This window comes from Ochotona curzoniae, unplaced genomic scaffold (assembly GCF_017591425.1).
Source record: "Ochotona curzoniae isolate NIBS_2020 unplaced genomic scaffold, NIBS_Ocur_1.0 contig_908, whole genome shotgun sequence".
NCBI classification, from domain to species: domain Eukaryota; kingdom Metazoa; phylum Chordata; class Mammalia; order Lagomorpha; family Ochotonidae; genus Ochotona; species Ochotona curzoniae.
The window spans coordinates 4481994-4717512 of NW_024466607.1; the positions used below are offsets into that span (position 1 = coordinate 4481994).

At 53.2% G+C, this 235519-nt stretch overlaps 13 protein-coding genes across 26 annotated transcripts; 9 read left to right on the top strand and 4 right to left on the bottom strand.

The window, feature by feature from the left end:
* The first annotated feature begins 4026 nt into the window (after positions 1-4026).
* JAGN1 (jagunal homolog 1) lies at positions 4027-7561 on the top strand. Of its 3 annotated transcripts, XM_040995165.1 has the most exons (3): positions 4027-4214; positions 5421-5914; positions 7215-7561. In XM_040995165.1, the coding sequence occupies exons 1-2, from the start codon at positions 4126-4128 to the stop codon at positions 5881-5883; spliced, it is 552 nt and encodes a 183-aa protein (XP_040851099.1). In that variant the 5' UTR covers positions 4027-4125; the 3' UTR covers positions 5884-5914; positions 7215-7561. The 3 variants fall into 3 exon arrangements, with proteins under 3 accessions (XP_040851099.1, XP_040851098.1, XP_040851100.1); XM_040995164.1 differs by lacking the exon at positions 7215-7561 and having other exon boundaries at positions 5421-6285; XM_040995166.1 differs by lacking the exon at positions 7215-7561 and having other exon boundaries at positions 4027-4221; positions 5421-5890.
* A 3536-nt stretch (positions 7562-11097) lies between these two features.
* On the top strand, positions 11098-22062 carry IL17RE (interleukin 17 receptor E). Its single transcript, XM_040995167.1, has 15 exons — positions 11098-11199; positions 12746-12853; positions 14647-14744; positions 14960-15125; positions 15217-15356; positions 16108-16176; positions 16948-17014; positions 17687-17862; positions 17962-18009; positions 18088-18133; positions 18244-18398; positions 20172-20240; positions 20526-20577; positions 20672-20770; positions 21097-22062. The coding sequence occupies exons 2-15, from the start codon at positions 12823-12825 to the stop codon at positions 21630-21632; spliced, it is 1752 nt and encodes a 583-aa protein (XP_040851101.1). The 5' UTR covers positions 11098-11199; positions 12746-12822; the 3' UTR covers positions 21633-22062.
* Positions 22063-22815: 753 nt separating this feature from the next.
* Positions 22816-33274, top strand: IL17RC (interleukin 17 receptor C). Of its 9 annotated transcripts, XM_040995168.1 has the most exons (19): positions 22816-23137; positions 23413-23434; positions 23624-23776; positions 23975-24049; positions 24129-24238; positions 25398-25509; positions 25749-25793; positions 27496-27635; positions 27752-27811; positions 29523-29577; positions 29666-29847; positions 29934-29984; positions 30243-30288; positions 30377-30495; positions 30741-30800; positions 31140-31188; positions 32312-32410; positions 32492-32530; positions 32625-33274. In XM_040995168.1, the coding sequence occupies exons 1-19, from the start codon at positions 23033-23035 to the stop codon at positions 33239-33241; spliced, it is 2139 nt and encodes a 712-aa protein (XP_040851102.1). In that variant the 5' UTR covers positions 22816-23032; the 3' UTR covers positions 33242-33274. The 9 variants fall into 9 exon arrangements, with proteins under 9 accessions (XP_040851102.1, XP_040851104.1, XP_040851107.1 ...); XM_040995170.1 differs by lacking the exon at positions 32492-32530; XM_040995173.1 differs by lacking the exon at positions 32492-32530 and having other exon boundaries at positions 27496-27596.
* A 544-nt stretch (positions 33275-33818) lies between these two features.
* On the top strand, positions 33819-41175 carry CRELD1 (cysteine rich with EGF like domains 1). Of its 3 annotated transcripts, XM_040995177.1 has the most exons (11): positions 33819-33878; positions 34251-34442; positions 34595-34677; positions 37533-37643; positions 37950-38041; positions 38423-38599; positions 38678-38773; positions 39353-39436; positions 39541-39636; positions 40000-40134; positions 40574-41175. In XM_040995177.1, the coding sequence occupies exons 2-11, from the start codon at positions 34272-34274 to the stop codon at positions 40786-40788; spliced, it is 1260 nt and encodes a 419-aa protein (XP_040851111.1). In that variant the 5' UTR covers positions 33819-33878; positions 34251-34271; the 3' UTR covers positions 40789-41175. The 3 variants fall into 3 exon arrangements, with proteins under 3 accessions (XP_040851111.1, XP_040851113.1, XP_040851112.1); XM_040995179.1 differs by lacking the exon at positions 33819-33878 and having other exon boundaries at positions 33893-34442; positions 39541-39617; positions 40574-40660; XM_040995178.1 differs by lacking the exons at positions 33819-33878; positions 39353-39436 and having other exon boundaries at positions 33893-34442.
* A 478-nt stretch (positions 41176-41653) lies between these two features.
* On the bottom strand, positions 41654-45205 carry PRRT3 (proline rich transmembrane protein 3). The gene is made up of 3 exons (XM_040994886.1): positions 44317-45205; positions 43984-44139; positions 41654-43540 (listed from the first exon to the last, which is right to left on the bottom strand). Exons 1-3 carry the CDS (start codon positions 45203-45205, stop codon positions 41778-41780), a joined length of 2808 nt encoding a protein of 935 aa, XP_040850820.1. The 3' UTR covers positions 41654-41777.
* An 11465-nt stretch (positions 45206-56670) lies between these two features.
* On the bottom strand, positions 56671-70366 carry EMC3 (ER membrane protein complex subunit 3). The gene is made up of 8 exons (XM_040995180.1): positions 70088-70366; positions 66864-66921; positions 66484-66577; positions 64489-64593; positions 63731-63812; positions 61823-61902; positions 61117-61199; positions 56671-57743 (listed from the first exon to the last, which is right to left on the bottom strand). Exons 1-8 carry the CDS (start codon positions 70240-70242, stop codon positions 57615-57617), a joined length of 786 nt encoding a protein of 261 aa, XP_040851114.1. The 5' UTR covers positions 70243-70366; the 3' UTR covers positions 56671-57614.
* A 90-nt stretch (positions 70367-70456) lies between these two features.
* Positions 70457-130743, top strand: FANCD2 (FA complementation group D2). Its single transcript, XM_040995181.1, has 44 exons — positions 70457-70494; positions 73618-73714; positions 77099-77236; positions 79388-79455; positions 79617-79720; positions 80949-81009; positions 84152-84204; positions 85308-85386; positions 86398-86522; positions 88911-88998; positions 89425-89529; positions 89887-89987; positions 91857-91965; positions 92175-92210; positions 93417-93560; positions 94575-94709; positions 96117-96248; positions 98798-98908; positions 103454-103563; positions 106671-106731; positions 107391-107510; positions 107930-108003; positions 108255-108401; positions 108554-108654; positions 109003-109118; positions 110668-110776; positions 112903-113010; positions 113235-113347; positions 114269-114412; positions 115834-115947; positions 116599-116727; positions 116846-116964; positions 117794-117904; positions 118961-119091; positions 119950-120043; positions 120454-120576; positions 121292-121385; positions 122386-122457; positions 123027-123065; positions 124756-124830; positions 125720-125794; positions 126478-126624; positions 129098-129193; positions 130156-130743. The coding sequence occupies exons 2-44, from the start codon at positions 73651-73653 to the stop codon at positions 130237-130239; spliced, it is 4359 nt and encodes a 1452-aa protein (XP_040851115.1). The 5' UTR covers positions 70457-70494; positions 73618-73650; the 3' UTR covers positions 130240-130743.
* Positions 130744-132044: 1301 nt separating this feature from the next.
* On the bottom strand, positions 132045-134872 carry FANCD2OS (FANCD2 opposite strand). The gene is made up of 2 exons (XM_040994888.1): positions 134823-134872; positions 132045-132831 (listed from the first exon to the last, which is right to left on the bottom strand). Exon 2 carries the CDS (start codon positions 132821-132823, stop codon positions 132287-132289), a length of 537 nt encoding a protein of 178 aa, XP_040850822.1. The 5' UTR covers positions 132824-132831; positions 134823-134872; the 3' UTR covers positions 132045-132286.
* Positions 134873-136796: 1924 nt separating this feature from the next.
* On the top strand, positions 136797-144461 carry BRK1 (BRICK1 subunit of SCAR/WAVE actin nucleating complex). The gene is made up of 3 exons (XM_040995182.1): positions 136797-136955; positions 143637-143719; positions 143848-144461. The coding sequence occupies exons 1-3, from the start codon at positions 136838-136840 to the stop codon at positions 143872-143874; spliced, it is 228 nt and encodes a 75-aa protein (XP_040851116.1). The 5' UTR covers positions 136797-136837; the 3' UTR covers positions 143875-144461.
* A 3759-nt stretch (positions 144462-148220) lies between these two features.
* On the top strand, positions 148221-152140 carry VHL (von Hippel-Lindau tumor suppressor). The gene is made up of 3 exons (XM_040995183.1): positions 148221-148436; positions 149612-149734; positions 150597-152140. The coding sequence occupies exons 1-3, from the start codon at positions 148256-148258 to the stop codon at positions 150779-150781; spliced, it is 489 nt and encodes a 162-aa protein (XP_040851117.1). The 5' UTR covers positions 148221-148255; the 3' UTR covers positions 150782-152140.
* Positions 152141-155853: 3713 nt separating this feature from the next.
* IRAK2 (interleukin 1 receptor associated kinase 2) lies at positions 155854-200217 on the top strand. Its single transcript, XM_040995184.1, has 13 exons — positions 155854-156012; positions 162786-162968; positions 176639-176773; positions 181884-181954; positions 183709-183900; positions 183986-184050; positions 184694-184808; positions 186040-186149; positions 187463-187658; positions 190975-191037; positions 196050-196256; positions 198428-198653; positions 199362-200217. The coding sequence occupies exons 1-13, from the start codon at positions 155895-155897 to the stop codon at positions 199472-199474; spliced, it is 1794 nt and encodes a 597-aa protein (XP_040851118.1). The 5' UTR covers positions 155854-155894; the 3' UTR covers positions 199475-200217.
* A 2163-nt stretch (positions 200218-202380) lies between these two features.
* Positions 202381-223210, top strand: TATDN2 (TatD DNase domain containing 2). Of its 2 annotated transcripts, none has more exons than XR_005885341.1 (8): positions 202381-202485; positions 202594-202953; positions 207010-207501; positions 213684-214565; positions 217995-218122; positions 220837-221020; positions 221219-221311; positions 221434-221525. XR_005885341.1 is itself a non-coding variant. In XM_040995185.1 (8 exons), exons 2-7 carry the CDS (start codon positions 202600-202602, stop codon positions 221572-221574), a joined length of 2181 nt encoding a protein of 726 aa, XP_040851119.1. In that variant the 5' UTR covers positions 202381-202485; positions 202594-202599; the 3' UTR covers positions 221575-221608; positions 221775-223210. The 2 variants fall into 2 exon arrangements, 1 of the variants encoding a protein (XP_040851119.1); XM_040995185.1 differs by lacking the exon at positions 221219-221311 and adding an exon at positions 221775-223210 and having other exon boundaries at positions 221434-221608.
* On the bottom strand, positions 222530-229080 carry GHRL (ghrelin and obestatin prepropeptide). Its single transcript, XM_040994951.1, has 4 exons — positions 228945-229080; positions 228757-228846; positions 227277-227405; positions 222530-222646 (listed from the first exon to the last, which is right to left on the bottom strand). Exons 1-4 carry the CDS (start codon positions 229050-229052, stop codon positions 222530-222532), a joined length of 444 nt encoding a protein of 147 aa, XP_040850885.1. The 5' UTR covers positions 229053-229080.
* Positions 229081-235519: the final 6439 nt, after the last annotated feature.

Here is a 235519-nt window from a genome sequence, read left to right on the forward strand (position 1 = left end):
TGGTGTTAGAACCGGTGCCCATATGGGATCCTGGCACATGCAGGGTGAGGACTTCAGCCACTAGGCTACTGCACTGGGCCCTCTCTCTTTTTCTGTGTGTAATTCTGGTTCTCAAGTACACATATTTTTAAAGACTCAGACTGAGTGGGGACTCCTGGGTCCCATCCTGGAGTGCTTGGCTTAAAGCCCTGGGCTCCTACCCACCAATCCAGCTGCCCGCTGATGGACAGCCCATCCTGGGGGCAGCAGGGGGCGGGGCTCCAGCTTGCATCCCTGACATCGACCTGGAGATCCACAGAGCGCTCCTCGTGTCTGACTACAGTCTAGTCCAGCCCTAAGGAAGGAACCAATGGGTGAACAATTATCTCTCTTTCAATACAAATCAGTGTAACCTAATTGATTTTGGAAATTCAGATTGCTGACCCACACCCCAGAATTGTTAACTCCAAATGTTTGCGTTGGGGCCTAGGAATCTATGTTTCTGCCAGTTTTTCTGTGATGTGGAAGCCATGTCTGCTAGGCGTCCTGGCTCCAGGCTGTATCACCCAACATCTTGAAGCTGCATTTTGAACTGACATGGAGGCCTGCAGAGAACTCACAGGAGACTGTCATGGAATGTCCTTGCGACAGAGCCTAGCACATCCTAGGGCTGGCAGCAGTCACGATTAGTAGGGTTTTCAGATCTAAATCACTCCCTCAGGCAGCCCAGCATTCATTCAGGGGGGACCCGCATGGCCCATCCATGTGCTGACTCACTTCCCCAAAGGCCACAGTAACCAGGGCTGGACAAGGCTGAAGTCAGGAGCCCAGGACTCTGTTCTGGTCTCATTTAGGGGTGCAGAAGCCCAAGCACTTGGACCATCTTCTGCCGTGTTAGCAAGAAGCTGTATTGGAAGCAGAGCAGCTGGAAGTTGAACTAACACAAATGTGTTAAGTTGCTGGTGTCACAAACAGCAGTTTAGCATGCTGTGTCACAGCCTGAGCTCCTAGGAAACTTCATTAAGTGTTCACTATATGCCAGCGCTGCTAGGGGCCGAGATGTCGGCAGGAAACAGGACCACTCCTTCCCACACCCGCAGGCAACCACAGGCTGTGGGACAGGAGCTCAGACAGCTTACACTTCAAGGCTGGCTCAGAGCCAGGGGAGAGTGCAAGCCCAGAGGCTGAAGAAAGTTCTGGAGAAAGGGTCGGGCCCCTCCCTTGGGTCCCATCAGACCCGCCTGCTTATCCAGCCAATGCTTGGTATCTCCTGATTGGCGGGTGGAGACTCAGCCGCAGCCCAGCTCTTAGGAAATCCCAGGGCAGACTCTGTGAGGACAAGGGTAACTGAGCCTAAGCCAGGAGCACCTGCCTGGGGGTTGCGAATGGGACCCAGGGTGCAAGTAGACCTGCCTGGAGGTGACAGGTGGGACTCGGGGTCCAGGGAGCACCTGCCTGGGGATTGGGGCTGGGCCCAGGGCTCTTCCCCATGGCTCCAGACAGAAGGCTGCCTTGGCCCAGATGGAGTTGAGTCACCCAGCCTCTCCTCAGTGTTGAGCAGGTGCCAGGCCCCTGGGCAGTGCTGGGAGCAGATGGAGATCCTGTCCCTGCCCAGGGGGGAATTCACCTTCTAGGAAGGAAAGGTGACAGTGAGCTGGAGGCTCAGAACCCAGGAGTGCAGAAGGGAGTCCAGAAAGAACAATGCATGCAATTGCCTTAAGAGATACCCTGCTGGGCCCAGTAAATAAATCACTAAATAGAGAGAGAGAGAGAGAGATACCCAGTAGGATAAATTGTAACACCAGGACCAAAGTCAGATGTCATGCAATAACTAGGAAAATACATCACAACTCATATCCCACACAAGACATTAATTCTTTTTATATATTTATTTTTACTGAAAAGTCAGATATATAGAGAGAAGAAGAGATAGAGAGGAAGATCTTCCGTCCGATAATTCACTTCCCCAAATGAATGCAATAGTCCAAGCAGAGACAATCTGAAGCCAGGATCCAGAAGCCTTTTCCGGGTCTCCCACATGCAGGTGCAAGATCCCAAGGCTTTGGGCCGTCCTCAACTGCCTTCCCAGGCCACAAGCAGGGAGCTGGATGGGAAGCAGATCTCCCAGGATTAGAGCCAGCACCCATATGGAATCCCAGCACGTGCAAGGCAAGGACTTTAGCTGCTAGGCTACCACACCAGGCCCAAAGTTAATTCTTTTTTTTTTTTTTTGCTCTCATTTTCCCCTCTCTCCCCATCTATGTGAGGGTACTTCAAAAGCTTTATGGAAGAAATCCATGTCTAGGAAGGACACCAGAAAGTTCCAGTGGGATTGGCACGCACAGCATCAGCCAGCATCCTGTAACAGTGCTTACAAGTCCCCGCTGCTCAGCTTCCCATCCAGCTTCATGCTGACGCATCTAGGAAAGCAACAGAGAATAGCCAAGAGGTGGGACCACTGGACCCAGGTGGGAGGCCTGAAGGAGGCTTCTGGCTTCAGCCTGGCCCAGGCCTGGCTCAGAAGCAGCTGTTTAGACCATCTGGGGAGTGAACCAGCTCTCTCTGTGTCTCAATTTCTGTCATTCGGCCTTTGAATTGAATAGAACATAACAAACAGTTCAGGGAAATACATACTATAAAAAACTATGTACGAATCAAAAAATTATTTTGTGTTGTGCCCTGCACCATGACTAGTGGCTAAATCCTTGCCTTGTACACACCAGGATCTCATATTCGTAGCCAATTCACATCCCAGCTGCTCCACTTCCTGTCCAGCTCCCTGCCTGTGGCCTGGGAAAGTGAAAGAGGACGGTCCAAAGCCTTGGGACCCAGCACCCGTGTAGGAGATCTGGAAGAAGTTCCTGGCTCCCGGGTTCGGATCGGCTCAGCTCCAGCCACTGCGGCTACTTGAGGAGTGAGTCAGCAGAGAAAAGATCTTTCTATCATCTTCTCTACATATCGCCTCTCCAAATAAAAAAAAAGTCTTTAAAAATTATTTTGCATCAAAACAACTCAATTTCACATTTCCTTGAACTTTTTGCAGTGCTCTCATAAATAGTTAAGAAACAACACAATAGAAAAAACAGGCAAGGAATATGAACAGAATTCACGAAAGTGAAATGCAAATGACCCTGAAGCATGAACAATGCTCGATATACAGAAACCACAGTGTGGCTGAGACCCACCCCTGGATGCCATCCTTAACCCTTCAGACTACGTCGTGGGCAGCCAAGGAATCAGACGCAGACGTTACTGGTTTGATTATAATTGATTCCACAGCAGTGACCCTAGTCTGTGGGAACTACCCTACAAAATGACCGGCGTTGTGGCTAGCAGATCCAGCTCTTGCAACACTGGCAGCCCAAACGGGCCCTGGCTTTTGTCCCCACTGCTCCACTTCTGACCCTTTCCCTGCTAGCCTTGGAATAGCAGCGGAAGACGGTCCCAGCGCAGCCACAGGTAAGACTTCAAATTTGGTAAAGCCACAGCACGCTAAGGGAGACAGACAGAGAGGGGTCTTCCACCTGCTGGTTCACTCCACAACTAACTGGCTGACAGGTACGTGGTGACATCTTAAAGGGATTTTGATTTGCACTTCCTTAATAACATAGGACGGCGCATCTCTTCACATGGCTAGTGTACACAACTTTTCAACGTATTCGATTAAGAAAACATCTTATTTACTTGAAGGGCAGAGAGAGAAATATGCCATATACTGGTGCACTCCCCAAGTGTTTGCACCAGCTGGGCTTGGGCTAGTCTGGAGCCAGGAGCCGGAACTCCTGGGAGTGGCAGGAGCCCCAGCACCCGAAGCATCCACCTGCCGCCCTGCCAGGGTGCGGACCGGCTTGAATTGGAAGCGAAGGAGCGGGGACTAGCACCCAGAGGGGCGGTATACACACGCAGCAGCGGGCCCCTGTCCGGCTAACGCTGGCCGAGTCCATTTCCGGCGCGCCTCACTCGTGGGGGCGGGGCGGGGCGGAATCATAGAGTCGGTCCTCCCTGCGGAGACAGAGAGGCCGGAAGTTTCTCGGGCCCATCCGCTTGGCCGCAGGGCCGCTGAGTCGCCGCGGCGCGGAGAAAGCGGGTTCCCCTAGGGCTCGGCGAGGGTCGTGCCGGGGGTACCGGGGCGCCGGGCGGGGCGGCATGGCGTCTCGGGCGGGCCCGCGAGCGGCCGGCACGGACGGCAGCGACTTCCAGCACCGGGAGCGTGTCGCCACACACTACCAGATGAGGTACGGCGTGAGGCGAGGGGCGCCGGCGGGCCTCGGGGGTGTGAGACCCCCAAGGCCGCCGCCGTCCACCCGCGAGTGCCGCGCGGACGCCGACCGGGGATGCGTGACCTTGAGGAAATGGTCAGCCCTCGTGGAATTATCGAGTCCCTCGGGGCAGTGGCAGCCAGGGACAGCCCCGTAGCCGGCAGATGGGGGTCGGGGGAGACGTGGGCGCAACAAACACGCCCGCGGGAGAGACGTTTGTACCTTCTTGCACGCACTCGGTCCTGCACCTGCCCAGCGCTGGGTGACGGGAGGAGCCCTGGTGCTTGCATGCAGGCTGCATCTTAAAGAATATTAAGAAACAAACAAACAATAAACCCACTCGTGGTTCTTGTAGCCTACAAATGACTATCCCCCTCCATGCTTTGCTATATTTTAAAATAAAATTTAAAAATAATTAAGAATTTAAAAAGGATCTTCCTTAAATCCACAGAACTTTCCAGAATGTTCCTTGCACATTTCTTTTTAAAAAGATTTTTAAAAATTTTTTCATTGGAAAGGCAGATTTACAAAGAGAAGGAGAGACAGAGAAAAAGATCTTCCATCTGCTGGTTCACTCCCCAAGTGGCCACAAAGGCCAGAGCTGAGTTCATCTGGAGCCAAGAGCTTCTTCCGGGTCTCCCACGTGGGTGCAGGGTCCCAAGGCTTTGGACCATCCTCGACTGCTTTCCCAGGCCACAAGCAGGGAGCTGGATGGGAAGCATGGCCGCTGCATCACAAACTGGTGCTCATATGTCATCCCAGCAGTTGCTAGACAAGAATTTAGCAACTAGGGTATTGCACCGAGCCCCCCCATCTGCTTTTAAACCTGCGCTTGCGCAGTCTGCTGGTTGGCAGGACTCGCCTGCCCACAGTTGGTTCTTGCTGCACTCTGTTGCTTGGTTTTCTGGAAGACAAATGCTTAGGGCCTTTCTGCATGCTGCTGTTGGCTGAGTGTGGCCTGTGCGACTCCAGCCTTCCCGGAGCTGCCTCTCTGGCCTTTGCTGCCATCCCATCCCCACACAGAAGGGAGTGGTGGTATCCTCAGGTCCCAGGAGAACTTTGTTGCCTCATTTTTGAACAGCCCCACCTCTGGGCAGGGCCCCTGTCTGGTACACCTGCCTTGCCTGTGGCTGGTGATCAGAAACCTGCAAGTGAAAGGCCCTCCCTCTCTCTGCCCCACAGCGTGACCCTCAAGTACGAGATCAAGAAGCTTATCTATGTGCACCTGGTCCTGTGGCTGCTGCTGGTCGCCAAGATGAGCGTGGGACACCTGAGGCTCCTGCCGCATGACCAGGTCGCCATGCCCTACCAGTGGGAGTATCCGTACCTGCTGAGCGTGGCGCCCTCGCTCCTGGGGCTGCTGTCCTTCCCGCGCAACAACATCAGCTACCTGGTGCTCTCCATGGTCAGTACGGGGCTTTTCTCCATCGCCCCGCTCATCTACGGCAGCATGGAGATGCTCCCTGCCGCCCAGCAGCTCTACCGCCACGGCAAGGCTTACCGCTTCCTCTTCGGCTTCTCCGCCGTGTCCGTCATGTACCTGGTGCTGGTGCTGGCAGTCCAGGTGCACGCCTGGCAGCTGTACTACAGCAAGAAGCTCCTGGATTCCTGGTTCACCAGCACACAGGAGAAGAAGCGCAAGTGAGGCCTCCCCATGGCCAACCCCAATGAGGAGGGTGAGCGAGGACGAGGAGCTGGGCTGCAGTCTCCTCTAGGGGTTTGGCACCTCGTGCCAACCAGGCCCAGGTTCTGGGCAGCTGCTTCTGTGCCAGCCACTGCGGGGGCCACAGTGACTGGTCCCCCATGGCCAGCCTGGAGCAGCCAGCTGCTATGAAGCCAGTGGCAACGTGAGGGTCCTGTCAGACAGCTGGCCCTTGTCCCACCTCCGCCCATCTCCCCTTCACCATCGTGACCGCAGGGGACTAAGAATAAAGTCAGTGCTACTTCGGATTATAGTTCATGGGGCAGCAGATTCAGACAGCTTTTGCCCCTGCAGGCTGTGGTCTGTACTACAAAGCGTTTTTTTAATAAAAAGAACCTCAGTAAAGACTGCCCTGCCCTCTCCCACTGTGTCTGTGTGTGAGGTCTGATGGTGTGAAAGGTGTGGCTGAGTGGCCCTAGGCCCCAGGAGAGCCGAGAGGCCTGGCAGTGGCCTTGAGAAGTGGATGGGGAGCCCAAGTTATAACTGCAACCTGCTGCTGATTGCCAAGACCCACCGAGGGCCTGCCCACAGCCTTCCTCTGCAATGCCTGGTTGGCACATGCCTCGCGTGGGTCAGCAGCTCCTCTTCCCGCCGTGTATTCATGTTTGTCAGTGGTAACTGTCAGTTATGTGTCTCAACTGAATAGCATCAAAAAGATAATTTATGAAACTAATGAAGCTGAAAGCTGCTGTACACACCCCGCTGTCGGTGGCCGTGGTATCTCATGGTGTGCTGGAAGTTGAAACGTGCTGTTTGATTGACCTGCAGCCCCACACGTGGAAACCAGGCCCCGGGGAGAATGTGTGGCATGAAAGGGGTGTGTGTTCAGGGCTGACACTGGGCGGCTCTGCGAGAGGCCGAGTCATGGCACTGACTGCTCTAACGGCCACCTCAGACTCCGTGTGTTCCAGTCCTCATGGTGCCTTGTGCCTTGCGCTGGTCCTCTTGTGACTTGCCCCTGGAGCACCAGGAACAGAGTCCTAGATCAGCATACTTCCTGTGATGGCTGAGTCGGCCCGGGGCCACTGTTGTTAGAACCTGAATTCTGAGGTCTCCATACTGGTTCCGGCCCACACTCACACCTAGCCGACTGAGCGTCGGGGTATTTAGGTTTCAGGGGCTCATTTGCCTCTTCTGTTCCGACATGCGTTTACATTCCAGTTCATACAGTAGTTTGAAAACCTTTGATTTCAGAGAGGGACAGTTATTCCTATAAATTCTACTTTACTGCTGTCATTGGCTGAATTAATAGTTTGCCTTTTTCCTGCCTGTAGCACTGTGAGCGAGGAAGCCTGCTCTACATGCTGGTAGAAGTCCAACAGTCGGAGTGGATTAGGAGGGCACACAAGTAGATACATGGGAACTGAGTTAACATGTGTACTGTTGCTAATTTTTGAAGAATCAGTATGTAAATAATCAGGGAAAGAAGTCCATTTTTTTAGCTGTTGGAATGATGCCTTATAGTGTTGGGGTAACTGTGCAGGATGAAATTAGTTAAAAATTCTAAAAAGCTTCTTGGTCTGTGCCGTCTCGAGGGGGTTTGGTGGCTTTCCCCCTTTTGCCGTGGTGGTGGTGGTGTTCCCTGAGGCATACAGCATCCCTTCCTGGGATCTGGACTAAGTGGGAGGAGCAGCATTTGGTCCAGAACCCCAGCATTTGAGTCTACATGCACCGAGTCACTCTGAGTCACTCCTGCATGTTTCACGGGGGTTGAAAATGAGAGACGAAGTGTTGTGGAAGTGCTTTGGGAACTCTGACACACTGTATTCCTGCACAGTGCTGGAGTCGGAGACTCCCCAGCCTTCTGGGTCTGGAGAAAGGCAGTGTGGGGCAGCCTGTGAGCTGGTGTTGGACTCCCCTGCGTTGGGATCTGCCACATTATGCCTTGAGCAGAGCATTGGCTGGTGTTTGGTCTGACGTGGGAGCAGCGCAGCCCTCCCAGCATCGTGGGAGGCTCCATGGACAACGTTGTCTTCCTCAGCGAGCGGGCTGCCCTCTCAGGCTAGGTCTTCCTGGAACCTAGGAGTGATTTCAGACCTAGAATTCCTGGCAAGCTGGGGCAGGGGATGCCAGCCACTCCTGTTAACATGTGATGAGATGGTGGGTTGGCCTGTGCAGGTTTCCTGTGTGCTGGGTGGTCAGAGAGCTGGCTGCTACACAGCATCGGGGTCATGAGTGTGGACTGGACTATTGGTCAGTTCAGAGACAGGTGCCCGCCCCCGCCCCAGGCAGGCCTGGCCCCTTCTCCAGGGCAGGGCCACTGTGAACACCCTGCAGCCACTCCTCCCATTAACTGGCCTATCTCATTTGAGCACTGGCAGATCCATCACCACTCGGGACAGCCTGCCGTGTCTGCTCCGAGCCCAGTTCCTTGTAGGCTCAGCAGGGTTGCTGTGGATCTCCAGGCGATGGGAGGCTCAGCTCTCCCTGTCTCAGCTTCCTGTTTTCTCGTCTGTGACATGGGGCAGGGAGACTGACCTCAGCATTGTGCCAGTGACATGAGACCCAGAAGGCAATGTATGTGGCCCAGAGCCCGCAGGAGTTTAGGAAGTGCCCATCTTGCCCCTCACCTTCCCCAGGCCTGTGCCTTTCCCTAAGGCCCGCCTGGAGCAAGCTCCAGGAGCTGTGAGCAGGCCAGTGAATGTGGCTCTCCCTCTGCCCCTCACCTGCTCTGTGCTTTCCTCTGCAGCCTCCCCCCTCCTCCCTCGCTCCCTTTTTCTCATCTCCACTTCCTTTTCTGCTTCTACTGCACCTTCACAGGGTGGGGAGCAGTTACTCCCACTGTGTGAGGTCAGGAGGATGGAGGAGTCAGGGAGGTGTGCTCTAGAAGAGAAGTCGGTTTCCATGCATTTCCTGAAGTTCTGTGAGTTAGGGAAAGGTGGAGGGGAGTGTCCCTAGCTTGCTTCTGCTATGGCCGGATTACCTTTGCTCCCTTCGGGTCCTGTGTGTTTATTCTGTTGGCGGGCCTGAGCTCCAAGGGCAAGCTGAGAGCCATGCCAGGCAGCGAGGAGGAGGCTGGGGGAGGCTAGGCTGAGAAGTAGCTTTCCCTGACCTAGACTTTGACGTTGAGCACACGTCCCGTCTGCCTTTATGAAGTGAAAGCAGTTCTCACCTGTCACACTGGTGGTTGGGTGAGTCATGTAGAAGAGTGCTTCTTGGGCCTGGCGAGATGGCGTAGTGGCTGAAGTCCTCGCCTTGAATGCCCTGGGATCCCAGATGGGCGCCGGTTCTAATCCCAGCAGCTCCACTTCCCATCCAGCTCCCTGCTTGTGGCCTGGGAAAGCAGTTGAGGATGGCCCAAAGCCTCGGGACCCTGCACCAGTGTGGGAGACCTGAAGGAAGTTCCTGGCTCCTGGCTTCGGATTGGCACAGCTCTGGCAGTTGTGGCCTCTTGGGGAGTGACTCATTGGACGGAAGATCTTCTTTCTGTCCCTCCTCCTCTCTGTATATCTAACTTTGCAATAAAAATAAATCTTTAAAAAAAAAAAAAAGAAAGTAAAGTGCTTCTTGATCTGTGAAACAGACAAATCATCTGGATGAAATAGGCCAAAATTAAATTTGTATTCCACCCAAGGATGCCTGTTTCCTGACTGCCTGTCAAGCCCAGAAAAAGCAGAATTAACAAAGTCTTTGTGTGTGAATGACATCAAAAGCTGCAGGGTATTTTTAGGGTAAACTGTAACATTTGGCTTTTGGACAGGGGACCCTCAACACCTCAGACTGGAATCTGCTGAGGGGAGGCTGGGAAAGGGCTGCTGGGTGTCTCTGAGTCATAGAGGCACACAGCAGTCTCAAGACACCTGAGCTGGTAGGAGTGCCCCAAATTTTCTTTCCTCTGTGGGTGTCACCAGGGGTGTGGGCAGGACTGAAGCAGTTGAGCTGCTCCATGAAGGAAAGGAAATTGGGGCCGTGGGGAGGAGCTGCCTCAGCTTGGCTGCAGCCACAGAAACCACAGGAGACCAGGTCAGCGTGGGGCGGGTCCTCTCCCTCGGCTCCCAGCTCGGTCCTGAAGCTGGGCCTGTGAGCAGCTCCTTGAAGCCGGAGGCACTTTGGGCACAGAGTCCTCTCCCCAGCAGAGCTGTGACTGGATCATGGGCGGATGGAGAAAGTCGGTGCAGCTAGTGGGGAGCCAGGGTTCTGGATCCCCATTGTGCTGTTTTTGCCCCATGCTAAATGGTGCAGGGATTCCCAAACCTGACCTGTGTCTCTGGCACCCAGTGCAGGGTGGTGCTTAACAGCCCTGTTAATAGTCCAAGTGAGGACAAAAGTGCATTGTCTGTGGGAGGCCCAAGTTTAAGAGTGCATTCATGGTCAAATCTGCGAGGTGTTTTAGAGGTGGGAAGGCTGAAGAAATAGGCGTCCCCTTACCCCAGCCTGATGCTGGCTCTTTCCTGCTGTTTCCTCCCATGGCTGGACCTCCGTTGTCTTTCAGACAGGGAGCTATAGCATTTTTGGTTGGCCCAGGGTCCTTCCGCTTGCAAGAAGGAATGTGACCCGGCCGGCCGGTTAGGGTGGGAGGCGGGGCTTTGCGGCAGGGCGGGGTCAGGGCAGGCTAAGGCAAGGCTCGCACTGGTGCTGTGCTCCAGGCTGCCTGGCCAGCTGCTGCACAGCGCAGTGCTGCTGCCCACTGCCAGCTGTGAGCCATGTTCTGTGTGCTGTGACCCCACCGTAGCCTATGGAGAGCCTCGGCTGGGCAGCCCTGCACCTGCCCCAACTCCTGCTAACCATGGGCCTCTATACTTCTGCTGGGATTGTCTATCCTCGCTCATCTTGCTGCAGTACCTGCTGTCTCCTGGCCCTTCACACAGTCAGGTGCCCCTGCCAGGTAAGGTCACCTGCCTGGCCTAGGCAGGAAGCACCCCACTCAGTTTCTGCCCTTTCCTAGTCCCACTGTCCCTGCCTCTTGTCACGTCCTGGTTCCTGCAGGCTGGGAGGGGAAGCAGGGGTGAGAATGTGGGTATTCACTGTGGACATCAGATCATTTGAGACAGGGAGTGTCCCTGTGCGAGGCCCTTCTACTAACCCATCTCTCCTTTTTCCCCCTTGGGGCCCTTTGCCTTCAGGATAACAGTTTGGCTGGTGAGTCTCATTTGCTGATCCCCTTTTTCCCTACACCCCCTTTTATCCAGATCCCTTGTGGGCCCTCTATTCTGGTTTTTCATTCCCAACCCAAGAAGGCAGAAGCAGGGGAAAGGGGCAGGACCAGCTTTGCTTGGCACTGAGTGCTGCCTAAGGCCCTTGGTGACCTCCATCAAGCAGGTACCTACTCCAGGGCATCCACAACCTGGGAGGAGCAGCAAGGAGGAACAGAGAGGGATGTACAGGGAACACAACATTACCCCTGAGCCCAGGGCTGCGTGGAGGTGACTGCAGTATAGACGGTGTTGTCTGTGGGCTGTGTGGAGGTGACTGTACAGTATAGACGGTGTTGTCTGTGGGCTGTGTGGAGGTGACTGTACAGTATAGACGGTGTTGTCTGTGGGCTGTGTGGAGGTGACTGTACAGTATAGACAGTGTTGTCTGTGGGCTGTGTGGAGGTGACTGTACAGTATAGACGGTGTTGTCTGTGGGCTGTGTGGAGGTGACTGTACAGACTGTACAGTATAGACAGTGTTGTCTGTGGGCTGTGTGGAGGTGACTGTACAGTATAGACGGTGTTGTCTGTGGGCTGTGTGGAGGTGACTGCAGTATAGACGGTGTTGTCTGTGGGCTGTGTGGAGGTGACTGCAGTATAGACAGTGTTGTCTGTGGGCTGTGTGGAGGTGACTGTACAGTATAGACGGTGTTGTCTGTGGGCTGTGTGGAGGTGACTGCAGTATAGACGGTGTTGTCTGTGGGCTGTGTGGAGGTGACTGCAGTATAGACGGTGTTGTCTGTGGGCTGTGTGGAGGTGACTGTACAGTATAGACAGTGTTGTCTGTGGGCTGTGTGGAGGTGACTGCAGTATAGACGGTGTTGTCTGTGGGCTGTGTGGAGGTGACTGTACAGTATAGACGGTGTTGTCTGTGGGCTGTGTGGAGGTGACTGCAGTATAGACGGTGTTGTCTGTGGGCTGTGTGGAGGTGACTGCAGTATAGACGGTGTTGTCTGTGGGCTGTGTGGAGGTGACTGCAGTATAGACGGTGTTGTCTGTGGGCTGTGTGGAGGTGACTGCAGTATAGACAGTGTTGTCTGTGGGCTGTGTGGAGGTGACTGCAGTATAGACGGTGTTGTCTGTGGGCTGTGTGGAGGTGACTGTACAGTATAGACAGTGTTGTCTGTGGGCTGTGTGGAGGTGACTGTACAGTATAGACAGTGTTGTCTGTGGGCTGTGTGGAGGTGACTGTACAGTATAGACGGTGTTGTCTGTGGGCTGTGTGGAGGTGACTGCAGTATAGACGGTGTTGTCTGTGGGCTGTGTGGAGGTGACTGTACAGTATAGACGGTGTTGTCTGTGGGCTGTGTGGAGGTGACTGCAGTATAGACAGTGTTGTCTGTGGGCTGTGTGGAGGTGACTGCAGTATAGACGGTGTTGTCTGTGGGCTGTGTGGAGGTGACTGCAGCATAGACGGTGTTGTCTGTGCAGAGGAGTTGGTGGGAAGCAGATGCAGCCGCCGGCATCTCACTGCTGACAGTACACAGCAGCAGGACCACACATGTCCCGGGGTCTTGACAGCAGCCCCAGCTGATGACTCAGCAGTCTGACACTTGGACAAGTTCTTAATTTGCCCATGTCACAGTTGCAGAATGTAGGCGGTGTAACCGTTCTCCAACCCAGGAGGGATTCTACAGCCCCAGCCATTTGATCTCTCCCCTTCTTTCCTAGGAAGTGCTTGCAGTTCCCAGTCGACCCTGCTCCCCAAGAAGCCTTGGCGTTCTGGGACCTGGCTCTGTCCCTGCTGTATGGGCCTGCATGAGACATCAGATTCCTCAGGTGTGAGGCACGGCCCTTTGGGCTGTTGTAGGAGGAGGTGTGATTCAGGAACAGTTGAGGGGGTTCCGAGGCTCCAATAAGCGGGACTTGCAGTGGAACAGTTACTTGTCCTGTTGTCCGCCGCCTCAGGGACTCAGAGCACCATTCATCCCATAGCATGGCCGGTATTCATGACTGCAGTTTGTGTGTTTTTAAGAAGTATTCATTCTTTGGGAATGGAGAAAGAGGAAGGAAGGGAAGGACAGAGAGAGGAGAAAGAGAGAGCTCTAATTCGCTCTTCACTCCCCAGATGCCCACAGTAGCTTTGGACTCAACCAAGGCCAGAGCCAGGAGCTGGGAAGCCTGTGTCCCTTGTGTGTAGGTGGCAGGGAACTGGCTACCTGAGCCATTAGCTGCTGCTTTCTGGTGTGCATGCTGCAGAAAGCCAGGAGCCAGGGCCCCAACAGATATTTGCATCAGTAGCATAGGGTCTTTTCAGAATACATATTTATTGGGACCAGCATTGTAAAGCCACTACCTGCCGTGTCAGCATGCCATATGGGTGTAGTTCATGTCCTGGCTGCTCCACTTTCTATCCAGCTCCCTGCCAGGGTCCTGGAAAAAGCAGCAGAAGAGGATCCAAGGATTTGGGCTCCATGTGGGAGACCCAAATGGAGCTCCTGGCTCCTAGCTTTGGTCTGGCCCAGCTCTGGCCATTGCAGCCATTTGGGAAGTGAACCAGCAGGTAGAAGATCTCTGGATCTTTTTGTAACTTTTCAAATAAAATGAAAAAAATCTTAAAAATTGTTTATTTGAAAGCAAGAGACAGATCTCCCATCCATTAGTTCACTCCCAAATGCCTGTAGCAGCTGGAACTGTAGCTAAAGCCAGGAATCCAGAACTTCATGCCAGTCTCCCACAAGGGAAACAGTTACCCAACTGCTGTGCCACCCTCCCCTCTCCACCCCAAGGAGTGCCCAGCAAGAAGTCAGAATTCAGCTCGCCTACAGGCACTGCTGTCTGCTGAGGTGCCCCAGCAGCATCTTCACTGTGTACCTGATACCCATTCCCAAATCCTTTCTTTGCCCTCTGTATCTGTTGATGGCTTAGCAATCAATACTACGTAGTAAACATCCCTACCCTGCTTGTGAGTTGGCCATTTCTAATTTTCTAGTATTAGAAATAATATTACAATGAATACCTTTGGAATATAGCTTTTTCTCAATTTAAGAATCTTAGAGCCTGACGTTGTAGCACCACAGGTTAAAACACTATCTATGATGCTGGCATCCTGTATGGGAATCCCAGTTCAAGTCCTGGCTGTTCCACTTCCTGTCAGCTACCCTGCTGATATACCTGGGAAACCAGTGGAGGATGATCCCAGTGCTTGGGCTCCTGCCACCCCCAGGGGAACCCTGCATGGAGTTCTGGCCTCAGCCTAGCTCAGCCCTGGCCGTGGCATCCTGGCCTAGCTCAGCCCTGGCCGTGGCATCCTGGCCTAGCTCAGCCCTGGCCGTGGCATCCTGGCCTAGCTCAGCCCTGGCCGTGGCATCCTGGCCTAGCTCAGCCCTGGCTGTGGCATCCTGGCCTAGCTCAGCCCTGGCTGTGGCAGCCATTTGGGGAGTAAACCCATAGATGAAGAGCAATTTGTTTCTCCCTTTCTCTCTTTGTGTCTGTCTCACTCTGCCTTTCGAATAATTAAAAAATTAAAATGTTACAGAAGAGAATGACTTCCTAGCTTGCAGGGGCCACATTTCCAGGTAGGGGAGGGCACACTGTAGGGCTGGGTACTGAATATACCATACCCTGAGCAGGCCCTCAGGGCAGCTGGCTCTACTTCTCAGTGTGCAAATCCAGGACACCTTGCAAGTTCAGGTTGAGTAAGAGACCCCAGCTGCCGGCACCTGCTCAGGTACTCTCCTTGCCACTCCATCCTTGTCCTGGGCCCCACAGCCCCTCACTGTCTCCTCAGCTGGGGTTAGAGGGAAGTGGAAAGTGTGGAGATGAAGCCTGTCCTATCCCTCAGGCAGTGAGGGGAGTGGACCCAGGAGAGGCTGAGCATGTGGCACCTCAGGTACAGGAGCAGGTATCAGGTATCCCGAAACCAACCATGCTCTCTACGTGCAGAGGAAGCTCAAGCTCCTGGGTAGCTGCTGCCTGCCTGGGAAGGGCCGTCCTGTCTCCACACCCTCCCCAGGCCCCTCTCACAAGGGACTGCGTTCCAGGAGGACCAAGCCTTTGGACCCAGATGCAGCAGCCAGCAGGTCCAGCCTGGGCCCATGCAGGCATACAGGTAAGGCCAGGGGCAGGAGTGGGGATGGCTCAGCTGAGCAGTGCTGCCTGTGGTGAGGCCAGGGCAAGACCAGGGGTCCCTGTGTCCCCAGGGCCTACATTCTCCTTTAATTGGCTGCCTGAGGCTCGGGCCATCCAGGTAACCGTTCCTCCAGGCCCTGAAGTGCACGTGCGTCTTTGTCACCAGTGGGTCCTGGAGTGCGAGGAGCTCAACAGCCCCTTCGAGGCTCAGGTAAGAGTGTCATCCCCTGTATAGTGCCACATTGCGCCATGGTGAGCTCATTGTTCAGAGGGGAACTGTATGGGAGACACACGGTCTACTGTGTCTTTACTAGGTAGGAAGCTTGGCATTAGGGCTCTCTGGATGAGACAGAAATGGGGGGCCTTGTGGTCTGAGGCAGCAGAGCACTGGAGGGGCAGGCATGCCCAACTGCATCTCTCCTCTGCATGGTTCCCACTGTCTTGGTGGTTCTCTCAGTCCCCGGGGGTGGCTTCCCTGAGGAGCCCTGGAATGAGCAGCCAGGTTTGTGCTGGGCACCATCCATCTCCCATGCTTTGTTCCTGCCTCTCACACAGTGTGACTTGCATGCTCCTGTCTCAGGCCCTAACTCCCACCACCGCTGCCAGCTGCCATGATGCCATGTGTACATGTGGCATGGCTACAGGACTGCTGTTGTCCAGCCTCACGCTCTCAGAAGACCCCCTGATGCCACATGCATTAACCTAGCTCATGCTCCTGCAGGCACCTGCCTGGCAGACTGTTGGGGCTTAATTAATGTACCTGTCTCCTGCCCTGGCTCCACTTGCAGCACCTAGAGCAGTGGGTATTTGGAGTCCAGAGCAGAGACCCCATGAGAACATGATGCTCATCTTGTGGAAGGTGCAGGGAGTGTTGGCCAGGGCTCCAGCCCCCTGCCTTTGCCCAGGTACCCACACACTCTCTCAGCCCTTTCTTCTCTCTTCCTTGGCTGCTGCATCAACAGAAAATCGTGTCCGGGGGCCACACTGTTGAGCTGCCTTACGAGTTCCTTCTGCCTTGTCTGTGCATAGAGGTGAGCGAAGGACAGGTATGGGTGCCCACAGGCCTTAGGGGACCCCCCAGCTAGTGCAGCTCTCAAGCACTTCTCTAGTGAATTAAATTTCCATGACACTGGGTGAGATGGACACCAGCTTGGCTGCAGCTGGGCCAGTGGGAAAAGGGGCTGCTGGGCACAGGATCTATGCACTGGAATCCACACCCAAACCTAGCTGCCCGTGCCCGTGCTCCAGACCAGCCCTATGCCTGCAGGGGCAGGATGGCCAGCTTCCCGTGCTGTGTGACAGGTGGTTCCTGCTGGGTTCCCTGTGTTCCCGGAAGCCTCATCCCCTCTGGCCCTGTTTGGTGGCACTCTTCTGAGCCTGTGAGACCAAGGGGACAACATGCAGACTTCTTAGGAGCATGCAGCACAGGCAGGGAGTCCTTCCCTTGGGAGGGTGTGTGCAGACCTGAGGCAGGGTGGATAGCATTCGGTCCGTTCAATAGTGCAGAGGCCCAAGTGCAGTACTCGGGATAGCCAGGAGTCCAGGGAAGGCTCAGGATGGAGGACATGGCCTTCCCTCCTGCTGGGCTGGTGCTGCCCAGGAAACACAGGTGTCTGCTGGCTGCTCTCCTGCACCCTGGAGTTCCTCTCCCTGCTCCAGTCCTGCCTACTCCTTACTCCCCTGCTTCAGGCCCTGGCAGTTCCGGCAGCTTGCCCCACTGGAGTGGCAAGCCAGGGCTGCAGGTGTGAGCAATAAAGGGAAGGCCATTCCTCTGACCCTTGCTCCCCACTGTCTTCTTGCAGGCATCCCACCTGCAAGAGGACTCTGTGAGGCGCAAAAAGTGTCCCTTCCAGAGCTGGCCCGAAGCCTGTGAGTGCTCTTCATGTTGGCCTCGCCCTCTCCCACGAGCGCCGAGGCCTCTGGAGTCAAGCCATCTCTTACCTGCCGTCAGTGCCTGCCATCGAGTTGGGGAGTTCCTATGTCAGTGACAGGGTTAGCACAGGTTAGGCCTGGGGGCCACACAGAGCCTCATCTTGTCAAAAAACATGCCTGCCTTGCCACTCAGTGGTTTGTGAAGCAGAAGCTCTGTTGCAGGTGTGAAGGTAGTGTCATCCAAAGTGCTAGAAGTGCTAGGTGCACTTCGGCATCCCCCGATAGGGTGCACAAAGGCTCGTTGTCATTACAGGTAAGGCCAGGAGGGAGCTCGGATCAGGAGAAGCCTGCGGCAGCCATTGGGAGCCAAGCAAGTCTCAGAGGAGCTGATCTATGAATGAGGCTCAGAAACAGGCAAGGTTTAGAAAGGAGAGAGGAGAGGCGTCCGAGTGGATTGTGATCCGAGGAGCAGCCATGAGCTGGCCAGACGGGCCCAAGGGGGTTAGGGCAGGTAGCAGAAAGGTAGGAGACAGGTCTGGGACGGGGCTTGTTTGTTTAGACCCCTTTGGCACATGTACCCCAGTGTCACTCACCCATCATCTGGAGCCCCATGCCATCCTGGGCATGGCAGGGCTGAGGTCTCCCTCCCACCCCTAACCCCCTGTACAGATGGCTCCGAATTGTGGAAATCTGTGCACTTCACCGATCACAGCCAGCACGATCAGATGGCCATGGCCTTGACCCTCCGCTGTCCACTGAGGCTGGAGGCGTCCTTGTGCCAGAAGCAAGATGGTCAAGGCCTCTGCAAAGACCTCCCCAATGCCACAGCTCGAGAGGCAGATGGGGTGAGGACTGAACCCTTCCCGCTGCCCAGGAAACCATGAGGGGTACGGCTGGGGCACAGAGACCACCTTCCCCACCAGCTGACTCTGCTCTCCCTACAGTGGTATATTTTGGACAAAGTGGACTTACATCCCCAGCTCTGTTTCAAGGTATAACTGTGAGCCAGAGGTGGGGCTCAGGGTGGAGGCAGGTGCCTGGGACCCACTTATGTTTCCTGTGTTCCTTAGTTCTCCGTGGGAAACAGCAGCCACGTTGAATGCCCCCACGGGACTGGTAAGCAGATAAGTGACCTTGATCAGGGCTCCTTCCCTCATTTCACCAAAACCAACCCCAGCCCACCTGTGTCACTCATGACCCAACTCCATGTCCACTCCCACAAGTAGGAGCTCTTGCATCCTGGAACGTGAGCATGGACACCCAGGCCCAGCAGCTACTCCTTCACTTCTCCTCGAGAACACAGGCCACCTTCAGTGCTGCCTGGAGCCACCCAGGCTCAGGGTGGGACACCGAGCCGTCCCCCGTGTACAGTGTCAGCCAGGTATGGGCTCAGAGGGCTGGCCCACTGCTCACAGCACATCCCTGTTTCCTTGTCACACCAGGACACAGAGCCAGGCAAGGCAAGCTAGCAGACCCCTTTAGCTCTTCGTTCGTCTCTCTGTTCTGTTGCCCCTCTTGGGCTGGCTCCAGTCCGTGGGATTGTTGACAGGGCCCTTACAAGGTCAGCGGACACCGAGGACTGGCCCTCGGTGGACTGGCCCAGGCAGCCTTCCCTGACTCCCCCACACTGCTGCCATGTGTCGTGCTGATGCGTTTTCTTTTGTCTTTTTTTTCCTGAGATCATATTTACTTTTTGTATTGGAAAGTCATATTTGCAGAGAGGAGGAAAGACAGGAAGATCTGTCCGATGATTCACTCCCCAAGTGGCCGCGTTGGGTGGAGCTGAGCTGATCTGAAGCCAGAAGCCAGGAGTGTCTTTTGGGTTTCCCATGCAGGTGCAGGGTCCCAAGGCTTTGGGCCATCCTCAACTGCTTTCCCAGGCCACAAGCAGGGAGCTGGATGGGAAGTGGGGCTTCCGGGATTAGAACCAGTGCCCAAATGGGATCCTGGCATGTACAAGGCAAAAACTTTAGCCACTAGGCTACCACACCAGGCTCTGAAGCCTTTCTTGAACCCAGCTGTCTCTGCTGCCCACAATTCTGCCTCCCCAAGGAGTGTGCTGGCTGTCTCAGGAGGAGGTGCCCTGGAAGCTGAAGTGCTTCCTTCCTGCCTGGCACTGTGGACATGTTGAACTCTCACGTGCACTGGCAGGTTCGCTGTGTGCATCCAGTATGAAAACCACAGTCAAGTATGCGTGTAAAATCGCAGCACCAGGCTGACTAAGCAGATCGGCCCCTTCCCTTCCCGTTCCTTCTTGAACACGTGCTTACAGCTGGATTTTTTGCTTTGTGTCTGTGAGGGCTGCAGGGCAGGTGGTAGCAAACATTTAAGACTACACCAAGTTTAAGATGAAGTCACACTGAAGATTGAAGGCAAAGTTATGTAGAAGAGCCTTAAAACTGAGTCAAATCCATGAGTCATTCTGTGCCTCCTAGTGGAGGAGACCATCTGCTTCGAGTGCAGCCAGGAGGGGGGCTGTCAGCTCCCACACGCTGGCTGATGCAGCCTGGCATCTGAGATGGGTCAGGTAGGAGTCAGGGTGTGAATCTGAAAGACAGGAGCTGTGGTCACCTCCATAACCAGGACAGGGTGATAGCCCGCATGAGACAGATGGTAACCCCTTCTGTCTAGTTCAGCATATTTTTACCCAGTGCTGGCTCTGCCCACCCTGGAGATGCAAGAAGAGCCTGCCTGTGGGGCTCCATGTCCAGCTGTAGCCACTGTGACTGCACAAACACTCTGGTTGCATGGAGTAACTCAGGACAGATTCTCATCCTGTTTATATGAAGATACTAGGTGTCAGGGAGGAGAGGTGAAAGCATGTGGTCAGGCGCTTCAGGGCAATAGCCAAACCTGCCCGGGGGCTGCTTTCTGGGGACAAGGCACTTCTTCCTAGTGCTGGGAGCTGCCCTGGCATGCACACCACTGTAGGACTGGGGTAATGTTTGCACCTGCCATCTGTGCCAGGGTGTGGTACCAGACAGGCACGGAGCGTGTTGACAGGTCCTCCAGCCATGGTGGGGAGAGCAGGGGCACTGGGGGGGCTTGGAAGACCCCTCAGAGGTTGGGTGTGGCTGTCAGCCTGGGTAGGACGGGAGGGCAACAGCACAGGCCAAGGTGCAGAGGCCAGCCCTTCCACTCCCTATTCCTGCAGACCCAGGGCTCGGGCCCCGTGACGCTGGAGCTGGTGATCCCCTTCATAAAACCTGAGGACTGTATCCTGGTAAGGAATATCGGCATCCACTCCCCAGGCAATGGAACTGGGTGCTATGTGGCTGCCCTGCCATTGCCGCACATGCGCTCCTGGTCCTCACCGTGGCCATCTTTACGAGTCTGGCCACGTCACACCTGTTCTGTGCTGCGTGGTGAGGTAGACGAGGTGCCCAGCCAGAGCTGCAGGAATTCTTTGGCCCACGGGGACCCCCTTCTCCACACCACATGCCTTGTTGCTCTTCCCTGGAGCAGGGGATGGAGGCCCTGGCTCACAGGGTTGGGGGTTTGCCCTCAGGTGTGGAGGTCAGATGTCCGATTTGCCTGCAAGCGTCGCTTATGTCCAGATGGTGAGTTCTTGGCTGTGGGGAAGGGGGGATGGCAACAGAAGGACCATCCCCACTTCTTGAGGAGCTGGGTGTGGCCTGACCCTGCCTGGCTCAGTCTCTCACAGACACCTAGGGCTGGTGATTGTGGCACTGCTGGTCCTCACTGCCCTGTTGGGAGCTGTCCTGGTCCTTACCCGCTGCCACTCACTCTCAGGTAAACGCATGTGGGGAGAACGGAGGATTTGCACCTGCCTCCCTCCTGTACCTGGCACTGCACCTGTCAGTGCCATCCAAGGGAGCAAGAGGCAGGCCCCCTGGTGGGCAGGGATGGCTAAGGCAGGACTATGGGCCTTTGAGGCAGATTGTACAGTGCCAGGCACTAGGCAGTTGGTGAGGGATGAAAGCCCAGCCTGGGTTGATCTTGCTGAACCTGAGACTCTGGTCCCCTCTGCTTAGGGGCCTGGGCACTCCGCACCCAGTGCAGGGAAAGAAAGGTGGCACTGGGCTGCTCGCCCTTCCAGCTGTTGCTTCTGCCTCCAGGTCCTCGTAGAGGAAGCCCGGTGCTGCTGCTGCACGTGGCCGAATCCGAGGAGCAAAGGCGCCTTGTGGGAGCGCTGGCCGAACTGCTGCGCACGGCGCTGGGCGGCAGACGCGACGTGATCGTGGACTTGTGGGAGGGGACCCGCGTGGCGCACGTGGGCCCCCTGCCGTGGCTGTGGGCTTCGCGGGCACGTGTGGCGCGAGATCGGGGCACGGTGCTGCTGCTGTGGAGCCCAGCCCACGGCTCAGAAGCGGGCGTAGCGCCCCTGCTCACCCTGCTAGGCGCCGCCCCAGGCCCGCTGCTGCTACTGGCACACTTCAGTCGCCTCTGCGCCAAGGGCGACATCCCCCGGCCGCTGCGCGCGCTGCCGCGCTACCGCTTGCTGCGCGACCTGCCGCGCCTACTGCGGGCCCTGGACACGCAGCCTTGGGCATCTGACCCGGGCTGCCTTGCAGCTCGGCAGGGCTGGCGGGGTCGCCTGGAACTGTGCCGAAGGCTGGAACGTGAGGCTGCTGCTGTTGCCGGCCACTCGTGACCGTTTCTCCACAGTCCAGGGTGGCTGCGGCCATGGCGATTCTGGGTCACGGTCTGGAACCCCCTGCACCCTGGAATCCTTGAGGTGTCTTATGCTGGCTTTCAGGTCAGGTGTCCCAACTGGTCCTATCACCCCTTCCCTCCTTCCTTCTCTGTCTGCCAAGGGCAGAGACCGCCCTTTATGGGAGCCCTTCACTCATTTTGGGACAGGGACAGCCCTTGTCCTCACAGCCTCCTGGAAAAGAAGACTGCTCTGGGCCAGGGCGAGAGAGCCAGGGTGACCAGAAAACCTGCCCATCAGCGCAACAGGCTGGTGCTGTGACACAGCCGGTTAAGTCACCTCCTGTCATGCCTGCATTCCAGCTCAGCTCCTGCTAAGGTGCCTGGGAAAGCAGCAGTAAGTGGCTCAAGTGCTTGAGGCCCTTCACTCACATGGGAGACCCACGGGGAACCGCTGGCTCAGGCCTGGCCTTTGTGACTCTTCGAGGAGTAGACTGTCAATTGATGGAAGGTCTCCTCTCTGTCTCTCCCTCTTTTTTCTATAATTCTGTTCAAATAAATATTTTTTGTTTAAAAAAAATAGTAAGTATGACCATGATAAAAATAAAGCTGCCCAGTGTGAGATGCTGCATGAAAAAGGCCAGCGCCACCTGCCTGGGATTGCTCTGCTGTTCCACATGCCTGGCTGCACGCACGCCCCTCGCCCTGTGCAGCAGGGCCCCAGGGGGCAGAGCTGGATCTCCCTGAGCACAGCAAGGCAGTGTCATCTTCCTTCAGGCTCCCCCGACCCACAGCAGCACAAGGGAACCCCGGGCGTTCCTCCCCACACGCCCCAAATCCAATCCCAGGCTGCCTGTGGCCGGCAAAAAGCCGACTTTCTAACATCCTGCAGTCCCGCCTTCACAGCCCCGGATCCCTGGAGAGCCCTGAGACCAGGGGAGGTGGGGTCCCCTGGAAAGTGGGGATGACTGGGACTGCCCAGTCTTCCCTCTTGAGGTCTTCTCCTCAGGGACCCCCAGGTGAGTAAGAGCTGCCCCTCTCTAGGGACTCCCCCCAGACCCCAGCAGTCAGGTGTCAGCAGAGGGAGGGAAGGCCAGGCCGATATCCCAGTCTAGAAGAGCTGGCTCCTAGGCCTGGCCCTGGTGGGAGGGACAGGACAGGGCGGGGCGGGAACAGGCTGCCTGCCGGGAGCCAAAGCGAAAGCAGAAAGCAGGCTGTGCTGGGGTGCCAGGCGCCTGACTCCTAGGACTGTCCCCGGCAGGACTCGAGGCCGGGAATTGTTCCAGCCCCTGCTGGCCGCATAGCAGAGGACTGAGTGGGGGCAGGGGCTGGTGGCAGCCCCCCCTCGGGGGGTCGGGCAGACCAGGGCCTGAGGCCTGAGTGCCACTAGGCACCTGGAAGATGCCCGTGCCCTGGTTCCTGCTGTCCTTGGCTCTGGGCCGAAGCCCTGGGGTCCTGTCTTTGGAGAGACTTGTGGGGCCTCGGGACACCGCCCGCTGCTCCCCGGTGAGTCTGGGGTCCTGAGAGGGTTGATGAGGGCCGGTGGGTTCAGTCCGGGCCCATCTAAGTCCTGGTCTGGCTCCTGTCACTGCTGTCTCCATAACTGCCCCAGCTGGTCTGTCTGGTGCTGATGAGGGGAGAGAAGGCAGAGGGCGAAAGCCCAGCCCTCCCTTCTGGGAGGGGCGTGGCCTGGGGCACCCAGCAGGAGGGCAGGGGGCCTTGGGAGGGCAAAGTGCTCAGACCCCAGCAGAAAGCCTGATTCTCTTTCACCTCCTTCCCAGGGCCTCTCCTGCCACCTCTGGGGTGAGTACCCCCACCTGGAGAAAGGGCTGCTTGGCATGTGGGCGCTGGGACAGGCACTCCAGTGCAGGAACAGCCAGGCCCCTTGCCCTCCAGAGGGTGCAGGGCTGTCCTGCTCTGCTCAGCTCTGCTCGGGGGGGGGGGGGGGGTTGTGGTGTGTGAACGGCTTCTGTCCTCCCACCCCTCACATAGACCGTGACGTGCTGTGCCTGCCTGGGAGTGTGCAGCCCGCCCAGGGCCCTGTGCTGGTGCCCACGCGCCTGCAGACGGAGTTGGTGCTCCGGTGCCGGCGTCGGACTGACTGTGACCTCTGTGTGCGTGTGACCATCCACCTGGCTGTGCACGGTGAGCAAGCTGCCCACGGCCTCGCGAGCACGTGCCTGCTGGGGAAGAGGAGCTAGCAAGGCCCCTGGGCCAGCCTGCTCTGGTTGAGCAGCCAGGCTCTAGCTCCTGTTCCCGACAGCTGGGCTTTCTGGAAGGCAGCCAGGCCTAAAGCCCTCCCAGGGCGGAGGCCTGACCTGTGCTTTGCCTGGATTCTTGCAGGGCATTGGGGAGAGCTGGCAGAGGAGGGACAGGCTGGAGCAACGGCTGGCCCTGGGCTTGAGAAGCCTCAGAACGGTGAGCAGAACCTGACCGGCCCGGCTGCTCACCAGGGCCTGGCAGCTGGGCCTGACTCACCCTGCCTTGTTGCCCACAGCCCCTCTCCAGGCCCACGTCGTGCTGTCCTTCCAGGCCTACCCCACAGCCCGCTGTGTGCTGCTGGAAGTGCAGGTGCCAGCCGCCCTGGCGCAGCCTGGTCCCTCTGTGGTATGTAAAACCACCACAACAGGAATAGTAACAACGGTCACCGCCTAAAGATGAAGGCGGCTGACTGCTTTCTTAGGCATGTTCTCTTTAAGGCCTGATTCTGATGGGAGAGTATGGCCAGTCCTCTCGGACCTTTTAACCTCAGTTTTTCTATCTGTAAAATGGGGGTAGGAACAGCACCACTTCTCACATTTGAGTCGCTGAGACAGCACCAGGGAGCATCCTCGGGTGTTTGTGCTGTTCTCCATGACGTGCCAGGTGCTTCTCACCTTTGTACCTTTGCACTTGGAGTCACCGTTTCACATGTTAGCCCTTCCACTGCAGGTGTGGGGGTGTAGGGAGTGTTGGGGTCTTCCTCAATGCCTGCCTAGTATCTGGGGAAGTCACACCCCTGTCCATGCTCTGATTGGCTTTCTGGGGAGCTTAAACATTTAGCTTTGATGTGAAATAGTTCTTGTGGCTCTTTCAGGGACTCGGCAGCCTGATACAGGTAGAATGTGCCAGGTAATACCTGCAACTGCGGAGTTCTGGAATGGATCACGAGCTTCTCCTTTCTTGTGTGCTCCTCCAAATTACCCGTGAACTGGGCCTTGCTGCTACACCCACTTTCCAAACAGAGAAACGAAGGTGCAGAGGACTGGCCTAAGCGCTGACTCTGGGATACAGGGAACAGCCCTGCCACGCATGCCCTGGGGCTTGCAAGGGCCGTCTCCCCTCCCCAGGAGGCTGTTCACTCCCTGCCAGCCCCCAGCCAACATCCTCTGGTCTAGAAAATTGTAACTTGGACCTGACCAGGTGGGAGTGGGGGCCACTGGGGCAACAGCATAGGAACAGCTTTTGTGGAGAGGGACGTCCGTCCATCTGTCCGTCCGTGTGTGTGTGTGTGTGTGTGTGTGTGTGTGTGTGTTGGGTCACAGGGCCTTAGCTCGGGCCAGGTAACTCATTCAGAGTGGCATTGGAAACAGCAGGGATTTCGGAGGCCAGGGCCTTTCCCTGCCCTGGTGGGCCCCTTTCAGAGTTGGCCACTTTAGAACCGGGGACCCTAGAAGCAACCCTGGTAACTGTGAAGTTGTGCAGTCTCTACGCGGCCCCCAGCTGCACCAGGGGTCCTGACCTCAGAGCCCTGTGCCCCTAGCCTCCTCTGTGCCTCTCTTTACAGGGCTCCCTAGTGTTCGACTGCTTTGAGGCCGCCCTGGGGGCTGAGGTGCGAATCTGGTCCTACACACAGCCCAGATACCAGAAGGAGCTCAACCTCACACAGGTGCTGCCTGGTGAGTGCCCCCAGCCCAAGCCCCTGTCCCCTCTGACCAGATCCTTCCGATTCTCTCCTTCTCCTGGCTGACTTCCTGCCCAGACTCAGCCCCTGGGGGAGGGGGTTACCCCAAAGTGAAGGGGGTGTGGGGCTAGGACTCTGAGAACCCCTGCCATGCCTCCGGGGATTGGGTCGGGCTGCCCCCAGCTCTCCCAGGCCCCCAGCCCCACTGGAAGCATTCCTGTGATCTCTTCCCAGACTGCCAGGGACTCGAACTCCAGGACAGCATCCAGAGCTGCTGGGGTAGGGGCCGGGGCCAGGGCAGGGGGAGGGGCAGGTCTGGAGTGTGGCCAGGACCCCCCGAAGGGCCGCATGCTCAGGGGTGGCCAGTGGTGCATCCTCCTGGCCACTTGTCACCCTGATCTGCACCGGCTGCCACTCCTGTGCCAGCATGGAAAACATCAAGGGGAACCCCTCACTCCTTTGAGTTTTCGAAGATAAGCTAATTTTTAAAAGACATTTAGAAAAAGGAACTTATTTTAATATTATTTGAGAGGCAGAGAGAGCACTTCCATCTGCTGGCTCAATCCCTAAACGCCTGCAACAGCCAAGGCCAGGAGCTGGGATTCCACACTGGTCTCCTGCGTGAGGCAGGGCTCAGGGACTTGGGCTGTCACCAGCTGCTTGCTGGGACGCATGTTGCAAGGGAGCAGGCTTGGAAGCAGAGCAGCTGCTGCCTGGACCAGGCACTCTTACCCGGCATATGAGTGTCCCAGGCAGCGCATGAACCCCGTGCCAAATGCACGGCCCTCTCTGTAGGTGACAGTTACCTACTGGTATTGGGAACAGTTAGAGCCCAAAGCGTTGCGAGAACTATACTGCTTCCTCGATATACCAAAGCAGAATCATGCTAAAACGGAAATAAAGGCTCAGAAGTATACACCTGCATATATTGGGTTCTGTGTTCACTTTTTGTCTTGCGTTTGCTTTCATTGTGTGTAACATACATTCATAAGGACCTGCAGAGTGCCCTGAAATGAATGGCCAGTTCCATTCACTGTCACAGTGCTGCATACTCCAGGCGTTCCCACCATGGGCAGGCGTGGTGGCACAGTGTGTTAGGCTGCTGTCTAGGGCACTGGGACCTTGTAAGAGGGTGCTTAGATCTAGTCACAGCTGCTCTGCTTCTGACCCAGCTGCCTGCAAGGCAGCAGCTGAAGGATGGCTCAGTCCTTGAGTCCTTGCCATCGATGTGGAAGACCTGGATGGAGTTCCAGGCTCCTAGTTTTAGTCTGGCCCAGCCCCCGCTGATGCTGGTGTATCTGGGGAGTGAACCACCAGACATTCTGTCTATTAAATAAAAAAGTTTTTCAAAAAGAGGATATACAGATAAGTATGCTGTGGTGTGTTTTGGACTGTTTAACACACAAACACACAGCAGGCATTTCTTTTCTTAACGCCATAGACGCTGAGACCTTGACTCCACATCAGGCAAAACTCAACAAGCAGAATTCTCTGCCCTTCGGAGTGAGGGGTTGGGGCCAGAGTAGCAGTGAGGGAGATGCAGGGAGTTAGGGGGCATTAGGGCTCTGGAGAGAGTCCTGGGAAGGGGAGGGAGAAGTAGGGGCTGCAGCAGCTAGGGGTCGCCTCCCTGCAGGGAGCAGCTGAGGAGGAGAGGGCTAGGGGTGCATGCAGGGGGCGCAGGGCAGGGGGCAGAAGCCCTGGTGAGGAGGTGGACATTCACAGCAGAGTAAGAAAAGCCACAGGTGCTAGGAGATGAGGCTAGACTGAGTGAGGCCTGGCACGCCCTGGTAGCTTTTCTTGGGACTGTCCCAAGGGTGCCTATGGGCTCCTGAGCCTAGACCAGCTGCTGCAGACCAAGTCTGCTCTGAGGTAGTGTCACAGACTCAGGCCTCCTGGACGACAGGACAGTCCAGAGGGTCATTTGGAGAGTGTGGCCACGTGTGGGCTTGTAGGAGTCTACACTGCCCTCTGCCCCCACCAGCCCTGCCCTGGCTCAATGTGTCCACGGAGAGTGACCACGTGCGCCTGCTGGTGGAGGTCTCTGAGGAGCAACGCTTCGGCCTGTCCCTGTACTGGAGCCAGGTCCACGGTCCCCCTAGGTCCTGGTGGCACAGAAACCTGGTGAGCCCCCCATGTCTGTTCCTATGGGGACCCTTGAGGAGGGAACAATGAGGGGCTACTTTGATCCTTCCTTGCCCTCATTGTTCCCTGACTCCCTCCTTGTGCTTGCTCCCCAGACTGGGCCGCAGACTGTCATCTTGAACCACACAGACTTGCTTCCCTGCCTCTGTGTTCAGGTAGGATGGGGGTCTGGTGGGGCTGCGGCTGGGGCTGCTCAGAAGCCCTCCCCTTCTTTTCTTGCCCCTGGGGGGTTCCCCGAGGATCCTGGCATTTGGGTGTGGCACTGACAGCATCAGCCTCCAAAGGCCCTGAGAGCCGCACCTGGCCCCACAGAGCCCGCTTCTTGTCTCTCCTCTGATGGCACCAGCCTCTGCTGCTAATATCCCTCCCCTGCAACGCTGGGCCCTTGGACCAGACAGGGCTTCCTTGGTCTCTCTAGCCCTACCTCCCTGCCACTCCGGCCTATACCATGCACGCTGAGCTGTTTCCTTCCTGGGAAGTGTGGTCCAGCCAGCTAGGCTGTTCTCCAAAGCCCACCCAGGGTGAGGCCCTCTGCTATGGCTGTCCCTGGTCCCCCAGTGCCTGTGTCACTTCCTGCCTAAAGCCTTTCCTGGGCCCCAGTGCCCCTTCTCTGAATGCCCTGCCCTCCTGTCCTTCCTCGTGTTGGTCATTTCCTCTCCAGCTGAGCATCTGTCTGATTTTCCTTCTTCCATGCAATCAGTCGATGCTCAGTGACTCATACTTGGAGACAGTGACTGATCCACTAAACTAGTTGATTGTGTCATCCTCGTTTCAACCGTGAGGTTTGCGATTTTTCTGGAAGGCGAGTGACTCACACCTAACTCACACAGAATGTTGCCAGCGCCTTGTGCGTTGTCTAGCCTGTGTCAGGGTGGGGGTGTTGCTGACTGGCTGAGCCTCTGCTGCCCAGCTCCGTGTGCAGGACACAGTCCAGTTAAACAGCAGAGGTTCACAAACCACACGCTAGGTCTGAGCTAGCTTCACCGCCAAGCACATGCCTGCTGCCGAGCAGCCACTCTGAAGGAAGAAATGTTCCATCTTACTGATTCACTGTCCAGCTGCCCACAAGAGCTGGGACCAGACCAGGCTGAGGCCAGGCATAGAGAGCAATGCGGGTATTCCTTGTGGGTGGAGGGGCCCAGCTGCCTGAGCAAGGACCTGTCCCCTGCTGGGGCGTAATGTGCACGGGAAGCTTCAGCTGGGGGTGCAGCTGGGACTTGAACCCAGGGGTTTTGTTAAGGGACATGGTGAGTGAACGTCCCAAAGGGTATGTATCTCAGCCGCTGGATTAAATGCCAGCCTCTCAAAAGGTTGACAAAGAGATGAGTACGGGTACACAAGGTGCTTCAGAAAGCTTATGGAAAATGGGATTTTAAAAAGATTTATTTTTATTTGAAAGGCAGATTTACAAAGAGGAGAGAGTGGTCATAACAGCCAGGGCTGAGCCAACCTTAAGCCAGGAACCAGGAGCTTCTTCAGGTCTGCCCTGTGGGTGCAGAGGCTGGAGCACTCGGGCCGTCCACTGCTTTCCCAGGTGTATTAGCGGTGAGTGGAGTAGCCAGGATTCAACGTGGTGTCCACGTGGGATGCCGACGACTACAGCTCTGCATTTTTTCAGCAGTGTGCTGAAGCAGCACGCTCTAGCATCCTGAGTGCTCAGTACAGGTGCAGTTAATACCCGAGTCTGTCTAGCACTGCACACAGCACCTAGACACAGTAGGTGGTCAGCAGGTACCGCCACCTGCTCCCAGCTGCACAGGCACAGCGGGTGATGCTCTTGCAGCACTGTGAGCATCGCTTAGCTGGCTTAGGCCCATGGGGGCTCAGTTGCACTGCACCGCCCCACCGGCACTGTCTCCCCAACAGGTGTGGCCCCTGGAGCCCGACTCGGTCAGGACAAGCACCTGTCCCTTCCGGGAGGGTGAGTGAGCGACCACCCTGGGGGAGCCTGGGGGCAGTGTGGCTGGGAGCACCCTCCTCTCCTTGATCACCACCCTGGATCCCCGCAGACCCTCGAGCCCTCTGGAACCTCTGGCGAGCCGCCCAGCCACGACTGCTGCCCCCAGATGGCTGGCGTCTGGACGCACCCTGCTCGCTGGCTGCCCAGGCCACGCTGTGCTGGCAGGCGCCAGGTGGGGGGCTCTGCCTGCCACTGGTGCCACCGCTGTCCTGGGAGAACATCACTGTGAATGTGAGCAGCTGCCACCCGGGCAGGGTGGGGCAGAGTGGGTGGTTCTGGGGTCCCTTTTTGTGACAGCCCCCTTTACCTTTTCACAGGAGGCCCAGAAGTTCCCATTGCTGAAAGGACACCCCAACCTCTGCGTGCAGGTCAGAAGGAGGTGCCCCAGAGCGGGGTCCCCTGCACCCACCTAAGGAGACCCAGTGACTAGGGCGAGCACAGGTGGCTGGACAAGTCGGGTCACGGGAGCTAGGTCCTTGACCTTATCCAGCAGAGGCCGAGCAGGGCAGTGGCTTGAAGCCCATGGCCTCAGCTGCTCACCCACCACTCACCTGCCCAAGGTCAGGTCCACTGCCAGGCACATTCCGCCTGGATGCTGACCTGCTTTTCTGGCCCTGTCCGAGCAGGTGAGGAGTGGGGAGAAGCTGCAGCTGCAGGAGTGCCTGTGGGCTGGTGAGTGGGGCCTTGGGGAGGGGTGACCCCCTGAGAGATTGGTGTGGGAGGGGGTATTGCTCTCAGTACAGCTCCTCCCCTCTTGCAGACTCCCTGGGGCCCCTCAAGGACGATGTGCTGCTGGTAGAGACCCGAGACCCCCACAACAGGTCGCTGTGTGCCTTGGAGCCTGCAGGCTGTACTCCGCTGCCCAGCAGGGCGGCCACGGTGAGGCTGGTGGCCTTTCTCTACCCAGCTCTCCTGGTCAGACTCGCATCCAGAGCCCTCCAATCTCCAGCTTTACAATGAGTCTCTGGGGAGGGGTGGCCCAGGGTGGGGGTGGAGCTCAGCCCTGCGTCCTGTCCAAGGTGGGTTCTCCAGGCTCTTGGTCTTCCCCACTGCCCCCACCCCAGCCTGTTGGTGTTCCTGGGGTCTGCCCCCAGGTAACAGCTGCCTCCTTTCCTTCTTGACAGAGGGCAGCCCGGGTGGGAGAACACTTGCTTGAAGATGTAGAGTCGGGCCAGTGCCTGCAGGTGAGCACACGGCAGTGGCTGTATGACCAGCATTCACTCACACACTCCCCACCTGGGCTGCTTTTGTGTTCAGGGCTCCGGAAGGTGAGGGCAAAAGCAGCACATCTCCTGGCACTGCTGCCTGAAGACCAGGCAACAGGTGTGCTGCCGCAGATGCTAGGGCTGGGGCCCACTGCAGCAAGCAGCTGCAGTGTAGGGGTCAGCTGGGCTGCGCCAAGGCAGCACGGCCCAGGGGCTCCTCCCAGGTGCAGGACGGGGTGGAGGCTAAGAGGCCACATGTGAGGATGGGTGGGGTCAGGCAGCTGGGGGCTGTGCTTGGGGTCGGTTTGTGTCTTACAGCTGTGGGACGATGACCTTGGAGCACTCTGGGCCTGCCCCATGGACAAATGTGAGTGTCACAGAACTGACCCATCCTCCCTAGACCAGGAGTGGGACTCGTGCACCTCCATGGCCTCGGGTCAAGCAGAGTCCTGTCTTCCGTCACCCCCAGAGCACTCTGGCACTGCTGAGGACCCCTGGCTGGAGTCTCTGCTCCTCTACTTCTGATCTGCTTGCCTGTTAAATGCACCCTGGAAGGCACAGGTGGTGCTCAGGCACTTGCGTGCCCTGACACCGGTGCGGGAGACCCAGGCTGAACTGTGGGCTCTTGGCTTTGCCTAGGCCCAGTGCCGGATGCAGCAGGTGTTTAGAAGGAATTCTGAACACTACCACTGTCTCTCAGCAGGGACCCCAGGACCCCAGAACGACCCAGTTGTGTTTCCCCACCCCATTATGTAAGACACATCCACTAACTAGTCAGTGCAAATGTGTAGGGCTGAGCTGTGACCACACTCCCAGGGGTTGAGGGCTGTCCTGCCACGAACAGGACCTGCCCTTGCGGGGGCCCAGAGGAACTCTGTGGCTGAGCTGGAGGACCATGAAACAAGAAAGGTAGAGTGCACAAAGAAAGGGAGAGACAAAGAGAGGGACTTCCATCTACTGGCTCACTGCCCAAATGGCCTCAACAGCCAGAAGCAGGAGCCACAACATTTTCTCAGTCCCCCTTGTGTGTCAGGGCCCAGGCACTTGGGCCATCTGCTGCTGCTTTTCCCAAGTGCATTAGCAGGGAGTCAGATGGGAAATGGAACAGCTGGGACTTTAACCGATACCCACAAGGGATATGGTGCTGCAAGTGGTGGCTTTACCTGCTGCACCACGGCTTTGATGTTTAAAGCAGCAGAACCTGCCCCAAGCGTCACGGTCAGATAGTATTTGGACAAATCCTCATGAGTCATGGAGGTCCGGGGCAGGCAGCAAAGCCAAGGGCCCAGCTTGGGGGACAAGGTCAGCTGACCAGTGAGCGCCCATGATGTTGGGTGTTGTGCTAAGTTCCGTTCCCAGACACTGGCACAGGTACTGCTGCTGTCCTCATATCAGAGGCCATTGACCTGAGGTCGCCCACCCCTGTGGCCCCCGGCAGCCTGTGTCTCTGGCTCTCCCCTCTAACCACGCTGTCTTGGCTTCTCCCCCAGACATCCACCGGCACTGGGCCCTGGTGTGGCTGGGCTGCCTGCTCCTGGCTGCGGCGCTCTTCCTCCTCCTCCTCCTCCTCCATAAGGACCCAGTGAAAGGTGAGTTTCCCGGACTGCGCTGCTGAGGGCTCCGGGGATCCAGCCACGCTCACCGCGGCCCCTGCCCCTCTCCCCCCACAGGGTGGCTGAGGCTCCTGAAGCTGGACTTCCGCTTCGGGGGTGAGTTGTGAGCCAGCGTGGGGCAGGAGCCGCCCTAGCCGGCGGGGTCAGGGGCGGCTCACCTCTTCCTTCCTCCCCTCTCTTCTCTCGGCAGCCGGGGGCCGCAGGGCCCTGCTCCTGTACTCGCCGGACGACGCGGGCTTCGAGCACCTGGTGGGCGCGCTGGCGTCTGCGCTGTGTCCCCTGCCGCTGCGTGTGGCCGTGGACCTGTGGAGCCGTCGGGAGCTGAGCGCGCAGGGGCCGCTGGCCTGGTTCCACGCGCAGCGGCGCCGGACGCTGCAGGAGGGCGGCGTGGTGGTGCTGCTCTTCTCGCCGGGAGCCGTGGCGCTCTGCCACGAGTGGCTGCAGGACGGGGCCGCGCAGCCAGCCACGCACGGCCCGCAGGACGCCTTCGCCGCCTCGCTCAGCTGCGTGCTGCCTGACTTCCTGCAGGGCCGGGCGCCCGGGCGCTACCTCGGGGCCTGCTTTGAGGGCCTGCTGCAGCCGGACGCCGTGCCCGCCCTCTTTCGCACAGTCCCTGTGTATTCACTGCCCTCGCAGCTGCCAGACTTCTTGGGAGCGCTTCAAGGCCCCCGCGCGCCCCACTCTGGGCGGCTCGCAGACAGGGTGCGACAGGTGACCCAGACCCTTCAGCCCGCCCTGGACAACTGCATCCAGCCCCCTGGCCGGGGCGCGGGTTGGGACCTGGGACCGGGGACAGGATTCGAATAAAGGCAAGAGCTATCTGTTACGTTTTTCTTTTAAGATTTATTTTATTTTTATTGGAAAGTCAGAGAGGAGAGACAGAGTGCAACATCATCTGATAATTCACTCCCAAAGCGGCCGCAAGGGCCAGAGCTATGCCGATCCGGAGCCATGAGCCTCTTCTGGGTCTCCCACATAGGTGCAGGGTCCCAAGGCCTTGGGACATCCTCCACTGCTTTCCCAGGCCACAAGCAGGGAGCTGGATGGGAAGGGGGCTGCTGGGATTAGAACCGGTCCCATATAGGATCCCAGCATGTTCAAGGCGAGGACTTCAGTTGCTAGGCCGCCGCGCTGTTAAGCTTTTCTAGGCACGTCGCCCACACGTGTCGAAGTTCCGGGGCTGCCAACCTGCAGCCCTAACTCCCCGGCCCTTTAAAGCCGGGACAGGTGCAAGCCCGGCGCCGCCTCCGATTGGCCAGCGTGGGGTGACGCAATGGCACATGGCCCCGCGCCATTTGCTGGCTGCAGGTCCCGCCCCCGGGCTGCAGCGCTGGGGTCCGGAGAACGTTCTCCGCAGGCGGCGGCGGAGGCGGCGTTGGGGCGGCGGAGCCGGCGGCGGCCCGGCCCGGGGCGCTCGCTTCCTGCTCCTCGGTGGCCAAGGCGGGTCAGGATCCCCACCCCGACCCCCGGCGGCCTCTGTTGCCTGCGAGGCTCCCAGATTGACCGTCCTTTTCCACAGCCGGATCCGGGCCCCTCCCCTAAGACCGCCCATCCGGTCTCAGGATTTGGAAACTGACCCCTTCTCCCTGTTGCTGTTGACCTGGGCTCTGATTACGCATATTGATACCCTAAGGCAAGGGCCTGACTCCTGCCCGCTGATCCCCCTGGTCCCCGCTGCCCTCCAGGATAGCAGAGCCCCCGCTTGGCCTTGTGGAACCTTGACATTGCAGCCCCTTGGCACCTCAGAGCCGCCCCTCTTCTGTCTTACTTAGGCCGGGCTGCTCCAGTGAGGTCTCCCCATGCCCTCTCTCCGCAGGTACCCCCAGCCTGGGAAAAGATGGTCCCACGGCCTCCGCCCAGGGGGCTGGTCCCAACCCTGCTCTGGGGCCTGAGCCTCAGCCTCCTGGGCCCAGTCCAGCTTCAGCCCTCGCCCCCTGCCCAGGCTTCTCCCCCCACGGAGTCCCATCCGTGCCACACCTGCCGGGGACTAGTGGACAGCTTTAACAAGGTGGGTGCGTGTGCCAACCGCCTCCCTGGGTGGTGGGGTAACAGTAGTCGAGGATGGACGCTCTGGGTTGCGACGCTTTGTGGCATCACGGCCTGGCTTGTGGCCTGTGCCAGTTGCTGTCCTGGCTGGTTACTGATCTTCTCCATTTCCAGGGCCTGGAGAGAACCACGCGGGACAACTTTGGAGGGGGGAACACGGCCTGGGAGGAGGAGAAGTTAGCCAAGTACAGAGACAGGTCAGAGGCCGGGGCTGGGTGGGAGCGAATCCCTTCTCCCAGCCTCTGCTTTATGGGGGGAGGCCCTGGGGAAGCACCCAGCCTGGAGCAGCCGTTGGTGGACATCTGTGGGACAGCAGGTGCTGGGGCAGGTGCGGGCCTGACTTCATGGGCTCTCTGGACTAGAGGAGACAGCGGTGACTGTGGAAGTAAAGAAAACTGGAGGGCAAGGTGGGCTACAGACCCTGGGGAGGTGACAGAGCCAGCTCTGGGAGAGTTGGGGGTGGGGATCTGTGGGGTTGAAGGTGGGGCATTTGAGAATGGTCAGCCATGCAGTAGAGGGTGGCTGAAGGCCACAGAAAGGAGCTGGGGTCTTATTGAGTGCAAGGCTCATCTCCACCCTGACTCGGGGTGCAGAAGGTGCTGGGGAGGTGTGGGGTCTGGGTCAGGATATCCAAGAGGACTAGGCCTGGACTTCAGAACTGGAGACAGGAGTTTCTAGAAAGCCCAGGGAGGCCAGGCCTGTGTGCTCAGCCCCCGGGCCTGACGGTCGGGCAGCAGGGAACGTGTGGACTTTGGTGCACTAAGCAGTCATCTTTACCCTTTGTAGCATCTGCGAAGTTACCTCCTCTCACACAGCCGGGTTTGCTCACCTGTGAAATGGACTGCAAATCCCTGCTTTGCTGTTGCTGAAACTGTGCGACTCTGGCAAGCTGTGGTTCCTGTGCTCCCCTCAGGGCCTCAGCAGGGACTGGCCAGAACTCCTGAGGGCTCTCTCAGCTGGCTCCTGGGTTTTTTTTTTCAATATTTATTTTATTTATTTGAAAGGCAGTGTTAGGGGGAAAGAGAGAGAGAAAGGTCTTCCACCTGCTGCTTTGCTTCCCAAATGGCTGCAGTGGCCAGAGCTGAGCCGCCACGAGTCTAGGAGCCGGGAGCATCCTCCTGGCCTCCCACATGGCTGCCCAAGCATTTGTGACATCTTCCACTGCTTTCCCAAGCCGTTAGCAGGAAGCAGGATTCAAAGCAGAGCAGCTGGGACTAGAAGTGATGTCCATATGAGATGCTGGTACTGCAGGCAAAGGCTTTACTTGCATTGGCACAGCACCTACCCCTGAGTTTTTTTTTTGTGTGTGTGTGTGTTTTTTTTAAGATTTATTTTTATTACAAAGTCAGATATACAGAGAGGAGGAGAGACAGAGAGGAAGATCTTCCATCTCATAATTCACTCCCCAAGTGAGTGCAATGGCTGGTATTGTTCTGATCTGAAGCCAGGAACCAGGAACCTCTTCCAGGTCTCCCACACGGGTGCAGGGTCCCAAAGCTTTGGGCCGTCCTCGACTGCTTTCCCAGGCCACAAGCAGGGAGCTGAATGGGAAGTGGAGCTGCTGGGATTAGAACCGGCACCCATATGGGATCCCAGTGCGTTCAAGGCGAGGACTTCAGCCGCTAGGCCACGCCTCTGGGCCCTGAGTTGTTTTTTTAATTACCTTCCCCTATGTGTAAGTTACACTGCTAAGCTCTCTCTTTTTTTTTTGTAGAGTATGACCAGTATGATTCTTATTGGTTATTTATATATAGGCAATACATTTTGTCTATATTTGCAGGGTTTTTTTTTACATTTTATTATTATTATTATTTTATGATACAGTTCCATATTCCTTTATTCCCTCCCCAATTCCCTCTCTCCCCCCCCACCTAGTTCCTCTATATCATTACTAACATATAGTTCTTGATACTCAGTCATATGTCCATCATTGCAGGCATGGACAATGGCAGAGAGTCCAGAATCCTATTGTCAAGATATAGTAAACAGTTTCATTGTAAGTCCATCTTTGGCTAAGCTCTTTTAAATACATGATATACTACATCATTTGTTCATTGTCCAAATACAGAAAAAAATGTTTAGGGTATAGTGCATCCCTCCTGTTGTATGCAGCCATCAGCCTTTTTTTTTATTCTAGAACGTTCTCAGCACGCCAAGAAGAAATCTCATTTCCTGTAAACACTCACGCCCCAGCCCCACACCACTTGATCTGCTTTACTCAAGCAGATGCCCCTGTAGACTTGCCAGTTCCATCAGTGCGGGCACTAAAGCCACTCAGCATCCTGAATTTAGGGTTCTCTGTGCCGCTGACTGTGCCAGAGCCTCATTCTTGTCTGCAGCCGAGTGCTGCAGTGCCGTGTACATCTTCACTCTGTAGCTGCGGGAGGTGGGTGCCAGGGTTCCCCACAGGGTCTGAAGGCTGCAGTGCTCAGCTCCCACCTGTAGGATGGCATCATATTTGCTTACCATCCAGGCACATCCTCCTGTGTACCTCAGTGTTACAGTGTACGTGTTGTGCATGTTGTAGCACAAGGGAGAATACAAAAAAGAGTAAGTCTGTTTACCTTCAGTACACCTGCTTTTGTAAAAGCACTTAGAGCCCAGGGAGGGTTGAATAGCGCAGGTGCAGAAGCAGAGGGCATGGAGCTGGCTGTGTGCAGCCTCTGTGGGCATGTGACATTGCTGTCTATACCTGTCCTCCTTTTTTGGGGGGAGTGGGGGATTAGACACACAAGTGGGATTGCTGAGTCATGTGACAACTCCACATTTAAGGCCTTCCCCCCCTGCGAGGTCAGAGGCTTCTGGTTCCCTGCTTTGTGCCAGTACTCTGTGCGCGCGATTTCCCATCACAGCAACCCAGCCAGGGTACTGCATTTCCTTCCGTTTAAGAGGTCAAGAGAGAGACAAAGATCTCCTTATCCTCACAAGCTTCAGGGGCTATGTCCACTGGACGGGGTGCTAACAGAGGTCCCAGCTGGGTTTCCACCTGGGTGTGTCTGTGGTGGGTGGCGGGTGGCAGGGAGTGTGTAGCTATCATCCTGGTGCCCGGCAGTGAGACCCGGCTGGTGGAGGTGCTGGAGAGCGTGTGCAGCAAGTCGGACTTCGAGTGCCACCGCCTGCTGGAGCTGAGCGAGGAGCTGGTGGAGAACTGGTGGTTTCACAAGTGAGTGGCCGGGAGCCCTCCCTGGGAACAGAGGGAAGGATTGGGGTGCTTGCCTGAGGGGGTCATGTTCCTGTTCTGCCCCCCTTGAAACTGGGTTTGCTGAGGATGCACTGGCAACCCCAGCTTCTGCCCTGAGCCAGTGGGGAGAGGGCATGGGTTGAGGGGCCTTGTGGGTCACCTGCCTGAGATAGCCTGGGTCATGGATTGGTAGGAGGTGAGCCGGGATCCTGGATTGGCTTGGTGGGAAGTGGTCCGGCTGCCCTAAGGAATTGGCCTAAGAGGCTGCTTGCCCCTGCACCATCCCAGGCAGCAGGAGGCCCCCGACCTCTTCCAGTGGCTCTGTTTGGATTCACTGCGGCTCTGCTGCCCCGTGGGCACCTTCGGGCCCTCCTGCCTCCGTGAGTCCTTCGTGGGCATGGGAGGGACTGCTGAGGGTGGGCATAACTGGCTCTGTGCCCGCCTGGCTGCGGGGCTGGGGAGCTGGACACATTGTCTGCTGAGGCTGTGTCTGTGTGTGTGTGGGACCAAGCACATGGTCTCAGCAGCCCCTTCTGGAACCTTCTCCTAAGTGTAGCTGAGAGCTCAGTGCCAGAATGGCCCGGCACGCGTGAGGAGCCTGGTTGCTGTGCAGAAGAGGAGTTAAGCATACAGCTGCATGGCTCGTCATTATTATTAAAACTTGTTTTCCCTGCCCAAACTGGCTATCGTCATGTGGAAAGAGCTCTCGTGTGCTTAGAGGCTGTGGCCATGGCCTCACCCACTGTGGTGTCTGCCTGCAGCTTGTCCTGGAGGCGCAGAGAAGCCCTGTAGCGGCTATGGGCAGTGCCAAGGGGAAGGGACACGAGGGGGCACTGGAATCTGTGACTGTCAAGCCGGCTACGGCGGTGAAGCCTGCGGCCAATGCAGTCTCGGTTACTTCGAGGCTAAGCGCAATGCCAGCCACCTGGTATGTTCAGGTAGGTAGCCAGAAGGTGTGGCCCCCGGGTGGGGGTACGGGAACACCTGCCCATCCTCACCCCTCTCTTCTATGCCAGCTTGCTTCGGGCCCTGTGCCCGCTGCTCCGGACCAGAGGAGTCCCACTGCCTGCAGTGTAAGAAGGGCTGGGCCTTGCACCACCTCAAGTGTGTTGGTGAGCAGAGCCTGCCTGGTCTGGCTGGGTGGGTAGGGGCCTAGCTCGATTGCTCCTCATTCCCTCGGTGCATGTGCACATGTGTTAGACTGACACAGCTCCCACACTCGGGGTGGTCTCGGCGCACCACAGAGTAAGCAGATACTGGGGACACACTGAGAGAAGTCCCAAAGCCAGCCCAGTGGAGGAGGGGGTGGGCAATCAAGGGAAGCTTCCTGGAAGAGGAATCATTCCTGCTAAGTCTGGAAAATTGAGGAGGGGTTTGCCATGGGAATGGGGAAACTGCAGTTGAGGTCTGGCAACCTGGCTGGCTCCCTCCTTCCAGCCTCCTGAGCAGACATCTGAGCACGGGCAGGGCTGCCATCACACCATGGCTGCCAACAGGCCAGCTTTTCTCCCATCCCAGTCCTGAAGCGAGTGTCAGACTGGGAAGCTGGCTGTCAGTCACTCAGGCACCCAGGTGCCAATCATTCTTCGGGGGTGAGGCTGTTCCACGTCCCAGCACTCGGGAACAGAGCTGACGTGGCTGTACCCGCACTTGGGGCGCTAGCCCCCCACCCATCTCACCCCTCTCCTCAGACATCGACGAGTGTGGCACCGAGCGTGCCAGCTGTGGGGCTGACCAGTTCTGCGTGAACACAGAGGGCTCCTACGAGTGCCGAGGTCAGCATCCTCCCTCCCTGGCCCAAGAGGGGACCCCCCACTCCTGCCCCCGAGAGCCTCTCCCAGCTCCAGCACCCCTCACCTGCTCTCTGCTTCTCTCTCAGACTGTGCCAAGGCCTGTCTGGGCTGCATGGGGGCAGGGCCGGGCCGCTGCAAGAAGTGCAGCCCTGGCTATCAGCAGGTGGGATCCAAGTGTCTAGGTGAGCTACCCGGTGGAAGGGTGGGGGGCAGCACACAGGCAGAGGGGACAGGGAGGCGACCCTGGAGGGAGGGTGGGGGGCGGCACACAGGCAGAGGGGACAGGGAGGCGACCCTGGAGGGAGGGTGGGGGGCAGCACACAGGCAGAGGGGACAGGGAGGCGACCCTGGAGGGAGGGTGGGGGGCGGCACACAGGCAGAGGGGACAGGGAGGTGACCCTGGAGGGAGGGTGGGGGGCAGCACACAGGCAGAGGGGACAGGGAGGCGACCCTGGAGGGAGGGTGGGGGGCAGCACACAGGCAGAAGGGACAGGGAGGAGGGGCAGTCCCTGGCTCATTGCCAGTGCCCCCTGCTGCCCCCACAGATGTGGACGAGTGTGAGACCGTGGTGTGTCCAGGCCAGCACGAGCGCTGTGAGAACACGGAAGGTGGCTACCGCTGCGTCTGTGCCGAGGGCTTTAAGTCCATGGAGGGCATCTGTGTGAAGGAGCAGGTCCCTGGTGAGCCCGCCAGGGGATGGGGTGGGCCCCTGCAGGTTGCCCTGTTGGCCTCCAGGTGATCCTGGGCAAGCCTGATGCCTCCCCTGAGTTCAAGGGGCATCAAGCATGGCAACAGGCCATCCTGCCTCTCCAAGCCCAGGTCCTTGGCACCAGATGCTGCTGCCCACATGTTACATGCACAGCCTACGTACTTTGTCCCTGTGGCCCGTGTGGGTACAGGTGAGGCAGCCTACCCACAGTCTTGTGGCCAGCAGCTGGCCAAGCTGGAGTTTGGGCGCAGGTGGCCTGAACTCTGCCTGTTCCCCGAGTCCTGCTCAGGCTCACATTCCTGGTCATCAGCAGACCCCTCCTCCTCTCCCCTGGCTCAGCTTTCGGTGCCTGGTGGGTTGTGGGCAGAGGTGGCGGCCATGGGTGACGTGAGGCTGCGTGTCCCCCGCAGAGTCGGCCGGCTTCTTCTCGGACATGACGGAGGACGAGCTGGGCGTGCTGCAGCAGATGTTCTTTGGGGTGATCATCTGTGCCCTGGCCACGCTGGCTGCCAAGGGCGACCTGGTGTTCACGGCCATCTTTATTGGGGCCGTGGCAGCCATGACCGGCTACTGGCTGTCTGAGCGCAGTGACCGTGTGCTCGAGGGCTTCATCAAGGGCAGATAAGCCCCCGCCCCACATCGCCCTGCTCCCTGCAGGGTGTCCTGCATCCCAGAGGGTGGGCCTCTGCCATGGGACACTCAGGGCAGCTTGGGGGTTAGGCACCCCCTTCTAGCCCTGCAGAGCAGCGCAAGGTTCCCCGGGGACAGGTGAGGTCCCGGGAAATAGCTCTGATGGTGGGTGCATGCTCTCCCCCCCAGGAGGAGTGGGCAGGCCTCGACATAGGAATGTGGAGAAAGCGACTGCTTAGTCAGCCAGTGGTGAGCTTGGGCCCCGCCCAGAGGGGGGCTCGCCCTGGGGTGGGGCCTTGCGCCCCCATGCCATCTGCCGCCTTCTGTGTTCACTCCCTGCCCCCCCCCCCAGCCATTGGCTTATTTACTTATTTATTCATCTCAGGAAATAAAGACCTTGAAAAATGGTCAAGTTTTGGCCTGGCTCCCTGGGCCCCACGGGGGTGGGGAGGGTTCTCAGATACCCCAGGGGCTGTGGGGGCGGGGAAGAGGAGACGTGGGGATTAGAGGTAGCAGCCGGATGCTGACCCCTTTGCTACTTGGCGAGACTTGAGGGCGGTTCAGCATGGCCATGTGAGCTGGCACCACCAGGTCCAGCAGGCTCCTCTCCAGGCCGCGGCCCTGCCCAGGCACTTGGGGATACTGAAGGCTGTGGGGTGCAGGATCCTGGTGTGGCCAGAGGGAGGCAGAAGCAGAGTCCTAAGGGTTTTATTTCTTTGGCACAAAGAGGACAGGCAGTCTGGGCAAGCCCAAGGCTCGTCTCTCCACGCACCGGGGATTCCGGGTCCCCCATGCCCAAACCCACCCACGTCCACCCTGTGTTCCGCGTGAGTCACGGCCTTTGTGTGCAAAATACCCGCTGAGAAAAATAGATTTAAACGCAAAACGTGTAAGGGGCAAGTTGACGTCCAGGTATCGCAGTCAGTAGGGGGTTGGCCATCAGCTGCGGGCCCCGCACTTCGGCTGGTGGTCAGCGAGGGCCGCTCACAACTCAATGGTGTCGCTGGAGGCGCTGCGAGAGTCTCCAGGCCTGCAACGCGGCGGGGCCTCCCCAGGCCGGGCAGGGGCTGGGGTCGGAGCTGGGGCCGGGGCCGGGGCCGGTGTGGGCGCAGGCAGCAGCTGCACCGTGCTGGGCAACTCGTCCAGGGGCAGACTGTCCACCGACGACAGCCCGTGGCGCCACGGGTTCCAGCTGATCTTGAGCGAGCCCTTGGAGAAGCTGTCCAGGGAGCTGCCCGAGGCCCCCGCGGCCGCCCCGTGGGGCACGTCGGCCACGTGCGGCGGGAGGGGCCCGCGCACGCGCACGTCGCTCAGTGACCGGCAGCGGCCGCGGAGCAGCGAGGCGCCTGCGCCGTCCAGCTCGGCGGCGTCCGGCTGGCTGCCCCGGCGAGGCCGCGGGGACACCAGGCCGCGCAGGCCGCAGTGCCGGAACACGCTGTCTCGCACCAGGTGCTCGCGGAAGAGCGCCGCGTCGATGCTGCGGCTCAGGTTGATGGGCGACGGCGGTCGCAGGTCCAGCTCGCTCAGCGACGGCGCCGGCCCCATGCTGCCGCGGGACAGTCCCGCGTGGGGACCGCGACCCAGCGACGCGGCTGACCCCCAGGCCCCAGAGCTGGGCGTGGCGGACGGGCCGGCCTCGGCCGGGTTGCGAATGAGACTCTTGCTGATGTCCAGGCCGCCTGTGGCACCCACGCCGCTGGGCCCCGCGTAGCAGTTATTGGGTCGCTCTGGCACCTCACTCTTGCCCACCGGCGCGGGGCACGCCAGCCGCAGCAGCTTGGCCCAGCAGGCATGCTCTGTGGGCGGCCGGGGTCGCGCGGCGGCCACTGCAGCTAGTGCCATGGCGAATGCCCATGTTAGCTCCAGCAGGCGCAGCCAGAAGTGGACGCCCCACCAGGCCCACGAGAAACGGCCTACGCGGCCCGGGCCTGGGTACAGCCAGAGTGCGGCTGCCAGCTGCAGGCCGCTGGCCAGCAGCCCCAGCGAACCGGCCACGGCCAACAGCCGTGGGCCCGGGCTGGTATCCCAGACGCGCGGCCCATCCAGCAGGCGACGCCGGCACAGGCAGAGCGTGCCCAGAGCTACCGACGCACCCCAGGCACAGGACAGGCCCTGCACCAGGAGGTTGAGCGCAGGCTGCGAGGACAGCAGGTCCGTGGTCAGCAAGCCCGCACCGTGCACCAGTGCCAAGGCCCCCAGCAGCAGCGGCCTCTGCAGCAGTGGCGGCAGCCCCGCACCCAGGCCAAGCAAGGTGAGGGCCGCTAGCGCTGTGAGCAGCAAAGGGAAGGGCAGGTTGTAGAGTACGAGGCCGGCGCGTGCACCTAGCCGTGCCTGCGAGCCGTAGGGGTCAGTGAGCATGTAAGCTGACCGCAGCCCCGAAGCCACCAGCACCAGCACCGCTGCAGCCAGTGCCAGCCGAGGCCCTGTCGGGGCGGCTGCTAGCGTAGCCAGTGCCAGCAGGGCGGGCAGCAGGAAGAGCACCCCGACCCCATAGACGTGCAGCTCCCAGGAGAAGCTCAGTACGCGCCGCAGGGGCCCCCAGCGCAGGGGTGGCGCGGTGGCATTGGCTGGGGGGCTGGAGGCAGGCACAGAGGCTGTGGAGCTGTCAGAGGGCTCTGGAGGGGGAGGCTGGCCCAGGGCTCGCTGGGTGGTGACTCGGATGAGACCCCGGCGGGACGTTGATGGGGCTTGGACTGGGGGTGCAGGGGGGTGACTTTGGGGGCGCCTCGGCCACTCTTCAGACTCATCTGCAATAGTAATGTGAAAAATGCCCTTTGATGTGAAAATGGCTTTGGTAAAGTGCTTTTTGATTTTTTTGCATTATTCTCTAGCGTGGTCGGTTGTGTAGTTAACTTTCCCAAGCCTGTTTGTAAAACGAAGGCAACAGATTCATGGCCACTGGGCATGTAGAACCTAGCGCTTGACGTCCAGTGCTCAGGGAGTCCTGAATGCAGCTGAGCTGCCCTTTCTTTCTAACGGTTCTCCATACAGGTTGGCATCAGGTGGAGATCCAGACCTCACGGGTGTTGGTTTATCGTCCCTGGCTGTGTTCGGGAGGAGTGGGGGCCGCTTCCCTTGCGCAGCTGTTTGTCCCCTGTCCCCTCTCCGACCTCCCCCCGCCCCGCTGCGTCCCCTCATCTCTCCCCATCCCCGCCTGGGCTTCACACAGGCTTTTTCATTGTGCTCTCACCTGGCTGCAGGGCCGTGGCTGGACTCTCTGTTGCATTTGTGGCTGGGCCAGGGTCCACGAGGCCAGGGATGAGGGACTTGGGGGTGCCTGGAGCTTCTACCGCACCTCTCACCCGCTGCGGGGAAATTGGGTCCGCCCCATTCATCGCTGCTATCGCTGTAATGACAAAATGGTCATCTCCTTGTCTGCCCTTCCACACGTTCCCCCAAACCCAGTTCCTTCCCAGTCACCAGCACGCAGGGCCTGGAGCTCACAGGGAACTGTACACCCCATGAGCCTAGACCATGGCCCACTTCCTGGCCCTGCTCAGCCCTGACTCTCTGTGACACTCACCTGGCTTGGGCTGCCCACTGGGGGCTGCAGAAGCTGCAGGACCTGTGGGCGGGGGTCCCGAGGAAGCCGTGGCATCAGGTGGGGGGCCTGGGGAGCTCACCGGCCTGGTTTCTCCAGCTCCTGCCTCTTTTGGGGTTTCAGCTGGCAGCTGCTCAGCAGGAGGGAGACTTCTGGCCGGTGCCAAGTCCACCTGGATCCCAGGCTCCCGAGGGGGGGATCCTAACTCCACTGTGGATGCTGGACCAGTATCCGGGGCTGCAGGATGCTGCTGGCTGGTGAGGGGGCCTTGAGCAAGTTCCTGCAAGTCCTCCTCTTGCCCACCTTGGTCTCCCAGTACTGGCCCCCTGGCAGTGCCCGAGGGGGCCCCAAGGGTTTGAGCAGGGTCTCTAGCCTCGGCATCCACAGGCGGAGGCCGTGGAGCTTGGCTGCCAGGCTCCCACGGAGAGGGAGGAATCGTGGCTGCCCTGGGGGGAGGCTGGGGTATTGTGGGGGAGAAGGGTGGCGATAGAGCTCCCATTGGGGCCGGGGCCAGCGTTTCTTGCTCCAGAGGCTCCCATGCACTGGGAGGTCCCATCCAGCCCTGGAAACCCGGCCCCCACGCCACCTGTAAGTTGTCAGGTCCCGGAAGTTGTTCTCTTGCAGCTCCAGGGGCTGCTCTGGGCCTGTGCAGGGCTGGCCCAGGGGGAGAGTCTGCAGCAGGAGCCTGGGGGAGTGTGGGACCCCAGGGGCTCCCCCAGAAGACATCAGGGCCCTTGGAGTGGGCTTCTGGAGTCAGGTGGAGTTCTGAGTCTTCCAGTGGCCTAGGAAGGTTGCGGCCCATGGCAGGGCTGGCCCCCAGAGCCAGCAGTAACAGGAGGTCACAGATGCAGCCCCACACACTGGGGACCATGGTTGACCTCACCTCCCGGGCCCACAGCCCTCAGCTTCCAGTCTTTGCTGGATGAACCTGATAGGAAGGAGGGGGGGCGACATGTGAGATTGGTGGTCTCCCAGGAGGAAGACGAACACGAGGTCACAACCTCATTCCTGCTTGGGAAACTGTTCTGGCTTAGCAACTGACCCCATCCCATCCCATAACGTGCTGTGGCTTCCTGTGGGCCCCAGGACTGAACACAAGCTCCCCCTGCTGGACTTCCAAGACTACGGCCTCCTCAGGCTGCTCATCTCCCCCACTGCCTGTTGGACTGCCCTGGTCCTGGTGCCTACAATCCTGGTGTTGCCAAGCACCTTCTGGGCTGCCCTGGTCCCTGTGCCTGCACCCCCAGTGCTCCCTGTTGGGATTGGGATGCCCTCTCCCTCCTCCTCTACTTGCCCAAATCAATTTTTGTTATCTTGTTTCTAAGATTTATTCATTTGAAAGGCAGAGCAGCAGGGAGAGGGAGAGACAGAGATCTTCTATCTGCTGCTTCACTCCCCAAATACCCACAAAAAACGAGGGCTGGGTCGGACTAAAGCTAGGAAATGTGTTCAGGCTGCCCAGGTGGGTGGCAGGTGCCACCAGCACTTGGGCCATCTTCTGCTGCTTTCCCAGGCACAGTAGCAGAGAGCTGGATCAGAGGGGGAACACCAGGACTTGTGGTACTCCAATGTTGGATAAGCCTGCTGGGCCACAATGCCAGCCCCTAAAATCCTGTTTTTAAAGGCCCAGCTCAGATAGGAGAGGTGACAAGAAACATCCACCTGGCTTTGCCATTTCCCCAGTGAATCACATTTGCAATCTGCGTCTCAATGTTTTCATCAGTACAATGGGATAACAGCAAGGGTTCTTAAGGGACGCCAGGAATGCGAAAGTCACAGAACCTCTCAGGCCAGCCCCCTCCCCAGGGATGGCTTACTTTCATCCCCTACCCTTGATCTGTCTCAGCATCACTGGAACAGACTGCATACAGCTGGCCCTGGGCATAAAGCAGCAAATAGGATGGACAGGGCTGCCCTTAATGTACTCAGGCTGTCAGTAAGACAGGTGGTCGATAACAGAACAGAGCTGCAGGGGTGCCAGAAAGCTCCGAGGTAAAAAAACAGCAAGTTCAAAGGGCCTGAGGCAGGCACCAGTCAGACAAGTTTAAGAAATAGCATCAGGGCCGCCCCTCCAACACGAGCATGGCGTGTGAGTCCAGTGAGTCCTGGCTGCTGCACTTCCAATCAATGCGTCTGGGAAAGCGGTGGAGGACGGCCCAACTGCTCGGGCTCCTATCCTCATGTGGGACATGCAGGTGGAGCTTCGGCTCCTGGCTTCACCCTGGCCCAGTCCCAGCCATAGGCCACTCGGAGAATAAACTGAAAGAGGGAAGTACTCTGTCTCTGTGTAATTCTGCTTTTCAAATAAACACATCTTAACAACAACAAAACAAGGACATTACGCTGGCGTGGCCAGGGCAGAGCAGATGAGGGGAGAAAGTAGCAGAAGGAGATGAAATCGAGGGTGGGAGCGGGGTTGTGGGAGGCCCCTGTGATACTCCACCCCACCCCCAGCCTGGATGCCATCGGCTCTGCGAAGCATGGGGCAGCACACTGGGTCGGTGGCAGAGAGGGCAGAGAAGCAGGTGCACAGGCCCCAGTGAGATGCCTGTCACATCCCCTTCCTGAAGCCTTGCGGCGTTGCTGACCCTGGGCACACTGTGTAGTCATCCCTCCCTCCCCCGCTGGCCTGGGGCCTGTCCCCCACCCAGTATGCACCTGGCCCCAGGCAGATGTTCCTGCAATTCCCCGGCTATGACAGGGATAGTGACAGCTGAAATCCGGGGCATCCCCAGGCCCCTCCCCATTTAGCTGCTGACCCTGGAGCTGCCTGGCTTCAGCCCCAGCCCCTGCTAGTACACAGGCACTTCCCCAAGAATGTGCCAGAGTTTCCCAAAGGGAGTGTGCAATTCCCAGGGGGTTAGGACCCCACAGACACCCCCCATCTCTAGTTCAGCCTCTGTTCTTTAAGCCTGTTAGTTCAGTTCTCAGACATTCTCAAAGCTCCAGACTGGGCTTCTGGCCCAGGTTAGGGCTGAACCCCTCAGGAGAGGGTGGACGGTGGGGTGAAAAGGAGCGCCCCTAACCCAGGCACTGGCTAGCCAGAGTGACCTGGTATTGAGCTCCAAGCTGTGCTAAGCTTAGCTGCATGTCACACAACCTTTCCAGGATGAGCAGGTGTGTACACCCATTTCTCAGGTTCAGAGACGCTGAGCACTGGCCAAGGTCACACTGCCGGCTGAGTGGACACTGGAGGGGCTGTGAAGCCCACATTTCACATGAACACTCTGCAGAGGAGGAGCCCGAGACAACCGTGCCATCTGCTTGTCACCCGCCTCCAGGAGACGTGGGCACCCTGCAGCCAGGTGCTTGGGTCCCACTGCAGAAGTCTGGGGGTGGTAGGGGCTCCTTGTGCCCTGTGGGCCCAGGACAGGGAGCGGGCCACCGCGACAGGGCAGGCTCCCGGAGCTGCTCCAGCTCGGGTTACCTCTCCTCTGGCTCTGCGCCTTCCCGCAGTGTCCTGATGGGGGTGGGCGGTGTGAAGGCCCTGCCGCCCGCGCGTGGAGGCTGCGCGGGGCAGGGGAGGCCGCCCGCCGCCCGACCCCCACCATCGCCCCCTCCCCGGGCCAGCTCCTCACCTGGGCACCGCGCCCGCAGCCCCCGCGATCACCTTGCGCTCGTCCCCACAGCCTCCCGCTGCACCGCATCCTCCGAGATGCTCAGACGTGGCTAACAGAGCCCAGCGCTGCCGATCGCGGAGCCCGCCCCCACAGCAGCGCCGCCCTGCTTAACCCTTTCCCCCGTAGGGCTGACACTCAGATCTGCTTAACCCATTCCCCCTTTGGGGCCCTCGGGTCTCTGGGCAAGCGGAACTCAGGTCACCCGTGAGGGTTGTGGAAAGCTGTGCCCCGGACTGTGATGGGGCAGTACCTGCTTGTGTCCCACACGAGAACTCACTGGCCTTCCCTCCAGTTAGACTTGTCTGTGCATGCTCCTGGTAGAGTCACGCGAGAGTATTTCAGAGTGGGAAATGGAAGGGTACTGGTCTTCCACATTTGTGATATCTGTGCAGCCTTTTTTTTTTTCGTGGTACTCATTTTCCACCAACGTCTTTAGACACCCCTAGAAGTGGCATGGGTCTTTGGGGGTTACCCCTGCCTGCAGCCTCCTGGGCAGCCCAGGAAGGGGATCCTGCTGTGCATCTGGGGTCTAACTTGTCCCCTCTCCTCTGCTTCACAGCATTTCCAACCAAATGTGTCCAGATGGACCTCATTTGTTGCATGCCTGGATAGAAGATCTTTCTCTGTGTCTCCTCATCTCTGTATCTCTGAATTTTCAATAAAAATAAAGTAAATCTATAAAAAAAGGGAACAACAGATGTATATAGAGAAGGAGAGAAACAGAAAGATCTTTCATCTGCTGGTTCACTTCCCAGATGTCTGTAATGGCCAGAAGTGAGCTGAACTGAAGCCAGCAGCCAGGAACTTTGCCACGTGGGTGCAGAGTCCCAAGCCTTTAGGCTGTGTTCCCCTGCTTTCCAAGACCACGAGCAGAAAGCTGGGTGGGAAGTGGAGCACGTACAGGGATCATCAATACCTGTGGGCCGAGGGATGGCCAACTGATCAGCCCCAAAGAATGCATGTTACGCCTGTGATGAATTTCATTTTAATCTGCACTGAAATAGGCATATTTAATTTCATCTTAAAAAAAACCCCAATTTCCCTAAACATTTAATTATTGGAAGAATAACACACATACACACACACACACACACACACACACACACACATCTTCCATCTGGGATTCACTCCCAAAAAGGTTGTAATGGCCAGGGCTGGACCAGGTCTAGCTCTCCATCTGCGTCTCCCACAGGCTTGCAAGGACCAGAGCACGTGGCTCATCTGCTGCTCTCCCAGGGGCGTTAGCAGGGAGCTGGATGCGAAGCAGAGCAGCCAGGACTCTGGTGTAGGATGGCAGCATCACAGCTGGCCGTTTAACCCAACGTGTCGCAGCACCTGCCCCAGTTCCGTGTTTTCCTGAATGTTCTGAAGTGGCCGCGAGGCCCGCCCCCTCAGGTTGCTCTCAGCTGTGACTGTGAGCCTGCACGGTTCTCTGTGCGCCCTGGCTGTCTCCATGCAGCATGTGGAAGAGGGTGGCCGATGGCACTTTCTGGATGTTATTTTCATGCTTGTCAGGATTATGTTTAGCACTGCGCCAGATGTTCTCGTCTTTCTGCCGTCTCTCACAGGGCAGGATGCTAGGCTCCTACTGTGTGGTTTCGGGCTTGTGGCTCCGCACACACTCTGGGCCAGACTTGGCATGTGTGCCTGCTTTGTTCTCCAGCCTTGTGAGATGCCACCTGCAGGCTGATTGTACAGAACAGATCTGCCAACTACTTGCCCTACTGGGAGGCCCATGTCTCCACCTCTTTGGGAAAGTGTGGGGAAGGCTGCCCTCGTGCCCGTGGCAGCAGCCCGGAGTCCGGCTGCCTCTTTCCTGGCCCCCTTGAGCTCTACCACGAGCCCTCGAAAGATGTTAAAATGTTCCCAGGCCCAGAACTAGCACCCTTGCTCAGCTTCTACCCCGGCCACCCCAGTCCACAGTTCCTCTGCTTCCTGGCAGCCCTCCCTGGGGCCAGGAGCCCGGATGCCTTGTTGCTTCCATGCCTCTGTCTGGCAGGACTCGGAGACTCCAGACAAAGGCAGGAGATTATGATCCCTCTGGCCGGAGGCCGAGATGAAAGCTGATTCCATCGGCTCTGGACGGGTGACTGGATGTGGGGGCCCTGGAGAGGCTGGGCTGCTGGAGGTGGGTGGGCCGATCCCCAGGAGGGGCCCAGGCAGTGGCTGCTGTGGGCCCGGCACAGGTTCTGCCAGGAGTCACTGCACACCTTACCTGGGTGCTTCTTCCATTCTTTGAAAAGGGGAAATTTGCTTACTTGAAAAGCAGAGTTACAGAGAAAATGAGAGAGAGAGCGTCCATCTGCTGATTCACTCCCCAAATGCTGTAATGGCCAGAGCTGAGCCAATCCAGAGCCAGGCCAACTTACACTGCTTTTCCCAGGCTGTTCAAAAGTGGAGCAGCTGGGACTTGAACTGGTAGCGGTATGGGCTGACAACCCCTATGTGTCATCTATTCTTCATGTCAGACTTGCAACTTGGAGGTGCTACATAGCTTGCTAAAGGTCACACAGCATCCAGAGGCCAAGGCACAGTCTGACTGTGTAGGCAGGGCTGGAGTTGTTTTATTTTGTTTTAAAAATTTATTTATTTTGGACCCAGTATGGTAGGCTAGTGGTTAAATCCTCACTTTGCATTTGCCGAGATCACATATGAGCATTAGTTCTAATCCTGGTGGTCCAACTTTCCATCTAGCTCCCTGCTTGTGTCCTGGGAGCGCAGTCTTAAAAAAAAAAAAAAGAAAGAAAAAAGATTTGTGGGCCTTGTACTGTGGCTTAGCAGCTAAAATCCTCACCTTGAACGCTACCATATGGGCACTGATTCTAATGCCGGCAGCCCCACTTCCCACCCAGCTCCCTGTTCGTATTCTGCCAGCTCACTCCCCAGCTTGCTGCAGTGGTCAGGGCTGAGCCAGGCTGAGGTCAGGAGCTTCATCTGAGCCTCCCATGGGAGTCCAGGTACTTGGGCCATCTTCCATTTTTTCTCAGGCACATTAACAGAGAGCTGGATCAGAAGCTGGGACTCGAAACTAGCATTCAGAAGGGATGCTAGTGTCCCAGCTGGTGGTTTAGTTTGTGTGTCATAATGCTGGCCCTGTCCCCAATGCTAACTTAGAACAAAAAAACAGATATGATTCTTTAAATTACTTATTTTTATTGGAAAGTCAGATTTTCAGAGAGAAGAGACAAAAGTTTTCTATCTGGGCCCGGCGGCATGGCCTAGCGGCTAAAGTCCTTGCCTTGAACCTGCCCGGGATCCCAGATGGGCGCCAGTTCTAATCCCAGCTGCTCCACTTCCCATCCAGCTCCCTGCTTGTGGCCCAGGAAAGCAGTTGAGGACGGCCCAAAGCCTTGGGACCCTGCACCCGTGTGGGATACCTGGAAGAAGTTCCTGGATCCTGACTTCGGATCGGCACAGCACCGACCGTTGCGCTCACTTGAGGAGTGAATCATCGGACGGAAGATCTTCCCCTCTGTCTCTCCTTCTCTCTATATATCTGACTTTCCAATAAATAAATAAATCTTAAAAAAAAAGTTTTCCATCTGTTGAACTGGCTGCAATGGCCAGAGCAGAGCCAATCTGAAACCAGGTGCTAGGGTTTTTTCCCAGGACTCCACGCAGATGCAGGGTCCCAAGGCCTTGGCTGTCCTAGGACAGCTGGAGCCTCTCCAGCGCAGCGAGCAAGCCAAAGGCACACGGGGCAGGAAGTTGTAGGCCTATAGACCCTGCTGGGTGCTCCGTCCCGAGCCTGACACCAGTGGCCAAGGTAAGCCAGTGTCCTGCAGCTGCTCCCAAAACCAAAAGACTCACCAACATTGGTGTGTTTTTTTTTAAGGTTTATTTATTTTTATTACAAGGTCAAATATATAGAGAGGAGGAGCGACAGAGAGGAAGATCTTCCATCTGATGAATCACTCCCCAAGTGATCTCAACGGTGGGTGCTGTGCTGCTCTGAAGCCAGGAGTCAGAAGTTTCTTCCAGGTCTCCCCCAAGGGTGCAGGGTCCCAAGGCTTTGAGCTGTCCTCGACTGCTTTCCCAGGCCACAAGCAGGGTGGCTGGTACCACCTGGAGCTGGCTGTGCCCCCTGGAGCTGATTGGTGCCCCCGGAGCTGGCTGGGGGCCTCACCCAGGAAGCCTGCGGTAGAAGGGCATTATAGGTTGTTGGGGGAGTCAGAGTGTGGATCAAGTCCTGGCATGAATTGAAGAATGTGTGTGGGTGTGTCAGGCGAGACAGTGGCCCTGCGGGCTCTTGATGGACAGAGGTGCCACCGGCAGGTGTGTGCCCATATCAGCGCCTGGTTGCTGGCTCCTGCTGTGTGCACGTCTGGCAAGCCAGTGGTTGATGCCTCGGATGGCTGAGTTTGAGTTTCTGCCAGTAGACAGGAGCTGTGTTGTTTCATTCTGTCTCTGAATTGCAAGTTTATAAAGAAGTAAATTTATAAATCTACAAAGCTGGAGGCAGGGCTGGCAGGAGGGGTGGCAGGCTGGGAGCTGGAGCACGTGGGAGGGCCACGGAGCCCCTTGCATTCTGCAGTGGCTGGGTTAGGATTTGAATAGGATGTGGCTCCCAGCTCTTGGGGTCTTGGGTGGTTGATGCTGCTTGGGAGGGCGGAACCTGGATCTGGTGATGGTCTCCCATAGGAGCAGGCCGGGGGGAGGTCCTTAAGGTAGCTGGAAGGTTGATCGTGGAAGTTGGATGGGCCCAGCCTCCCTCTGTGCCTCCTGGCTTATTACATGAATCCTTCTCTGCACACTGTCCCCCATGACACCCTCTGGCCTCCTCACATGGTCACCATGGCGCTGCCCAAGGGATCATGCGTTATGAGCCTCCAAAACTGGAAAGCTTGTTCCCTTCTACAGAGCTTCTCTGGGAGTGATCACTGTGGCAGCTCATGTCGCTGTCTGTATTCCAGGAAGCCCGCAGGGATGTCTCATGGCCATGACCTGCAGCTCCCTTACTGCAGCTGCACGGGCTTGTGGCCCTCCTGCCACCCCATGACCAAGGAACAGGCCAGCTCTAGGTGGCAGTTGGCTGTCACTGCCCCTCCCCAGGCCCTGGAGACCCATGATGGATAGGCCCTCCAGCTCTGATCTGTCGGTTCTGGAGGACTTTCTGTAAACATGGCTGACACTGGGTGGTCTGGTTTCGGGTCCCTCCATGTTGTAGCATTGGTACTATGTTTTGTTTGCTGGATCACGTTCCATCTGCATTGCATAGGTGAGGCCATATTCTGTTTCTTGCGTGGTAGACAGCAAGTTGCTTCTTGCTCTGTGTTTGCTACAAAACCCTCTGCCGTGGTCGTTAGTGTTTCAGTGTGTGGTTCACCAGTCCTTTGGTGAAGCAGAGCTTCGTTCCTCTCTTGTACAGCGTTTCTGTGATGTTTACAACAGAATGTCCTGCTGGCTGCTCCTCCAGAGTCTGTCGAGATGATGGCATTTCTTGTTCCAGCATGCATTCAAGGTAGCCATCACATGTGCACACACACCCTCACACTGATCTACTCACACACCCTCTCAACACACACACACTCACACTCAGTGTTCAGCAGACCACGCAGAGGTTCCACGGGGGTGCTTTAGTGAGCAGGTGGCTCTGCACCTGGGGCAGCTCAGGCAGGGAGCAGCCAGTCCTCACGCCAGGGCAGCAGTGGCCTCCGGGCAGCACAGTCCAGCAGCGGCGCTTCTTGCGCTGCGGTGGCAACAGCAGCTTCCTGGTGAAACTTCTCGGGAATCCACACACTGTATTTATTGAACATTCACTTTGTACATGAAGCAGAATTGAAAGCTGAATGCAGTCATGGTCCGTCAGCCACTCCTGGTGTGGAGTGACAGCTGGGTGGGGACCTGGGCCTAGACCTGCAGAAAATGGTTTCTTGGGGTCTTGCCACACGGCAAGTTGGGTGTCAGTTCTGAGTAGGGCCACTATGGAAACAGGAGCCTTTTTGCATTTCATTTTCATCCTGAATCCTAGTTCCTGTCCGAAATGTTTTTTAAGGAGCCAGTTGGAATGGGGGCGGGGGGGCTGGAGAACATTGTGCCATTCTGGAAACACCTGAGTAGTCAGCCTAATCTGCCCATTAATGGCAGCCATTCTGGGGTCAGACTTGGGTTCAAGTCCTGGCCCTGCTACTTCCTGGCAAGTTGTTTAAATCTCAAGATGCCTGTTTCCTTCTCAGTGTATCAGGTGGCCCCCGCTGCAGCCAGTGGAAGATTAGAACTGACTGTGGGCACCTGCTGACTCCACTACAAGGCACTGGGGAGCTGCACTGCCAGTCCTGGGAAAGCAGCCTGTGCCCATGATTGCCCCGACACAGCAGTGGAGAGGGCCAGTGAGGGAAGGGTCTTCAAGGAAGCCGCTTAGTGGGTGCCAGAGAGCAGGGCCACCAGCTCCTGGAACACGCCACCCTCTCATTCCAGCAGCCTCCACACCCAGACGGCCCCATCTTCCTGTGCCCCTGCCCGTCAGTCCTGCCCGAGGACACCCCTCTGCCACGATAGCACCCTCGCTTCTGCTTCTGGGTGCTGTACTATTGCCTCTAACAAGTCCTACTTTATTTTTCTGGCAATCTCCTTGGAATCTTTCATACCTTTCCCCCTGAGGCAACACCTCCACCAGGAAGGCTTCCCTGACCACACAGCTTGGTTGGGGGACCTGACACAGCCTTGCTAGTGTGTTCATTGCCCATCAGGGATCACAGCAGTCAGAACTTGCAAGGTCTGTGAGGGAATCCTGCTTGTGGACGGTGCCTGCACCTGCTGTTCATGCCATGCTTGCTGAACAAACATGAACATGGGAAAACAGGGGCCTCGTGGCACAGCAAGGTAAGCTGCCGCTACGGGTGCCAGTCAGGGTGGGGGCGGGGATTGCATCTGAAAGTGCAGTTAGTCTACACTGCTCCATTTCTTTCTTTCTTTTTTTTTTTTTTTAAAAAGATTTATTTATTTTTATTGGAAAGTCAGACTTTACAGAGGAGAGACAGAAAGATCTTCCATCTACTGGTTCACTCCCCAAAGTGGCTGCGACGGCGAGAGCTGGGCTGATCTGCAGCTGGAGCCAAGAGCTTCTTCTGGGTCTCCCACATAGATTCAGACTCCCAAGGCTTTGGACTGTCCTATTCTGCTTTCCCAGGCCACGAGCAGGGAGCTGGATGGGAAGTGGAGCAGCTAGGACACGAACTGGCACCCATATGGGATCCTGACGTGTACAAGGCGAGGATTTAGCCGCCAGTTCTGTTCCATTTCTGATCCAGTTCCTGCCAGTGTGCCCTGGAAAGGCAGTGATCACCCCTGAAGCCTATGGGGGACCCAGATGGCACAGGATGGCGTTTCTGGCTCTGGGCTCCGGCCTGGCCCAGCCCTGTCACTGGCAGTCGGGAAGAGTCAGCACAAGAGCAGGTGAAGATCTCTATCCCTCAGGAGCTTTGGTTTTCAGATAATTTTTCTTAAAGATGTACTTATTTGTTTGAAAATCAGTTATTGGGTCTGCTGACTTTCCCCCAGGTTCCAACCTTCCCCACTGGCAAGGCAGATCAAATTTACACAGAGAAGGAGAAAGATCTTTCATCCACTGATTCACTCCCCAAGTGTTTGCAATGGCCAGAGCTGAGCTGATCTGAAGCTGGAGCCAGGAGCCTCTTCTGGGTCTCCCATGCAGGTGCAGGGTCCCAAGGCTTTGGGCTGTTCTTGACTGCTTTCCAAGGCCACAAGCAGGGAGCTGGATGGGAAGAGGGTCTTCCGGACGCAAGGTGTGCCATATGGGATGCAAATGCTTGCAGGTGGAGGATTAGCCAGTTGAACCAATCAGCTGGCTCCTTATTTATGTATTTAATTTTCCCTGCTCTGAGTCTTGTTGGCATCAGTTGAGGCCCTGGATCCAGTGTGCCTGCAACCACTGACGGCTAAGAAGCAAGTTCCATCCCCGTAATGGCTTGAGTCAGGCTGAATCCAGTTTTGGTCCCCTCCAACTGCAATATTCCTGACTTGGAGAGTAATCACACTCCTTACACACTAAAGGAAGCAGGCTGACCTCTGTCCCTGCCTTCGTCACCTGCTTTCATTTTCCGGCGTTGCGCTGTACAGCTGACTGAGTAAGTGGCCTCCCTCAGGGAGTGGATATGTTTAGCGCTGGCCCACACTGAGCTGTAGGAAATGTGCACAGGCCTTTCCTCCCTGGGCGTGGACATGGCGGCTCTGGGCCCTCAGCCATGACACCCCAGGCTGCTCCACAATACGATGCATCTGAACAGTCACTTCTCTTAGTCCCCCTCCTTCCCTACAAGGGGAGACACTGGAGTCCATGTGGATGTCACCAATGCTCCTGGGCCACTGTGCAGGAGGCGGTCACCTCATCCCTGCTTGCTTACATCTGTGCTGTGTGGGCACACCGGCCTGGGCTGGCCTGCTTCTGCCTTCAGGGGTGCCAGGAACTGTGGACATTTGTGGCTGCAGTGCTGCAGGCTGCATTGTGTGGCTACCCTTTGGGGCCCCGGTCAGAGGTGAATTCCCTTGGAGCCCTGGCTGCTTTAATACCTGTTTTGGGCGTCCACAGGCCCTTGGGAGTACTTGTAGTGTGTCTGTTGCCACATCAGGGTCACCAGCAGGCTCTGTGCCCCCACCAGAAACTTGCAGAGGTTTCTCTGCTCCCACACCGGCTGGCTGTGGCCCTAACTGTTGGCAAAGGCTGTTAGGGACTCACCAGAGGCAACAGCAACACAGGCAGAGAAAGCAGGAAGGTTTAATTGCAGTCATGACGTATTTGTCCCTGATTACAGTGCTCAACATGCAAATTACACCTGTGTCTGGGTGGGGCCGGCACCCGGCCATTTGTCCCGGCTGTTCCCACAGACACAGCTCTCCAGGGCCCCTTCTCTGGGCATCTGCTGGTAACTGCCCTCTCCCCTTTATGACAGGGCAGTGAGCTCTCTCCTGCCCCGGGCTGCTGGGAAATGAGGTCTATCTTTCCAGTGAAACTGCCATTTCTAGCATAGCACATGCAGCCAGTGATGGGTTTCACTGGTTGTGAAGTCAGATTGAGGCCCTGCCTTTTGCGGCCGTCCTGGATGGCCCCAAAGGTGCTTGGAATCCTACTGAGCTGCAGGGGCACCCATCTGCCTGGCCCACACCCAGAGGGCCTAGAGGGGCCGGCTCTGGCCCCTCACTCTCAGGTTGGTTCCAGTACGGTTTTGCCATGTTTCCTTTTTATGCCAGGCTACAGGCTACATAGACAATATAGGGAGATTCATTCTGCTCATCTGTAACTTATAAATATGTGGCAATACATGTATTACTTTATAAAGTTTAAAAATACTACAGAAAAGGAATGCAAGGTGCAGGGATCCCAAGAAAGCGGATGGTTACTGTGGCTAGAAACTGGGCGAGTGAACATGGTGATGAGTCTCCCCCGAGCTGAGTGTGAAGTGTGCACACCTGTGGGGTCTCCTCGCCGACTCCTGTGATGGGAGCCACAGAGGAGCGCTGTGCATGTGCGGAGAGCGGCAGGGCTCCTGGCACTCTGCCCATGCCTCCAGCCCAGACAGAAGGAGCCTGGTTGCACGCCCGCCAGCCCTGGCACCTTCCACTTTATTCTGAGGCTTGCACTCTGATCAGTTACAAGGGTAAGTGCTGTCCCAAGCTCCTGACACAGGAAGTCCCCACTCCGTTTCAAAAGATCGAGGTTTGTAACTCCCTCTTGAACATGCCTTCGAAGTGCAGGTCTCTGGCCATGAGCTCCTCTTCCACGTCATCCAGTGCCCACTGGTGATCGGTCAGCTCCAGGGCTTCCCACTCTGTCTGCAGGGGGAGAGAACAGTGGGACAGGAAGAGAAGGCATCGTTAGTGCCAGCCAGAGCTGGCCACAGCAGCTCACCTCTGAGGGTCAGCCATCCACTGGTTCAACTCAGTGTCCCAGCAGGTGCCTGCTGCTGCCTCCCTCCCTTTCCTTTACTCACAAACAGGGACATGGGGCTAGGGAGGCAGAGCAATTTAAGATCCCCATAGCTCACAATGGACGGAGCTGAGAGTGTGAGCTGTGTGTCAGCCCAGGTCCTCTTGGTACCTGCTCTGTGTTCCACCCCCGCCCTGAGGAACAGGCAGGAGACAAATCAGTGCTCTGTGAGCCCCAGCCCTTTCATCAAGGGGCGTCCATCTGGCCCAACTTGTGCAGGGTCGAAGATGCATGGATGTGAGTGGCTGGGAAAATCTCCAAAGGCCCTGAGGTCATCTGTTCACCCTTTTGTTCAGATACATGATGGCATCTCATTACAGTCCACAGAAGCCCCGATCTCATGCCAGGAGAAAGGCCAAGAGCGTTAACCAGCAAAACTCCTGGGACCCAGCACTTATGTGGGAGACCCGAAAGATGCTCCTGGCTCCTGACTTTGGATTGGCTCAGCTCTAGCCATTGTGGCTACTTTGGGAGTGAACCAGCAGATGGAAGATGTTCCTCTCTGTTTCTTTATATCTCTGTAAATCTGACTTTCCAATAAAAATAAATAAATCCTTTATTAAATAAATAAATAAATAAATAAATAAATAATTTAAATAATAAATAAATAAATAAATTTTTAAATTTTGTTGCTTTGCCTTAGAGAGAGAGAAACGCGCACAGATTTTTCATCCACTGGTATACTCTCCAAATGGGCTCAACAGTCATGGCTGGGCCAGGATGAAGCCAGGAGCCAAAGTCCCACCAGGCCTTTCTCATGAGTGGCAGTCCCAAGTACTTGACTCCTCCTCCTCTCATGCCCAGGGGCACTGGCAGGGAGCTGGATGGGAAGAGGAGTAGCAGGGCCTTGAACTGGCATTCCGTAGGGGACGTTGGGGTCATAAGTCGCAGCTGAGGTTTAATCCACTGTGCCCGAACACTGGCCCTTCATATAATTTTTTTGACGAAAGTTTGTCTTGGCGCTAGCCCTGTGGTACAGTGCAACTATATGCCACATCAAAGCAATGGTTTGAGTCCTGGCTGCTCCACCTTCTGTACAGCTGTCTGCTGATGGGCCTGGGACAGCAGTACAAGACGCACCATGTGCATGAGCTCCTGCCACACCCGTGGGAAGACCTGGATGGAGTATCTGGCTCCTGGCAGATGCCAAGTGAGAGCTTCCATCTGCTGTCACACCCCAGTGGGCATGGCTGAAGCCAGGCGCTATGACTTGCTTTGACTTAATTTTCGTACACGGTGTGAAGTGGGTATCCATTCTTTTCATTTAGGTACGTTTTCCCTAGCACCCTTGAACTGTCCTGGCCCCATATCATAAATGTGTGGGATGGTTTATTTATTTATTTTTTAAGATTTCTTTATTTTTATTAGGCAGATATATAGAGAGGAGGAGAGACAGAGAGGAAGTTCCTCTGTCAGATGGTTCACTCCCCAAGAGACCGCAACGGCTAGAGCTGAGTCAATCTGAAGCCAGGAGCCAGGAGCACTTCCGGGTATCCCACGTGGGTGCAGGGTCCCAAAGCCTTGGGCCATCTTTGACTGCTTTCCAAGCCCACAAGCAGGGAGCTGGATGGGAAGCGGGGCCACTGGGATTAGAACCGGTGACCACATGGGATCCTGGTGTGTGCAAGGCGAGGGCCCTAACTACTATGCTATTGTGCCGGGCCTGGGATTGTTTATTTAAAGATTTATTTGAAGGGCAATTACAGTTTTCCATCTGCTGGTTCACTCCCCAAATGGCTACAATGGCCAGGGCTGACCATGGCAAAGCCAGGAATTTCATCCAGGTCTTCCATGTGGATGCAAAGGTCCAAGCACTGAGGACATCTGTTGCTGCTTTCCCAGTGCACTAGCAGGGAGCTGGATTGGAAGTTAAGCAGTTGGGACTGAATGGGCTCCATATTGGACACTATAGGCAGAGGCCTAATGTGCTGTGCCTCATCCCTGGCCCCTTGGGTTTATGGATTCCTTCTGCCGCTGAAGCCTCTCTGTTGTCAGGCCACCGCCATGCTATTCTGATGACTATAGCTTTCTAGAGTTTTAGCACCAGAAGGTACTAGTTCCCTAGCCTGGATCTTCTCCAGTGTTTCTTGGATATTCTGGGTTCCCTGCATTTTCATATAACCTTTAGGATCATCCTCTCAATTTCCACAGATAAAATTTTCATAAGGACTGTGTTATATCTTCAATTTGAGTATTGCTATCCTAAGATTCCAGTTTATACATAAATATCTTTCTATTTATTTAGGTCTTTAATTTCTTTCTGTCGTGTTTTAAAATCTTTAATATGCCAGGTTGGCATTGCTTTTGTTAATTTATTTCTAAATATTTTATTCTTTCTGATATTGTTATAAATAGAAATTAAAAAAAAATTAAAAATTTTTTATTCACTTCTTTGAGAGGCAGACAGCATTTTCTTCTGCTGGTTATATCCGCAGATGCCCACAGCTGCCAAGCTGGTCTGGGGCCAAAGCTCTGAGCCACAAGCACAGCCCATGCCAGCCTCCAGGAGCAGCCCGGCGGGAAGCACAGGACAGCAGGTGTCCTGCCTACACCTGTTCCTCACAGTTGTTCTTGATTCACTTTAACACTGTTCATCATCACGTGCCCCGGGCCTGCGAGCTTCCTGCGGCCCGGAGGGTGTTCTGCACCTAAGACCACGTGCCTGCAGTCAGTTTCTTTCCCTTCTTGACCTGCATGACCTGAATGTCTTCTTACCTAACTGCCCTGGCTAGACCTTCCGGCACAGTGTCCCACACAGGTGGCAGGAGCGGATCTCTTTGTCTTGTTGCTGGTCGCAGGGGAACGACTTTCAGCTTTCTTGGCTGAGTTGGACTTTAGCTGTGAAGTTTTCAGAGGTGTCCCTGGTCAGAAGGAGGAAGTCCTGTTTCTAATTTTCACTGTGAAAGTCAGAATTTGCATCACAAAACTGATACTGGATATAAAAAAATCCAGAATCCTTCATGAAAAGGTGTTATGTACTGAGTTTTGGGGTACAATCTATTATGATGTTTCTAGACAGGATGAAAACACCCCAAAAGGTTACCTAGTGCCTTGACTATGAGGGTTTGATGTACAGTGTGAAGTACACAGGAATGTGTCAGTGAAAGCAGCAGGACTGTCCAATCGGCTTCCTGGACGCTGTGCTCCAGGAATAAAGTGCATTTGGCCAGATGCAGGTTCACACAGAGGGGCTGGGAGGCTGAGGGCAAGGGGGCGCACCTTAAAAGCTTTGTTGGTATCTGTGGGCATGGCCATGGCTGCTCCGGTCATCTGCTCTTGCATCATCCGTGACTGGTCCGCGGCTGCCGGGGAAGACACACAGACATGAGGGCCAGGGCTTCGTAAGAAGGGGCCTGCTGTGCAACCTGGTGCCCGGAGGTGCGTTGGAGAACTGCACAACAGTTCACGGGCCCTGTCTGCACTGGCTGTGTGACCCTGGCAAAGTCACTTCACCTCTCCTGAAAAATGGGAATGATAACCAAAGGAGAGCTAACTGAAGCATGTACTACACTTAATTTCAGATTTGTGTGTCCCGCCTCACCCTCTCCCATCAACCCTATGGTAAAGGTACGGGGGTCCCTACTGAGGGAAAAGCACACAGAGGCTTAGTGTGCTTAGGATGGCTAAGTCCCAGTCACAACGAGAGCCAGGAGAATCTGGCCAGGAGGTTGGCCATGTGCCGCCAGGCTGACGCTGTGACACTGACCCCTCCCAGGAGGGAGGTCAGGCTCTGTGGAACCAAATACTATGGCCGTGGTTCCAGGGGGAATGCAGACTTGTGGTCTGACACCTGGAATTTTTAACTCTTCCAGAACACCCCAGAGACCTAAGAATAAAGTCTGCATGTGGCCATGTCCTGTTAGTACATGCCATGGCTGGTCCATCCACGGAGGCATTTGCTTACTGACCCCGACTTGCTTCTTACCATTATCCTGGCCCAGAATCAGAGAGTAAATGCTTCGAAGCCCAAACACATTAAGGAAGTACCAGGATGCAGAACTCACCCTGCCAAAGCAAAAGGAACACAACATATACAGTTCTTTTTTTTCCTTTCAAGACTTATTTAGTTTTATTGGTAAGGAAGATTTACAGAGGAAAGATCTTCCATCCACTGGTTCACGCCCCCAATGGCCGTAATGGCCGGAGCTGAGTGATCCTAAGTCGGGAGCCAGGAGCCTCTTTGGCACTCCCCTACGTGTGCAGGGCCCAAGGACTTGATCGTATTCAGCTGCTTCCCCAGGCCACAGCCAGAGGGCTGGATTAAAGTGGAGCAACCAGGACAGGAAATGTCGCTCACATGGGATGCCAGTGTTTACGGTCAGAGGATTAGCCATTCGAACCACTGTGCCAGATCTAGTTATTTCAGAAGTTAATAAAGTCTGCAAGTTTTTACCCTCAAAGTTGTTCAGCATGAACAAAGAAATCTCTGAATTCGGGTGGAGTGAGACAAAGCACGCAGACGGAAATGCAAGTGTGAGGGCAGTCTTGCTCCTATGGGAGCGTGTGGAAGAAAACACGGACTGGGCCTACGTGGCACAGCCTGACAGGGGCATCCCACGGAAAGCCAATCCGAGCCCCTGCTAGTGCACCTGGGAAGGCAGTGGAGGTGGCTGGGGGCTTAGGCCTCTACTAACCATGTGGAAAATACCAGCATGGAGATCCCAGCTGCTGGCTTCAGCCTGGCCCAGCCCTGGCTACTGTAGCCAACTGGGGAGTGAACCAGCAGATGGAAGCTATCTCTGTCTCTCGCTCAGCCCTTCAAATATGTAAGTAAATAAATCTTAAAAAAAAAAAAGGAGCAGCTGTCAGCACTAATGCTGCTGCGTTTGAGGTGCTGCTGAGGATGACAGCTGCGGGGGAAACTTGCACGATTTGGACTTTATCGCCGAGCTTTTCTGCTTGATCTCGCAGAATATGCTTGTGCATAACACAAACTGAGAGGAGTGTGAAAAATGATGGGTAGGTAGGAAGATCCTACACATGATGCAGTATCTGGGTCACACAATAGCCGTGATGCTGCTGATGCACCTGCCACAGTGTCTGTCCTTTGTCTAGGTGAACATGTCTGACACACACCTGTCCAGGTGCTCAGGAACTCATGATGTTTCTGTTGAGCCTGGCAGAGGCTGGGAGTAAACTCCAGGAGAGCAATGCTTGGCAAAGTTGCTCCCAGCACCTGCTCAGCCCGGGCCCCCTGCTCTCACTGTAGTGGCTTAAGGAACCGAGACTGATGCCCACAACCCATATCTATCTTGTCCCATTTGGCTTTTCTATTACACCAGTCATTGGAAGCCACGAGTGAGACAGGGACCCTGGGGAGCTGTACCCAGGGCTCTGCACCTGCAGCTGTGCTCTCCTCGGAGCTTTACAGACCTGGTGTGTTTCTGTTTTTCCAATATACACAAATGGAGGTGACAATAATACATGCCTGCCAGATCTGGGGGGACTCTGTGGTGCAATCCAGCAGATGTCCCAGGATCGTTATGTGGGTAAAACACAAGAGCGCCTGGCACTGACCGGAGCTGAGGGAAGCAATTAGCTTCCTGTTGCCTCAGAAAGCAGCAGATGGCCTAATCGCTTGATCCCCTGTAGCTACACAGGAGATGGGACATGAAGCTCCAAGCCGAGCTGCTGTGGCTGTTTGGGGTAAACCAGTGGACGGAAGATAGCTCTCTCTCTGCTTCTCTGTAACTCTGTCTTCAAAATGCATAAAACAAATACAAATAACAAGTTGCCACAATCCAGCCTTGGCACTTTCAGAGGAGTTTCCTGAGAGGTGGAAACTGTTATTCATGTACTTCTGTTTTGTTTAAATAAAAGCAAAGGTTCTCACCAGGAAGCATCTAAGGTGAGCAGCTCGATTCCTTGCTGCAGCATGGGCTTGAAGCGCAGGGTCAGCGGGAACGGGACCTTAGCTGCGGAGAGGAAGGGCTCAGGTTTAGAGCAGTGGAGTGTGAAGGTCTGCGAGCTCCCAAGGCGGTGGGCATGCTGGGCCAACCACAGCTTCTACAGAATGGCTTCCACAAGGACACCTGTGACGAATTCTGAAGACAAAGTCCTCCATATAGCTCTCTGCTTGGGTTTCCTGTAGTAACATGGGCTTCTGGGCTGTTCCAGAAGCAGAGACTCAAACTGAGCTGTGCCTACAGCGTAGCACCAGCGGTCAGGGAATCTACATGGGACACGCATGGACAGGGCCCAGCTAAGAAGCCCCCCAGTTCTCACGGAAGGAGGCGAGCACGTAAGTCAGTGGCCCCTGAAACATGATGTCACATCCAAGGGAGCCTTGCTCTGCTGCTACTTGGCTGGGACACCAGAGGAGACATGAGCTGCCTCTCCACTCAGCCTGTCTCATGAGTGAGAAGACAAGTATCATATATGATATACTCGGGATTCATTTGCAAGAAGTGCCACAAAATCATAGCCCATTAACATCCCTCCTCCCAAAAGAGTATCTTTAGGAAACTAGAAATGAAAATCCTCAGGCCCAGGGCCACTACTAGCACCTCAGCCTACCTAGATCTCTTCGAGCAGACGCTGGAAGGGAACACACAGGAGGCCAACTGGAGGCTGGCTGGGCTGGCGACTTACTTGTGACAAAGCCTGAAAACGTCATGTTGATCCAGCCGCCGATGAGGATCATGGGGAGCACGTTTGTAATGTTGCCCTTCATCATGTCAGTGAGCATGGTGGGATCTGCAACAAGAGCACAAGTCACTGGCAGCACTCACTTCTGCTGCCAGGCGGCTCTCAAACCAAACCAAACATCTGTAGACAATTCTGCTGAGCCTAGTCTCTTTCCACATTTATGTTACACACCTTTCCATTTTATACACACACACACACACACACACACAAAGGGCAAAGGGATACTGTGTTAATTTTTTAGAAATGATTTATTTATTTGAAAGGCACAGTTATAGCAAGGGAGGGAAAGACAGAGAGATTTTCCACCCAGTGGTTCACTCTACAAATGGCAGCAATGGCCGAGGCTGGGCAAGACTGAAGCCAGGAGTCAGGGACTTAGTCTGGGACTCCCCTGTGGGCAGGGGCCCGAGCATTTTGGCAATGTCCCACTGTTTTCCCAGGCCATTAGCATGGAGCTGGATTGAAAATGGAGCAGTCAGGAACAGAACTACAGCAGATGGTGGCTTAGTGTGCTGCACCATAGCACCAGTGCCTGCCTCTTAGTTATAAACCATTACATAACTTGCAGATGCTTCACCACGCTAGTGCAGTATCTCTCCCTTGATATTTTGAACATCTGATAGGGTTCTAATGTGTGTGCCAGAGAACGGCTGGGTCAAGGTACCCATGCTTTTAAAACCGAGAGCCGGTGCCAGGCTGTCCTTCAGTGAGGCCCTGCCACTGGCACTCATGCCAGTGACAGGGCCTCACTTCCCCTGACCATGACAGTGGTGGCTTTGGCCAGTCTTCTCTCTGACAGTTCAATGGGTTAAAAGGCTATCTTTTTCTGTTAGGTTTCATTCACTGGGGTCGGTGTTGTAGCACCATAGGTAGGGCTGCTGCTTAAGGCATCTATATCCTGTATTGGAGTGCTAGTTTGAGGCCCAGCTGCTGGGCTTATGATCCAGCTCCCTACAGGTGCCCTGGGGCAAGCAGCACAGATGGGCAGCCCCTTGTCAACCACCTAGGGGCCAGATGCAGTTCCTGGCCAACTTGGCCATTTGTGGAGTGAACTGGTAGATGGAGGATCTCTTTCTCCCTGTCTCACACTGCCTTTCATAGAAATACAATAAATCTTTAAAAATATATATATATACATATGTATTATAAAGAATATTTATTTATTTGAAAGGTAGAGAGTGAGAGAAAGATGAATCATCCTGGTTCACTCCCCAAATGGCCACAGCAGCCTCGGCTGGACCTCCCCAGAAGTCAGGAGCCAAGAGCTCCAGCCATCTGCACCTGCAGGTAGCTGGCCTGGGAGTGGAGCTGCTGGATCTCTACCAGGCACTGTCTGCCATGCCCCATGCCAGTCCCAGGTCATCTTGTGTTCACTCCATAGTTCTTAGTGAGGGCGAGTGTTTTCATGCAACTTCTGGCATTTTGTTTCTTACATGTTCTTAAAAGAGTCACTGAAATGAACACTAGGGCCCCTGCATGGGTTTATAATGTCTGGTCACACCATGTGAACACCTGGGCACTACAGAGGAGAGGCCACACAGAACAATGTACCACTTTGTTGCAGTCTTAATGTGTGCCCTCAGCGGGAGTAAAAAAAAAATCTGCAAAAACTGTATGGTAGACTGAGCATCGGGTCCAGCAGGCCCAGCTGCCGCAGACAGCACGGCCACTTCCCCCTCCGGTAGCAGCGGGGCAGCCCTGGGCTCAGCGAGAGGACAGAGCTTGGTGGGAACCAGGGCTGGAAAGCTGTATGCAGTGCAGAGCCCTGGGTCCCAGAGAATTCCAACAGGGACTATGGCTCAGGCCTCCCCACTCCATGAGCTGAACATCTGCTTTTTACCCTAGAGTCATTTTATCCCCACAGTGGAGGGTTTCTCTGGTCCCTTAGCTACCTCCTGACCTGTCTTCCCTGAGGGCCATGGCAGGCAGTGTACGCACCGGTCATCGGAGACGGGGCCACCACCTTCCTCTTGGTTTTCTTGAAAAATCCATCCTCTGGGTTGTTGAAGTAATATTTCCGTGTCAAGAATGACTAGCAGGGAAGAAAAAGCTCTGTAAGGCTGAGAACAGACAGCACCCTGGCCAATGAGTCCCCAGAGGCCTGGGGAGCCCTCGGAAGTCACTGGCACGCCTTGAGCTGACACTGAGTCACATTTAAAAACCACTTTCCCAGCAAGGGGGAGGTTCCGAAGACAGCTGCCAGCACCAGGCCACAGCTTCATTACCAAACTGCCAACCTCCAGCACTCTCCAAAGAGGCCCTTTTAAAACATCCAGCTGTCTCCTGTCCCCAGTGGTGAATCAAAGATCAATGAGTACCTGTTTGGGAATGTATTTTCCATTTTCCCTGAGGACTCGGCTTCGAATGAGGACTTGACTGAAAAACACAACCAAGACAATGGGAGTGTAAGAAGTGGGACACCAGAAGAAAGAGTGAAAGCAAAGCAGCAGACCTGTTTGAGCACGTGGCAGCCTACTTGGCGCTGGTTCAGTGTGGAAACTTTCCAAAGCCGTGTCCTAACACCGCTGTCTTTGGCCTGACACTCAGGTTTTCAGCTAGGCCGGTTTCAGAGGGGATTGAGGTTCTGAAAAAGGCTCCTGATTTAGGACATTATACTCGGGTGCTTCTTCCTTCCTTACGAGCCAAGCAGGAACGTTCTCCCAGCGAGAGGCACAGCAGCTGGACCATGCTCGGAAGCTGGATGCGCGGGAATGAGGTCCTCAGCGCACAGAGCGGTGAATGCACTGACGCAGGCAGCTGGGAGTGCACGGCCAGTGCAGACACGCCAGCCAGATCGTGCTTGGTAGCAGGCACTCGGTAAATGCTGACTAAATTAGTCAACGGAAGTGCCTGGTGGTGAGTGCACACCTGGTCATTAGTGTGGTTAGTGGTTAGTGGCCTGGGAAAGCAATGGAAGATGACCCAGGTACTTGGTCCCCTGTCCCTGCATGGGAGAACTGGATGACGCTCTTGGCTTCAGCCTGACTCAGCCCTGGCCACTGAAACCATTTGGGGAGTGAACTAGTAGATGGCAGATTGCTTTGATTCTGATTAAGCTGTAAAACTAAAGCAAGCAAAACCAATACAACTACTACCCACTGGTCAGAATCTAAGCATCTCATCAAAGTTAAAGGCTACTGTGGGAGAAAGGAGTGAATCACTTGATCCCAGGAACTAACGGGAGCTTCAGGAAGCATGGGCTGGTAGCCCAAGAATGTCCTACAGCAACAGCTGGCTGGCCCAGGCAGGCAGTTGGAGAGAAGCTTCGCTCAGGACACAGGACTGTGTGGGAGCCTTAGGGCTGCGTGGGGATCACTCCAGGGAGTGCTCGAGGCCATCAAGACCCTGCAGCAGGAGGACACCCCATCTCTGAGGTCCAGAGGAGGAGCCACACTAGGGCTGGAAAGAGAGCCGAGGCCAGGGGACACAGCGGGAGGGGAGACAAAGCAAGGGCTGAGGCTCTCGGGATCTGGATAAGAATACAGTCTTTGCAGGGCCCAGCGCTTAGCCTAGTAGCTGAAGTTCTCATCTTGCATGCACTGGGATCCCATATGGGAGCAGGTTCGTATCCTGGCTGCTCCACTTTCTTTCCAGTTCCCTGCTAGTGGCCTGGGAAAGCAATCCAGGATGGCCCAAACCCTTGGGACCCTGCACCCACATGGGAGACCCCAAAAGAGCTTCTGGCTTCAGATCAGCTCAGCTCTGGCCGTTGCAGCTACTTGGGAAGTAAACCAGCACATGGAAGATCTTTCTGTCTCTCCTTCTCTCTGTAAATCTGCCTTTACAATTAAAAAAAAACAATCTTTTAAAAAAGAAAAAAATTCTTAAAAAAAAAAAAAAGAATATAGTCTTTGCAGCAAAGGGGGAATGGTGAGTGGTTTTAAACAGACTTTTTAAAAAAGATTTATTTATTGTTATTGCAAAGTCAGATATGCAGAGAGGAGGAGAGACACAGGGAGATCCGTCTGATGATTCACTGCTCAAGTGACCGCAACTGCTGGATGTGCCAATCTGAAGCCAGGAGCCCAGAGCCTCTTTTGGGTCTTTCATGTGGGTGCAGGGTCCCAAGGCACTGGGCCGTCTTTGACTGCTTTCCTAGGCCACAAGGAGGGAGCTGGATGAAGAAGTGGAGCTGCCAGGATTAGAACCAGTGCCCATATGGGATCCCAGTGCAAGGCGAGGACTCTAGCTGCTAGATTACTGTGCCGGGCCCTAAACAGACTTTAAAAACATATTATCTCATGTAAAATGACCCCTGTGCACCCAGCACATCCCCCTGCTGTTTTCCCTCTGCGTCGCTCACACTGGGACAGAGCTGGGTGGTACCTCCTCTGAGCCCCTCGGCAGGCAGCCGTGTGCGGGCACCTTGCTAGCCAGGCCACCAGTAAAAGGCCCATTCCGGGCACTACGGTGAACAGAGAATTAGCTAGATTTCCTCTCTGCCAACAGTTCTGTGGATCGGGGGTCAGTAATCGAAGTCCTGGGACCCTGACTCAGTGAGCTTAGCCCATACGCGCGAAGCCCCCGTACTTCAGGCCAGGATAAAAGCCACATGTTCTTGGACCTCAGCATATCTTACAGAAACCTTTGATGCGAAAAATGAGTCCTTGGGCTGGTCAGAAAAGGTAAAGGTTTGATAACGTGTAAAGGGAAAAAAAAAGTTTCCTCAGAATAAAGCTTTAGTTTTTAAAGTGCATTTAGGGGGATGGTTTTGGTCAGTTCTAAAACTGTTGCCACAGAAAAATTACCAAGTTGCCACGGTGGTGCACCAAAGGGAGCGCTAACCTTGGGAACTGGAAGACTAGATGCCGACGTGCCCCCAGGGCCACAGACTCCACCAGTTACTGCCCTGCCATTTCAACCTAGCCCGTCACCCAGCTTGGGGAGGGCATCAGGGCAGAACCACCGCACATGGGAATACATGCTGTCAAGTAAATAAACAAATAAAATCCTGAATGTCACTATGTGTGATGATGTAAACTCTCTAAGCCGCAGTTTCTATAAAATGGACCACAGTACTGATCTTACTGTCTCTCTGAATTTTAAACAATTGTAAACACGAATGTACGCTGAATTATTGGCAGCCCATTTCGAAAGAACAATTGGAAATGATAAAGCAGCATTTCATTCCCATTCAGCACTCACACCATTACCGCCTTACCATTTCTTGTCAGTTAGCTTTTTCTACCGACATATGTTGTTAATTCAGAGGAACTTCTGAACTACCAGCAGCCAGAGACCCAAAGATCACTCGGTCTAAAGTGTAACTGTTCCAAATAAATATGTCAACCTGTTCATGGAAAGGCAGGGTCGTGGAGCCTCTGGAGCTACAGGGGCACCGGCCAGGATCCGCACCGGAGCGCTGCCACGCGGCTGGCAGCGGAAGGGAGGGTCCCAGCCCCCGGCCCGGCGACAGCCAGCCTCCAGGCAAGCACCTGCTTACCGCCCGCAACCCGGCCAGAGGGCGGACTCCCACGCCCACCCGGGGCGCAGAGGGGCAGCCCCCAGGGACACGGGGGCCGGGGAGGAGCATGGCGCTGACCTGTCGGACACCTGCTCTTGGGTCAGCTTCTTGTCGCTCTGCAGCAGGATGGACACGTAGTGGCGGATCATGCCCACGAAGAAAGTGATGATAACGATGGGCAGGACCACCCAGAGGCGGATGTTGGAGTCCAGCAGCAGCTCCGGCCCCGCCATCCCACCTGCGGATAGCCCCGTTTCCCGACTCCTAGCGCTCGCTCGGTTTTCTCACGCCCCTCAGCCCGACCGGCGCCGGGTGTGTAGCCCACCCTCCCGAGACTTCGAGAGCGACCTCCCGCAGGCACCCAGCACCGCCCACTTCCGGCGCAGAGCTCTGACGTCACGGGCCGGCGCGCCTGGCAGACGTCAGAGGGACGGCGCGGCTGGCGGGAAAGTCGAAGACGGCGAGCGGCGACGGCTCCTCGGAGGGTGAGTGGGGCGGCGGGGTCGGCGGGGTCGGCGGGGTCGGCGGCGCGCACGCCCCACCTCGGCTCCCTCTGCCCTGGGCTCGGTAAAACGAAGACGGTGACCCGGGCCAGACGGTCGGCGCTGCCCTTCGTGCTCGCAGGCGTGTCGGGGAGTCAGTAGGCGTTCCGCGTCCTCGGGGTGTGACACCCCGTTGGCGTCCCTCCCCAGGGCTGTCCGTGTCCGGCCCAGCTCCCTGCTCCTGCGCCTGGGAAAACCCTGAAGGATGGGCACGGTACGGGGCCGCTGCACCACGGGGACTCACTCCCACCTGGCCTGCGTGGCCATCTGGGGCGTGGGCTAGGGCTTGGAAAAGCTCCCCCTCTGTCAGCAACCTCGCCTTTTAAAGCTCGTCCTAACGTTCCTGAAGATATTCCTAGCCATTTTAAAGAGCTTTCAAAATACATTTGTCACTGCTTTGAAAGGAAGAGGCAGAGGAAGATTGCCCATGCTCCGGTTCACTGCCCAGATGCCCCGAGGCTGCTCCAGAGGCTGACTGGAGCTGGGAGCTCCTTCCGGGTTCCCTTGTCGGGGGCTGGGTGCAGCTGGGGAGCTGGGGAGCCAGCCCCGGGCTGTCCTGGGGAAACCCTGTGTCAGTTCCTTCTCACTGCCCCTCTGCCCACTGCAGTAGAAGCCGGCGCATACATCTGGGATCTTCCAAAAGTTCATGAGAATTCTATGGACTTAAGTATTTTGCACCAAAATAAACTGACCTCTTAATTCCTCCCCCACAAATGTTTCCTGTTCTTTCACGTTGGTAATAAAGAGAGTGGGTTCCAGAACCACTGCCCGAGCCAGCCCATGACTGAGGGTAACAGTGGTCCTTACCTGAAAAGCAAAAGCCCCAAGCTGCCATGGGTCCCGAGTGAGTTCCTGCAGCATAAAGCATAGGAGCAGTGTGTGTTATTAGCAAGCGGTGGTTTTCCTGCCCTGCCACCCAACCTCAGTGATGGTAATTATAACCGCCGGGAAAGAGAGCCCACTGAGCTGAGTGGCAGGGAGCTTCTGTTCCCATGGGGGTCCCCTCCGTGCCCCCTAGTCTGTGTGATGCAATTGGGGCTCTGGGTTGTGTGCTGAGGAACAGGGAAGCTGGGGCGGCGAACTCCCTGAAGGACAGGCCATGTAATCTGGAATGGGAGAGTGTCCAGGCTCACCCTGGCTCCCAGGCCCGCCCTGCCCCTCCGGCTCCTCCATGACCTGCAGACCGCAGTGGGTGCTGCTCTGCCTGGACAAGGTGTGAGATTGCTACCAACCCCAGCCTCTGTGGGTCCACAGGTACCTGCTTACCAATCCTGGTCCCATTTTTTATACACCCCTCCACCCCGGCTGGGCCAGTTTTGTTGGCAAGCCCTCCTAGGGCTGTGTCCTTTCATAGCATTTGCATAACTGTTGAGCTGTAAACTCCCTGAGGTGAGGGTCTTGTCTGTCTCCATCTGGGGAGGGAACAAAGGGAACAAAGGGACGGAATCAACTTACCAACCCCCAGCTCTTAGATCTTTTGTCAAAAGCAAGGCAACTGGCCCACTCTGATCTCACCTCTGGGCATTGTCAAAGGAATGGCACTTTAGTCTTCAGCTCACCTTCACATGAGAAGAGGAAGCCACGAGGTGCACCCTTTCGGTTCTCAGCAAGCTGGTAGACATTAGTCCTTGGGGTGCCTCACGAGACCCCTCCCTGAGATGTTGCATAAAAGACACCATTTCCTCCCTTGGAACCCCCTCTTGTCATTAAGACAGGATTCTTTTTTTCCTAAATAAATCATATTTTGCAAACTAAAGTCTGCATGAAAATTCTTTCCTGTGAGGCAAGAAGTGAAGTTGCTGCCCTGTTTTGCGTTGAATTCCTTGCAAGGCTGGGAAACAGCCAGGAGGCTAAGACAGGTTTAAAAAGAAGGGGCTGGGCCTAGCAGCTAAAATCCTCTCCTTGAGCTCCACGATCCCATATGGGCGCCGGTTCTAATCCCGGCAGCTCCACTTCCCATCCAGTTCCCTGCTTGTGGCCTGGGAAAGCCCAAAGCCTGGGGACCCTGCACCTGTGTGGGATACCCGGAAGAAGTTCCTGCATCCCGGCTTTGGATCGGCATAGCATCAGCTGTTGCACTCACTTGGGGGGTGAATCATTGGATGGAAGATCTTCCTCTCTGTCTCTCTTCCTTTGTATATCTGACTTTCCAATAAAAATTAGACAAACAAACAAAATAAAAAGAAGGAGCCTTTGACCAAGTGGAAAGGTTGAAATTTGTTCAGCACCAGCATATGAATGACATTCCTGTGGAGACGAACAGAAGCCTGGTGGTTTTGGATATAGTTTTGTTGTAGGGTAGGTAGCTAGTTCAGGGTCAAGAGCTTGGAAGGCACTTTCCTACCATCACCTGTGTGCTGCCTCCTGCCCACCTGTGATGCTCACCTATCATCGCCTGGAACCTGAGACGGGGCGGTATTGCTTTGTTGTGCAACCACGCCCCTTGCAAGCCTCCCATGAAGGTCCCTGATAGGAAGTGCTCACTCTTGGTCGCCTGCTTCCTTCCTCTGGCATTCCCACTCTTGTCTTTCTCTGGCTTCCCACAGACTCCCTCCGAGGACAGGTAACCCCTCAGCATGGACCTTGTGTGTCTGTATTCATCACACTCTGTTCGCTACTTGAGCGAGTCAGTGAAGATGTTAATGTTAAGATGCTTTGTATCTCTAATTTGTGTACTATTGGGAGTTCCGGGGGAGGTGAGGCCTGGCAGTAATGGAATGTGGGCAGAGAAGCCAGGGAAAGGTGAATGTCTGCAGCTTTGTAAGTGTGTCCAGGTTGTTTGCTGCATGTCTTTTAGGATGATTTATATTGCTGGAAAAGTTGGGACATAGGTCTTCAGTTTAACGGGTGGACTTCAGGGAAATGACCATTTGTTTCTCTTGCGGTTTCAATTATATGGACTTGTGATTTGCTATTTCTAGTGGGCCCTGTTATCACCAAGCTTGGTTAATAAAGACTCCTAGACTTTTTTTGGCATGATTTTGCTCTAACCCCGCAAAACTTTAGCTATAAAAGTTTTAGATTATACTTCTAGAGGGTAACTTCTGGTCTCTGGTTTTTCTCTAGGATAGACTTTAACTACAGAAGACTTGGGTCAAAATGGTTTCCAGAAGGAAGCTTTCAAAATCAGAGGGCAGAGATAACTTGCCGGAAGATGCCTCTAGTAAGTTTCTAGTCCTTTTCGCCTTGTTTCCTGTAAGCAATGCAAGTCACTAAGGCTTCCTGGGGGAAGGACTTGGGACCAGATCACAGCCTCTGCCCTCAGCCTGCATGTCCTGGGGAAATGAGTGCTTTAAACAGGAGCTCTGTTGTGCATCAGCTGGGTGCTGGGACACAAAGATACAGCATAATTCTCTCCCAAAGGAAGATTCTGTGGTCACCCTTCCTGCCTTGAAAAGTAAAGTTCTGGATAAATGCTCTGACTGTGTTCTACACTGGAAGGAGCCCGTTGCAAGTCACACCGATAGGCCAGGAAACTGCCGCCCTGCCGTGTAAGGAGCGGCAGGACCCCGAGAGGGACCCTAAAAGGTCTTTTCATTTATTGTACTCATCAACTCCACAAAGACAGTACCAACTTGTTGATTGAAGTATTATACTTTAAAAAAAATTTTACTTTTTATTTTACTTGAAAGAGTTTCAGAGGGACAGTGAGGTGTTCTAGCTGCTGAAATCCCTCCCCAAATAGCCACAAGTGCCAGAGTTGGGTTGGTTTGAAGCAAGGAGCCAGGAGCTTATTTCAGGTCTCCTATATGGGTGTAGGGGTACAAAGTACTTGGGCCCTCCGCTGTTGCTCTCCCAGGCCATAAGCTGAGAGCTGGATCAGAAGTGGCTCGCTGCAATAGCCTAGTGGCTAAAACCTTGCCTTGCATCCACCAGGATTCCATCTGGGTACCGTTCATGTCCCGCCTGCCCCATTTCCCTTCTAGCTCCCTACTTTGGGACCCTGCACCCACATGGGAGACCCAGAGGATCCAGAAGAAACTCCTGGCTCCTGGATATGGCAGTCATTTGGGGAGTGAACCAGTAGACAGAAAATCTTTTTCTCTGTTCTTCTCTCTGTAAATCTACCTTCTCCCCCTGCCCCCCCCCAAATATAAATAAATCGTAAAAAAGTAGAGCACCCAGGGCTGCACATGGGACGTTGGCACCGTAGTTGGAGGGTTGGTGTACTCTGTCACTGTGTTGGCTCAAGTATTACGCTTTGTTAAGTCATGGGAATACAGCCCTGCCTCAACCAGTATTGATGAAAATGCTTGAACAGCATTTAGGATGGTTAAAGCTTTATAGTCAAAACCAAGTCGGGAATAGTCTTGATTGATAAAATAAAATTCTGAGGCTCTGGAAAATATGCTAGTAAAGAGTTTATAAAATATAGAGAAATGGTAACAACTTTTAAACTGAGGAGGAATCATTTATGAGTCACCAAAAGTGAGCATCATGTTGGAAATACTGTTTCCTAAAAGAGAGACTTCGGAGTTACATCTGTTGGATGGGCTTGGATTGTTTTGGTCAGTACTGAGAGACCTAAATCCTGTATTTTGCTTCTACCTTAAATTTATGGAAAGCTGTAGTCTTTGATTAAAGGCAGAAGAATTGAAGACAGAAAAAACAGTGAAGTTGTATCATTGAAGGAGAAGGCTGGATTGCATTCCTTTGTTCTTGTCCTGTTGGTGTCTGTCAGGATTGATCCAACAAAGAGAAGACACTTAACAGAGGAGAGGAATGGTTTTAGTAAACTACACTGTGGCCAGGCCATCTTCCAGGCTTTTAGAACATACAGATTATTATATTCCAAAAAGCCTGAGTGACAAAGCTCTGGTTACAAAGGCCTGGATATGCAGTCTCTAGGGTTGGTTTTTCTGTGTTAATTAAACTTAAAGAAAGCCTGAAGGTAAGAGCAGCCCATCAATGGAAAAAGGGAGAGAAGAGGGCTTGGCCTTGGTGTTAAGGGCACCTTCTGCCACAATTTACAAACTGAGGGAGATTTGAAGGAAAGATAACCTGGGGACTTGCTTGCGCCAAGATAAGCCACTCTCAGCTCCTTCAGCTTGCCCTGCCCCCCCTTTTTTAAAAAGTTCACTTACTTATTTGTAAGACAGAGCAGGAGAAAGAGGGAGAAATTGAGATTCTGTCCCATAATACCCTCTGCCCCGACTAGGCAGAGTTGAAGCTGGAGCTCAGGAGCTCGCTGCAGGTTGCACGGTGGTGGCAGGGACCCTGCACTTGAGCCCAGACGTGGTCTCAGGAACTGTCCTGTGGGATGCCAGAGTTCCAGGCCTCCCGTGGCACCAGGGGCTGCCCAGGGGCTCAGTGTCTATTCTTCCAGACTTGTGCCCTTTGTTTTTGTGGGTTGGAAGCTTTGCACTGAAGCCAGTCTGGACTTTTGCCTCAAACGCAGGATGCTGGAGAGCCTGCTGTGTTCTCTGCCTGCGTCCAGGTCTTGCGTGCTCCAGCTTGGTCTGCGTCAGAATGCCCAAAGTTCAGACCTCCAGAACCCGTGCTTAGGATCTGGACTTGGTCATGCTCTACTATGGCTGGGAATAGCGTTTTAATTAGGTTCCTAGTGATTCCAGCACAGTGATGAAAGACAATGCTGCAAAGACACTGGATGCCTTGGGATTTGAGTGGAAAACAGCTCCATGATTGTTGTCAAAAGTGGTTCATTTTAGGGTGCTTGGCTTGCTGCTTGATATCCTGTATCAGTGCTCGGGGTGAGTCCCATCCGCAGGTCTGCTGGAGCTGCCTGCGGGCATGCTCCCCGTGTAACTGCTGATGACTGCTCAGTGTTGGGCCCCTGCCATTCAGAGGACATCTGAGTGGAGCTCCCAACACTGGTCCTCACGCTGACCCTTTCCTGGCTCTTGCTGCCGCTGAGGGAGGGAGCCAGCAGATGGAGCATCTTTCCCTTCCTCCCTCCCTCTTCCCTCTCTGTCTCTACTGCTCTGCTTTTCAAATTAATAAAACTCCATAAATAAATTTCAAGAAGGATGAATGATGGTTGCCCTGGTAACTGGGGGAGGGCAGAGCTTACTTCCGGTCCAACCTCAGGCTGCAACCCAGAAGCTTCAGTAGCAAGAGGGGGTTAAGACCCCCTTGCACCTCTCTTCCTGGCCCTCCTTCCTCTGCAGCCCTCTCCTTCATGTCTGTCTTCCTGCTGTGCGGGGAGGGAAGCCCGTGACCGTGGTTCCCCGGAGTAAAGGCCATCTAAATTCTTTTTATATAATCGGCTGAGTATTGTTTCCCTGGTGGTCAATGAATCTTACATTTGGTTTCCTGGTGACGAATCTTACAGTAAGTATTTTGTTGTTGTTATTTTAAAAGTAACTGTTTTTTTCAATAGAAGATTGTGATTTTTTTCAAGTGCAAACTCCATGGGTGAGAGTAATCCTATTTGGCGATTGATTGGTTGACTGATTTGTTGCCGACAGTTTTTAGAGAGAGCCAATTCCGGTATAATGCTTCAAGAACACATTGATGTCTCGGAGTTATTATTCCTGTTTCCTTTTGAATCTGTGTCTTGCCATTGAAGATATCACCCATTTTTCAGAAGGCATGGAACAACTTTCCAAAAAGACAAAGACATTTCTTGCTACTGAGAAAGCTGACGACAGCGACAGTGTCTTTGTGAGGCTTCTGAAGACAGCAGGCGTTCTTCTGAAACCCGGCCAGCGTCAGCTTCAGCTCGGTAACTACTTCATTCTTGAGCTCTTTTCTGGCTCAGGAGTCACGGGTTTCCTAGGTGGAGAGGTAGTGCAGATTAGAAGCAGGAGGCCCTGTGAGTGAAGCTGCTTTTTAAAGGGTAGCTGTTGGCATGGTTAATGAATGCTGAAGTAGCTGTGCGTTGATGTTTTGTTTTTATTACTTCATTGTTTGCGTATGCTAAACTGTTTCTAATCTTTCATAAGAGAAAATGTATGTTGTACTCCTTTGTATTTTCTTTTGGGGAAATAATGCTTGTTGAACAATTAGATCGAATGATTTCCAAAGAAGACTTAGGAAAGCCCGGTCTGTCCTCTTTGGGGAGGAAGAGGGCAACAGTGATCTTGCCCTGTGGTATCCACATTCAACAGTGCCACTTGCAGCAAAGCTTCATTACAGTGAGAGGATGCTGGGGTCCAACTGATGGATGTGGAAGACAGGAAGGTGTGAAGAGTATCGTTCCTTTGCAGGCAAGGCCGCAAGGAATGTCCCGCTGTGTGGCAAGGCCCGGTGGATGTCTCTACAACACCTGAATGCAGCTTTGCCTCCCTTTGCATGGACACCGGACAACCCCATTGAGATTTCTGTAATCTATTTAAGCATTGTCTGCCTCTGCGGAGTTACTGTTAAATATCAATGGGAGCTTAGAAGCTGATGTTGCTGTTGCCGGTTTTTTAGCCAAAAAGCTGTTATTGTTGTTACAGCTGCATCCTATGGCAATATGCTAATCAAGGGTGCTAACTCCCCTTTTGATCCTATGCTAATCAAGGGTGTTCTGTTTTCAGGTGTAGTGGGAATCTATTCTTTCCCTCTTTCTTTGATCTTTTAGGTCCCTTCCTTCCTTGACTGTCTCAAGACCAAGCTGTAGAGTAATTGTGGTAGGAATGTGTTAGTGATTGATATGCACCATCTATTGAGAACTTTTTCCTAGCCAGGTGCCAGGTGCCAGGCACAAGGTGGTTAACATCCTAGCCTTAGGTGAAAGATATGGCAGAGTTATCTTTAGAAATACCACTTGACCATGACGTAAAAAGTCTGAGCCAGAGTTTGACTGATTTTGTATAAATAAAGCGGACAGCTTTTGTGCGTGGTCCATTATGATGATCAAGAGTTCCTAGTGGTCCATCTCCTTTCTTTGCGCCTCATCCACGCACCCTTCGCGAGTTCCGAACTCAGCTGGAGCTGGACTCCGGCAAGAGGCGAGGCAGCTGACCAGATGGGACCGCCACCCTTACCAGAGTGCGACCACAAACTGCAAATACACAATTTATATGGGGCAGTTTACAGTAGCTTGCAGAGTGAGAGGAAAGACCACACATTCCTTGCTTGTCTCTGCTGGGCAGCCCATGCCTGGCTTTTCTCAGGTCCAGGCTCCAGCCTTGGTGCCATCTGTGACAACCAGACCCCGATCTTGGAGGTTTCTCTGTGTCAGTTAGGCTGGGCCCTTGATTCATGAGAGTTGGGTGCTGTTGACACTAAAGGTCATTGCAGTTCGCAGTGAGCTACGTTGGCTCCATTTTGATTTCATATATGTGCTGCTGAAGCGAGCACTCCATTTTGATTTCAAATACACAGTCCTGAGGTCTTGGCCGGTGGTGTTCATAATGCCCGCTTGGTACTTCTGTTAAATCCAGGTCCCTACCGTGAGCTTAGAACAGTACTATAAACCCTGAAGTTAGGTAGAAAGTATTGTTAATGGTTTTACTAAACAAGATAGCTGGGTGTTTAGAGAAGGAAAATGAGTGGCGGAGATGTTCTTGTGTCTGTTACCGTGACTTGGGGGAGGAGTCTGTGAGCGGAAAGGTTTATTTCAGCTCATAGGAGCTTCACAGGCCGGGATTGGGCAGCCCCCCGAGTGTGAGAATGAAGGAAGGTTGGGGTTTGGGGGTCACATGGTTAGCTGGGGAATAGCAACTAGGGAGCCTGTTCTTGCATGTCCACGTGATCTGTATTTAAAAGTCCCAGACTTCCTGGCTGCCAACTTCATCCAAATTAGTCAGTCTGAAGGTGCTGCCTTCAGCACTGCCGTTAATCCATGAAGGTTAATGTAAGACTTTGGAGACCAAATCCCTTTTCAGAGGACTCCCAAATAAACCAAGTTTGAGCTACTAGGTGACGAGTTCTTATTTCTCCACAGCTGTGGATCAAATAGTTTTCCAGAAGAAGCTCTTTGAGACGCTGAGGAAGCATCCTTCTTATCCCAAAGTATGTATTTTCCCTTGCGGTTGGTTTTTCTCAGCATTCTGGATTTGGGAATGGAAAGACGCTGTGTATCTATACGGAGTTGAGCGGGGCTAAGATGGTGTTAGCTGACAGCGAGTGTGAAGCTGAATTGTCTTACTGTTGTTTTTAATCTTCTCGTTAAGGTTGTGGAAGAGTTTGTGACTGGCCTGGAGTCTTACATTGAGGATCCAGATAATTTCAGGAAGTGCCTTTTGTCTTGTGAGCGGCTGCAGGATGAGGAGAGCAGGTGAGCAGAGGCGTGGACGCTTGCCGGGTTCTCTCTGTCACACTGGCTGAAGGCAGCAGGGAGGTAGAAAAGCACGTGTTATTTGTTTAAGGAGTTTTTCTTGTTGACTTCTGCCTGTTTTCCTCAGAACTCAACCTTAATTTTAAAATTATTGTTGGTCTTTTTTTAAGATTGTTTTATTTGGAAGAATTACAATGAAGTGGATGAGGTAGGGAGGAGAGAGACAGAGAGGTCTTTCCTCTGTGCACTGGTTCATTCGCTGCGTGACCGTGGCACCGGAAGCCTTGGGTTTCCCACAAAGGCATTGGGGCCAAGCACTTGGATGATTCCACTGCCTTCCCAGGTGCATCAGCATGGAGCTGGATGGGAACTGGAGCAGCCGGGACTCCAACCAGCGGTCATGTGGGCCTGCAGCACTGCCGGCGACAGCTCTGCTGGACAGCGACAGCATACGCTCCTGGTGTTGCTCTTTTTTTTTTAAGATTTATTTTTATTGGAGAGGCAGATCAGATTTACAGAAAGAAGAAATAGACAGGAACATCTTACCCTTGTGGTTTACTTCCCAGTTATCACAGCAACAGCTAGAGCTGAGCCAATCCAAAGCCAGGAGCCAGGAGCTTCTTCTGGGCCTCGCACGCAGGTGCAGGGTCCCAAGGCTTTGGAGCATCTTCTGCTTTCCCAGGCCGCAAGCAGGGATCTTGATGGGAAGGAACTAGCACCTATATGGGATCCCTGCACTTGCACAGTGAGGATTTAGTCATTGAGTCATCACACCAGGCCCTATTTTTTTTTTTTAATGATTTTTTAAAATTGTTAATAACATTGTATTATGTGATACAGTTTTATAGGCACTGGGATTCCCCCCACCCCTCCCAGGCCCTATTGTTAGTCTTTATGAGGCTCAAAGTGGAATATTTTCTAGAGCCAGTCTGAAGCCAGGAGCCAGGAACTTCTTTTGGCTCTCCCATGCGGTGCAGGGTCCCACGGCTTTAGGCCATCCTCCACTGCCTTCCTAGGCCACAAGCAGGGAGCTGGATGGGAAGCTAGGCCGCCAGGATTAGAACTGGTTCTCCAGCATGTGCAAGGCGAGGACTTTAGTCACTCTGCAACTGCACTGGACCCACATGTTGTGTATTTCTTAGCTAACAGGATAGACATCTCTTTGATGTATACAGTGGGGAAAATAAAATAAAGCCGTTAACAAAGCAAACAAATCTCGTTTTTGCAGCACAAGCACTTGTTACTCTAAGAGCCTCATCAAGCTGCTGCTGGGCATTGACATACTGCAGGTGAGGCTGCGCGCTCTGTCGGTGGTTGGGTGGGTGTGGCTGGTGGCACTGCTCGGGTGTCAGTGGCTGGGATGAGGTGGAGTGTGACTGGCAGCTGGACCTGTTGTGCTGAGATGACTGATACAGTGACACCTGTATGATTTGTGCTGAACGGCCCAGTACTGTGGCAGCGAGTCCCGTGTGCTTCATCGGCATCTCATCGCTGTTTCTTAAAGCTGTGTCCTACGTGTTCTGAACAGCTTGTGATTTTAGCTGCATTCGCATCTTTATCATTTCCCATTGAGCTTTCTAGTTGCTAAAGGAATTTGATTTTGCTCATTTTCTCCTCTTCTTAAAAAGAAATATTTGTTTAGTTATTTGTTTTGATTTGAAAGATTTACAGGAGAAAGAGGAAAGGGGAAGATGTTGTGTGTTGTTTGCTTCCCAGTGACTGCCAAGGCTGGAGCTTGGCCATCCAGGGCTAGGAGCCAGGACTCCCTCCTAGCTCCCCCGTGGGAGTGCAGGCCCGAGGGCGTGAGCCCTCCTCCATTGTTTTCCCAGGCCATAAGCAGAGAGTTGGATCAGATGGGTAGCAGCCTGGACTAGACCTGAAACCTGTATGGGATGCTGGTGCTTATAGGAGAAGGATTAGCCAAGTGAGCCATCGTGCTGTTCCTGTGACTTTAAGACTTATTATTTTTTTTGTTATTGGAAAGTCAATTTACAGAGAGCAGGAGATACCGACAGATAGGTCTTGGGTCCACTGGTTCGCTCCCCTCCCCAGATGTCTGTAATAGCCAGAGGTAAACTGGTCTGAAGCCAGGAGCCAGGAGCTGCTTCCAGGTCTCCTTTGTGAGTGCAGGGTCCCAAGGCCCTGGACCATTCTCTGTAACTTTCCTTGGCCAGAAGGAGGGGAGACAGAGAGTAATATCTTGCGTTCGATGATTCATTCCTCAAGTGGCCGCAACAGCTAGAGCCGAGCCAATCCAAAGCCAGGAGCCAGGAGCTCTTCTGGGTTTCTGACTTGGGTGCAGGGTCCCATCGCTTTGGGCCGTCTTCGACTGCTTTCCCAGGCCACAAGCAGGAAACTGGATGGGAAGCAGGGCTGCCAGATTAGAAGCAGCGCCCATATGGGATCCTGGCGCGTGCAAGGCGGGCACCTTAACCACTATGCTATTGCGCTGGGCCCCATTGCCCTCCTTTTGATTGTTGTTCATTTCTCCATGCTCATTAACCTTTGTTTTTTATTGGAAATGTTGGGTTTAATTCTGTTAGGTTAATTAAATCGTTACCTATTCCTCTAAAGAAAGCGCTTCTCTTCTTGCAAACTCTTTGGTAATTTTTTTTTATGGGTATTGTATTCTGCTTGGAAGGAGTAGTGACAGACTCAGATACCTTACATCTTGTAGTTGACTCTTCCGATGCCCGCATCAGCCAGGACTGGAGCAGGCCCAAGCCAGCGTCTGTAGTCTCCGTCTGGGTCTCATGCGTGGTACCGACAGAGCAATCCAGTCCCCATGCTCTGCCTGCCAGGATGCATTGAAGAAAGCCCGACTGCTTGTGCAGTAGCCAGAACTCCAGTGTGGACTGGCAGCACACGCAGGGGACTACCCCCTGGACTGCAGTACTCTTGATAATCCTTTCAGCCTTGTGAGTGGTGCTTGCTTCGGCAGCACATATACTGCAGTTGAAGCCATTCAGAGATTAGCGTGGCCCGTGTGCAAGGATGACAAGCAAACTTTGCGTTAGTGAGTTAGTAGTGACCATATTTAATAATATTTCTGATTAGTTTATTATTTGAATTATGCTTTGAAATCATTTTTAGAGGATAAATTACTGATAAGTATGTTCATAATATAGACATTATTCATATTGACATTATTTATTTAAAGATTTATTTATGTTTATTGGAAAATCAGATTTACAGGGAGAAGGAAAGACGGAGAGAAAAGATCTTTCTGTCCACTGGTTCATTCCCCAAGTGACCACAACAGCCGGAGTTTAGCCAGTCTGAAGCCAGGAGCTGCTTCCGTCTCCCACACGGGTGCAGGGTCCCAAGGCTTTGGGCTGTCCTCATTTGTTTTCCCAGGCCACAAGCAGGGAGCGGGATGGGAAGTAGAGCAGCTGGGATACGAACTGATGCTCATAGGCCCCTGGCACGGGTGAGGTGAGGGTTTAGCCACTAGGTTATTTATTTAAGGTTTACTTTACTTGTGAGGAGTTACAGAGAGGCTTCAATTCACTGTCCACCCCCCCGCCCCCAGTAGCTGCAGTGGCCAGATTTGGACTGGGCTGAAACCAGGAGCCAGGTGCTCCTTCAGGGTCTCCACATGGATGGATGTCGGCGCCCAAGGATTCAGACCATTCGCTGTCTTCCCAGTCTTTAAGTCAAGAGCTAGATTGAGTTTGAACCAGTGCCCACATGGGGTGTAGGTGCTGCAGGCAGCGTACCAGCCTCCTATGCCAGCAGGTCAGCACTGTAACATAGCTGGCTAAGCTTCTGTTTTTGGTACTGGTATCCGTATGGGCACCGGTTTGAGTCCTGGCTTCTCTACTTCTGACCTAGCTCCCTGCTTGTGGCCTAGGAAAGCAGTGGAGATTTTCCCCAGTGCTTGAGTCTGTGAACTCGTATGGGAGAAGCTCCCGGTTCCTGGATTCCTATTGGCCCTGCTCTGGCCATGGCAGCCATTTGGGGAGTGAACCAGTGGATGGAACATCTCTTTGTATCTCTCTATAACTTTACCTTTCAAAAAAATTATAGGTTTAACAAAAAAGGTTTATTTATTGCATCTGAAAGACATAGTGACAGAGGGATTGCTCCCATCCACTGTTCTTTCTCTACATCCCTGCAGCAACTGAGGCTGGCTAGACCAGGGTGAGGCTGAAGCAGGACCTTACCTGGGTCTCCCCTGTGGCGGGCAGGATTCAGGGACGTGGGCCATCGTCTGCCAAGCCCTGTGTACGGTTAGCAGGAAGCTTGCTTGGAAGCATCATGTGACAGGGACTTAGACACGGATGTGTTTAGTGGGGCAGTGACTGCTGTGCCGCACACACCTGCCTGGGTGCCCTTCTGGAAAGAGGGTGTCAGACAGCAGGGTCTCTTCGGAAAGAGAATTCTGTGCATTTGAGACTCTTTCCTAATCCTTTTTGTCTTCATTTTTAGCCTGCTGTCATCAAAACCTTGTTTGAAAAGTTGCCGGAGTTTTTTTTTGAGAAGTAAGTAGAACTGCTGTGGGAGAGCCAAGGTACTTTGGTGTGTTTACATTTCTGTCGAGGTTACTGTGAAACATCACGAGTTTCTTTGAAGGGCATACCTACTGTCGTCACAGTTCATTTTTAAGTGACAAAATGTTATTGGGGTGTCTTTCTTTAAAGCAATAAATGCACTTGCCCACTCAGAATGACTCTTGTTTGATTTCCGTGAATAAGGTCAGTCGTGCCTATGAGAGTAGAAAGGAGTCCAGTTTTTGTGAAGAACAGTGGGCTGTATGTGTCCATATTTCAGGCTTTGCGTTCACCTCTGTCCTCCATGTCACGTCTCCTAATTTATGTTAGGTGGTAATGGAGTGGAAACCCAGATATGGGGTCACTGCTTAAAATATCAAAAAGTTGTAAACAGTGAGATGGTAACATTTTAAGCAAAGTGATTTTGTCTCATGTAATTAAAAAGGCAGAGTTACAGAGACATAGTCCACCTGCTGGTTTATTCCTGAGATGGCTGCTAAGGAGTGTTGCATGTGTATGGACCTAGGCTGTCTTCCCTCGCTTTCCCAGGCTCCTTACTAGCTGTATTGAAAATCGAACTCCTGGGACTTGAACTGCTGTCCCTGTGGGATGCTGTATAGCAGGCAGAGACATATCCTGACGTGCTGGCCTCCCATTTTAGTTTTGAAAAATTGGCTTTGATGTCTTCCACAGGTTTCTGTTGTTAGTAAGGGATTCTGGCTAGCCTTGTCCTCCTTTTCCTCTGACCTTGCCACTCTGAACCAATGAATCCTTTCCCAGACTTTTTTTTAGCATGTCACGGGATTTCAGAGTGTTTATGGAAGATGGAATTAAAAGATATGTTCATTTGACACAAAATTTTGTTGAAGTCTATGCTTAGTTTTTTTTTTTTTTCATAATATGTATTCTTACAGACTTTTTAAAAGACCCCTCCACATATGAGCTTATGTGTCCTGCTTTTTTGATACCACCTGTGTGTCCAGCACAGCGTCCTGTGCATTTCAGGTGTTTGGTAAACTTGGAGACTGAACTTGTGTGTGTAGCCTTGCAGCTTGCTGTTGTGTCAGTCCCGTGTCTTCTGCCCCTGCCTGCAGTGTGAAGGGCGACGTGCTCAGCCTGCCTCGGCTCATCCTCAGCCAGCTCAAGTGGCTCGACAGAGTTGTGGACAGCAAGGTAGGCTCCGACTCCACCGACTTAAGGTGCCTGTTCACTCTACTTAACTGAATTTTCGGAATTTGTAAGGTTTTTGCTTCTTACTAAACGAAGCGTTCACATCACTTGTGAGATGTGTGTGATACAGGCTGTATGTAAAACACAAACACCTAAGTTTGTGCCAGGCACCAACATTCATGCTTTTCCATTTGCTTTTTGGCCACTAGCTGTTTTGAACTTTCCTAACTTGAGTGAGAATTAGGAGTGTCACTCTTAATTTCTTGGGGGAAAAAAAAGAGCCTTATGGTATAAAAAAAAAAAAAAAGATGTAATTTTGATAAGTATTTGAAAGAAAATTGCTTTTGCAGAGTTCCGAAATCTGTGCTTATCTCTTAGCAGTGATACCTGCTTGCCCTCTTCCCACAAATGTCCTCAGTAAGTTGCATACTGATGACGATCACAGGAAGTGGTGCGACGTGCTGTTGAGCTCCCCAGTACAGTCGAATCTGCTGTGAGCCCACAGCATACAGCCCATTTCTTTCCAGTTCTTAAGCATTTTCTGCCAATTTTGGTAAGATATTTCAAGCCTAAGTCGTTATTTAACTGATAGAGAATTTTTGAATCTTTTTGGGCTGGGATTTTGTCTCTTCTTTAAGCATGTATTCCTGAACAACTCATGTCCTCATATTTTAAGTCCACAGTTGGAAAGCCCTGGCAGCCCTGAGCCGGGAACTTTTTCAGAGTCTCCCACTTGGGTACAGGGGCCCAAGCGCTTAGACTGTCTCCTGCTGCTTTTCTCTGATACATCAGCAGGGAGCTAGACAGGAAGAGAGTCAAGTTGAACTGCTGTCCATATGGGATGTAGGCACTTTTTGCTGCAGTTTGCTCCACTGTGCCTCGACACTGACCCTGCATTTAGGTTTTGAACTTGGCATGTGTGGTTTTCAAATGCCCGCAAAATATCTCATTCTGTGCGTTTGGGAATAGGTGTCCTCTAACATGGTGTGATTCTAACCGTGTGCTCCGTTGCAGGAGCTCAGCACCAGGCTCATGCAGCTCATCAGCGTTGCCCCAGCAGGCCTGCAGCATGACGTGATCACCAGTCTGCCGGAGATCCTTGGGGACTCCCAGCATGCTCAAGTGGGCAAGGAGCTCAGGTGGCTAAATGCGCTCTCTCCTGGCATGCTCAAGTAGGCGAGGACATAGCTGATAGGCTACTGTGCTGGGCCCAAAAGACAGATTTTATGAAGAGAGGCAGACAGAGACCCTCTGTCAGCTGGTTCACTCCCAAAATTGTCACAGTAGCTGGAGCTGAGCCGTTCAGGAGCCAGGAACTTCCTCCATGACTCCCAAGTGAGTGCAGGGGTGCAAGGGCTTAAACCAGCCTCTTCTGCTTTTTCAGGCCGTGAGTAGGGAGTTGGGTTGGAAGTGAAGCTACTGGGCCCAAATCTGTGTGCGATGTTGGTGTAGCAGTCACAGGGTTGGTCTGATACACTGCCAGGCTGGGACCAGGAAGCTGGTGTTGTGGTTGTTTGGGCAGTAATTAGGACGGAGATGCAGAAAGAGCTCTCCGTGTACTCGTGTAATAGCCAGGGCCGGACAGGAGCTGGGGACTCTACCCGGGTCCCATGTGGGTGCAGCTCTGAAGTACCTGGGCCATCATCCACCAGCTTGCATTGGCGGGAAGCTGCATTGGAAATGGAATAGCTTAGTTTAAAACCATGTAGAATACGAGTTTCCCAAGCTGGGGCTTCATGTGCTGTACAACACCAGACCGAAGTGTTTCTGTAATTTTTTATGAGTTTTTACTTTTATTGGAAATGCAAATTTACAGAGAAAATGGGGGACAGAAAGATCTTTCATGGACTTCCCACAAGCAGGTACCTAGATGGGAAGTGACAGATATGAACTGGTGCCTGTACAGTATCCTGGGGCATACAAGGCAAGGATTTAGCCAGTAGGCCACTGCCTGTCACCCCACTTCATTATTTTTTGAGAATAAAAAAGATTTTGGTGTGCGGTGCAGTAGCCTAGCAGCTGTGAAGTCTTCACATTGAGCGAGCTGAAATCCCATATGGGCCCCGGCTCTTGCTTTCAGCCCTGCTTCCCATCCAGCTCCCTCCTTGTGGCCTGGAAAAGCAGTCAAAGACGGCCCAAAGCCTTGAGACCCTGCACCCGCGTAGAAGACCCAGGGATGGTCTGGGCTCCTGGCTTCGGATTGTCTCAGCTGGCCATTGCGACCACTTGGGAGTGAATCATCGGACAGAAGACCTTTCTCTGTCTCTCCTCCTCTCTGTATATCTTTCTAACAAAAATCAACCTTTAAAAAAATAATTTTTCTGGGCCTGGCGCAATGGCACAGTGGTAAAGGTCCTCGCCTTGCACACCCGGGATCCCATATGGGCGCTGGTTCTAATCCCGGTGGCCCCCGCTTACCATCCAGCTCCCTGCCTGTGGCCCGGGAAAGCAGTCGAGGACAGCCCAAGGCTTTGGACCCTGCACCTGTGTGGGAGACCCGGAAGAGGCTCCTGCCTTCGGAACGGCACAATACTGGCCGTTGTGCTCACTTGGGGAGTGAATCATCGGACGGAAGATCTTCCTCTGTCTCTCCTCTCTGTATATCCGCCTTTCCAATAAAAAAAGAAAAATAAGTCTTTAAAAAAATTTTTTTCATGACACATTCTATGAACAGTGTTCAGGTGTTTGCTTGTTTTGATTTAATGTTTGAGAGACAGAGTTAAAGGCAGACGAAATGATCTTGGATCTGCTGGTTCCCTTCTCAGATGACACAACTGGGCCAGCCCGAGAAAAGAAACCAGGGTCTTTGTGCTGGTCCCCTGCCCAAGCATTTGGGTTGTCTTCCACTGCTTTCCCAGTCGCACCAGCAGCTGTATGAAATGCTGGTGTTGTAGGTGGTGGATTAATCAGATACATCACAATGTGTGCCCTGAACTGTAGTTCATAGGAACTAAGCTGGTCTTGTGTATGCTTATGTTCTGCATCCTTGAATTCACCTAACCATGAATTGGAAAAACATTGTAAACACAGTCAGGTATTTTTCTCTGGTTAATCCCCAGAAATTGAGAGAAGTAGAAATATACAGAAAGATCTTCCATCTGCTAGCTGACTCCCCAAGTGGCTGCAGTGGCCAAGGCAAGCTGATCCGAAGCTAGGAGCCACCTCTGGATCTCCACGTGGGTGGAAGGTCTCAAGACCGTGAGCCATCCTCTACTGCTTTGCCAGGCCACAAGCAGGGAGGTGGTTAGGATCCATATGGGATCCCAGTACTTGCAAGGGGAGGGTTAGCCAATCGAGCCACTGCAGTAGGACCTTTATTGCAATTTCAATGAATTAATTAATGTGAGCAATCTAGAAATGGTTGAAAGTATGAGAGGGTGTGCATGCATTCTGTGCAAGGCCTGTGCACACTTTGTGATGCTCTGGGGGAGGTGCGGGGCAGGCTGCTGCAGTTGCTGAGTGTCCTACCGCGGCAAAGCTGTGTCGGAGAACAGGTAACAAGCTTTTCCTCTTTCACCCATTCGCAGTGACTTGCTGGTGGAGAACACTCTGCTGACCGTCCCAATCCTGGATGTTCTGTCCAGCCTCCGGCTAGAAGCAGACCTGCTGTGTAAGGTGGGCCAGGCACTTCTCCGGATACAGCTCAGGCCGCCGTTGCCGAGGGAGCAGCCAGGAGGGAGGACATTTGGTCATGGCTTTCTTTTCACTGAGTTTTGGGTGCTGAGTGTTTGTAGGTGGGCTGAGTGTATTGTCCTTCAAGGAGTAACCTGTTTTAGGCCTCCTGTAATCAGTTGAAAATTAGGACTCCAAAACACAAGGTGTAAACACTGTTTTTGTATTTGTCACCCATCTGAAGAAACTTTGATGTTAAAAATGCAAGGTTCTTAATTTGGGCCAGAATGGGAAGATTTTTTTTCATGGATTACAGATTGGAAAATTGAGAGTACTGTGTCTTTCGCTTTGTTTTGTTTGCTTTTTATTCAATGTGTCGTTGAGGTCGTGATTTGATGATATTACAGACATTCTCGTGGGTATTTTTAGGTTCGCCAGCTGGTGATGAATAAGCTGTTATCTGTCACTTTCGAAGATTTACCTGTGATAATCAAGTTCATCCTTCATTCTGTGACAGCCAACAATGCCCTTGAGGTATGCTGATAGTCCCACTAAACCTAGAGACAGATTGCTCAAAAATTCTTTAAATTGGTAGCCCCCAATTGCTGTTTTCTGTCCACACACTGATGATCTTGGCTAGCCCAGGTAGCATCCCAAGAAGAGAGTGGCGCTTCTGTGCAGGTTGCTTTACGCGATCTTTTCCATTTTCTTTTGGTACCGTAAGAAAGTCTGGAATTGGGTTAGCCATTCTCTTCAACTCTTTGTCAAAATGCCTTGCCAAGATTTGAAACCTTTTCTTCTTCAGTCCTTGAGGATGATGTTGGGTTTCTGTTGAGAATCGGCTACCATCTGCTGTGAATGACAGCACATTGCTAACGCTTGTGTCCGCAGGTCATCTCCGAGCTGCGGGACAAGCTGGATGTGCAGCACTGTATCTTGCCCTCCTTCTTTCAGCCGCCACAAGTCAGGTTGAAAACCAAAGGGCCGGCAAGGTATGGTGCTTTTTGACAGTTGCAACCATTTTTGTCTCATGGATTGGGAAAGCTTTCTGACATTTATCCTGGAATCAGAATGGAGAAAGCAAAGCTTAGTACTTGAATCTGGAAATTTTTGGTTTTTAATGATTTATGTATTTTTGTTGGAAAGGTAGATTTACAGAGAGGAGGAGAGATAGAGAGAAAGATTATCTGTCTGCTGGTTCATTTCCCAAGTGACTGCTTCTGGGACTCCCAGGTGCATTCACGGTCCCAAGAACTTGGACTTTGCTCTACTCAAGCCACAAGCAGGGAGCTGGATGGGAAGACGAGCAGCCCAGACTAGAACTGGCACTCATGTGAGATCCCGGTAGTTCAAGAATGAGGATTTATCTGCTGAGTGATCATGCCAGGCCCTGAAGCTATAAATTCTGATAGTGTCATTATATTCATGTACCATATTGTGCAATGTTATATCGTGGCTGTGTTTGTATGTTTTTTTAGATCATTTTATGATACAGTTCCATAGGCCCTGGAATTCTCCTTACTGCCCTCCCCAAATGCACTCCCTACCCCCACTGAGTTCCCCTATATTATTACAGTACTATAGTTCTTCATCACTGCGGGCATGGACAATGGCAGAATGCAGCATCCTATTTTCAAGATACAGTTAACAGTTTCATTGTGAGTCCATCTTTGAACTGGAAGTAGAGATGCATACTGCATTGTAGCGTCATGTCTGGATTACATTACATTACGTCTCCATTACAGTTACTATACATCCCCTTAAATGAAAAGCCACAAAACAAAGTCAACAGCAGGTAGAAAAAAAGAAATTAACAATGCCATGAAGTTAAATAACATGCTACTGAATGAATAATGTGTCACTGAAGAAATGGAAAAGAAAATGGAGAACTTTTTTTAAAAAAATTTATTTATTTTAATTGGAAAGGCAGATATACAGAGAGGAGGAGAGACAGAGAGGAAGATCTTCCATCCGATGATTCACTGCTCAAGTGACCACAATGGCCGGTGCTGTGCTGATCTGAAGCCATGAGCCCAGAGCCTCTCCTGGGTTTTCAATGCGGGTGCAGGGTCCCAAAGCTTTGGGCTGTCCTTGACTGCTTTCCCAGGCCACAAGCAGGGAGCTGAATGGGAAGTGGAGCTGCCAGGATTAGAACCGACACCATATGGGATCCTGGCTTGTTCAAGGCGAAGACTTTAGCTGCTAGGCCACCGCGCCAGGCTCAGTCAAGAACCGTCTTAAAGAAAATGATGCTACTGTATGATCTATGAGTCAGGAGGAATTTAATGAGTAAGAAAGTGTTTTGAAGAGATGAAACTAGAACCAAAAACATGAAAATCCTTCAGGCCTATTGCAAAGTCCTTTCCTTGAATGCATGGAATCCCATATGGGCACTGGTTCTAATGCTGGCAGGCCTGCTTCCCATCCAGCTCCCTGCTTGTGGCCTGGGAGAGCAGTTGAGGATGGCCCTAAGCCTTGGGACCCTGCACCCACATGGGACACCTGGAAGTAAGTTCCTGGCTCCTGGCTCCGGATTGGCACAGCACCAGGTGTTGTGGTCACTTGGGGAGTGAATCAACAGATGGGAGATCTTCCTTTCGTTCCCTCCTCCTCTCTGGTATCTGCCTTTCCAGTTTAAAAATAATCGTGAGTATAGTTTCCGCTGATGTTTGGTGATATCTGTCTCCGTGTAATGTCCAAGGTTCCCAGCTCAATCCCGGAAGTACTCTGGTTCCATCTAATACTCACCTTTGTATACGTGAGGTTGTGACTTGATGCAGGGCGCGTGGCTGCGAAGCAGGAATCCAGACTTTCTCAGCCCTGGTCACGTTGAGGGTATATTTTTTGTCTGCTGCTTGTAGTTTTTCACGAAGTCAAGAAAGTGGTTGTCAGAATTGTGTCGTGCTCCTCTTTGATGTAATAAAGTCCTCTGTGAGATACGAGAAGGTCGTTTCGGATGCCTGGATTAAGGTGAGTGAGCTTTAGGCCGGGAGGGTCAAGGGGGGTGGCAGTTGGTGTGTAGATTGAAGTAGATTGTAAAAGTCATTCATTTGGAAGAGTCGGTGACAAGTGATAATTGCACAGGCAGATTTAATGTCAAATGGGAGAAAAATATGCATGAACCAGGTGAAATATGTGCCCCTTGATGCATTTAACTTCGTGTGACGTTTACTTTTCAGGCAATTGAAAATGTTTCCTCGGAGTCTGAACACAAGGTATGTGAGCCTGAACTGTCCCAGGCTTAAACGTAAGGACATTGCCTAGCCTGACTCTCCTCTTGTCATCCAGTCATCCTCCTGTGCTGTCCTCAGTAATGCCAGGTGGTGGTGGGTGCTTGGCCTGGAAGGCGTGCCTGTGGCCCACGCTCAGTCGCCTGGGTTTGAGTTTCAGTGCTAGTTCTTGGTAACATGCACCCTGGGAAAGCAGGGGATGGCACAGGGAGTTGGCTTCCTCCCTCCTCTGGAGCAGACCCGGATTGAGTCCCATCCTCTATTCTGCCTGTCTTGTCCTAGGCGGTAGATGGAATATCTCTATTCTGGAATTAAAATAAGGGCTAGCATTGTGCTGTGGACTGAGCCTCAAAGCCGGCATGCCATGCAGGGGCCAGTTGCAATCTGTTGTTGCACTTCAATACAGTTCTCTTCTGATGTGCCTGGGAGGACAGGAGATGACCTAAAAGCAAGTGGCCTGCTTTAGCCGCATGTTTTACAGATCTGTAGTTTCTGTATAAGTAACTGTATTCTGACTTTTTAATTTTGTCCTTCTTTCTCCATTCATAAATATGTTCCTGCTTCTATGTTCGAATAAATGTGATTTTTTTTTAAGAGCATTTCTTTATTTGAGCGAGTTATATAGAGAGAGGAGAGACAAAGTGAGGGAATTTTTCATCTGCTGTGATGCTCAGGTCCAGGCCAGGCTAAAAGCAGGACCCAAGAGTTTTTTGGGGATCTCTCATAAGGGATTCAGATCTAATCACTGGGACAGTCATTCACTGATTTGCCAGGGTCATTAGCAAACATCAGGGAACTGAGTTTGAAATGTTGCCGCTGGGACACGAACTCGCACCCTTCTGGGATACAAGCTTCCCATGTGATGGCTTAACCTGAAATGCCATTATGATGCCCTAAGTGTTTTAATGTCTGTTTCCCTTTCAATAAAGATGAATCTCTTTAAACTTATTTCTGTAATATGAATATCACTTATGTTCTGGTGTTTTCTTAAGAGATATCCACATTTAATAATTGTGGTGCTTTGTTTCCCTAAAGATTTTATGGGTGTTGTGAAATTGTAGATATTCACTTAGATATACATTAGGCAAATACATCTTATTTGCTATGTGTTTTAGTAGCAAAAAGGAGCTGCTGTTTGTGTTAAATGTAGTAAATGTTAAACTCTCTCTTGTGTGTCTTTGTTGACGACAGACTTTCGACCTGGCCATGCTGGTCATCATCTATAGCAACAACATTCAGGCGAAGAAGAGCGTGGAAAGGGTGCTGCGGAACAAGATCCGCCTGGGCTGCTTTCCGGAGGATCTGCTGCAGAGCACCTTCTATATCCATCACTTGGTGAGTGTCTGAAAGATAAAGAGAGGTCATTTTATCGCAACCTTGGTGTGTACTGAGCTCAGTGTATTTCAAAACATCAGCAGTAGTATTTAGCATTACTGAGAATCTGTAATATTAACAACGCAATCAAAATGGGCAGATCTGAAGCCAGGATTCAGGAGCTTCTTTCAGGTCTCCCACGCAGGTACAGGGTCCCAAGATTTTGGGTTCTCCTCAACTGCTTTCCCAGGCCACAGGCAGGGAGCTGGATGGGAAGTAGAGTAGTCAAGACCCCAGCTAGCACCCATATGGGATCCCAGCATATGCAAGACAAGGATTTAGCTATTCGTCCATCGCACTGGGCCCAGTACCAACATGAACTTTAAAAAATGAAAAACTTTTCAGTTGAAGTGTAGAGTTACAGAGAGAGGGGGAGAGAAATCTTGCAGCTGTACATGGTGCTCCCCAAATGCTGCAGTAGTGGCAGTTGGAGCAGCCCCTGCTGAAGCCAGGAGTCTGCAACTTGTGTGGGTAACAAGGACCATCGTACTGTAACGGGGAACAGAGTCAGAGTGAGCGCAGCTGGCACTGTAACCAGCACTTTATGGAGTGTCGCAGGCGAGGGCTCTACCCTCTGTGCCACAGCACTGGCTCTGTCCCTTTGTCTTGCTGAGTGTTCCTGTGTCGCATACTGACTGCAGCTTCCCCAGGAGGCAGCGTGAGTGGGTGAGGACAGCGAGATTCTTACTGCACGGTGGCAGATGGGAAACAGTTTTATTTACCTTGTAACTGAAGTTTCACGGTTAACTGCTACTCAAATGTGGAATCCTCTTGATACTGAGACAAACTCAAAATGATGGATTTTTCTGAGTAAAACAAATCATATCATTCCTGAACCTAAAATGGGATTTTGGGAGAACTTTGGCATAGCACAGAAAATGTTTCCTTCATTGCTGCCCGTGGTTGATGGGAAACCATAGGCTTTGCAGCAACTACACTGTCCAGAACTTTCCTCTTTTTCTTCTTTCCCTCCAGGTTCTTATGGACGCTGGCTCATCCATTCTGTCACTGGCTCAGAGTTTGTTTCACTCCCAAGAACAGAGCATAATTTCTTTTGGCAGTCTCCTCTACAAATATATATTCAAGTTCTTTGACACTTACCACCAGCAGGTATGTTGAAGTATTTGTTTCCGAAAGGAAATGTAGAATGGAAAAGAACTGCAGTTCCATGTGAATTAAATAAATTCCAGTGTTTGTTATTGGCTGGAAGGCGCTGATGAGGGAGGAATTCCCAAGTGGGCCTGGGAATGCTGTCTTGTCCTGGAGTTGATCAAATCAACTGGTAACTCAGTCTGAGTTCTAAGATTTTGTGAGTCTAAGGTTAAGGTGAGATCCAGGTTATTTCAAATAGATACTTTCTTCAAAGAGTGCTGAATTTTAAGATAAATTTTAAGTTTTATTTATTTATCAGAAAGTCAGGTTTACAGAGCGAAAGCAGTCTTCCATTTCCCAGATAGGCACAATGGCCAGAATGGAGCTACTCTGAAGTCAGGAGCCAGGAGCGTTTTCAGGTTTCCCACAGTTACTAGGTCCCAAGCACTTGTAGCATGCTGTGCTGCTTTCCCAGTCACAGTCAGGGAGCCGTATCACAGTGGAGCAGCCAGAACACGAACTGGTGCTTATGGAAGGCCAGTGCTTGTAGGCTTCGGATTAGCAGTTGAAACATTGCACCAACCCCCTTGTGGTTTTCATGATGCTGGAATAGTGGTAAAAGTTAGCTGTAAATAATTAAATTTTGATTGATGTGGTACTTGTTCTGTAGGAAAAAAATGTGATGAAAAATAAATAAGAATGAGTGCGGGCTTACCCTTATTCCTGTTTATATGAGACTTAAATGGAAAGCGTATGTCCACAATGAAGACTGTTCTTTGGAAAGTTACCGTGAGAGCAGATGGAGAACAAAGTGCTTTATTTTGTATTTTTATCAGTATGATATCTGTTGTTAATAGTGTCCAAAGACATTTGAAGAAAACTTTTACAAGTGATAAGTTTAAATATTGTTGAAACTGAATAGAGCAGTGGATAATGCTACCTTGAGTTTGCTATGAATCTGTGAAGCGGTCAGGAAGAAGCAAGCAGGAAGGGTGTCAAGGACAGTTTTGAATCCTCTTAATGTCTTACTTGTAAGCATGCAAATCTGACTGGTACTGCAGAGAAAACTTGTACAGCCTTTCTCTCCTTTAGTGACACTGTTTCAAGAAACTTTAATAGATTAAGTTCAGCCACAACTTAAAAAGTAAGCTTCAACCTGAGTGAGTAAAAACAGAAAGAGGAAAACTATGTCAGGACGCAAAAGCAGGAGAGCTTAGGTGACTCATGGGTAGGTTAGGAGCATCGGTCAGAGCTGGGGGGTAGGTCGGTGGCCTCGGCTTCGTCCCGAGGCTCGCGTTAATGCTGCTGCCTGTTAGGTGGTGGAAACGGATGAGGCGAGCTGCTTTAACTGTGAGGATGGCAGCAGCCCCAGGCATGGCACTTTCTAGATTGGCCTGTCATGTGTGCTTCCTACTCCTGCTCTAGGAAGTCGTTGGTGCCCTGGTGACCCACATCTGCAGTGGCAACGAAGCAGAAGTTGACGCCGCGTTGGACACCCTCCTCGACTTGATAGCAGTGAACCTGTCGGCACTGAGGCTGAACGCTATCTTTATCAAGGTGATTGCTGGGTGTGATGTGCGCCCTTTGTGTTTTTGTGAGCTACGAGATGCCAGTTAGTGATTTGCACTGTTTGGATGTTGAGCACTGTACTTGGTGGGAAGGCTGGGTTGGAGTTCATGGGCAAGTAATAGAAAACTCATCCTGTATAATAAGGTATTTAAAAGTTTTTACATCTATGTTCTGGACCTGGCACGGTAGCCTAGCAGCTAAAGTCCTCGCCTTGAAGGCGCCGTGATCCCATATGGGTGCCGGTTCTAGTCCTGGCGACCCCACTTCCCATCCAGCTCCCTGCTTGTGGCCTGGGAAAGCAGTGGAGGACGCCCAAGGCCTTGGGACCCTGCACCCACATGGAAGACAGTCGAGGACTTCCTGGGTCCGCGTGCCTGTGTGCCCGTGTGCCCACGTGCCTGCGTGCCCGTGTGGGAGGCTTGAGATTATTTGTTGGTTGAAAAGGATTAAGTGAAGGTGAAGCCAGCTAATTTTCAGTTATTGTCAGGGTTTACCACGCTTTCTTCGCTTCAGCCCAGCTTTGGAAGTTAGCAAGGCTCTTTTTTATTTTTTTTTTTCAAAAGTTTATTATTTTTATTGTAAAGTCAGATATACAGAGAGGAAGATCTTCCGTCCAATGATTCACTCCCCAGTGACCACAACGGCTGGTGCTGTGCCGATCTGAAGCTGGGAATTAGGAGCCTCTTCTGGGTCTCCCACGCAGGTGTAGGATCCCAAAGCTTTGGGCCGTCCTCGACTGCTCTCCCAGGCCACAAGCAGGGAGCTGGATGGGAAGTGGAGCAGCCGGGATTAGAACCGGCACCCATATGGGATCCCAGCACATTCAAAGTGAGGACTTTAGCCACTAGGCCATGCCGCCAGGCCCATAGGTAGCAAGGTTCTAGAGACAAAGCTGAGGGCCTCGTAGTACAGTACGCTAGTGGTTAAATCCTAGCCTTGCAGCTACTGGGGTCCCCCATGGGTGCCAGTTCTTGTCTCCACTGCTGCACCTCCTTTCCTACTCCTTTCTTGTATCAGTAGAGGATTGTCTTAAACCTTAGGACCCTGTGTCTGCGTGGGAGACCCGCAAGAAGCTTCTGGCTCCTGGCTTCAGATAGGCTCAACTCAAGCCATAGCAGCCATTTGGGAGTGAACCAGCATATGGAAGTTCCTTCTGTGTAAATCTGCCTTTCCTATAAAAAAAAGAACAGGGCTCAGCGACATGGCCTAGCAGCTAAAATCTACGCCTTGAACTCACTGGGATCCCATAGGGACGCAGGTTCTAATCCCGGCAGCTCCACTTTCCATCCAGCTCCCTGCTTGTGGCCTGGGAAAGCAGTCGAGGACGGCCCAAAGCCTTGGGACCCTGCACCTGCATGGAAGACGCGGAAGAAGTTCCTGGCTCCTGGCTTCGGATCGGCATAGCATCAGCCATTGCGCTCACTTGGGGAGTGAATCATCAGATGGAAGATCTTCCTCTCTGTCTCTCTCCTCTCTGTATATCTGACTTTGTAATAAAAATAAATGAATCTTTTTTTTTAAAGATTTATTTTTATTACTTTTTTTTATTGGAAAGGTCTCCCACACAGGTGCAGGGTCCCAAGGCTTTGGGTGTCCTCGACTGCTTTCCCGGGCCACAGGCGGGGAGCTGGAAGGGAAGCGGGGCTGCCGGGACAGAACCGGCGCCCGTATGGGATCCCGGGCGTGCAAGGCGAGGACCTCAACCACTGCGCCATCGCGCCGGGCCCAAAAATAAATAAATCTTTAAAAAAAAAAAAACACAAAGACAAAGCTGAGGCAAATCCCAAAGTCAAAAGTGAATATGTAGAGAATAAATCACTTGTGGCATAGGCGCTGGAACGGGCACAGGAAGGGGTAGGATGTGCCTGGTGCTGCTGGGACTGTGTGCTCGCCGGGGACCCTGTCCATCAGGGAGTGTGGAGGACTGGCAGGAGCCCCGGGATGGCCGAGGCAGTGGCACCTGCAGCCTGGGCGTTCGTGCAGGGCGCAGAGAAGCAACCGTATCATCTTCTCCACTGTCCTTCCTTGTCTCTGGTTAAGATAGATTTATCTATTTATTTACTTGTTTACTTGTTTAAAAAATTTTTTTTTTTCAAAAGTCACACAGACAGAGAGGAGAGACAAAGATCTTCCATCTGTTGATTCACTGCCCAAGTGGCTGCAATGGTCGGAGCTGAGCTGAGCTGAAGCCAGGAACTAGGAACTTCTTTTGGGTTTCCTGTGCAGGTGCAGGATCCCAAGGCTTTGGGCCGTCCTCGACTGCTCTCCCAGGCCACAATGGCCCATATGGGATCCTGGTACTGGCAAGGCGAGAATTTTAGCCACTAGGCTACTGTGCCAGGCCCTATTTATTTGTTTTAAAGGCCAAGATACAGGGATCGTGTGTGTACTGGTTCCGTCTCCAAAAGCCTGTGTGTGCGTGCCCTGAGGGGCGTGTTACCCCTGCACCTGACACCTGTCGCGAAGATTGGTGCTTTTTGATTTGTAGGGGGAAAATGTTAGTGACTCATGTGCTTTTTGTGTCTTTTCCTTCTCAGGGCATTTTAGATTATCTGGATACTATGTCCCCTGAGCAGATCCGGAAGCTCTTCTACATTCTCAGCACCCTGGCCTTCCGGAAGAAGCAGAACGCGGGCAGCCACCTTCAGGTGAGGCATGTGCTGCGGCTCCTCTGACCCTCCTTGACTCGGCCGGGCAGTCACTGCAGCTGGCGCGGGGAGGACAGCGTGGAGCCGTGCTTTCCGCACTTTGTCCTCGCACGCTCCACTCGGCCAGTACTGTCACCTGCTCTGAGAGCTGGATGGACTCGTCTGTCCGTTTAGCTTGGTCCTTTAGGATGGAGATGGGATTGAGCTCAGCCAGCCATGGAACCGAATGAGAAGAACCCTCCGATTCTGCGCTGAGTGCGGAGGGGACTCATAACTGCCCTGGTTCCTGAGGAACAGGAATTTCCTCTGGGTTTGCATTCATGAACAGCATTCATGAGCAGGTCAGCTAGAGGGACAAACAGGAAGGTCGGGATGCTTTGGTGGCATTCCTCTGTACTGGAGTGTGGCTCTTATCATCCATCCGCTTCTATGAATTAAAGCAAAATACACTTCTTGCACCGTGGCCTGGCGGCTGAAGTCGGAGTCCTTGCCTTGAATGCGCTGGGATCCAAATGGATGCCGGTTCAGGTGCTGGCGGTCCTGCTTCCCATCCAGCTCCCTGCTGTGGTCCGGGAAAGCAGTTGAGGCCGGCCCAGGGCCTTGGGATCCTGCACCCGTGGGGGAGGCTTGGAGGAAGTTCCTGACTCCTGGCTTCGGATCGGCGCAGCTCTGGCCGTTGCAGTCACTTGGGCAGTGAATCATTGGACAGTAGATCTTCTCTGTCTCTCCTCTGTGTATATCTGACTTTGCAATAAAAATAAATAAATCCTTAAAAAAGAAAAAAAAATATAGCGAGTTTGGGGTGAAAGCAGGACTTCCTGCAGGTCCTCTGGAAGGGTCCATGCTTTCTTGCTGTCAGAGGTTCTGACTGCCTGCATTCCCTCCCCTCCCCCTTTCTGGCCGCACATCCTGATTTTAGTGTGGGTCTCGGGAGGTTGCTTCATTTCAGTGAGAGAAACCTGGTTCTTTTTTTTTTTTATTTTGTTTTTGGATTATGATAAGATGTATATTACACAAAATTTACCACTTTATGTCAAGTTTTTAGTTCAGTTGCATTGAGTGTATTGACAGGGTTTTGCGACCATCTCCAGAACTTTGCCAGAGCCCAAAATGTGTGTCCACTCAGCAGTTCGTGCTTTCTCGTCTCCTTCTCCAGCGCTGATAATCTCTAATCTCCGTTGTATGGATTTGTCTTACTTGCCTCACGTAGGTGAAAAACTCTGCTTTTGTTTCTGGCTTAGTCGGGAAGTTTTTCAGTTTCATCTTTCGGGCCTGTCAGAACTAAACAAGGAATAATTGTAATTATTTGTCATAAAGACATCTTTAGTCCTCATTATATTACATATGGATCTGTTACAGTGTGTTTGCACAGAAAAGTGTACCACGTGTTTATTTCTCAGCCACTGGCGGACCTTTGAGTCATCCCTGCCTTGGACTCGCTGGGTACTGTTGCTCATGTAAGCTAGTGTGCCAATATTGGTTTGGTTTAACACCTCCAAGAACAACAAACTGATTTCCATTTTACGCATAGCAGTTTTACATCCTGCCGTCATTGTCATCGTTGTGGATGTCAAAGCCGTGTCCGGCGTGACCAGAATGACAGTGATGTTGATCATGGTGGGCTGTCTCTGTATCTTTTTTTTTTTTTTTAATTTATTCATTTTGATTAAAGGTCAGGTATACAGAGAGGAAGAAGAGAATAACATTTTCCATCCACTGATTTGCTCCCCAACAGCTGCAATGGCCAGAGCTGAGCCAGTCTGATGCCAGGAGCCTCTTGGGACGCAGGTGGAGGGTCCCAAGGCTTTGGGCCGTCCTTGACTGCTTTCCCAGGCCACAAACAGGGAGCTGGATGGGAAGCGGGGCTGCCGGGATTAGAACCTGCACCCATATGGGATCCCCGCACATGTGCAGTGAGGACTTTAACTGCCAGGCTACGTAGCTGGGCCCTCTATATCCTCTTTGGAACAGTATATTGTTTTTGATCGTGTTTTTGTTGAATTTTTGTTTTTATTGAGTTTTTCTGTTCTGCAAGTTAATCTCTAGCACACAGTAATTTGTAGGTATTTTTTCCTGTTTTGTTGGTTGTTTTTTTATTCGCTTTCTCTTGTTGCTCATGTGTTTGTGTTAGTGAGAAACCTTTGCCAACTCCAAGGTCATGCAGGTTCTCTCCTGTTGTCTTCTGTGGGAAAGTGTCAGCTGTTAAATTTGGTTCTTTAATTCTTGTATGTTGTGTGAGGTCCTTCTTTCAGCTTTCCAGATCCAGTTGTTTACAGTATCACCCTTTCCTCATGCTGTAGTATCTGCACCCCCGCCACATCAGTTGATCGTATGTGTAAGCTTACTCCTGGACTCCTGGGCCCAGCGTGATAGCATAGTGGTTACACTCCTGGACTCCTGGGCCCGGCATGATAGCGTAGTGGTTACACTCCTGGACTCCTGGGTCTGGCATGATAGCGTGGTGGTTACACTCCTGGACTCCTGGGTCTGGCGTGATAGCATAGTGGTTACACTCCTGGACTCCTGGGCCCAGCGTGATAGCATAGTGGTTACACTCCTCCTGGACTCCTGGGCCCGACGTGTTAGCGTAGTGGTTACACTCCTGGACTCCTGGGTCTGGCGTGATAGCATAGTGGTTACACTCCTGGACTCCCGGGCCCGGCGTGATAACGTAGTGGTTACACTCCTGGACTCCTGGGCCTGGCGTGATAGCGTAGTGGTTACACTCCTGGACTCCCGGGCCCGGCGTGATAGCGTAGTGGTTATACTCCAGGACTCCTGGGCCCGGCATGATAGCGTGGTGGTTACACTCCTGGACTCCTGGGCCTGGCGTGATAGCGTAGTGGTTACACTCCTGGACTCCCGGGCCCGGCGTGATAGCGTAGTGGTTATACTCCAGGACTCCCGGGCCCGGCATGATAGCGTGGTGGTTACACTCCTGGACTCCTGGGCCCAGCGTGATAACGTAGTGGTTACACTCCTGGACTCCTGGGCCTGGCGTGATAGCGTAGTGGTTACACTCCTGGACTCCTGGGCCCGGCGTGATAGCGTAGTGGTTATACTCCTGGACTCCTGGGCCCGGCGTGATAGCGTAGTGGTTATACTCCTGGACTCCTGGGCCCGGCGTGATAGCGTAGTGGTTATACTCCTGGACTCCTGGGCCCGGCGTGATAGCGTAGTGGTTATACTCCAGGACTCCTGGGCCCGGCGTGATAGCGTAGTGGTTACACTCCTGGACTCCTGGGTCTGGCATGATAGCGTAGTGGTTACACTCCAGGACTCGTGGGTCTGGCGTGATAGCGTAGTGGTTACACTCCTGGACTCCTGGGCCCGGCGTGATAGCGTAGTGGTTACACTCCTCCTGGACTCCTGGGCCTGGCGTGATAGCGTAGTGGTTACACTCCTGGACTCCTGGGCCTGGCGTGATAGCGTAGTGGTTACACTCCTGGACTCCTGGGTCTGGCATGATAGCGTGGTGGTTACACTCCTGGACTCCTGACTCTTGTTCATCTCTGTGTCTTCATGGCAGTGCTGCGCTGTGATTGTCTTTTCAAGATTTACCTGTTTTTATGGGGTAGCAGATACACAGAGAGAAAGAGAAAAAGAAAAGGTCTGTAATCGAGTCATTCACCCCCCAAGCAGCCGCAGTAGCTGGGGCTGAGCCGATCCAAAGCCAAGAGCCAGGGGCTCTGTCAGGGTCTCCCACATGGGTGCCATCCTGTACTGTCCTCCCAGACCACAAGCAAGGAGCTGAATGGGACTTGGATCAGCTGGAATATAAACTGGTGTCCATATGGGATCCCAGGTGTGCAAGGCGAGGATTTAGCCACTAGGCTACAGCACTGGGCTGTACTGTATTGTTTTGATTACTATAACTTTGTAGTAATTTTTAAATCATGAAGTATGAGCTTCCCCAATTTAATTGCTTTTCAAGATTGGTTTGACTGAGATTCCTTAAAAATCCGTATGAATTTTCTTATGGGTTTTTCTGTTTCTGCAAAAAAATATTCTTGATTTTTTGTGAGTATTTTATTGAATTGCTTTGAGTAGTATGTATCGTCGTGTCATCATTTAATAATACCTAAGTCTCCAATCAGTTAATATTTTTATTTCACATCTTTTATTAAGGTCCTTTATTAAGGTCCTTTATTCATGTCATCAATGTTTTGCAGTTTTTCAAGTCCAAGTTTTTTGTTTCCATAGTTGAAATTTATGCTGAACTACTTTTAAAATTGTCAGTGTTTTAGCTAGACAGGTAACAGTTTAGCGGCTCTCATATAATGCTGGAGCAGCCTCTGCAGTAACAGCTGTTCCTGCTGAACGGATGGCATGCGCCAGGTGCTGCTGTAGTTTTTCCTAAGTTGTCAAACGGTTGAGAGTTTTCCCATTTTGTAGATGTGAAAATTTAGACTCTTGACTGAAAAAGTGATTCCTTACAGTCCACCCAGTCAGCAGCGGTAAGGCCTTTCCATCTGCCCGGGCGCAGGCTCTCTGGTTGCTGCAGTGTAACGTGTCCTGTTCTCAGTCCCTGTCCTCTCGCTCCAGGATGACCTGCACCTGGTCATACGGAAGCAGCTCTCCAGCACCCTGTTCAAGTACAAACTCATTGGGATCATCGGCGCCGTCACCATGGTTGGCATCATGGCTGCAGACAGGTACACGGTGAATGCTAACTGTCTGTGCTCCGGCGTCAGGTTGACATCATGAGGGGTGTGTGACTTTGCTGTTCCCTGCTGATCTTGCCAGGGTCTAGTCATGATTTGTTCAGAATTGTGATTGTAGTTAATATAGCCCGATAATTCAAAACTAGCGATTGCCCAGAGGTAAAGTTCTAGAACCCCTTCCACAGAAGGATGACTTTATTTCTTCTGCAATAGATTTTTCTGTATATGCTCCTAACTTAGGAATTAGAAAATGTCCATTTCTATGATCTTGTGAGAAATTTCCATCTTTGATTTAAAGAGAGCCTGTCTTGTGGATTCCATCTTTCTCGCTCTTGGATGCCACTGTTGTATCATCTGAAGTTCTGTAAGAGCTCATGTTGTGGCATAGTGGGGAAAGCTACCACGTACAGCACTCGTATCCCATATGAGCGCTGGCTGAGTCCCAGCTGCTGCACTGCCAATGCAGCCTCTGCTCATGGCCTGGGCAAGGCTGCAGCAGATGGCCCAGGTACCTGGGTCCCTGTCACCCACGTTGGGGACCTAGCTGAATCTCTGGCTACTGGCTTTGGCCTAACCTAGCCATGGCCATTGCAGCCATCTGGAAAATGAACGAATAGATGGAAAACCTCTCCCCATCTCTCCTCTCTGTGTAAGCCTTTCAAATAAATAAGTAAAAAATTTAAAGATTTATTTATTTTTATTGGAAAGTCAGATTAACAGAGAGAAGCCAAGACAGAAAGATCTTCCATGCACTGGTTCACTCCCTCAATAACCACAACAACCAGAGCTGAACTAATCCAAAGCCAGGAGCCAGAAGCTTCTTTTGGCTGTGTGAGCATAGGTTCTCAAGGCTTTGGGCCATCCTTGACTGTTTTCCTAGGCCACAAGCAGGAAACTGGAAGGGAAGTAGAGCAACCGCGATATGAACCAGCGCCCATATGGGATAATGGCGCATGTAAGGCGAGGATTTAGCCACTAGGCTGTTACATTAGACCTTAAATAAGTAAATCTTAAAGAAGCTTGATTGTATGTTATCTTGGAGCTGGGGACTGTGCTTGCAACACCTCTCCATTTATATTCCTCAGAAATTATTTGTCACAAATTTCTGAGGTGCCAGTGAACATCCTTACAATCAGTGTTGTTGTTGGGGGGTGTGTGTGTGTTTCATTTATTTTTTTCGTAAAGCCAGAGTTAAAAAGAGAGACAGAGAATGGATGGTTTTCACTTTGCTGGTACATTCCCTGCTGTAATGGCCAGAGCTGAGCAGATCCAAAGGCCGGAGGCAGGAGCTTCTTCCGGGTCTCCCACACAGGTACAGGGTCCCGAGGACCTGGGACATCCTCAGTTGCTTTGCCAGGCCACAAGCAGGCAAGTGGATTGCAAGTGGCGCTGCCAGGACATGCAGCAGCATCTGGGATCCCAGTGCTTGAAGGTCAACCCGATGGAGCCGTCACGCCGGGCCTGAAGCCGGTATCAGCCATAGCAGAGAGGTTGCGTGGTTTCCTGCCGAAGAGTTGGATTCCTGTAGTTGTGCTGCCTGCCTGGGGAACTAAATGCTGGTGCCGTGGTTTGCTAGCTGAATGGCTAGCCTGTAATCTCATATCTGTAAAACATAGATGATAAAGTTTGCTTTATAAAATTATTAAGAGTATTAAATGGTTAGAGCAATGCCCAGCACAAAGTGTGCGCTAGGAAGTGTTTCTTATTGTTACTTATTTAGAAAATAGATGTCCTTTGTTCTAATTCACACTTTTGTGTCCAGTAAATAGTCCTTCAAGCCTTGTGCAGTTTAAAAAAACTGTATAGTTGTAGGGGGCTGATGCATTGGCTCAACAGGTAATTTTTTTTTCCTGAAAATTTTTTTTATTTTGAATTTTATGGTTCAATTCCATAGGATCTGGGATTCCCTCCCACTCAAATTCCCACCCCCCAACTGATTTTCCCCATATTATTATAATAGTATGGACCTTTATAAGCACTTTTAAGTTCATTAGTTTGTTATTTAAGTGTGTCCCAATATTGCCAGTACGCTGTTAGACAGTCCTGCATCCCGTTTCTACATATGTCCAACAATTTCATTGGAAACAGGCTAATTCTTTCCCTTGTAGTGCCAGCATGCTGTATGACACAGTTCTGGTCCCAGCTGCTCCACTTCCCCTGTAGCTCTGTGCTTATGGCCTGGGAAAGCAGTGGAGGGCTGCCCAGAGCCATCTGAGTGGGAGCCCCAGCAGAGGCTCCTGGCTCTAGATTGTAGCCGTTGTGAACATTTGGGAAACGAACCTGGTTTGTCTCCTCTCTTTCAATCTGCCTTGCAAATAGAAATATATTTTGGGTGTCGGTGTGGTAGCCTAGCAGCAAAAGTCCTCACCTTTCATGTACTGGGATCCCATATGGTTAACAGTTCTAATCCCAGCAACCCTGCTTCCCGTCCAGCTCCCTGCTTGTGGACTGGGAGAACAGTCAGGAACAGCCCAGAGCCTTGAGATCCTGCGCCCGTGTGGGAGCCCTGAAAAGTCTCCTGTCTCCTGGCTTCGGATCAACTCAGCTATGGCCATTGCCGCCACATTGGGTGTAAATCAGTGGATGGAAGATCTTCCTCTCCGTTTCCTCTCTGTATATCTGGCTTTCCCATAAAATAAATAAATGAATAAATTTGTTTTAAATATCACCCACATTTCAGTGGTAACAGATAACCTGATTTAAAAATGAACTAAGAACTTGATAAACATTTAGTCAAATAACTGTGTATATATATATGTATTATTATTATTTTTTTTAATGCTTATTTATTTAGTTGAGAGGCTTAGAGAAAGAGACTTGGAGAAGGTCCTGTTTGCTTATCTACCAAATGCTTACCATGGCTGGGTCTGGGCAGGGGCAAAGCCAGCTCTGGCTTGAGCAGGGACGGCAGTCACTGGGGCGCCAGCACTGCCCTGCAAGGACGGCGGAATCCAGTGAGCATCCGTGAGGAGTGTGGGCGTCCTAACCACTGAACGCGTGCCTCCTCCAGCTTTGTCTCTTACAAAGAACAGGTTTCTCAAATTTATTGCTGATTGTTAGAAAATATTACGAAAGTGAACCTGAGGTCTGGTTTTTAGGAGTGGGCCTTCGCAGATCCCCCAGGAGCTGGCCGACACGAGCGGTGAGCATTGCTCACAGGTGAGTCCTTGCGCGCAGGCCCGTGCGCCTCCGCGCTGCTCTCCACGCCGTCTCTTCACCACCCGGGGGGCTTCTTTCCCAAAGTAGGTTCCTCTATTCCTGGCGTTTGTGGTTGGCACGTAGAATATGATGGATTAGTCTACATTTTTTTCTGAATCAGTCTAGTCTCTGAAGTAATATCAAATTCTCATGGAGAAAGATGTGCTATATTTACAGGGTAGCATGTTCATTGCTGTGTAGCGACAAATCAGTGCATAGTCAGAAAGTGGGGGCTACGAAGGGTTTTCAAAAAGAATCATGGAAAACGTAGTATGAAAAACTACTTAGACTTAACTTTTAATTCCATTTCTATGAACCTTTTGATCCCCTAGTAAAACGACTCAGATGTAGAGAACAGAAGAGCAAAATGTAAAGGAAGTCATTTTTATTCTGTTCTTTATTGAGATTGTCCTAAGGCTTTCCTAACATAGAAGTTGTACAATCAAAGCCTTGCTTTAGAAAAAGGGTGTGGGCGGCCTGTGTCTGACGGACTGGTGAGGAGGTTCTGAATAACCTCAGATGAGCAGTGGGAAGGGAGAGCTGTCAGAGCACCGGTGGAGTTCAGGAAGGGCTGGCAGCGCTGAGGCTGAACTCACTGTGCATCCTCTCGCCTATTCCAGGTGACCTCCCTGCTGCAGTTGGTTCATTCCTGCAGTGAGAAGTCTCCTCAGGCCTCGGCCCTCTATTATGATGAGTTTGCCAACCTGATTCAACGAGGAAGGCTGGCTCCCAAAGCCCTGGTAAGACCCAGTGCCCCTTCCTCACAGCAGTGCACGTGGAGGCTGCTTTTCCGCCCCCTCTGAAGTTCTCTGAATCTCACCGCCGTGAGACCTGTTAGCTCTTGCACGTTCTCCGTGCCCCTCCGGGAGCCTCAGGCCTCTGCAGCTGTTGGGAGGCTGTAGCGGCAGTGCTGACGGGGAGCGGGATGTGGATGGAGATTACGGTGCCGAGAGCCCTGTGCTGGTGAGGCACGAGGCACTGGCTGAGCGCATTTTATGCATTATCCCTTTTCTAGCCCACAATCATGACCTATGTATCATCGATTTTTGTTTGTGTTTTTACTTTTGAAATGAAGGATCTTAGGCTTAGAAAAGCTAATAACTTATCCAGGGCTCTAGGGCACGTGTGTTCTAGACACTTTTTCATTTGTCTTCTGAAGGAATGGGTTGGGCAGACCATCTTTGATGATTTCCAAGATGCCTTTGTGGTGGACTTCTGTGCTGTTCCAGAAGGGTGAGTGTTTGGGTGAAGGAGGTGCGTCAGTCCTGTCAGTAGCTGAAATGAACTCAGTATGCTGGACCTGAGCCCAGACCACTGCCTCCCACAGCTGCTCTTCCCCGGCTCCCCTGTACCTCCTGCTCCAGAGAAGCTGTAGCATCCTCGCTTGTTCTTTCTCTTGATTTGCAGTTTTTGTTTGTTTGAAGTTGATTTGTTCCAGTGGTTTCTCTCCGCCTTGGGTGTCCGATTCTGGGTTCTCTCCACAGTGACTTTCCGTTTCCTGTGAAAGCTCTGTATGGACTGGAAGAATACAGCGATGGTGATGGGATCGTCATCAACCTGTTCCCACTGCTCTTCTCTCAGGAGCTGGCGGAAGACGGGGCCCAGAGTGCTTTGCCGGAGTCAGGCCAAAAGTCAGTACAGTCTTGTTTTTCTTAGAGTTCTGTTCAGGGGAAAAAAAAAAAAACTTAAAAAAAATTTTTTTTTTGTACTGAAACTGGGCTCCCTGTGCATGTGGACTAATGTGCTTACAAAGCAAGATCTAAAATGGACTTTTCCTCTTCAGATTGGTGTCGCCAATGTGCCTGGCACCCTATTTCCGGTTGCTGAGACTTTGTGTGCAAAAACAACATAATGGAAACTTGGAGGAGATTGATGGTCTGTTAGGTATGTGATACAGTTCTTGGGCGTTTGTGTTTTTTGTTTTGTAACAAAATTTAGGAAATGTAGGAAACGAGCAGATCAAGGTGAGGTGTGTGGGAAGGAATTTCTAACTTTGCAAGGTAGTTTAACAGTTAATTGTCCCCTGGTTCCATGTTGTTTCTTGATCCTTGTATATTTGTTTCAAAAGCTTCTCAATTTTGTTTGTTGACTGTTGTGTAATGTTTAGGTACAGCCAAAGCTTAGTCTGAACCAGGAGTTACAAGGGGGAAGCTGAAGGACAGCTCGGTTGAGGGCAGAGTCCATCGTCCACTGTCTGGACCACAGGGAGCTGAGTGCCTCTTCTTCTTTCAGACTGTCCTCTCTTCCTGCCTGACCTGGAGTCTGGAGTGAGGCCGGAGACCCTGTCTGCTCAGGAGCGCTCCTTGACGTGCTCAGCCTTGTTCCTCACCATCAACTGGTTCCGCGAGGTGAGCGCTGACTGAGACACTGCACCTGTTGTCCGTGGTTTCTCTCAATAGTCTCCCTAGGAATCTCCATCATGCACCAACCTGTGTGGGCTCCTCTGCCTATTACCCCTTGACACTTTGTTTTTCTAAATATTAGTTTTTTTTAGTTGGAAAGCCAGATTTACAGAGGGAAAGATCCTCATTCTGCTGATTGACTCAAGTGGCCACAGCGGCCAGAGCTGAGCCCATCCGAAGCCAGGAGCCAGGATATTTTCCCGGATCTACCACATGGGGTCAGGATTCCAAGGCTTTGAGCCCTCCTGGATTGCTTTCCCAGGCCAAAAGCAGGGAGCTGGAAGAGAATTGTGGAGCAGCCAGGACACAAACTGTTGTCCATATGGGATCCTGGTGCATGCAAGGCAAGGACTTTAGCCACTAGACTACCATGCCAGACCCATACCTTACTACTCTGTAGCTGCCACATGCTCCTAGCATGAGGCGTGCACCAAGTTTCTCGGCTGTTGAGATGAAGAAGTGGTGATGGAGTTTCCTTAGAGCTCACAGTGCTCTGTGGCAGACATGACGCTGAGAGCACGTTCCTTAGTCTCCGCCTTGCCGCTCTCTGCTCACGTATTATCTCGGGGATGTCTGTTCTTGAGAGAGCTCGGTCAGTGCCAGCTTGGTAATGATGTGGGCTGGTCACATGTTGTCCTTGTTTTTCAAATACGTAACTTCAAGCACAGAGAATTCAAAATCATTAAAATTGATTAAAAGTTTACACTGTACCAAGTGTTGGGCTAATTTATTCACATTCTTTGGTTCATTTAGCAACTACTTCCCCATTTTATGCCTGAAGAAATAAAATCTTTAGTTACAAAATTAGTGAAAATCACATAGCTAGTAAGAAGGAAATAGAACTTTTTCACCAAGTCTGTGCTTTCTGGCTGTCCTGCCTGGTTGCGTAACCAGAACGTGCTGAGAACATCAGATCTCTCTGTGTTTTGACTCAGGGATGTTGTTTCCGTTAGCTGAGGACACCTGTTGATCGCAGGCTAGCCTCACAGATCCTGCTGTTTTCATGTCGGTCCTCTCTGGAGGAATGCTGTGTGCAGACTTTACTTATTTATTTCAAAAAATGGTAGAAATATTTTAATTTACATATGACAACAAATCACAGTTACATGTTCATGAAGGTCCTACACCATCTTCAGGATAGTCGGTTTCTGTACAAAGATGTACAGATGTGCAGCCAGGCAGCTCTTCCTCAGTGCGCCAGAGTTCAGCGGTTCCGCCGCCGCCTCAGTGTCTCCAACGACTGCAACGTTGTTGCCTCTCACAATGTACAGCCCCAGCAACACTTGCTCTGCTCCCTGTGAAGAGCTCAGTAGGGTTCAAAATCAAGTTGATGGTCTGGTCAACCTCTCCGTGTTCCCACAATCATAATCCCAGCCACCGCTGGGTCGATGTAGTTCTCCCAGGCGGCCGTCATGCTGCCCGGCGCGGCCGGAGAGGCATCCGTTGTGTGCAGATTTTCAGCCTGCAGTGCGAGAGCCTGGTTTGCACTTTGCAGGTTGTGAGTGCCTTCTGCCAGCAGACATCACCTGAGATGAAGGGGAAGGTGCTCACCCGGCTGAAGCACATTGTGGAGCTGCAGGACGTCCTGGAGAAGCACTTGGCAGGTAGGGGCTGCCGCGCTTGGCCTGCTGTCTGTGCTTGGCAGGGGGAGAAGCTGGGCTCCCTGATGGTTCTGTTCTGGGTCAAGTGAAAGGTATGGTGAGCACGCTTTTTTCTTTCTTTCTTTTTTTTTTTTGAGATTTATTTAGTTATTTGTAAGAGAGAGTTATATAGAGCAGGAAAGATATCTTCCGTCCACTGTTTTTTTTCCCCCAAACGATTGTCACAGTCGGGTGTCAGCTAGGCAGAAGCCAGAGCCCAGGCATTCAGGCTCCTTCTTCCTGTGCCAGGGCACAGCATCAGGGAGCTGGAGCAGAAATGGAGCAGCCTGGAGTCGAGCCATCGCTCGTAGTTGCCCAGCATCACTCAGGCCCCATTCCGCCTCTGTGCCGTAACACCGGCTGCTGAGCACGGTCATAATGAGTACATGGAATTTGCTCCTCTTATTTCCTGCACCGTACTGGTCTTGCTGCTTAAAATTGAAGCATCAAAGGTTGATTATCTGGTGCAGCAGATAAGGCGCTGTTTGAGACATCTACAGGCCATGACAGGGTGCCTTGCTTCTGATTGCACCTTGCTACTGCTGTGCGCCCTGTGGGGAACGTAGGGGCGGCTCAAACACTGGGGCTCGACCAGCCCTCTGGGGTCCCAGTGGAGTTCTAGCACCTGGCTTGGCCCGGCCCAGCCCTCGCTGTTACATACAGTTGGAGAATGAACTCAAGGGCATAGAAAACATTTAAGGCTGTTGTGAAGATACTTTGTTCTCCTTTACGTGGTCATGAGCCAGAACAGGTGAAAGGCCTCTTGGTCCCGTGTGGTCCACATGTGACCTGAGGAACCTCTAGCCGCCTCTTAGGAGCCTGCTGTAGGCCCTTACCCGAAATAATTCTCCATGATGGGTTAGTGTTTAGTGCAGTAGTTAAGATGCCTCCTTGGTTGCTCGTATCCCGTTTTGGGGGACCTGGGTTTGAGCCCTGCTTCACCTCATGTTCCAGCGTCCTGCAGGTGTGCACCCCGGGAGGGAGTGGTGATAACTCAAGTTTGGATCACTCGCACCCGAGCAGTACCCCAGGTTCGGTTCCCGGCTCTGCCCTCAGACCGGCCCAGCTGTGCTGCTCAAGGCACCTGGGGAGTAAACCAGTGAATGGAAGAAGTTCTTTGTAGGTTTTTCTGTTTATTTCTGCCTCTGCTTTTCAGGTAAAGGAAAATTTACAGTGTGCTTACTTTTTTTTTTTTTTTAAGATTTATTTCATTTTGATTGGAAAGCCAGATTTACAAAGAGGACAGACCGGAAGATTCTGTGTCTGCTGTTTCACTCCCCAAGTGGCCACAATGGCTGCTGTTGAGGCGATCTGAAGCCAGGAGCCAAGAGCTTACTCCAGGTCTCCCACACAGGTGCAGGGTCCCAAGGCGTTGGGCCGTCCTTGACTGCTTTCCCAGGCCACAGGCAGGGAGCTGGATGGGAAGCAGGGCTGCCCGTATTAGAACCGGCGCCCATATGGGATCCTGGCACTTTCAAGGCGAGGGGTTTAGGTGCCAGGCTACCGCACCAGGCCCATGTTTATGTTTCTAAAAGATGTATTTGTTTTACTTAAACGAGGTGGAGATCTTGCCTTCGTTGACCAATTCCACAAATGTCCTTAGAGGCCAGAGCTGGGCCAGTTGTCTTCCAAATCTCCTAAGTGGGGGCAGGGCCCGAGTCCTTTAGGTCATTCCCCACTGCTTTCCCAGGCCATGAGGGAGCTGAGTTGGACGTGGGATAGCTGGGACACAAGCTGATGCCTGTATGGGATGCTGGCCCCACAGTGTGTTTATTGATAAACTTTCGTGACGTAAAGTAATTGTATATATCGTATTAACTATTAAATATTGGTATAAATTAGATCGGTTTTAGTCCTTATCTGACTGGTTCGTCTTGCATGGTTCCTTGGAAAGGCTCTATACCTGACGGGTCATTATCGGTTACTAAGGAGGCGGTCCTCTGTTTTACCCTGTCAGATGATTAGAATGTATTTTACAAGACCTCACTGCACTCGGGCATGTTCCTGGTTTCAGTCTGCGGGTCAGTGCCGCGCGCAGCTCCCAGGGCTCTGTCCTTACAGTGACTCAGTTGTACCTGTCTGTGTTTCAGTCACCCCTGACTACGTTCCTCCTCTTGCAAACTTTGACTTGGAAACTTTAAATGTTCCTCGTAGCACTACTGCTGTTTCTGCGAAACTCAAAAAAAAAGAAAAGAAAGGTGAGTTTGTTCTTTTCTTCTTGATTTGTCCCATATGAGCCTTCTGAATTAACCTGAAAGGTTTGATTAGGTAGTTGGGGAGATTATGTAAATGAGCCCTTCTTTAGCAAGCTAATAAATGTGTCATCATTTAGATTAACAAAGCTACCTTTCCTTGAGCAGTCTCCCCCGGGCACTGTGTGATTATTCGTTACTCACATCACTTTTCTCTTTTGAAACATAAGGAGAAAAGAAACAGCAAAAAGCAGACGACAGCAAGCTGTCCTGTGACTCAGCTCCAAAGGAGGATAGTTCCGAGTGTGACCCTGCGCCTTCCAGCAAAAGCCAGCCGGACAAGGTAGTGAAACCTTGGCGCTCATGGGCGCTGCGCTGCCCAGGGGACCCGGAGATGCCCGGGCTCCGTCCCTGCGTCTCACAAGAAGAAAAAAAAGATGAGGCATTCTCTCAGGCTCTGAAGTTCTTATGTCTGCCACACACTTTTTTTTCTGTGAAGTCCTTGACTGCTGTATGCCTTTTTGCATTCTAGCAGCATCTTGAAATCTGTCTTGTAGCAATCAGCAAATTTTGTCTAAGTGTGCTGCTTTATGTACATTTGTTTTAGCCTCTTGTATCTTTTGGACCTGGGTTATTAACGAACTTCTCAGTGAACTCAGATGATGATAAATGCGTGGTGTAGTTGGCACTGGCTCAGCAGTAATTCCCTTGCTGGGAACGTTGTCCATGTCACACTAGAGATTCCATGTGTCGTGAAATTGGCTGGACCACATGGATCTCGATTTTTCTGGTTTTTTTGCGTTTTACTTTTCCAAATTGTAATGTGTATTATTTAGTGCTTCTCCAATCCTCCTAAAGAACTAAGTGGTAGTATTAATATGCACATTTATTTAATCGACAAGAAAGCTAGGACCTGAAAGGGTGAGCTGTTAGAGGTCACAGAGGAAGTACGTTTTTGAGCCTGTGAAGCCAGATCATCTTGGCTGTCAAGTCACAGGTGTGTGTGCCAAAGCACTGTGCTGTGACTTGGGCAACTGGCCCTGCCGTGCAACCAGCCGGGGTCTCGGGTGTGACCCGCATCCCCCAGCCAAATTAAGTACTCTGCTTTAGCGTGTTCCGGGATTTGGGAGAAAGGAAGGTGGAAATGTGATGAAAATTTAACTTTTTGCATTGAATGAACACATGTTTACTCTTTGAAATCTAGTTTAAAAATAGGTTAATATAGATGCATTTGCTTTCCTGGTGACTGTTGTTCTTCGCCCAGGAGTCGGTGGGGAAGGAAGGGAAGATGGCAGTGTCCCTGCACAGTTACCGTCCTTTTTTCCGAGAACTGGACATTGAGGTCTTCTCTGTTCTGCATTGTGGACTAGTGACCAAATCCATCTTAGATACCGAGTTGCACACCGAAGTAAGTGACAAATTGGAATCTCAGTACCTACCTTCTTTGCAAATGTCCTCACGCTGTTGTCACAAAGAGCACTGTGGCATTCAGACAGACTCTGACTTCAAAAGCCTTTATCCTACTGGGTTTGTTACGTTAATTCATTAATCAGTGTATTTGTTTGAAAGAGACAGCCTCCTGTCTTACTCTAAATGTCTGTAGTGGCCAAGGCTGCCTTAGGGCCAAGACAAACGCTAGGCCGTCTCCCATGTGCCTGGCAGGACTCTAGTTCCTGGAGTTGGCCAGGGCTAGGTCTATACCTGGGTGCTCTGATGTGGTTCGCAGGCTTTTTAACCACTTGGCTAAACTCCCACCCTCATTACTGATATTTGTTTTTGTAATGTATTAGACAGCGATGCTTACCTTCAGGGTATTAAAAATAAAGTGCCTAAGTTACTTTTATAGGGGAGCATTATTTTTCTCACATTCTTATGACATTTAGTATCCAACGGGTGCTTTTCTGTGTGTGTCACTAATTAGACCCTTAGCAGTATTCAGCATGGTGCTTGCCCTCCAACGGCTGCTAACCTGGCAGGGGAGGTAGAAGTTATGAGTGGGTCTACTGTTGATGGCGTGTTCTGTTAGTGGTGTGAGCCATATAATTGAAATGTTGATGAGGAAGGTATTATGAAAGAGAGTAGAGATTACTTGCACAGAAAAAGTAATGTGAAAACAATTGCTTTATTTATTTGAAGGGCAGAATTACCGAGAAGGGGAGAGACAGAGAGCTTCCATACTCTGGTTTTCTCCCCGGATGGCTGAAGTGGTCGGGGTTGGGTCACGCTGAAGCCAGGAGCCTGGAGCTTCCTCCAGGTCTTCCTTGTGAGTGCAGGGCCCAAACTCTTGAGCCATCCTTTTTCTCTCCCAGGTGCCTTAGCCAGGAGCTGGGTTGTAAATGGAGCAGCCTGGTCTCAAATCAGCAGCCACAGGAGGCAACTTTGCTTGCTATACCGCAACACTGCCCCCTGCCGAAATAAAAATAAAACAGGTTTTGATAAGGAATTTTGCGAAAGAGAAAAAAGATTGGAGAGCCGGTGTTGCGGTATAGTGAACATAACCGCTGACTGTGGACTGCATCCCACGTGGTCTCCAGTTCATGTCCCCTGGCTGTTCTACCAGCACACAGGAGATCTCTTTGTCTCTATCTCTTGTTCTCTCTGTAAATCTTCCTTTCCATTAAAAATTAAAATAAGTAAAAATAAGTTTTTGATCAATTGGCAGATTTAAACGGCATCTTTTTTCTTTTTTTTCTTAGAACAGCATCTTCATGAGCTAAAATTTCCCTCTTTGGTCATGTCAGAGTGTTTGCTCAGTGGAGAGGATAAATGTGACGTGTACCTCCAAATGACCAAGACTCACCTGGGTTTTCCCTTTTCTTTGTGTGACAGGCGACCGAGGTTCTACAGCTCGGACCCCCGGAGCTGCTGTTCTTGCTGGAAGATCTCTCCCAGAAGCTGGGGAATATACTGACACCTGTTGCCAAGAGAGTCCCTTTCTTCAAGGTGAGTGAGGCCAGCCGCTGTGGAAACAAGTGGTGAGGAAGGTGTCATTTTAACTCTCATTTGGGTCACTAAGTGGCACTGTGGCCATCCCATTGTCACTCACACTCACTTCCCTTAGAAAGAAACTCTGAAGCAGACAAGAAATTCATTCCTAAACGCCCTGGCATTCCTGAATCCTCTTCTCTGCTTCGGTTTTCATTATAATATGCCCCAAATGAAACCTGTCTTTGAGGGTCAGTGTGGTGACTGTCTGCCCAGAGGGTCAGCACCTTGAATGTCCCCAGGGGCAATAGACATGCGCCTGGTTCCAGGAAAGTTGCTAGCCATTATAAAGAGAACAACATGAACAGTTCATATTTGTATCTATATGCAAGTATTTACGTATGTATATAGCTCCCTACTTCATGGAGTATTCTTGGTCCTCAGTGTCTGTCTTCTCCTTATGTGATCTGTGCCTGAATCTGTGCTTCTCCATCGGATGGAATTCTGACTCTATTCATGCAAAATGGAAGATTACGCTTTTGTCAGTGTGTTCTTAGGCAGCCCAGTTGTCTGTACTTCCCTGGTGACGTCAGTTGACTCAACTCCATAGGAAACTCTTCATTTCAGAGAAGCTGCCTGGCAACTCTCGTCACTCTGGTTTTCTCATAGAGTAAAGGAAGCCGGAAGGTTGGATTCTCCCATCTCCACCAGAGATCTGCCCAGGAAATAGCTCACTCTGTTGTTCGGCTGATGACCCCGATGTGTAACCACCTGGAGAACATTCACAACTATTTTCAGGTGAGAAGATGCTCTTTCGCTCAGTAAAACCCAGGCTTTGCCAGATAAACATGAGATTTGCTTGGGAAGAAAAAAAGCAATTACTGAAGCACTTATTCTAAAACCATTTTCCTTTTAGTGCTTAGCCCCTGGCAGCTGTGATACAGTTGATGGCTCAGCCACGGAAGGTCAGGAGTGCCAGCTCATGTCTTCCTGCTACCACAGGCTGCTGCAGATCTTCCATGGCCTGTTCGCGTGGTGAGTGTGTGGGAAGTGTGCTTACCTCACAGACTAAACTGTGAAAGGCACTGCGTGATTATGAGTTTCACCACAGCAGTGGCAAGGGTGCCAGGTACTTTGCTGTCTAGGAGTATATTTCGAGATTCATCTAGTAATATAGTTATCTGTGGAATATTATTTGTTAATTTTTAAAAAGATTTATGTGTTTGTTTGAAAAAGAGATCTTCCATCTTCTTTTTGCTGGTTTATTACCCTGATGGTGACAGTGGCTGGGGCTGGACCCTACCAGATCCAGGAGCTTCATCTGGGTTTCAGTGTCCACCCCTGCTCTATGCGGTGGTACCTCCGCAGTGACCCCAGTTAGCCACCTGGTGAGGAGCACCACGAAATGGGAAATCACGGGACCTTGTTTTCTTCTTTGGAGGGTGTGGTATTTTTTCATTTGGTAGTTGGGGCCTATAACACAGCATTTAATAGTTAAGATATTTCAGACATATGAGCAGTACATCCTTCTCCTTGGAATCAAGGGAAAGAGAGCCAGTTCCAAATTGCCTCTGTGACAGGTTCCTGACACAGACACAGGCACAAACACTTTTCTCTGCAACACAGGAAACAGGAGAACTTTCATCTTCCCTAGAAATAAGCCCATGCGATTAAATATTACGATCATTTTTTTGGTACACATCAACTTCTAATCTGGTGTTTAGATCTTTCATAATATTTGGTATTTGCATATTTTCAGTTCTTCTTTCAGTCTCTGCTGACTTACTAATGGTATAAATGGAGGCCAGTGACTTCACATATAACCGTTCTGAAATTAAACCATCTGTACTTGACTGTCCTGTAGGAGTGGATTTTCTGAGCTTGAGCATCACAGTTTATTCTATGTGGCCCTTCAAATCCTTGCCAACCGACTGAAACCAGGAGAACGTGATCAGGACGTGGACGAGCTGATCAGGTGGGTCAGACCTCATATCCCACAGTGTGGCCCCACGTAACTCCTAGGAACCAGTTTGGCGAGATTAGTATGAAATACTTGTGTGTCTATCAGTAGTAGTGAAATAAATTGCTATTTATGTATTTTGTTAAATCTTGAAGCATTAGAAGCCTTCAAACAGATCATGCCAAATCTTCCTGCATACATGTGCATATCTGGTCTGCCTTTAGGGAGCGATACTGAGCACATTGACCATTTACGGTCAGCTCTGCTGTAGGGCCCTTGTCCCCCGAAGGGCTGTGTGACTGAGCAGCTTGCTTCTCTCCTTCCCTGGTCTTGAGGCTGAGCAGTGAAAGGAAGGCTCCAGAGTCTTAAAGACCTGGATCCCAGCCTCTTGCCTGGCTTGTTTTTTCCATCACTGGCTTCAGAGCCTAGGCTCAAGGATGGAGAACATGGGATGCATGGGCCACAGAAGGCTCGTGAAATGAAGTTAAGGCGCCTGCGAATGGGATGAGGCATTCAGCAGGCTCGTTTAATCTACCCGTGGATGCTGTTACGATTTCAAAATGACGCTCCGTAGAAGGATGCTTCTCTACGTCTGGTAGAGTGTCACTGGGTCAGTGTGCGCCATCCGGCCTTTAGAGCCATTGCCTCCTTTCTTTGGATATAACACTTTGAATTTATAGGACCTCCTCACCAGTCATGACTTGACTTTAGATTAATGGTGGTTTAATTACTCCACATATGATAAGTTTTTAAAAAGCTGTGCGTTCTCTGCCTGTCTACCCCAATTTCGTACATTCTTTGTGGTGTGGGGCCAAGGCTGTGAAGATTCGGTTGTTGTGTAAGGTTGTACTTGGATGTTTGGCTCACATGACCTTTTTAAAAGGCCAGTATTGTGCTCATCTTCTGGCTAGGTTTCTCGGAGCGAACATCGTTTTCTCAGGATGCTTTCAGGCTGCTGCTGCAGTTCCTCCAAGTGCGGAAGATTCTGAAAGGGGAACTGGACAACTCATTGAAGTTTTAGTATCTGTGATGAATGTGGTGCTCATTTGTGTATTCCTTGTCTCGTTGCAGCCAGAGCTTCAGTTACTTCCAGAATTTTCACCAGAGCATTCCAAGTTTCCAGTGTGCCCTTTACCTCATCAGACTTCTGATAGTCTTTATGGAAAGATCAAGAAATCCTTCTCGGAACAATGAAAAAATAGGTGATGGCCTAGGCCCCCCTTTTCGATGCCTTGCTTGTTTTTATTTATTTATTTATTGGAAAGTCAGATATACAGAGAGAAGGAGAGACAGAGGGGAAGATCTTGTCCGATGATTTACTCCCCAAGTGAGCGCAATGGTCAATGCTATGCCGATCTGAAGCCAGGATCCAGGGACTTCTTCCGGGTCTCCCACACGGGTGTAGGATCCCAAGGCTTTGGGCCGTCCTCGACTGCTTTCCCAGGCCACAAGCAGGGAGCTGGATGGGAAGTGTTGCTGCCGGGATTAGAACCGGCGTCCATCTAGGATCTTCAAGGTGAGGACTTTAGCTGTTAGGCCACGCCGCCGGGACCCATAGCTCTTTTTTTTAAAGCTTTTTTTTTTTAATTGGAAATGCAAATATATAGAGAAAAAGAGATACGGAAAGAACTGGCTTCATGCACTGGTTCACTTCCCAAGTGGCCACAACGGCTAGAGCTAAGTCAATCCGAAGCCAGGAGCCAGCAGCCTCTTCCAATTCTCCCATGCAGGTGGGGTCCTTCTGCTGCTGCTTTCTCAGGCCACAGGCAGGGAGCTGGATGGGAAGTGGAGCCACCAGAACACAAACTGGCACCCATATGGGACCCTGGTGGTTCCAAGATGAGGCTTTAGCCACTAGGCTATCACACTGTGGCCTTTTTTTTTTTTTTTTCTAAAACATTTAACTTTTTTTTGAGGCCCACCAATTTCTGAACAGTTATTGTCAGACCAGGCACTTCTTAGTCACCTTAGGGTAACTGTGTTCACTGATAATCATGCTGGGTGACAAGAACGAGGTCAATTTCCTGGGTTTGAGATACCTTTGTTTTCTTTTCTCACAGCTTCCTTGGCCAAGCAGTTCCTCTGCCGGGCCTGGCCTCTGGGGGAGAACGAGAAGAGCAGCGTCTTCAATGAGCAGCTTCACTCTTTGCTCAGGTGAGCCACTGCCGGGCTGCCTGGGAGCCGGGCGCCTTGCTGCTCCAGGGACTGAGCGATGACCTGGTTAGGAGACTGAGGCGGTGAAGTGAGCTTCTGATCAACACAGTTTGGAACGTGTGAGCCTTTGGTCCTCTGCTTCTGTGTATACTCTTGGCTAATTCTTTATTAAACCAAATCGTGGAGGAGTTTGCTACTGTACCTATATTGATAATCAGTGAAATATGTTTATTTCTCACTCTACCCAAACATACCAATCACTCCCGAGCCCTTAACTGGGTTGATGGAGATTCCTTTTCCTACTGATGAGTCTCTGGAATCTTTACTATTAAAACACATCAGCCATTAGCTGAGGACAAGCCTGGTGACGGCTCGGAGTGGCATGCTTACCCTCTGTTCTCCGACCGCAGCATCTACCTGGAACGCGTCGTGTGCTCTCTCAAGGCCATAGAGGAGCTCGCTGGTGTGGGCGTCCCGGAGCTCGTCGGCTCCCCAAAGGATGGGTCGTCCTCTACATTCCCTACACTGAGCAGGTACAGCAGTACTTTCCCTAAGATACAGTCGTGCTCTGCAGGTATGCGCAGTGCATGCTGCTCCAGATATTTCCTCATCCACCTCTGATGCAGCTGTAGGTACAGCCGTATGCAGCGAGACATGCTGTTCTGCCTTCCTTCTGTAGTCCCAGCCAGTGTGGGAGAGGACGACGTAGAGGGATGAATGTTCAGGAGTTGAAAGTGTCAGTGAATGTTTAGTCACTTCCACCCTTTAAACTTGAGACAACTTTTCCAAAATTCTGACCATGTTTAGAAGGATGAAATCGTATGTCTCATTTCACGGGCTCCTGTGTTGCAGTAGTAATAGTTACCTTATCCTTGCAGCCCTTGCAGTTTTTAAAACACTTGGGCCTTCTTTGTCTGGTCTGACCTGCCTGGTAACTGTGTAAGGGTGTGTGAGATTATCCTTGCTTCCTGTAGACTGGAGAGTTAGAGGGAACTTCACAGTTTATACATGGGATAAAGTAGTGTCGACCCAGGACTCACACTTCAGTCTCCTGACTGCTGCTCCGCTCCCACCTGCTGCCTTGGTGCTGTTGCTGTCCAGAGTGTCCACTGAGTCCTTTCTGCCTCTCGTCCTCTCCCAGTGGACCCTGGGGAAAGGGGTGTCGGCGAAGAGGGGAGGGCATTCTCTGTGGTTCCCTGGCTTCTTCCAAAGTTCTTTTTGAGCCGTGTGCCTGCTCTTCACTGCCAGGCATACCTTCGTCGTTTTCTTCCGTGTGATGATGGCTGAACTGGAGAGGACAGTGAGAGGGATCCCGCCTGGCACAGCAGCAGACTCCGACCACGTATGTCTGATGCTGGGGTGCTCACAGGGGATGAATTCTTCTGTTTCTTGGGGATTTGGTTTCTCTTAAGCTGCTTCTTTTTCTTTTCTTTCTTTCTTTCTTTCTTTTTTTTTTCTTTTCTTTTTCTTTTTCTTTTTAGAAGTTGTTTGTTTGACACTGAGAGAGACAGAGTTTGTCCACCCATTGGTTTATCCCCTAATAACCACAACAGCTAGGCCATGCTGAAACTAGGAGCCTCGTTGTTGATCCCAGTCTCCCAGTGCGTAACAGGAACTAAAATCTTAAGCCATTACTCTCTGCTTCCCAAGGTGCAGGTCAGCAGGAAGTTGGGGTTGGAGTTCAGGCACGGCCACATGGGTGGGGTGCAGGCATCCGAGAGAAAGCCTCACTGTGCCAAGTGCCTGCCCTCCCTTCTGAGCTACTTCTTTTGAGTTACTGAGAGCCAGGATATTTCAGAGTTCCTGGTTTAATTTCATTTCCCTCTAGTTGGGAGTAAGAATTGGACTAATTTTCCCTGGCTGTTTTCCAGTTTGCCTCTTGCCATCTGGTATGAGCTAAAGCAGTCTGTTTGAGATCAGAAACCCCAGAGATGTGAGGGGAGTGGGTGTGCTGCAGTGGCTGTTTTTCTTGCTTGGAAATCAGTTATGAAGAGCCATCTTTTAGTGAAGTCTTTAGGGCCCTGTGTTGTGGTGCAGTGGATTAAGGCATCTCCATTGATTACATCTCTTATGGGTACTGGTATTTGCCTCAAATGTCCAGTTCAGATCCAGCTGCCAGCTAAAGTGCCTGGGAAAGAGGCACAAGATGGGTCCCCCAGTGTCTCCAGCAGCTGCTCTTGTGCTGTCTCCCCTGGGCACACCTCAGGACCCTGTAGGAATGCTGCCTGCTCTACCAGCTCTGTATGGGTAGTTGACACTCCACTGCTGTGGAGTGATGGGAATACAGTAAGAGAAGTACCTGTCTGTGGCTCAGAGATGCCTGTGTGTCTGACTGCCCCCAGATTCATGAAGAGAAGCTTGTCTACTGGAACATGGCTGTTAGAGACTTCAGCATCCTCATCAACCTGGTGAAGGTGAGTGAGGCCCCTGGTCCCGTCTCAGGAACAAGGATGCTCCTTGCCCCGGTCCTCTCACACACTGCAACTTAACCCAGTGCACCAAAAAGGGTCATCATGGATGGCCCTTTCTCCTTTTCTTCCTCTTCCCTCCTCCCACCGGTGCCACCATACTCACCAGTCAATGATTCCTGCCGTGTGTCATTGAGCCACACGTGTCTTGCCTGCATTGTCCGTCACAGGCATTATGGGCTCTGTGATCTTGTCCAGCCTATTCCCCAAACCCAGGATGTCAGTGGTTCATCTGTCTCTTGGAGCTGCGTCAGGGAGTGGCCTCGAGGGATGCCACCTTCTCAGCATTCCCCATGCAACTGCTGTTCTTCTCTGGTCCTTCCTTCCTGTTCCAGAACTTTAGGTGTTGGCATTTACTTTATTCTGTTTTGTGGCTAATGGGACTGCTATGTGCCTACTTTATTGTGGAGTTCTCTACAGCTTCCTGAGCTGTGCTTCATACAGTGGGATAGAGGCTGGGGTGCTCGTGTCCTTGTTTGTTCCCAGCTCTGCATCCTTGTTTTTCACCTCTCCAGGTGTTTGATAGCCATCCTGTCCTGCATGCCTGTTTGAAGGTAAGAGATTGACTGGTCAGTATTCTTTGTGTGGGTTGCTCTGCAGACAGCTTTGGCTATGATGGATTGTTTCATGTCTTTCTCGTGTGCCAGAGTCCGTAGCATAAAGTTTGACCAGTGGTAGTTTAGGGGAGGCTGTGAAGATGCAGCCTGTACTCATTGGATGATTGAAAAGGCAGTTTTTCTGTATGTCTGAAACCTCTGGTTAGGATCTTGGAAGTGGGAGGATGATTTATGGTCAGTATACCCTGTCCTGCTCTCCCTTCTCAAGCAGCAAGGAATAAGAAAGAGTGTGCATGATTCTTAAAAACGTTTGAGCTTCTTTTGTTGTTGTTTGTTGATTTGGAAAGGCAGAGAGAAAGGTAAGTAGTTGCCGTTTCTAAATGCTGAAATAGGAAACTGAGACCCATGAATTCCAGACCTCTCACATTAGTGGTAGGATCTCAGTGCCCTGAGCCACCGTCACTGGTTCCCAGGGTCTGCAAGTAGCCAGAAGTTGGAATTGGGAGCAGAACTGGAAATTAAACACAGAAACTGCTCTGTGGAATGTAGTTACCCTAACCAGAATCTTCATGGGTGGGCTTGATCCGTGCCTGATTCCTCTTCATGTTCTTGTGCTGCTAGGCATTGTGGCACAGGGGGCTAAGCGGACACTTGCAAAGCGAACATCTCATATCTGTGTGCAGATTCGGGTCTCAGCTGCTCCACTTAAAATTGAGCTTCCTGCTAATGTGCCTAGGAAGCAGAAAAGCACGGCCCACGCCTGCTTCCAACAGGCCCAGACCTGGATGCTGCAGTCATTTGAGGAATGAGCCTGTAGGTGGAAGATCATTGTGTCTCTCTGTCTCTCCCTTTAGTTTAAATAAAACAAATCCCTTCATAAATAAATGGGACTAGCATTTTGGTGCACTGGGTTAAGTTGCAGTGTGTGACTGCCATTGTCCCATAATGGAGTTGTGGTTCAAGTCCCAGCTGTTCTGCTTCCAGTCCAGCTCTCTGCTAATGCACCTTGGAAAGGAACAGATGGTGGTGCAGGTACTGGGCCTTGCCACCCGTACGGCAGAGTCAGATGGAGTTTCAGCCTGACTCAGCCCTGGCCATTGTGGTCTTTTTGGGATTAAACCTGCAAATGGATGATGTCTTTCTCTGTCGTTCAATTAAATAAGTCTTTAAGGGGCACAAAAAGACCTTGGGTACAACAGTCATGAGTGTGGATGCTGATTCGCAGGTAGTTGCCAGACTCTTCCATGGGATTCCCAGGTGAGTCCTTGATTAGATACCCAACCCAGTGGGATGTGCTGGGGATGGGACTTCTTCCCAGTAGGTTGTGCCCGTGATCCACGGGCCTCTCCCTCTTTCCCACTGGAGCATTTGGAGTGATTAACTGGGCAATTGGAAATTGACCATGTGATTCCTCAAGTGTCTTTTGGGAGTGACTTGTCCTCAGGTTGCTTGAGATAAAGCCCTGCTATTCTGTACACTTGCTCTCAAGTAATGCTTAGGACAGTTACAGCTGCCTAGTTCTCGCGTATAGTTAGAGGGACTATTTAGTTTTGTATGAAATTACATTCCTCACTGTTCCGTGACTTTATTATATAACAATAGGAAGCTAAAGCCCTCGGGCTGGGCGCTGCCCTCTGTATCGGGTGGGAGCGCTGTGGGAGGTCACGTGTGTGTCTCTCCTTCTCAGTACGGTCGTCTTTTTGTGGAAGCGTTTCTGAAGCAGTGCATGCCGCTCCTCGACTTCAGCTTTAAGAAGCACCGGGTAAGAGCTCTGGAGGGCTGTGTGGGAGAGACGTCGTGGCCTTTCCCGGGTCAGGGCTGCAGAGGGATAGTTCCCTTGCCTGTGATCTGGTCATCAGTCCTGCTGGGGCACCCCTGCTCTGTGCCAACCACAGCTGGAGATGCTCAGCTTGGACAGGGTCTCCCCAAGTCACCTGGCTCCTGAAATCCCTCCGGTTCTAACTCACCGCTCCCTTCTCCAGTGGGAGGGTGGTCTTCTGGATGCACTACCCTCCTTGAACCTCATGTGTTAGGACGTTAGCTTAATCCTTTATCCTTCCCTAGGTCTGCTCTCAGGGTAAGTTCCTATTGAAGAGATTCGTTCATGTCCTGAAACTCTGCTGTTACATGAGCAGGCTGCATAGCATTTAGCCACGTGGCACCCAAGGCTCGAGTAGGGAAGGAGAGGTAGAGGCAGAGATGGCTTCTTATGTGTTTAACAAGTTGGACATTGCACAGCACTGCCTCATTGCTCTGAAGGAAGAAGTAGTGTTTAATCCAAACATTGCAGAAAGGTAACCTTCTTAGAACTGAAACCTTACACCTGGTCTTACAACTCCGATTTACACAAAGGTCCAGAGTGGGAGAGTTGAGGGCAGAAGTCGGCTGTCACTACTTCAATGAAACCATCATCCACAGATGAGCCAGCATGTACCAGCTTGGAAACCCTTGGCTGCAAGGTCTTGCACTTAGAATGAAATTTGAGGCTCAAAATGTGAAACAAATAGAAAGGATGTTTTGTTGTACACATTTGTGAAAAAATTATAATGTACTCAAATAATTTACAAGTGTTAGATGTTAATTGAAAATAACATTTAAAAATACATGAAATTAGAGCTTCATTCAGCATTTGTGTTTGTCACTGGTCTTAGGAGGATGTGCTGAGCTTACTGGAAGCCTTCCAGTTGGATACTCGGATGCTTCATCATGTGTGCGGGCATTCCAAGGTAGGAGTCGGCAGCTCACACCTCCAGCCTGCCTGCAGGTGCTCTTGGGGGTACCCTGGGGCCCTTTTTTGAGCCCCTGTCCGGGCAGTGTCTGTGAAAGGCAGGTGATTCAGACCAGTCACATCTGTGAGTGCGGAGAAAGTGGTTGCTGTTACCTAGAGGGGAAATTCTGCATCTGCAGCTTGCCCCTTTTCCTATGAGAGGTGCTTCTGGAGGCGTTGCTGACAGTGGCCGGGGCCGGGGCGGGGAGTCGCGCAAGCAGGGTCTCTGCTGGAGATAGCCCTCCTTAGAGCTTTTCAGCCGTGCTAGTTGTCAAGGGTCACACCTCTGTTTTGAGAACATCGTGGCGTTAGCAGCTTCCCCTGGCGAAGCTCCCCTGCTTCCTGTCTGCAGAAGCACAGCAGAGCTGCCTCGTGTGTCACAGCACCATGTGAAGGGTACTTAGGGAGACTCAGGAGTGGTTGGAAAGTTTTAAAGCGGATATAGAGGCTTTGCTGGCATGTCTTCTAAGCTTTGAAATTGCCAGCTACTGTTCTTGGCTGTTTGCTGGAATAAGTCTGTTCAAATGCTCAGGGCTTCTGCTCTGACTCAGTGTCTGAGGTGTCGAGAAATCGAACGATTTTGTATAGGAAAGTGAAAGCATGGTGTGAATGCAGATGAGATGGGTGTGTGTTTCCTTTCAGATTCACCAGGACACCAGACTCACCAAACATGTGCCTTTGCTCAAAAAGAGCCTGGAGCTGCTGGTCTGCAGGGTCAAAGCCATGCTGGTCCTTAACAACTGTAGAGAGGCTTTCTGGCTAGGTAACCTGAAGAACCGGGACTTGCAGGTGAGCCTGGGTGCCGCTCTTAGTCATTTCCCACTCCTGTGTTTCTCTCGCAGGATAAGAAATTAGGAAAGGGATGCCAGCATTGTGACGTAATAGGTTAAGCCTTGGCTTGTGATTCTAGCTGCTCTGCTTCCTGTGTAGCTGCCTGTCTGTGCCTGGGAAATCAGTGGAGGATGGCCTGAGTGTGGACCCTTAGTACCCATGTGGGAGACTGGATGGAGTGGCACCAGCTCTGCTGGCTGTAGCTGATTGGGAATGATCCAGTGCAGGAAAGATTCATATTCTTATTCTGATTCTCTCTCTGTCTCTCCCCTCCTCTCCCCTTCCCTCCTCCCCTCCCCTCCCCTCCCCTCCCCTCCCCCTTCCCTGCTCCCCACCCCTTACATGCACACGTGCGTACACACATACACATTCCTCCCTCTTTATTATTCTAGTTTTTAAATAAACCTGGAAAGAGAAAGTTTGTATGGGAAGTCATCTGAAATCCTTGTCAGTCTAATCAGCCTCTCCGCGCAGAGGAAGACTTGCTGGGGCCTCAGTGTTGTGGCATAGTGGGTAAAGCTGCTGCCCGCAATGCTAGACTCCCATTGGGTGCTGGTTTGAGGCTTGGCTGCTGTAATAACTCTCTGGGAAACTAACTGGCATAAGGCCCAAGTGCTTGGGCCCCTGCATCCACCTGGAGACCCAGGGGAATTCTAGTCTGCTTGATGCAGCCTCACCCAGTCCTGGTTGGTGTAGTCATTTGGGGAGTGAGCCAGTAGAATAAAAGTCTGCCCTAACTGCCCTCAAATAAATGTGAAGAGAATGAAATCTCAAAAACCAAAAGCAAACCAACCAGAACCTGTTGGGTTTCCCCTCTGCAAGCCCATGTGTATCCCTGAGGTTACCTTGTCTAATTCTGATGAAGGAGCGTTTCTAAGGTCTTTCCATTGAGTGACTCGAGTCCCGAGTTCTGTTAAACACTGCTGTGGGGTTCCAGCACGTGAGTCTTTGAACCCTCCTGTCTTTTCTCTGTCCCGCTCTCCTGTCTCTTTATTGCTCTTCCTTCCAGACAGAGGCAGACAGCACGCACTCGCATCTGCCCATGCACTCCCTTCAGTGCGTGTAATAAGAGGTACACACGTGAGCTGAGAGGTAGATACTTCATCCAACTATCCCCCAGCATCCAACTATCCCCCAGCATCTGGGTTGGGCGTGGAGCTGGGTGTCGAATGCAGGCACTTTGGAACCACAAAGCAAACACCCACAGTCATAGCATCTTTCCGATAGGATCCAAGCCCTTCTCATCGTGCACGTAATTCCTGCCTAGGGAAAGAATAAAGCGGCAGGGAGTTAGTTTTCTTTCTTTATATCAGCCATATGAGGTGGATCTATGAAAAACTCAAGGTCAGAAATTTAAATAACTATAAGATTATTCAGCAATAAATGAATGGAGCCAGGGTTTGAATCTAAATGGTGGTGATGCACTTATTCTCTTTAAATATTTATTTACTTATTTAAAAAGCAACAGAAGAAGAGCAGGGAGATAGAGATCTTCTATGTATTGGTTCACTCCCCAAATGGATGCCGTGGCTGGTCTAGACTGAAGCCTGGAGCCTTGGACTCCATCCAGGTCTCCCGCCAGAGGGATGTGGGCCCAGATACTTGAGCCATCATCCACTGCTTTCCTAGGCCACAAACTGAGCTGGATGGGAAGTGCAGTAGCTGGGATACGAACCAGTACCCATATGGGTTACCGGTGCTTGCAGGAGGAGTATTAGCCAGTTGAACCATCACACTGGCTCCCCAGAGTTGATATCCCTAAATCGCTGCAATGCAGTGTGCTTCATCCTCTGCTTGTCCCTGAATGGGTGATGGATTGGGGTTTATAGACACTGAGCTGTTGGGGGAATTTCAGGATTAACTGAGTCACCAGTACAGTCTGATCTTTTAAAGTCTAGTGTGATATTAAAGTGCAATGACTGACTGTTGTAGAACTCCTTGAACTGTCAGAAACCTTAGACTAAACATCCTTTTAATATTATTGTTGTTATTATTATTAAAGATTTGTTTATTTATTTGAGAGGCAGAGTTAGAAGGTGAGAGAGACAGATGGTTTCCATGTGTTGGTTTATTCCCCACATGGCCACAACCCAGGCCATAACCAGGAGCCTGGAACTTTCCCTGGGCCTCCCCCATGGGTGGCAGGAACCCATCTTCAGCTGTTTTCCCAAGCACATTAGCAGAAGAGAGCAGCAGGTACAGGAACTGGTGCTCATACGGGATGCCAGCATCTCGGGACAGCTTAACGTGCTGCACCATAATACCAGCCCGTTGGACTTCCTCGTTTTGAAGGGTTGGATCACAGTTGGGGTTCATGTTTGACTTGCTTTTGAATGGCTAGAATATCTCCTTGCATGCTCAGCCTTTCCTCCTCAAGATTCTAGATGTGTCTGTTGCAGTGCACTACTTGTCTTGGTTCATCTTCCTTTAGGGTGAAGAGATTCTCTCCCAGAATTCCCAGGAGAGCATGGGAGAGGAAAGTGAGGCTGATGAGTCATCCCAGGTCTCCAGGAGCAAAGCCGCAGAGGTATGTCCATCAGAGGAGCCAGAATCCAGTGTTAGAGGCGTGCTTTGTCCACTCTGCCTGGGTCATGGGAGGTGCAGAACTTCTGGGCCAGAGGACCACCGCACAGGCTTGGACTGCCTCTCATTTCTTCTGTGGAAGATTTTCTCCCATTGCAGCCAGCTCTTCTCACAGTTTCTTATCTGACACTTTTAGAAGGGGACAGGGAAGAGGTGCTCTTTGATGCAAAGGTGAGATAAATGCTTTAAACACATTTGAACGTAGAAATCAAAAATCATTTGGTGAAAGTCATGGTACCGAGTCAGAAACTACCACCAAGAAGGAATAAAAAAGTTTGTATTGTTTTGTTTTGTTCTGTGATAAAATGTTTTTTGAAATTTAAAGTAAAATAGACTTCAGTTGCGGTGGACCCAGGGGATTTTGGTTGTAGCGCTCTCTGACGCTTTCTCTGGGCAGTTTGGAGTTGATGCAGACAGATGGTTTAGTATGAAGGGTCTTTTCATGTACATGGGCCTTGCTTTTATTTGCTTAATACACCCCACATCTACCTTGTTTTCACAAAGAATTCAAGCTGGCTGCTTTTTCCTAAGCAAACTTCCTGTAGTAAAGTGTCAAGCCAGACAATATCTTGTGCTGTTTCCTGTTGAGATATGCTGGGACTTAGAACACCTGTTTCGTTCTGCACAAAGTGCCTATTTTGTACCTGTCACATATGTGCAGTGAAGCTGGGGGACCATAGCTTATTGATTGAGCAGCACGTAGGCTGGCTCACATTGCAGATGGCATGATTCAGTGTCTGTGGTCTTGGCTCAGTCGTCATGATGTGGAGAGCACTTGCAGGAGCTGCTGATTGACGAGTGGTGTCAGCTGGTCATAGCACAGCTGTGCATCCTGTGGGCGCGCTCAGTCAGTTCACAGGGTCCCTGGGATGATGACCTCATACCTGTTTGCCCTTTGCGCTTTAGGATGGTAACGAAGACGAAGGAGATGCAGTGAGTGATGAAGAAAAGGAGCAGGAGAGCAACGAGAGTGATGACAGCTCTGATTAGAGGTTCCAGAGACCCTGGCCCTCTTGGCAGTAGCATTCTGGGTCTGCCGTCAGCTGCCAGCTTTTGCAGCAGGAAGCCCCCTGCTTGTCCTTGAAGAGTGGGCTTCATGTGATGAACGGTGGGCATCACGGCTTGTCTAATATTCGCTCCCGCCCAGGGTGCCTGGGTTGTGGTGTTGACTTTTACATCAGGGAAGTGCCACCCTGCAGAAAACACTTGGAGTCATGATGTTGGGTCTTCAAAACAAGTTTTGAATTTTTTTTTTAATAATTTCTAAATCTTGCTTATGTGAAAGGCAGAGACAAAGAGATCTTCCATCTGTTTGTTCTCTATGCTAATGGCCAGGCTCACACCAGGCTGAAGCCAGCAGCCTGGGACTCCACGTGGGTCTCTCACATGGGTGGCAGGGGCCCAGGCGCAACGGAGCAGCTGAAATGTCTTGGTTCATTCTAGCATTTACCTTTGTTCTAATTTTGCAAATAAACTGTTGTAAGTTGTACCTCAGTTACTTCATTCCTTCATTGTATCCTTTCTTATTAGATGAACTGAAGTAGACCTTAGAGAAGTCCTGGGACCGTTGGCAACATAGATACAGATCAGGTCTCCTGTTACACAGATCATATTCATTTGAGACAAGAAGACCTTTGGTCTTTTTGGATGGATGACTAACTTCCTGCCAGTGCCCACCAAAGGTCAAAACGCATAGTTTGGCTATACTTTGGATTTTAAAAAGATTTTGTGTCAGTGTAAGATAAAAGGGAGAAAGCATCTACATCACTGGCTTTGCATTTGTAGTGTGAATTTACCCCTACTTTTTGAGTTATGCCTGTGATGTAGTTACAAGAAAGCTATCAGATAATTTTTTTTAAAAGATTTTTATTGGAAAGGCAGATACACAGAGAGGAGGACAGACAGAGAGGAAGATCTTCCATCTGATGATTCACTCCCCGAGTGGCTGCAACGGCTGAAGCTGAACCAATCCGAAGCCAGGACCTCCTCCATGTCTCCTAAGCGGGTGCAGGGTACCAAGGCTTTAGGCCGTCCTCAACCGCTTTCCCAGGCCACAAGCAGGGAGCTGGATGGGAAGCAGAGATGCTGGGATTAGAACCAGCACCCATATGGGATCCCAGTGCATGCAAAGTGAGGACTTTAACAACTCTGCTATCATGCTGGGCCCAGAGATAATTTCTGGAAAGCAACATCAGGAGTGCTTACCAGCTGGAGATGTGTGCCCGAGAGCCCCGGCAGTGCCTGTGTTTATTTCTGACCTTCTGTGTGCTTTGCAACACTGGCGGGGTGGCTGGTTTTGTTGTCACTATTACATGATTTTTTAAAACGATTTTTTAATCCTTAGGGCCTAAGGTGGTGGCCTAGCAGCTAAACTCCTCACCTTGATTGCGCCAGGATCCCATATGGGCGCCGGTTCTAATCCCGGCAGCCCTATTTCCCATCCAGCTCCCTGCTTGTGGCCTGGGAAAGCAGTCAAGGATGGCCCAAAGCCTTGGTACCCTGCACCCAAAATGGAGACCTGGAGGAAGTTTCTGGCTTCAGATCCTGGCTTCAGATTGCCTGTTGCGGTCTCTTGATGAGTGAATCATCAGACAGAAGATCTTCCTCTCTGTAAATCTGACTTTGCAATAAAAATAAGTAAATCTTTAAAAAACAAAAAAAACCTAACCCTTAGCCCACCTATTTGACCCCTTCATCTTCTGGCGACCAGACATCCATCCACCACTTCCTGACCACCTTGTCCCCCAGCACGTCATCTCACGGTCACAGTGACTTCACACAGGGCTCACTGTGGGTATGGTTTATTGGTTCTTTATTCCATGTACAAAGTCAGTGCTTGTTTGACTCCTAAATGGCTGTTCTCCCAAGGAGGTGTCATCGCTCATTGTATCACTGGAGACAAAAGCAATCAGTGGGCTCCTCGGCTATCATTCATTGCCCGACAGAAAAGCAGGCCGGCTGGGCCAAGGCAGCTGGGTGCGCGTGGACAGTTTTCCGTAGGCCTCAAGTGCACACCAGAGGGCGCTGCAGAGGTTCTTCATTTGGAGTGCTGCAAGGCAAAGGTGCACTTCTTGTATGTCGCGTACAGCAAGAGGATGGAGCGTAGCATCTGTTTGCACATCGTCACCGTCATCTGAATCTGAGGCTCCTTAAGCCCAGTGGGCCACTGGTGCTCCCTGCTGATGATTTTGCAGAAGGCCGACTTGTCGGAAACTCTGAAGGTTCCAGTCCACTTTGGAGGTTGGGCCGTGATGACCCTGCCAAAGACAGAGTCCACTCCCCTGAGGCGGACAGGCTGGGGCTTCCTGACCAGGCCTTTCTTACTGTTCAGCGTTCGGAGCTCTGACGTATGCTGCGGTAACTTGGGACTCACCCCAGTTTCCAGGAACGGGCTGTCTAGGACCAGAGTGACCTCTTGAAAACACAGCTGCACTTCAAGGTCAGAAGGGGTGTGCGGGAAACAGGGGGAGGCCCTGAAGGGGTGCTTGGAGGAAGGTGTAGGTGTCGTATGCCGCAGCCATTGGAAGCTCTCGTCCAGTGGGGTCCATGGTGACCAGAGCTGGTATCCTGCCATTGACAGTCCTGCAGGAGAGGAATGAGAACACAGGGTGTCCTGGAGCGGCTGCCGAGGAGGAGTGCTTCAGCTGCTCCCAGCCACACAGACCCATCCTACCTCCGCATTACAGACTTGAACTGTAGTTCCCAGGAGTAGAACCCGGGATCAGGGTGTTCGTGTGTGCTAAGGGGGAGTAGTTGGGGAGCCTGACAGATATCAAGTGTGGTGACTGCTGTACCCACCAAAGCTTCAACTTGCCCAGAAGCCTCTGCAGGTCGGTCCTAGTTGACTTGACAGGGGAAATGGGTTTGGCCTAAAATGAACTAGGCGGGCCCGGCACAATAATGTAGTGGTTAAAGTCCTCGCCTTGCACGTGTTGGGATCCCATATGGGTGCCAGTTCTAATCCCAGCGGCCCTGCTTTCCATCCAGCTCCCTGCTTGTGGCCTGGGAAAGTAGTCGAGGACGGCCCAAAGCCTTGGTACCCTGCACCCAAAATGGAGACCTGGAGGAAGCTCCTGGCTCCTGGCTTCAGATTGGCTCAGATCCAGCTGTTGCAGCCACTTGGGGAGTGAACCATGAGAAGATCTTCCTCTCTGTATATCTGCCTTCCCAATAAAAATAAATAAATCTTTTAAATAAAATAAAATGAACTAAGCACTTGCACCATGGGGACTTCTTCTGACTCCAGACTTGCTAACAGCATAGTCTGCCCCTCCAGGATGGTGGTGGCTGCCTGAACCTCCCGTGAGGCCTCCTCGTATGAGATGAGCTGCTCAGCAAAGCCTTGTCTCAGAGGTTCTCCCAGCATTCGCCTACCAAAGTAGAAACAGACTACTTGGGAAACTTGTGGAAATGCCAACTGTTCTTCCCCTTTGGCCTACAGCATCAGAACTGTGTGGGCCCAGCCGCCTTTCTCATACCTGACCCATCTCACTTCCAGCCCAGGGAGCCGCTCAAAAAGCCTGGCTGCTTCTGTGCCCTCTGAGTGAATTACTCCAGGCAGAGTCCCCCAGGGAGAAGGCAACTTGGAGGGGTGGACATCCCAGAAGTGCCGGCGAGGGTTGTCTGTTTTTCTAAGGGATAGCTGCTGGTTATGACCTTGATTGGTTGTCTTTGAAGATGAAGGACAAGGCTGGGGAATACTGCTAGCTCAACATTTAGCCAACTCTAATTTAGACTTCTCTCAAATTACCAGAACAAAAGGGGTTTTGCTGAGTTCAGGCAAAGCTAATATGTGCCAAGTACCTGCTACCTGCCAGGTGTTAAGTGGCACCGCTGTTCTCTCTCTCATCTTGGCCACACTCCATCCAAGCATCGCCCCGGAAATGCTGTAAAAGGTTGAACTCTACCACAGTTTGTAAAGTTTGTTTAAAAGGAACTGGTTGCGAGATCTCACACCTATGGTCTGATGGCCATCACACAGGATATGTGCCAGGGTTCTGATCCACCAGCCCAGCTACCCAGTGTCCAAATCCTGGCTGTTTCCCAGGAGAGACTGGCAGCCTGGGAGGGGCTGTGCAAGCCTGGACCCATCCTGGCCTCAGGGACCCCCAGACCTGGGCGGGACTGGGAAAGAGGAGTGATTCAGCTACACCCAGACAGTTATTAACAAAAGGCTCGGTCTTTGGAGAGGTGAAAGGCTTCCTCTGCCTAGCTGAGCCCATGTAGGAGGGGCGCAAGGCAAGTGGGCTTCCCACCGAGGTCTGTCGACCCCTTCAGCAGAGGTTTAAATACAGATTGTTCACCCCATCTCCACCACGCTGCCCTCTGCTCCCAGGTCCCCAGTGGAAAACACCTGCTTCTCTGAACAAACCGGCGTCCCTTCCATCCTGTCTCTTGATTCCCACCCCTCACCCCAACCGGAGAAAGGGCGCGACAGTGGCGGAGTGCAGCTGAGACCCCGCGGGGGGAAGGGAGCTTGTCCGTACCGGGGCCGGGGCCCGGCAGCTCCGGCGGAGGCGCAGGAGGCGGCGGGAGCCGGGCCCAGTCCCACCATCGGGCCGGCGGCGGCTCACCTGCTGAACTCCGTGGGCCGCACGCTCCAGAGTGGGGGCCCGCGACTCCAGGACGCATCTTTCCTCCGCGGGGCGCCTGGCAACCGCCTTTATGACCCAGGGCCACGGGGGAGCGCGAGACCTGGAAGAGGGGCGGGTCAGGCTCGAGGCACCACGCTGGGAGCTCCCCTCTCCGCCCTTCCTTGGGACATCGCAGCGGGTTCGAATCCCATCCTCACGCTTCCTGTCCCCACGCCACCGTCCCGGTGTGCCTGTGCTTAGGTGGTGGAGGACAGGTTCCCAGCCGCAAGGCAGTGGTCAGAGCTGTGCAGCTGGGTTTGCGGCCCCAGCCCTGAAAGCAGGCTCGGTGCAGAGTTAGCAGAGAACGGTCCATATCCGCCCTCGACTCCCCGACCAGCCCTCTGCTTTGTGTGTGACTACAGCATGAATTCCGACACCTGCTGTGGGCGGCTCCTTCATCCCCAGTTCCCTGTGTGCAGCCTGCGGCTGCAGCAGACAGCTGGCAGGCTGCCTCCCTGTCTGCGTGGAACTGTGCATGCTGAGTGCAGAAGGCACAGCTGGCAGGACAGGTGCTCCTAAGGGAGACAGACTGAGGAGGATAGCCTGGGGGGTCAGACCACCCGACCACCAAAGAGAGTCTGTCTCTCACACATTAAAAAAAAAAAATCAGAAATCGGCGTGAGAGGTGGCTGCTTGGCAATCCCCTCCCCGTGTTCCACACCAAAGTCTCCTGATTGCCTGCTCAGGTCCGCCGGGGCTCAGGTGAGCAGACTTGCTCCGAGGTGAAAGGCCCGGTGGATCTCCCAGCTCAGGGCTTGGTATGGGCACTAGGGGAGTGGACCAGTAAGTGTATATGGGGGGTCTGTGTTCCCAACTGTCAGGGAGAACCGCTCTCCCACAGTGACTGCGAGAGGTTCTAAGGCGAGAGCTGTGATGCCCCTTACCCCACACAGGCTCTGGGAGGCTCAGCTGAGAATAAAACCATCTGTATAGGAGTGGGCTGACTGCTTTCTTCCTAGCTACTGCTGGAAACTGACTCCTTCAAGTCAAAGGTACTTACTGCATACCAGATTGAAAAGCCTCACTGAAATGAAAATTGTCTGTTCCACTGCCTTAGCAATTCCCGTTTTGGCATTTGGGGTTCAGTTCTCCTATTGCCACCCACCAGTCACGATTTTAGCAGAGTTGCAATGATTAAAGAAAAATTTTGTATTTTCTTCCTCAGGTTTCATTCCTGTCTCGATGTTGCCAGGTGCCGGTAATTGGCACTTAAAAGCTTGTGGTTTAAAAAATATGTATATGAAACAATATAAATATCTAAAAATATTTAATATATTACCCCTAAATGACTGTCATTCAAGTGATGATTGTAATGAGAGTAATATATAAATATATATACTTCTTTAAAAATATTGCCTTAACTGTTTTAACCCTCAACTGGGGAGGTTCGGTGGTTGTAGCATGAACAGATAATGTTGCAGACAGCATCTTTCTTCAAGTGACTTATCTCCTTACTGAAAGATCAAAAGGTTTGAATTTGTTAACAGATCTAATCAATTTACAGATTTCCTTCTGAAAGGAAATTTGTCAGTCTACCAATTTCACCTCAGCCCCTCCATCACTAAAAAAGAAAGCTGTTTGCTACACGCGCGGTGGTGGTACTGGAAAGTGCTTTAAAGACGACTGGCCGTCTTGAGCGCACGGTGCCCACCTCACAGCCGACCGGACAAAGCTGGCGGGAGGAGCGCGGGCGCCCCCTAACGACCGCAGCGGGCGTGGGCGGGCGGCGCGCAGGCGCACCACATATCTCCCCCGCAATCGCGGCATCTGTTTTCCGGGGCGTGGGAGCCGGGCGCCGACGCGGGCGGGGACGTGACGCTGCGCAGGCGCATCACGCTGCCCGAGCTTCCTGGCGTGCCCCGGGGCGGGTTGGGGCTGGAGGCGCAGGCGCACTGCCTCCCGGGTGGGGGGGCCTCGCGGCGCCTGCGCAGACAGTCTTCCTCAAGGCGGCCGCCATGGCGGGACAGGAGGATCCGGTGCAACGGGAGATTCACCAGGACTGGGCGAACCGGGAGTACATTGAGGTTATCACCAGCAGCATCAAGAAAATCGCGGACTTTCTCAACTCGTTCGGTCAGTGGGGGAGGAGGGAGGCCTCCGTGGACTGCCCCGAGCCCTCGGCCCTCGCCGGTTTGCGCTTCCTCCTTCAGGCCCCGCTTTCCCCCGTCCTCCCGGGACCCCGCGGCTGCGCTGGGCAGCCTCCCCGGAGCTCTCCGGCCGCAGGGTGAGCTCACGGGCCTCGCGCGGTGTCCGCCTGCCGTGGGCTCCGTCCCGTGGCCGGGGCGGTGGAAGCTGGCCGGCTCCCTGGGTCCTCGGGGCATCGCGCGAGACCCTTTGGCTTGACCCCCGGGATGTGCAGGTGGCACGAAGGTTCCTTTAGCTAATTCAGCGACTTTAAGTAGGGGAATCCGACTTGTGCGTGTTATGTATGCATACATAAAGCAATGCAGAGTCAGGTCTTTTTTCCTTTTTATTTTTTTAATATAAGTAACCATTTATTTATGTATTTATTTGGGAGTACCAGTTATTAGAGAGGCAGGTCTTCAGCCCGCTGGTTGACTTCCCTGGTGCCTGCCTCGGCTGGGGCTGGGCCAGGCAGAAGCCAGGAGCCTGCTGCTTCCTTGGGGTCTCCCACAGGGCTGCGGGGACCCCAGCCCTTGGTCGGCCTTCCCCAGGTTTCCCAGGTGCATCAGCAGGGAGCCGAGTGGAGGTGGTGCAGCCGGCCTCGAACTGTCGCCCTTATGGTGTGCTGCACCAACAGGAGACTCGGCTCTCAGCAAGGCTGGCCCCAAAGGACACAGGAGGAGCCATTTCCTCACTCAGCAGCCCTGAGGTTGTGAACAGAAGCGAGCAGCCAGAGCCCCCTCATCCTCTAATTCGCTGCCTTGATGAGATGGTTGCAACAGGGCAGAGCAGGCGGAAAGCAAGTGCTGGGCACTCAGTGTGTGACCCCCACGAAGCTGCTGCAGTCTGAGTGGGGAACTGGAGTCGGAGGCAGAGGTGGGACTCAGGCCCAGCCCCTACTACGGGGTGCAGCGTCTAGACCACCACCTGTCCCCAGGAAGTTCTCATCTTGAAGGGGAGGGAGTGACAGCATGGGGACAGTGTGAACGAACTGGGTTTCTGTGCTCTGCCATCCTGTGAGGTGTGGCGGTGTGTTCAGGCCAGGGACTGAGCACATGAGGGGGAAAGAGTGTGTGTGTCCCCACACTGCTTATGCGTGTGTCATGTCACAGTGACAGTGGGCAGGGTTGGTGACAAGTCACAGAGTTCATGTGTCCTGGGACTGAGGAATCCAAGCAAAGGAGTGTGGTGTATTGGGGAAAAAAGTAAGTGGGTAAATCTGATCTGCGTGACTCGGAAACATTCTAGAAATACCGACTTACTGCTCAGATTCTCCGGGTTTCCTCAAAAGCTTTAAAAGTTCAGGGCAAATTGTTTCACTATTCTCACAATGAATTCACCTCGGAGGAAGAACCCGGTAAAAGCAACCAGACTAAAAGTAACCAAGACTATTCCATGCCGAGGAACCAGGTGGACTGATGGAGGCTTTGGAGGAGCAGGGAGAAATTGCCGGAAGTTTTTGGCAGCAGAATGAGAAGACTTGATTGATAGAGTTGATAGGTCTGTGGCATAGGTGCATCCAGACTCCAAAGCATTGGAAACTGAGTCAGCCTGGCCGCTCTTGCAGTGGGGACGCTATGTGGTGCCTCTGTCCTCGCTGTGGGTCTTGGTGGTGTAGTGAGATGCTGCTGGGAGACTGAGGCTCTGCGTCTGTCTGTGACCTGTTTGCGCTGGTTGGGTCTACCCTCTGAATCAGCGGAGGGCAAGCCACTCCTTTGTGTTTTGGGTGTCTGGTAGGAGCTGGACTAAGGATCTGGAGGAGCCTAAGATTTAGCTTCCCTTGGCTTACTGTCTTCCATTAAAGTGATTGTCTCAGCAGATGTTTGGTGGGGTTTCTGGAAATGGTAGAAAATTAATTTAGTACATCAAACATTTCCAAATAAGAAATAGCAGCATTATGATACAGAATTTTGGAAGTTAAGGCACGGGCGGGTGGCAGCACCGTGAGTTAAGCCGCTGCTTGGGATGCCTGTCTTCCATATCAGAATGCTGGCTTGAATCGTGGCTTCTTGGCTTCCGACCCAGCATCCTGCTAATTCATCCTGGGGGGCAGTTGATGTGACTTGAGGACTTGGGTCTCTGCCACCTGCTTTCCTGCCGGAGTTCCGGCTTGGGGAGGTCTGCAGTCATTTGGGAGTGCATCAGTGAAGGCAAGATTTTTTTCTGTCTTCCTCTCTCCATCACTGCCTTTCAAAATCTTTGTGGGAGAAAAATCAAAGCAAATTGGTGTGGCGATTTAGCATAGTGGTTAATGTGCCTGTTGGGACAAACTGCCATCCAGTATCAGAGGGCACGTTTCTGCTGAATGTCCCAGCAAGTGGACTTAATGTTTAGGAGTGCTCAAGGAAAGTTCCTGAAAATGGACAGTGTCACAATGGGGAGTTTTGCCGAAGACTAACACGGGCCGAGAAACCAGGCAGTGTTGAGACCAGCCTTGAGGCTGTGGCTTTCAAGTGTGAGCAATCCAGAATTTTCCATCTTGATGCCCAGCGTGCCCCTTCAGGGTAGCTTTGTCCTGAAGCCCCCTGACCACAGAGTTGGCAGAGGTTGAAGGGGAGCTGTTCCTGTGTGGCCCCATCTGTGCAGAGGAGCCAGGGTCTCCCACGTTGGAACACGCCTGAACATAATGCAGCGCCAGCATCTCCACACAGGCCTCTGTGCTGGGGGGGTTTCTAAAAATAGATCCTCATAGATCTCAGCTTTTTATTTTTGTACTTTCCCCCAGTTCTAAAGCTAATACGTGCAGGGAATTATGAGCAGGAGAAAAGAATAACGTGACTATTTCAGAGAATTCGTTTTTGGTACTTAATCAACAAGTAGAATGTGCTCATGGTACCATCTGTGTGTCAGATGCTGTGGGAATGAAATGAGACTAGACATAGTACCCACTCCTCAGAGAAAGGTGGGCTTTTGTTGGAGAAATAAGTTTCACCTCCTTATTAATTCCAGAAAAGGCAGCACTGGTGAAGAGGAGATGCCTGCTCCGTGCTGTGTGTCGGCAGGCGAGGTGCATAGCAGATGGAACGGACTGCCCTGGTGGGCCCATGGAGCTCCCAGCTGCTGCCTGCTCTCCCGGGCTGTTGTGTTTGAACCAGTGCGTAGTTAATGGATCTGAAATGGGGCCAAAGCTTCTAGAACTGAACGTTCCCTGCTTCTCAGCAGGGCTTATCCATGTGGGCCAGTAGCGGGAAACTCCTACCCACCCACTGGTTCTCCCCAAACACCACAATCTGGAGCTAGTAGTTGGGAATTCACTCCAGGTCATCCATATGGGTGGCAGGGTCCAGGGGCCTGAGCCATCCCGTGCCGCCTCCCAGGAGCTGTCCGGAGCAAGGCTGGGCGTCACGTAGTCAGGGTGTGGGACACAGTTCTCTTAACCACTAAGCTGAAGGCATGCAGCCAGGGATCATTCCTGGAATCTGATTGAGAACCAGATTGACAGAGCCAAGCAGGCCTCCAGGAAGGCCCCCCTCCTGCTGCTTCCCCCATCATTTTGGTGTGTCCTTTTGTCGTGGGAGATGACAGGTTGTATGCGCTTATGTTCCTGCCATTCCCGGAACGCCCACATCGTGTGCTCCTGAGCTTCCAGCAGCCAGCTAAGAAGACATCTGGGGTAGTCGTGACAGAAAGAGGTCGCATGTCAGGGAAAGCAGGATGCTAGATCTGTCAGAGAATGTGGTCCCGGAAGGTAAGGAGAAAAACCAAGGCAGAGCTTCTGGAACAGGACGTTAGAGTCAAGTGGTGGTGGCTTTGGGACAGGGGAGAAGCAGGATGGGAGGGACATGTAACCAATGAGGATGGTGGTACAACGCTGTGTGCATGTGTAGAAGCCATTGAATTCTGTCACTGTTTATGTGGGTGACCACAAAGGTAGGTAACTTGTATGTCAGTAAAGAGACTTTTAAAAGGATAACGGGGTGCAGGATTGGCCTGGCAGTGAAGGCCGCGGGTTGGGGTGGCATGTCTGAACGGGAAGCGCAGCCCTGCATCCGCAGGCAGGGCCTCCGTGTCTGGGTTCCCACACCAGACCTTGGTGAGAAGATGAGGAGCTTGGGCCAGGTTCCTGCCCATGGTAGTACTTTAGGGGGAGCTCTTTCTCCCTGCCTTTCAAATAAAGAACAATGTTTCATTTTTAAAGTAAAATCTCTTGCCTAGTGATGGAGCAAGTATACAATACAAATTACAAGTCTGTGGCTTTGTGGCATGAATGTTTTTCCCTGTGCCAGCCTCCAAGATAAATAAATCTTAGAGAGATCTTCCATCCCCAAATGTCCACAACAGCCAGGGCCAGTCTGAGCTTAGCCCAAAACTCCATCTGGGTCTTGTGGGTTTCAGGTTCCCAGTGCAGCAGCAGGCTGGATGAGGACTCAGGGCTCTGAGAACGTGGTGATCTGCCCAGGTGCTGGACTAACCCACTGAGCCACGGGCCTCCTGGCTGTACCATGTTTTATCAACTTATTCCCGTAGTGATGGGCATTTGTTCTTTCAGCACTCTAAGTAACTGGCAAGTATTCTTATATCTAGGGAGAGGGATGGCGTTTGGCTAAGTTAAGCTGTCCCTTGAGATGGCCACATCCTCTGCTTTCAGTTCAGCTTGCTGTGACTGCTTATCCCAAAAACGACAGGTGATGGATCCCTGCCACCCATATGGGACCACCTGGGTATGGTTCTATGCTCTGGCCTCAGGCCTGGCCCTGCCCTGGCTGTTGCTAGCCCTTGGAAAGTGTTCCAAATAAAATCAAAGTAAATTAAGATAAATACTTATCTAAAGGGGAAACTGATAATCAGTGCAGATTTGCACATTGGAAATTCATGCATAAATGTCAGGTATAAATCCAGAAGAGGGAGAATCCCAGCCGTCTGGGCAGGCCTCAGAGTGCGGTGAACCGAGTGAGCCCAGACCAGAAGGTTGGACAGGACGAGGCACAAGTGAGGGGAGCTGCATGCCGATTGGTCACGCCGGGTGCGGAGGCACTTGCAGAACAGCCAGGGGCGGGGTGAGAAGCAAAGTTGTTAACTAAGTGTTGAATCAGTGTGTGGGAGACTGTCTCAGAGAGTGGGTTTTCAGAATTTAAAAATAAAGCTGGTTGGGAGATAGCTGAGTTGGTGATGGAGGAGTGGTGGGCGGTGATAACCAGGCTTAGGTGCCCTGTCCTCTGGTGCTTGGGAGTGCTGGGGACAGAGTCAGGTAGTTTCTGTTGGAGAAGTTTGCGAAGGGAAGATGTTGACTGAGGCAGTGAAACAACGTTGGAATTGAGGACCTAGTATTGAAGGCTTTGTTAGCTAATCCTCGCCTTGCAAGTGATTGTTGCCTGGAAAAGTAGTAGACGATGGCCCAAAGCCTTGGGACCCTGCACCTGCATGGGAGTCCTGGAAGAAGCTCCTGGCTCCAGATCGGCTCAGCTCTGGGTGTTGGCGGCCATTTGGGGAGTGAACCAGCAGATCTGTCTCTCCTTTCTGTAAATCTGCCTTTCCAAAAAAAAAAAAAAGTGTTTTTAAATCAGAAAGAGCAGAGGAAGAAACCCCGGGCTGTTCTTCAGCCCCGAGGGTGCTTCCCTGGGTGCCAGGTGTGTTCCCAGTCTGTGCAGCGGGTGGTAGGGCATGCTGAGCTCCTGCTCCACAGTGGTCAGCTCCCAGACTGCCCCACCCCACCCAGCCCCGCTGGGTTGGCAGCCTCCCCTCCCCACCCACGCCAGTCATTTCCTTCCTCCCGCCTGTCTTCTCCTGAAATCTTTAGGCTGCCTGTGAGAGCTCCTTTTTTTCTTTGCTTTTTCTTTCTTTCTTTCTTTTTTTTTTAAGATTTCTTTTTATTTGAAAGGCAGATTTACAGAGAGAAGAGAGAAAGAGATACAAAGAGGAAGATCTTCTATCCATTGCTTCACTCCTGAAGTGGCCAGAAGCCAGGAGCTTCTTCTGAGTCTCCCACGCAGATACAGGATCCCAAGGCTTTGGGCCATCCTCAACTGTTTTCCCAGGTCACAAGCAGGGTGGGAGGTGGCGCTGCTGGAATTAGAACCTTTGCCCATATGGGATCCTGGTGCATGCAAGGCGAGGACCTTAGCTGCTAGGCCACCGCTGCGGGCCCGAGAGCTGCTTTCCTGTGGCTGCATCCACGTGGATTCATTTGGTTACTGTGAGTCAGGAATCCAACCCTGACAGTCACTGGGCCTGGGCTGCCTGCCCTTCTCACTCCTGTCTGCTCTACCTGTCACTTGCTTTCCCTGCTCCCTGATGTCATTGTGAGGTTGGCAGGCAGCTGAGGACTGCTGCAGCTTGGGGGTGCCTGGGGCTTTCAGCCACAGCCCCTCCTCTACTGTGAAAGCCAGCAGTGACGCGTTGTCATTTTCACGCTTTCAATCTCCAACTGTCTCACCTTTGACCCACTTCCTCTGCTTTTCTGGTCAGCATTTGTGACCTGATCAGACGGGACCCCTCTGAATAAGCCAGGGTCTCGGGTCCTGGTCTTAGTGCTGTCTGCGCTCATGCAGCCACGCATGCTGCTTCCTCGCAGGTGCAGGCGAGCGGGGCTGGAGATCTGGAGCCGGGAGTAGGGAACCTGCAGAGGCTCTCGTGTTCACAGGCACCGTGTGTGCATAACGTTAACCCTGTGCACGTGTCTCCCTCCCCCAGACATGTCTTGTCGTTCCCGACTTGCCACACTAAATGAGAAGCTGACGGCACTGGAACGGAGGATAGAATACATCGAAGCACGGGTGAGTGCGGGACAGGGCCGTGTGTGTGGGTGTCTTCCTGCCATGTCCCTCTGTCTAGGAGGAGTTGAAGTGGGACTTGTAAGCCCCTCAGTGGTTTTGAGTCTCTAAATGTCGGTTTTCCCTGACAGGTGACAAAAGGTGAGACGCTCACCTAGAAGCTTGCTGCGCTGCTGCTGGGAAGTTGCTTCGCAGAGCGCAGGCCACGTGGGAAAGGCCCCAGCAGCCTCAGCGCCTTCATCTCCTTAAAGAGCAACTGGGCTTTCTCTTGTTTTTCTGTTTTCAAAAGTGTGCCCGCGGGCCTTGCCATGTGCATCTGGGCGTGTGGAGTGGCATGTGGGGAGAAGTCCGGGGCACGCTGGTGACAGCAGCAGCATCTACCTTCCCTGTCACGCTTTGCGGGGCTACCTGTCGGTGTCTGGGAAGCTGCCAGAGCCCAAAGCCTGGGGCCCTGCGTCCAGGCCCTGCCGGCTTCTCCCCTTCTTCTCTCAGACTCTGTTACAGCCCTCAGGGCCTGTGCACTGCTCCTGTCAGCAGTCTCCTCATGCCCGGATGGACGGTGCGGGCAGTCCTGGCTGAGACTGCCCCCGCCTTGGCAGTGCTGTCGCCAGCCACCAGTTCCTTCTTCTTGGGGGAGGTCAAGACCAGGCCTCCACTGGGCTCGAAAGGACATTCTCAGAGTTCTCTTTCTGTCACGTGGGGCTCCTTTTCCTCTCATGTTTCCTTAATAAACTCCTCAAGTTGATCTGCTTGCTGTGAGTGTGGCGGGGAGAGGAGCTGGAGGCAGGCTGACGTGATCGGAGGAGTGATCATCCACATCAAACCTGCCAAGGCGCTGCTTCACTCCTGGCTGAGCCGAGTCATCCTGGGACCAGGCGGCGCTCAGCTGGCGGGACAGGACTTGCTCTGTGGTCCCACCTGCTGCTTGGCACCTGGAGACTCCATCTACACACCACGGAACCACGGTGCAAGACGGAAATGCTCCGGGTCTCCTTCCTGTGGAAACCAGACACTGCAGCCTGCAGGAGTAAAGCTTTTCCCCCTGGTTTTCAGACGTGACATCTGTGCTGGGCTTTCTAAGGGCTCATCCCCATGTGGAAGCTCCATTTTGCTCACATAGGATTCATTCTGCCTTGGGCATGCTGGTTTCCTCTGTTCAAATCTTACTAGCCACAAACTTTCCCCGACAAGTTCTCCTGGGTGTGGTGTTGAGTAGTACCTTTTGTTCTCAGTTCCTCCTGTGCAGGCCTGGAACAAGATGTCATCTGGCCAGAGTCGGTCTCTGAGTCGGGTGTTTGTTGCCTGTCTTGCCCCGAGGGTCACAGAGGCTTGTGACCTAGCAAGTCCTGGCTGGACTGGTGGAGCTCTGGCTGCTATGCCCGCTCACCTTACACCTTTTGAGCCCATCGTCAGTAGTGCAGGTGGGCCTACTAACCCCAGATTCAGCTGCTCTGGACTCCACGGGCTGGCCGTACAGGGGAAATTCTGAAAAGTCTGACTTCAAGTGCATCAAAACGGTGTAGGTAATTAACTGTGTGGGAAATGTCTGTAGGATAAATTTCCTGTTTGGAACTGATTTCCACCCCAAAGCAGTTCATGCAGTGTAGGCAGATAGTATATAACCCCCAGTGCAAGGCACATTGGTGGATAAGGGATATTTCCCAGTACATTCATTTAAAGAATAGGACTTTTTTTTTAAGATTTATTTTTATTAGAAAATCAGATATACAAAGAGGAGGAGACAGGAAGATCTTCCATCTGTTGATTTACCGTAAGCAGCTGCAATAGCTGGAGCTGTTCTGATCTGAAGCCAAGAGCCCAGGGCCTCTTTTGGTTCTCCCAAGCAGGTGCAGGGTCCAAAGGCTTTGGGCCGTCCTCGACTGCTTTCCCAGGCCACAAGCAGGGAGCTGGATGGGAAGTGGAGCTGCCAGGATTAGAACCAGCGACCACATGGGATCCCAGCATGTGCAAGGCGAAGACTTGAGCCGCTGGGCCCAGTGCATTTTGCCTTGGACGAGAAGGAGGCAGTGTGACAGTCCCCAGGTTTTCTGAACTGAATGCCCCTCACCACCACAAGGAAGGATGCAACGGAGTTCTCTCCTCCTTGGGATGGATCAGGCCAAGTGGCCCATGTCTATGCCTGCCTTTCCTGGGAAACTTTCAGTGTTGGCTGGGCTGTTATTTAAAAGCAAGGACAGAAACGCATTTTTCTGTCCACCATTTCATACCCCAAATGCCCATCATGGCTGGGGACGGGCCGGGCTGAGCAGAGTGGGAAGTCTGAAACTCCATCTGGGGGGATCTCCCCTGTGGGGGGCAAGGACTGGGACACTGGGCTGGGGTGCAGGTTAACAGCAGCTGCAGAGGAAGTGGCCTTTTAACCCTTGCCACCCCCAAAGTGTCTGAACCGTGTGCAGTTCTATATGCCTGTTGGGAGGTATCAAGGACCCCACCCTACCTCCTCTCCTTTAAGCCTCTCCTGTGATCTAATTTAGTTTGCTTGGGGCAGGGTTAATGTGTCATTGCCTCAGTGCCAGCTGCAGCAGGTGTAGTGATGCCAGGGTGCATCTGACATTTTTTTCCAGCCAATGGTTCACCTCCCAAATGCCTGCAGAGCAACTGGGGCTTAACTGGACTGATCCAAGAACTTAACGCATCAGCTGCTGTCTGCTAGGGTGCACACTGGCAGCAAGCTGGATTGGAAACTCAGGAAGTGGGGCTTAAAGTAGCCACTTGCCCTATTCATCCACCTTAAAAAGTAACATGTTTGGGTCCGGCACTGTGGTCTAGTGGCTAAAGTCTTTGCCTTGCAGGCGCCAGGATCCCTTATAGTTGCCGGTTCTAATCTCGGCAGCCCTACTTCCCATCCAGCTCCCTGCTTGTGGCCTTGCACTGGCTGGGATCCCATACGTGCATTGGTTCTAATCCCACCCACCCTGCTTCTCATTCAGGTCGCTACTTGTGGCCTGGTAAAGCCTTGGGACCCTGCAGCCGTGTGGGAGACTCAGAAGAAGCTCCGTGCTTCAGATAAGCTCAGCTGTGGCAATTGTGACCACTTGGAGAGAATCATTGGAAGATCTTCCTCTCTGTATATCTGTATATGTCAACAGCAAATGGGACATGGGAGATGAAGAAGCTCCACACTCCTGGCTTTGGACCAGCCCAGCTCTGGCTGTAAATGACCATTTGGGGCTTTTTCTCTTGTCCTCTGTCACTGCCTTTCCAAAAAAAAAAAAGTAACATGGTCCAGTTTAACAAATGAGAAATACATCAGCTTAGCCTTGACAAACATTTATCCAGAAAGTACTCAGCAGTGAGGACGTAGTGTGTCAACTCTGTGAAGCACCAGCCTTGATGGGAACAGAAACAGGTTGTTCTCCTGGGTCTTGCAGCACGGTCAGGGTTCGGCCACCCAGAATGACATTTGAGGGAGACACGAGGAAAGCAAACCACAGGAGCAATGCAGGTGTAGGTCAACATTGTGTGCAGAAGGCAAGCTTTTTTTCCCCCTTTTTTTCTGTAAAATGTCACTACATGGAAACAGACCAGTATTTTTCGGCCTTAAACCTTGGTCTGGATAAGTAAAGAAATAACAGAGGACCCGGTGCGGTGGCGTACTGGGTAAAGTCCTCGTCTTGAACGAGCCTGGATCCCATATGGTCACCGGTTCTGGTCACAATAGTCCCACTTCCTATCCAGCTCCCTGCCTGTGGCCTGGGAAAGCAGTTGAGGACGGCCCAAAGCCTTGGGACCCTGCACCCGCGTGGGAGACTAAGAAGAGTCTGTCTTCGTATTGGTTTAGCTCCAGCCATTGCGGCTGCTTGGGGAGTGAATCAACAGATGGAAGATCATTCTTTCTGTATATCCGACTTTCTGATAAAAATCTTTTTTGAAGGCTTATTTTATTTTTATCGCAAAGTCAGATATAAAGAGAGGAGGAGAGACAGATCTTCCATCTGATGGTTCACTCCCCAAGTGGCCGCTACGGCCGGTGCTGTGTGGATCTGAAGTCAGGAGCCAGGACCCTCCTCCAGTTCTTCCATGTGGGTGCAGGGTCCCAAGGCTTTGGGCCATCCTCAACTGCTTTCCCAGGCCACAAGCAGGGAGCTGGATGGGAAGTGGGGCTGCCGGGATTAGAAACCGGTCCCACATAGGATCCCGGTGCTTTCAAGACAGGACGTTAGCCGCTAGGCCACCGTACCTTGCACAAAAATAAAATCTTAAATAACAAGAATTGGCTTTGGAAGCCAAACCGCCTCCTGTCGCGGCACCCTGTGGACATCACTTTGGGACAAACAGGGTGCTGGTTTGACTTTCAGCTCCTGGCTTTGGGGTGTCCCAGTCCCAGTTCCTGCTGGCTCGGAGATCCGTCTGCGCACGCGCGAACGGCTAGCAACGCACCCCTATCGCACCGCGGCGACCCGGGAGCGCGCACGCACGCTCGCCACGACGTCCCGCGCGACCCGGTCTGGCTTCCGGTTTCCGGGCTTGCTCTTCCGGAAGAGGTCGGGGCGGCAGCGCAGCGGTTGGGGCGGCGGGATGGAGATCGACCAGCCGCTTCCCGTGCTGCGCTCGGTGAACACCCGCGAGCCATCCCAGGTCATCTTCTGTAACCGCAGCCCGCGCGTCGTGCTGCCGCTGTGGCTCAACTTCCACGGCGAGCCGCAGCCCTACCCCCCGATGCAGCCGGGCACGGGCCGCCGAATGCACAGCTACCGGGGTACGGGGCTGGGTCGCGGAGGGCTATGCGCCTCCCCGGAGTGTGCGAGCCGGGACAGGGGCTTCGGGAGCCGGGGACCGCGTGGGCAGCTCCCCGGTGGGGTCTGCGCTGGCCCCGCGGAGCGGCCCGCCGGGTGTGCACGGCCGACCTGCGAGGGCCAGGTGCCGGGACTCGGGGGACGTTTGCACCGCCTCTCAGACCTGGACCCCGAGCCTGTGCCGTTCCACGAGGACGACGACGCGGTTCCGGAGTGTCCTCTTACGGACATAGCTGTGTGGACTTTTTCCACTCCACAGTTTATATTTGTGCCTTATTTCATATAAACTTTAGGATACGGTTTCCACATAAATGCATTTAATGCCACTGAAATGAACACTTCGACATGGTTACATTGTTAAATTTTGTGTTTTACCTCAATTAGAAAATGTGTGTATAGGTATACAAATCGGCTTGTCGAGCATTTGCTGCCCAGGACGCCTGCTCAGTTCATTGTGAGGCCTTTACCTTAATAGACTCTTGGGGCTGGGCTGCCTCCTGAGCAGTGGGCTTGTTTTTAAATTCGGGGGTAATTTGCACCGCCCCCTCCATGCACAGCCCTGGCTCTTGGGGTTCTTGGGGTTCGTTTTGTCTATGCCGATTGCATCCTTTTCTGTGTGTCAGTGTAACTGAGGTAGCTCCTTGCTGGTGTGCTTTTGTTTTGCATTTCTCCCTCTTACTTATTTCTTTGAGTTATGGAGGGTAAATACGACGGGGCCATGAGACTTTCCATCTGCCCAGATGGCTGTGCTGGCCAGGGCCAGCTTCTTCCCTGTCTCCCACAGGGGAGGTTACAGGGGCCCCCGGCTCAGGGCCGTCCTGCACGGCCTCCCCAGGCCTCAGCAAGGATCTGGAGCAGGGCTGGGAGTGGCACCCACAGGGACGTTCTCGCGGCAGGCGGTGGCCTTGCCTGCAGCAGCACCGTGCAGGGTCATGCATGTGAGCTCTGTGTTGGTGGTTTGCGTGTTTGGTGCCTGCCTTTCCTACCTCGGCAGCCCGTTTGCAGCCGCAGGGACGTGCTGTCCATCTCCCTTGCTGCCACAGACCTGTGTTGTATGGACTGAATGAGCTCATTGCACCGGAACACAGTGCCTGACCGCAACCATGTGGCTCCTTCACAGCCTCTGCTTGTCCCCTAGGTCACCTGTGGCTCTTCAGAGATGCGGGTACACACGATGGGCTTCTGGTGAACCAGACTGAGCTGTTTGTGCCAACTCTCAATGTTGACGGACAGCCCATTTTTGCCAACATCACACTGCCAGGTACCACTATTCAGTCTTTTTCTTTCTTTTTTTTAAGATTTATGTATTTGAAAGCAGAACCAGTAGATATGGGGGATGGAGAAATGGAGATCTTCTGTCTACTGGTTTACTTGCCAAAGGGTGGCACCAGCTGGGTCCGGGCCAGGCTGAAGCCGGAAGCCGGTGGCCCTATCAAGATCTCCCATGTGGTGGCAGGAAGTAGCTGCTGCCCTCCCAGGTGCACCAGCGGGAAGCTGGATCGGAAATGGAGTAGCCAGGACTCCAGTCACCGCTTTGAAATGGGCAATTTCTGCCTCACAGCGCTGGTCCCTATCTCAGTATTACTTTTTAAAAAGATGAGATTGCTTGTAACGTGTAAAAGATGCAAGATCTTGTTTACTGATCTGCCTGATGCTAGACAGGGTACCCAGTACTTTTGTATCTTGTTCTTCAAAATAAAATGTCATTTTTGTTTGTGTGTACCGTGTTGAGCAGAGATGGCATGGTGTCTCCGAAGCCCTTTGGCCAGTTAAGAGATGCTCTGAATTCTAAAATATCTGCTGGTAGAGCTGTCATTGTCTTAGATTTCCCTGGCCTTCTGGGATAATTATATGTGGGGTCCCTGAGGACCAAGGCGTAGAGAATGAGCCTTTCTTGAAGCTGACCTCTGGTTGTGGCACAAGCAGTCAGCTCTTCTCGAGGTTCACACCTAGAGTTGGCCATGCCACAGTCCTAGGACAGCTCAGCCCGTTCCAAAGCTGTGGATCCTGGGGGGCAGCGTGGAGAGCCCCAGTGTGGCCCGTGGCAGGCACGCTAGCTGGCTGGCAGTCCATTCCTGGTGAGACCCCATCAGCTCTGAGGGTTTGCTGTTCTGCCCTTGCAGTGTACTCGCTGAAAGAACGATGCCTCCAGGTGATCCGCAGCCTGGTCAAGCCCGAGAACTACCGGAGACTGGACATTGTGAGGTCACTCTACGAAGATCTGGAAGACCACCCGGATGTGCGGAAGGACCTGGCGCGCCTGAGCCAGGAGCACTTTACAAACCAAAGTGCTGAGAATGGCAGCTGAACTTCACACTGTCATAGGCTGTGGGTGGGCATAGACGCCACCTGTGCTGGGCATTGGTGGAGCTGCCTGCACTTGCTGGCAGCATCAGAGGAGGAAGTTGTTGCCTCCATTGACTCACCTTCTGCCTAGGAAACTGGAGAAGAGGCCTGCCCTCTTTCCCTCTGGAGCCCGGGGCCTCTCTTTGGTTCTGAAGGTTTTTCCCGGTGGCTTCCACGTTTCTCCTTGGCAGGATCCGGTTGACATTTTCCTGCTCAGGAGGACAGGTCCAGGCATCCTGGCCGCTCCTCCTGAGTTCGGAGTGACCGTTCCCCAGGCGCCTCCTGGTTTGTGAGTGGCTGTAGTCCTACCTTGCAGCCTGCTCTTAGGCTTACTAATTCCAGTTTAATACTTAACAACATACTTCCAGGTTTTTTTTAACAAGAAGTTTTTGAATTCCTCAGTAGAGAAAAACTGGGAAAAGAGCAGAGGGATCATTGTAGACATTAATTTATTAAACAAACAAACAAAAAGGGGTTATTTGGAGCTGTTTCAGCCCTTTTTTTTTTCTCTCACTTTAGGATATACCTTTGTTTCTTACACAGTTGCAGTAACACTCTAGCTGGTTTCCTGCCCTTTCTCATTCGGTCTGTGTCTGTGCTCTGGCAGTGCCAGCCTGGGCCTCCTGTTCCCAGTAGGGTGGGCGTTTCTTGCTGCCATGGGGTCTTGAGGCACAGCCCCCAGACTGTCGAGTCCAGGTGGGGGGGGACGCAAGACACACCTATTTCCTGCTCTTTTCCCTCCCCCTTCGTCTCAGTCCCTTCTTTGAACAAATAGTAAATATAGTGTGACTTTTTTTCCAGATTCATCTTAGCATGTCTTGGTGGCTGTCTCAGTGACACGATTCAATGCTGAGTGTGTTGCGTGCTCTAGATGGGCTGGCCCTGGAGCTGGAGCAGTTTCTTGTTGCTTCCCTCTTAGCCCGAGAGAGGAGATTCCTTGGGTGTGTGTATGTCTGTGTAAACCTGAGGACCTGCAGTAGGTTCAGTGTCCGTTTTGCCTTGGAATCAGTGAGTGCATTAAATGCATTGTCGTTAAGACACTCATGTTTCCCACTTTAAACACTTTAAAATAGCACTGTTCTGTAATACATCCACTGGTGATGGGTAAAGGAACTTCAGTGTGTGTTGTACCCAAGTTTTTCTCTGGATGGTGTTCCTTGGGGGTGAGTGGTGAGGGGCAGGAGCTACAGATACATGCAGCCCACCACGGCCTGAGTCCTTTCTATTTCCAACCCTAGAAGTCTTCTGTTTAACACTGCTTCCGGCTTTAGTTCTTTTATGGCAGTGAAAAATATCTGAATAAAATGTAAGAAAAATACAAGTAGTGTGGAAGTGTTAACAACGGGCTGACGTGGTGGCCTAGCTAGCGGCTAAAGTCCTTGCCTTGGACGCACCGCGATCCCATGTGGGGGCTGATTCTAGACCTGGTGGCCCTGCTTCCCATCCAGCTCCCTGCCCGTGTCCTGGTAAAGCAGTCAAGGATGGCTCAAAGCCTTGGGATCCTGCACCCACCCACATGGGAGAACTGGAGGAGGCTCCTGGTTCGTGGCTTTGGATTGGCTTAGCTCGCTGTTGTGGTCACTTGGGAGGTGGTTCAGCGGATGGAGGATCTTCCTCTTTGTCTCTCCTCCTCTCTGTATGTCTAACTTTGCAATAAAAATACACAAATCTTAAAAATGGGTGGGGCAGCGTGATGGCTCAGAGGCTAAAGTCCTCACCTTGCATGTGCTTGCTGGGATCCCATATGAGCTCAGGTTCATGTCCCAGAGGCCCCGCTTTCTGTCCAGCTCCCTGCTTGTGGTCTGGTAAAGCAGTTGACGATGGCTCAAATGTTTGGGACCCTGCACCTGTGTGGAAGGCATGGAAGAGGCTCCTGGCTTCAGATCGGTGCAGCTCCAGCTGTTGTGGCAATTTGGTGAGTGAATCAACAGATGAGAGATCTTCCTCTCTCTCTGCTCCTCTCTGTATCTTTGACTTTGTAAATAAATAAATCAATCTTTATTAAAAAGAAAAAGTGTTAAGAAAAAAAGTACGTTGGGAACAGTATCTTTCAAGGAAACTATCAGAGAAGGTAAAGGGGTGAGTTCCACACAGTTGCTTAGGAATGCTGGTGCATTTCACAGGAATCCCTGGGCTGTCTGAATGTCCTCAGGTGTCTCTTGTGACCCTGCCTATGCTGCCGGCCTGGACAAAACATGTTCCTGTGCAATGTACACACCTGCTAGTCTGAGGGCAGATCACAGAGAAATTGGTCCTCATGTGGGGCGGTGTACAGATGCACAAAGAAGCTGCAGAACTTGTTTCTGAGTTGGAATCTGGGACCTTGAAGCAGCAGTCAGAGGGTGCCCTTCCTGTGGGTCAGGGTGGAAAGACTGGGAGGTGGATGTTCCAGCTGGGCAGGTTGAGAGTTCCAGAAAGTTCATCAGATGGAGCAAAGGTGACAAAAAGGCCCAGCGGTCCTGCAAGAGCTTCTGGAAATAAACTCAAAGGTGGAGGAGGGGCGGGGGGAGTCTTGTCACTGGGCAGCAGGTGGTGTGATTCGGAGGGGGCCTGAGACAACAGGGCAGTTGTGGCCTTAGGGAAGTTGTTGGCCCCAGAACTCAGAGGCAGCACGTAGCAATGCCCGTGGGGATTGTTCCTGAGGTGGGAGGAGTCAGACCAGTCTGGTGTGCCTGCGGGTTTTCCAGTCTGCATCATGCCTTTCCTTGGCATGCGTTTCCATTTCTTCCCATAGATGCACACAGCACATCCTTCTGGAAAGGTGTGCTCACTGAGGGAGACGGGCTCGGTGAGGGGTGGTGCTGCTGAGTAATTGTGCAGGCCAGCACAGGGGCTGGCGTGGTCAATAGCATAAGCTGCCACCCGCCATGCCAGATCCCGTATCAGTGCCAGTCCAAGTCTTGGCTGCTCTGCTTCCTCTCCAGCTCCCTGCTGATATTCCTAGGAAGGTGGTGAAAGATGGACCCAGTGCTGGGATCCCTTGCCATCTAGGTGAGAGACAAAAGGGAGTTCCTGGCTCCTGCCTTTGGCCTGATGCAGTCATTTCAGAAGTCATTCTTCTTCTTCTTCTTTTTTAAGATTTATCTATTTTTATTACAAAGTCAGATATACAGAGAGGAGGAGATATAGAGAGGAAGATCTTCCGTCCGATGATTCTCCAAGTGAGCGCAATGGCCAGTGCTGTGCGATCAGGAGCCAGGAGCTTCCTCCAGGTCTCCCACATGGGTGCATGATCCCAAGGCATTGGGCTGTCTTCCACTCCTTTCCAAGGCCACAAGCAGGGAGCTGGATGGGAAGCAGGGCTGCTGGTATTAGAACTGGTGCCCACATGGGATCCCGGCGCGTTCAAGGCAAGGATTTAGCTGCTAGGCCACGCCGCTGGGCCCTCAGAAGTCATTTCTATCTGCCTCTTGCTCTTCGGTTCTGCCTTTCAAATGAATCTTCAAATGAAGCACAACCAGAGACCTGCTGGCCTGAGAGCGAGTGAGGGGAGCTGGGTGGGCAGCACAGTGAACGAGTGTGAGTGATGTGAATTCTGTGCCCTCCACCAGCTGCTACTGCCAGTGCAGGAAATACGGGCACTTCCTGTCTGCGTACGCACTGTGGTGGGGCATGGTCAACAAGAAAGTGACGTAACCACAGCATGCAGTCAACTCAAGGTGTAGCCAAGTTGGTGACAGCTGATAGTTCAGAAATGGCATCTCCTAGTGTTCCAAGTTGGGGTTTCACCTGGGACTGAGGGATGGAGAGCCAGGATGGGATGTGCCAGGGACATGCATGCTCCTTGTGAGTGAACTGGGCTCTCCAGGGACCTGAGTTGGCATCTTTAAGACCAGAGTAGCAGCACAACGCACTTCACTGGTTCTTGGATTTATAACAGAGAAACGACAGAACAGATTGTAAAAATTCATTTGAAAGGTATAGTTAGAAGCGAGATCTTCCATCCACTGGTTAACTTGCCAAATGCCTACAACAGCTAAAGCTAAGTAGATCTGAAGCCAGGGTCCTCCTCTGGGTCTGCTACATGGGTACAGGGTCCCAACACCCTTAGCTACCCTCCACTGTCTTCCCAGGCCACAAGCAGGGAGCTGGATGGGAAGTGGAGGAGCCAGTACATGAACTGGCATTCATGGGATGCCAGTGCTTTCAGGAGAGGAGTACCCAATTAAGCCATCACATTGGGCCCCCTCACAGGTTCATTTTCCATTTGCTAGTAGCTCCCTAAACACCTCAACAGTCCAGTCTGGACCAGGCAGAAGCCAGGAACCCCCATGTGGGTGACAGGAACCAAGTACTTTGGACCCTGCCTGCTGCTTCGTAGCAGGTGGAAGCTGGGTGGCTGGATCCCACACACCCGGGGAGGTGGGATGCGGGGGAGTCCCAGATGGCGTGACTGCAGTGCTGCTGCCCACTCACGGCTTTATGACTCCACCACGTGACTTATTCAGGGTATTTCTTGTCAGTCCCCGTTCTCCTGCCCTATCCTGTTATCTACTCCTTAAAGTGTGTCTGGCTCATGGCAGGTGATTCGCAGCCTCTCTGAGGAATGCACGTGTGCGAGGTCTTACACTTGTTCCTATGTCTCCAATGGGCCAGCTGGGCAGAATCCCGTCGCGCAGCGTCTGCGGGCGGTAGTGGCCTCTGCGCTGACCCTACCCGGGTTAGGCTCCGCCCCAGGTGCAGGTCCCGCCCAGTGTCCGCCCCCTTGGGCCAAGCTACAAACCCCGCCCCTCCCAGGCGCAGTGCCCGCCCCCTCGGGCCCAGCTGAAGCCCCGCCCCCCTCGGGATCAGCGCCCGCCCTCGGGCCAAGCTACAAACCCCGCCCCTCCCAGGCGCAGTGCCCGCCCCCTCGGGCCTAGCTGAAGCCCCGCCCGTCTTGGGATCCCCGCCCGCCCTCAGGCCCGGTTACAAGCCCCGCCCCTCCCAAAGGCAGGGCCCGCCCCTCGGGCGGGGTGAAGCCCCGCCCCCGGCCCCAGCTGAAGTCCCGCCCCCCGTCCCAGCTGAAGCCCCGCCCCCTCGCCTCCTCTCGGAGCCCGACCCGCTGGGCCCGCAGTCCGCTGAAGGTTCTCGGCTCGATGTCGTCTGTCGCGTCCAGCGCCATGCCCTGCTACATCTACCAGCTGCCCGCCTGGGTGCTGGACGACCTGTGCCGCAACATGGATACGCTCAACGAGTGGGACTGGATGCAGTTCGGTGAGGAGGGCCCGGCGGCGTGGCGGCGTGGCTGCGGGGGCCGGGCCGGCGGGCGGGGGGCGGCGCCGACGTCCGGAGCCCCGGGTCCCTGCGCTGGCCGACCCCGCCGCGCCCGGGGCCGCGGGCTGGCCTTCCCGGTGGCGGTCGCCGCCTGCTGACGGGAGCCGACGGCAGCCGACGGCGCCGGCTTCCTGAGGAAGTGTCCGCGGTGAGCGCGGACTGGACTTCGTAATTAGTTTTTAAAATTGCAATTCCGGATTGTGGAATGTACCGTTATACAGGAGAGTGTCTGCCTACGGGTTGAAGGGAAAATAAGAATAATACAGGCCCTGGTGAGGGGTGACCCTACCTAGTGGTGGGACGCCAGGAGAGTCCCGCCGGCAGAGGGCCAGCTGCGGGGTGCTCAGCACATTGACATGTGCCCAGATCTGTTTCTGAGCTTTTTCTTCACAAATTTTCACCCCAAATGCATCAGTCATTTTTCCCTCAACAGTGTTACTTGGTAGCATGGGTTTCGTTTTTTGCTTTTTTTTTTGTTTATTTCGAGGGTGGCTTTTTGCTCAGTGCGGGTTTGACCGGAGGGAGACAGCACACGCAGCCCCGTGGCGTGACTCAGCCAGCCTGGGCCCTGGCTGCGGGGGTCTGTAGCTGCACCCCTCAGATGACACAGGGGGTGCGGTGCTGTGGGTGCTCACCCTGGCTTTCCCATCCTGCTCAGCCCTCACCTGGGACCCAGAAGAGTCTCTGCTCCCAGGGTGCTAAACCAGCAAACAAGCCAGCTCTAGTTAAGTAGAATTTACCCCCGCAAAAAAGCCCTGTAACCTTCAGCAGTTCCTCTCCACCTGTCGTCTTTCTCCTTGAGGCACTGCCTGTTCCACACATTAAAAAAAAGATGGGTCCAGCACGATAGCTCCTGGCTTCAGATCAGTGCAGCTCTGGCCGTTGAGGCCGCTTGGGGAGTGAAAACAGATGGAAGATCTTCCTCTCTGTCTCTTTTCCCCTCTGTATATCTGACTTTCCAATAAAATAAATAAACCTTTTTTTTTTTGGAAAAGTATTTATTTTTATTGGAAAGGCAGATTTTCAGAAAAGGAGAGACACGAAGACTTTCTGTCCGCTGACTCACTCCCCAAATGGCCATAACAGCTGGAGCTGAACAGATCTGAAGCCAGGAGTTTCTTCCAGGTCACAAGCAGGGAGCTTTACGGGAAGTGGAGCGGCCAGGACACAAACCAGCACCTTTGTGGAATTCTGGCACTTGTGAGGGGAGGATTAGCCAGTTAAGCCATTGAACTGGACTTTGTTCACACGTTTTGTACAAATGGTGTCATGTGGTGTGAGCAGTCCTTGGAAGCTGACTTGTTAATTGGGCATGTAGAACATGCGTGATTGTTTCAGTTTTTTCCAAAAATAGCACTTAATTTTATTTAAAAGGCAAAGCAGTGTGTATACGGTGGGGGAAGTCTTCCACTCACTGGTTCACTCCGCTAAGTGCCCGCAAAAGCCAGGGTCCAGCCCGGGTTAGTGCTGGGAACTTAAGGACTGAAGCGGTCACCTGCTGCCTTCCATGATGCCCGCTGTGGAGCAGCTGGCAGCAAGCCCGGCGGTCCTGAGGGGCTCTCCCTGGTGTGGGTGGGCTGCGTTTTGCTGTTGGTGAATGTGTTGCCATTTGGGGCTGTTGAGTGGACAGGTGTTTACAGGGAATCACTGTTCATCTCCGTGGGCGGTCCTCGGAGCAGAGCCTCACTGAGTCATCTGGTAAGCCCGTGTTGAGCCATTTGAGGAACTGCCAGGTTGTTCTCCCAAGCGCTGATCCGTTGACCTCTGGCATCCCACATCCCTGGATGAGGTCATGGTCTCAGTGTGAAGTGACCACTCACAGTGGTTGGTTTGTGTTTTGCCCACGAGCTGCCAGCTGTTGGGCTTATCTTTCTAGGTGCTTATCAGAGGCTTCTGCTCTCACTTCCTGCACCCTGCGGGTGCTGAAGCTAAGTGGCCACAGGCTCCCCATCCCACCGGTGCTGCCGCTCTCCTCCTCCCCCTTCTCTCCTGCTCCGGGGAAGCCATTCTGCCGCTGTCACAGGCATGCACGCGCTGGCTGACAGCAGCTCCACCTTGGGATCTTCCCTCTCAGGAGGTCACCCCATGGCCAGCGGCCCTTGCCTCTATGCCTTGTCCTCCTGTGCTATCTGAGGCTGGCGCTGCTCCTGACTCCCTTCTCTAAACTCTTGGTATGTGTGTTGTGCCACCCCAGCAGCCCAGGGTCATCGCTTTAGCTCGGTGCCAGCTGCAGAGGCTGTGTGCGCAGGTGTTGGAGTTGTGTGCCTCTGGCTCCTGCAGGCCGGCTCCCCTGGTGCCCGGGAGAGCCCTTTCCAAGCCTTCTGCTCTTAGCCCCTTGTCTGTTCATTTCCTTCCTTCCACTTGTCCCACTGTTGAAGGTAAACACTGTGAGGACGGGGCTGTCCCTGCATAGGCTGCACCTGTGGTTCCCAGAGCCCAGGACTCCCTGGGGGCGCTTAGTAGCCCCACCTGAGGGAGGAACTGCAGGGTCCAGGGACTGAGAGGATGTGAGACAGCCCTCACCACTCACCCTGCAGGGCTGGCTTTGAGCTCAGAAATCCCTGCGTTCTTGGAAAGCCTTGTCTGCCATGCGCCACTGTGGTGGGAGGTGGTCTCCCGAGCTGACTGTGGTCCTGCGAGGGCCGGTGTGGGACGCCTTCCCTGCCCCCTGCACACTGTGGGTGTGGTGCCTCCTGGCTGGGAGCAGACTGCCTCTCACTTGTCCCCTGATCTCGGGCTGTGAGGGAAGAGTTCTGGGGTCTGTCTGCCCTCCAGCCCAGGAGGGGGACTCCTCTTGGTTCCCTCTTCACCCCAGGCATTTAGAGGGTCCAGGCAGGGGTTTCTGTGCTGCAGTGCCACCCTTGGTCCTCAGTCCTGCCTTGCCCTTGCCTGGCCATGTGGCTTCAGGCAAGTGATGGCCGCCTGATTGTTTCTGAAGATTTGCTTAGCTTCCTGTTCTGTAATCGTGCCCTGCAGAGTCACTGAGGGGCCCAGAGCATGGGATTCCTGCAGAGGAGGGGGGGTGTCCTGTTAGTTCCCGAAGGGGCACCTGGCCTTTGTGGCCGTGCCCACTCCGCGACACCTGCACCGTGTGTGGTGTGCCCAGCACTGCTCCAGGGGCAGTGGTTCAGTACTGAAGCCACGTCCAGATGAGGAACCTGAGGGTTGGGGATGGGTGGCAGGCCCTCCCCCAGTGCACAGATGCCAAGAGGCAGGGGCAGGGTTTGAACCCAGGCCTGGAATTCTGAGCTTCTGCCCGTGGGTGCCCTGGGGCGTGCTGGGCTCCGCTTTTCCCATGACGTCATGGCTCGCATCCCCGAGGTGGGGGTGCACAGGGCGGGAGCTGCTTCCTCTTTCCTCACTCTGCAGCTGGAAGCAGCCCGGCCCAGCTGACGTCACTTCCCTGTGACCAGGAATCAGGTCTGGACTTTCCAGTGACTAAAGCTGTAGCTGAGGAGACTTTTCATCCCAAGGGTCTCTTATGCAGGTTTTCTCCGCAGGAAACGGGCCCCATCTTCATCCTCCCCTCCACAGGGAGCGCACACTGTCATCCCGGTGTCACCCCCTCCTGCCTCTGGTCTCCACAGCCCTTTGTCCTGGGCCCTTTCCTCGTTCTCTGCTCACCCTCTCGCCCTGTCACAAGCCTGACACACGGCAGGTGTCACCCGTGTCATGGTGGTCACTTGGACCTGCTCTGAGATTTCTGAAATCCCGTCACTGAAGCTTCCTCATTTTATTTCTGATGTTAGTGAATGCCTCCCTCCCTTTAGTAAGCCTGGCAGGGGGGCTTGCCCTGTGGCTCAGCAGGCTCATCTCTACCGTCAAGTGCTGGCCTTCTATATGAGACGCCGGTTCATGTCCTATCTGCTCCACGTCCCATCCAGCTCCCTGCCTGTGGCCTGGGGAAAGCAGTAGAGAATGTCCTTGGGACCCTGCACCCGTGTGGGAGACCTACAAGAGGCTCCCGGCTCCTGGCTTCAGCTCAACTCAGCTCAGCTTGTCATTACAGCCATTTGGGGAGTAAGCTAGTGGGTGGAAGATTTTTCTCTCTGTCTCTCCGCTTTGTCAATCATTTTCCTAACAGAATATTATATAGCCATTAACAGTGCTTCAGGTGTGATGTGACTAGAATGGCTTGCAGAGTGCCGGCAGTCTGGGTGCAGTCCACAGCCCCCTGTGTGCAGGTGGTGCTCTGGGAAAGGGGGCATATGCTGGTGCCTCGGGAGCAGGAGGGGCCCTGGGTGGCTTGTTTGCTGGCCCCCTGAATTTGTTTATCTTTTCTTTAGTGACTGGCCATCAATGTGAGGCCAACAAGAGATTGTTATTGCATGTTTTGTCTGGCATTTCAGAGCTGGCGCAGGGCGTGGTGCTGGTGGGGGGCACTGGTTCAGTGCTCACCAGGTTCTCACAAAGCTGGGACCTGGAGAGGCAAACTTGGTGCAAGCCTTAAGGAGGCACCGATTCTCAGGGCCTTGTAAGTGTGGTCATAAGCCCTGAGAAGAAATGCCTCCTTACATATTCTGTCCTGGGGGCTGAGTTATATCCCTGCTTCTCTGGCTGTTCTGCTTCCCGTCCAGCTCCCTGCTGATGGCTTGGGAAAGCAGTGAAGAATGGCCCAAAGCCTTGGGACCCTGCACCTGCACCCATGTAGGAGACCTGGAGGAAGCTGCTGGCTCCTGCCTGCGGCCTGGCCCTGTGCTGCCTGTTTGGACCGTTTGAGGAGTGAACTAGTGGGGGGAGATCTCACTGTCTCTCCCTCTCTTTCTCTGACACTGCCATTCGTAATAATTTTTAAACACAATGTTGTATTGGGGTGCCTCGCTTGCCTCTCCCTTGCCCTGGCCTGGCCCTCACTAAGTAGCAGCTCTGGTTCTATGCTCTGGGGCTGAAACACTGTGTGAAACGTGTCAGCTGCAAGGAACTTATTTCCTCCAAGGGGAAGCATGCGCCAGGTCCTGAGCAGGGAGGCGACTGCCCTGGCTGGGCGGCCGCTCCTGTCCTGCCTCTTCCCAGGTCCATTGAAAAATATATTTTTGATGTTTCTGTTTTCAGTTTCATTTTCTCAAAACACTTTTTTAAAAAAAGATTTTTAAATTTTTATTGGAAAGGCAGATGTACAGAGAGGAGGAGAGACAGAGAGGAAGATCTGTCATCCGATGGTTCACTGCCCAAGCAGCCACAGTGGCTGGAGCTGAGCCAGTCTGAAGCCAGGTCTCCCACGTGGGTGCAGGGTCCCAAAGATTTGGGCTGTCCTCCACTGCTTTCCCAGGCCACAAGCAGGGAGCTGGATGGGAAGTGGGGCTGCTGGGGTTAGAGCCGGCACCCATATGGGATCCTGGCGCATGCAAGACGAGAACTTTAACCACTACGTTATTGTGCCAGGCCCTCAAAACACTTTCTGATTAAATTCTTCACTCATAGGTCATAGAGCAACCTCATTTTCTTTAAGAATTTTCTTTTTTTTTTAATTTATGTTTATTACAAAGTCAGATATACAGAGAGGAGGAAAGACAGAGAGGAAGATCTTCTATCCGGTGATTTACTCCCCAAGTGACCACAACGGCTGGTGCTGCGTCAATCTGGAGCCAGGAGCCAGGAACTTCCTCCATGTCTCCCACGTGGGTGCAGGGTCCCAAGGCTTTAGGTTTCAGGCCGTCCTTGACTGCTTTCCCAGGCCACAAGCAGGGAGCTGGATGGGAAGCAGGGCTGCCAGCATTAGAACCAGTGCCCACATGGGATCCTGGCACATTCAAGGAGAGGATTTTAGCCGCTAGGCACCAAGCCGGGCCCTAAGAAGGTTTTCTTTTTCTTTTCATTTCTTCAGCGACACATTAGTCATTCAGTAGCACATTATTTAACTTCATGGTATTGTAAATTTTTCTTCCTGTTGTTGATTTTGTTTTATGGATTTTCATTTAAGGGGATGTACAGTAACTGTGTAACGGAGACTATTATATCCAGATGTGAGGATACAATGCAATATGCATCTCTACTTGCAAAAATGGATTGACGATGAAACTGTTGGACTCGCTGCCATTGGCCATGCCCACTTTGATGGAATTATTACTGTTTATGAAGAGCTATACTTTTGTAATAATATAGGGGAACTAAGTGAGGGGGAATTTGGGGAGAGAATAAGGGAAATCCCAGGGTCAATGGGACTGTATGATAAATTGGTAAAGATAATAAAAATGGAAAAAAAAGAATATTCAAAAAATTATTCAAAGGCAAAGTTACACACAGGGAATATTCCATCTGCTAGTTCACATGCCAAATGGCTGCAATGACCTAAGCCAAGAGCCTGAACATTTTTTGTTTGTTCAAGATTTATCTATTTTTATTGCATATGGGATGCTGGTGCATGCAAAGTGAGGACTTTATCTGTTAGGTTACCGTGCCGGGGTCCCGAGCCTGGAGCTTTTCCAGGTCTTCCACATGGATACTAGGGGCCCAAGCACTTGGGCCGTCCTCCTTTGCTTTCCCAGGCGCGTCAACAGGAAACTGGATTGTAAGTGGAGCAGCTGGAGCTTGAACCACCATCCATATGGGATGCTGGTGTTGCAGGTAGAGGCTTCCACTTCCCTAGCCTTGCACAGATGTCCTGGCCCACCAGTGTGAGCAGAATCCCTGTGCTTCCTCAGGAGAGGCGGGTAGGGATACTGTGGTGGAGGGACCACCTACTTGGACCCTAACCTCCTGTCTCCATCTGGCAGCATCCTACGTGATCACAGACCTGACGCAGCTGCGGAAGATCAAGGCCATGGAGCGGGTGCAGGGCGTGAGCATCACCCGGGAGCTGCTGTGGTGGTGGGGCATGCGGCAGGCCACCGTGCAGCAGCTGCTTGACCTCCTGCACCGTCTGGAACTCTACCGCGCTGCCCAGATCGTGCTGAACTGTGAGTGGCTCCCGGGCAGTGCCCAACACTCCACCCTCTGCCTTCCAGTCATCCTCAGTGTTCCCACTGAGGCAGCAGGTGGATGAGCCTGTGTGTATCCGAGAAACTGGAGACAGTGGTGCCCAAGGGGAGAAGAGTCAGCTACTGGGGAGCAAGATGTAGGTGGGAGACTTTCTTAGGCATCCTTCTGTGCCCTACAAATTTGGGTTTTCTGTTCCAGAACTAACTAAATAGGAATTTTAAAGGCTGCAATGTTCTGTAATGTTAAAAAAAGAAAAACAAAGCAAAACAAAAAACCCAACTCCAATCAACTCCAATCAATGTCCTCCTACACATTTTACATCCAAGAATCAACTGCTTTCACAAGTTTGGTGTTTGCTCTGACTTGGTGTCTGCAGCCCAAGGTGGGCAAACTGCTCTCTTTGTGGTGGTGTTTCTTTCTCAGCAGCAGCAGCTTTTGGAGGTTGTGGCTGTGAGGCAGGAAGAGAGACGGAGGGAAGGAGAGAGAGACAGAATTCCCCACCTCTGTTTCGCTTCCCAAATACCTGCAGTGACCAGGACCAGGCCAAAGCTGTGAGTGCAGTCTGGGTCTCCCACTCAGGTGGCAGGAAGCCAACTCCCGAGCCAGCCTGGCTATTTCTGGAAGTCTGCCTGAGTAGGAAGCTGAGGTCATAACCAGGAGCCCAGCCCAGCACTCTGGCATGGGCATGGTTGTTGTAATGCATTGGGATCACCGTGGCAGACACCTGCTCCCACACGGGCATAGTTTCTAAGCCCGCTCCTGGTTGGTAGGTACTGTGGTTACTCCTGGTATTTCTGTCTGTGATGTGCATACATGCTGGGGCAGGCACACCCTGGTTTGAACATGTGTGAGTGTAGCTGTAGGGTGGCTTTCCGCATTGAGATTGGCCGGTTTATAGGTTTGTGTGTTTCAAGTGTTGGTCAGCAGTATCAGTTTGCCCTCTGACAATCATAGTGGGAAGGCATTCAGGTGATAATGATGCCTGCGCAGTGGAAGGATACGATGTGATGACCAGTACCTGGCAGTGGGAGAAGGGGTCTGGTTATTATTCACCTTCCGACATTCCAAAAGTGACCCCTTCAGTTTGTAGCAGGGAGCCAATCAGCATCTGTTTCTCTATCAATATTTATTTATTTGAAAAGTAAAGCAGCAGAGAGAATTCTTCCATCAGCTGGTTCACTTCCCAAAAGTTCCCAAAGGCCAGGTCCGGACTTGGTGGAAACAGGAACCAGCACCTCCACCCAGGGCGCACTAGGGCGGCGTGAGCTCAAGTACTTGTCCATCTTTTACTGCCTTCTCAGGCGCATTAGCCTGCTGCTAGATGCCTGCTGGACACCTGTCCATCCTTGGGCTGTCCTGGGTTCCAGGGTACAGAGGTGAGGGGCTTAGGGAGGCAGGGTAAGAGGCTGTTGGTCCACCTCTGCCCTTTCTTTTTTTTTTTAAGATTTATTTTATTATTTTTATTGGAAAGTCTGATATAGAGAGAGGAGAGACAGAGAGGGAGATCTTCTGTTCATTGATTTACTCCCCAAGTGACCACAACGATCCAAAGCCAGGAGCCAGGAACTTCCTCCAGGTCTCCCACACAGGTGCAGGGTCCCAAGGCTTTGGTCCATCCTTGACTGCTTTCCTAGACCATAAGCAGGGAGCTTATGTTCCTGAATCCTGGCTCCGGATTGGCGCAGCACCAGCCGTTGTGGTCACTTGGGGAGTGAATCATTGGATGGAAGATCTTCCTCTCTGTCTTTCCTCCTCTCTGGAAATTTGACTTTGCAATAAAAAAACCAGAGAAATCTTAAAAAAAAAAATTCTAATCAAGTTCACAAGCCAAGAAGATAAAGGGAGAAGGTCGGGCACCTCCTAGGCAGGTCCGGCCAGGAAGACCAGTGTGAGGAGGTGAAGCTGGAGGAATGGTCATAAGACAGCCATGGCGGAGTCGGGATCAGAGCAGCCTGGGAGGGGCCCTGGGCTCCCTTGATCAAGGCCCCTCTTCTGGTTATGGGACATCTGGTATTGACAGTACGACAGGAAGGTCCTGTTGCCCATGGACCTGGCTCTCCGTGCCAGGCTCTAGCCAGCCCATGCCTGCACAGGCCTGCTTCCTTTCCATGTGTGCCCCCAGCAGGCTGGTGTAAGTCAGGAGTCAGCACTTCTCACAGGCTTCAGAGAGGGTGGGCCCTTCCAATCCTGGCTCGCCCTGGTCTTGAGTCTTAGGGTCTCCTTCTGCCCTCCCCGATACCCCGCTCCAACCAAGGACAGGTGTTTGTCTGGGTCAACCTGAGGGCCTGACGGTTCTGCAGCAGAGCAGGGAGGCTGCAGTTGTGGTGAGGGGACTGGGTGGGATGGCACAGAGAGTCCCAGGGACCATCACGGAGCATTGGCCCTGCACCAGTGGCCCTGAAGCTCCATGCTGTGGCCACTGAGAAGAGATTAGTGAGGGAATGTGCCCTAAGGAATTATGTGTCTTGAGAGAATTAAAGGGAGACGCTTCAGGAGTTTAGAAGAGGACAGAAGGGTGGACCCCAGTAAGAGTGGGGTCGGGAGTGAGGAACACGGTTCCGGCCACATGAGGAAGAGGGGGTGGTAAGCTGAGGCATGTGCCAGCCCCAATTATGCCCTGCAGAGTGGCTGAGATATCGCTTGGAGCCCCATGATGTGTGGAATTGGACACCAGGGCCCCCTGGCTGGACACGCCCACTCTCCTTGGCGTCACAGCTGCTGCTGACTCATCTGGAACAGATTCTTAACACTTTGAGGTCGACCAAGTGGGGTGTGAGATTTAAAGAGACACACTCATCCTGACATGACTATTTTGGCTCACTTAGTGAGCTTGCTGACTGGGGCAGATCTCCTGTGGGAATGTGTGGGCTGGGGTGGGGTCTGGAACTCAGGAGCACCTCTACCCCAGAAGGAGGACCAGAAAGGGGAAGTGACTCCACCCATGGTTGCAGCTGGGTGGGTTGGGGCCAGAATCCTGGTGCTCAGCCTTTGGCAGGACCCAGTAATGGGTCGTCTTTCAGCTGCTGTACTGCAGGGATGGGCTGCAGCTCTAGCTATCCTGTCCTCTCCACACTTCTTTTTCTCTTCTGCTTCCCTCCATCCTATTGATCGGAATAGCCCAAGTGCAATGGCTAAGGTTCCCACATTCCATCTGGAGGTACTGGGGTCACGGTTGCTTTGGCCCCTGACTCCAGCCACTGGCTCACACAGACTCTGCGAGGCAGAAGCACTGGCTCAAGGTGGGACGGGGTTCCTGTTGCTGGCGTGGGTTAAGGTCCTGGGCTTGGCCTGGGGCCACTGTCAACTTTCGGGAGTGAGACACTGAATGGGTGCTCACCCTGCTGTCTTTGTCTCACTGTATCTCCCTCTGCATGAAGAAGGGAGACTGAGGCTGGTCCCTGTGTCCATGACTCCACTTCCTTGTCCTGGGAGCCTGGTGTCCGGTTGCGGCCTCAGGGTCCCCAGATAAGGCACTTCCTCTCACAGTGTCCTCTGTTTTTCAAACATGAGTGAAGAAAGTGTGATGTGAGTCCCTGCCTCTCTCCCAGTGAGGCATGAAAGCAGAGGGCCGTGAAACATGTTGAGTCTGACTCACAGAGGGCCACTCTCCCCTTAGTGAAGTGTTTTTGGCTATTTCTGTCTTGGCAGGCAGGCATAGTGAGCACCTTCCTTCTTGCTAGCTTGTGGTGCAGCAGCTTCAGTTAAGCTGCTGTGTGTGGCTCCTGCATTCCCTGTCGTAGTGCCTGGGATCAAGTCATGTCTGTGCTTCCTCTTCCCACCCAGCCTCCTGCTAGTGTGCCTGAGAGCCAGCAGCGGATGGCCAGGTGCTTGGACCCTGGCTGTCAATAAATCTTTCTTTCTTTTTTTAAATTTTATTTTAAAATAATGGTTACATGGTTGATCAGGGTGGGAAGCATTGAGGTTTAGGGAAAATTGGGTGAACTCATTGCTTCCAAATTTGCTATTTCTTTTTGTTGTTCCTGGGGGAAGAGGAGAGACAAAGGGGGAACCACTCTTTACTTTCCACATGTCCCAGTACCGAGGCATGAGGGGCTGCCCCCGCTCATCAACCCAGACGCTCAGTGTGTACACGTTCTGAGGGTTCTGTCCAAGTGGCGTGGATAGTTGCCAATTTCACTGATCCGAGGATGATGTCACCCTCCCAATGTCCACTGGCTCCATTCACTGAGATTTTTTGCTGTCATTTGATTGGGTTAGTTCTGTTCTGCTACAGCACCAAACATGCTGCCATATTCTGCTTTTACAACAGGGTCTGTGTCCACTACTCCACCTTTTTCATTAAGTAGGACATGTTCTTGCAGGAGAGTCCAAGTACCCAGGCCAGGTGTCCCAAACATCACCGGATCCCTCTCCCCTGGGGCTCACAAACATGGCACCTACCTAGTAGGTCGGCCCCACATCAATAAATCTCTCAAAAAAATAAAGTTTAGATGGGTGCAAGAATGGTCGCTTCCTGCCATGAGTAAGGGGTCAGATACCCAAGGAACGTAACTTTCAGAAAGAAAGGGAGGCACAAGAACAAAGCACCCTTGGAGAAAGTCGAGGCCTGGAGCGAGGCCCTGTGACTATGGCAGGATGGAGCCAGTACCGCTGATGAAAACCCTCACGCTCAGCGTGCAGGAGAGTTTTGTTCTGTGTGGGTTTCCATCATGTGCCGGGAGAGTAAGGGTCCTTCAAAAACGTCATGCAAAATAGAAGTAAAAGCTCAGTTTATTTTGGTACAAAGTTTTTGAAATCCATGCACATGGGTTTGGTGTGGTCCTCCCCTCTGACTACTCAGACATGCCCATGCACCTGCCTCTGTGTGCGTCAGCAGGACCTTTCCCCATGGGATCCAGGTTTAAGGGTCCTAGTCATTGACTCCCCGTGGTCAGAGCCCAGGCCCCGATGGTCATGTGTCCTTCTCGACTTTGTCAGGCCCCAGTGATCCCATTCTTTCAACAAAAGAGCAGTTCCTGTGCCCCGTTTGTGCACCCCTACACACCCAAAAGCGCAGTGCTGGAGTTGGGACAGGAAGCTATGCTGACAGCCCCTGGCTAAATGAGAAGCACAGGGTGACTGCCAGTGGCACTCGATGGATCAGGGGTTGCAAAGGCCCCTCTGGGTTGAGGGTGGCGGCTCCTTTCTTGGCCCCCCAGGGCCCCTGGTCCTTCTGGGTGGCTCTGCGGTTCTGACACATTGAGCTTCAGTGTCCCCTGGGAGCTGCTTAGGGTGTTGACTGCTGGGCTCTAGCCCCAGCTGGCTCTGCCTGGCCCTCATGGTGCTCCTGACGCATCCTGAGGTGCAAGTGAGGACTCAGCTGGTCCTCTGGGATTCTGACCGCGGGCAGTGAGTGCGTTTTGTGACTTCACCTGAGGTGCAGTCGGAGGGAGCGGCCTGCTCACAGGCTTCTCTCCTGCTGCTGTGGCTTTGAGGAAGAGGGGAGCTGCGGGGCATCCACAGTCACAGCTCCTTCAGACCAGGCCTGTGGGCACTTTGGCAAGAGAATTGTCACAAGAGACTGCAAGCTTCCAGTCAGCTCTGCTGTGGAAACCACAGGCAAGGATCCCCCCTCACATCTTAGGACCATCCAGGGACTTACAGGTCTTTCTTCCCTCTCTTCCTTCCTTTGCTGCCCCTCCTCCCTCTTTTTGCTCACCTCCCCCTCTCATTCCTCTCCTCTCCCTCTTCCTCCTTCTTCATTTAATTTACTTATTTGAAAGGCCAAAAAAAAAAAAAAAAAAGGAGGTCTTCCATGTGCAACAGCTGGAGCTGTGCCAGGCTGGACCCAGGAGCTTGCTCCTGGTCTCTCACTTGAGTGGTAGGGGCCCAATTGGGTCATCCTCTGTTGATTTCTCAGGCCATGGGCAAGGACCTGGATCAAAACTGGAGCTACTGGTACTTGAATGTTGGCACCCATAATTGGATGTTAAAAATCCTCTTAACTGGCTTTTTTTTTTTTGTAAGATTTCAGGGTTGGGCAGAACTTCATTTTGTGCAGTAGACTCTGTTCCTGTGGTCAGAAGAGAAGGGGAAGGTTTTTTCAGGGGCGAGGGCTGGAGGAAGCAGCAACAGCATGAGGTGCGGCCATGGGATCAGAACAGCAGGAAAATACCTGCGTAGATCTGGGGAGGATCCAGGCAGAGGAGCCTGTGTCAGGACGGGTGGAACCAGGCACTTTGGGGACCCTGCCCACATTCACATAAACAACTCAGTTCCAGCTCAGTGACCAGGCCTTCAATATTGGTAACTCTGCTTTTATTTTGATTTTCATCTTATTTGAAACAGAGATGAGGAGACAAGATAATAAACCACATACTGATTCATTCTACAAATGGCCATGACAGCCAGTGCCAGATCAGCTTGGAGCCAGGTACCGGGAGCTCTGTCTGGGTCTCCCACAGGGATGGCAGGAGGAAAACCTGTGGGTCACTGTTGGGGATGGAGACCCTAGCTGGGCTCAGAGAGACCCCTAGCTAGACTCAGTCCAGGCTTTTGTCTTGCCACGTGTAAGTACCAGCCAGAGATGTAAGTAGGAGTGAAAGAGGAGCTGGATTTGAGAGGGGCAGAAAGATAGCACACGCTTGGACATGTGTGTGGGCAACTCCAGGCAGAGCTCCCTGCCCGAGGCTGGGTCCTCCTCTTAGGGGTGGGAGCAGTGCTCAGGGAGGGCCTGACTGAAGAACCAAAGGACATGGGACTTGGGTTGGGGCTGCTTGCACCAGTGGTCTCCAAGGAGATGTCATGGCACCTGGAGCCTGATGCAGAGTGAGGGTTAGCCCTGTGACGAGTCTGTGTGATGGGGCTGGCATTGTGGTGCTGTAAAGTAGGCTGTCACTTGCTATGCCAGCATCCCACGTGGGTGCCAGTCCAGGTCTGGCTGCTCCACTTTCTTTCCAGCTTGCTGATGTGCCATGCTGGATCAGCTTGCAAGATGTGACTGGGCGGTACAGCTGACTTTGAAGTTGGCTGTCCTAAGTTCCTTATCCTTTCTGACTCCCTGCCTTGCCCTGCCCTACCTGTGCCACCACACCTGTTGTCTCAGGGTTGTGTTGGCAGGAAGCTGGGGCAGAAGGCAAGGCTGGGACTTGAACCTAGGCTCTGTGGAACAGGATGCTGTAAGTGGTGTCTGGGACCTTGTCACCAAGAGCTCTATTCTTGGGCACCCAACTTTTAAAAAAAATTAATGATTACACTGGTTTGGCTGCTACAAAAAGGCCAACTAACTGAAAACTTCTTCTGTGTATTTGTGTGAGCAGTTTGATCCACAATCTCAAAAGTGCCAGCTGCCTCTCCTTGGTGTGGGCCTCAAGGCTTGCCCCTGCTGATGCCCCTGATGCCTTGCACAGCCCACACCAACAGCAGGGAGGACATTTCCTTCTGGATGTGGAGTGTCCAGAGGGCCCTTTGCGTTGTGTGGCTGCACCTGCTAGTTCTTTAGCCCTGGGGGTGTTCATGGGCCACCCACGCCCACCTGCAGGAGTGCTCACAGGTCGCAGAGATGGGCTGGGGGCATTGGGCTACTCTACTGGGGGAGCTAGCCAGAGTTCCCTCTGGGGCATGAGGCCAAACCAAGTGAGGGGCCACACAGGCTGGGAGGGCCTCAACCAAGGGACAGTAGGTGATGTGACTGAGGCAGGGGAGCGGGCACAGCCCCCCCAGGTCTGGGAAACCAGCCCAGTCTTCCCACTGGAATGTTCAACGTTTGAATGAAAGGACCCTGGCTTGACTCTGTAATCAGAAGTAAAGCCTGCTCATGTCATGGAAGGGAGAAAGTATTATCTCGCCAGGGATTGAGGGGAAGGTGCTGGAGAGTAGCTCTCTGTGGGTGGGAGACAGGGCAGGGAGACCCTGGATGTCAGAGAGTGGAATTGGAAGGGACCTGGGAAGGGATGGGTTGTCTCTGTAGTCTGTTGCCACGCTTTCCTGGGAGTTGTTTTTGCAATGTTCTCACAGCCTGGCTTGGATTGTGAAACCCCTGCTGTTTCTAACTTGAGTTTAGGCAGCTGCACCATGCTCATTTCCTTCCTGGAAAACTCCCTGCTGGGTGAGGCCCTGGGCCCTGTGGTGTGCTGTGGGGCTCCCTCCCTGGAAAGGTTTGCCCACCCCTCTTGCCTGGTTCAGACCTTGGGGCTACTAGCTGGACTCGGGCCCCAGGGCAGTCCACTGTACACTGTACAGACACTGTAGAGTCCTGTGCTCTGGAGAGGAGCAGGCATCCCTTCTCTCCTCTTGACCCTACCTTCTTGTTGGGAGAGGAGGCTGAGGGCCAGAGAGATGCAGGTACCCTGTAAGGAGTAGGGCTGGTTGGTGGGGTTGGGGCTTGGCTCTATCCCCTGCTTGGTCACTGGCTGGCGTCCAGTCTCACCTTCCTTATCTGGAAGTGGGTGTAAATGTCTCCCTGTCACGGTGCTTGGACACTGAGAGCTCTGAAGTTTCAGGGCTGGCACGGTGTCTCAGGTGACTGCTATATGGCCAAGGACAGGCCTCTGGCAGCTCTGTTGCAGGAGAGCCAGGAGTGATGTGGGAGGGAGTTGGGTGGGGTGTGCAGCGTGGGGGTGGAGTGAGTCGTTGCTGAGTGGGCTGCTGCACTCCCAATGTCCTGCTGATCCCCCTTTTACTCCCCTAGCCCTCAGAGCTTGCGTTCGTTAGTCAGGTGGGCCAGGTACTGCCACTGGCTTTCCAGTGTGGGTCAGGCTGCCACAGCAGTGTCTTCTGGTCGTAGTGGCAGAGGCAGGGAGAGGCCCACTGGCTCTTGATGGCTCTGTTCAGGACGTGGAAGAGAGCATTTCCCCATAAAGCACAAAATGGAGTAATCGGGATTTGAACCGTATTTCTGAGGGATGCTGGTGTCACAGGTTGTGGCTTTAACTGCTGTGTCTTAAGTGGCAGGATGTGTGTTCAGTACCTGCCACTGGCTCCTGACTCGGGCTTCCTGTTAGTGTAGACCCAGAAAGGTGACAGTGATGGCTGAAACAGCTGGATCCCTGCTACCCACCTGAGAGACTTGGATGGGGGTTTTGGCTCCTGGCTTCAGCCTGGCCCACTCCTAGCCACTGTGAATACTGGGGAAGTGAACCAGAAGATGGGAGCTCTCTCTCTCTTTATCTCTTGTCTGTAAACTTTCAAACAATGGAAGTAAATAAAACCTGTTGGCTAGAAGCAGTCATGTGGCTCCAGTCTAGTTGCCAGGAGGGGACAGGAGGGCAACAGGTGGCTTTAGGCAAATCCTGACTCAGGTGCAGGTCTGTTTCCAGGGATCTGTCTCGTCCAGGGTCCCACATAGCCCTTACCCTGTCCCATTGCCCTCTGACCTCATCTCTGCTGCTCACCCCTGGGTTGGCCTTCTCCTAGGCAGGTAGACCAGACTCTTCTGCCTCCACCCCTTGGTGCTTCTGATCCCTCTAGCCCCCTGCCTTCTTGCCCTGACTGGGCCTCGTCCTCCCAGGAGTTCTTCCTGACTGCCCCTAGGTAAGTAAGTAGGTCAGGCAGGTTCTTCTTCCTGAAACAGATTTTCAGTATAGAATGAGTCCTGGTTAGGGCCAACTGACAGTCAGAAGCAAGTGTGTTCCGAGAAAGGGTGGAATCCCCAGGCCCTCGTGCCACAAGTGAGGAAAGCTGAGTCATGGAGCCTGGTGGCGTGCAATTCTCTGCAGGACAGGACAGCCTTAAAGCTGCTCCCACCAAGTCCTGTGGGAACTGGCAGCTCTGAGAAGGGCGGGCCCACCTGCCCCTTGAGGCTGTGGCTGCAAGGAGGGAGCCGTGCGTGTCAAGCCAGCTGGCAGCAGGTTCCTTCAGTCCCTTTGATCTGGTCTAGAAGGGAGCCGTGAGTCAGGCAGAGAGTGGAAGCCTGGTCACCATTGGGTTACCACTTGCCTCATGGGGCCCCAGGGGTGGGAGTTTCCAGAGCATGCTCAGTGCTGCAGAACCCAGTCACCTGTGTGGGGTCCCCCACCCTGTTCCCAGGCGTGACTGCTTCCCTTTGCCACTGTAGTACATGTTTCCAGGTGACCAGGGCCTGGCATGCATGTGCCTATGCCCCTTCTCCTTGGAGGAAGTGGGCATAGAAAACTCAGAATTAAGTAAATTTGTTGCTGTGGGTTTTGCTTTCTTCAAACTGGGGAAAAAGACAGGGGCTGTACCTTTGTCTGCAGCACTGAGTGAAGTAGGCCACACGGATGTGTGGGAAGGCACCTGGGGCAGGCCTGACCCTGGGTTAGTGGGGAGGGAAGCTGTGACTGATACACAGCAGCTTGTGCTACTCTACTGAGCGGATTCCATCCTTGTGGCCCCATCTGGGAACTAGCAGGGGTGGTTAAAGTTGTATGAGGCAGCTAGAGCTGGGCAGGGAGCCACCTTGCCAGAGATGCATGGCTGAAGAGATGTGTACTGAGCGTCAGCTTTAGCTTTCTGCCCATTCAGCTGCGCCAGGCTGGCCCCTACCATTGCTGCTGCTGTAGGTCCCAGGACAGCATTCTCTCTTAGAAATACAGGTCTTGGGTCATTATGATGTAGGAGGTCAAATCCAGTATAGGGAAAGCTGTTCCATGTTCCAAAAGTGTCATTTGAATGGTCTTGACTGCTCTGAGAACGTGTCAGCTTTGTAATACTAGAGGTGAGAAATTCTAAGGATTGTTGGTTGATCATGTCTACCTCACCGTGTCCACAGACCTAGGTACTTGCTGCAAACCCTGGCCAGGATGTTGGTCTACCTGTCCTACTTTCCCTCTTCTGAAGAGGTACTTGAAGTCCTCTGTTGGTTTAGATGAGCTGGCTGTCTTGTCTGGGATGTGCATCTGTGTATGTTCTATTCTTGTGTTGAGGTCAGCAGTGGTGGCCCAGTCCTGCAACGTGTGCTCTGGGTCTGGACTATGACCTGGTGTTTTCCCCTGAGATCAGGGTTTGAGCCTAATGGTCCAGTTGGGGAATCTGCTAAAACACCTTGTCTGAGAGATCCTTAGAACTGACTCTCATCTCTGCCACTTGGTAGGGTCAAGTTCAGCCTGTCTGGTACACCAGCCATCACATATACTGGTGGGTACAGTGCCTGGTCAATCCCACTCCCAGCCCCAGCTTTCACGTGAACCAGCTGGTGCTGGTGCCTCCCACAGGCCCAGCTCGTTCCTGCAGCTGTGGCCTAGTTGGGGTGATCCCAAAGAGCTCCCAACCCTAGCCTGCACCCAACCCCAGCTTTCGCATCTGCTGGCAGGTGCTGTGCCTTAGCCCAGCCCAATCTTCTCACAGCCCTGGCTCTTGCAAGCCCTGGTTGGGGCAGCCGCATGTAACCTCTGCCCTCAAGCCTGGTTCTTGCATGTGCCAGCAGATGCTGCAACCCATCCTGGCCCTGCCGGCCCCCAGTCCTAGCTGGTGGGGAAGAACTTGCTCTCTTTCTCTCCCTTTTTTTCCATAACTCTTGCCTTTTAAATAAATAATTTTTAAAAATGTAACGTAAGTCTTCACTAAGCAAAGAATATTTGATCACAGTTGAAAAAAACCTGTAATTAATAAACCAAGAGAAAAATACCATGATATATATTGCTAATGATTACACTTAACAGTGACATGTGGAGTAGTGATCTGTGGATTTTTTTTTTTTGACCGTGTGTCTTCTCTTTGTAGTCTTAACAATTTTTAAAAGAGATTTATTTATTTTTGATGGAAAGGTAGATTTACAGAGAGATGGAAAGACAAACAAAAGATCTTCCATTCACTGGCTCACTCCTCAAGTGGCCACAGTGGCTGGAGCTGAGTTGCTCTGTTCACCCGGGTCTCCCACGCAGGTCCCCAGGCTTTGTGCTGTCCTCTACTGCTTTCCCAGGCCACAAGCAGGGAGCTGGATGGGAAGTGATGCAGCCAGGACATGACTAGTGCCCATATGGGATCCCGGAGGATGCAAAGAGAGGATTTTGCCACTAGGCTATTGCGTGATGCCCAGATAAGTGGAATTTTCTCACAAGAATTCAAACATCAGACAGGAATGGTCAGCAAGATATCCCAGTTTAATGAGGCAGGGCGTCCTCCAGATTGGATGGACAGCCTCCTAGCAGAATCTACAGTCAAGTGCCCAGCATTCCGACTGAGGGAAGCAAATGACAGGTTTTAATGGCAGCAGCACACCTGCAGGCGGCTCAGGAAAGCACTGAGAGCTGGGGTATGGTCTGAATCCAGACTGGGGCTTGAGGGAACAGAGTCCACTTCTTCCCACCATTGCTTCTCCCTTCTTGCCTCAACTCCTGGGCCAAGGGTTTAAGAGGGCTCTTCTGCGGACTACTCCCTGGGGGGAAAGCCTGTGACCCCCGTGAGGCTATGGGGTCTGGGCAGGGCTGAGCAGTGTATAATCCTGGGCTGCTTCCCAGAAGAGCGTCTGAGTTTCCCAGATGCCCTGTTGTCCTTAGGTCCCTCCCACATACGGGTCTAACTTCCCACCTAGCGCAGAACCCTCAAATAATCGTTTAACGTTTGGTGTGGAGTCTTAGGGTTTTTTCCTTAGGGTTTTTTCTCCGCATAAATAGTTCTGTCCTGGGCCCAGTGCCATGGCCTAGCGGCTAAAGTCCTCACCTTGAATGCATCAGGAGCCCATGTGGGCACCAGTTCTAATCCCAGCAGCCCCGCTTCCCATCCAGCTCCCTGCTGGGAAAACAGTCGAGGACGGCCCAAAGCCTTGGGAACCTGCACCTGTGTGAGAGACCTGGAAGGAAGTTCCTGGCTCCTGGCTTCAGACTGGCACAGCACCGGCCGTAGCTGTCACTTGGGGGGTGAATAATTGGATGGAAGATCTTCCTCTGTCTCTCCTCTCTGTAAATCTGACTTTGCAATAAAAATAAATAAATCTTTCAAAAAATAGCCCTGTCCTAGGCATATTGCACCAAAATCTAATAATTCTGCTGGAAATGAAGACTGCGTTTTATAAACTATTTGGTGAGAGATGTGGAGGGGCAGTCAGGGCTGCAGTAGGAGGGAGGGATAGAGCTATGTCCCCCTCCTCTGGGACGGGGTGGCCGAAGGGAACGCACCGTCACAGGACGTGGTGTCCTCAGGGGCTGTGTGATCTCTGTCCCTCTTGCAGCCTTGGCTGTGTGAGCTCGGGCTAGCCGGTCGGGCTGGAAGGCGTGGCGGCTACGAGGGTTTAAGAGAAGGGTAGCTGGGCCTGACCTCGGACCTGCGTGGGTGGAGCTGATGTTGGAGGGGAAGCGGATGGTTCCTGTCCACAAAATGGTTCCCTGCTGTGAAAGGGAGGCTGGGGGCCAGCCAGGATGGTCACACACGGGGACTGGAGGAGCACTAAGAGGCAGGCACGTGACTGACGGGGCCATGTGACTGCTGTATTCTCTGCTGTCCATCCTCGCCTGCCTGCCTGCCACAGCCCTGTGCAGGAGATGCGCAGATGCTACCATTGCCCTCTTCCTCTCCTGCAGGGGACACAGGCTCAGAGCAGGAAGTGAGCCTGACTGTGGTGGCCAGGAGCTGGATCCTCACAGGAGACGCAGGTCCACTGCCTTGTTCCCAGGTGGAAAAGTTGAGGCCCCGGGAGGGAACTTGCCAGGTGCCCTGGGAATTGGTATGGGACCAGGCTAGGGAGCCCGGTCCCTGGTGAGCGCACCTGCTACCCATCTCACGGCATGACAGCCTTCTCCCCACCTTGTTTCAGGGCAGCCTGCTCTGGAATCCGGATCTTCTAGCTCAACCTTTCTTCAGCCTGCAACGCCAGGGAGGCCTGAGAGAAGCACTGGGGATGGACAGGAGAAGGGGCAGCCCGTGGGGCCGGCCGGCCAGCCACAGCCAGGTATTTTCAATTTAGTTGTTGACTTCAAGGAAGTGTATTTAAGGCATTGGTTTATCTATAAGCATTGGCAGTGACAACAGGAGATGGTCACAGCATCCAGTCCCGTGAGCAGCCCTGTGGGTGTGCGTATCTGTGGGGACAGGTTCGTAAGTCGGAGAGTTAGACCAGCAGGGAAATCAGCTAACAGTAATACACCCCACTTGTAAGCGTATTGATGTGTTTAATACCCAGCTGACTGCATGAGCTGGATCGCGTTCCCATTTCACAGATGAGGAGCCTGAGCAAGGACAGGCTGTACAAGCTGGCCCAGGTTGTCCACTCCCATTCCCTTCTGAACCTATCTGTGGGCTCTGGATTGGTGCCTGGAAGCCACTCTGCTCTCTGCAGGCTGGCAGGGCCGAGCCTCGAGCTGTGTAGAGGGAGGGCAGGGCTGCCGCCCACAGCCAGCTGCTTCGTCTCGCGTGCGGTGCTCGTGAGGCGGAGCGTTGGCTCAGGGTCACACAAGAACGAAGTGGCTCTCAGCCCTGACCCTCACCACGACTCGTACAAAGGTTCTCACAAAAGCCCATGGGAAAAGTGGAATTAAAACTAAGTTGGTCTGGCCCAGAGGATTTCGATGCCCATAAAACGAGGGTTCTTCACAGAGTTCATTAAAAATGTGGTATGAAAAAAAGTGTATGTCAAAATGATTCTGTACCAGAGCAGAACCTTCTGGGACCAGTGTTGTGGTGTAGTGGTTAAAGCTGTTACTTGCAGTGCTGGACCAGCCAAAGCCAGGAGCTTCATTTGTGTCGTCCATGTGGATGCAGGGGCCTAAGAGTTTGAGCCATCCTTCACTGCTTTCACAGGTCATTAGCAAGGATGAGAACAATTGGGACTCAGACTATGCCCATATGGGGTGCTGGCATCACAGGTGGTGGCTTTACCCACTGTGCTACATGCTGATCCCTTGAATTACATTTTCTGTGAAACCTAGGAAATCCCTATGCTGCTTTCCTAGAGCCTTCCTGACAACATCTGGTTTGTCTTCATCCCTTGGTGCCCTGACAGGGGCTCAGGGCGCACTCAGTCAGGGGACTGTCTCCTCCTGCAGCCTCCCTGGATGCAGGTCCTGAAGCCAAGGTCAGCGTGGCCAAGGTGTGTATAAGGGGCCCTCGTGTCACCTGTCCTGTGCTGGAATCCCAGCGGAGTTGCTCACAGCTGCTTTCTGTGTGACCCGAGCATTCCCAGAACCCGTTCGGTGTCCTGGTAACAAGGCCTGGCACACCTCTGCGCTGTTGCGGGGCTAAGCTCTTTATGTGTTAGCTGGTGCTAGGAATGTTCTGGATGCCCAGGTAGGTGGGGCCTAAAAAAATAATTCAAGGTTAGGAATCTGGATTATTTCCAGTAGCTAAAGATTGTTAAAAGGAAAAAAAAAAAAAAAAAAGAGGTGCAGACTTCTGAGTAGCAGTTAAAGGTAAAGTGCAGTGGCGGTGTATCCCCACAGCCCAGCCGTGAACACGGGAGCACCATGGAGCGTAGGCAGGACAGAGGCCACGGGGTGGCAGTTTCGTGGCTGGCCCTTATCTGAGTTCCCATGAAACAAGTCTGGAGGCTGTGTCCCCATTGACCTATTGACCTTTGCACTGTGGACTGTCTCAGATGGCCCTGGGAGCCTGTGTGCCCTGGCAGAGCGATCGGTAACTATACTCAGCAGACAGGAAGTCCATTGTCTATGATCTGCCCAGACTGCAAACAGCAGAGGCCTGGGCGATGTCATTAGGTCATCTGCAGCTGAGTGCTCTTGGGAAAGCCCCGGAAAACCCCAGTCACTTCAGCACACTGCCTTTCCTGTCCGCATACCTGCCCTGGCACGACTCCACTTGTGGCTGGTGCTGTCATGGTGGTATTTTCCGTTTGAAAGGCGGAGTTAGAGAGAGAGCAGGAGAGAGCTTTCATCTGCTGGCTCAGTCACATGACTGCAGGCAGTGAAGCTGGGTTAGGTCAAAGCAGGAGCCTAATGCTCTCTCTGGTCTCCCATGTGGCTGCAGGGACCAAGTGCTTGAACCAGGCTCTGATGGTTTCCCAGGTGCGTCTGCAGGGAGCCAATAGGCTACTGCGCCGGGCCTGTCACTTTTCTTTTATGATGGTAGATTTTCATTGTGTGAGAACAAAAGCTGAGAAAGCAGTACTGTGAAGCCCCCTTCCCAGCACCTTGGTGCCTCGTGCAGCTCTTCTTGCTTTGTCTGCTGTCCTGACCCACTTCTAGCCCTCTGTAGATGATTAAGACATATCTGTATGGAAAGTTCCAGACATGCACGAAGCCAAGGCTGTGATGAGTGCCATGCCTCCAGGCTCTGAAATCCTGACCCACATGGCGGATTTCTCACCATCGAGTGCCCTGGTGTTCATGGGAGGATGGTTCCAGCATGCTAAACGCTCAAGTTCCCTATATGAAATGTTGCAGTGTTTGCCGGGAGCCTGTGTGAATCCACCTGTGGGCTTTGAATAGTCCTTGTGGCTTTATAATATTTGAAACAGTGCTGATGCCCCATAAATGGTGTTTGTGCTGAACTGTGAAGTGAATGACTACAAGGGGGGTGTCTGTGCTGCTTTGGTACAGACAAGGTGTTTCATTAAAAATAGTTAAAACATGCCACTTGTGTAGGAGACCAGGATGGAATTCCAGGTTTTTGGCTTCTTCTGTCTGGCCCAACTCCAGCTTTTGGGGCCTGGACGAGAAAGGGCAGAGGGGTCTTCCACCTGCTGGATCATTCCCCAAATGCCCACTATGGCCAGGCCACAATCAAGCCAGGATCCAGAAACCCCAGCCGGGACTCCCCCAGGGGTGGAGGGACTCCACTCGAATCGTCGCCTGCTGTGTCTCAAGACAGGCTCTGACAGGAAGCCGAGAGCACCTGGGTGGGGTGTGAGGTCGAGGCAGACCCTCAGCTGCTGTGCTGACCCCAGCCCCGACAGTTCTGAACATTTCAGTCCAAGGGTGTGAACCTGCAGACACAGAGATCCGGCTGATCTACACCGCAGCAGTGAGATTGCCCCTCTCCTGTTCTGCGTTTCCTTTGGACACTGAGTTGGGGCTCGCTGGGGGATCCCCTGCATTCCTCCAACAGTGACCCAGGAGGATTTGGAGCTGATGAGACCCCGAGGGGGTGAGGGATGGTGAACAGATCTGGAACGAGGGGCTCATGGTTCCTGTATGATTTGTCAGCCTTGTGGTCTTGGTTCAAATCTTATTTTTTTCTCAGGGACTAACAGATTCAGCCCTCCTATGAGGGCTTGAATCCATGTGTTGTGTAATATTCTTGAACTGTTGGAAGACCCCTTGTATGCAGGTCTTTAAAATTTCTGTGCCGAAACAAGTTTATCTTTCAATTCCATTTTCCAGTTATTTTCCAAAGTATGGTAGTGTTTTGCAGAAATAGCCTTGATCAGTACATCACACACACACAAAACCTAAGGCCGAATGCCTGCTGTCGCCTCCTGAGCAAGGCCCAGACACTGATTCTGGCGAGAGTCATGAGACATGGAGAATGGAGCTGGAGGAGGCAGGACGGAAATCACTTGGTCTTGGAGCAGCGGCTCCCCAGGTGGGCCCTGTCCTCCTGCAGGCTGTGAATAGCTGGGAGCTGGAACAAATACATGCCATGTGCACAAGACCTGGGGATGGCCTGGGTGTCATGGCTTCAAACAAAGCCACGTGCATGAATGCATGACAGGTGAATTCAAGTTGATGCCAGAAAATATCAGATAGCTCATGGTGAGGCAGCACCAAGACGTGGCCAACAACCCAGAGAGGAGTGACAATGATGGCCTTGTGGGGCACGGGTCCTGAGAGGGCAGCTGTCCCAGGCACAGCATGGCCCACACCCAGAGGGAGGCTTGCATCTGGCAGTGGACCTCAAGAAGGGACCCCTGAGAAGCGGACCCCCAAGAAGGGTGAAAGGGACAGGAGGGATCATGCTGCACCAGGAGTGGAAAGGTCTGGGCTGAGTTCTGTGTGTCCTGTCCTGTTCTCAGTGTCTGGGACAGCGGCTAGGGGGACTTTGGGCCTGACTGCAGGTGCAGGGGTGGCCTGGGGCCAGCAGGAGCCGGGCCTGGCAGTGAGGCTGCTGGTGCTTGTGGGTCTGTAGCATCCATTGTTGCCTGGGTGTAGGGTTTGGCAAGGCTGCTTCTGTTTCGCTGTGGTGCTGTTTTTTGACTGCTGAATTAGCAGGGCAAAGTTCAAGTTCATCTATCCCTTTCCTGGTGCAGTAAACCAGACATATCCGTAGCAGGTGGATTTCTCTGCCAATCTTGGCATCACGGCCAGGTTCGCTGGGAAAGGTTGGGTCGTCCCCAGTTGCTCACAGTCTGTCCCTGCTCAGGGGCCACCTAAATGCTTCTAGATAGTGATGTCTGAAGTTTCTGACCTTTGGCCGAGGCCTGCTGCTCATGGCCAGCCTGCCCAGTCAGGCTTCAAGTTCACCTTCATGTTGTGTCTGAGGAGGAAACTAGGCCATCTCTATGTTTCACCTGCTCCTGAACTGGTCGTCATGGAGGGACTGAGGGCATGGCCTCTGGAGCCAGTGACCATGCATCTGAGAAGTCAGGTAACTGTGCGCCTCCTTGTGCCATCTGCAGAGGAGTTAGTCACGGTGCAGAGAGCCAGGGCGGGCGGCAAGGGGTTGGTGCCTGCCGGATGCCGCTGGTTGCCAGTAAGTGGACCTGCATGCCTCTATCTGCCTGGATTGTTTCCCTCAGTCCCTGCAAACCCAGACCAGCCCCGTCTCTGGCTGCTGCCAGCTTTGCTGCCGTATCCTCAGAGGATGGTCATTGCCCTATCTGCTTCCAGGGAGGTTTCTGGAAAGCAGACTTAGTCGCTAGTTTGCGTCCATGTGCTTGGCTGGCCACCAGGAGATGCACCTAGTGGGCAGGGTTGGCTGTCACATGGTTTCCCATTGGAATCCCACTCCTGTGGCCCTGGGTGGGAGGTCACCGCCATAGGACCCCTGCTGGGACTGCCCCAAGGCTTGAACAGGTGAGCCTTGTGGGGCACATTCGCTAGAGATGGGGAGTAGCCCCCCCCATTCATCTCCAGGTCACGTCTTGACCCACTGTACCCTCTTTGCAGGATCTGCTTCCACTGGAGCCCAGCAGGCCTTTTTCTCACCTCCTTTTGAAGAGGACCCCTCGGATTCTAAGGTAACCTACTGTCTGTCGGGCTCCTGCAGAAGTGCCAAGTCCTTTCCCCGGGACTGAGGGGCTGATGGGGCTTGAGAGGGGAGATCCGATCCTGACGGCAGTGTCTTGCCCCTCGGCCAGGGGCTGGCGAAACAGGCTGTGCTTCGTGAAAATGTGTGATTTTTCTCTCTTTCTTTCTCTCTTTCTTTCTTTCTGATTTATTTATTTTTATTGAAAGATTTACAGAGAGAAGGAGTGACAGAGAAAAAGGTCTATCTACTGGTCTATCTACTGGTCTATCTACTGGTTCACTGCTCAGGTGACCACGATGGCCAAAGCTGAGCTCATCTGAAGCCAGGAGCCAGGAGCTTCTTCCAGGTCTCCCATGTGCTTTGGGCCATTCTCGACTGCTTTCCCAGGCCACAATCAGAGAGCTGGAAGGGAGGTGGCTGGAACTAGTCTTGTCCAAAGCCAGGAGCCAAAAGCCAGAAGTTTCTTCCGTGTCTCTCATGTGAATGCAGAGACCCAAGCCCTTGAGTCATCCTCCACTGCTTTTCCTAGACCAATAACAAGGAGCTATATGGAAAGTGGGACAGCCAGGACTCAACCAGTGCCCATATGGGATGCTGGCACTGCAGGTGGCGGCTTTACTTGCTATGCCACAACACCAGCTCCAGGAAATATTTTCTTCAGTCTTTAATGTTTACCTGTTTTTATTCTGGTTTTTGAATAATTAAAATATGTTTGTGGCCAGAGAAATGTTGTGTCTGTGGCTTTGGGGAAGATGCCAGCTCTGCTTGAGTCTGGTTAAGGAAGACTGCAGCGGGGCTTGGGGTTTAACAGTCAATCAAAGATGTTGTGATAACTTAGGGGAGGGATGGTGGCTGAAACGCCAGAACCGTGTGGACAGTGTGATCTTGGGGTTTTGTTTAAAAGAGTTATTTATTTATTTTCAAGATAGAGAGGGAAGGAACTTATGTCCACTGGTTCCTTCCCCAAATGGCTACAGTGGCCAGGACCCAGAAACTCCATCCAGGTCTCTCACATGGGTGCAGGGTTCCAAGCACTTAGACCATTTTCTGATACTTTCCCAAGCGCATTAGCCAGGGAGCTGGATGCTGGATTTTTTTAAATTTATTTTTTTTATTATAAAGTCAGATATACAGAGAAGAGGAAAGACAGAGAGGAAGATCTTTGGTCCAATGACTCATTCCCCAAATGGCTGCAACAGCTGGAGCTGAGCCAGTCTGAATCCAAGGGCCAGGAGCTTCTTCCGGGTCTCCCACACGGGTGCAGGGTCCCAAGCCCTTAGGCCATCCTTGACTGGTTTCCCAGGCCACAAGCATGGAGCTGGATGGGAAGTGGATATGAACCAGTGGCCACGAGGGATTCTGGCACATGCCAGGTGAGGACTTTAGGCATGAGGTTGCTGTGCTGGGCCCATTTGCTAGATTTGAAGGTGGTAGCTTAACTCAGTATTCTGTAGTGCCAGCCCTGGCTGGGCAGTTCTTTTAGCTGAGAGTAAAAGAAATATCACCGTGTGCCAGGAATACTCCATCCCAATGTTCCAAGTTAGCCTGCAGCAGCTGAGGACGCTGAGGTCAGGAAGGCCTGCTGGACAGGGCCGTGTGGGCTGGGGTTTGAGCTGAGCCTTCCCATGGCCTTCTGTCCTTCTCTGGATCCTGTGTCCCCCTGCCCCTCGGCTCCGGTGTGCCTGGCACCTGGGGCTGGGAAACAAGGTCAGGGCCGCAGCTGTGTCTTCTCTGGCTCCCCAGGACTCCAGCACTTCCGCTCCTCAGCAGGAACTGTTGCTCCCAGCTGAGGACAGCCTTTTCTGGAGGGAGGTGGACGTGGTCCAGGCGACCCAGGACTTCAGCGAAAGCCACCGCATCAGCCATGGGAGCTTTGCTGACATCTACCGAGGACAGAGGCACGGGAAGCCATTTGTTTTCAAGACCCTCCGAGAGGCAAGTGCCTGTGTCTGGGGGCTGGGGGGGTTGTGGAGGGCGCCCAGGCAAGTCAGGAGTGTCATGTCCCCGTCTTTCTCCACAGGGCACCTGCTCAAGTCCAGGGTCAATTGAAAGATTCTTCCAGGCAGAAATAGAAATGTGCCGCAGGTGAGCCTCTCCCCTGGCAGCACTTTGCTTAGCTGTGAGGGCAGAAGGCCTACGAGTTGTGCTTGCTGGGTGAGGGGATGCCAGAAGCACCGTGTGGCGTCCAGCTCGTGTGTCCCTCATCGGGACACCATAACTTGGGAATTGCTTCCAGGTAGGGATGTGGGAGCACAGACAGTCCACCTGTCCCACCCCGGGCTGCAGGCTGTTGAGGGCTGCGCCGGGATTCAGACCCGTGTGGTCCTGCTCCAGCATCTGCCAGGTGGGGGGCATCCCTAGAGGTGGAAGAGCCAGGTGGGGAGGGGTCCCTAGAGCTGGAATGGCCAGGTTGGGGAGGTCCCTAGAGGTGGAAGGGCCAGGTGAAGCAGGGGATTTGGGGCACAGTACAAGAGGATTGCAGAGAATAACGAGCTGTGAGCCACACAGGTATGGGAACTGCTCATTCTGTGGCCTCTGCTGCTGTGTAGAGAGGACATGGTTGGTGGGTCAGCAAAACTGGGGAGGCACGCAGTTTGCTTTTTCTCCTCCGGGTCCCTGCAGAGCCTGTGGCACCTGGTGCTTCTCAGTGGCCTTGGGGGTTAGAGTAAGGCCCCTCCCCCCTTGATCACTGGGTGTCTGATTGCTGTGCACTGGTGCTGCGTTTCAGGTGCCGCCACCCCAGCGTCTTACCTCTGCTGGGCTTCTGCACGGGCAGAGCGTTTCACAGCTTGATCTACCCCTACATGGCTAACGGCTCTCTACAGGACAGGCTGCATGGTCAGGTAAGGGCCTGGCTCACGGTCTGGGAACTGGGCCAAGTGGCGTGGAAGGTAAAGGACCTTGGCTGGTCCAGAGGAGACGGGAAGAGATGGATCTGGCTGGACATGCACAGGGAAAACCTGTCCTAGAAGTTACTGGACAGTGGGCATTTCATCTGAGTGAGCACAAAGGGGCCTGTAGCACTGAGCTTGATCGGCATGGTTCTGAGGGTTAGCCAGTGCAGCAGCACAGGAAGGAAAAGAGAGAAGAGGTCAGGCGCACAGAAACGTGTGTCCGTGCAGGGTCTCAGGTGCCCTGTGGGGGCAGCTGTTGCCAGATGCCCTCCTGGGCCTGCAGAATGTTCTCTCGTGACTAACTCCCATTAAACATTTTGAGAGAGGTCTCCTGCTAACACAGTTCTCAGAAAGAGAGGAGGCATTCCTCCATGCCAGCACCCTGGCTTCTCTTGGCTGAGAGTAGATAAAGCAGTGTGTGACTTGCCGTGACAGAAGCCCCACCCACCGTGATGCTGTCAGGCTGAGCCCGCCCCTGGAGTTCTCTCACTGTGTCGAAGAGGAGTCTCAGGCGTGAGGCACCAAGTGCTTGCCCCAGAGGACTGCAGCTGGCAAGTGTAGGAGCCAAGGTTTAAATTGGGTCTGTGTGGCTCCTGATTTCGGTTTCTAAGAAATCTGCGAGCTGGGATTTGTGCAAGCTGCTACTTGGAGCATGTGGGAGCCAAGGCAGGGCTCGAAGGATAGGTGGTTGGCCGTGGAGAAGCAGTCTTAGAACAAGAGCAGCAGTGCCTGGGGACAAGAGGGAAGCTTCAGCTCCCTTCCCCACCAGCCCTTTGGGAGATTCCCCACAGCAGGTGGTGCCACCTCCTTTCCCAGCCTGCCCTTCCTGGAGGGACTTTGCAGGTGCCCCTGGAGCAGTCATGATGGCTGGGCACCTGCGGTGTGGCAGGTGAGCTGCTTCCTGCATCAACTGCTGGTGTCCTTCCAGGAGCCCGGAACCATGGGCACACTGGTGTCCTTGTCACTCCCAGGAAAGCTGAGGCTCAAAGATGCAAGTTCCTCTTGAGGTCTGCATCACTAGCAGTGTCTGACATCCCGTCCCACGGTCCTGGGGCAGGGAGCTGGGCTTCCCTTGTTGCCTAGGACACTAGGGCAGGGGCAGAGACAGGCTCAGAGTCTTGTGTGACTTCCTAAGGTCACAGGGGTGAGGCTTTCCTCCTTTTTTTTTTTCTTGTTTTAGGGTAGCTCAGACCCCCTCAGCTGGCCCCAGCGCATCGGCATCTGCTCTGGGCTGCTTAGGGCTGTCGAGTACCTGCATGGCTTGGATGTTATCCACAGCAACATCAAAAGGTGACCATGGTGCTGAGCCCTGCTCAGCCGCTCTAAGTCCTCTCTCTCCCCTCCCCATCCTGCATCTTTGCCTTTCTTGCCCCAAGCCCCTGAGCCAGGTATCTCATTTCGTTTCCTGCTCTGCGTTTGGAGGTCAGTGTTGGTGGGTGGGTGTTTGCAAGCTCCATCGCAGGGTCTGCCCACCTGTTCCCACATTTTTGGTCTCTACGTTCTGGGCTGGTCCCCACAAGATACACCCTGGCATGTGTCACTGTGCACCTGTCCTTGCCTGGCGCTCTCTTGGCCCTTGGGGGAGGGATATCTGTCGAGCCCCCAGGATTTTGAGCTGCTTGTTCAGGCTTTTCTTTAGTCCTGGCTTCTGCCTGGGTCTGTGGGTTACCCAGCAGCCTGACCTGGGAGCTTCCTGCATCCCTGTGACTCAGTGAGCCAGGGACAGAGGTCCGACAGAGATCCCGTCTAGGGACTGGCACCAAGGGAGAAGTTCCAGAAGATTCCAGAAAATCTGTCAGGACCAGCTTTGGCACTATGGGAACCCAAATACTATTCTTCCTGTTTGGCACATAGAAAGCCTTTCTTCTTTTCTGCCCTCTGCTTGGCATCGTAATTGTCACAGCAAGAAAAGATGCTAGGGTGAGAGGCTGGCACTGCCCTTCCTCCTGACTGGTCGTTGACCGGTCCCCTGCTGCCAGGTGGTCCCCCCATGTTTTCTCTGGGCAGTGTGTTTGCATGTTGTGTATTTGAGTGCCTCCCAGGGTTTCCTGGACAAGCACTGTGCGTGGTCGGTGCTGCGCTTGGCGTCTGCTCTGCACTGAATACTTCACATGCAGTTAAGCTTTGCTGTCTGTCTTGTTTTTTTTTGTTGTTGTTGTTGTTGTTTTTTCCTGGTGCTTTCTCAGCGTTGACCCTCGTGGCTTAGGTGGCTGGGCCAGCACCTTGGCTTTTGCTGTTAGTCCCCACAGTCTGTGCAGATGCACTCCCCAGGATGCTGACGTTTAATTTGAGTCAGCCAGGCCAAAGGGGGATGGACACAGTGCTGAATAGGACCAGGCTTGGCCGGCGGACGTTGCCAGGATTCATGTCCTTGGGAGGTCAGGGAGGCCACACCCCACTGGTCCTCCTTCCTGGACATTGGGTCCTCCCTCCCTTCCTTGTTTATTTGTTCGTTTGTTCATTCCTTCCTCCCTCCCTCCTTGCCTCCTTGCTTCCCTCCGTCCCTCCATCCTTCCCTCCTTTCCTCTTCCTCCCCATCTCTTTCTTCCTCTACTTTTTTCTTACCATCCACTGAAACCAAAGGCTCACCGCTTGTTTTGCAGCTCCAATGTTTTGCTAGACCAGAATTTCAGCCCGAAGCTGGCTCACCCAGTGGCTTACCTGTGTGCTGTCAACAGAAAGTCCAAGTACACGGTGATGAAAACACACCTTTTCCAGGCTTCGGCCGCGTACCTCCCTGAGGACTTCATCCGCGTGGGGCAGCTGACCAAGCGCGTGGACGTCTTCAGCTGTGGGATAGTAAGGGCCTCCCTCTTTGCCTCCCGTGGCTGCACTCCCTGGCCCTGCCCAGCTTTGAGAGCTCAGGCTGTGGCAGCAGCACATAGGTGTTCTGCCTGCATGTGGCACCAGCTGGCCTGTTGTGGCCTGCTCTGTGTGCCTGCAGGCTAAGGGTAGGGTGGTCTTTGATTGGTTCTTTTAAATTTGTTACCATTAGCTATGACTTAAGACATAATTCTTAGGGGCCAGTGTTGTGCTACAGGTTAAGCTCCACAGTGCTGACACTCCACATAGATGTCAGTTCAAGTCCTCACTGCTCCGCTTCCAGTCTGGCTCACTGCTGATGTACCTGGCGGAACAGCAGAGGATGGTCTGAGCACTTGGGTGGCTGCACCCCATGTGGGGAAGGTGGGGGACCAGGGAGGAATTCCAGGTCCTGGCTTCATTGGGAGAGTGAACCAGCAAATGGAAGGTCTCTGTCTCTTTACTCTGCCTTTCAAATAATCTTAAGGAATTAATTAACTTCAAAAAAAAAAAAAAGGAACTAATTAACTTTGGAAATTATGTGAGGGATGGAGCTCCAGCCTGCTAGTTTGCCCCCTAGGTGCCTATAGCAGCCAAGGCTGGGTCAGGCTAGAGCCAGGAGTTCGAGTTCAATCCAGATGCCCACGTCAGTAGTGGGACCCCAACTACCTGGGTCAGCCCCTCTGTCTCTAGGGTCCACTTTAGGAAACTGGAATGCAGAAATGGAGCTGGGAATTGGACCTAAACACTGCATTGTGGCACCAGGGTGTTCTAACTGGTGGCTAAACTCATCTGCCAAATGCCTGGCTCCAGGGAGAGCGTTTCCAGTTGTAAAGGACTATGAAAAAAGACAGGTGAATACAGGACAGAGGTGTGTGGCCTGTGGCAGACAATGTTTGCCAGTGCTGGAAGAAAGCTGTTCTGATGTGCATCGCCGCAGACACCGTCTCCTGACTTCCCTCATTCCTGTCTAGCCAGCCAGTTAAATATCTGCCCCAATTTTTTTTTTTTTAACGTCTGTCCACTTAACTGTCTGTTCTTGTCAGTTCTTCTGCTGTCCACTCGTCCACCACTCCTTCCTTCGTCATAATTGCCAGATCCTGGGAATGTGCTTGTGTGTGTAACTGAAGCACAAGAGGGGCAGGCTCCCTGGTGTGTTCATTAGAACTCCACTTCCTTTGGACCTCATAGGGTTGACATGTTCAAAGGGTTTTGTGGCCAGATTCATTTGGCTCAGCAAAGTCCATTTGTTCTCCTTCCCACAGAGTTGTTAGAGCTTTCAATGTGGTCACTGTGGCTTCTCCAGAGGAGGGTGGGTGAGCCGTGCCACCCAGGCCCATTTGCCCATGCAGCCTTTGGTGCACACAGTATCTGATGGCACCCATGGCTGGGTGCAGGATCATAAGAGGGAGGGACCCCAGAGCTGAGCTGCCCTGAGAGTCCTGCCTCAACCTTCCCCTCCAAGCACCAACTCTATACTTACTGTTTCTGATTACAGTTTCCTGTGTCACCTCTGCCACGGGTGCCCTGGCCATGGTCACCCTCTGTCCATAGCATAACCTTTTTGTGCTGGTGCCAGGTCCCACTTCTTGCTGTCTGCCGCCTGTGCAACCCTACTGGTTTCCTGGCCTCCCCCACACCCTGCGTGCTGGTCCGTGCAGCTTGGCAGGGTTGGGCCAGGCCTGCGCCATTCAGAATCAGCGTCGTTGAGTCCACTGTAGGCTAACCCGACCCTGTGGCTCTGAGCTGCGTGACCTGTCTGTCACCTCCGTCAGGGCTTGAGCCTGTAGAACGGCTCTGTAGAACGGGGTGATACCATTGTGGAGGCGTAAGAGACATATAGTGTCCTGCACAGCTCAGTGCTGACTGCTTCTAGACCCTCTCACTCGGCTTTCCGGGTCACAGGTGACCCATGCTCCCCTCTGTCCCCTTGTTCACTGAAGGCCCACCGACTCCCTCACTGGACTGATGTCCTGTGGGAAGGACGACGCATTTCTCAGATTTTTTTTTTTTAAGAAACTTCATTTCAGGGGCAGTCAGGCAGAGAGAGACAGACCTCTTTTCCCATTTGCTGGTTAGTTCCCCTGATGATTGCAACAGCTGGGGGCTGGGTTAGGCTCAGTCCAGGAGCCAGAAGGCCAATGTAGGACTGGCTACTTGGGCCATCACTTTGTGCCTCCCGCGGTGTGCACTGGGAGCTGGAGCTGGGACCCTCACACAGCACTGTAATGTGGGATGCCAGAGTCTTGACATCTGAGCCAAACACCTGCTCCCTCTCAGTCTTTGGTAAGCTCTGAGTGAACTCACACAGGACCCAGTTGTGTTCTGGGAGGGGGGAGATGTTTGTTCACTTCCCCTTGTTCTCTTCCTCTGGGGCTGGACCCGCTCCTGCAGAGGTGCTCTCTGCTGCCCCCTCCTGGCCACTGGTCATCTGCTAGTGCTCTTAAGGACCATCTGGCTGTGTGACCTTGATGGTCACCTGAGCCATGCCACTAGGGTGGAGTATTCCCTCCCTCAGCTGCCACAACTGCTGCATCCCCACTTCCTGGAGGAGGACAGTGAGGCTCACACGTCAGCTGTTTACCCTGAGCATCGAAAGAACCATTTTGGACTGAGCCTAGGTTCTCCTGACAGTACCAGCCCTGACATGCCTGCTGTTGTCTCGGCCGTGAATTTACAGCAGGTTTCCTGTTGGTTGAGACATGAGCCACAGTGTGTTGTTTCATGGTGCCAGTATGCACCCCTGTACTAGTACTGGTTTGCATGTACTTTTGGGATGGGCGTGTTATGGGTCAGTGATATTAACAAAAGCCCTTGGTAAAGAGTGCTGTGGGCTGTCTGAGACTTCGGGTGTGACCAGTACCTGCCTGTGGATTCCTGCTTTCCTGAGACTGGCAGAGCAGTGCCAGCCTGCTGTTGCTGCTGGGTTTCTAAATGAAGTGATCTTTGGAAAACACTAGTGTCAGTATGTACACATATGCAAGCATGAATGTGTGGACATGCGTGCATTTGCTGTGTGAGCATGCATGCCATCTACATGCATGCACGTGTGTCTGCATTTATACACGGATGTACACTATGGTAGTGCACCCCCTCAGAGCAGAACATTCCAGTTCTGTTCTCCGTACCTTGCTGTTGGTTGATGCAATTTTCCAGTTGGCAGAAAGGCTTGGGGCTGGTCCCCTCGCCCCCCCAGGTCACTCTGGAGCTGGCAGGTGGCGAGGCTGGGCTCCTGGGCAAGGTTCCTCTCCTGGTCTGTCCTGCTTGGCTCCTGGAGCCTTGCATTGTGCTCACACTGTCCTCTCCTTTCCAGGTGCTAGCCGAGACCTTCACGGGCATCCCTGCCGTGGACAACACCCGCAGACCAGCCTACTTGGTAAGAGACCCAGGCACTATCTGCCAGTGGCTGGACGTGAGTCTTGAAGCCCGAGGGGAGGCAGGGAGGCACCTCCTGTGCCCATTGTGGTGGTGTGGACAAGGCCTTCACCCAGGGCTTCATTTGTATCTGATCAAAGACACTTGGACCTCCCATACCCACCAATGTTTCCCCACAGAAGCAGAGGGTTTGAGAAAATCCGTTTTTTCTCCCTTGTTTCTGTACCTGGCAGTCAGACAGCATTTGTGCCCACACTGGGTTGCCGTTATTGTAGCTGTGTCCCTCACCTTTTTCTTGCTGTAGCAAAGTACCCAGGATAGGCTAACTTTGTAAAGAAAGGGTTCATTTGGTTAATTTTTAGGGAGGCTGGAACTTGAACATTGGACAACACTGTTGATTTGGCCTCTGGTAGGGGCCTGATGGCAGATGGGAACATGACGTGAACATGAGGGGGAGGGAGGCAGGCACTTCGTGGCAGACACTGCAAGCCAGAGAGAGACCGGGATCCCACAGTCCCTTCCCAGGGCTCCCGGTTGACCTCAGGCCCTTCTCCTGTTTCACTTCCTCTGAGAGGTTGGACCACCTAGGGGACCAGGGGTCTGCTTGAGGGAGGCAGGCTCTGAGGCTGACCTGTGCTTCAGAACTGGAAGTCTGCGTTGGGTCCCAGACCCCACACCCCAGTCCCTAGCTGTCAGTCCTGTGGTGTCCAGGTGCGTGAGTTCAGTGGTGTCATCCCTTCACTGTTGGGAGTACTGAGGCCACTGTGAAATGTCTCGTGCCTCGTAAGACCAGTGGTGGAACTGGGTGAGTGCTCTGCACAGGTGCAGCTGCTAAGCCAGCTTTAAGATTTATTTATTTTTATTGGAAAGGTAGATTTACAGTGGGAAGGAGAGACAGAGAAATATCTTCTGCCTGTTGCCCAGGTGACCTGGATGGTCAGAACTGAGCCCATCTGAAGCCAGGAGCCAAGAGCTTCTTCCTAGTCTCTCATATGGGTGCAAGGTTCAAAGGCCTTAAGATTGTTGCTTTCCCAGGCCACAAGTGGGGAGCTGGGTGGGAAGTGGAGTAGCTGGGATGTGAACTGGTGCCCATATGGATCTCACTGTGTACAAAGCAAGGATTTAGCTGCTGAGCCATTGCGTCAGGCCCAACTCTCATCCTTTCCATCCATGTGGGTGTTGAGGTCAGTGGAACAGCCAGCTTCTTGAGTTACTGGGCACCGCAGACAGCGCTGGGTGGGAGCACAGGAAGTTATAACTTCCCGCCTTGCTGAGGCCTGGGCACCGCTGCGGGTCGTCACCGGCCCCGTGTGCTGTAATGCGGTCGGTCAGCTGTGGGTCAGTGGCGGCTTGTTTCCGTTCCGTTTTCTCCGTTTGTGGTCCTCCGGGCTGTGTGGGTGAGAGTCGTGGAAAGAGGCCATTGACTTCCATGATGTTTTGTAGGCGTTTATGTTAATGCTATCTAGGAGCATAGAAAATGCCATTTTTAAAAAGCTAAGCTTTTTTCCTCCCCCTCTAGCCCCAGGCCTGGCTTCTGATCTGCCATGTTGAGGTCTGTGCAGGCTGAGGGGTCTTCACAGGTCAGAGAGAAGGGGCAGCTGCTGACCCCCCGCTGTGGTCAGTGTTGTTGGCCCAGCATGCCTACCCGCACACACTTTTGAGTGACGAAAGACAGATGGACAGGGGGACTTGCTAGCGTTGCTGATGCTGGAAGAGGCTGCAGCCTATGAGGGCAGGGCTGTAGGGATGATGCAGCCTGCACGCGTGGGGTCCTGAGGGACCTGTGAGTCTGCGTGGACTGGCAGCACTTAGAGGTAACGAGGGTGATCTGTCCTGCACACAATTTGCTTTGTGGCTCGAGATCTGAATGAACCTACATTCCCAGAAGCCGCTTTGGCCTTCGCCTCTCGCCCTTCCCATCTGAGCTGTGGTTTCTGGAGTTGTGGGTTGGGAGTTTGGGGCAGCTCACGCTGCCATGGTGGATTCCTGGCTTTCTCTCGGCTGCACACAGAGGCCCGCCCCGCCCTATTTCTTGGGTGTTGAGTGGCGTGATGTTGTGTTTATATCTGCTCCTTCCCATGTGGAAGCTAGCTAAAGGGCCATGTGTGCATCTGTGTGTGGCTACCTGCCTTTGTCCCCGTCCTCGTGGAGGTATAACTCACACTTCTTAGGTGTTCAAGATTACGTGAGGGTTACGAATGTGTCCTGTGATGGAGCCAGCATCCCTTCAAGACACCCCATTGACCCCAAGAATTCCCGTGGAGCCCTGTGTTGTCTGAGCCCTCCTCGACTGCCAACCTAGGCAGCCACTGCTGTGGTTCGTTAGGATGTGGCCCTGACCACATTCTAACAGGTGAACCTCAAAGTCAAGGGTCCTGGCACTTGGAAGGTAGACACTGGATCCAACTGTGGGGTTAGGAAAGTGGCCTTGAGGGGAGCCCTCAGGTCCCTGTGAGCATGTCCACTGGAGGTGATTTTTGTGACAGGGTTGGCTCTAAAGCCTGAGGGGCCCAGCGGCCATCTCCGCTATGAGTTGCCATGTGATCCTCCGTGTGAGTCCTCCCATTGTCGCCAGCTACCTCCTGAGAGGCCAGTCCAGTGGGGTGGCCTGGTCTCGGGCTGTCCCCCCCAGAACTGTAAGACCCATAGAGAGCCTGTTGCTCCCATGGGGTCAGGTTCTCAGTTACGCTGCCCAGCACCTGCTGACCCAGCACCCAGCCACGGGCGGCGACTCTGTCCTCAGCGAGCGCTCCTCTCACCTGCACCCGCTTGTGGATTCCCCCACAGGAGGCGCATGTCAGGGTTCACTCCTGTTGTTGGGGCGTAGTTCACTGTGCACATGAGGGCAGTTTATCCCTTACTAGTAGCCAGGCGTTTGAGTTGTGGCCAGGGTTGGTGATTGTGAGCGGAGCCCACACAAACATCTTTAAGAAGACGTCAAGACGTATATGTTGACGCCAGGACTTCTTCCTAAGTGGAAAAGCAAGTTCAGGTCAATGTGTGTGGAATGATCATCCCTGTGGTGGAAGCAGACAAATGAGTGAAGACATCACAGCTTTATTCTCTTAACTATGAACTGGGGGCAGTAATAGCACATATCTGGTAAGGTTTATTGAAGCTTAACTAACACAGGAATGCCTAAATGGTGATGCGAATGTCGTGAGCACAGCGTGGCAGTCCCTTCTGCTGTTGCTCTAATAGCTCTTTAGATATTGCTGGCTGTTACTGTGAATATTGTGTACATCAAGAAAATGACTGAAATGTCAGTAGATTTCTGCCATGTACAAAGTACAAGGTGTTGTAACATATGTATCATTTGTAAATTTAAAAATTTTTAGAAACTGAATTATGTATGTAATAGATCATTTATTATATGTGTGAATCTGGGTCAGAATCCTACATTTAGATTTTTTCTTTTGCTTATTTGAAACGCAGAGAGAGACAGAGAAAAATCTCTTTTCCATGGCTCACTCCTTAAATACCCCCAACAGCCTGGCCAGGCTTCAGCTGGGAGCCAGGAACTTAATAGGTCTCCCACAAAGGTGACAGGGACCCAAGCACTTGCTGCCTCCTAGGGTTCACATTAGCGGGAAGCTGGGATGGGAATGGGGTGGGGACTTCATCCCAGGAAATCTGATGTGGGCTGTAACTGTATACATGCGTATATATAATTGTGTACTGTATATAACTATATATACTTTCAAATGTTTCCTTATTTTTATTTATTTAAGAGGCAGAGAAGTAGAAAGTGAGGTGTTGTCCGTCTGGTGGTTTGCAGTAACAGGGCTGGGTCAGGCTGCTGTCAGGACCCTGTCATCCAGGTCATCACTTGGGTGGCAACGGGACTCAAGAACTTGAACCAGTCATTTGTTGCCTCCCAGGACACATTAGCAAGAAGTTGTAGTGAAAGCAGAGGAATCAGGAGCCAAATGAGCCAAATGGCCATTCCAGTAGTGAGGTGTAGACTTAACTTGCCAGGCCATGCCACTCCAGAATCCTGATTTTAAAATGTTCACTTTGGGGCCCAGCACGATAGCATAGTGGTTAAAGTCCAAGCCCGGGATCCCATATGGTCACTGGTTGTAATCCTGGCGGCCCCACTTCCCATCCAGCTCCTTGCCTGTGGCCTGGGAAAGCAGTCGAGGATGGCCCAGAACCTTGGGACCCTGCACCCGCGTGGGAGACCCAGAAGAGGCTCCTGGCTCCTGGCTTCGGATTGGGTCAGCTCCAGCTGATGCGGTCACTTGGGGAGTGAATCATCGGATGGAAGATCTTCCTCTCTGTCTCTCCTCCTCTCTGTATATCCGCCTTTCAATAAAAATAAATGAATCTTTAAAAATATGTTTACTTTGGGCAAGTGTTTAGCTTAACCGTGAGACACTGGTTGAGACACTTGCATGGTACATTGGAATTCTTGGGTTCAATTCCCAGCTCTAGTTCCCGACTCAAGATTCCTGCTATTATAGGTGCTTGGAGGCTGTCAAAGTTGGGTTCCTGACTTTCGCATGGGAGACCTGGAGTGAGTTGTCAGCTTTGGGCTTTGGGCCAGTTCAGCTCTGGCTAAGGCAGCCATTTGAGGTCTCAGCCAGTGGCTAGGAGCTCTCTGTCTCTCAAAAAGCTAATTAAATCATGAAAAATAAAGAAAATGTTTGCTTTATTTCCGGGTATCACCCTCTAGTTGTTAATGGGATTTTGGGTGACTAACTGTAAAGTATAGCACGTGGCGAGTGCTGTACAAATGCTGGAGTTGACCGCTGTGGCCCGTGGCCCACCTTGTGTCTGTACTGGGAGCAGGTAGTTTTGCTGGCCCCGTCTCTTGGCCAGGCTGAGCCCCTGTGTCTGCAGCGAGTGCAGGGGGCACCCTGAGCACAGAGACCACACAGCGACTCCTTGGCTCACGGCTGTGCGCGTGGCCAGGACCTGTGCAGCTTTGTTTTGCCAATGTCTGTGGGTCTTTGCGAGATCTTCCTGTCCTGAAGCTTTCACACGGTCCTCCTGTTCTTCCCTCTGCAGAAGGATTTGCTCCTGTGTGAGATCCCCAGCACTGCCACGTCACCCTGCTCCAGAAGAACCCCCTTGGAGGCTGAGGTGGCAGAGAAGGTGAGGGGTGTCTGCGAGAAGCTCCTGGAGAGGCGGGCAGGGACTCCGCCTGCCGGTTGTGCACGGGCCCTGGCTGCCGCCTGCCTCTGCCTGCGGAGGCGCAATGCCAGCCTGGACCAGGTGAGCCGATCTGGGGAGGTCCTTGCCACGGCACCTATGGAAGCTGTCTCCAGCTGAGATGGGATTTATGGGTTATGCAGAACATGAGGCCCGAGAGCTGGGTGCTCACAGTCCCTGCTGCCTTTTCCCATGGAGGATGCCTCTCTCCTCCCTGCCCTGCTCTTGCTGGGGAGGGGATTTCTCTATCTCTTTGTACCAGGAGAGTCTCTTCTAGCTTGGGGCCGGGGTCTGCCTTGTGGCCTGGTCCAGTAGATAAACCTGGCTGCCTGTGCTCAACCCTCCAGTGGTGGGGTGGGACCCAGAAAAAGGGTCTCCTCTGCAAGCACCCACCTTGGGGAGAAAGCATTTCCTTTGAGCCTGATAAGTAAAGGTGGTTTCCATGGTGAAAAGCATGAGCTTGGGGCCTTGTTAGGTTTAAGCACAGGGGAGGGTCTTCCAAGGCCATCAGGGTACCTCAGGGGAAGTTGGCACGGAAGGGCTCCTGGGTGGTAGCCAGGAGTTGCTGGGTTGGTGTGAGTGGCTCGGGAGCTGCAGGGCCCCATGCAACATTCCTGATGCCCTCTTGCTTCTTAGCATTATACTGGGCTTTTAGTGTTTCTGTTAAGAGGTGTGAAGCACTGCTCTAGGGGCCAGTGTTGTGGCATAGCAGGTAAAGCTGCTGTGTACAGAGCTAGCATCCTATGTGGGTGCTGGTTTGAATTCCAGCTGCTCTACTTCTGATCCAGGATGCCTGGATGATCTACTAGGATGCCTGGGAAGATGGTCCAAGTGCTTGGGTCCCTGCAACCACGTGGTCCTGGCTTCAGACTGTCCTAGCTCCAGTAATTACAGCCATTTGGACAGTAAGCCAGCAGATGAAGGATCTCTCTCTTCAACTGTCATATAAATCTTAACAAAAACAGACAGCCACTGCTCCAGCCCAAGCCTGCCATTTTACATAAGGGAAAGTAGAGGTCTCTAGTGAGACGAGGCCACAGAGTGAGTTCTGTCAGAACTTTGTGGATCTCTCCCCTCTTCCTGGCTCCCCTGACCACCGTCTTCTATCGTCAGCAGGAGCGGGAGGTCCCGGTCACTGCTGCAAGCTTGGGCTCGACCAGGGCCCCCAGGTGCCCAGATGCCGTGGGCGGGGGGTCATTTGTTCAGTAGTTATCTAATGATCGCAGAGTTATCTGTTGATGAAAGCAGAGACCTGCTGTGGGTGCCAGGTTGGGGTGCTGAAGGCCTTCCCAGGAGGTGGTGCTTGGCAGAGAGCAGAGTGGGAGCACAGTAGCTACATGAGACCGGAGCTATGAGGAGGCCTAGAGCCCAAAGTACCTCAGCACCATGGCGTGGGAGGAGGGCCCCAGTGGGCATTGGGTTGAGTGTATAGTGGGGCACCTGGTTCTGCCATCGGAGGGGAAAAGAAAGGATTCCAGTTGGCCTGCTTGGGTCATGTGCCCAACCTTGGGCTATCGTCACAGGTAGTGGTCAGGGGAAGGAAGCATTGGGTTGGCCCATCTCAAGTGATGCCCTGCCATCTGTGTTCAGGGCTGGGGTCGGGGGCGAGTTGCTCTCTTTCCATGGAAAGATGTTTTTTTTTTAGTTGAAAGGCAGAGTTAGAGAGTGAGAAAGCGAGATCTTGCATGTGCTGGTTCACTCCCCAAGTGGCCCAAGTGGCTGGGGCTGGGCCAGACTGAAGCCAGCAGCACCTATCCTCTGCTGCATTAGCAGGAATTTGCATCAGCAAAAACCAGCAGCTGGGACTTGAGCCAGCACCCATGTGGGATGCTGGTGTGGTGGGCAGTGGCTTTACCTGCTGCTGGCCCATCAGGGTGCTCTTGTGTGGGTTTTTTTTTTTTTTTTTTTGAAAGTTCGATATATAGAGAGACAGAGAGAAAGATCTTCCATCTGATGATTCACTCCCCAAGCAGCCAAAATGGCTGGAGCTAAGCTGATCTGAAGCCAGGAGCCAGGAACTTCTTCTGGGTTTCCCATGTGGGTGCAGGGTCCCAAGGCTTTGGGCCGTCCTCGACTGCTTTCCCAGGCCACAAGCAGGGAGCTGGATGGGAAATGGAGCTGCTGGGATTAAAACTGTTGCCCATATGGGATCCCGGAGTGTGCAAGGCTAGGACTTTACCGTGCCAGGCCCCGCTCAGGGTTTTTGATATACACTCTTGCCTCTATTTCCCAAGATGCATGACTCAGTGGGTGCTGTGGAAAAGCAGCTTGGCTCTGAGGGTACAGAGCCCTCCTCTAACACCCCAGAGGAAACAGACGACGTGGATAATCCCAACCTTGATGTCTCTTGCTCCACCGGGGCTGTAGACATCCTGCAGGTTGCAGCCTCAGCCCTGCCTGCAGAGAGCCCAGGAGGAGCCTCTGTGGGGGCCGAGGCGCCCCTGGAGCCTGCCGAAGATGGTAAGCATGTGCAGGCCCACTCATCTTGTGTCCTACCGTTTGAGCCCCTCTGCCGTGGTGCTCTCACCCAGCCCCGTCCCTGCCGGCTGCCCCAAGAGCCCTGGGATCCTCCTTGCTGCCTCCCTGCCATCTGCCCTGAGTGCCATCTGTTTCTTCCAGTCTCCCTTTCCTCCTAGGGCCTGATTTGGCTGCTGTCCTCTGCTGGGACAGCAAGACAACCTCCCCATGTGCCCCCTGACTCACTCTTGCCCTTCCTTCACCAGCTCCTTCTCCAGCAGCCAGCCCAATGGGCCTGCCCCAGTACAACTTGTCACCCCTTCCTTCAAGTCCCTGTCATGCTTGGGACCCAGTGTCTCCCAGAGCCTGGGAGGCCGAGTGGTCTACCCCGTCTTTGCCAGGTACCCCAGGAAAACCTTGGCAGCCACATGCCCCACCACTAGGAAACATGGCTCAGGGACCGTCCCAGGGAGGGTCCACGCCTGTGGAAGGGGAGAAGAGGAGCCAGAGGGGCTGTAAGTAGGACAGGAGCGGAATGGCCCCTCCATGCTGGAAGATGGGGGCGGTCCCAGGTTCCCCCTGCTCAGGCAGTGCTGTGACAATGCACCATCCCCAGGGCCTGACGCTGAGACCTGGGGTGACGGGGGCGCTGAGCAGCAAGGAGATGGCTACGATCCTTATTTCCGTTGTTCTCTTTCCCCGGAACATCAGATACAGAGACTTCATGGAAAATCGAGATCAACGAGGCCAAAAGGAAGCTGATGGAGAACATCTTGCTCTACAAGGCTGAGAAGCTGGACAGTGTTGAACTTTTTGGCCCCTGATGATGGGGCCAGGCCACGGACCCCACCCCCACTGAAGGAAGATCAGCAAAGCACAAAAAGGGGCTGCGGGCAGAATCTGCGGCAGGTCAAGTGACATGGACACCAGACATCACCCCTGTGAGAGTGACCTTGGGGACAAGGAGGCCTCAGCTTTTGGTGACAAGGCCTGATGGCCAGAGTGGGCTCTGGGAGAGTGAGGTGGGAACTGGGGGTGCTGTATGATCATCTGCCCAGCAGCTGCCATCACCCAGGAGCTCTCTCCACAGGACTGCTGATGGGAAGTCCTGTAAAGCCCACGGGGTTCTCAGAAGCTGACATCTGAGTCATAGTCGCCAACAAGCACCTGCAGACTTGCGCACTCTGTAAGACTGTCCAGATGCGCCCCGTGCAGGTCCCAGTGCCCTCCTAAGGGCTCAGGTAGTCCTGATGCCAGACATCGGGCTCAGGCTCGGAGCCTCTTCGCTTCCTGTGGGGAACCTCGCAACCTGCAGGTATTTACTGAGCACAGCCCAGCTCCGTCTGCACACTGCACGGATGCCCGTGCGTTTGGTGCAGTTTCTGCTTTAAGTGTGTTATTTATGGCCAGATGGGGAGTTGGGAGAACCAGTTCCACCAGCCTCACGTGAGCCTGCTGCTGACTGAATCAATCACTTCGTTCCTGGGACCTCTCAGTGAGGAGCTAGCTGCTCCTGCTCCCCCCGGCTTGTTGGGGGGGCGCTCCAAGAAGCACTTTGCTCATGCACTTGTCCTGTTCTAGAAAACAAGGAAGAAGGCCTGTATATTTCTGCCATACATTTCATGTTTCTACAGAGAGGATATTTTTGAAAAGTCAGATTGTAAATCTTTATGAAGCATTCTTTAATTCACCTGGAAAAATGTCCTATTTAAAAATAATTCTATAATTTTTTAAATAAAGATATGTTTGTAAAGTCAACAGATAGCTTTGTAGTGACTTGTGTGTTCTGGTAGTTTGTTCAGAGAGGGCCCTCTGCCTCCCTGAGGGGTGGTCGTAGGGCGGCAAAAAGCCAGGACCAGTTCCAGGTCCTGGCCAATCTGGAAACATGTTTCCTAGTGTGGTCAGGGCAAGGGACAGGGCTCTTTCTGTTGACAGCAATTAACAGCCCTTACACTGTCCATGGACAGGGACCGGAACCCTGGCAGCTCCAGAGGTGTCCCCCACACGGCTCTGAACTCTAAGACACTCTAGGTCTTTTGCGGTGGTTGTGGGGATTCCCTAAGAGTGTGCCCCAGCAGGACCTGGCTTGTGGCGAGCTCCATGCCTGCCTTTCCAGAGCTTCAGCGACAAACAGGATGCTGGTTCTCTGAACACCTGGGTTCCTGGACTGCAGCTCAGGATGTCCTGGGAGAGCCAGTGGGCCGCCGGGAGTCTGAGAGTCACAGACTTGCGCACTCATCAGGGCAGACATTGCCCGTGCGTTCCTCCATTGCTCTGCCTTTCTGGGGACCCCAAAGGAGTGCCAGATGTCATCTTTTTAGCAAAAAAAAATTGCATGTGGTAAACATTTTTCTCTACTTGGATCTTTTTTTTTTTTAAGTTTATTTACATTATTTGAAAGAGTTAGAGAGGAGAGATGGAGAGAATTTTCCATCTGTTGATTCACTCCCCAATTGACATACTAGTTGGGGATGGGCCAGGCCAGAGCCAGGAACTTCTCAGTCTCCCACATGGGGGCAGGGCCCCAAGGATCTCGGCAGTCCACCGCTTTCCCAGGCCACCAGCAGGGAGCTGCAAGGGAACTGGGGCCGCTAGAACCAGCACCCATAGGGGATCCCGGCTCTTTCAAGGTGAGGAGTTTAGCCACTAGGCCACAGTGAGACACATTTTAATACAAATTATAAAAAGACAAGAAATGGTCAGTTGGGTGGAGAAATTGCGAGTATTCCACTAAAATGGTGCATGCGCTTTGGAAGGCAGTTTGGTGATTCCTTGCAAAGTTAAGCACAGAGGTTCCCCTAGGAGCCATTTTTTTTTTTTTTTTTTATTGCAAAGTCAGATATACAGAGAGGAAGATCTTCCATCCCATGACTCACTCCCCTAGTGACTGCAATGGCCAGAGCTGCGCAGATCCAAAGCCAGGAGCCAGGAACTTCCTCCAGGTCTCCCATGTGGGTGCAGGGTCCCAAGGATTTGGGCTGTCCTCTACTGCCTTCCCAGGTCACAAGCAGGGAGCTGGATGGGAAGTGGAGCTGCTGGGATTAGAACTGGTGCCCATATGGGATCCTGACTCTTTCAAGGTGAGGACTGTAACTGCTAGGCCACCGCGCCGGGCCCAGGATCCAGTTCTTTACACAAGAGACAGGAAAGAGCCATCTAAAGCTTCACACGGAGGCGGTAACTGCAGTATTCGCGGTAACGAAGAGGTCAGAAAATGGAGTTGCAGTGGGTTGGAGAACCGACTGAGCGGCTTGAGAGGAAGTCGCCAGGCCGAGCCGCCGTCCAGGAGGGGTGCCCCTACACCGGTCCCCAGACAGGCCCGCCTCCACTTCGCGCTTCTAGAACCCACGTTCCGTGGCTCCGCCCCTCCAGCCCGCCAGCCAATGGGCGAGCTCGGCAGGCTCGGCGTCCCGCCCCCAAGCCTGTCCGCCCGGCGGAGCCCCGCCCCTGCCGACAGCAGCAGAGCGCGCCGCGCGTCCGGCGCAGGCCCCGCCTCCGGCGCAGGCCCCGCCTCCGGCGCGCGCCGGGCCGCGGCCCTCAGGGCTGGTTCCGGGTGGCGGACGCCGGGGCGGCGGCAGCTCGGGCGGGAGCGGGGGCTGAGCGGACGGCGGAGGACGGGCGGCCTGCTGCCGGGGGTCGCGGCGGAGGAGGGTCCGGGCGGCTCCCCGAGGCGCGGCCGGGGCTTCGGGGCCGCGCGCCCGCCGCTATGTGCGGCGTCCCCGGAGGACGCGGGCCCGCGGCCGGCGCGGCGGGGCGTCTCGGGCCGTGGGACTGACTCGCCCGGCCGCGCTGCCCCGCCGCGCTCTGGGATGGGCAGCGGACGGAACCGAGAAAGGTGTGTGGAGCCGGCGCCCGCCCAGCCCCGTGCCCCGGGCTCGGCCGGGCCTGGCGGAGGAGGGCGCGGTCGGACCCACGGCCCTCGCGTTTTCTCGCCCCCTCGCAGGTGCCCATGGCGTCGGAGCGGCGCAAGGTCAAGTACCGCTGGAGCGGCAGCCCCTCGGAAGGCGGGCCCAGCAAGCGCAGCTGCCTCCGGGAGCCCGGCCATGTGGCCGCCTCCGGCCGGCCGGCCCGCAGCCCCCAGCGCCTGAAGGCCCCGCGGGAGGACGATGCGGGCCGCCCGCCGCCCCGGGGCTCTTCCCGCCGCCGCCGCCGCCGTTCCTCCTCCTCTTCCTCCTCCCACTCCTCGGGCCCGGCTGTGGGCGGAGCCGCCCCGGGCTGCCTGATTCCGGGCGCGCGAGGCTGCCGCGCCAGCCCCTCGCTGGAAGACATGGCCTCCCGGCACGCGGAGGCCTGCAGGCTCAGGGTAGGTGCTGCGGGCGTCCCGAGGGGCCGGCGTGCAGGGGCGTCGGGGTGTGTGTGTGTGAGTGTTGGCGGGTGCCGGCTGCCCTCGCCGTCTCAGCCACGAGGCCTCGAGGTGTTGGAGAGAGCCTGATGCGGGAGCTCGGCAGCACCTGCGAGTGTGTGCAGGTGTGTGCGGGCCGGCCGGGCGGGGTGTCTCGGGAACACGTGGGCGAGCCCACGCGCCGCAGGACCCTCCTGGAAGTGGGTCCTGTCCGTTGTCTCCTGGGCTTGGCGCCACTCGGAATCCGAACCGAGGGATGTGGTGTTTTGGTGTGGTTTTTGCGTCAAAGTAAGGGTCTCGGGTGGTTGAGTTTTTGCCCGCCGGAGCGGGTTGTGGTTTGTCGGTGGGCACTGATTCAGGCCGGTTTTGTCCAGGTTACTGTGCGGGCAGCCGACTAGAAGCTTGCGATTTTTCAGTAACAAAACCAGCACCCTAGCGTCTGGGCTGGCCTCTCGTGGGACGGCAGGCCTTGGGAAGTGAGGAGGGGGCGGTGTTGGGAGGGACCCCACACCCTGGTCGGGCGTTCCAGCCCCACCCCGGTCAGAGGCGGGGAGCGGAGTGTGAACCAGCGGATGGAAGAGCTGAGGAACGCCTAGGGGTCCCGCACCCGCCTGGGAGACTGAGAAAAACGTGGAATGGTGCCTGCGCGTGGAGTAGGGCAGGAGAAATGTGCCGAAGGGGGCTGTCCTGGAGAAAATACCTTTTTCAACATTTGTTTTTATTGGAAAGGCAGGCTTACAGACGGGAGGAGAGACAGATTTGCTGGTTCACTATCCAAGTGGCTTTGACGGCTGGAGCTGAGCACGTCGGCCAGGTGTCTGTGCGGGTGTTTCCCATGCCACAAGCTGAGGGCTGGGTCAGAGGTGGAGTGGCCCAGACAAGAACTGAACTGGCGCCCTTAGGGGCTGCTGGCGTCACTGCTCCACCTCCTGCCCCTGCTGCGGGCCCTTAGGAAAGGGTGGGTGTTTGATCCTTTCCGGGGGTTGTTGAAATGGTTGCCTGTATAGGACTGTTTACCTTGGGAGACTCTCTGGCCAGCTGAAGTATTTTTGTTGTGGACCACACAATCTGAACTCCACTGTTGGCCACATCTTTTTCGTTTTTTGCTTTTTTAATTACTCTTCATTTGAAAGAGTTACAGAGAGTGATAGATCTTCCATCTGCTGGTCACTCCCCAGGTGGCCACAACACCCAGGATTTGACCAGGCTGAAGCCAGGACTTCTTTGAGGTCTCCCGCATGGGGCAGGACTGCAGGTGTTTGCAGGGAGCTGGGTCTAAAGTGGAGCAGCCAGAGCTAGAACACGTGCTGTGCCACAGCACTCCCCCCCCCCCAGTTGGTGAGTTTGAAGTCCTTGATGGGTAGGGCAGGCATTTGAGGCTGCTTGGGATCGAGCACCTGGGTTGCATCCGTGTTCAGCACGGGGCTGGTGGTGCTCTGAGGCAGCAGGTGGTAGCCCCGGTACTCCTGTGTAGGAGATCCAGGTTAAGTTCCAAGCCTGGGTGTTGAGAGCATTTGTGGAGTGAATTGGTAGATGGATGGAATCAAAAGTAATAATAATAAAAAAAAACTGAACGTGGAGCCCGGGTAAATATGGAACTTGGCTCATACTGTTTAATCTTGTCATTATCTGTTGTGATAAGAAGTCAGTAAAATAATGGCAGTTAATTACCCTGAGCTTCACTGACCATTGGAGGGGCGGGGAGGAGCAGGTGGTCTGCCTTCATTAGAGGCGTGCTGGGCTGCAGGTGTCGCCCGAAAGCTGTGGGGAGCTCAGCCTTCTCTCTTTAAGGCCAAGGGGCTCTGTTTCAGTAGGACCAGGAGTCCTGGAGACCGTGGGTTCTCAGAGCACCCTCCCTCTCATGACACCAAGAAATTTATCTAAGAAGTTGACTTACACTTAAAGAGTTTTTTGTTTTGTTTTGTTTTGTTTTTTTGGGTTTTTTTTTGTTAAGACATTTATTTGAAAGGCAGAGTTGTAGAGGCAGAGAGTCGATGCTTCTATCTGCTGGTTCACTCCCCAGATGGCCTCAGCATCCTGAACTGGGTTTGTCTGAAGCCAGGAACTTCTTCCGGGTCTCCCACCAGAGTGCAGGGGCCCAAGCACTTTCTCTGCTGCTTCCCCAGCTGTATGAGTGGGGAGCTGGATCACAACCAGTGCTCATAAGGAATGCCAGCACTGTAGGGAGCGGCTTAGTGCACTAATCCACAGCACCAGTCTCAATCTGTCTTCTTCAAATTTCTTTTGACTTGAGAGGCAAGAGCTGGGGAGTGGGGCAGTAGGTCCAGTGGCTCCCTCCACAGACAGCTGTACTGCGGGGACTGGAGCAGGCCAGAGCCAGGGGAGCCAGGAGTCTCACTCAGGTCTCCCCAGGGGGCGCACAGGCCCACACACCGAGGCCATCTTGAAGAACTGCTTAGTTCTTAGAACGGCTTAGTTTTGGCCATTGCAGCCACTTGGCGAGTGAACCAGCAGATGAATTTTTTTTCCTTTCTGTATCTCCTTCTCTCTGTAAATCTGATCTGCCTTTCCAATAAAAATAAATCTTAAAATAAGTGGAGCACCTGGGAGTTAAACTGGTGCCCATCTGAGATGCAGGCATTATCGGCAGAGGCTTAACCCATTGTACAGAGTGCCAGCCCCTGCAGTTTCTCTGTGGAGGCGGTTGACAGCTGCGGAGACTATAAATTGTAAGTGCACATGAAACGTGAGCGGGGGTATTCTCACCTTTGTGTTTTCAGCAGCTATGAAGTCCACACCGCGGGGTGGGCAAAGAGCTCGTGGTAGCCTGCCAGGGTTAATTCAAGTGAAAATGTCTGACTCCAACCCAGAACTCTACCTGAAACTGCAGCCTCCCTGCTCCTTTTCCTCCTTTGCAGTTGGCGTGCCCTGACCCTTAGGGGGTGTTTCACTGTCCTGCTTCACTTACTAGATTGGAAGCAGGGCTGCCGGGGTACGAACCGTTGCACATATGGGATCCTGGTGTGTGGAAGGCAAGGACTTTAGGTGCTAGGCCACAGCGCCAGGCCCCAGGATTTTTCTTTAAGATACAGATTTTTCTATTTTTATTGGAAAGTCAGATATATATATATATAGAGAGAGAGAGAGAGGAGATACAGAGGAAGATGGATTCTCCCCAAATGGCTGTATGTTCCATATCGGATCCTGGTAGGTGCAAGGTTAGGATTTGGCCACTAGGCCATTGCAGTGGGCCGGTCAGTTTTTTTGGAAGCAGAAATACTACATGCTTCTGGGGTTAAGCAGACTTGAAGTGGTACAGGACGTGTGTAAGAGTGACCATCCCTGTGTCTCTGCGAAGATCGCTGCTGTGGAAAGCTTACCTTTTCTTGCTGCACAAATACATAACATACACAGGAAGCATTCTGTTGTCTTAATTGTGTAGCATGGACACAAGAGCAGGTTCCCTGTGTGAGTGGCTAGAACTCCATTTTGGTTTGCACTGGATTGCAGGAACCCAAGTATTTGGGCCTTCTGCTGCTGCCCTCCCGCGTGTTAGGAATCCTGACCACTGTGTTTACTTGTGCAAGAGTGAGGAAGTGACGCTCCGGCAGGGTCGCGGGGAGCCTGGAGCACCACTGCCATGCGCTGGTTCTTGGGGAGTCTTGGCCAGTGCTCTTCCCTGGGAAGAGCAGCACGAGCCTTCCCTCTGCCTCTAAGGAAGTTGGGAGGAGGACTGACCTCACTGGTCTCGGGCTGTGAGGGAGGTGCGTCTCTGGGTCCTTTGGGTGTGGCATTGGTGACTGAGACCCCTTTTGGGATCTGTTGTGAGCTGCTGGGGTGTCAGTGCTTTGCCTTCTAGGCGCGAGCCCTCTGGGGTCAGGGTCTGTTGGGCCCAAGGCAAGAGGAGGCCAAGAAAGGAATGACTGCTCCCCCTGTTTTACAGGGGTACTTCTCAGTGGGGAGGGAGGGCTGCCGTGGGTTTTGGACACGGGAACCATTGAAGTGCCGCAGGTGTGACTGCCTTGGGACGATTTCCTCGGTTGCTTTCTCCTGCAGGTTGACTCCAGAGGCAGTTCCAGAGACTCCCCGAACTCTGAATTTGCAGCTGAGGCTGAAGGTCAGAAGGATGCGACTGAGGAGCCAGACAAGGTCCAGAGACGCAGGCGGGAGAGGCCTCGGGATCAGGGCTCCACCATGATCTATCTGAAGGCGCTCCAGGGCATCCTGGGGAAGTCAGTGCCCCGGCGGAAGGGGGACGCTGTTGCACAGGCAAGGGCAAAGGAGAGCCCGGAAGAGCGGCCATGTCGGGCAGAAGAGCCAGCCAGGAGTGTCTCGGTGCCCACTCCTCCGGAGGACAAAGGATTGGCTGTGGAGGAAGAGGCGGAGCTGGAGCAGCAGGAGAGCAGCTTCTGTGGCCGGAGAGTGGTCATTGACCCTGCGGAGTCACCAGGCAAGGAGCCGCTTGGCCACCAAAGGACAGCCGTTGATGAGCCCTCTGCTCCCCTGCGGTTTTGGGATGACACCGACTCGCGTGTGGAAGTGCACAAGGTAAGTGATGTGCAGGGTGGCTGTGGTTACAGAGAGGAGGGAGAGACAGATTTCCCATCCACTAGTTCACTGAGCAAGTGGTCCCAGCAGCTGAAGCTGAGCCGATCAGGAGCCGGTGCTTCTTACTGGTCTCCCAAGCCAGGTGCAGGGTCTCTGACTCTGCCTTTAAAATGAAGAAATAAATAATTGAGTCTTAACCCCGCCTCTCCCCCACAAAAACACACCACCAGACTGAAATGTAAGTGGCTTACCCAAAGCAGAAATTTGGCTTAGGAAGAATGGCTGTGATGTGCAGGACCCTGTGTCTGTGCTGCTGGGTTGCCCCCCGCTTGGGATCTGTCTTATGGTCTGAGGTGGCCGCTGTGCTAGTCCCTTCTGGTTGTTAGGAATGGGAGAAAGGAGGCACAAGGTTAGAATTGTTCTGGCTCTTTCCACAAGGGGGCCTCTGGCCTAGGTGGTCAGCCCAGGCAGGTGGACAAAGGGAAGTAAGCGGACGAGAGGGAAAGTGTGTCTTCACAAGGTTGTCATGGGAGAGGGTGCCTCCCTGGACTGTTCCTCCAGTCTCTGCTCTGAGGCCTGGAGGGCTGGCCTCTGTTTCCAGATCCCTCTGTGCTGTGTCTGGACTCCCACTGCCAAGTTTCTGGGCTGTGTTGTCTGGAAAGTGAGGGTGATGCTGGGTGTGCCTGCCAGTCCCAGCTGGACCGCTTTGCGCAGCCTCTCTGACTGTGAGGGGGTCTGTTTGCCTTGGAGTTGAATGTACGAAGGATTACCACGTTTACAGTGGGCTCACTCAATAGGCTCTGATTGTGTGTCCTTGTTGTAAAACGCAGATTTCTTGAGAAAATTGCTTTAAAGATTTCTTGAATTTTATTAAATCACCTCAGACTGCAGTAGGCAGCCATGTAATTGTTGTGGGGGCCTGTGAGCTCTGCCTTTTTCCTGGGCTGGCCTGTCTGCACTACCCGGCCTGTTCACTCTGCCTGGCCTACCCTGCCCGCTTGCTTGCTCTTGGGCCTGCTGATGATGCCTGATGCCCCTCTCCTATGTTCTTCCCCTGGCCTTACTCTCTTGCCTGGGTAGAATACCTTTTCTTTTAGCTTCCTGAAAAAGGTGCAGACGTGGCATTTTTGAAAATGTGACTGGGGCCGGCATGGTGGCTCCCCAGGCTAACCCCCCACCTGCAAGCACTGGTTGTGTCCCAGCTGCTCTACTTCTGATCCAGTGTCCTGTTTATTGCCTCAAAGGGCAATGGAGAATGGCCTAAGACCCAGAGGAGGCTTCTGGCTCCTGGTTTTGGATTGGCTCAGCTCTGGCTGTTGGGGCATGTACTAGTTTGGATGGAAGATATTTAGTTCTCTTTTTCTCTCTGTAAAACCCCCTTTCAAATACAAATAAATGTTTAAGAAGAGTAAGAAAACGTGTTGCTGAGGTCGCCTCTACCCGCAGCCTTGGTTTCAGGTCAGGCTGGTTCTGGAATCGCAGTTTGGACACTGGTTTTCTGTAGGAATTTAAAGGCCTTGCTCTCTGTTTGTCCTTGGGTTCTTGAGGAGATGTCTGAAGCAGATTCCTGATCCTTGGTACTTGAATGCTTGTTTCTTCTCAGGAGTCCAGAGGCCTGCAGTTTCTTGAGATTCTGTCCTTTATGCAGCACGTCGGGTATTCCCTAGGAGTCTAAACACACATGCTCAGCAGTTGTGGGAAGTTTTCTCCTTTTTACTTGAGCGGCTGAGAGAGCGAGGCAGGGATGCTGTCTGTTGGTTGATTCACTAAATGCCTGCAGTGGCCAGGGCTGGGTGGAACCAAAACTGGGAGCCAGGGACTCGCCCAGATAGCCCATGTGGTTGGCAAGAACCCCATTCCCTGAGCCAGCACTGATGTGGCTGCATCCAGGGTGTGCTTTAGCAGGAGCTGGAGCAGGGAGCCCAGGTGCTCCAGGGCGGGACACGGGAGTGTGGGGATGTAGACACTCGCTCTGCATTAAAATGTGTGTTCTCCGTTTGCTTTAAGTAGCCTTTTGCTCTTGTTTCAGATACTTTGGTTTTGCTTTCAGGATGTGGACAGAGGAGTGGGATTTTGCCCTGGTTTCTGTGTCTCATTAATTGTGCCTTTAGTGTGGCTTTTCTGGTGTTTCCTTTCTGCCTCGGGAGTTGTTCAGGTGGCTGTGTGGGCTTTTCACTGCTGTTTGTTTTCCCTGTTGACACCCAGTTCTAAGAACACTGGCTTTTGTGAGTGTGTGTTCCATTCTTGCATCCTTCATTTGGGAGCTGTGATCCTGCCCTGTCTCAATCTTGGTTACAGGTTTGTGTTTACCTTCTGTCTGATGGTTCCTTGGCTCTGCTTGTGTTTAGAGATGCAGAGTGGAGACGCTCCCTGGGAGGCATGTGTGCAAGGATGACAGGGCAGGCTGTTGGCTTCAGATGAGAGTGATGGCTTCGGGTGGGCCTGCAGCTTTCCTGCGGCTAATATGTTCTCCTGGAAAGAGGCTGAGAGAGGAGCCTGGGCCCTGTTGGCTGTGGGTTGCCCCTCAGCGAAGTGTGAGTGTGCCCTGAACGTCCACAGTGCCCTTCATCCCACTTTGCTGGGTGGGGTGAGACAGACCCATTGGCTCATGTGGAAGCTGGCCTTCCATCCTGCTGTCTTAACTTCTGGACTTTCATTGCGACTTTGTCACTAGAGGTCTGAAAAGGCCATTCTCTCGGTCTGGAGCCCTGGCCTGTTTCTAGGCTTTTCTCACAGGTGCCTTGGGTTTTGATTCTCTGGTCCACTTAGCCAAGAGCACTTTGGCTCCTCCTGGAATCCCATGATGGGCTTGCTGTTCATTCTGAAGGCTTTTTCCTTGTAGGTTTATGTCCTTTTGGATCAGTCCCCTTAACTTTTAGAAGATTGTTTCCGTGGGAAGGACCTGATGTGGATGGAAATCTCACATCCTTAGTTTGGATTTCTGTGCTGAACACACGGTGCCTGTGGTAGCTGATGGGTGTAGATCTTCATCTTTTTGGGACCTAGAATTCATGAACTTTTCCAAATGGACAGGAAGCTCCTGTTTGTCAGTGAGCACATAGGTTGCCTGTGTTGGGTATAGTGGGCAGGCAAATGAGTGTTGGATGTAGAGCATCTGGGGTCTGGAGAAAGCTGGGTGAAAAGTGATGGCTCAGGGCTAAATCCTTGCCTTGTTCATGCTGGGATCCCACATGGGTGCCTGTTTGTGTCCCAACTACTCCATATTCCATCCAGCTGCCTGCTTGTGGCCTGGGAAAGCAGTCAAGGATGACCCAAAGCCTTGGGACCCTGCGTCTGTGTGGGAGACCTGGAAGAGCTCCTGGTTTTGGGTGGGCTCAGCTCCGGCTGTTGTGTCCATTTGGAGACTGAACCAGTGGGTGGAAGATCTTTCCTCTCTAAATCTGATTTGCCTTTCCAATAATATATAGTTATTTAAAAAATAAAACATACAGTATCTTGAAAGATGACACCATGATTTTATTACCACCCATGAACCATAATCTTTTTTTTTAAAGATTTATTTACATTTAAGCATTTTTTAAATAGTTCTTTTTTTTTTTAAATTATGAAGTCAGGGTCCTGAACCCATAACCTTTAACATCAGTGACCAACCAGTGTCTTGATCTCCTTTATTTCTTCAGTGTTTTAATTTGGAGCAGGATCCCAAGCAGAATTGTTCAGTTTCTAGACAAGCCTGTTCTCTTAGTCCCTGTGGTCTTTTATTTCCTGACCTGAAGGGTTAATTGATTATTGGAAAGTCAGATCTGCAGAGAGACAGACGTCTTCCATTCGTTGGTTCACTCCCCAAGCAACTACAACAGCTGGAGCTGAGCCAATCAGGAGCCAGCAGCTTCTTCTGGGTCTCACATGGGTACAGGGTCCCAAGGCTTTAGACTGTACTCTATTGCTTTTCCAGGCCACAAGCAGGGAGCTGGATGGGAAGTGGAGCCGCCCATAGGGGATTCGGGGGCCTGCAAAGCAAGGATTTCCACCACTTGGATATTGCACCTTGCACCGAGCCTTTTTTAAGAGATCTTCCATTCACTCCTCAAATGTCAGTAATAGCATGGGCTGGGGCTAAATCTAAGACAGGGACCTGGATTTCATTCTGGTTCTCTTGCATGGGTGGTGGGGACCCAGCTGCTTGAACTGTCACTGACTACCTCCCCAGGAAGCTGAAATTGGAAGTAGAATCAGGAGTGAAACTCGGGTACTTGGTATAGGATGCAGCTGCTCATGGAGATCATGTCACCTTGTTTTCCTGGAAATTTTTACTTATTTTATTTCTGAGATTGCTATGATGTGGTTACCTCCAAGAGAGTGAGTGTGTGTCGTTTCATCTGTTTTCCAGTCAGAGCTAAAAGGTGAAAATGATCTTCCGCCTGCTGATTGACTCCCCAGGTGGTTGCAACTGCCAGGGGTGGGCCGTGTCAAAGCCAGCAGCTTCATCTGCATCTTCCGGGCGCGGGGAGGATCCCAGATGCTTGGGCCATCTTTCGCTGCTTTACCAGGCTATTACCAGAGAGCTGATGGGAAGTGGGCCAGCCAGGGCACAAAGTAGTGTGTGCTGCCATAGAGGGCAGTGGCTTTACCCTGCTTTGCCTCCACACTGGCCCCATGTCCAATTTTTTAGGTTGGTTTTAAATATTTTCCTGTGGTGTAAAAATGAGAGGAATTTAGTAAGACCAGCTTTTATATCCTGTCTACCCCTTCTTCTGAATGACCACTACTAAGAGTTTTTTGAGAATTTGTTTTTAAAAAGTGATCTCTGCTTTTTATAAATATATATATATATATATTTAAAGATTTGTTTATTTTTATTGGAAAGGCAGATACACAGAGAGGAGAGACAGGAAGATCTTCCGTCCGGTGATTCACTCCCCAAGTGACCACAACAGCCAGTGCTGTGCCCATTTGAAGCCAGGAGCCAGGAACTTCCTCTAGGTCTCCTATGTGGGTGCAGGGTCCCAGGCTTTGGGCCGTCCTCAACTGCCTTCTCAGACTACAAGCAGGGAGTTGGGTGTGAAGTGGAGCTGCTGGGATTAGAACTGGCACCCATATGGGATCCCGGCGCGTTCAAGGCAAGGACTTTGGCCACTAGGCCACCGCGCTGCGTCCTATGCTAGTTTTTTCATAGTGTTCATTTTCCCTTGTGTTCTCTGCAGGATCTTTGTAGTCATGGTTCTCACACTTGTTTTTGCTCCATATTTACGTGAGTCCCTGTGGTCTTTTTTTTATTTCCTGGGCCTGCTGTGGTCACTGATTGCCAGCGAGAGGGGCTGGGTAGATCTGTGCAGAATGCAGCGGTGGGCACACTGTAGAGCTGTGTTGAGGATGTGCGCTGTGTGCTTGGGAGGAGCCGTCCGTGCAGATCTGTAGGCGTGACTTCCAGCCGTGCTCAGTTGGTTCTGTAATGCATTGCGTAGATGTTCAGTTCCTGTTGCTGGCAGGTGGCTTAAGAACAGTATGAGTGCACCACGTTGGGGGCCAGGGCTTCAGAAGGTCCACGCTGAGAGGTGTTGAGCATCTCGTGTGGTCTGCTCTGGTGCCGGTGATGAGAGCTGTGATGATAGTCTTGTGTTCAGGGCTGGACGTCCAAAGTGTTTGCTCATGGAGTGGAGAGCTGACACCTGTGACAGCTGGGTGCCGGGCTGGGTGGCAGGCTGTGTACCTGCCCCTGGTCTTCCCAGTCAGGGCCTTCTGGGGGCCCACCTCCCCCACGGTGAGCAGGCGTGGAGAGCCAGGCGAGGGCTGTGGGACTGTTCCCATCCAGCTTTGGTGATAGCACAGCTTTGCTTCTGCTGCCTTCTTGTCACAGGGAGTCGCTTGGTGGCCCAGCCTCAAGGTGAGGCTCACAGACTCACCTCTGTGGTCAGTAGTCTGTTGATGTGGTAGATACATGCTAGAACTTGGACAGCTGGGGGCTGTGCGTGTTGGTGCCATTGGCTGAGAGAAGGTGCTGGAAAGTTCTTGCAAGGCAAGCAGATGTTGCTATGGTGCAGCGAGGGCAGTCCCTGAGCCCCCTGTGACAGCTTGTCACGGCTCTCACCATAACTGGCTTGCTGCGGGGCGTGTCGGGAAATTGTAAGGGAGCCAGTTGAGAAGGTGAGTGCATGAGCTTCTCCAGGGAGCCGGCTGAGTCCTGGCTTGGCTAACACATTGCCCTGTTTTCTCTCTTGCAGCCCAAAGGTCGGGAGGTGGTGATGGAGCACCCCTCCTCAGGCAGTGACTGGTCTGACGTGGACGAGATCCCCACCGTCAGGTTCTCTCAGGAGGAGCCCATCATGCCAAAATACTCCACTGCTCCAGAGCCTTCCTCCTATACCCCCGACTACGTCATGTACCCAGCTCATCTGTATAGCAGCCCTTGGTGTGACTATGCCCGCTACTGGGCCAGCAGCCCCAAGCCCCCAAGCTCTTCGGCTGCAGGTGGCAGCAGTGACCTGGCCCAGGCTGGACAGAGCGGCCGCAGCCTCCCGAGCGAGTGTCCACCCAGCTCTCCGCCGCTCAGCTTCCACACCACTGCCAGGGACCCGGTGGTCGTTGAGGAAGGACAATCCCAGAACTCGCGTGCATTCCGCTTCTCCAGAAGCTCACAAGAGGTGGGGCGAGAGAAAAGAACGTTCCGAGAGGAGACCCCGCCGCGCCATGCTCGCGGGCGTGCTGCTGGCTCCGAGCCCAGGAGCTGCCGGGAGGCCAGCCCGGAGGAGGGCTTTATTGACACCCACTGTCACTTGGACATGCTCTATTCCAAGCTGTCCTTCAGAGGGACCTTTACCAAGTTCAGGAAGATCTACAGTAGCTCCTTCCCCAAGGAATTCCGGGGCTGCATCTCTGACTTCTGTGACCCCCGAACACTGACAGACTGCCTGTGGGAGGAGCTGCTGAAGGAGGACCTGGTCTGGGGGGCCTTTGGCTGCCACCCTCACTTCGCACGCTACTACACCGAGAGCCAGGAGAGGAATCTCCTGCAAGCCTTGCGGCACCCTAAGGCCGTAGCCTTTGGGGAGATGGGGTTGGACTACTCCTACAAGTGCACCACGCCGGTCCCGCAGCAGCACAAGGTAGGGGGTCTGTGTGCTTGGGAAGTGCATGTGTGTGTACAGTGACTGCCCGCATGGGCAGAAACCTGGAGTGTCTCTGTGATCACAGCTTTCTCCCGTAGCGTGGGTAGGATGGCAGCCAAAGGATCTGATTTGGGGGGAGCTGGAAGGACAGGAAGATTTGCCACACCCCTTCCCTGCCAGGCTGAGCTGGCTGTCGGGAGTGGGTGTGTGGACTGGTGGGCAGAGGAGGCTTCGGTTTCTACTCAGCTGCTGCCTCAGACCCATCTGGTTTGAGGTGGTCATTTACTAGCTGGCCAGAAGTAGTTAAAGAAACCAAATCTGAACACATTGCAAAAGTGGGTTTTTAGCAGTGTGAGCTGAAGATGCAGTCTTGGGCCTTCGGGCATACTTTAGCATCCAAGAGTGTGGTGCTGTTCCTGAATGCCTGCTTGGTGCTGCCTACTTCTCAGTGACGCTGTCCCTCTCTGGGCTCCCAGATCTCAGATCTTCATGTGGGGGACAGGGGCAGGGTGACTGTCCTGCAGCTGGTGTTGGGTTTGGTGAGATGGGGCATTGGCTAGAAAACGGTGAGTTGAGAAAGACGGACCTGCAGAGCCCAGGACTCCTGGCTGTTCAGGTGTTCCTGGGAAGAGACCATGGAGTGGTAAGCCAGATGTTGATGTTCCTGCTTCCGGCTTGCCCGGGGAAGGGTGAAAGTTGCTGCAGGGGCCGTTGCTGACCAGATGGGCTCCTTAGAAAGGTGAAAGTTCCTGGCTCCTGGCTTCGGATCGGTGCAGCACTGGCTGTTGCAGTCACTTGAGGCAGTGAATCATTAGATGGAAGATCTTCCTCTCTGTCTCTTCCTCTGTAGATCTGACTTTGCAATTAAAAAAAAAAATTAAAATAAATCTTTAAAAAAAAAAAAGGAAAAAAGGACCTGGGATGTGTGAGAAAAGCAGAGTGACCCACCAGGAGAGCAGTAAAGTGCTGTGGACATTGTGCTTGCTCCTTAGCTCCTAAGGCTTAGTCCTGAGTGGGTGGCTGGCTGGCTTCGGCTGCACTCAGCCAGTGATGGTCATGGTCCCTTGGTCTCCGTGTCCCAGAGCCTAGGGGAATGGCCTGTGTGTGTGCCCCCTCCTGTGTTCCGAGTTACTGAGGTAGCATGAGCTGTGCAGAGTAGAGCGATTATGCTGGGCTGTAACTTCCCTGGCGCTCAGCTGGCTTCCTGGGGAGGGGGGCATTTTTGAAGTTTGAGTGAACTTAACAGAAAGTGTTGTCGTTCCATAGAAAATCGGGATGTTCAGTGGCCTGTCCTATAAGTACCTATTATAGAATCAAGGCTATATGGTCGTATCTGTGTGCTAGCTGAAGACAAGAAATTAGGGCATTTTTAAAAAATGGGGTGTGGGTTTGTTCCACATATTAGGTGCTCATGGGTTCATCTGTATCTTGTAGGGAGGACCTGGTTCAAGTTGGTCCAACTTCCTGCTAATGCAAGCCCTTAGAAGCAGCAGTGATGAGTCAGGATCTTGTGTCCCTCCCTCCTGCATGGGAGAGCTGGCATGAGTTCAGGCTTCTGGCTCAGCCTGCTTGGCTTTTACCAGGCATCTGGGGGTCACTACCCAAGGGGTGGGGGCAGTTCTGTCTCATGGATGAGAATAAAGTAACATCTGCCTTGTGAAAATTAATATAATGGAATATTATCTGTAACCATGGAACTTGCGTTAGCTATAGTTTGAAAAATACATCTAGCAGCTTTGTAATACTCTCCTAAAACTATAGTTGTTGGCTTAGCCCTTCTAAAGGTTACAAATTTCCAGTTTGAATGGTATAATGCCTGCTACCCAGGTATCTGAGGGTCAGTGTAGAATGGAGTTAAGGCCAGCTTTGTGACAACCCTTACCCAAATTGAGATCCTAGAGTTGAAGGCATGAGTTAGCTAGAAGCCATGACAGAACTGGTGGTGGTTTAGTGCTGCTAGTCTCAGAGGAGGTGGCAGGTGGCAGGTAGCCTTCTGCCTGCAAGCGTCATTCTCAGAGTGGCTGCTGCTCGTTGATGCTAAAGATGCAGATGCAGCTCGCGTTCCACATTTGAAAAACTGCTCATGCTTGGTCTTGCTTGCTTGAGGAACTGATGCTTTTTGTTCTTAGTTCTAGACCTGGTGTTGTTAGGGGAGAGTAGGCCTGCTTTACACAGTGTGTGTATGTTTGTGTGTGTGTGACTGCTGAAGGATAGAATGGGGCTAGAGATAGAAAAGGTGGGAAAAGAACTAGGGTGGGATTCTGGCCTGGAACAATATCTAGTTTTGGTTACATGAAAGTTAACACAGTATTCACCATTGCAGTGAAGATGGGAGCATCTCAGAGCTGGGCATGGCGCTGGGTGGGGCTGTGTCTGGGTGTACATGGGCCCGCCCCCGCCCCGCACAGAGAGGTCTGCAAGTTGACTACCTTTAGGATGCAGAGATGGGGACCTGAACTTTGACCATTGTTGCTGTATGTCACATGAACATCGTGTGGGGTTACTGTGTAGATGACCTGTACTTGAATCTGAATCCAGAGTGAGTGAGTGCTGAGCTGCAGATGCCTGAGCTGTACAGCAGTGCCTGTAGATCCCTGCTCTTACTGCACGGGGCCTGGCCTGCCCAGGGGTGCGGTGCCCACCTCAGACTTGGACCTGGCTCTGCAGGAAACAGCTGGCAAGTGGTAGCCATTGTTTTTTTTTTTGTTTGTTTTTTAAGATTTATTTATTTTTATTGCAAAGTCAGATATAGAGAGGAGGAGAGACAGAGAGGAAGATATTCCATCCAGTGATTCACTCCCTAAGTGACGACTACGGCCAGTGCTGCATTGATCCGAAGCCAGGAACCAGGAACTTCTTTACAGGTCTCCCATGGGCCGTCCTCAACTGCTTTCCCAGGCCACAAGCAGGGAGCTGGATGGGAAGTGGACGTGGAACTGCCGGGACTAGAACTGGTGCATTTCAGGCGAGGACTTTAGCCGCTAGGCTGCTGCGCCGAGCCTGCCATTGTTTTTGATTCATGTTGTTGAAAAGTAAAGAATTGAAGGGGCAGGTGTTGGGGCCCCCAGAGTTAAGCCGCCACTTGGGGCGTTATCATCCTGTATCTGGTGGTTCTCATTCTGGCTGTTCTGTTTCCACTTCAGCTCCCTGGGAATGTGCCTGGAAAGCAGCAGTGATGCCTGCTCCTGTCAGAGATCTGGCCAGCTGGAGTTCCAGGCTCCAGGTCCCCACCTAGCCAGTCCTGGGGTTGTCACCATCTCGAGGGAGGGAATCAGTGTGTGGAAGACCTTTCTGAGCTTCTCCCTGTCTCCCTCTCTGTCCCCCTCTGTCACTCTGCCTTTCAAGTAAATAAAGGCAGCGAGTTGGAAACAGTAGGGTGATGGAAGTGCCACTGACGGGCCGATGTCGCTCTTCGTCTCCTTGCAGGTGTTTGAGAGGCAGCTGCAGCTGGCTGTGGCCCTGAGGAAGCCGTTGGTGATCCACTGCCGGGAAGCTGATGAGGACCTGCTGGATGTCATGAAGAGATTTGTGCCCTCCGACTACAAGATCCATAGGTTAGAAGGCGGGAGCATCACGGGCAGGCCAGGGGCCTCTGCCCTCTGTCCAGGACGTTAGAAAGGAAGACTTGTGCAAACACAGGGAGAAGTCTAAGGGTGAACCACATGAAGCTTGTGACACTTTATACTTGGGGATGTAGAAAACGGTAATTTCATGTTGTTGAGCCTAGTACCCTAAATTATCTGTGAGCAAGCCGGGGCTCCTGAGCCCCGTTCCAGGTGGCTTGTTGGAGTAGGCTGTTCGTGGAAGTGAGGGTTATGAACTTGGAGGGGATGCGGTGGGGTTCTATGGCTTAGGCCACAGATCATGGCCTGAAGAGACTTGGCTTGTTTGAGTCTAAAAGCCTCGTCCTCCCAGTTAGTGGAGGAAGTCAAAGATGCCTTTTTTTTGAGCGTCATCGGGGGTTCTTCATCTAGGTGTATTAAGCCCCTGCCACATGACCTGTCTGTAAGGAGTGAGCAGCAGACTGGCCCTTGCAGCCCCAGCAACAGCTGCTGGGGGCCAGTGGGTCAGCAAGTGCTGCGGGGAATGGAATCTGGGGCTGAGGTGGCTGTGTGGGTACCCCTTTGGATGGGTGAGGGCTTCCTGTGAAAATGGTCTTGTCCAATAACAGAGATGGGGGGTGCTGCATGCCTTGGGGTGCCTGAGCAGAGTGCAGCCTTTGACACCTGCTATGAGGTACCACCCACCATGAGGAGGCTCTTCATTATGGGTAGTTGGTTTGGTTCCTTTCTTACCCATTTCAAGTTGAGTTTATTTTATTTAAAGATTTATTTATTTGTATTGGAAAGTAAGATCTATAGAGAAGAGGAGAGACAGAGAGGAAGATCTTCCGTCTGATAATTCACTCCCTAAGTGGCGGCTATGGCTGGAGCTGTGCTGATCCCCAAATCAGGAGCCAGGAACTTCTTCCTGGTCTCCCACATGGGTGCAGGGTCCCAAGACTTTGGGCCGTCCTCTACTGCTTTCCCAGACCACAAATAGGGAGCTGGATGGGAACAGTCAGGACGTAAATTAGCACCTCTGTGGGATCTTGGCTCTGGCCTGGTGAGGATTTAGCCACTGAGCCATTGCACCGGCCCCTCTCTCTGGGAGTCGTGTATGTGTAGCAGGGACCTAAGTACTAGGATCATCTTCTGTTTTCCCAAGTGTATTAGCGGGGAGCTGGGTTTGAAAAACTGGCTGGGCTCACTTTATATTTTAAATAAAAAACCTTAAAATTTTTGTTTATTTATGTATTTGGAAAGTCAGATATACGGGGCCCGGCACGGTGGCGCAAGTGGTTAAGTCCTCGCCTTGCACGCCCGGGATCCCATATGGGCGCCGGTTCTAATCCCGGCAGCCCTGCTTCCCTTCCAGCGCCCTGCCTGTGGCCCGGGAAAGCAGTCGAGGACGGCCCAAAGCTTTGGGACCCTGCACCCGCGTGGGAGACCCGGAAGAGGCTCCTGGCTTCGGATCGGCATAGCATCGGCCGTTGCGGCTCACTTGGGGAGTGAATCATTGGACGGAAGATCTTCCTGTCTCTCCTCTCTGTATATCCGCCTTTCCAATAAAAAAATAATAATAAAAATAAATCTTTAAAAAAAAAAGAAAAAAAGAAAGTCAGATATACGGAGAGGAGGAGAGACAGAAAGGAAGATCCATTGATTAATCCATTGATTAATTCCCCAACTGGCCACAGTGGGTGGAGCTGAGCCAGTCTGGCGCCAGGAGCTCCCTCTAAGTCTCCCACTCAGATGCAGGGTCCTAAGGCTTTGGGCCATCCTTAGCTGATTTCCCAGGCCACAGCAAGAAGCTGGATGGGAAGTGGGGCCACTGGGATTAGAACCCACTCCCACTTGGGATGCTGACACGTGCAAGGAGAGGAGTTTAGCCACTAGGCTACCATGCTGGGCCCTTTAATATATTTTCTTCTGCTTAGAAGAAAGAGTATCTATCTCTCTCACACACACATACATATATATACACACACACACCATGCTTGCACAGATCTTCAGCTGGTTAATCCCTGAATGCCTACGGTTGACAACAGTTGGCCAAATTGAAGCCCGGAGCTCATCCAGGTCACCTAGCTGGGTAGCATAGGACTGCGTCCTTGAACCTTCACCTGCTTCCTGTTAAATTGTATTGTCAGAAAGCTAGACTGTAAGGCCTGTCTCGAACCCATGCTCCGGCGGATTTGGGCATCTTAACCCATGGCAGACCCGTGCTTACCCATTTTGGGGCCTGTATTTAAGTGTACTGTGGCCAGTTGGTGTGGGCTGTGAGCCTGGGGGGTGCTGTGGCTGAGAAAGCCTGGGGCTTACAGCATGGGTTCCACACCGAGGAAAGTATCAGATCACGCGAGTCTCCGTGGTCCCACTGCCTGGTGTTGTCGTCCTGCGTTTCCTTCCGGTTGTTCCAGCAGTGCGATGTGATTGTTACCGTGCTGTCATTGCAGTCGTAGAGCAGCTAGAGCTTCTGCCTCTGCCTGTCAGTCACAGCTGGCCTGGCCCTGTGTGGCTGCTGACCATGCTTAGGGGTGACTTTTGCAGGTGCCTGTACAGGACTGAGCCCTGGGAGAGTGTTGCCTCTCTGGGTTGTGCTGGATTGAGTCGGGTGGTGTCAGCTCTGGTCTGTGCTGTGCCATCTTTGCATTTCTGAGACAGACACAGGAGTCGGGGCTGCAGGGGGACCGAGCGCCGGCCCTGACCTGCTGTGCTCTCCCTAGGCACTGCTTCACTGGCAGCTACCCGGTCATCGAGCCCCTGCTGAAGCACTTCCCCAACATGTCCGTGGGCTTCACTGCTGTCCTCACCTACTCCTCTGCCTGGGAGGCCCGGTCGGCTGTGAGGCAGATCCCGCTGGACAGAATCATCGTGGAGACGGATGCTCCCTATTTCCTGCCACGCCAGGTAGGCCTGCGGTTGGGCTGGGTGGAGACAGAGAAGAGAGGCAGGGAGTGGGGGCAGCCATCCGACCTCAAGAGCTTGTCAGGGCCAGAGCCCCGAGGCCTTCCGGGCCCCTCCATGGGCTGTGTGCCGAGTCCTTGCTGCCGCTGGGCAGGACCGGCACTGGGGCTGGGAAGCTGAAGGGTAACCGCTCTCTTCCAGGCAGTGCAGAGCCCCCGCCCGTAGAGGGCAGTCCACGGAACGTGGGACCCTGCTCACCCAGAGCCCCACGACTGGGACTCCCTGCGCGTGCAGGTAAAGGGGTCTCTACAGGGCAGCCCCGATGAGCTCCTTTTGGGGAAGGGACAGGGTGGGGTTCAGTGTTAGGGCAGGGTCTGGAAGGCACAGCCATGTGGGGCACATTCGATGTCTTCCAGGTCCCCAGAAGCCTTTGCCAGTATGCCCACCCTGGCCTGGCCCTGCACACAGTGCGTGAGATCGCCAGGGTCAAAGAGGAGTCGCTGTCACACACCCTGGCCACTCTGCGGGAAAACACCAGTCGCCTGTACAACCTCTGAGCAGCAGAACGCCACTGGGAGTCCCCACGACAAGGTTGTGAAGTCCGTGTTTGCAGTCCCGAAAGTTGGGGTGGAATGAGTGTGTGGCTGCTTTTCTGAATGGAGGGTGACTTGTGGCCCTGGGGAGTTGTGGGGGGAAGGGAGAGGGCTCAAGGCCAGCCTGTCAGGAATGAACTTGCTTTTTTCTGCAAACCCTGCAGGGCGACAGTGGCCTGAGCAGCAGGCTGAGCATAAACCTCGCTGTGTCCCCGTGACCTGGCTCGAGGACGGGTCTGCAGAGCTGGAGCGAAGCAGCCGGGACAGTTTCCACTGGACTTCATCGTAAGGCTCTGTTTGAAGCTGAGAATGGGGGCGGGGCCTGCTTGCCTGCCCAGAAGGCACCGGATGCTGGTGAAGGAGGAAGAGTGTGCCAAGGGGTACAGCACGCGTGCCTGACCTCTTCCCCGTGCCCGCCTCGTCCTCAGCTCAGCTCCCCGTGGGAAGTGCTGGGCCGCACCCTGCAGACTCTCCGAGGTTGGTTTTCTTGCCACTAATGAAGTTGTTCTCACTTCTCAAGATAAACTCATTTTGGCTCTCACTGTTTCAACGTCAACTCCAGTGTCTGCACAATGGGAAGGACTCGAGCTGTCACCCACGTGTGGTGTCGGGGCGTGCCTGTTGTCCCTCCTAAGTCTTGATGGATAGATATCCAGGACAGGTGGGGAGATGAGTAACAGGCCTTGTTGGGACGAAAGAGCGAAGTTACCCATTCATACTCCATGGTGTGCCACGAGTCCTCGCCGCTGTTTCTGCCCCCTACTGTTTGTTTGCCCATCGCAGTCTCTTGCATAGCTCGCCGCCAGGAAGGTCAGTCGGCACAGGGTCGCAGCTGTCCCCCTTTGGAGCCTGACGTGTTGTAGAAGTCAGAGCCCCTTCCACTCAGGGACATGCGTGTCATCTCAGGCCAGAGCTGCACTTAGCTCCCGGCCGGTGCCTCGTTGAGCATGGTCACTGCAGAGCCCAGGGTCGTGGAGGTCAAGGGTAGAGTGGGAGAAGGCTGCACTTGGTCCACAGGCTCTTTCACTGCAGTTTCCTGCAGTGAGACAGTTGGGCCACTGGCAGCCTCCTCCCCAGTTCTGACTTCAGGGTGTCCCTCTGGGTGTTTGTGAAAGGCACATCTGAACCTTGCAAGCTGAATGCCGCCGGTTTAGTTTTCTGTATCTGGTATTTCCTTCTTGCCATGGTACACGGTCCCTGGCCTTGAATTGGCCTTGATCCACATCTGTCTTCTAAGGTCAGCTGTGCGGTGACTTCATCTGTGCCTCAGACATGCCAGTGTGGGGAAGCAGCTAAAGAGTTGGGGGCTTGCTAAGCACACATCACCATGCTGGCTGTCTGCACATGTCATGTGTGGCAGCCCTGCCGGCTGTGGACACGGCACCAGTGCTGACCGAGTGGCCACGGATGAGGCGCACAGGTGCTATCTACTCTTCCCCGGGTTTGGGGTTCCCCTTCCCGAAATGTGGTGAAGCCTGGCTGTGTGGGCTCAGTCTCGAGGTAGCTGGTGTGACCCCCATTGCTGGCTTCAGAAATGCCTGTCACCCCACTCCTGTGGGCTGCCTCTTTGTGGAAATAAAAGCGATGGATCTTTTAGCTAGCTCCCGTGCCGTCCTTGTGTGCGTGGCTTCTCCAAGAGACACTATCGTGCAGTTCTGGTGCTGGCCAACTGCGCATTCTGCCCCTGGCCATCCACGCCCTCTCCCTGTGGGCGGTGACCTGAGTAGATGACACCTCCTGGGATCACTGTCTGGGACCCTCACTGATGGCTCACTGTGAATTGAGGGCACATGGTGACTGAAGGGTGCTGTGATGGTCGCAACCACCCTGTCAGGCTCCGCCTGCCGGCCTGTTTGTGTTTTCTGTGTGTTTTTCCAGAGTGCTGCAGTAGGAGGCAGGAAAGCAGGGGTGTTGATGGGTGAGATGGCTCAGGGCTGTAGGCCATGAGCCTGCTGCTGTTGCCTGGGTGTTGGTTCTAAGTGTGAGGGCTGGAAGATGAGGGTGCTTGGCCAATCCAGTGTTAGATGCAGTGGTTGTGAGGCTCCGTGGACCCACAGCCTGGTGGGTTTCCCCTGTGTCGTCTGTCTGGCTCTGTCTGTGTGGAGTGCGCTCTTGCGCACTTGTACTGGTTATGTGGCTGAAGGTGTTCAGTTTAGGACCTACTCCTCTGGTCATTGGCAGTTTTCACTTTCATTGTTGTTTTGCGAAGATTGATTTATTTTTGTTGGAAAGGCAGATATACAAAGAGAAGGAGAGACAAAGATCCTTCATCTGCTGGTGCTCTCCCAAAATGGCTGCAACAGTTTGAGCTGAGCCAATCTGAAGCCCCAGAGTTTCTTCCAGGTCTCCCACATGGGTTCAGGGTCCCAAGGCATTGGACCTTTTTTTGCTGCCTCCCCAGGCCAGAAACAGGGAACTGGGTGGGAAGTGGAGCAGCTGGGATACAGATCAGCACCCTATGGGATGCTGCGTTTGGAGGTGAAGGATTATCTAGTTGAACTAGTGCGCCATCCCCTGCTGTTGGGTTTTGTGAAAGGCAGTGATGGAACAGATGAACCTTGGCTCACAAGCATGCTGACCAGCAAGCAGCTGGGCCCTGGCATTGTCCGTCAGTGTGCTCGGAAGGGGGGCCCATCAAGGCATCCAGCTGCATGTGGATCTCCTCCGGAGCATGTGTTCTTGAGGGGTCACCTTCCAGAGCAATCATGGTCATGGAGCAGGCACCTGTGTGGTCAGAAAACACTTCAGTGGGCTTTTCTGTGAGGAGGGTCTGTCCTGTGCACACCTGCCCACAGGGCTGCAGGCAGTGGGTCAGCAGGTGGCATGGAGGGGTGAGGGAGCGCAGAGGGATGCTGGGAGGTTGGCTGTGGGTTGTTAGTTTTTCCCCTACCACTATGACCTTGATCACCTTACCCTATCACAAAGGCCAGCCAGCGTGTCATGAAGGAAGATGAATGGGTCGGAATGGAAGCAGTCCTCAGGGTTCCCCAGGTGGTGGGATGAGACAGCGCGACCCTGGGCACTGCCCCTGGCCTGCCTGTTGGCCATTGTGCTCTGTGATCTGGGCATGTTGATTAATTTCTCTGGTTTTTCTTTCTTAGATGGGCTTGTGGTGGCACTGGATTAGTTACCTTGGTGCCTGTGAGCATTAAGAGCGTCTGGTCTGGTGCCCAGCAGGAGTAAATGGTGGTGCTCGGTGACAGACAGACGGTAGTGATGACTGCTTGCCCTGTGCCCAGGGTCCTCAATGCAGTTGTGTGTACAGAAAGTGGGTACTGCCCATGGTAGCCGACCCAGCACTTCCATGTGCCCATCTTCATCCAAGGTCCTGGCTTTACATCATGCCTGCTGACTGCTCTGGGGAGTGCCAAGTGCAGAACAGGTGCTAAGGGGTGACCGTGGGCAGCTGGAGTGGGCTCTCAGGAGGCTTTGAGAGAGGATGTTCTCGGGCAAAGGCAACGTGAGGGTGTCGCATCCCCCCCTCCCCCCAGGGAGCTCTAGGCTTCTGGCTTTTGGTGATGTCACCATGGTCACATGCAAGTATTGCTGGGCTGTGTGGTGACACTGGTGGTGGCATGTGCTGCCTGTCACATGGGGCAGGTGACAAGTGTCTGTCACTGGGTTTTGTATAGAAAAAGTGAGTTCTGCAGGCAGCAGCCTCTTCCATCTCATGCCCACCAGCCACGTGTGTGCGTATCTCGATGGTGGAGTTGAACTGAGGCACAGCCATGGCCTGTGTTAAGTACACTCTGCCATGTTCTCACAACCATACGATCAGCTAGCGGCGGCTTATTCTGAGTGGCTCCTGTGCTGGTGGGCAATGTCTGACTGTCTGAGATCGAGGTGTGTGAAGTGTGTCATTTGCCCAACGGACAGATGTAAGATTGGCCGCGGAGCTGGGACTGGAGACATTGGGGGAAGAAAGGGACAGAGGAAATGGAATGCCTTTTCCCTGAGTTCCCAGCTTTATTGAGGACTACCCCTGGCCAGCAGTGTTGTAACCGGGCCCTGAGGGTCCCACCATTGGCATCACAGGCTGTGACGTAACCTGCATTTTGCGTTGTTAACAAGTTCTAGTGGCCAACAGTGTGGCATAGCTAGTTAAGCTACTGCTTGCAAAGCTGCTGTCCCATATGAGCAGTAGTTTGAGTTCCAGCTGTTGTATTTCCAACCAGCTCCCTGCTAATGGCCTGGGACACTGAGCAGCAGATGGCCCAACCCACACTGCTGTGGCTGTCTAGGGGAGTGAGCCGGCGACAGCTGCACCTGGAGCGCTCCTTCGGTGGTTTACACTGAGGTGTGTGACGGAGTGACCGTCCCCCTGGCAAGACTGTCTTCCCAGCAAGTCCTTTGGGGGCACTGAGGGTCAAGACTTGTCTTAGATATTGCTGGGGGGACATGAAGTGAGGCCTTGCCCACTGAACCTGGGGCATGTGCTTTGCTAAGCGCAGGAGGAGGATCAGAGGGTACCGTTGGGCTCTGGTCTCACGTCAGCCCAGTCTTTGGGCTTGCTGTCACCTCATTTTTCCATTTTGTAGCCATCAGCGTGCTCAGATGTGGCCAAGTTCCCACCAGCCCCTGGGGTCACCTGCCCTCAGCCAGTCCTGTGTACATCTGCCAGGCTGCAGGGCCTTTCCTGTGCCTGTCGGTCATAGACTAGCAATTGCTCTGGTTTTCTGTCTTCTTCTGTCTTATATAAGAAGGGCATTGTTTACTGAAACACTGGCCATCAGGTTTGAAAGCCTGAACGTTTATTTGCCTTCAAGCTGGGACAGCAGATGGGTGTTGCACAAGCATCTTGAAGCCAGGGGAAGCCGGGCACAGGATGGGCTGGGCATACAAGCATCACTGGTCAGCTGAGGTCTCTGAAAAGCAAGAAGGTAGTTCAGGATTCTGGTCTGCCCTCCTGCCCCATGTAAGACAGCTGTCCTTGCTCAGGGGCGGTGTGGAGGATGTGTCTGGGGCTGGGAAGTGGCCCCAGGGCCAGGCTAGTCAGGGTTCCCTGTGCAGTAGGGGGGCACCTTTATCCATTTCCTGGCTTGGCAGATTGCTTTTAGGTGCTGGGTTGGTTGGTTGTTTGTCAGAGAGAGATCTTCCACCCAGTAACTCAGTCCCTAATTCTTAAAACAGTCAGGCCTGGACTGGAAGCTGGGTGGTGTCTTAAGACAGGAAAGGATTCAGGTCTGGACTGACACCTGCCACAGGGCCTCTGGTGCAGTGGCTGTGCAGTGTCACCTCGAAGCAGGTGCTTGGTTCAAGTGTCCTGCTGGGGCGCTCTGTGAGGGGCAGTGCCCAGAGACCCAGGTAGCCCGGTAGCTTGGTTCCTGCCACCATTTGGGGAGAACAAGCTACAGCTCCTGGCCTTCCAACCTTGCCTGTTGCGGTGGCGTGAATGGTGGGATGCCCTGTCTCAGTCCTGCCTTTCAAATAGCGAGGAAGGGCAGCCCAGTGCCCTTGGCCAAGGAGCCTGCTCAGAAGGCACTGTATGAAATGGAAGCTAGGATTAGCTGACCATGCTTGCTTGAGTATGTGCAGGCGTTCACACGCTCCTAAATGTGACTTAACCCCAGATGCCCTGAACTCCACGGGACTGTTAACGCCCACCTTATTACTAGGGAGACTGAGGCTGGGCTTGGAAGATGGCAGGGGCTGGGACGCAGCCAAGCAGGAGTGAATGCAGGCTCACCTTTGGTCTCTTCTTGAAGGATGTCCTGCAGGATCTTGCTCAGTGCCTGGCCGTGCTGTTGGTACTGAGCCCCCGACAGCTGGATCCCCACATCAAAGGGGGCGCTGAACTAGAGGGAGGGACAGGGGACCCAGTGGGTCAGACGCCACAGCCCCCATCTCCAGGGACTCCGAGTGGCATCTCGGGGCCAGGGGGGAGCCTCTTGGGCCTGATGCCCAGAGCCCTTTCCCTACCCCGGGCTGCTTTGGTCTTCCTTGGCAGCTTGGGCCCTGCCTTGTGCCAAAAAGGGCAGACAAGAGCAGGTCCTGGTCACCGTCCCTCTCCTGTCCTTACAGGTGCTCTGGGCAAATGTACAGAGCACACAGCTGCTGGTTCCCCGCCCCTTTCCTCCTATATGTCGTTCCCAGACCACCCAGCCCCCTTCCTCAATGAGGCAGGCACCCTGGGGCCTCTGCACCCCACCCTTGCCTTCACAGATGCACAGGGCCTTGGTGGACACTGAGCGCCACCCCGTGTCATGGGCTGCAACCTTCTCCCCAGGCCCTTGGAGACGGGCAGCAGGCTCTGAGGAGCTGCTGGACGCTGTGGAGGTAGTGGGCGTGCAGGGCTCCCGTCCCTCCACTTCCCCTGCAGCTTGCGTCCTCTTCCTGCTGTGCTTCACAGGGGCAGCTGGCTTCCCAGCAGGTGTCCTGGGCAAATTGGACCAAGCAACTGCCCCGGGAAGTATTCAACAAGCCAGTTGGGGTGGCAGGGTGACTCTGCTGGGCCATGTGCCTCCTTGCTGACCTTGGCCTGGGGGGTTGCAGCTCTGACTTCATGGGGTGGCAGCCGGGCACACCCCTCATCTGGCACCACTCAGGTGTCTGGTCCTGGGCGAAGCCATGGGGCAGTGTCCCCCAGGGGGCTAGGCCTGGAAATCACTGGTCTCAGGTCTCACGCTGGAGGCCAGGGGGCCATCCACGCACTAGCACTTGCTCCCTGGGTCTGGCAGGTTCAGGGAAGCTGCAGCAGCCCTGCTGTTACAGAATCAGAGCAAGCAGGCTTCGGGAGCCATGGGGAGGGGTGCGATAAGCAGGCAGATGTCCCCAGGTCTTACGCACACCTGCTGGTCACCAGGCTGTGACGAGGAGGCTGGGGCCTGGCATGAGCCTCTGTCACTCACGGCTTGGCTCCTGGTATGTTTAATGGGTGGGACGCCAGTGCACTAACTGCTACACCAAATGCACCCTCCCCCTCGGCCATATCCTGAAGTTCTTGCTTGGGACACGACTGACCACAGCAGGAACCAGCCTGCCACACTCTTGCTGTCTTCCTCTTGGCCCAGGATGTGGTGTCTACCAGCACCGAGTGACTTCTAGATGCTTCTGTCTTTGGGTAGAGACCCTGGCCCCCCTCCACTCCCGACACCCCACCTTGCTCCTTTCACTGCTGCTAACACGTGTGTGAGCAGCAGCACTAACCTGGATCTGTAGCTCGTCCTCTGCCCCGTCGTCCTGGCTTCCCAGCGCTCGGGGCTGCAGCTTCGCTGGCGGCTTTTTGGCCTCCTTCCTCTGCCAGAGTGGGGAGGGAGAGGGTCTCTTTAGGGTAGGGGTCCCGTGGCCCTTGGAGACCTTGGGCATGCTGAGCGGGGGTCTGGCTGGGACCTCACCTGTGCTTTCTGGTGCTCGGGACTCAGGAAGCTGGAGCCGGCCATGGCCACGTCCACCCAGAGCAGGCTGAGGAGCAGCAGGCTGCAGGTGGTCCGCGCGGAGAGCATGGTGTCGGCTGAGGGCAGAGAGGGTCTCTAGGCACCTGCCAACCCCCCACCCCACCCTGTCTAAGCCTGAGTCCACTCAGATGGCAAGGTTCATGACTGCTGGGTAGAGGGGCTACCCCAGGTCAGAGCAGCTGGAGCCGGGATGCGGCATGGGGGTGAGTGTCCCCTGGTTTGTCCCAAGCCCTGGGCCTCCATGCAAGTGTTGAGCAAGGATTGGTGCAGCTGAACCGGCTCTGCCTGGGGTGCAAGCTTTGCTGTGTCCTGAGCTGCGCCCCCTCCCAGGCACCCTGCCAGCCTCTGCTGTGAACCTCCACACACCCCACAGCAGCGTGCCTACCTTGGGCTCCTAGTGGAGGTGTGGCTCCGGGGTTTTGCCCAGCTCTTATATAGGCAGCCTGCTGTTTGCTTTACACCCTGCTCTCGTCCCAGAGGTGGCCAGTTCTGCGTGGTGCGTTTACATTCCTGAGGAGCTAAAATGTTCCTGGCCCCTGTGCAGAGGCCCAGCGTGGAGGTCAGACGCCCTCGGGCTGGTGCTGCTGGGACAGCTGCTTGAGGTATCCCAGAGGCCCCCAAGGGCCTGGAGTTGCCACCCTGTGTACCAGGTCTCTGTGGCACGCCACTGCTTCCTGTGCCTGGGGCTCATGACGTGCGTGCTCTGGACGGGGCATTGCATCTCAACAGCCGAGGAATGCACTGCTGACCGTGACTGCCCTGAGCAGAAAGTGAGGGGGAGGCTGGAGCCAGGGCTGTCCTTCAGCCATCTCCAAGGCTGCCCGCTGGCCTGTTCTGGCAACCAGGCAAAGCCCCTCTCTGTCTCCATGGCTTTAGGTCAAGCTTGATAGACGCCTTTGTCCCTGAGGGTGGTCACAGATTGAGTGTGGTGGGTGCAAGTCCTCTTGCATTGACCAACCTGAGGCCGCTGATGGCCCATGTGGCCCCAGCACAGTGAGGTGGCAGTATACAGGTGCTGAGCTGGCCGTGGTGGTGGCCCACGACTGAGGCTGCAGGACTTGGGAGCAGCTGTCAAGCTCTGTGCTTCTGGTCACCAGCCGTCCAGGTCTTGCGTCCTGGGAGGGCCACACTTGCTCCTCAGGGTCATGGGAGTTGTCTACCTGGAAGCCCCAGTGGCTCTGCAGCCACTCAGCTGAGAGCCTGAGCCCGTAGTTTGATGGAAAGCCAGATGGCCCTGAGGCCAGCCCCCAAGGCCACACCATCTCCTTACTCTCGGGCAGGGACCTGTGGGAGGCTTCCAAGATGTGTGTGTCCTTCCCAGGATGGGCTGGGAGAGCCAGATGGGAAGATGGGACAGTGTTCAGTCAGTCTGCAGGGGGTTTGGGGCAGGGCAGTGCAGGCTGGGCTGGATGGAAGCTCCTTAACTACAACTGGGCCCTTCCCATTGGAAGCTCCCTGAGGTGCTGGTCCCGCAAGACATGAGCCTGTCCTGGGTGCTGGTTAGCACTTACCCTAGACCCAACAGCCATCCTCTGGCTTTAGACCTCTTAAGTCCGGGGCCCAGGGAGTCAAGGGTGGAGGGTGGGAGGGCAGCGAGGTGCTTGGAGCAGGTGAGCAGTCCTGAAGGCCACCCCCACCTTGGTGACCAGGCACCCACAGAGCTATGAAGCCACCTGCAACTTGGGTTCACTGCCCTGGCGGCCATACTGGGCCTGATCTTGGATAACCTGGCAGCTGGCAAACACTACTGCCAGCCTTGTTATCTTTTGGGAACAGAAAGGTCTCGGGAGTTGGAAACCTCCTTGTTGCATGCCATGGAGTCCCAGGGTGGCAGCGGCAGTGGGGGCATACTCCAGGAAGGCTCTCATTGTCCACTCAGCCCTGTGGGTGGGGACACTCACTACCAGAACCAAGCGACTCGGACCTGGCCGTGTGTTCTCAGGTGACGGCCGCTGCCTCAGTTGGCAGCTCTCGAGGTGGCTGCACAGCCTTGGCCCTGTCCTCTGTTGGGCTTGGTCTGCTGTTGCCAGTCTTCTGTTGCGCTATCTTCCCACCCTCTGTTTTAAGATGAAAAGGAGACTTGCCACTTCTCAAATGATCACAAAGGCTGGCACTGGGCCAAGCCTGGAACGCCATCCTGGTCTCCCATGTGGGTGCAGGGGCCCAAGCATTGGAGCCAACTTCCCTGCTTTCCCGAGCCTCAGCAGGGAGTTGGGCGGGACCCAGTGTTGGCAGGTGACAGCTTAACCCCGTGCTGTGCTGCTGCCCTGTCTCCTTTCTTGTCCTTGCAGCTGTGGCTTAGTGTGCCATCCTTGGCCTGCTGCTGTTGGCTTGTTCCTTCCTTCTGCTGCTCCCTGTAGCTTGGCCTCCCAGATCCACTGCTACAGGTAGGTCATGGCAAAACAAATAATTGGCTTTCCCGCTGGCATTCAGTGGGTTTGGCTCCACTGGAGTGTGACCAGGCAGCTGGGCATTGTTCCCTGGGCCCTTGGGGATTTCTCGTCCCCTTGTTCTGGCCTTGTAGTTCAGGTCAGCACTTTGCAGTGGCAGCACGGGGCTACCGCTCTACAGAGCCTGTTGTGTAACAGTTACTAAGAACCACGATGAAAAACACCCAAGGAAGCCAGTGAAGACAGGACCCCGTCGCACCCCACATCTGTCAGTTCACCAAGGAGTTGATGTAGAGATTTAGATATTAAACTTACAAAATTATTTGGAAGGGTGGCATAGTGCATTAAGCTTGCGTCCTGTGATGCTGGCACATATGGGTGTCAGCTCAACCTCCAGCTGCTCCACTTAAAAGCCAGCTCCCTGCTAATGCACCTGTGAAAACTGGAAAAGGTCCCACGTGCTTGGGTCCCCGCACCATGTGGGAGAGCTGCAAGAAGCTCCTGGCTGTGGCTGGCCCAGCCCTGCCATTGTGGGCATTTGAGGGGGAGCTGGTAAAACCTCTGCCTTCCCTTGCTTTAATTCTGCCTTTCAAAAACAAAAAAATTAGATCTTTCAAGAACTGTCTGAAATGGGGCAGAGAGGGAGAGCGCTTCTATCCAGTGGCTCATTCCCTACTAATCACAGTGGGCGCCAGACCAGGCCGTGGTGGGAACAAGGAGTAGGTGGGCCGACTTCCGCTGCTTCCCAGCCGGCACCCGTGGGGGCTGTCCCGTGGGGGCTGTCCCGTGGGGGCTGTCCTGTGGGGTGATTTGGCCTGCTGGAAATGGCGTCTCACAGTGAGAACTGGTGCCTGCTCCCCTGACCAGGAGACCCCTCTAATCTTCACTGCTCCCAGGATCTTGCCCGCCCTGCTGCTCGACTGCGGCTGTGGCCCCAGCACTTAAGGCCCCTTGCTAGCTAGTCTTTCCAACAGCTTCTTACCTTCAGGCTCAAAATACACCCAGGTTCCGCATTCTGGAAAAATTCCCTCTACATTCCTACCCACAAGTGTGCCTGCCTGCATGACTCTCTTCTCGGCTCTCAGTGTGAGGGCTGCTTGAGCCTGTGGGGCCTTCCAGAGCAGGTTGCTGCTGCAGGCCCAAGAGGCTTTGTGGGACGCAGCTCCAAGGTGAGTCATCTTCGCCGGTACGAAGCCTGCTTCCGACAGAAAAGGTGGGTGTTCCTCCTGCGCCCCACGTCGGGCGTTTCAGGTGAGCAGTCCTCGCCAGCAGCAGCATCTATCCTGAACGTCTCCATGATCCCTCTCTCTCCCACAGTGTGTAACTCAAGGCTGAGACACGGATCTCCGTGTGTTGGTTCACTGTCCAGATGCCTGTGGAGTTGGGGCTGCACCATGCCAAGGCCCCACGTGGATGGACAGCTGCCCTGTTCGCGGGATCGTGCACCTGACTGGACTCACGGAGGACAGGGGTGTGGTGGGAAATGCCCAGGAGGGCGTGGGATCGGGGGCACGGCTGATGGCTCCAGAGGGGGTGGAGAACACGTCGCCTCAATTTCTCCTCTGGGGTGAGGTTGGAGTTTTGTCACTGCGGTGGTGGCAGTGATGGTGAATGTCATGGTCGGGACGCTGGGGATGCGGGACAGATGATCAGACACCGGGAAGGTGTGGGACTCCGCTTTCCTGGTGGCTGTCATCTGCTCTTTGAAAACCACTCTTAGGAAACATTTGGAAATAACTTCACAATTAGATACCACGGAAATGTTGAACTACAAAAACAGCAGCGGCCCCACGGGGCCAGGCTCTGCTGTTGCAACAGGTTAAGCACCCACTGTAATTCCCAGGAGTGTGAGATCTGGTCCTGGCTGCTTTCCTTATGTCCAAGCTCCCTGTTAACGAGCCTGGGACAGCAGCGAAAGTGGCCTGCCTGCGTGGGCTCTGCTGCTGCAGGGACGTCCCACGGAGCCTTGGGCTTCCGGCTCCTCCAGCACGGTGCCCGTTACACAGGCCCCCACCTTGCTGGGGTCCTTTCTGTCTGTACACATTCCCTGGCTCACTTCCTGTCTGTGTCCACTTTGGGGAGCATCTGTGTGGCCTGGTTGGTCCTGCTGGGGTGTGATGGCTGCAGAGTACTTGTGACGTGGCCATCGCACATTGTAAAAGAAAAAGCAGTCTCCCGTTTGCCATTCTGGAGCTACCCCTTCCCCTCCCCATGGAGATGCGCATGTCCTCTGGGATTGCCCTCCTGCCTGGGCTGGTGTGGGGGGAGCTCTTGGAAGGCAGCTGGACTGCAGTGGCACAGCAGCTGGGGCAGGAAGGGTCCTGGCACTGGGATACAGGATGTCTACGTTGTAAGCAGCAGCTTAAAGTGCAGCACCACGACAGCCAACCCTGAACACGCCTTTCAAATGTTTTTCGCCAATTTATATATATCCCATTTAATGTTTAAAACATTTGCTGCCTCCCAGGTGTGTTGCGAGGAAGCCGAGTTAGATAGTGGAGGTAGGAATTCAGGCTGGGCACTCGCCCACCCCGTGCGCCCGTGTCACAGTGGCTCTCTCAGATCATTGTCCTCAGTCCCGTGGCTGCTGCTGCTTGGGGTCTGGTGTTTGTTCTTCCTGGTTAGGAGACGCGGAGGGAGATGCTGGGTGTGGGTGTTGGTCTCTGCCCAGCACCCCCTGACCTGGGGCTCAGCCTGATCCTTCTGGGACTTACTGTGCATGCAGAGGATGACATGGCCAGCCTGGCCCTTCCACAGGCCCCGCAGCACACTCCGGAGGTCGTTTCCAGGGCCCTGGCTCCCTTCCCTTGTTTTGGAACCTGCTCCTCTTGGCAGGAGGCTGAGGCCTCTGGGGCTGTGCAGCCTGCTCTGTCCCCCTTTGTCTGGGTGGGAAGGCAGTTGGTCCTCCCCCTGCTGCTTCACAAGTGCTCACACTGGGGGGTTAAGGGACCACCTCAGCACAGCGAGTTTCCTTTTGCACAGTGAGTTGGTTTGTTTTTGGAGAGGAGTGGAAGATGTGGCTGCTGCCTCCTCACCCTCCCTGGTCTTGTCCTCACTTGGTGCTGGGCTTGGGGCAGCGACATGGCATGCGCCTTTCCTTTCCTGCAGCCTGCTGTACGGAGCATTGTGGGCGTTTTCATCACCCCAGGAGTGGCCCATTTCCATTTCCAAGCATCAACTATTGTGGTGATTGTCTCAAGATCATCTTAATTGGTAGGTCAAGCGCGTGACCAGGAGCCTTCGTCTTAGAAGCCTCGGGACACTGCACCCAGCGGTAGACTGCAGGAACCTGTCTTCAGACTGGCTCAGCTCTTGCTATTGCAGCCACAACTTGGGGAGTGAACTGGTGGATGGAAGATCTCCTCTCCGTAGATCAGATCTGCCTGATAAAAAGTTTTAGCGACTTATTTTTTATTGCAAAGTCAAATTTACAGAGAGGAGGAGAGACAGATCTTTGATCCACTGATTCAGTCCCAAGTGGCTGCAATGGCCACTTCTGAGCCAATTAGGAGCCAGGAACCTCCTCCAGGTCTCCCACATGGGTGCAGGGTTCCAAGGCTTTGGGCCATCTTGAGCTGCTTTCCCAGGCCACAAGCAGGGAGTGGATTAGTCAAACTGGTGTCCACATGGGATGCTGGCATTGCAGGTGATTTTGTTGTTGTTTTCGTGTGAAAGGCAGATCTTCCATCCACTGCTTCATCATCCCAAACGGCTGCCAACAGCTAGAACCACACTCACTGGTCAGAAGTCATGAGCCTGGAGGCTCCTTTCAGGTCTCCCAAAGGGATGCAGGGACCCGAGGACTTAGGGCACCCTCTACTGCCTTCCTAGGCACACTAGGGGGAGCTGGAAGGGAAGTGAAGGAAGCAGGTGCACATGTGTGATGTTGGCACTGCAGCCAAAGGCTTAACACCTTACACCATGGTGCTGTTTTGGTGTTCGTGTGTTGTCTTCCAGTTCATCCATGTGACAGTAACACTTTTCTGGCCTGCTGACGGGCAGGGCATGTAGGACAGCCCCGTCTCTCGCTGCAGTCCACCTGCGTGGGAGGCTGACACGCCGACTCCGTCCCTTTGGTTATGTACTTGGGAGGCTAGTAGTTTCTTGGGGCGTTTCCACTGTCTG

Coding starts and splice junctions, on each gene's coding strand:
- JAGN1 (XM_040995165.1), top strand. CDS start 4,126: ATGGCGTCTCGGGCGGGCCCGCGAGCGGCCGGCACGGACGGCAGCGAC. Junction 4,215..5,420: donor GCCACACACTACCAGATGAG/GTACGGCGTGAG, acceptor TCTGCCCCACAG/CGTGACCCTCAAGTACGAGA.
- IL17RE (XM_040995167.1), top strand. CDS start 12,823: ATGGGCCTGCATGAGACATCAGATTCCTCAG. Junction 14,745..14,959: donor AGCTGCCGGCACCTGCTCAG/GTACTCTCCTTG, acceptor CTCTACGTGCAG/AGGAAGCTCAAGCTCCTGGG. Junction 17,863..17,961: donor CAGCTCGAGAGGCAGATGGG/GTGAGGACTGAA, acceptor CTCTCCCTACAG/TGGTATATTTTGGACAAAGT.
- IL17RC (XM_040995168.1), top strand. CDS start 23,033: ATGCCCGTGCCCTGGTTCCTGCTGTCCTTGGCTCTGGGCCGAAGCCCT. Junction 29,578..29,665: donor CACCTGTCCCTTCCGGGAGG/GTGAGTGAGCGA, acceptor GGATCCCCGCAG/ACCCTCGAGCCCTCTGGAAC. Junction 32,531..32,624: donor GCTGGACTTCCGCTTCGGGG/GTGAGTTGTGAG, acceptor TTCTCTCGGCAG/CCGGGGGCCGCAGGGCCCTG.
- CRELD1 (XM_040995177.1), top strand. CDS start 34,272: ATGGTCCCACGGCCTCCGCCCAGGGGGCTGGTCCCAACCCTGCTCTGG. Junction 34,443..34,594: donor TAGTGGACAGCTTTAACAAG/GTGGGTGCGTGT, acceptor CTCCATTTCCAG/GGCCTGGAGAGAACCACGCG. Junction 38,774..39,352: donor GCACCACCTCAAGTGTGTTG/GTGAGCAGAGCC, acceptor CCCTCTCCTCAG/ACATCGACGAGTGTGGCACC.
- PRRT3 (XM_040994886.1), bottom strand. CDS start 45,205: ATGGTCCCCAGTGTGTGGGGCTGCATCTGTGACCTCCTGTTACTGCTG. Junction 44,140..44,316: donor CAGTGGGCAGCCCAAGCCAG/GTGAGTGTCACA, acceptor TTGTCATTACAG/CGATAGCAGCGATGAATGGG. Junction 43,541..43,983: donor AGCCACGGCCCTGCAGCCAG/GTGAGAGCACAA, acceptor TTACTATTGCAG/ATGAGTCTGAAGAGTGGCCG.
- EMC3 (XM_040995180.1), bottom strand. CDS start 70,242: ATGGCGGGGCCGGAGCTGCTGCTGGACTCCAACATCCGCCTCTGGGTG. Junction 66,922..70,087: donor CAAGAGCAGGTGTCCGACAG/GTCAGCGCCATG, acceptor TGTGTTTTTCAG/TCAAGTCCTCATTCGAAGCC. Junction 63,813..64,488: donor GTTTTCAGGCTTTGTCACAA/GTAAGTCGCCAG, acceptor TCCTCTCCGCAG/CTAAGGTCCCGTTCCCGCTG.
- FANCD2 (XM_040995181.1), top strand. CDS start 73,651: ATGGTTTCCAGAAGGAAGCTTTCAAAATCAGAGGGCAGAGATAACTTG. Junction 89,988..91,856: donor AAAACCAAAGGGCCGGCAAG/GTATGGTGCTTT, acceptor TGCTGCTTGTAG/TTTTTCACGAAGTCAAGAAA. Junction 120,577..121,291: donor ACATTCCCTACACTGAGCAG/GTACAGCAGTAC, acceptor CTTCACTGCCAG/GCATACCTTCGTCGTTTTCT.
- FANCD2OS (XM_040994888.1), bottom strand. CDS start 132,823: ATGGCAGGATACCAGCTCTGGTCACCATGGACCCCACTGGACGAGAGC.
- BRK1 (XM_040995182.1), top strand. CDS start 136,838: ATGGCGGGACAGGAGGATCCGGTGCAACGGGAGATTCACCAGGACTGG. Junction 136,956..143,636: donor GGACTTTCTCAACTCGTTCG/GTCAGTGGGGGA, acceptor TCCCTCCCCCAG/ACATGTCTTGTCGTTCCCGA. Junction 143,720..143,847: donor TAGAATACATCGAAGCACGG/GTGAGTGCGGGA, acceptor TTTCCCTGACAG/GTGACAAAAGGTGAGACGCT.
- VHL (XM_040995183.1), top strand. CDS start 148,256: ATGGAGATCGACCAGCCGCTTCCCGTGCTGCGCTCGGTGAACACCCGC. Junction 148,437..149,611: donor CCGAATGCACAGCTACCGGG/GTACGGGGCTGG, acceptor CTTGTCCCCTAG/GTCACCTGTGGCTCTTCAGA. Junction 149,735..150,596: donor TGCCAACATCACACTGCCAG/GTACCACTATTC, acceptor CTGCCCTTGCAG/TGTACTCGCTGAAAGAACGA.
- IRAK2 (XM_040995184.1), top strand. CDS start 155,895: ATGTCGTCTGTCGCGTCCAGCGCCATGCCCTGCTACATCTACCAGCTG. Junction 183,901..183,985: donor TTTTCAAGACCCTCCGAGAG/GCAAGTGCCTGT, acceptor CTTTCTCCACAG/GGCACCTGCTCAAGTCCAGG. Junction 198,654..199,361: donor CCTGGAGCCTGCCGAAGATG/GTAAGCATGTGC, acceptor CCGGAACATCAG/ATACAGAGACTTCATGGAAA.
- TATDN2 (XM_040995185.1), top strand. CDS start 202,600: ATGGCGTCGGAGCGGCGCAAGGTCAAGTACCGCTGGAGCGGCAGCCCC. Junction 207,502..213,683: donor CGCGTGTGGAAGTGCACAAG/GTAAGTGATGTG, acceptor TCTCTCTTGCAG/CCCAAAGGTCGGGAGGTGGT. Junction 218,123..220,836: donor TCCGACTACAAGATCCATAG/GTTAGAAGGCGG, acceptor TGCTCTCCCTAG/GCACTGCTTCACTGGCAGCT.
- GHRL (XM_040994951.1), bottom strand. CDS start 229,052: ATGCTCTCCGCGCGGACCACCTGCAGCCTGCTGCTCCTCAGCCTGCTC. Junction 227,406..228,756: donor AGGACGAGCTACAGATCCAG/GTTAGTGCTGCT, acceptor CCCTCCCTCTAG/TTCAGCGCCCCCTTTGATGT. Junction 222,647..227,276: donor GTGAGCCTGCATTCACTCCT/GCTTGGCTGCGT, acceptor GTCTCACTGCAG/GAAACTGCAGTGAAAGAGCC.